Source organism: Pantherophis guttatus, chromosome 16 (genome assembly GCF_059756535.1).
Source record: "Pantherophis guttatus breed Tessera chromosome 16, ASM5975653v1, whole genome shotgun sequence".
Taxonomy (NCBI): domain Eukaryota; kingdom Metazoa; phylum Chordata; class Lepidosauria; order Squamata; family Colubridae; genus Pantherophis; species Pantherophis guttatus.
Genome location: NC_142078.1, coordinates 11,745,059 through 11,948,085, shown reverse-complemented (window position 1 = coordinate 11,948,085; position 203,027 = coordinate 11,745,059). Strand labels below are relative to the sequence as shown.

At 41.9% G+C, this 203,027-nt stretch overlaps 6 protein-coding genes across 8 annotated transcripts; 5 read left to right on the top strand and 1 right to left on the bottom strand.

Moving 5' to 3' along the window:
- Positions 1-11,403: 11,403 nt before the first annotated feature.
- On the top strand, positions 11,404-64,465 carry C5 (complement C5). Its single transcript, XM_034416634.3, has 41 exons — positions 11,404-11,638; positions 12,652-12,844; positions 12,930-13,098; positions 14,575-14,645; positions 16,164-16,255; positions 16,641-16,723; positions 17,377-17,467; positions 17,952-18,057; positions 18,733-18,859; positions 20,389-20,504; positions 22,132-22,332; positions 23,361-23,564; positions 23,656-23,865; positions 24,673-24,822; positions 26,063-26,192; positions 27,538-27,600; positions 28,950-29,150; positions 30,344-30,428; positions 31,210-31,286; positions 31,591-31,730; positions 32,461-32,694; positions 33,459-33,519; positions 34,877-34,966; positions 35,776-35,988; positions 37,643-37,718; positions 38,958-39,117; positions 40,047-40,142; positions 41,966-42,137; positions 43,204-43,409; positions 44,119-44,271; positions 45,111-45,173; positions 47,382-47,460; positions 49,760-49,814; positions 50,819-50,921; positions 52,462-52,539; positions 55,413-55,518; positions 56,114-56,203; positions 57,058-57,147; positions 59,076-59,159; positions 61,120-61,258; positions 63,436-64,465. The coding sequence occupies exons 1-41, from the start codon at positions 11,574-11,576 to the stop codon at positions 63,566-63,568; spliced, it is 5,055 nt and encodes a 1,684-aa protein (XP_034272525.2). The 5' UTR covers positions 11,404-11,573; the 3' UTR covers positions 63,569-64,465.
- Positions 64,466-68,524: 4,059 nt separating this feature from the next.
- Positions 68,525-85,897, top strand: TRAF1 (TNF receptor associated factor 1). The gene is made up of 9 exons (XM_034416636.3): positions 68,525-68,983; positions 72,650-72,734; positions 73,917-74,015; positions 74,716-74,832; positions 75,034-75,099; positions 76,602-77,012; positions 78,126-78,303; positions 79,074-79,222; positions 84,108-85,897. Exons 1-9 carry the CDS (start codon positions 68,778-68,780, stop codon positions 84,324-84,326), a joined length of 1,530 nt encoding a protein of 509 aa, XP_034272527.2. The 5' UTR covers positions 68,525-68,777; the 3' UTR covers positions 84,327-85,897.
- Positions 85,898-89,104: 3,207 nt separating this feature from the next.
- PHF19 (PHD finger protein 19) lies at positions 89,105-109,452 on the top strand. 2 transcript variants are annotated; one of them, XM_034416638.3, is made up of 15 exons: positions 89,105-89,626; positions 97,168-97,356; positions 98,643-98,724; positions 99,271-99,366; positions 100,494-100,594; positions 101,316-101,464; positions 101,783-101,878; positions 102,696-102,764; positions 104,303-104,423; positions 105,443-105,510; positions 105,820-105,975; positions 106,093-106,168; positions 106,311-106,396; positions 107,043-107,138; positions 108,101-109,452. In XM_034416638.3, exons 2-15 carry the CDS (start codon positions 97,177-97,179, stop codon positions 108,450-108,452), a joined length of 1,728 nt encoding a protein of 575 aa, XP_034272529.2. In that variant the 5' UTR covers positions 89,105-89,626; positions 97,168-97,176; the 3' UTR covers positions 108,453-109,452. The 2 variants fall into 2 exon arrangements, with proteins under 2 accessions (XP_034272529.2, XP_034272530.2); XM_034416639.3 differs by lacking the exon at positions 89,105-89,626 and adding an exon at positions 90,790-90,987.
- Positions 109,453-112,011: 2,559 nt separating this feature from the next.
- PSMD5 (proteasome 26S subunit, non-ATPase 5) lies at positions 112,012-123,585 on the top strand. Its single transcript, XM_034416641.3, has 10 exons — positions 112,012-112,295; positions 113,965-114,109; positions 115,268-115,381; positions 116,321-116,449; positions 118,012-118,121; positions 119,163-119,305; positions 120,030-120,221; positions 120,334-120,443; positions 121,947-122,087; positions 122,197-123,585. Exons 1-10 carry the CDS (start codon positions 112,111-112,113, stop codon positions 122,452-122,454), a joined length of 1,527 nt encoding a protein of 508 aa, XP_034272532.2. The 5' UTR covers positions 112,012-112,110; the 3' UTR covers positions 122,455-123,585.
- Positions 123,586-124,068: 483 nt separating this feature from the next.
- Positions 124,069-125,245, bottom strand: B3GALT9 (beta-1,3-galactosyltransferase 9). Its single transcript, XM_034416642.3, is given in 2 exon segments — positions 124,069-124,198; positions 124,201-125,245. Coding segments are annotated over 2 exon segments (1,068 nt in total). The 5' UTR covers positions 125,210-125,245; the 3' UTR covers positions 124,069-124,139.
- Positions 125,246-130,765: 5,520 nt separating this feature from the next.
- On the top strand, positions 130,766-145,454 carry LOC117665104 (uncharacterized). 2 transcript variants are annotated; one of them, XM_034416643.3, is made up of 8 exons: positions 130,766-131,248; positions 131,710-131,801; positions 133,197-133,380; positions 137,437-137,580; positions 138,782-138,915; positions 141,811-142,019; positions 143,198-143,304; positions 144,172-145,454. In XM_034416643.3, exons 1-8 carry the CDS (start codon positions 131,226-131,228, stop codon positions 144,272-144,274), a joined length of 996 nt encoding a protein of 331 aa, XP_034272534.2. In that variant the 5' UTR covers positions 130,766-131,225; the 3' UTR covers positions 144,275-145,454. The 2 variants fall into 2 exon arrangements, with proteins under 2 accessions (XP_034272534.2, XP_087735859.1); XM_087879733.1 differs by lacking the exons at positions 143,198-143,304; positions 144,172-145,454 and adding an exon at positions 142,149-142,281 and having other exon boundaries at positions 131,122-131,248.
- Positions 145,455-203,027: the final 57,573 nt, after the last annotated feature.

Genomic DNA, 203,027 nt, shown 5'->3' with positions numbered 1-203,027 from the left:
TGTTAACCATAGCTGTGGATCTTAGAATTTGATAGTGCCCCCAAAGTTACATGGTTACATACCAACACAGCATGGAAAAGATAGGGATGACCCATTTGTATAGGTCTTCCAGTCCCTGAGCGCACCCTCTGTGAGACTCACACTGGAAATCACTCTGGAGCTCCATTGGGTGACCCTTTCAGTCCCTGAGCGGGCGGTGAGGGTGAGCTGGAAGAGTAAGAGCGCCCAGACAGAAGGCTCTCCCAGTCCCCGAGGATCCCAAATGAGTCTCAAACTGGAAAGGAATCCCTCTGGCTCACCGGTCCTCCTCCTCCACATTCGTAGACTACCTATGTTCATGCATGAGCACAGATGAGTTGGGACATTTCTTGGGAGAAAGGCTGCACTGTTTCCGAGGCCATTTTGACTCATACCAGACACCCACGCATGATGGTGGAAATGCTACGGCGCCCGGGAGGACGAGGCCTTCCAGTCACTGAGCGGGCAGTGAGAGCAAATCAAACTGGAAGAGTCCAGAGCGCTCAGAGAGAAGGCTCTCCCAGTCTCTGAGGATCCCCAATGAGTCTCAAACTGGAAAGGAATCCTTTTGGATCACCTCCCTCCTTACTTTTCCCATTGAGTCAATCAAACACATGGCCAGTGGCGCCCATTCTCAGTGCAGTCCGTGAAACAAGTGAGTCAAAGGAGATGCCCTACTCCTGATTCCATCTGCGCTCAAATGATGGTGGAAATGCCACGGCGCCTCATGGTGGAGGAGGTCTTCCAGTCCCTGAGCGGGCGGTAAAGGTGAATCACACTGGAAGAGTCCAGAGCGCCCAGAGAGAAGGCTCTCCCAGTCTCTGAGGATCCCCAATGAGTCTCAAACTGGAATCATTTTGGCTTACCAGTCCTCCTCCTTCACATTCGTAACCTACCTACGTTCATGCATGAGCACAGATGAGTTGGGGCATTTCTTGGGAGAAAGGCTGCACTGTTTCCGAGGCCATTTTGACTCATACGAGACACCCACGCATGATGGTGGAAATGCTACGGCGCCCCAGGTGAACGAGGCCTTCCAGTCACTGAGCGGGCGGTGAGGGCAGATCAAACTGGAAGAGTCCAGAGCGCTCAGAGAGAAGGCTCTCCCAGTCCCTGAGGATCCCCAATGAGTCTCAAACTGGAAAGGAATCCTTTTGGATCACCTCCCTCCTTACTTTATCCATTGAGTCGATCAAATGTAAACACATGGCCAGTGGCGCCCATTCTCAGTGCAGTCCGTGAAACAAGTGAGTCAAAGGAGATGCCCTACTCCTGATTCCATCTGCGCTCAAATGATGGTGGAAATGCCACGGCGCCTCATGGTGGAGGAGGTCTTCCAGTCCCCGAGCAGGCGGTGAGGGCGAATCACACTGGAAGAGTCCAGAGCGCCCAGAGAGAAGGCTCTCCCAGTCCCTGAGGATCCCCAATGAGTCTCAAACTGGAATCATTTTGGCTTACCAGTCCTCCTCCTTCACATTCGTAAGCTACCTATGTTCATGCATGAGCACAGATGAGTTGGGGCATTTCTTGGGAGAAAGGCTGCACTGTTTCCGAGGCCATTTTGACTCATACCAGACACCCACGCATGATGGTGGAAATGCTACGGCGCCCCAGGTGGACGAGGCCTTCCAGTCACTGAGCGGGCGGTGAGGGCGGATCAAACTGGAAGAGTCCAGAGCACTCAGAGAGAAGGCTCTCCCAGTCCCTGAGGATCCCCAATGAGTCTCAAACTGGAAAGGAATCCTTTTGGATCACCTCCCTCCTTACTTTATCCATTGAGTCGATCAAATGTAAACACATGGCCAGTGGCGCCCATTCTCAGTGCAGTCTGTGAAACAAGTGAGTCAAAGGAGATGCCCTACTCCTGATTCCATCTGCGCTCAAATGATGGTGAAAATGCCACGGCGCCTCCCGGTGGAGGAGGTCTTCCAGTCCCTGAGCGGGCGGTGAGGGCAAATCACACTGGAAGAGTCCAGAGCGCCCAGAGAGAAGGCTCTCCCAGTCCCTGAGATCCCCAAATGTGTCTCAAACTGGAATCATTTTGGCTCACCAGTCCTCCTCCAAATTCTTAGAAATAATATCAGTAAGCAGCCAGATATATTAGAACTAAAAGTAAACATGGTGATGCACTTTAATACAAGTTATTGCCATTTCAATAAATTAATAACTACTCTTTTGCTAGGGTGAGACATTAGGTCCTCAAACTGAAAAATCAATCTGTGTGGCCCTTTTTAATTCTAGATGTGGCCCATGAAATCCTGAGTAGATTTCTTGCCTGGCTTAATTTAGGCATGATGTTGGTTCTTAGAACCAGAAAACCTCTTAACGGCCCTTTTTAATGCTAAGTGTGCCGGTGATTTATAATAGATATTATAGTTTTCTGCCTGGCGTAAATTTAGCCACGGCAATTGTTCTTAGAACCAGAATTAAAATCTCAGCGGCTCTTTTTAATGTTAGGAGTGACCAGTGATTGATAAAAGGTTTCTAGTTTTCTGCCTTGGAATAATTTTAACCTGGGATGTTGTTGAAAATGTATGTTATGTTTTTGACTGTAAATGTTAATCATGACACACAATATGTGGCACTCAACTCAAGAATGTTGATTTCTTTTGTCACACACATTTGTTGTCTTTTTATTCCTGAAATATCTCTAAATGGCATTCAGGCTTTGTAATATTCTGTTTGACATGTATTTTTTGGAATACTGCTGAGTGATTTCTTTTACACCTCACCTTTTTATCAAAAAAATGTCATTTTAAATGAGTGAACCATTTAACCTATCATGGTATTTTACAGTTGCTTTTGTAATGTTTATAATTATGTACCTTTTTGTCATCCTGAAAATATTGGATTACTTTTATGTTTTTTATCTTATTATGATTTGTACAACCGTTGCAGCTGGGTTATGCTTGGAAGATGTGATGCTTATTGTGTTAAGAAACAATAAAGTGTTTAAAACTACTTTCAAGTCTCCTTTGACTATATTTGTGATCCTGCAATCCTGCTTGGACCTGTTGGGCACCCTGCACTTCTGCTCTTTGCTGAAGTCACCAAGGACCATCTTTTGTGTAGATCTGGGGTTTTGGTGTAATCAGAAATGTCCTGTTCTACCAAAATAAACCTCCAATGAAATTATTTTTGCACTTTTCATAAAATTATTTTCAATCTCTCTCACCAAGGGGGTTGGACTAGAAGACCTACAAGGTCCCCTCCAACTCTGTTATTCTATTCTATTCTATTCTATTCTATTCTATTCTATTCTATTCTATTCTATTCTATTCTATTCTATTCTATTCTATTCATCATCTCTCTCTATTTTATCTAATCTAATTTATCCAGTAACCTGGATAAAGAAAAAAAATGCCATGGACTTACCTGGCCACAGGAGGGCAGCAGTCTCTGTTTTGCCATCCTCAGTGCCCTATTAGAAATGAAATTTTATCTCCTGGAACTAAACATTTCTATTCCTGACAGCCTCTTCTGTGGCTGCTTTGAGCTTTCCTCAAAGGAAAGAAACGTAACAATGAAAATAAACCACTCTGGGACTTCTTTGCCAAATGTTTCAGCACACACACAGGCCACAAGAGGGCAAACTTTACTGCTTTTACTAAACTCAAGTTTTATGGTTGCTTATCATCTATATCCCTTTAATAAAGGTGTACTTTGAGTGCCCCTAGAAAAAAAGCACGGAGTTGTAGGAATTGTCTGAGATGGTATAGGTTCTCCTGCTTGAGCAGAGGGCTGGACTGAGAAGACCTCCAAGGTCCCTTCCAGCTCTTATTCTATTCTAAATTCTAAATGAATCATAACAAGTCGCTAGAATTCTTGACCAGGGATTATGGAGGGCAGAATTTCCCCCTTTTTTTCCCCAGCTGGGTTTGGGATGAAGAGAATCAATGTCCTGGTACAAGATCTCCCACTTGCTATCCTCCCAGCCTCCCCGAAACACAAAAACTCCATATTTTGAGCCAGACCCCAGGCTTGAACCAAGGGAGCCAATCAAAGGGCCACATTCCCTCTGAATCCCAAATTAGCCACAAAACAAGAGCCTTGATAGTACAGTGGTTTAGTGCACCCTGTCATTAACACAGCTGCCTGCAATTTCTGCTGGTTCGAATCTCTCCAAGGCTCAAGGTTGACTCAGCCTTCCATCCTTTCTAAGGTAGGTGAAATGAGGACCCAGTTTGTAGGGGCAATAAGCTGACTTTGTATAAAATATACAAAAGTATGAAGGCTATTGCTTAATGCATTGTAAGCCGCCCTGAGTCTCCGGAGAAGGGCGGCATATAAATCAAATTAAAAAAATAAAATTTAAAAAAAAAAAACAGCTAAAATCTCTGAGGTTTTGAGAGGGGTTTGTCCTTTCTGTACAACGTTTTTCCTTCTAAACAATGGAAGCAAGTACAGTGAGCAATTCCTTTGGGAGATGCGAAGGACACATTTCTTGCAAGAAAACACGCTTAGGAAAGAGGTTAATATGCTCCCCCGCCTTGGGAGTGGGGGGAAAAACATAAAATCTATCTCTAAACAAGCACAACCCACAAGATTATATTGGTTAATGATTTCTTTAGCAAGCAGCGTTTTCCGGTAAAGGTTACCATATTTGCTTCAATTTTGCAAAATCTTGGTTTCTGTTTCAAGGTTCAGCAGGGTATTGCTCTTAATATGTAAATAAAGCGGCAATATCTGCAGAGACCCGTTTCCACATATCAGAACTTCGGGAGCACGCCCAAAATATTTTTAATCCCATATTTTGGGATGAGGATTATAACCCCCTCCCCCTCTGCATAAATGGACCGATCCATCAGGTTAAAAGAGATTAAGCTGACCCTCATTGTGTCCATACTGTTGTGAATGTGATGAATCATTTGTGCCAGATTTCAGACATATACGCCACTCACATTCAGGAACTGCGCGATGATGAAGACTGTCAAATTCTTAGCCAAAATAGCATATTTTTGGGGGGGTCAGTTTGCATGACCCAGATAAGAAAGCTTCAAGGAATTTACAGCTTTGGGTCTCTCGTCTTCAATCTGGTCGATGGGTAGTCCTCGATTTACAACAGTTCATTTAGTGACAGTTCAAAGTTACAACAGCACCAAACCAAAAAAAACCACTTACATATGGCCATTTTCACACTTACAACTTTTGCAGCATCCCCGTGGTCACGTGATCAAAATTCAGACCATTGGCACAACTGACCCATATTTATGACGGTTGCATTGTCCCGGGGTCTTCCTTTTGGTGACCTTCTGATCAGCAGAGTCAACGGGGAAACCCGGATTCACTCAACTAACTTTTAAAGCTGCACTGATTCACTTAACAACTGTGTCAAGAAAGGTTGTGAAATGAGGCAAAATTCCCTTAAGGAATGTCTCGCTCAGCAACGTGGATCTGGCACTCAATTGTGGCCGTAAGCCGAGGACTGCCTATATGCCACCTGCATCTGAAGATGATTCAAAATATCAAAATATCTACCAAGAGCCTTGGTAGTACAGTGGTTTAATGCACCCTGTAATTAACACAGCTGCCTGCAATTTCTGCAGGTTTGAATCTTACCAGGCTCAAGGTTGACTCAGCCTTCCATCCTTTCTAAGGTAGGTGAAATGAGGACCCAGTTTGTGGGGGCAATAAGCTGACTTTGTATAAATATACAAAAGGATGAAGGCTATTGCTTAACTCATTGTAAGCCGCCCTGAGTCTCCGGAGAAGGGCGGCATATAAATCAAAAATTAAAAAAAAAAAAATTAAAAAAAATATGGATTTGATCCTTGAAATTTATGATTCATGCTTTGAAAAATCTCTATATTTATCCTTCCATTTTATTCATTGGAAAAGCTTCAGCATTTATTTTTTTTTGGCCAGTCTGGAGAACTACCAGACTCACTTCTTGGGGTGCCTCTTCTGTTGGGGAGCACTATCCTAGAAAGTCACCCTATTGTCCCTGTGGCATCAAGCAAACAACTTGTTTATTTTTCCAGCTGTATACGAAATCACGCCATCAAAGCAAAGAGCCACAAGGAAAACAAGCTCAAAACTACCTAAGAAAATGTTTTTTTCATGACCCTATCAGATTAATGAGGGTTAATGTTTTATTATATGTCCCAAATCTGGAAACTTTCTAATCTAGTTAGAACTTTGGATACATACAGTATACACACACACAAAACTAGTCTTCTCTACATGAGATGAGCAGCACACAAGATAAAAAAAAGTAAACTTGGACTTGCAAAACAGATAAATTATGTGTTTATAGAAGTGTACTTGCGTGCACTTACAAATGCTGATTTAAGAAAATTTGGCATCTCTCAGCCTTTGAATCAGCTGGGCACTAGAAGAAAAGTAAGACCGGACAACGTGATTCTATGGTATTCATTTTCAAAAATTGAAAATTAACACTGGTAAAAATAGAGGAAGCCTAAATATTTAATCATCAAACACATGTGCGGGTATGAGTGTTTGCACATCTCTATAGATTGTGTAAGCATGTGTGCACACTTTTGCTTTTAAAAGTTTTTAGTTTTAATTGCTTCTTCCTCCCACTAATTTCATTTTTTTCCTCCTTTTTCCTCCTCTGTGTATTTTAAGATAGGATTTTTTTACCTCCCCCCCTCTAACTTTTTTTAATATACCAGTTTAGATTCCTTTCCTTAGTATTTCTTACTTTTTTTCCCATTTAATAGCAATAGTTATAGTGCTAGTTTTAAAAAAAATTACACAGCACGCTGCAAAAGGTTTGTTTGTTTTTTTAAAAAAATTGTAATGTTTCCAAATCTAATAAAATGGTATTCATTGTTGCAATATTTTTTTCTCCTTTTTTCAAGTTAAGTGTTTGTTTTAGACTGTAAAAGCCACTAAGAGTTACATTGTTTGAATTGGGCATGTAAATCTTGAAAACAAACAAAAGAAATAGATTGTAGCAATACTGAGAACCAAACAACAGCATTTGTGTGTAATGTGTGTATGTACCTACATATGTTGGGCACATAGTAGAAATCCCACCATCCTTTAATCTGTGTTGAGGGCGGCTTTTGTGTAGTCACAGCTCTCGCCTGACTTTTCCATGCCTGCTGTGGGCAGCTCTAAATTTGTAATGATTAAGCAAAAAGGGGTAACTCCCCCGCTAATTTTTAAATTTTTACTTTTTTTTGAAAAGAATGCAGTCTGTCCAGTTTGTTAGACTAAATAAAATAATCTCAGTGCCGAAGTGCGGGGAAACACTGAGTTGGTCTATTTCCTGCTGAGCCTGGCAGATAGCAAAAATAGGAAAGAGCTGGCACCAAAATGATAAGGCGGCCTTTTCCCTGTTCAGGATGTAATTAAACTTGGGAATTTTGCAAGATCCAGTAGAATAAAACCTTAGGAAATCCTTCTATATGCGGCCACTTGATTTAGGCTCCTTGTTGTCCCACTTACTGTTCTGGAGAACAATGAGGTGTCCAAATGTAGAGATTCTCAATCATGGCTGATTAGATAGGTTTGTTGTTATAGAAATGGCTAGCATATACGAACATATTAAAAAGTTTGACGTTTTATGTTATCGCCTTATTCTAGTGCATCAAAAGGAGTCGGAAGTCCATGCTTTTCTTTTTCTTTTCCTCTTTACACATTTCCTCTTCCCCTTCTCCTCCTCTATTTCCCCATTATTCTTATTATTCTTTGTCCTTTTGTATTTTTTTTAAAATTTGATTGATATGCCGCCCTTCTCTGGAGACTCAGGGCGGCTTACAATGCGCTAAGCAATAGCCTTCATCCTTTTGTATATTTATACAAAGTCAGCTTATTGCCCCCACGAACTGGGTCCTCAATTTACCTACCTTTGAAAGGATGGAAGGCTGAGTCAACCTTGAGCCTGGTGAGATTCAAACTTACAGTCATTGCAGACAGCTGGTGTTAATCACAATGCTATCAGTCTGCTGAGCCACAATAAAAATTTGAATTGGAGATGCTCAATTTTCCAGGTCATGGTTGTCCCAAAGGTTACGTTTTCCAAAAGGCAATTGGAATTTCTTGGGTTTTTTTTTTTTCCCCTTTGAAAACATTTCACTTCTCATCCAAGAAGCTTCCTCAGTTCCAAAAAACTAAACTGAACTGAACCTGAAGAAGCTTCCTGGAGATCAGAAGTGAAATGTTTTCTCTCCCCCAAAAAAACAAAACCCTAAAAAGTCCAATTGCCTTTTGGGACAATGAGGTGTCCAACAATGTAACAACAACATTGCAGAGATGGTGCTTCAAGACAATTATTTTCTGGCCACGGTCAACGAGATAGCGTGACTTTGGCCAATCGAGACCGCATGCCTGAAGGACTTGCTTTAATTTAAACCCACAGCGAGCGCTAATTTAATCAATGGAAAAAAGGGCAGCAATGTAATTGTGACCTAACTTTTCTCCTTTAGAGGGTTAGTTTTATTTTTAGCAGCTGTCCAAGTCCACCGCCCTGCCTTTTTTCAAAAGAAGAAGAAGAAGAAGAAGAAGAAGAAGAAGAAGAAGAAGAAGAAGAAGAAGAAGAAGAAGAAGAAGAAGAAGAAGAAGAGGAAGAGGAAGAAGAAGAAGCAGCAGCAATGCAAACTAAAAGTTTCCCCAGGCAAGATATTAAGTTACTGTCAACACCAAAATGTATATTGAACAAAGAATCTTTATATCTGAGCTCTTCACTTAACAGGTCAGATTACATAGCTTCACAATATGGATCGTACCGTAGCTGAAGACATGCATTTAGCTTTGCGTGGGGTTTGTTAGCTTACTCTTAAGAGGTAATTGGAGGTGATTGATTTGGGTTTCGCTGGTAAAGGCGCCAATGTAAACGCAAAGAGGATAAAAGAGTGTGTGGTTTTAAAAACCCTTCACTCAAAGTGGAAGTGACTCTACCAGTTCAACCCAAAAAGTGGGGAGAAAGTTAATTCCTCTGTTTTTCTAACCTCTTAAACTGTCTGTTGTTGACCTCACCCTATTCCTGAGAGGTCTGTAAGGGGCGTGCATAAGCACACCAACATGCTTATCGTCCTTGTCCTTCTGTCCCCATTTATTTGTACCCATTTCATTTTCATTTTCATTTCATTTTATTTGATTTATATACCACCCTACTCCCGAAGGACTCAGGGAGGTGAACAGGCACAAGATAAAAAACATAGAATACAAAAATTTAAGAGCAGAAGTAAACTCAAATTAAATCAATTTAGCCCAAGACAGATTTAAAACCCCAGGTTAAGAACAAATTAAAAATTTACATTAAAATTTATATTAAAAAGAGAATGGGAGAAGTTAGGCCAGATCAGCCTGGTGAAATAAAAAGGTCTTGAGAGCGCGGCGGAAGGTGCGTAGATCCGGGATCCTCTGTATCTCCGGGGGGAGCTCGTTCCAGATAGTAGGTGCCCCCACAGACAAGGCTCTCCCCCTGGGGGCTGCCAGCCGACATTGTTTGGCCGACGGCACCCGGAGGAGTCCTTCTCTATGAGAGCATACCGGCCGGTGGGAGGCCGTTTGCGGCAGCAGGTGGTCCCGCAAATAACCAGGTCCTAAGCCATGGAGCGCTCTAAAGGTGGTAACCAAACCTTGAAGCGCACCCAGAAGACCACCGGGAGCCAGTGCAGCTCGTGCAGGAGAGGTGTTACATGGGAACGCCACGTCGCTCCCATAACCACCCACGCGGCCGCACTCTGCACCAATTGGAGCCTCCGGGTGCACCTCAAGGGGAGCCCCATGTAGAGAGCGTTGCAATAGTCCAGGCGGGAAGTGACGAGGGCATGAGTGACCATGTTTAAGGAGTCCCGATCCAGAAAGGGACGCAATTGGCGAATCAGGCGGACCTGATGGAAAATCCTCCCGGTCACGGCCGTCAAGTGCTCTTCTAAAGACAGTAATGAATCCAGGAGGACGCCCAAGTTGCGAGCCCTCTCCGTGGGGGCCAATGATTTGCCCCCAATAGTCAGCGATGGCGTCAACTGACTATTTCCTGTATTCATATCCATGTTTATGCTTATACCTGTTATCTCGTACATGTTTGACTAAATAAATAAATAAATGAATAAGTAAGTAAGTAAATAAGTAAGTAAGTACTTGGGCCTGGTGGCTCAGCAGACTGATAGCATTGTGATTAACACCAGCTGTCTGCAATTACTGCAGGTTCGAATCTCACCAGGATCAAGGTTGACTCAGCCTTCCATCCTTTCCAAGATAGGTGAAATGAGGACCCAGTTTGTGGGGGCAATAAGCTGACTTTGTATAAATATACAAAAGGATGAAGGCTATTGCTGAGCACATTGTAAGCCGCCCTGAGTCTCCGGAGAAGGGCGGCATATAAATCAAATTAAAAAAAAAAAGTAAATAAATAACCCCAAAGGTGCTTTTTTTTCCCCCAAAAAAGACAACTGGACTTTGATTTTTTTCCCCCTTAGCACATGTTTTGCTTCTCATCCAAGAAGCTTCTTCAGTTCTAACTTGAGTTAGCGAAATGTTTTCAAAGGAAAAAAACAAACAAACAAAGAAAGAAAGTCCAGCGGTTTTTTGGAAAAGCACCTGTTGGGACAATCATGACATGGATGATCGAATATCTCCAGAGACATGTCTTTTTTTTAAAAAAATGTTTTAGTGCAGTGGTGAAATCCACATTTTTTTTTACTACCGGTTCTGTGGGCATGGCTTGGTGGGCATGGCAGGGGAAGGATACTGCAGAATCCCCATTCTCTCCCCACTCCTGGGGGAAGGATATTGCAAAATCTCCATTCCCACCCCACTTCAGGGGAAGGATACTGCAAAATCCCCATTCCCTCCCCACTCCTGGGGAAGGATACTGCAAAATCCCCATTCCCTCCCCACTCCAAGGGAAGGATACTGCAAAATCCCCATTCTCTCCCCACTCCTGTGGGAAGGATATTGCAAAATTTCCATTCCCACCCCACTCCAGGGGAAGGATACTGCAAAATCCCCATTCCCACCCCACTCCAAGGGAAGGATACTGCAAAATCCCCATTCCCTCCCCACTCCTGTGGGAAGGATACTGCAAAATCCCCATTCCCTCGCCACTCCTGGGCCAGCCAGAGGTGGTATTTGCCGGTTCTCCGAACTGCTCAAAATTTCCGCTACCGGTTCTCCCGAACCTGTCAGAACCTGCTGGATTTCACCCCTGCTTTAGTGTCTGACAAACAAACAAGAGGCAAAAATAAAAAGCACATTTCAAGAAATCCCTGTCAATCTTTCTAATTGGAAAGGCTTTGCCTGATTACCTAAACCTTTTGAGTTTGAGTTATAAATTCAAGGGGAGGCTGAAGAGTATCTCATCTTAGACAATAGAACTATCTAGTTTATATTTGTTTTGTTTTGTTTATTTAGACACCGCCCATCTCAGTATGATTCTGGGCGGTTCACAACTACGCAACCAGTAATATAATCAGTTCCCTTTCATTTTTCCGAATAGAAAAGGGGAATTGTTTTTCCTATAAGGAACTAAATATACTCTTTGATGAATGATTAACTTCTCGATCAATTTGCTCACAAATTTCATCGAGGGGAGTTAAGACAAGGACATTCAGAGCTTGGTTTGCCCAGTCTATGCAGACATGATTTATCTAGGCATTTTCTTATTTTTGATGCTTTATGAAACAGGATTGGCTCAGGATCAAACGTAAGTAGTTGCTGCAAAGGGATGTCAGAATTAGACCAAGCTTAATTGCTGGGAAGGGTTAATTAAAACAGGACTTAACCTGAGGATTAACTTGCATAATTAGAGTAGATTTGATGCAAACACGATAAAATCTGACCTCTACCCATTTGTGGCTTTATGCAAATATTGATCTGAGTTACGGCTTCTGATTTTGAGTTTTGAAACCTCCTGTAACAGTTTCTTAGTCCGATAAGTTGTTGAGAAAGCTTTCATTTCCCTGGGTGTCTACTTTGCGAGGCTAACAAATGACCAAATTTCCTCCCTAAGTTAGCCAACTTCAACACTCACTAGGGGCTTTTTTAAAATATAGTTCTATTTTAGAAGCTGTTTGGAAATGCAAGGCTGAAATTGTGAGGCACGTTAACAGAATAACAGAGTTGGAAGGGCCCTTGGAGGTCTTCTAGTCCAACCCACAGCTCAAGCAGGAGTCCCTATACCAGTGATGGCTAACCTTTTTGCTATCGCGTGCCAGGAAGGGGGAGGCAGGGGAGGTTCGCGGGCACGTGTGCCCACACCCATAATTCTATGCACCCTGCCCCGCAGATGCAACCCTCCTTCCCTCTGCTCCTAGCACACGATGGCCCGGTAGGTCCGTTTTTCTTTCTCACCTGGTTCCAGATCCTCTCTATGCATCTGGGGAGGGTGAAAACAGCCTTCCCCACCCCATCAGAGGCCCGAAACAGCCCGTTTCCCAACTTCTGGTTGGACAGGAAGTGACTTTTTTGCTGTCCCCAGCCTCCAGAGACTCCGACGCATGTGCACCGGAGCTGAGCTGGCGTGCCAGGCAACATGGCTCCACATGCCGCCTGTGGCACGCGTGCCATAGGTTCGCCATCACGGGTATAGGATCTCCTGCTTGAGCTGTGGGTTGGACTAGAAGACCTCCAAGGTCCCTTCCAACTCTGTTATTCTGATGGTAATGCCTTCTGTAAGACATAATGGATCGAAACGGTGATAATGTCTTTCTGTTGCAGGTATGTTATTTCAGCCCCTAAATTTATCCGTGTTGGAGCCTCTGAGCAAGTGGTAATTCAAGCCTATGGCTACACCCAAGAATTCTCCACCACCATCTCTATTAAAAGCTACCCAGATAAAACAATTACCTATGCCTTTGGTACCATCCAACTGACTCCAGCCAACCTTTTCCAAGGCTCTGTCATCTTAACGGTACGTAATAGAGCACAGCTGACCCGCTTTAAGTTGGGTTGTGCCATCCTGCTTGTATTTAAAAGCATTTCCACCCCAAATCTAGGTTCAGCCAAAGGATTTAAGGACCAATGATCCCCAGACACGGGTGGAATCTGTATATCTTGAAGCAACTTCGCCCCATTTTACAAGACAGAAGAAAATGCCGCTTACGTACGATAATGGGTTTTTATTCATCCAGACTGACAAGCCTATTTACACTCCAGATCAATCAGGTAAGTTCTTTTCCTTCGTCTTGCTTTTATTTATTTTATTATTATTATTTTATTAGTTTGATTTATATGCCGCCCTTCTCCGGAGACTCAGGGCAGCTTACAATGCTTTTAAGCAATAGCCTTCATACTTTTGTATATACCTGCTTAGTAGGGCTTTTGCCCCCCCCCCAAGCGGTGTTCTTTTTTATACAAAGTCAGCTTATTGCCCCCATAAACTGGGTCCTCATTTTACCTACCTCGGAAGGATGGAAGGCTGAGTCAACCTTGAGCCTGGTGAGATTTGAACTCGCAGTAATTGCAGGCAGCTGGCAGCTAAATACTACTTTAACAGTAGTTTAGTCCACTGCACCACCAGGCTCCTTAAGTCCCAGTTCTAGATTATCTTAATTCAACAAAAACCAAATCCACATGATGATTAAGAACGGGAAGCTGAGAACTTTATAATCCCTTTCATCATCAGCTTTTAACGGCTCCATAATCCCTTGCGGGGTGGAGTCTGGGTAACTGAATGGAGCAAGCGGAGTGTTTTAATGGCCGGATGCCTTTCCTGTTGCCAATGCGGAGTTTTGTTCAGCAGATGTATCCTCATTGTGCCCAGAGAGAGAGAAATATCTGCCTCTACCTAGGATCGAACTCACAGCCTCCTGGTTCTGAGGTGAGCGCTCCACCTCTAGGCCACCGCACCACTCCAACTTTTATGATCCCTTTGACAGATTAAAAACGTAATCTAAAAAAGATGGCGCCAAAGTTTCACGTCGCCTCTTCTCTTTTACAAGCATTTGGAGTTTTGTAATATTTTCTTCCAATTAGCTGCTTTCTCTTTAGGATCAAGTATGATCCTGTATAAAATCCAAGAGTGAAACTCTTTGCAACTCCATATGAGCAACAGAAGCCTAGTGAAAACAGCTTCTTACTAGAAGGTGGAGATATTAGAAGCTATTCCTCCAAATATGGAATTAGAGACCCATTATAGAGAAAGTCTTGATGGCCAAATCAATTCAACAAACTAAATATCAATCAGCAGTTACAGGAAGTCCTCGACTTAACAACAGTTCATTTAGTCATCCTCTTTTAACGACCACATAATCCCTTACGGGATGGAGTCTCGGCAACAGAATGGAGGTGAGTGGTCCCTATTTTTCTACTTGCATTTTATTTACCTGCTTTCGAACTGCTAGGTTGGCAGAAGCTGGGACAAGTCACGGGAGCTCACCCCTGTGGCAATAGGGATTCGAACCGCTGAACTGCCGACCTTTCGATCGACAAGCTCGGCGTCTTAGCCGCTGAGCCACCGCGTCCCTTTAAAGCAAACACATCTGTCTTAATCCTTTACAGAAGAGGCATTTCTGCTTTTCCTTCCCTCCAGAAACTCCTTTGATGAGGATGCCTGAATCTGACATATCTGCAGACTTCAGGAATTGCTCATATGGGTTGCAGCTAATTAAAATTAAATGTCATTTCGAATTATCTTTACAGTGAAAGTCCGAGTCTACTCGCTGAATGAAGAACTGAGGCCAGCTCGGCGTGCAGCTGTCTTAACATTTGTGGTTAGTTCATCTTAGCGTGCCTTTATTTACATTTTAAGCCTAAGCCAAACAGGACAATATATATGGTAAAAAGAAATAATAACTGCTTAATATCTATGGAGCTTCTCAGTCATCCAAGTCATGGCTGTCCCAGAGATGCTTTTTCAAAACTTTCTTTGTTTTTCCTTGAAGACAAGAAATGGAAACCGAGTGGAGCAAGTGGCCAGTTTTAAGTTTCTGGGTGTTATCATAAAAAGAGGACCTGACCTCACATTGCAGCACTGGTCAAAAGGGCCCAGTAGACATTATACTACCTGAGACTTCTCAGGAAACAACAACTGAATGGAAAACTGCTGGTGAGCTTCTACCGCTGCACCACAGAGAATATTTTAACTTACTACATGTGTATGGTTTGACAATTGCGCAGTGGCAGATAGGATAGCGCTCCAGAGGGTCAACGTCATTGCCCAGAGGATCATTGGCTGCCCTCTCTCCTCTTTGGAAAAGCTTTATAGCTCCCACTGTCTTAGGAAAATTCAAAACATTCTTAAAGATCCATCTCACTCTGGGCACCCATTTTTTTTTTTGAACTATTACCATCTGGCAGACGGTACAGGACAATAGGACCTCGGTGCCTTCCGCCGTGCCCTTAAAACTTTCTTTTTTTCAGCAAGCCGGGCTGGCTTAACATATTTTTTAACATATTTTAAAATATTTTTAATTGGCTTGTTATCTTAAATTGGGGCCAAATTAATATATATATATCTTTTTAATTGTTTTTAATGTTTGTATTGTATGTTTTTATCTGGCTGTACACCGCCCTGAGTCCCTCGGGAGAAGGTGCGGTATATAAATTCGAAATAAAATAAAAAAATAAATATAAAATATAAAATAAAAACAAGGACAAATAGGCTGAAAAACAGCTTCTATCCCAGGGCAGTAACTATATTGAATTCTACTGTATACTGCAATATTAATGCAATATCAGGGGTTTTCAATTCAACTGTATAGAATGTGGAGGAGGTGTGTTTATTTTTTATGTATAATGTACACTGAAGATGGCATTTAATTTTGTTGTATGAGGTGCAATGACAATAAAGTAAGACAAAGTAAAGTAAGACAAAGTAAAGTAAGTAAAGTAAAGTAAGACAAGACAAGACGAGACGAGACGAGACATTTTGCTTCTCACCCAAAAATCTTCTTCTATCGTGATGGTAACTGGAAAATCCATCTGCCTTTTGAAAAAGCAACTTTTAGGGATAAAAATCTCCTTCCTACCAAAGCGACATCTTCACTAGCAGTCCCTCCTTTTCAGATTGTGGATCATTATTTATAGATAAAAGGGAATCGGAGACTAAGGCTGGAAACATACTAAAGATTATTAAATGTAATTTGCTGAAGTTTAAGGATTTGGGCGTCCATGGCATTTTTAAAAAGACGTTCTACATCCGAACAGAAATGAATAATACGTCAACTCTCAATAAAGCTCCACAAATATCTTGTGCTTTTTTTCAAAGTGCTCTTTTGTCTCCCATGAAGGACCCAGATAAAGTAGAAGTGGACATCATACGTGAAGTAGATGCTACCGGAATCGTCTCGTTTCCTGAATTCAAAATTCCTCCATATCCTAAGTAAATCTGTTTACATTTTCAATACAATACCTTGAATTAAATATTAGTTTGCAAGCGAAATGTACAAACACAGCAGTGAAATACTATGGAAACAAATTTGTAGGTATGCAGATTCCTGCATCCAATTAAGAAAATGAACAGAAGGTGAAAATTGTTATTTATTATTTATTATTATTATTTAAATAAAATTATTTAAAATCCGGGCTGCCATGCATTTAAATGGCCACACGATGGCAGCAAAGCATTAGATTTTATATTCCAGCACCTCATCTATGTATTTTGGAGCAGAGAAATAATCAGACCTACCAAAAAGAAAAGACTATTTAAAGATCTACAATTATTTAACTGCATTATGGGATGTCTTGTTATTATTTTTTTTTTTTAGGTTTGGTATTTGGACCATTAAAGCCAAGTATGATAAAGAATTCACAACCTCTGCCGTAGCAGAGTTTCAAGTGAAAAAATATGGTAATCTTGATGATTTTACTGGGTTATTACTACACATATTCATGCCATGAGTATTATTATATATTTTATCCCAATATCCCAGTGGTGATCGTGCCTAATATTTCTGCCTTCTATTTTGCCCACAACAACCCTGTGAGGTGGGTCAAGGCAGAAAAAGTGGCTGTGCTGAAGGCATTTGACTCAGCTGGGGCAGTTTGAGAGATAAAACTTGGAGTTAAATATTATGACTGTCAGCTGATGTTGCTTGGAAGCAACAGAAGCTGAATTCCCCATGTAAAATGTCAAATCTTTACCATTTTAATCTATAGTGAGAAGCATTTTCCATCATATACATTTCTCAGGGCCCAGCAGATAAAAAAAGATATTCTTTTTTAATGTAAATTTTAATTTGTTCTTAACCTGGGGTTTTAAATTTGTCTTGGGCTAAATTGATTTAATTCGATTTTATTTCTGCTCTTAATTTTTGTATTTTACATGTTTTATTTTGTGCCTGTTCACCGCCCTGAGTCCTTCGGGAGTAGGGCGGTATACAAATTAAATTAAAATAAATAAATAAATATCTTCTGTAGAAAATGTATGTGTGTATGTGTGTGTGTATATATATATTGTCATTGAACTGTTAGGAAGGAACTGTCTTTTCTTTTACATTTCAGCCATGCCAAGATTTTCGGTTGAAATTATTCCAGAAAACAGCTTTATTAGCTCTAACCATTTCGAACGCTTCAAGATTACTATCATTGCTCGGTAAGACCAGATTGTCAATTTTATGAGTTTCTAGAAAGAGTGCAGAGAAGAGCAACCAAGATGATTTAGGGGACTGGCGGCTAAAACATACAATGAATGGTTGCAGGCACTGAGCATGGCTAGTCTAGTGAAGAGAAGGACCAGGGGAGACATGATAGCAGTCTTCCAATATTTGAGGGGCTGCCATAGAGAGGAGGGGGTCAAGCTATTTCCCAAGGGACCTGAAGGCAGGGCAAAAAACAATGGATGGAAACTGATCAAGGAGAGATTCAACCTAGAAATGAGGAGAAATTTTTTGACACTGAGAACAATCAACCAATGATCGTTCCCATCAGAAGTTGTGGGAGCTTCATCCCTGGAAGCTTTCAAGAAGAGACTGGACTGCCATCTGTCAGAAATGGTGTAGGTTCTCCTGCTTGGACTAAATGATCCCTTCCAATTCTGTTATTCTGATGTTTGTGTTGCTTTGGTCTCTGCCTTCAAGGTATTTTTACAAGAAGAAGCTGAGCGAAGCCGAAGTTTACGTCCGCTTTGGAATCGTTCAAGGATCCCAAAAGAACATGTTACCCAAATCGTTGCGTCAAGTTCACGTAAGCCTGGAATGAGACCACCTTCCCCCCTCCATCAAGCCTCTTCCCTGTTCTAGATTCAGGGTTCTAGGTTTATCTTGGCAAGGGGAGGGGGCGACATCTAGGTTTCTACTTTGAATGTCACAGTCATAAGACAACATTTGGAACAGAAATTTAGCTCTAAAAATCCACGTCTTCTCCGTACGTGATTTGTTCTCCATAGAATAAAATGTTTGTTAGCAGAGCTGTGTCACTTTACATTGGAACTGTTTATAAATAATATGGACCAGGTTTTTTAAAAAAAAAAAAAACACACAGAAGAAGGCGCCAATTAAATCTGTTTTGAGACTGACACCTTCTGCCTACTAATCGTAAAGTGAAGCAGGACCAATTAGGGAACATGACACTTGGATGCAACCCAGATCTTCTCACATGGCATTTTCAAGGCTTTATTGTGTCTAAATATGAGCGCGAAGGCTGTTTGTTATCTCTGGGCAGGAAAAACCTCTCTGCCTCTGATGTAGATATGGGTTATCTGCAGTTCACAAGCCCCAAACATTTTGCCCAGTTCAACTTAGGTAGCTTCCAGACCAGATTTTACACCAATAAAGGAGGAAACCCACTGTCTGTATCCAAAATCACTGGGTTCAAGACCGCAACAGACTGCTAATTTCTTGCCTTGTTCCTAATCTTCAGATGGACGAAGGTGTTGGGGTGCTTTATTTTAATAGCCAAATAGCTATCCGTGAATTGGGATACAGTGAGCTCTCAGATATCGATGGGGCCACCCTCTATATCGCAGCTTCAGTGCTGGAGACCAGAGGTAATTGTCTGTCTGTCTGTCTGTCTGTCTGTCTGTCTGTCTACTTATCTATCTTTATTCCATCCATCCATCCATCCATCCATCCATCCATCCATCCATCCATCCATCACCTATTTCTCTCTCTCTCAATTATCTATCTATCTATCTATCTATCTATCTATCTATCTATCTTTCTTTCTTTTTCTTTCTTTCTATCCATCCATCCATCCATCCATCATCTTTCTCTCTTTCTTTTTCTCCCTCAATCATCTATCAATCTCCATCCATTCATCCATCCCTCTCTTTCTCAATTATCTATCTATCTATCCATCCATCCATCCATCCATCCATCATCTTTCTCTCTCTCTCTCTCTCTTTCTTTCTCCCTCAATCATCTATCAATCTCCACCCATTCATCCATTCCTCTCTTTCTCAATTATCTATCTATCTATCTATCTATCTATCTATCTATCTATCTATCTATCCATCCATCCATCCATCATCCATCCATCCATCCATCCATCACAGTAGTACTTAGACTTATATACCACTTCACAATGCTTTACAGCCTTCTCTAAGCGATTTACAGAGCCAACATTTTGCCCCCAACAATCTGGGTCCTCATTTTACTGATCTTGGAAGGATGGAAGGCTGAGCCAACCTGGAGCCAGTCAGGATTGAACTGGTGGCAGTGGGCAGTGAGTTAGCCTGCAATACTGCCTTCTAACCACTGCACCACCACGGCTCATGTAACACATGAGTTTTATTTCCATAAACCTTTCACCCCAGCTGATTAATTAATAGAATAGAATTCTTTATTGGCCAAGTGTGATTGGACACACAAGGAATTTGTTTTAGGTGCATATGCTCTCAGTGTACATAAGGAGAATAAAATACATTTTTCAAGAATAAAACGATACAACACTTAGTGATAGTAAAGGTTACTAATAAGCTATCAAATCATACTAGGAAACAAGTAAAAACAATATAAATTGAAAGATACAAGCAACATGGTTATAGTAATAAAGGGGAAGAGATAGATACCAGGAAGGAAGGGAAGAATAATAGTAATACAGTCTTAGTAAATTATTTGATAGAGTTGTGGGAATTAATTAGGGCAGGGGTGAAATCCAGCAGGTTCTGACAGGTTCTGGAGAACCGGTAGCGGAAATTTTGAGTAGTTCAGAGAACCGGCAAATACCACCTCTGGCTGGCCCCAGAGTGGAGTGGGAATGGAGATTTTGCAATATCCTTCCCCTGGAGTGGGCTGGGAATGGAGATTTTGCAGTATCCTTCCCCTGCCATGCTCACCAAGCCACGCCCACCAAGCCACGCCCACAGAACCGGTAGTAAAAGGAAATTTGAATTTCACCACTGAATTAGGGCATTCATTAGACTTTAATATCACATTTGGTTTTTCCCCCCTTTTGTTTGCATTCTACATCATCAGAGTCCTTCAGACCTGTTCAGTAAATAAAGGAGATTTTTTCCTGGTCAAAGGAAAAGCAATATTTCTTTAACTGAAAGCATCCAATCCTTTCTTCTGACAGATGGCCACAGTGAAGATGCTGAACTGACCACCATTAAATACACCTTGTCCCCTTACAAGTTGGATTTGATTGCCACGCCTCTTTTTGTGAAACCCGGACTTCCTTATTTCATTAAGGTGAGTCAAACCCGATGAAGTTCTCAGTTGGGTCCTGCTTCGCTCACCTTTTGTGGTTTTCTCTTGTGAGATTTCTCACCTGCCAGAATACAAGAGCCTTGGTGGCGCAGCGGACTAAGTGCTGTTATGTAGCACTTAGCTGCCAGCTGCCTGCAATTAGTGCAAGTTCAAATCTCACCAGGCTCAAGGTTGACTCAGCCTTCCATCCTTCCGAGGTAGATAAATTGAGGACCCGGATTGTGGGGGCAATAAGCTGACTTTGTAGAAACACCGCTTATGGGGGGGCCAAAAGTCCTACTAAGCAGGTATATACAAAAGAATGAAGGCTATTGCTATAAGTGCATTGTAAGCCGCCCTGAGTCTTCAGAGAAGGGCGGCATATAAATAGAAATAATAAATATTTTTATTTATTTATTTATTTATTTATTTATTTATTTATTTATTTATTTATTTATCATATTTGTATACCGCCCTACTCCCAAAGGACTCAGGGCGGTGAACAGCCAAAATAAAATACAGAGACATACAAAAGTTAAAAACTATTAAAAACAGATTAAATAATTTAGGCTCAAAAAACAAATTAAAACATCCAATTTATCTAAAAAACATTTAAAAGCCAATTTAAAAGCCAATTTAAAGGGAGAGGTAGGCCAGACCAGCCTGTTGGAATAAAAACGTTTTTAGGGCGTGGCGGAAGATGCGTAAGTCTTGGATCCTCCGTATCTCTGGGGGGGAGCTCGTTCCAGATGGCAGGTGCCCCCACAGAGAAGGCTCTCCCCCTGGGGGCCGCCAGTCGACATTGTTTGGCTGACGGCACCCTGAGGAGCCCCTCTCTATGGGAGCGAACTGGTCGGTGAGAGGCTACTGGTAGCAGAAGGCGGTCTCGTAAGTACCCTGGTCCTGAGCCATGGAGCGCTCTAAAAGTGGTAACCAAAACCTTGAAGCGCACCCGGAAGACCACTGGGAGCCAGTGCAGCTCGCGCAGGAGGGGGCTCACATGGGAGCGCCACATCGCTATGTGGCGATCAATCAATCAATCAATCAATCAATCCAGATAGAGATGAGTGATTTGCTGACAAATTTGTTTCAGACGCATCCCAGTTAAAATAAGGCTGTACAACATCAATTTTTTTTTAAAAAAAATGTAAAGTACAAGATTAAAACAATCTTGCCCAGAAACTGGGCAAGTTTCTGCATTAGAAAGAATGCATTAATTGCATTCTTTCGCACTGCCATGAGGGCCTCAAACGTGTACTGATCAGGACACGAAGAGTAGGTATACAAATGTGTTGACTGCATGTCAGCCCAATCCTTGGTCCTGCATGTCCTTGGTCATTCTGTTTTTCTGTTTTGGTAAGGACCTGTGATCACAGGTTATTAACTGAGATATAAAAATATTCAATGCAATAATTGAAGAACATCCGTTCGGCAAATTGACCCAACCTGATCTAGATAGGACAACTTTAGCTGTAAACTTATGAGTCTTTCTTACCGCCCATAGCTTTGTACCTTGGTGGAGGTAAGATAGCCTGTTGCTAAGGATAGTAAGGATATGGTTTCTATTATTATTATTATGAGCAGTGTTGGTTAAGATTAGATCATAAGCAAAACATTTTTGTGTAAACAGGCGCGGGTGAGGGATATGTTGGACATGTCGATTGGCAACGTTCCTGTGGTTCTCAAAGCTACTGCCTTGAACGACCAACTGGAAGAGACCAGATTAATCGAAGAAGGCTCAGACTTTGGGTCTGGTTTAACAAGCTCAAGAGATGGAACAGCTATCTTTACAGTTAACATTCCTTCCGACACCAAAGAATTGGAGTTCAAAGTGAGTGAAATATTTCCTTTCTCTGATCTAGAACCATGGAGGTTAGAAATTCTGTTTTTACATAGTACCATAGAGCAAACAAAACAGTACAGTCACCATGTGCTTTACTGCTTAACTATTTTAACTGTAACAGGAGAAAAAAGAGCATAGAGTATATATACCATAGATCAGTGGTGGGTTGCTCCTGGTTCGGCCAGATTCGGGCGAGCCGGTAGTGGTGATGATGTGACGTCTCTATGACTGTGAGCTGGGCCTGCCCGCCCATTCGCCCCCGTGTTATACCTACCTTTATTTGTTGCTTTTTAACCCAGCTGATAGGTGCGGCAGAGTGGATTGCTGCACCTTAGCTGCGCAGAAATCTAATGCGCTTGCGCAGCGCGCAAGTTCGGTGCGTGTGCGAGCAAAGCGAGTATGTACGTGGCGATCGCGCAGAACGTGCGAGCGCAAAGAGAACCGGTCGTAACACTGGTTGGAATCCACCACCGCCATAGAACCAAACTTGTAAACACTGCCGTCTACTGGCTGAGTAGTTGTTGCATAGAAATACATTCCACCGATGAATTCCAACAAAACTAAACATGTTTTGAGGTTTTTAAGAAGAGACTGGACAGCCATTTGTCCAGAACAGAGGGTTGGATTAGAAGACTTCCAAAGTCCCTTTAAACCAGGGGTGAAATGCTACCGGTTCGCTCCGGTTCGGGTAAACCGGTAGTGATAAAAAGCTACCAGTTCCTCCGAACTGGTATTTCCGATGATCAGCTGTGCCGCGCGGTTTCTAGCAAAGCTAAACCGCGCGGCACAGCTGATCCCCCCCCTTGCTGTTCTACTTACCTTCCCAAGCTTCCTTTTGGTGCGCACTGCACATGCGCACGCAGCGTGCATTTTGTGCCCGGCAGCACTGCGCATGCAGCGTGCGTTTGGCACATGGTGCGCGTGCACGGCCAGCAAACCGGTTCCGATTTCACCACTGCTTCAAACTCTGTTATTCTGCATTCATGTCCTCTGTTGTGTTTTGATTTTTTTCTTAGATAACAACGGCAGATAAATCTTTACCCGAAGAGAATCAAGCCAGTGAAACTTATGAGGCCAAATCCTATGTTTCTCTCAGTGGAAGCTATTTATATATCAACTGGGCTTCAGACCACAGAGTCCTCCAGGTTGGAGAGACCGTGCACCTCAAAGTACACCCGGCAAGCCATTACATTGAAAAAATACTACACTACAGCTATCTGGTACGCCTTGTAAACATAATTTAACTTTCCCTAAGAGGTCCCTAAGAGGTTGAAGCTCTGGAATGTCATCATCTTCCCTCCTTTCTTTTAGATCTTATCCAAAGGGAAAATAATCAAATACGGGACTCAGGATAAGATCCAAGGCTTGTCTTATCAAGGGTTGACCCTCCATATAACCAAAGAAATGGTCCCTTCAGCCCGTCTTCTGGTCTATTATATAGTCACGGGAGAAGGAACCGCAGAGCTGGTAGCCGATTCGGTCTGGTTAAACGTCCAGCAGAAATGTGGCAACAACCTTGAGGTGAGCAGAACCCCATCTTTGGATATACCATATTTTGCGGAGTAAAAACCCCTAAAAGAGGGTGAAAATTTGGGTGAGTCTTATACACCAAATGTAGCCAAAAACGTAAGGCATGGAAGCGGCAATGGTCTGTGGCAATCCCTGCAGCCTGTAACAGCTGATTGGGGGTATTCCAGGAGGCTGATCCACCTGCCAATCAGCTGCTCGTGCTGAATCAGGCTGCAATAATGTGTTGAAGCTGACCTGGCTGTTCGCTATTTGCTGCAAGGATGTGTCAGAGTTTGCAGCAGCAATCACATCCAGAGAGCCCGCACAAGTAACTGATTCAGCAGGATTCAATAACTTCTCTTTATATATAATCCAACACATGAAGTAAAATATACGATACCAAAAGCAGGTTTTCCAAGCAAAACACAAGCAGAGGAGAGGAGTTTCAGTTTCAGTTTTGAGCAGCAGACTAGTTTGCAGCTTTAGCACAGACTCAGAGCTGCAGAGCTAAGCCAAGCCCAGGCTCCTTGCTGTCTCCTTCCTTGTTGCTCACACAGCAAATACTGTTTCAGTTTCCAAACAGCCCTCAACTCCCTCACACACTGACAGAATGCTAGCCAGATGAATATTGATGGATGCTGGTAGGCAGAGGCAGATTTTTTTTTCTTATTTTCCTCCCCAAAAACTAAGGTGCATCTTATATTCCGGAGCGTCTTATACTCCGAAAAATACAACATGTATCCCACCAAACTCCAAAATCTCCTGAAGACCTCTTGAATGTCCTTTTCCGTGTCACATTTGACCTTCTCGCCGTTGCAGGTCCGTATCCTGAAAAACGGAAGAGTTTACCAGCCTGGAGAAGCTGTGTCACTTTCCATGACCTCCGAGTTTGACTCCCTGGTGGCTCTTTCAGCCATGGACAAAGCGATTTATGGAGTGACGGGAAGCAAGCAGAGATCTATGGAAAAAGTTACGTCAGTGTCAGGGTTCCAAGTAACACCCCCAATGAAAGAAGACTCCGAGGCGTGAAGTTCCTCAAAAGTTCCATTTTATTAGAGCTGTCATATTGGCACATCTGGGAAAACCCGAATCTGAAAGCTTCCAGGTTTTCCTCGCCCAAAGGAAAGTCCAGATCCCTGCCCAGCACCCACAGGTCCATCACATGGTCCAATCCAAGCACTGTCCCAACTGGAGATGCCTCCCAGTTCCATCCCTCCAGGTGCAGGGCAAGATGTCCTTGACTCTCTGAGAAAGGAATGTTATTTTGACTACATATCTCCCCAGCTCCATACAATCCCCCCTCCCAGTTTCCCACAGCACTAAATGTGGCAGGCCTGAAGGCCCAATGCAAAAGATGGCTTCCAGGCCTGACAGTTAGGCTGAAAGGAAAACATTTGGCGTTCCTCATGCCTCCTTAAAGGGGACGTGATGGCTCAGTGGCTAAGACGCTGAGCTTGTCGATCGAAAGGTCGACAAACTCACTTAACCAAGGTCTCGCTTAGTAACAAAAAATCGGGGCTCAGTGGTGGTCGTAAATCAAGGAAGACCTGTACGCTGATTTGTTACAATCTCTTAATGTGGTGATCAAAAAAAAAAAAAATCCCGATTCAGATTAACAGAGTTGGAAGGGACCTTGTAGGTCATCTAGTCCAACCCCTACAAAGTGACGTCGTTTTAATCATTTTTAGTCCTTTGGAGTCACGTATTTGGGGTGAGCAGCCTACAAATTGACTAGCTAATTCTCTAACTTTGAAATAATACAAAATACTGGCAGCTCGGGTTTTAGATTTCGGCAAGGGTTGACCTCCCCCAAGCTTGTTTCAAGTTAGTTTCCGAACGTTGGCGTTAGCAGAAATCCTGCTGATGACGTTACCTAGAACGGTCACGAAACGTTCAGAAACTCAATTGAAGCAAGCTTGGAGAGCCAACCTAATTCTCCTAACTTTCCAACGTTGCTGAAGTGATTGCCAAATGTTTACACAACATCGGGAGAAAGCAAGAATACACACTCCATTTTGCTAGGGGGAAGCTTAAGGATCGACAACACGACCCCTGCGGTGGTATGTGGGGGGGGGCATAGGAAGAGCTGCCCCCATTGTGTTCGCTTTAGCACGCGCTCCTGGTTCCATCGTGAATTATTTTGACGAACGCGGGTGTGAGAAATGGAAGGGATGGAATCTCACCTTCCAACGTGTCTCCTACTCCGCAGGCTCTCCTTAAACTGGAAAAAAGTGATCTGGGCTGTGGGGCCGGAGGAGGAGAGAACAATGTAGATGTTTTCCGGATGGCCGGCCTCACCTTTCTCACCAACGCCAATGCTGATGACCCCAGAGAGGAAGGTGATGACATGTTTCCTTTTAACCATGATATAACTGTCCGTAAACCTTCAGTCGTTAAATGCAGACGGGTAGCATCTGATTTCTAATTTGCTTCCTCCTCCTCCTCCTCCTCCTCCTCCTCCTCTCCTCCTCCTCCTCCTCCTCCCCCCCTTCTAGACTGATGATATCACTTAGTGTGGTAATGAAATGTCTGCAAGAAAATAACCAAGCTCAGAGAGCACCAAGGATCCCCATGGCCCTCCTCCTCCTCCTTCTCTTCCTTTCTTTCATTCTCCTTCCCTTCCGCTTCTCTTCTTTCTCCATCCCTCCTCCTCCTTTTCTTCTTTCCCTGCTCCCTGCTCCCTCCTCCATCTTCTATTTTCCTAACCTCTTCCATTTTCACCTTCTCTTCCATGTCTTCCTCCTCCTTCTCCTCCTTTCTTCCTTTCTTCTTCCCCTTCCCCTTCTCCTCTTTCTTTATCCCTCCTCCTCCTCCTCCTTTTCTTCTACATTCTTCCTTCTTCTCCTCCTTTCTTCTTTCCCTACTCCCTCCTCCATCTTCTATTTTCCTAACCTCTTCCATTTTCCCCTTTTCTTCCATGTCTTCCTCCTCCTCCTCCTCCTCCTCTTCTAGCAGTGATGATGTCACTTAGTTTGGTAATGAAATGTCTGCAAGAAAATCACCAAGCTCAGAGAGCACCAAGGATCCCCCATGGCCCTCCTCCTTCTCCTTTCTTCCTTTCTCCTTCCCCTTCCCCTTCTCCTCTTTCTCCATCCCTCCTCCTCCTCCTTTTCTTCTACATTCTTCCTTCTTCTCCTCCTTTCTTCTTTTCCTGCTCTCTCCTCCATCTTCTATTTTCCTAACCTCTTCCATTTCCCCCTTCTCTTCCATGTCTTCCTCCTCCTCTTCCTCTTCCTCCTCCTCCCCTTCTTCTAGCACTGATGATGTCACTTAGTTTGGTAATGAAATGTCTGCAAGAAAATAACCAAGCTCAGAGAGCACCAAGGATCCCTATGGCCCTCCTCCTCTTCCTCCTCCTTTCTTCCTTTCTCCTTCCCCTTCTCCTTTTTCTCCATCCCTCCTCCTCCTCTTCCTTTACATTCTTCCTTCTTCTTCTCCTTTCTTCTTTCCCTCCTCCCTCCTCTCCTCCTCTTCCATTTCCCCCTTCTCTTCCATGTCGTCGTCCTCCTCCTCCTCCTCCTCCTCCTCCTCCTCCTCCTCCTCCTCCTCCTCCTCCTCCTCCTCCTCCTCCTCCTCCCCCCCCAGCACTGATGATATTACCTAGCTGTACATTGTGTATACTTCTGGGATAACTTTGCTGCTTTTGATTGGCACTGATCTCTTTTCTTTCATCGGCTCCCACAGATGAAACTTGCACGGCGATTATCAGAACAGCCCGTTCCCTCAAGCTGGACATTGAAAAACTAGGTATGCTGTAAATCCAAATATGGGGGGGGGGTCCTTGATGCTCTGGGGTGCTTGCCCCATTTTCCCCACCACATTCGTTAAGCGGATCACTGCTCAGTTCTCAAATTAGCAACACGGTTGTTCAGCGAATCCGGTTTCCCCGCTGACTTTACTTGTCAGAAGATCGCAAAAGGAGATCACATACCTTCCCCCAACCCACCCGGACCAGTGGTGAAATGTAAAATTTGTTACTACCGTTTCTGTGGGCGTGGCTTGGTGGGGGGGAGGTAATGTGACTGGGTGGGCGTGGCCAACTTTTTTTTTTTTAAACTCTTAAAACCATTTTTTCTACAACCTCTTCGGCCGAAGAGGTTGTTTAAAAAATGCTTTTAAAAGCCTCTGACGATCCCAGCTGAGTTGCCTGATCGTCAGAGGCTTTTTTTTTCTTTTAAAAACATTTTTTCTACAACCTCTTCAGCCGAAGAGGTTGTAAAAAAAAATGCTTTTAAAAGCCTCTGACGATCCCAGCTGAGCTGCGGGATCATCAGAGGCTTTTTTTTTTTACTTTTAAAAGCATTTTTTCAGTAGAAAAAATGTTTTTAAAAATAAAAAAAAAAGCCTCTGATGATCCCGCAGCTCAGCTGGGCATGGAGGGGGGACAGGGATGTTTGCTACCGGTTCTCCGAACCACCCACTGCCATCGCTACCGGATCAGGTGATCCGGTCTGAACCAGGAGCATTTCATCCCTGACCCAGATGCTGCAACTGTCATAAATGTGAGTCAGTTGTCAAGCATCCGAATGTAAATCACCTGACCACGGGGAGGCTGCAACGGTCATAAGTGAGAAAAAAGTCACTTTTTTTCAGTGCCCTTGCAACATCGAACAGTCACTAAGTGAATTGTTGTTAAGTCGACAACTACCTGTACTATTTGTATTTTTCGGACTATAAGACGCACCGGTGTATAAGACGCACCAAGATTTCAAAGAGGTAAGCAAGAAAAAAAAAAACATTTTTGCCCTCCCCAGGCCCCAGGAGCACTCTGCAGGCCCATTTTTTTTTGCAAAAACGGGATGTGCGGGGCTGGGCTTCGGAAGGCCAACAAGGCTGTATTTGGTGTATAAAACGCACCAACATTTCTCCACCCTCTTTTAGAGGGGGAAAAAGTGCGACTTATACTCTGAAAAGTAAGGTAATTAACTCATCCGTGATCCAAGACTAAAGCAAGCTTCTTATTCCTCCTTTTCTTGGCCATCTCTTGGAAATATTTCAGTTCCGGCTGTTTCTCTTATCCAGCTCACCCAAAACATTCTGAAGGGCTCTAAGCCACCGGTTGTCCTTTTTGTTTTTGTTTTACATCATCCTTTCAGTGGCCCAGTTTCAAAACCAGCATATTCAGAAGTGCTGTCGGATCGGAGCGGAGCCTTACCCCTTCCCGCAGACGTGTCAACAGAGAATCAAACGCATTAAGGGTGGGGCGAGGTGCGTTTACGCCTTCCGGCTTTGCTGCGAGTTTGCTTTTAAGAGACGCCTTAATGATACGCACAAGCATCTACTACTGGGGAGAAATGGTAGGTATACGCCTAGCATACCTACCTAGAAAAAGCGATAGCCCTTAGATTTATATACCACTTTACAGTGCTTTTACAGCCCTTTCTAAGCAGTTTACAGAGTCAGCATCAGCATAGGTAGACAGGTAGGTAGGTAGGCAGTCAGGTAGACAGACAGACATAGATGGGTGGATGGATGAATGGACGGACAGACGGATAGAGCAATAGCAATAGCCCTTAGACTTATATACCGCTTCACAGTGCTTTTACAGCCCTCTCTAAGCAGTTTACAGTCAGGATAATAGATAGATAGATAGATAGATAGATAGATAGATAGATAGATAGATAGATAGATAGGCAGGCAGGCAGGCAGGCAGGCAGGCAGGCAGGCAGGCAGGCAGACAGACAGACAGACATGGATGGACAGATAGAAAAACAACAGTAGCCCTTAGACTTATATACCACTTCACAGTGTTTTTACAGCCCTTTCTAAGCAGTTTACGGAGTCAGCATCAGCATAGATAGGTAGTAGGCAGACAGGCAGGCAGGTAGGTAGATAGACAGACAGACATAGATGGGTGAATGGATGGATGGATGGATGGACGGATAGAGCAACAGCAATAGTCCTTAGACTTATATACCACTTCACAGTGCTTTTACAGCCCTCTCTAAGTAGTTTACAGTCAGGATAGATAGATAGATAGATAGATAGATAGATAGATAGATAGATAGATAGATAGATAGATAGATAGATATGGATGGATGGGGCAACAGCAATAGCCCTTAGACTTATATACTGCTTTAGAGACCACTCTAAGTGGTTTACAGATTCAGCCTGTTGCCCCCAACAATCTGGGTCCTCGTTTTACCAACCTCGGAAGGATGGAAGGCTGAGTCTACCGTGAGCCAATCAGGATCAAACTGCTGGCAGTCGGCAGAATTAGCCTGCAATACTAGTTCTAACCACTGCGCCACTATGGCTCCTAGATACAGTACTAGGCAAGCATTCAAATTTTGATCACGTGACAATGGGGATGCTACAACTGTTGTTAAGTGTGAAAAACGGTCCTGAGTTCCTTTTTTAAGGGGTGTTGTAACTTCAAACAGTCACTAAATGAACGGTGGTACATTAAGGACTACTTGTATAGCCCTTTTATTTTGATTTGTTAACTGATGTTGTGTTTTTGATATGACCAATAATTTTTTTTTTATAGCCTTTAACGCTCTATTGGACGTGGCCCCGCAAATCCGAAGTTTTTTCCCTGAAAGTTGGCTTTGGGAAGTCCATCCAGTTCAAAGGTACAATATTGAATAATGTTGACTCCTTAGAGGTGATTCAATCTCTTTATTAAATGTGTTATAATCACACAAAAGCTGTAGAGGTGACCAGGCTGAGCCTGAGAGAGGGGTCAAACTTGTCATCAGTCACAACAGAGGTGGGATTCAGCAGATTCTGACCAGTTCTGGAGAACCGGTAGTGGAAATTTTGAGTAGTTTGGACAACCGGTAAATACCACCACTGACTGGCTCCGCCCACATCTATTCTCTGCCTCCCGAGTCCCAACTGATTGGGAAGAAATGGGGATTTTGCAGTATCCTTCCCCTGGAGTGGGGTGGGAATGGAGATTTTACAGTATCCTTCCCCTGGAGTGGGTAGGGAATGGAGATTTTACAGTGTCCTTTCCCTGGAGTGGGGTGGGAATGGAGATTTTACAGTATCCTTCCCCTGTCACGCCCACCAAGCCATGCCCACCAAGCCACGCCTACAGAACCGGTAGTGAAAAAATTTGAATCCACCACTGAGTCCCTGCATACCCGCAAGAGATTTAACTCCAGCCCACCTTGAATTCCTTTCTTATCTCCCGCTCATTTCCCTTGACCGTTAGTAGCTCAGATTCTATTGGAGTGCTCAAGCTTGCAATAAATCTTGATACTCATTTTTTTGAACTGCCTGGATTTTCTGATTTCCCTGGCACTTGGCCTCTTAGGGGGCCTCTGAAGTCCCTTCCAGCTGTAGGATTCTATGATTCTATCTGCACTGAAACTAATAAATCAGTTCTTGTTTTTATATCAAACGCAGGTCCAAGAATCTGCCGGTCACCCTTCCTGATTCTCTAACTACCTGGGAAATACAAGGTGTTAGCATTTCGGATAAAGGTATGTAAAATAATTTATTTATATAGGTTTTGTCAGAGTTTCTTGCAAAAATCAAATCCAGGCACACACACAGATTGTTATTCTTATAACAATCTTCTTATATTCTTCTTATTTCCAGGTCGAATCTCTCCTTGTACAGTTTCCATCCATTGTTCCTTGTCTGGCCGTCAGGTGCCTTGTAAAATAGCTACTCCTCTCTGTGGCAGCCTCTCCAATATTTCCTTCCTGCTAGCATTGAAATAGGCTTCTGATATGACCAACGAAAGTTTATTCATGTCTTTTCTTTTCTGTCTGGTACACACAGGTATCTGTGTCGCTGACACTCTCGAAGTGGAAGTCATTAAAGATGTTTTCGTTAATGTCCACATTCCATACTCCGTTGTCCGAGGAGAGCAAATAGAATTAAAAGCAACCATTTACAATTACAGCACATTGAAGTCTAGGGTAAGCAAGCGGTTTAAAAAATGTGACTTAAGAGCCACTCCTTGTTTTCAGGGGCGACAATAGATTCTTGGAAATAGGTGGCCTTTAGACTAATTTCCTGTATGAAAATAATAATGATTCCTTTTCCTTCTCCTTCTCCTTCTCCTTCTCCTTCTCCTTCTCCTTCTCCTTCTCCTTCTCCTTCTCCTTCTCCTTCTCCTTCTCCTTCTCCTTCTCCTTCTCCTTCTCCTTCTCCTTCTTCTTTCCTCTTCCTCTTCTCCTTCTCCTTCTCCTCCTCCTCTTCCCCTTCCTCTCCTTCCCCTTCCCCTTCCCCTTCCTCTCCTTCTCCTTCTCCTTCTCCTTCTCCTTCTCCTTCTCCTTCTCCTTCTCCTCCTCCTGTTATATCTGCCATGTCAAGTTGTGAGGATGAGAAGCACTGCTCTATATTGTTAGAAATACAACTCTACCAAAGTAACATAATATATTGTGCCTGTTTTAAACCAGGGATCTTGAAACTTAGGAACTTTTAAGACTTGTAAGCTTCAACTTCCAGAATTCACCAGCCAGTACATGCTGACTAAGGGATTCAGGGAGTTGAAGCCCACAAGTCTTAAAGTTCCTAAGTTTGAAGAGATTCTTCTTTTAAAGTAATATCATTAAAAGAAAAAGCGAGCACCCTGGTGCTCCATTTAGTGTTGTTTCTACTGGCGTATTGTCCTCTGCTACTAATTCTTCACGGTGACTGTTTCAGTTTTGCCTGAGGATCAACGTGCAAAAAGGAATCTGCCTCTTTGGTGCCACTAACACCTTAAAGGATGGTTCACAGACCAACACCTGCTCTCCCCGCCAGAAGGACATCCAGAGTTCTTCTATTATGGTGGAGACATTTAAAGTTCTTCCTCTTGAGTTAGGCCTCCTCAGCATCAACCTCACACTTCACAGCGACTCGGGCAAGGAAATCCTCGTCAGGACATTAAGAGTGGTGGTAAGGCTGAGACCTTGGTCTTGGATAGAGGGGAGGATTTTCCACACATCTCCTTTAATTCTTTACTGGCCAAGTGTGACTGGACACGCAAGGAATTTGTCTCCAGTGCATAAGCTCTGGAATGGGAATTTCATAAATTGATTGAATGTAATAATAATGTTTAATCTGATCAGTTTTGTTTGTATTGGAATATATGGGCCCCAAATATATATATTAAGTGTTTTTCTATTGAGGCACCTAGTCTAGCCCAGCATCTGGGAGGGAGCATACTGCATCCCTTTAGCCTTTCAGCTCCAATCCAGGAGCCCTCAAGCAGTCGCAATATAAATTTATATATATGCCACAAAGAAGAGGGGCTCGACCTATTTTCCCAAGCACCTGAGGACAGGACAAGAAGCAATGGGTGGAAACTAATCAAGGAGGGTAGCAAATTAGAACTAAGGAGAAATTTCCTGACGGTGAGAACAATTAATCAGTGGAACAACTTGCCTCCAGAAGTTGTGAGTGCTCCAACACTGGAAGTTTTTAAGAAGATGTTGGACAAGCATTTGTCTGAAGCGGCATAGGTTTTATTGCAGGCTAATTAAGCTCACTGCTGGGAGTTTGATCCTGAACTGCTGAAGGTTGACTCAGCCTTCCGTCCTTCCGAGGTCGGCAAAATGATGACCCATATTGTTGACTCTGTAAACAGTTTAGAGAGGGCTGTAAAGTACTATGAAGTGGTATATAATTACTATTGCTATTGACTGGTTCTTTGGTTTTAGCCCGAAGGTATTGTAAGGGAGAGTTATGACGGTGCCACGCTGGATCCCCAAGGTGTTTATGGTATGTCAGTTCAGTTTATTGGAGGGAAAAAAAAGATAGACATTTCTCTCTCATTATTTTCTTTCTTTCATTGGTATCAGGGCCCTCAAGTCAAGAGGAAAGAACAGGTCTCAATCAATAATATTAGGAGTTGCAGTGGGCCTAGAGAAGATGGTAGAACTGTATTTGGTCAGAAATAACATTGTTATAAATTATCTATCTATCTATCTATCTATCTATCTATCTATCTATCTATCTATCTATCTATCTATCACCACACAGAGGAAACAAAGAGTACTGTCACCATGTGCTTTACTGCTCAACTGTTTTTACTGTAATAGGAAACAGGAAACTACTTAGAACAAAAGATCACCACTTTTAAATACTGCCATCTACTGGCTGAATACTACTGTAGTTGCATAGAAATACATTCCAACACACACCAAGCATACATTGTCCAAACAGCTGAATGTTTCCCCAACATTTCTTTATTCCCTTTTTGAAAAAGCCAGGTCCAACTTCAATAAATAAATCCTTTTATTGGGTATTCCTCGATTTGTCTTCCCAGTTTTGTAGGGTGCAGAAGAAAGTGTTTGTTTCCATGTAAATACATCAAGACATGTATCCCCTGTTTTAAAAACATTCCACCCAGTTGCAGGGAGCTGTCAGCCCTCTTATCAGAGGGGAAGAAAAAGTCAATTCCTGCTCCAAGGATTTCATTCTTTATAATTTAATATGGAAGATGTGATAGAGGGCGCGAGACATAACCCTCCCCATTGCATCCTCTATATCAGGGGTCGGCAATCTTAAACATTCAAAGAGCCACAAAGGTCCTTACCGGAAGCCCCCGTTCAATTCTGGAACTGACCAGAAGTCTGGTTCCCCCATCATAGTCTCCTCCTAGTGTAGCGTCCTTTTTCCTCTGATGACTGGAAGTCTGGTTTCTCGCCACCATAGAGTCTCTATCAATTGTGGAGCCGACCAGCAACAGGGAGCCGCAGCAGAGGGATGAAAGAGCCACATGCGGCTCCAGAGCTGCGGGTTGCTGATCCCTGCTCTATATTAAATTTTAAAGGGAATTTATATTTAAGGGAAAAGATGCATTTACATGCCAGGACTCCACGTGAATAGAAACGAATCAAGGCAGAATTGCTGCATTTTTATTAAGGGGCAAAAATAGTTGGGAGAACTTTGCGTAAAGGTGTTCACTCCCAGTTCACCCATTTCATCTGCCTTTTACCTCACGAAAGGGTGAAAGGAAGGAAGGTCCAGGATTACAGTCTTCTTATATTTTGGTAGCTTATTTATGCGACCTAGCTTGAAACGCATGATGTACTAACATGAAATTTCTGGCTTTTTTGTGGATTGTCACTGGCAGGCACAGTCGTGAGGCAGAAAGAATTTTCTTACACGGTACCACGCTACATCGTCCCCAAGACGCAACTCGTAAAGACGCTCAGTATAAAAGGTAAAATGGAAGGAGAGAAGGAATGCCTGCTGGTTTTCATTCGCTTGTTTTCTCCCCACTTCTCAATTTTGAATTGGATTACTGAATTTTTCAGCAGAAGTGTCATCCACCCCATGGAGGGAGGGATGATTGGGAGGAAGGGAGGGAGGAAGGATTGGGAGGAAGGAAATATTGGGAGGAAGGATTGGGAGGGAGGGAGAAAGGGAGAAATGAAGGAAGGAAGGATTGGGAGTGAGGGAAGGAGAAAGGAAGGATTGGGAGGGAGGGAGGGAGGGAGGGAGAAAGGAAGGAAGGAAGGAAGGAAGGAAGGAAGGAAGGAAGGAAGGAAGGAAGGAAAGAAGGAAGGGGAGGGAGGAAAGATTAGAAGGAGGAAGGGAGGGAGGAAGGAAGGAGAGGGAGGGAGGAAATATTGGGAGGAAGGAAGGAAAGATTGGGAGGGAGGGAGAAAGGCAGAAATGAAGGAAGGAAGGATTGGGAGGGAAGGAGGGAGGAAAGAAGGAAGGATTGAGGGAGGGAGAAAGGAAGGAAGGAAGGAAGGAAAGAAAAGAAAAGGGAGCCCAATGCAACTGGAGTGAAAGCCTTCAGCTACTTATTCAGCCAAACTGTTTTCCTACGAGGCTCCTTCACTCACTCTACATTTCCATCTGCAATTGGGGTGTGTAGCCTCAGCCACTGAAATGATCAATCCAGCAGTAACGCTGAAACTGTAAAAAATAAATAAATTGTGGTTTCTCTTCCCTCGCCTTTTCCTCTCTTTTCCTTTCCACGTCCCCTTCCTTGTTTCCTTGCTTGGTTTCCCACCTTCCCAGGCAACCTGTTGGGCGATGTGATCCAGGCTGCCGTGAAGCCCGAAGCGCTGAACTTACTCGCTCACCTTCCCCAAGGCAGTGCCGAAACAGAATTGATGAATATCATCCCGGTGTTTTATGTGTACGATTACCTGGAAAAGACCAAGTCTTGGAACATCTTTGGCTCGGATAGAACCAATGCCGAAATTACCCTGTTGAGGAAGATGAAGAGAGGTAAAGTAGCATCTTCGGAGCTGCCAGTGCTGTAGATAGAAATGTCCATGGGATGCCCAGAAACTTTCCATTCAAGGATGAACCTTTGCATTAAGGCATGTTTGCTTTTGATTGATAGACATCAGAATTCCACACTGATGTCCTCTCTCGAAATAATATAGCAATGTTAGTAAATATAGATGGGGAAAGTGTTTTAGAATAGAATAACAGAGTTGGAAGGGACCTTGGAGGTCTTCTAGTCCAACCCTCTGCTTAGGCAGGAAACCCTATGCCGCTTCAGACAAATGGTTGTCCAACCTCTTCTTAAAAGCTTCCAGTGTTGGAGCATTTACAACTTCTGGAGGCAACTTCTGTTCCACTGATGAATTGTTCTAACTGTCAGGAAATTTCTCCTTAGTTCTAAGTTGCTTCTCTCCTTGATGAGTTTCCACCCGTTGCTTCTTGTCCTACCCTCAGGTGCTTTGGAGAATAGCTTGACTCCCTCTTCTTTGGGGCAGCCCCTGAGATATTGGAAGGCTGCTATCCTGTCTCCCCTAATCCTTCTCTTCATTAAACTAGCCATGCCCAGTTCCTGCAACTGTTCTTCATATGGTTTAGCCTCCAGTCCCCTAATCATCTTTGTTGCTCTTCTCTGCACTCTTTCTAGAGTCTCCACATCTTTTTTTACATCGTGGCGACCAAAACTGGATGCAGGATTCCAAGTGTGGCCTTACCATGGCCTTATAAAGCGGTATTAACACTTCACGTGATCTTGATTCTATCCCTCTGTTTATGCAGCCTAGAACTGTGTTGGCTTTTTTGGCACCTGCTGCACACGGCTGGCTCCTATTTAAATGGTTGTCCACTAGGACTCCAAGATCCCTCTCACAGTCACCACTATTGAGCAAGGTCCCACATATACTGTACCTTACTTTTTTCACCATTGGTTTTTTTAATCAGGGCAACCTGGTCTACCCAATTATGGGACAGAGTATACTGCTTCGCTTAATCTTTCACCTGGTATAGCCAACAAACTGAGGAGAGCCCATGGCTTAGAGGTTAATACATCTACCTAATATACAAGTACCCCAGGTTCGAATCCCAGAAAGGGTATGGTTAGCTGATGGGAGCTAAATAGTTTGAAATAGATACTATTATCTATACTGCTCTCCCTTTATTTCTTTGCCACTAAAACATAAATTGAACACAAATATAGATGGGAAAGTTTATAACTACTGTACTGGTAGATTTGTTATGCAAGGGGGAAAAACGCATCAGATATTTGAGTTATTTTTTTCCCCCAGCATTCAACCAGAGTGAACGTTTTATCTTCAATGTTCATGTTAATAATAAATTTGGTATTTGTTGTTGTACACACTTTTCTTTTTCTCCACGTGTTGTTTGGTTGTTTTATTGGCAGTTCCTTTGACTTCTTCTTTCTATTTCGTATTTTAACTTTGGAGATAAATAAAACATTTATATTTTTAAAAAAAAGACTGTTAGAGTTGCCTGTAGTTGCCATATCCGGCTCCCCTCAAACTTGGAGATCATTTCTGCATCCTTTATAATGTCTCTATGAGCTATAAAGGGAAATCAACAAGCTCTTTGCCTTTTAAGATGTGAACGAACTCTTGAGAAGAAGTGCTTTTATTTGTTTTTGTTTTTGATTTCTCAGGAATCATCAGCGTCCTGTCTTTTCAAACACAAGATTTCTCATACAGCATGTGGAAGGATGGTGAAGCCAGCACTTGGTAAGTGAAATGTGTTTGGGAGCTAGATGTTTCCAAAATGATTCAGGGAGGATTGAGGGCGAAAACATATGAAGAACGGTTGCAGAACTGGGTATGTCTAGTTTAATGAAAAGAAGGACTAGGTGAGACAGGATAGCAGTGTTCCAATATCTTAGTGGTTGCCACAAAGAAGAGAGAGTCAAGCTATTCTCCAAAGCATATGAAGGCAGGACAAGAAGCAATGGGTGGAAGCTAATCAAGGAGAGAAGCAACCTAGAACTAAGGAGAAATTTCCTAACAGTGAGAACAATTAATCAGTAGAACAACTTGACTCCAGAAGTTGTGAATGCTCCAACACTGGAGGTTTTTAAGAACATGTTGGATAACCATTTGTCTGAAGTGGTGTAGGGTTGCCTGCCCTAGCAGGGGGTTGGGCTACAAGACCTCCAAGGTCCCTTCCAACTCTATTAATCTGTAAAGGATATTGAGACTCTAGAAAGAGTGCAGAGAAGAGCAACCAAGAGGATTAGGGGACTGGAGGCTAAAACATATGAAGAACGGTTGCAGGAACTGGGTATGTCTAGTTTGATGAAAAGAAGAATTAGGGGAGACAGGATAGCAGTCTTCCAATATCTCAGGGGCTGCCACAAAGAAGAGGGAGTCAAGCTATTCTCCAAAGCACCTGAAGGCAGGACAAGAAGCAATGGGTGGAAACTCATCAAGGAGAGAAGCAACCTAGAAGTAAGGAGAAAATTCCTGACAGCGAGGACAATTAACCAGTGGAACAACTTGCCTCCAGAAGTTGGGAATGTTCCATCACTGGAGGCTTTTAAGAAGATGTTGCATAACCACTTGTCTAAAATGTTATAGGATTTCCTGCTTGAGCAGGGTGTTGGATTAAAAGACCTCCAAAGTCCCTTCCAGCTCTGTTATTTTGTTACATGACGTCAAGAGAAAATTAGTGTCCTCCCTTCACCTGACATGATTTAGCCTGATGCCCTGGTCTGAACAGCAGGAATTATGACAGATTTGCAGGATTCAAACAAAAGCAATAAAACGGGGAAAACAGGCAGGAGATAAATACAATCCTGTTAAATCTGCCTTTATTTGTGTGTGCATATGTGTCTTATTTTTTTCTCCCCCTGTCTCCTGGTGCGGGATTGCTTTCAACCCCCTTTCTTTCCTGTTTGTTCTTGGATGTCTTGAAATCTTTTTCCAAATCTGAGGAAGGAACTCAATTTTATCTTTCGGTCTCGGCAGGATTACCGCGTTTATCCTAAAGGTTTTTGGACAAGTTCGGCGATATATGCCTGATCAATTTGGTACGGTCTGTAACTCTCTGACTTGGTTGATCGACATCTGTCAAATGCACGATGGATATTTCAGGGAAGTCGCAGATTACAAACCCATAGTCCTGAAGGTAAGGAAGTAGACCACGGTTCTAGCATCCAGCAGGTTCTGACAGGTTCTGGAGAACCGGTAGCGGAAATTTTGAGTAGTTCGGAGAACTGGCAAATACCACATCTGGTTGGCCCCAGAATGGGGTGGGAATGGGGATTTTGCAATATCCTTCCCTCAGGAGTGGGGAGGGAATGGGGATTTGGCACTATCCTTTCCCCAGGAGTGGGGAGGGAATGGGGATTTTGCAGTATCCTTCCCCTGGAGTGGGGAAGGAATGGAGATTTTGCAGTATCCTTCCCTTGGAATGGGTTGGGAATGGGGATTTTGCAATATCCTTCCCCCAGGAGTGGGGTGGGAATGGAGATTTTGCAGTATCCTTCCCCTGGAGTGGGGAGGGAATGGGGATTTTGCAGTATCCTTCCCCTGCCATGCCCACCAAGCCACACCCACCAAGCCTCACCACGTCCACCAAGCCACGCCCACAGAACCAGTAGTAAAAAAAATTGGATTTCACCACTGAAGTAAACTAAGAATTAAGCCCAATTAAGATTCATCTATTGGTCTATCGAGCTTCAATTTGAGGAAAGAAGAAAAGAGAAAAGAAAGAAGAGAAGACGTCTTAGGTCCCTGCCAACTCTGTTATTCTATTCTAGATGCTCAGAGAGCTGAGATCGAAAGCTCTTCCCTTATCCACAGGTTTTGTGAAAAATTGTTTGGAGAACTTTTTAGCGGTTTTGGGGTGGACGTTAGCTGAGTGAAGGCTTCAAGGATGGATGGATTACTTCAAAAGGATGGAGATCCTTCTCGGAGGAGTTTTGCCATGTCTGTTCTTTGAAGTGAAGATGGATACGGACTAATTTCTATAACTTGGTGTATGACGGGAACTAAGAATCAGGAGAACGATATTATTTTAACCCCAACCCTTAACTTATTTGCTGCTTTTCAAAGGGTACCTTCAGTGATCAGGAGAGAGAAAACCGTCTGTATCTCACAGCCTTCACCTTGATGGCCTTCTCAGCATATAAAAAACCATGTCCCTTCCAGGTAGGTGTGTCTGCTTTCCACTTATTAGTAACCTCACTGCTGTCATGGGGTCAAAAATCTCTGTACCCTTTTTGAGGGAACTTTATAACTCAGAGATTGTTAGGATGTAAGGCGTGCTCAACTCCGCTTGTGTTTGACTCTTGCCTTGAGAAGAACATGCTGACAGCTGTTAGACTATTGAATTCAGATTAAAGATGGGAACGTAGGAGAAGGAATGTCAAAAAGGGCAAAAGATTTATACCATCTGAGGAGAAACCAGGGTCTTCTCCCACGTAAAATTGGAAGTGTCTTGGCGATGTTTCGACGAAATCTCATTCGTCATCTTCAGGCTGGTGTTCTCGGCTTCATGCTTCGTGCTCCTGGAAGCACGAAGCTGAGAACACCAGCCTGAAGATGACGAATGAGACTTCGTCGAAACGTCGCCAAGACACTTCCAATTTTACGTGGGAGAAGACCCGAATAACCAAAGACCTACATACAAACACCCGCGAAAACCTGAGAAAATATATATATACATACATGAAATATATATATATATCATGTATATATATATATATATATATATATATATATATATATATATATATATATATATCACTGAACTAGGGCTGCATAAAAATCTTGGTTTACGTAGGAAGAACCTGGCTAAAGAGAAATACACCTAAAGGCCTACGAAAAGAAAAGAAAACAAATACTTTACAGAGAGGATACATGGGATGAAGGTGTGGCTAACTGATGAGGGCTTATAAGCCCGAAATAGATCTATCTTAGTCTCCTTAGTCTCCCAATGGGCAGCAGGGAGCTTGCTGGCTGCTCGAGAAAAAAAAGCCTAGAAACTAGTGGATTGGGATTTCACTGAACTAGGGCTGCATAAAAATCTTGGTTTACGTAGGAAGAATCTGGCTAAAGAGAAATACACATAAAGACCTACGAAAAGAAAAGAAAACATATATATATATATATATATATATATATATATATATATATATATATATATATATATACACACACACACACACACATACACACACACACACACACACACACACACATATATATAATCACTTATGGATAAGAGAATGTACATTTACAATATGTGTATAAGAAATAAAAATAAAAAAACGTTTTTTTTCAAAAAAAAAAAAAAGGAGAAGGAATGGCAGAACCTGGAAAGGGGGGGGGAGTTAAAGGAGGAATCAGCCTAGAATCCCTACATAGCCACAAGCAAATTAAGTCCAACGTCCTTTGAATTCTGTTGCCCCTTATCTAACTCCAAGCTGGTTCTTCTAACCCTTATTTGAGAAGATTCCTGTGCATAGTCTTTTTTTTTTTTTTGGTCTTTTAATGACCCCGTAAATCCTTTGCGGGGTGGAGGTTGGGCAACTGAATGGAGCTGACTGTTTACTGGCCAGATGCCCTTCCTGTCGCCAATGCGGAGTTTTGTTCAGCAGATATATTCTCATTGTGAGAATTCTCATTTCTCTCCCAGCGAGAGAAATATCTGCCTCTACCTAGGATCGAATTCACAGCCTCCTGATTGTGAGGCGAGAGCTCCACCTCTCTAGGCCACCGCACCACTATAGTCTTTTAGCAATGAAGCGGTTTAATTGAACCTTCAAGTCTGGACGTGATCTTGATGGGAGGAAACACGATGCTACTTCTTTTATTGAGGCTACTGTTTTATCCATCCGAGGGCCTGCTTTTCAAGATAACATGGGGAGCAGAATCATAGATGCCATTGCCCGAAGTGCTTTGGGAGAAAGGTGGCGGGACGTGACGAGCCACCAAAACAAAAATAACCGCTTTTGCCTGTTACTTTACAGAAATTTGCGGACGCTGAAAACAGGGCTGTGGATTATTTGCTGCAAAACATCGTGCACTCGCAAAACACCTTCGTCTTAGCCATCGTGATTTATGCTCTCACTCAAGCAAAGGTCAACCACCCTGACCTTCATTTGGCCTACCTTCGCTTGCAGAACGAAGCTCAAGTGAAAGGTAAAGTCCTCCTTACACCAAATCAAGTCTCCAGCTGATGATGGTCCACCTTGAGTGGTGCGGGCGGCCTAGAGGTGGCGCTCTCCCCTCACAATCAGGAGGCTGTGAGTTCGATCCTAGGGAGAGGCAGATATTTCTCTCTCTGGGCACGATGAAGAATATATCTGCTGAACAAAACTCCGCACTGGTGACAGGAAGGGCATCCGGCCAGTAAACACTCAGTTGTCCAGACTCTACCCTGCAAGGGATTATGGGGTCATTAAAAGAAGATGATGATGGTTCACCTTTATAAACACCAGCAGCCTTCCATCCTTTGGATCAGGCTGGCCTCTCCAACTACCCTGTTCTGTCCCCGTCTCACACACGCACACAAACAGTCAGCCAGGAGTTAATAAAACCAGCAGTCAGGAATTCCTTTGAGGTAACAGAATTGGCAGCAACCCGGTAGCTGCCTGCCAAAGACTTTACTCACAAAGGGAGGTTTTTCTCCTCCGTCTGATACACCAAAATAAGTCCACAAAGCCAAAGTATTGTCAAGTCCAGTCCATAATAAATCCAAGGAGGGCATATAACGAAGTTCCAGAAACGCAGTATGACTTGCTAGCTTTTCAGTTTTGTCCGTCACAAGGCCTGAATGGCCACCACACCCCCTTTTATCCCCTGTGGGGTGTGGTCCAGTGACTCAGCTTAATCTCTGGCATGCCTCTTTCTCTGCTGTGCACGCTTATCTTTCTGACGCTGTCGGGGATCCAGCCAAGACTCATCTCCGTCGCTGTCTAACTGCGGCTGCTCGGAAGTGCCTGGCTCCTGGCCTATCTCTTGGCCTTCGGAGGACACCTGAGGCATTGCCAGAGAGGAGGGTCCTGGAGAAGGTGGCCTTGCCAACTCCTCTCCTTCACTTTCGAAGTCTTCTCCCTCTGATAAGACGGGCTCGGGGGTCGGAGTCACAACATACCCTAAGAAGCAAGGAGAACATATTCTCATTGGTCCTTGACTAGACCCAGAGGTGAGAAGGTTCTCCCTTCCGCTTTGTGATGCTCTATCTCTGTTATTTCCCCATTTACAGGAACACCCCCAGCCTACCGTTTCTGGAAAGAGACCCCCGTCAAATTCGATGCCAGCATTCCCTCTGAGGGCAACGCCAAGATGGTTGAAACCACTGCCTACACCTTGCTGTCCGTTTTGCTGAAAGGAGATCACGACTATGCCAAGCCGGTCATGAAATGGTTGACTGAAGAGCAGAGATTTGGGGGTGGATTTTATTCAACCCAGGTATCCGCTCTCCTCTCCCATTTCTTCCAGGTCATCTGTAGGAATCTTGAGCATATGTTCCCTGCCAATCATCCACTTAATAATATGTTCTAATTTAGAACCGACGTTTGTGCTGTTTAGCATGGAATTGCTTGCCCGATATTGTGTTCATTTATTGGGGGGGCGGGGGTGTATGTCTCACTGATACTTAACTAATTGCTAAATCAAAAAAAATAATAATTAATTCAAAAGCACCAATAAGAAACTAAGAAAAATAAGTATGGACTAAGTCCATTGGCTCGAGATTAGGGAAAGTAAATGTGATTAAACGATGGAGAGAAGAAGGTGACAAACATGTAAAATAAAAAGCCTTGCAGTACAGTGGTCTAAAGCACCCTGTTATTAAGACCAGCTGCCTGCAATTACTGCAGGTTCGAATCTCGCCAGGCTCAAGGTTGACTCAGCCTTCCATCCTTTCTAAGGTAGGTGAAATGAGGACCCAGTTTGTGGGGGCAATAAGCTGACTTTGTATAAATATACAAAAGGATGAAGGCTATTGCTTAACGCATTGTAAGCTGCCCTGAGTCTCCGGAGAAGGGTGGCATATAAATCAAATTTAAAAAAATTCCCCCCAGTTAATACACAGTGTGGTTGCCTCCCTTCTAATGCTATCTTTTTGGGGTTTTTTGTTTTTTGTTTCTTCTTCTGCTCTCTTTCACTAATTTGACAGGATACAATTATCGCTTTGGAGTGCCTGACCGAATATTCCATCCTCATTAAACGGCTTGCTCTGGATATGAACGTCAAAGCGTCTTACAAGTTTCAGGGAGATTTTCAGACGTACCGGCTGACGAGTAGCAATTACATCGGCAGGCCTGTGGATGTGAGTTAATGAATTGGGGTGGGGATGGGTGGGAGGTCAAAGAGAGCAGATACTTGAAGTGGCTTTTGATCTCGTAATTGGCCCCTTGGCCAAGAAATATTATTGTGGGTTTCAAGCAAGAAAGGGACAGGTAGACAAGATTCTAATAAAGACAAATTGAATCCTTGGATTGTGGCTGGCAGGAACAATCAGGAAGTTCAGAAGGAGGCAGTTTCCCCAGTTAAAAAAAAAAAATCAACAATGGGCCCATTAGAGTTCATTTAATGACAGTTCAAAGTTATAACGGCACTGAAGAAAAGTAGAATTTCTCCCTTCTCATCCTTCTTTCTTTCCTTCTCCAAGTCAAGCTTTCATCCCCTTGCTTCACGCTTTAGCTTTCCTTTGCTGGAGAGAAATTTCACAGATGATGATCAACCAGAATTCTGAGTGGTGCGGTGTCCTAGAGGGGGAGCTCTCGCCTCGCAATCAGGAGGCTGTGAGTTCGATCCTAGGTAGAGGCAGATATTTCTCTCTCTGGGCAGGATGAGAATATATCTGCTGAACAAAACTCAGCAGTGGTGACAGGAAGGGCATCTGGCTAATAAACGCTCAGCTCCATTCAGTTGCCCAGACAACACCCTGCAAAGGATTGTGGGGTCACTAAAAGATGATGATGATGATGATGATGATGATGATGATGATGATGATAAACCAGGATTCTAATGAAACTAGATCTGTGCCTCAAGTAGCTGAAAATATCCAGGTCATGTTTATGCTAGCTTAACAAGAACTTTCTATATAGCAGCCATGGGGATTAATGTCAAATTTTATATTTTTTTGCCATTTCTTTGCAAATTCAGGCTTCGTTGAAGGAGGATATAGAAGTACGCACGGGGAGCAGTACTGGGACAGCCTTTGTGACTGTAAGTGAACAAAACACTTTCATTTACAAGTAGTCCTCGACTTACAACAGTTCGTTCAAATTTATGTATTGATTTAGCATATGGCTGACCGTTAAAAGTTACAACGGCACTGAAAACAGGGACTTATGACTGTTTTTCACACTTATGACCATTGCCGCATCCCGTGATCAAAATTCGGATGCTTGGCAACTGACTCATATTTATGACGGTAGCAGTGTGTTGGGGGTCACGTTGATCCCCTTTTGCGACCTTCCAACAAGCAAAGCCAATGGGGAAGCCAGATTCACTTAACAACCATGTAACTAGCTTAACAACTGTGCCGATTCACTTAACAAATGTGGCAAGAAAGGTCGTACGATGGGGCAAAGTTGACTTCCTTCAACTGTCTCGCCTAGCAACACAACTTTGGGGCTCAATTGTCGTACGTCAAGGACTACTTGAATTTACATTTGGGTGATCTAAAAAAGTGCTTCCTGCATCAAGAATGATATCCAGACCCCCAAATATCTATACAATCACACCAAACTGTGACATCTTAAATTATGATTTTATTGTACTTGTTTCTTAACTTATGTTCGCCGCCCTGAATCCTTTGGAAGAATGGCGGCATATAAATACATGTAATAAATAATAAATAATAAATAATCTTGTAAATCCAGCTTGACAGATGGAATGCGAGAGAACGAACCTTAAAAATGAGTAACGGAAACATGGAATTTATTTTACCAATGGATGGAAAAAAAGGAGTGGAGATTAAGAATGTAATTTGTATTGTTAAGTAAATTATGTCAGAGTGCGCACGGTGTGTCGATTTTTGAGACAACCCAGGAGCAAAATACAGTAAACAGAGGTTTGTCTTTAAAATAGTGGTTTATCCTCAAGGAATATATACATACACGTACTAGGCAAAGTCAGGCAATCAATCATCAACTATAGTACGGAAGCACTCACGGAGAGAGAGATAGGCCCCAACAAGGCCGCTCTTATAATACAGTCTCTTAAAGTGGTAAAGAATCAAATAACTTTGCTGACTCATTACTACCATTGCATCATCATTACAGCATTACAGCAGCTGATCCTGCTATTAAATCATCATTACTCTGACAAATTAAATACCCAGACAACACGATGTTTATTAAGCACTAAGAAATGTATTTAATAGAAAATCAATAAAGCAATGATAATGATAATCAGCATCAGCATCAGCATCAGCATCGACAATCTAAACTGTCAACTTTGCAACAACAAAGTTGAAACTGTTTCACATTTAATATGTGAATACAGCAAAATCGCACAAACTGATTACAAAGTTAGACACGACCGAGTTACTAAATTAGTCCACTGGTCATTATGTAAAAAATATGATTTATCTGTATCCAAAAAGTCATGGGAACATAAAGTGGAAAAAGTTATAGAAAATGAGAAGGTGAAGATCTGGTGGGACTTTCGAATACAGATGGATCGTCACTTGGAACACAACACGCCAGATATCACAGTTGTCGAAAACCGAAACGTACAATTTATTGACATCGCGGTACCAGGAGACACCAGAGTTGAAGAAAAAGAACTGGAAAAAATCATGAAATATCGCGACCTGGCCATCGAAACTACACGGCTATGGATGAAACATGTCACAGTGATACCCACTGTCATCGGGGCACTTGGTACCATGTCCAAGAATTTCACAAAACACTTCAAGATATTGCAACTTCCTGCAATAACACCAGCGGAACTGCAAAAAACTGCGCTACTTGGAACATCGTACATCTTAAGAAGATACTTGGTTGATACCTAGGATGCTGGCAGCAACCCGTATCAACCATTAGCACCAGTCAATGGTATTTGTGATGCATTTTTGAATGTTCAGTTGACTGAGTTTCATATTTAATGAATAAAGATAATAATAATAATAATAATAATAATAATAATAATAATAATAATAATAGTAATGGAGAACTGGGTGGGAAATGTATCCATTTGGCTACAAAACAATTATATCAGTGTCCTTTGAGTTTTGAACCCAGAACTTTTCTCGTTAAGTTGGCTAGAAAGGTACAGTAGTAGATGGAATACCAAGATCAATGATCTTCACAAATTTGAACCTTTGACTTACCTATTCTACAGATATTATAACAGTAACTAGAAGCTGGTTGGTGCGTTCAAAGCCTCCGAATTAATTTGGTTTATTTTCAATTTGGGCATTTACAGCTGAGGAGCGTGTATTATGTAAGCAGCATTTCTGAAGACACGTGTGACTTTCAGTTGAAGATTGATGTCAAGCTAGACGGTGAGGAATTCATTATTTAAAAAAAACATTAAACTGGAGAAAAGGTTACTCAGAGGACGTTAAAAAAGTTCTCTCAGTATCTTGGAAGGAATGGCCCAGTTATTTTCTCTCTCTCTCTCGTTTCCATGATGGATTATTTATGTCCATGACAAGAGAAAGGATTTTAACTAAGCATTAAAACTATTTATTACTAAGACAAAGTCCCACTTTTTTTCAAACAACTGGACATTCTTGGTTTTTCTTTGTTTGAAAACATTTCACTCCTCATCCAAGAAGCTTCTTCAGTTCTAGAACTGAAGCAGAACTGAAGAAGCTTCTTGGATAAGAAGCAAAACATTTTGAAAGGCGGGGGGGACCTAAGAAAGTCTAGTTGCCTTTTTTGGAGGCATCTTTGGGACAACCAGGATGGTTGAGAATCTCCATAGATACCCTGTTTCCCCGAAAATAAGACATCCCCTGATAATAGGCCCAATTGGGCTTTGGAGTGCATGCACTAAAATACTCCCCCACCCCCTGAAAATAAGCCCTCCCTGAAAACATTTAAACGCACGCGCAGCTGGTCCCGGCAATTTCCTCTGGTTAGGGTTAGGGAGACAGAGCTGGAAATCAGGTAAGATGGCAAGAGGAGCCCCGTCTTGCTCCACGCCCCCCAAAATAATAAGACCTCCCCGAAAATAAGGCCAAGCGCTTATTTCGGGGTTCAAAAAATATAAGACAGGGTCTTATTTTCGAGGAAACACGGTATATGAAGGCAAAGCTTAGCGGACTTCCTTCCTAAGAGATTCTTTAAATAGGAGAGGAGGAATGGCCACCTACCTTAAAGTTATAGTTATGGGTTTCTTTAATCTGAGTACATCTAAATAAAAATATCTTTAATGCTTAACATGTAGAGAGGTCCAGCTTTAAATCTTCTGTCCATAAAGCTCTTTATGGCTCTTTATGAGCCGAGGTGGCGCAGTGGTTAGAGCTGCAGTACTGCAGCTACTTCAGCTGACTGCTAGTTCAGCAGATCAGCGGATCAAATCTCACCGGCTCAAGGTTGACTCAGCCTTCCATCCTTCCGAGGTGGGTAAAATGAGGATCCAGATTGTTAGGGGCAATATGCTATTTAGTATACTGTCTTTGGTGTAAGCCGCCCAGAGTCCTCGGAGAGTGGGCGGCATAGAAATATGACTAATAAAATAAATAAATAAATAAATAAATAAATAAATAAATAAATAAATAAATAAATATCGAGAACAATCCTATTTAACTGAACCTCTACAGCAGGTTTGTGGGACGGATCTGGCCCTTCGGGGTGCTTAAATCTGGCCCGTGGTGCCCCATTTTCAGCCTGGATGATCTCCTGCAGCACTCTGCTGGCCAAAATGGGGCATGGGGCCTCCACATGAGCCCCGCCCCCCCGCCCCTTTTGGCTGGCAGGGTAGTGCAAGAGGCTGTCCAGGCCAAAAATGGGGCACTGGGGGCCTCGTGCCCCCCCATGCCCCGTTTTAGCCGGCAGAGTGCTGCAGGAGGCATTCGTCCCATCTCCCCCCCCTCCCAACCTGGCCAACCCGCATAGAAGAACTACAATGCTGATCTGGCCCTCAGAGAAATCCAGTTTGACACCCCTGCTCTACAGAGAATATTGGTACCACAAATCTCCATCGTAGCTTAGATGACCCCTATATGCTAAAATCTCAGTATTGCTTGGCTGGCAAGTACTTCTCTAAACAATTTCTTCCCGAAGGGCCCTGTTGTGACCTAGGCTTACTGAATCATTAAAACACACGAGTAGTCCCAACTACCTCTTTTATTGCAACAGCTGTGAGTTACATTCATTCACAGCTGAGTCCCAATTAGTTGCAAAAAGTCATTTGGGAGAAGTCCTTCGGGATGATCACCAACCTTTATCTCCTTTGACACATTGCCAAGGACCTACTTGGCAAAGCCACACAGAGTCCAGAATCAAATAGAGATGTCGACTGGGAACAGAATTAACAACGTTGCTTTCCTGCAAAGGGCCCACGTGCCTTTGCTCCTCTTTTAAGCCTTATGGGAGGGGCCAATCATTCTCCAGGCCTTACTCCCGAGCCGTCCCTTTTGTTTTAACTATTTGTGCCTTCTGGCGCACTAGGAACAGGCTCCTCCTGTTCCTCTGCCTCTCTGCTGTCCGACTCTGGAGATTCCGGAAGTAGCACATACCTCCCAGATGGCCCTGGCCCCATCTTTGCCTCTGTTCGATTTTGCCCACTTCGGGATAATTACCCCTGAAATTCTTCTTTTGAAAAACAACCTTTTTTTTTTTTTGCTCATACAGAAAAGAAGTACTACCTGTCCTTCAATGAAGTCCGACTGTTGATCGCCTGTGCAAAGTAAGTCTGGATAATTTGAGACTGTTGCATGTCAGAAAAAAAAGCACGGAGAAAATTTATTACTTCGGATAGATTCTCTCATGTTTTCTTTTTTTAAAAAAATCTGGGCTTTGAAGTAATACAGGGGTGGATCTGGTTAGTTTTTGAATGGGAGGCGATTGTGAGAAGACCATGAGATCTTAGAGCTGTAGGCTAGACTGGAAAACACAAAACAAAACACAACAAAATAAACAGAGTCAAGGGACCTTAGAGGTCTTCTAGTCCAACCTTTAACCCTATAGCATTTCAGACCAATGGCTAGTGAAGAGAAGGACCAGGGGAGACATGATAGCAGTGTTCCAATATTTGAGGGGTTGCCACAGACAGGAGGAGGTCAACCTATTTCCCAAAGCACCGGAAGGCCAGACAAGGAACAATGGATGGAAACTGATCAAGGAGAGATTCAACCTAGAAATCAGGAGAAATTTCCTGACAGTGAGAACAATCAACCCATGAAACAGAGGTTGTGGGAGCTTCATCCCTGGAAGCTTTCAAGAAGAGACTGGACTGCCATCAGTCAGAAATGGTGTCGGGTCTCCTGCTTGGGCAGGGGGTTGGACTAGATGACCTACAAGGTCCCTTCCAACTCTGTTAATCTGTTAAACCTCCAGTGTTGGAACACCCAACCATCCTTGAAGAAGAGATGGGCCAATCCTTTCTACACAGTTGCCAAGAAAACAGCACAAATGTGTTCAGATCAACCAGAAAGAAAACTGCTCCTTCCTAATTAATCATCTTCTGCCCCTTTGTTTATTCTTGGCCCTTCCTCTTTGATGGTCATACCCAGCTCTCCTGTCCCATATTGTAACGGTTGGGTTTATTGACGCAGACTCTGAAAAAATGTCAGAAGCCCTATAGATGATCCCAGCTGGTCCATATGAACCAAAATCCAAGAAAGCGGTTGTGTCCCAAGCAGTCAGTTGCTACTATTTCTATTTCTATTTTTATTTTTTGGTCCTGTGTAGATATAAACCTCGGAGGAGGACAAGGGAATATTCCTCTCCCCATGCAGTGATTGACATCTCTCTTCCCAATGGCCTGGAAGCAAATGAGGAAGACTTAGCTGTTGTAAGTAACACTGACATCCCCGATTTTTTATTTATGTATTTTAAAAAAAGCAACATAATGAAATCTGAATTCCCTATACAGATAATCCTCTACTTTCAACCACAATTGAGTCCAGAATTCACATTGCTAAATTAGACTCTTGCTAAGTGAGCTTTGTCCATGGGTGAAAAATCCAGCAGGTTCTGACAGGTTCTGGAGAACTGGCAGCGGAAATTTTGAGCAGTTTGGAGAACCGGCAAATACCGCCTCTGACTGGCCCCAGAATGGGGTGGGAATGGAGATTTTGCAATATCCTTCCCCTGGAGTCGGGAGGGAATTGGCATTTTGCAATATCCTTCCCCTGGAGTGGGGAGGGAATGGGGATTTTGCAATATCCTTCCCCTGGAGTGGGGAGGGAATGGGCATTTTGCAATATCCTTCCTCTGGAGTGGGGAGGGAATGGGCATTTTGCAATATCCTTCCCCTGGAGTGGGGAGGGAATGGGCATTTTGCAATATCCTTCCTCTGGAGTGGGGAGGGAATGGGAATTTTGCAATATCCTTCCCCTGGAGTCAGGTGGGAATGGAGATTTTGCAATATCCTTCCCCTGCCACGCCCACCAAGCCATGCCATGCCCACCAAGCCACGCCCACAGAACCGGTAGTAAAAATATTTGGATTTCACTACTGGCTTTGTCCCCTTTTACGACCTTCCTTGCTGCGTTGGTTAAGTGAACCACTGCAGTTGTGAAATTTAGTCACCCGGCTGTTAAACGAATCTGGCTTCTTCTCCGTTGTCTTTGCTTGTCCGAAGGTCGCAAAAGGGGATCACGTGGCCCGAGACACCGCAGCCGTCATAAATGTGAATCAATTGTCAAGCATCCGAATGTAAATCACGTCACCGTTGGGGATGCCGCAGCGGCCATAAGTGGGGAAAACGGTCACAAGTCACTTTTTTCAGTGCTGTCATAACTTTGAACGGTCTGTTGTACGTTGAGGACTGCCCGTATATTTTTGAACAGCTATATGCATTTCTAAACACACGGGGTCTCGAACCACATGTTTTAATTGAAAACCGTCCTGTATAAAATTCAAATACCAACGTTACAAAACAGGAATGCTTTTTTCTAAAGATTGATCTATCTATCTATCTATCTATCTATCTATCTATCTATCTATCTATCTATCTATCTATCATCTATCATCTATCTATCATCTATCTATCATCTATCTATCTATCTATCTATCTATCTATCTATCTATCTATCTATCATCTATCTATCAATCAATCAATCAATCAATCTATCTATCTATCATCTATCTATCTATCTATCATCTATCTATCTATCATCTATCTATCTATCTATCTATCTATCTATCTATCATCTATCTATCTACCTATTATCTATCTATCTATCTATCTATCTATCTATCTATCTATCTATCTAGCTAGCTAGCTAGCTAGCTAGCTAGCTAGCAAGCAAACAATTGATTGAGCTACTCTTCCAGAATATATCTGTGAAAATCACCTGGCAAATGTCCTCTCTTTTTTTTCTCCTCAGCTTTCAAATAGTGTTGACCAGCTGATTTCAAAGTATGAGATAAGGCCCGATGGACATGTCGTCATGCAGGTAGACTCGGTAAGTTTCCTGCGACTTTGTCACATAGTTTTATTTCAAATGATCAGTGATTTTTTTTTTGATCATCCTGTGTCTCAGAGCTGCATTATTCAAACTCAGCTGATTAGTCGCACAGGTACAGGATAGGTGGTTCCGTGCTCAGTAGTGGTGACTGTGAGGGGGATCTTGGAGTCCTGGTGGACAACCATTTAAATAGGAGCCAGCCGTGTGCAGCAGCTGCCAAAAAAGCCAACACAGTCCTAGGCTGCATTAACAGAGGGATAGAATCAAGATCACGTGAAGTGTTAATATTATAATGCCTTGATAAGGCCACACTTGGAATCCTGCATCCAGTTTTGGTCGCCAGGATGTAAAAAAGATGTGGAGACTCTAGAAAGAGTGCAGAGAAGAGTAACAAATAGGATTAGGGGACTGGAGGCTAAAACATACAATGAACGGTTGCAGGAACTGGGTATGTCTAGTTTAATGAAAAGAAGGACTAGGGGAGACATGATAGCAGTCTTCCAGTATCTCAGGGGCTGCCCCAAAGAAGAGGGAGACAAGCTATTCTCCAAAGCACCTGAGGGCAGGACAAGAAGCAATGGGTGGAAACTCATCAAGGAGAGAAGCAACCTAGAACTAAGGAGAAATTTCCTGACAGTTGGAACAATTAACCAGTGGAACAACTTGCCTCCAGAAGGTGTGAATGCTCCAACACTGGAAGTTTTTAAGAAGATGTTGGACAACCATTTGTCTGAAGTGGTGTAGGGTTTCTCTCTCTCTCTCTCCGCCCCCCTCACACACACACACACACTTTGTCTGCCAAGCTGAGCAGTGTGGTACAGGAAGCGGCTTTCTGCAAACTGCACAGATGAAGCTGTTCGTTCAGGGTGCAAATAACTGAATTCTGCCAGTTCTCTGGAAGGACAGCAGAGGCGATAAACAGAATAACAGAGTTGGAAGGGACCCTGGAGATCTTCTAGTCCAACCCCCTGCTCCAGGAGGAAACTCTATACCATTCCGGACAAATGGTTGTCCAATCTCTTTTTAAAAACCTACAGTTGTTGGAGCCCCCATAACTTCTGGAGGGAAGCCGTTCCAATTATTCTCAATGTCAGGAAATTTCTCCTTATTTCCTACGTTAGATCTCTCCTTGATTAGTTTCCATCCATTGCTTCTTGTCCTGCCTTCTGGTTCTTTAGAGAATAGCTTGACTCCCTCTTCTTTGTGGCGGCCCCTGAGATATTGGAACATTGCTGTCGTGTCACCCCCTAGTCCTTCTTTTCATTAAACTAGACATACCCAGTTCCTGCAACCGTTCTTTATATGTTTTATCCTCCAGTCCTCTAATTTATGTACAGTATATTTCAGAATTCTGAAGCCCTGCTTCCCAATCAGTGGAAATCATATTATATTAGCATTCCTAGTTCAATTCAGAGGGACGCAGTGACTCAGTGGCTAAGACGCTGAATTTGTCGATCCGAAAGGTCGGCAGTTCGGCGGTTCGAATCCCTAGTGCCGCGGAACGGGGTGAGCTCCCGTGACTTGTCCCAGCTTCTGCAAACCTAGCAGTTCGAAAGCACGTCCACCCGCCATCATGCCTATTCAGTCGAAAGCAGGTAAAAAATGCAAATAGAAAAATAGGGACCATCTTTGGTGGAAAGGGAACAGTGTTCCGTGCGTCTTTGCCGTTGAGTCATGCCGGTCACATGATCATGGAGACGTCTTCGGACAGCGCTGGCTCTTCGGCTTTGAAATGGAGATGAGCACCGCCCCCTAGAGTCGGGAACGACTAGCACAGATGTGCGAGGGGAACCTTTCCCTTTAATTCCTGCAACCGTTCTTCATATGTTTTATCCTCCAGGCCCCTAATCGATGTACGGTATATTTCAGGGTCCTGAAGCCCTGCTTCCCAATCAGTGGAAATCATATTATACTAGCATTCCTAATTCAATTCAAATGGCGGTTGGATGCCCCCCTTCAGACAAACAGAGCCACTGACTGGTGTAAATATTCTGGGCTATTTTCTTTCATCCAGTTGTTTCTGGAAAATCCCATGTAGGATATGAGTCAGTTACAAAGTTTTCTGGGCTTTGCAAATTTTTACAGAAGATTTATCCCCTCATTTGCTAAGGTGGCTTTACCGTTGACTGATCTCTTAAAGACGAGAAAAAGTGCAGTCGGGAAAGGCAACCCACAACAAAAAATCAATTGGACGATATCATGTCAACGTGCATTTGACACGTTGAAAACCCTCTTCGCTAATGAACCCATACTAAGACCTCCTAACACATCGAAACCCTTTGTAATCCGGGCGGATGCAAGTGATGTGGCGGTAGGGGGTGTTCTCCTACAAAGAAATGAACATGGGGTTCTTCAACCATGCGCCTACACCTCCCGAAAACTAACCGATACAGAACGAAATTGGACGGTTTGGGAAAAAGAGGCGTATGCCATAAAATGGGCCTTGCAAACGTGGAGGCATTTGCTAGAAGGGACTAAGGTAGTCGGAGCGTTGCGAACAGCCAGTGGTACGCCCCAAACAGATTGGCTACCTGACTAGTGTCAGAGGTCTTCAAACTTGGCAGCTTTAAGACTCGTGGACTTCAACTCCCAGGATTCTCCAGCCAGCATAGCTTTGAAGTTTGAAGACCTCTGGTCTAATGGCTATCCTTCTGCCCACTTGCCTCACCCAGTGGTGGGTTTGCACACCCCACCCCTGTAACTGATCTCAGTTTGGAAATCAACTAAAGTCACATTGGCTCACGGACAAGAACTGACATAGCAACGCACCAAAGATTCGTGACATCTCAGGGCAAAAATGCCGGGTAGAGAAATATCATTTGTGGTTTTCATGTATCCTCAGTCCATCTGAACTTACATTATTCTGACAGATTCCAGGAAGTGAGTTCCTGTGCGTTGGTTTCCGAATAACTGAAATTTACCGGGTTGGAATGCCAAGTCCGGGAGCCTTCTCGGTGTATGATTATCACGACCCTGGTAAGGAATTCATTCATTTTGGGTCAGCTTTTCCCATAAAAGAGAATCTGACGTTTTGGGGCTTAGCACGTTCGTTCAGCACACCAGCTTGTTAATTGAATTTAGGCTGGTGGCTTTAGCGTTGATTATTCTACAGAGTTAAATGCTGTTTCTTATTTGGCATTCAGCCTTCTCAGAAATCTACCTTATTTCAAGAGAATTTAGCCCTTCCCTTCCCTTCCCTTCCTTTCCTTCCTTCCTTCCTTCCTTTCCTTTCCTTTCCTTCCCTTCCCTTCCCTTCCCTTCCCTTATTCCTTTCCTTTCCTTTCCTTTCCTTTCCTTTCCTTTCCTTTCCTTTCCTTTCCTTTCCTTTCCTTTCCTTCCCTTCCCTTCCCTTCCCTTCCCTTCCCTTCCCTTCCCTTCCCTTCCCTTCTTCCTTTCCTTTCCTTTCCTTTCCTTTCCTTTCCTTTCCTTTCCTTCCCTTCCCTTCCCTTCCTTTCCCTTCCCTTCCTTTCCTTTCCCTTCCATTGTTTAGCCCTTCCCTTTCCCTCTCTAACTTTACTACATGATCAATCTCTGTTCCAAAAAAAAAAGAAACTTTTTTTGTTTGTTTCAGAAAATAAAAAGTGCACTATCTTTTATAATGCTTACGGAGAACAATCTCTTCTTAAATTATGTGAAGGCAGTGAATGCAAATGTATGGAAGGTAAGCAGTCAAAAGTAACTTGAGTTAAATGACCTGGGAGGAAAAAATGTTAAGAATTGCTTCAATGTATTTTTTTTAAAAAACAAAAGAACTTCCTTTAGAGCACGAGGTTGATATGAGCAAGCAGTGTGTCAGAGTATCATATTAACATGATTCATTGGAAATGAGTTTGTTTGTTTCCTAGTCTTAGAGTGTGTGTATGTGTGAAGAAATGCAGGTGAATTTAAAGCACCATAAAAAAAAACATTTCTAAACACTGCATCAAATAAAGAAAATTCTGCATCTGCTTGTCTGTACTAAAATTGAAGAAAAACATGAGTTTAAGTCTGAAGGGGGAGGCAAGTGTTCCAATAGAACAGAATAGAATTCTTTATTGCCCAAGTGTGATTGGACACACAAGGAATTTGTCTTTGGTGCATATACTCTCAGTGTACATAAGGAGAATAAAATATATTCATCAAGAATAAAAAGATACAACACTTAGTGAGAGTCAAGGTCACTATTAAGTTATCAAATTGTACTAGGAAACAAATAAAAACAATATAAATTGAAAGATACAAGAAACATGGTTATAGTAATAAGTAGAAAGAGATAGATACTAGTAAAGAAGAGAAGAAGAAGAATAGTAATACAGTCTTAGTAAATTATTTGTGGGAATTAGTTGTTAAGCAGAGTGATGGCATTTGGGAAAAAACTGTTCTTGTGTCCAATTGTTCTGGTGTGCAGTGCCCTATATATAGGGTCGTTTTGAAGGTAGAAGTTGAAACATGCATCCTTGTCCAAGAATCACACGGAATCATTTCTGCTTCAACTTTCTTGCTGAAAAAGATTCTTTTCTTTCCTCAAAAATCTAGCGGAATGTGGACATATGCAGCCCCAGCTGGACATGTCCATAACTTTGGATACCCGAAGAGAGGCAGCTTGTCGGGAGAACATCGCATATGGTATGAATCTCAGGTCTAAGAGAAAAATGGTTCCGTAAACGCAGCATCAGAAACGGGATGTGCAAACGTTTATTTATTTATTTATTTATTTATACTTTTGTATATACCTGCTTAGTAGGGCTTTCGGCCCCCCCCCCAAGCGGTGTTCTTTTTTTAATACAAAGTCAGCTTATTACCCCCACAAACTGGGTCCTCATTTTACCTACCTCGAAAGGATGGATGGCTGAGTCAACCTTGAGCCTGTTGAGATTCGAATTTGCAGTAATTGCAGGCAGCTGGTGTTACTTAACAGTACTTTAGTCTGCTCTTGGTAGCGCATCATTTCCTAGCGATGCGTAGATTTTCTTTTTTCTTTGTAATTGATTGTTTATTAATTACCTTTCTTGGTGCTTAATAAACATCGTGGGGTATTTAATTTGCTCAACAATACTAATTATATTCTTAACCTCCACCCCTTTTTCCCAACCACTGGTAGAATAAATTCCATGTTTGATAGTATTCTGTGTCTTCTTTCTGCTTAATTTTCCCAACCACTGGTAGAATAAATTCCATGTTTGATGGTATTCTGTGTCTTCTTTCTGCTTAATTTTCAGTGTCGGTCTATCCATTTCTCCACAATCTAGTACCTTCTTAATTATCTCTTCATCTCTCTTACTACAAGGCACAAGGTGGGCATAGAGGCTTCGTTTTAAAGCACATTTCCCCAACTTTAGCGCATGATCCAATTTGTAGGAAGCAAACTCCGAGAAGATCCTGAAAGATCCTTTGAGAGATTTTAGGAGGTGAGATCGGATAGTTTAGCCAGCACATCAGAGGCACTGGCAGGGATGGATCCTGAAGGCTGCCTGATTGTGGAATAACATATCCATCTGTTGAAATTTCTGGATTAAAAAAAAAAAGTGTCCAGAAGATTTTTTTTAAATCCAGAAATTCCAACAAAATGATATTCCACAAAAGAAATAACCCTTTATTATCTGTGAAGGAATGTGTAGCTAAAGGACTCTGTGTCTGCCTGCCTGCCTGCCTGTCTGTCTGTCTGTCTGTCTGTTTGTCTGTCTGTCTGTCCGTCCATCCTACCTACCTACCTACCTACCTACCTACCTACCTACTTACTACCTACCTATCGTGTTTCCCCAAAAATAAGACCCTGTCTTGTATTTTTTTGAACCCCAAAATAAACGCTTAGCCTTATTTTCGGGGAGGTCTTATTATTTTGGGGCGCTTGGAGCAAGACGGGACTCCTCTTGCCTTCTTACCTGATTTCCAGCTCTGTCTCCCTAACCCTAACCAGAGGAAATGGCGGGGACCAGCTGTGCATGCGTTTAAATATTTTCAAGGATGTCTTATTTTCGGGGAAACAGGGTACCTACCTACCTACCTACCTACCTACCTACCTACCTACCTACCTACCTACCTACCTACCGTCTCTCTGTCTCTGTCTCTGTCTCTGTCTCTCTCTCTCTCTCTCATCTATCTATCTATCTATCTATCTATCTATCTATCTATCTATCTATCTATCATCTATCTATCTATCGTCGGCAATAGCACTACAGCTTCCCAGGTAGGAGGCAGCACATTCCAGAGAGGTTCAGGGGAGCCACAACGTAGAGTCTCCCATTAATATATCTGTTAGGTTAGAAGGTTATAGCTTTAATCTGGCAAGATTCTGTCTAATGGATGTAAGCAGATAACGAAATGAACTCAGTTGAATTTCACTCTCTCTTCTTTGGGCTTAGACTTGACATTACGCCCTGCACTGAATATGTGAATTTTGTTCCTTGCATCCAGATGTTATCCCAGCCTTCTCCAACCTTCACTGACCTAGGAAATATGAAGGAGAATCAGAATGGTGTAGGGCATATTTGAGGGTGAGAGCGGCGATGGTATTGATTTAACAAACTGTTTCTTTCTGCTTTCTACCCCTTCAGTTTACAAAGTGGTTATTCAATCATCCAAAGAAGAAGGAAGCTTTGTTAGATACCACGCATTCCTTCTGGAACCCTATAAGCTAGGTGAGCTTTGGTCTGGTCTGATTTGGAAAGGCTCCGTTTATTTATTAAAATGTTTTATGCTGCCCATCGCCCGGTGACTCTGGGCAGCCTAAACATTTCTTTATTTAAAATTATTGTTGCTATTTAAGCAATATTATTTTCGCTTCCTGCTACTGCGGCTTGCACGGATGCTGCTGCTCTCCAATTTCGCATCCTCAAATCAACCTGCCCACTGAAACGACACGATCCTTCAGCATCTCCACTTCCCTGTATGTTACAGTTCAAGTCACCTATCAAGATATGAGTCTGTGGACATTTTCAGTCATCCAAGTCATGGTTGTCCCAAAGGTGCTTTTGTTGCTTCTCATCCAAGAAGCTTCTTCAGCTCTGACGGGATGGTGGGGAATGGAAGGATGTATATTCCTTGCAGACAGCTGGTCATTTGCATTCTTTTAGAGGGTCCTTGAAGCGCTTGGAGGTTTATGTCTATGGAGATTCTCAGCCATCCAGGTCATGGTTGTCCCAAATATGTTTTTTCAAGAAACAATTGGACTTTCTGATTTTTTTCTTTCAAGAACGCAAATGACCAGCTGTCCTTTCAGCACTTCCAAAAAGGCTCCTCACCCATTTGCACTACTCAGGTGACCCTGAAGGCACAGACAAACCTCCAAGTGGCCTCAATGACTCTCTCAAAGAACACAAACGACCAGCTGTCTGCAAGGAATATAAAGCCTTTCTGTCAGACTTCGATGCTATCTCATAAGAAATGAATTTCTCCACCGTCCAGTCAGAGCTGAAGAAGCTTCTTGGACGAGAAGCGAAACGTCCTCAAAAGAAAAAACAAAAAAGTTCAGTTGTCTCCTGAAAAAAACACCTTTGGGACTGGTCAAGATATGGCTCTAAAAAATGCATCTAATAGTGGCAAGAAAATGCAGAAAGTCACGTTAGCAATGAAAAAAACCACACAACAGGCAAGATACTTTGGGGGAAATGCCAGGAGATAATCTCAGTATTAATCACAATGGCATTCAGCACGCATACACTTTGCAACTATTGGAGATCAGGTGCTGTCAATGTTAGATTTATGAAATGTGCTAATATTGTACATCCCTTATGTCAAGCGCCAGGGAAATCAGGAGCAGTTCAAATGGGTATAAAGATTTAACAGAAGAACAGAGTTGGAAGGGATCTTGGAGGTCTTCTAGTCCAACCCCCTGCTCAGGCAGGAAACCCTATACCATTTCAGACAAATGGTTGTCCAGTCTCTTCTTGAAAACCTCCAATGTTGGAGCATCTACAACTTCTGGTGGCAAGTTGTTCCACTGGTTAATTGTTCTCACTGCCATGAAATTTCTCCTTAGTTCCAGGTTGCTCCTCTCCTTGATGAGTTTCCATCCATTGCTTCTTCTTCTGCCCTCAGGTCCTTTGGAGAATAGCTTGACCCCTTCTTCTTTGTGGCAGCAACTCAAATATTGGAAGACTGCTATCATGTCTCCCCTGGTCCTTCTTTTCATTAGATTAGACAATTCCAGAAATTGTTCTTCATATGTTTCATTTATCTTAAGATTAAGCTCTCTACAAGATTTTGAACTACTAGTGGTCAAACATAAAGAATTCAAGATAGGCTGGACTTAGATCTCTTGTGGGAATGCAAGGACTCATGACTGATGGTGCGTTTGACGCCTCCCTCCGGGTCAACCTGATCATCTCCTACCCCTGCTTCTCAGCTGCGGTTCTCCATGCTCCCTCTAATGAATCTGTTTTAAAGTTTATACTGAATGCAGTTATGGTTGTATATTAACAATCTGTCCTTTAGAAACTGCCTGGAGATTTGAGGTTTTCAGAAATGAAAGTTCAGACGGCACCAAGGACCCCACAGTTCAACCCTGAGCTACAGAGTGTCTCTTCTATTAGATTTAAACGGAATGAAAAGAATGTTCGATTTGTAGGTTTCCTTCAATATGTTTCAACTCTTCTGCAGGGGTGACTTTTGCCGAGAAGAACGCAGAAATCATCTTTATTAAAAAGAGCTCCTGTACGGATATCCAGCTGAATCCAAAGGAGAATTACTTGATCATGGGAAAAGAGGCTTTGAAGACAGGAGAGGGGGCCAATGCCAAGTAAGCCAAGCACAATTCTGTTGGAGGGGCAGTCCTTCACCCCAAAAGGGGTCGTTGATGCCCTTCGAACTTGGTTGTTTTCCTGCAGACGTTTCATTACCCAACCAGGTAACATCATCAGTGCTAGAAGGAACTCTACAGCACTGATGATGTTACCTAGTTGGGTAATGAAATGTCTGCAAGAAAACAACCAAGCTCAGAGACTGCCAAGGACTCCACAATATGCATCTACTATGGTGGAACATCTACACAATCTAATGAAGTTGAGCTGCAATAATACAATGTACTGATTTACTGAGGGACGCAGTGGCTCAGTGGCTAAGAGGCTGAGCTTGTCGATCAAAAGGTCGGCAGTTCGGTGGTTCGAATCCCTAGCGCCGTGTAATGGGGTGAGCTCCCGTGACTTGTCCCAGCTTCTGCCAACCTAGCAGTTCGAAAGCACGTAAAAAAATGCAAGTAGAAAAATAGGGACCACCTTTGGTGGGAAGGGAACAGCGTTCCGTGTGCCTTTGGCGTTAAGTCATGCTGGCCACATGACCACGGAGACGTCTTCGGACAGCGCTGGCTCTTCGGCTTTGAAACGGAGATGAGCACCGCCCCCTAGTCGGGAATGACTAGAACATATGTGCAAGGGGAACCTTTACCTTTACTGATTTACTATAGAGGGATGAAAACCTGAATAGGGACCCCTGAGGAAGAACCGATAACCCTGACAAACTGCAAGGTTAGACGCCTAAATAACCATCTCTGCTAAGCAACGTTTGGGTTGCATGCATGCTAGACTGAAAATCTTTCCATCTTCATCTTTCTGGGCCAATGGAACAAAACCTGAGCTGGGTACATGTATCACAAAATCAATTATAGCAGTGGCATCAGTACAGATGGGGAATGTGAAAAGAATTTCTGGCTGGTAAGAACTAATAATAGGAGTGAGACAGCTGTGTGGTTTTATGCAAGGACAATTTTTGGTTTGGAAGTACTGAAAAGTTATACAGGGGAAGTTTCGAAGCTTGTAGTTTAAGAGTTGTTTACTACGAGATGAGTGGAGAAAGAAAGAAAGAGAAAGGAAGGAAGGAAGGAAGAAAGAGAGAAAGAAAGAAAGAAAGAGAAAGAAAGAAAGAAAGAAAGAAAAGAAGGAAGGAAGGAAGGAAGGAAGGAAGAAAGAAAGAAAGAAAGAAAGAAAGAAAGAAAGAAAGAAAGAAAAAGAAAGAAAGGAGGGAGGGAGGGAGGGAGGGAGGGAGGAAGAAGGGAAGGAAAAGGAAAGGAGGGAAGGGAAAGGAAAGGAAAAGAAAAGAAAGGAAAAGAAAAAAGAAAAGAAAAGAAAAAAGAAAAGAAAAGAAAAGAAAAGAAAAGAATGGAGGAAGGGAAGTGAAGGAAGAAGGGAAGGGAAGGGAAGGGAAAGGAAGGAAGGGAAGGGAAGGAAGAAGGGAAGGAAGGGAAAGGAAAGGAAAGGAAAAAAAGGAGGAAGGGAAGGAAAGGAAAGGAAGAAGGGAAGGGAAGGGAAGGGAAGGGAAGGGAAGGGAAGGGAAGGGAAGGAAAGGAAAGATAAGGTCAGATGAAAGGGGAAGGGAAGGGAAAGAAAGGAAAGGACAGATAAAGGGAAGGGAAGGAAGAAGGGAAGGAAGGGAAAGGAAAGGAAAGGAAAGGAAAAAAGGAGGAAGGGAAGGAAAGGAAAGGAAGAAGGGAAGGGAAGGGAAGGGAAGGGAAGGAAGGGAAAGGAAAGGAAAGGAAAGGAAAGGAAAGGAAAGGAAAGGAAGAAGGGATTACTTCTCTTGCTGTTCTGAGTAAAACGAGATCATGATTTCATTTTCCTCGCTTTCTTTCTCTTTCTTTCTTGGAATATGAAGGAGATAGAGGGTTATGAAGATGGGTGGGACTTCAATTCCCAGAATTCCCCAACCAGCCAGCTGGGAAATTCTGGGAGTCGAAGTGCCACCCATTTTCAACCTGCCAAAATTGAGAAACAATATTCAGAGATTAAAATCAGGAGAGTGGAGTGAGTTTTAACTACAATGTTGTTAAGACTTTTTAAACAGCAGTTCTACTCTGCTTCTAACCTGGACTGATGGCGCAGTAGGAAACACCCATCAGCCACCTGCATTTCCTCCATCAGAGTGAACATCTGCCGGTTTTCTTTTTTTTAAAAAATATATATATATAATTTTCCTTCTCCGTAGATACCAGTATCCCTTGGACGACTCGACGTGGATTGAGTGGTGGCCCTCCCCAAATGCCGCCTGTGATTCTTGCCAAACCTTTCGAGAATCATTGGACGAATTTGTTGACGATCTCTTTCTCAGCGGTTGTTAAATTCCTGAAAAGACCTGCAAAAGACTTCGGGCTTCGTGTAACCTGGCATTTTAGACAGTTTCTTATGGACTTCTACGGTTATCATAAGCAAGTAGGGGATATATGATCATGCTTTAGATCAGGGATCTCCGTACTTGGCGAGACTTTAAGACTTGCGGACTTCAGCTCCTAGAATTCCTCAGCCACTATGGATGGCTTTGGGCCAATCACCAGGAGACTGAGAGTTCTAGTCTCATTTTTAGGCACGAAAGTTGATTGGGTGACTTTGGGCCAATCACCAAGAGACTGAGAGTTCTAGTCTCATTTTAGGCATGAGAGCTGGCTGGATGACTTTGGACCAATCACCAGGCGACTGAGAGTTCTAGTTTCACCTAAGGCACAAAAGTTGATTGGGTGACTTTGGGCCAATCACCAAGAGACTGAGAGTTCTAGTCTCATTTTAGGCATGAAAGCTGGCTGGATGACTTTGGGCCAATCACCAGGAGAGGGTGAGTTCTAGTTCCACCTTATGAAAGCTGTCTAGGTGCCTTTGGGCCAGTTCCTCTCTTTCAGCCCAAACTCGCCTCACTAGCTAGTTTGCTAAGCCTTCCTCCTTCCTCCAACCTTATATCATCATCAAAAGCCTACCCACCTCTTGTGTAGCTGACTGTTTAAACCTCAACAAAAGCCAATTCAAAAGTTTCTAGTCCTCATGACTCCTTGAAATTGTAGGCTATGCTTACCGGAATTTCAAAACTAAGCAGGAAAGAAGACGATTCCCAACAGTCAATAAAAATGTTTTGGTCCTGTCCTTTTTCCTGATTTAAAAAAAAAATGATCATCATAATAAATCACTCAGCCTTCATAGTTTATATGCATATGTAAAATTTTATATATAATAAATCACTTTGAATTTTGCATTTGTTAAAAAGGGTCAGTAAAATAATTTATATCATTGAAAGATGTAAATCACAGGATAGCAAGACCATTTCTGCTTCAGGAAAAAAAAAGAGGGAGATAAATTTCTAATTTCAAGAACACATCCAGCTCTAGATATTTCCCTTCTACAAGTCCCCCTTTTTCCTTTTTCTTTTTTAAAGGGGGGAAAAATAAAAACCCTCCTCAGAACATGGCAAACATAAGCCCAAAACTCATTGATTCACAAAAGTGGGTGTGATAATCTACAATCACCATCATCATTTAACAACCCCATAATCCCTTGCGGAGTGGAATCTGGGCAACTGAACGGAGCTGAGTGTTTAACTGGCCGGATGCCCTTCCTATCACCAATGTGGAGTTTTGTTCGGCAGATATATTCCCAGAAAGAGAAATATTAGGATCGAACTCACAGCCTCCTGATTGTGAGGTGAGAGCTCCACCTCTTTGCCACTGCACCACTCCTGTGACAATCTACAAAACAATACCAGGACTTTTTTTTATAGAGATACACTTCGACGTGCAACGGTTCATTTCGTGACCGGTTCAAAGTTACACTGAAGAAAGTGAGCGTTTTTCACACTTAGCAGCTGTGATAGCATCCCCATGGTCATGCGGTCAAAACCAGCTCGGCGACTGTTTCACACTTACGGCCATTGCTGTGTCCCAAGGTGACGTGATCGCCTTATTAGCCACATATCACTGAACCACCCGGGTTCCTAACTTAACAACTGCAAAGATTCACTTCACAACAGTGGCCAGAAAAGTCGTACAAACGGGACCCAAAACTCGCTGAACAAACATTTCACTCAGCAGCGTCAACTTTGGGCTCGACTGTATGTCGAGAACCACCTGTACTCCGTGCAAAAAAAAAAATCCAAGTTCGATGATCTGGAAGAAAGGGCTGTGTAGTAGCCCCTTCCACAGAGGTGGTAAACAACGCAGGAGCAACTTTTGAAGTGTTGAGTAAGTTGTGGCCTCAAAATGCAAGTCGAAACTAACAATAAGTTTTTCGGTACTTTCCGCAGCTGACCAATTTCCTCTGGTAAATCCCTTTCAGCCCCATCCTTCCGACGACTGCAGAGAGTAAGCTAAAACCACCCCCCCAAACACAAGAGGATGTGGCTGGCACAGAGCTCAACACCTCGGATTCCCCTAATTTAGACAGCCAATCTTGCAGCCGAAAGATTTACAAAAGCAACCTTGTGTAGGTGGAAACCGATACAGTTTGCAAAACTGCAGATACTGGATTGTTGGGTGTTTTGCAAAAAAACTGTTTTCCCCGCCCCCCCCCCTTAACAAGCAGCAAAATGCAGCTTTGTCACAAAGGCTCTTGCAAGCTAACACATTTGCCTTGGAGATGGTTATATTTGGTTTCCAGGATCCTTGGTCCTGGATCTTGTCTCTCTCTCTCTCTCTAAAAAAAAAGAGGGATTTGTTTATTTTGCTGAAGATAAAGCATGATGCAAAATCAGGGAAGATCATTCGCTCCCTTAAGGGTCGGGATAAATTTGGACTTTGAGGGTGTGAAAGCCTGTTTAAGTGGCTGTTTGCAATAAAGAATACGGGCATTTATTTTCTTGCAAAAGTTTGGGAATCCCGAAGGGCCCTTGCAGGAAACAGGACACTGAGATTAGAGGGCTTTCTCAGTTTGACCCACCACAATGCTTCTCGCGGCATAAGAGAGATACCACAAAATATGCTTTGTTTTCATCTAATACCAGCTTCAGGTTATATCTGGGCTACTGATTGGTTTAGTTGTGGGACGGGAGACAGTGAACAAGTGGGCCAGCCTAGAAGTTGGAAAATATTCTAGAAGACATAAAGGTAGAACAACTTTCATATGATGACCAAGAAAGTTTGTGTGGATGTATCACACACAGTTTAAGCTCTACTTATTAAAGGAGATGTTTACTTCGCTATGATGATGAAGTGGGTTATTGTGCAGTAGTAGCATCTTGGTGAAGGATGCTCAAGTCACATGAGGTGGAGGAGAAGGAGAGAAAGAGGAGAAGGAGGAAGAAAAGGAGGAGGAAGAGAAGATAGAGAAGGAAGTGAAGGAGTTGATAAAGAAGGAGATGAAGAAGAGGAGGAGGAGAAGGAGAAGATAGACAAGGAGCTCAAGTTCACAAAAGTCTCACTTATTTTGGCCATGTCGTGCAGGAGAATTCACTGGAGAAAGTAATTATGTAAGGAAGAGTTAGCAGTCAAAGGAAAACAGGTTACCAAAGGACAAGATGGTTGCATATCATAAAAGCTGCTACCAGCCAGAGCATAGAAAAATTCAAAGAAGTAGGGCAAGATCAGAATACGTGGAGAGATCTGGCCATTAGCATCACCAAAAATCAGACACGACTGAATGGATAAGATCATCAATGTCATCAGATAAGGAGAAGGAGAAGATGGACAGGAGAAGGAAGAGGAGAAGTAAAGGAAGAGGAGAAGGAGGAGGAAGAGGAAGAGGAGGAGGAGGAAGAGGAGAAGGAAAGGTAGAGAAGGAGAAGAAGATAGACAGGAGGAGAAGAGGAGGAGGAGGAGGAGGAGGAGGAGGAGAAGGAGAAGGAGGAGAAAGAAAGAGAAGGAGAAGAAGATAGACAGGAGAAGAAGGAGGAGGAGGAGAAAAAAGATAGAGAAGGAGAAGAAGATAGACAGGAAGAGAAGAGAAGGAGGGGGAGAAGGAGAAGGAGGAGAAAGAAAGAAAGAAGAAGAAGAAGAAAGGTAGAGAAGAAGGAGAAGAAGAAGGAGGAGGAGGAGGAGGAGAAGGAGAAGGAGAAAAAAGGTAGAGAAGGAGAAGAAGATAGACAGGAGAAGAAGGAAGAGGAGGAGGAGGAGAATTAGTCAATGAATAGTTCATAAAACCAACTGCATACATAAAACATATTGATAAACCATTTAGGCAAACAGATCATCGGACATCTTACATATATGAAAAAACCTTGCGGGCGTCTGCACAACCTCCTAGAGCAAACAGCTCTTAGGAGCATCAGCTCAGTGATCAGTTCAAGCCAAACAAAACAGCTCAACTCTCATCTTCGAACAGCTTGGCTTGGATTATATCTGCCAGCTGCCCTCGGAAAGCTCATTTGGGGCTAATGAAGTCAAAGGAGCCGAAGCCTCGGAGATAAGAACAAACTTCACCGGATCCAGCTTTTATCAATATTATTAACGGCTCTCCGGCTCGTTTCAATACCCAAAAGCTCCATTTGTGCTGAGAAAATAGGTCAGCCTAAGAGCTACTACGGTAGAGATAATGGGAGGATTTGGGGCACCAAGTCGCAGGAGGGACAGAAGGGACCCCCCCCAAGACATGGAGGGGAGGGGGAGAGAGGAGAATTGTTTTTCATAGGATGAAAAATCCTGCCCCCAACCTCCCCCAGGAGACCAGTCCACAAAGTTGAATTTGTACGCCCACATCTCGGCATTATTCATTTGACACAGGCAGTCCTCAATTTATGACCACAACCGGGCTCAACCTTTCTGTTGCTAAGTGAGACAGTTCAGTGCAATTTTCCCCCCTCTTATTTCACTATCTTTCTTGCCGCAGATGTGGTTGTGAAACCGGCAACACGGTGAATCCGGCTTCCCCGTTGGACTTGGCTTGCCAGAAGGTCGCAAAACGGGGATCAGGTGACACCGCAACCGTCATAAGTACGTGCCAGTTGCCAGTGATCTGAATCTCAATCGCGTGACCACGGGGAAGCTGCAACGGCTGTAAGGATGGAAAACGGTCATAAGTCACTTTTTCCACTCTTGTCGTACCATCGGTCGCTAAACAAGCTGTTGATTTACTTGTAAAGGTGAGCCTGGGAACAGGTCAAAATCCTTCCTTATCTCCTCCCTCTGCAAAGCCTAAGACCCCCACCCCACTCCACCCCACCCCACCCCAGTCTCTCCCTATCCAATGGAGAGGAATCTCTTTTTTTTAATGGGTTTCGCTGGATATTGTGGCCCTTGATTCATGCTCGCTGGCTCGCCTTTCCTGCCCTCTGCACTGCGTTGTCGTCATCATCATCATCATCGCTGTGTTTTCGGGGGAATTCAAAGGCTGGCTCTGTAACTTCCTGTCACAGCTGCCTCAAACATTTCTGCTGGGCTCCATTCAGCCCAGCCCAGCATCCTTGGAAGGAATGAAATCTTGCTGGCTTTCAAATCAACCCAGCAGGCCAGAGAGACACTTTGGTCCTTGGGGAGGGGTCTCTTCCTGAGCGTTGCCAGCAGCGCGACGTTGATCTGAAGTCCCTAGTTCCTCCCTCCCCCTCTCTCTTTCTCTCTCGTTGTACAGGAGCTGCTGCGGATGGCAGACAGACAGAGAAGCAGTAGCAGCTGTGGTCCTCCCCCACCAGCCAGCTCCTCTCTGGATGGCACCAACCCGCTTTGCATCTGTGCCAATACTGGGGAGCCGAAAGACCTCTGCAGTCACAGCACGGTCTTCCTGCAGGAAGACCTGAGAAATCTCCGCAGGAACCCCTATTACACAGCCTGCCTAACCTGGATGATACGGTGAGTCTCCTTTTGCAAGAGGGAGAGGAACACGTGATGAAGTGGGAGAGGAGGGAGGGGGGCAGAGACGTAGGGTGGGGGAAAAAAGGAGATGCAGTCAGGAGAAGAGGAGGGAGAATGAGACATGGGGGGAGTGGAGATAACCTAGGGGGAGAGGCATGGGGCGGTCAAAAGGGAGGGGAATGATGAATGGAGAAAGCTAGAGAGTCCATTAGCTTACCTGTCTAGGAGGCGCGCATCCTGTTCAAAAGATGGAGACAAGATCTCATCCGTGACTGACATCAGCATCTGCCAGCTGAGAATGAAGTCAGGACAGCTGTTCTGCCTCCTGCGAGAGCGACTGAATCTTTCAAACATCCATTACTCCCCGCCTCAGTTTGGATGGAGAAGGATCGTCTCACCTTATTCTCCTTCAACTAGACCATAGGGTGGACCGGGATGCTGGGAGAAAGTAACAGAGTAACGGAATCAGAAGGTTTGGGATCAAAGCTGTTAGACTAATCAGGCTTTGGATGGATCTGATGGCGTGCTCCACTTAAGTAGAATACCAGAATCCCAGAGCTGGAAGAGGATGTCCCTTCCAACTCTGTTATTCTATTCTGTTCTACCTCAGAGGTCTTCTAATCAAGCAGGAGACCCTATTCCATTTTGGACAAATGGCTGTCCAATCTCTTCTTGAAAACCTCCAATGATGGAGCAACCCACAACTTCTGGAGGCAACTTCCGTTCCACTGATTAATTGTTCTCACTGTCTGGAAATTTCTCCTTAATTCTAATTTACTGGTAATGTCCCCTTGATTAAATGTCTGTAAAGATTCTCAGTCATCCAAGTCATGGTTCTCCCAAAGGTGCTTTTTCATGAGGCATCTGGACTTTCTAGTTTTACTTTGAAGACGTTTTGCTTCTCATCCAAGAAGCTTCTTCAGCCCTCCGTGATAAGTTTCCATCCATTGCTTCTTGTCTTGCCTTCAGGTGCTTTGGAGAATAGGTTGACCCCCTCTTCTTTGTGGCAGCCTCTCAAATACTGGAAGACTGCTATCATGCCCCCCTTAGTCTTTCTTTTCACTAGACTAGATATACCCAATTCCTACAACCGTTCTTCATATGTTTGAGCTTCCAGCCCCCTAATCAATTTTCTTGCTCTTGAACTGAGGTAGGGAAGAATTGTAGAAGGGCTCCTGTTAGCCAAAAGCCCTCAAGCTGCTCCCAGCTCCATATCCTGGCTGGCTGGGCATATGGTGGCCAACAGAACCAAGAATTGGTTCCACCACAGAAGATTGGTTCTTCTGTGATCGCCCTAATGGTTTTTTAAAAGTTGGAGGAGAAAATTCAGAGATATTTGAGAAGGGCCCCCCATAAAACCCCAATGCATGCATCAACTGCCAATGTCTAAAGGTAAAGGTTCCCCTGGCACATTTGTGCTAGTCGTTCCCGATTCTAGGGGGCGGTGCTCATTTCTGTTTCAAAGCCGAAGAGCCAGCGCTGTCCGAAGACGTCTCCATGGTCATGTGGCCGACATGACTCAACACCAAAGGCGCACGGAACGCTGTTCCCTTCCCACCTATTTTTCTACTTGCATTTTTTAGGTGCTTTTGAACTGCTAGGTTGGCAGAAGCTGGGACAAGTAACGGGAGCTCACCCCATTACGCGGCACTAGGGATTCGAACCGCTGAACTGCCGACCTTTCGGATCGACAAGCTCAGCGTCTTAGCCACTGAGCCACCGTGTCGCTTTTATCATTATATATAAACTTTATTTATATTGGAACTGAACCCAGAAGGATAATTCTTCTGACAAACCTTAGGATGACTTTGGAAAGGCTAAACAATAGTTTGTTTTGGTTTTTGCAGACGTCATAGAAACGCGTACTACGTTATTAGGCAATTCATTCTGCTTCCTCTCTGCTTTAATCTCATAGCAACCCCATCGAGTGGATTAAACTAGATTAAAGCAAGGAAAACAAAACCAGGCTTTCTTGGTGAACTAAAAAAACCCGTTATCTTTCCACCGGCCATCCTTGTCCAAAGCACTGTCTGCTTTTCCACCATAGCAATAGCCCTTAGACTTATATACCGCTTCACAGTGCTTTTACAGCCCTCTCTAAGCGGTTTACAGAGTCAGCCTCTCGCCCCCAACTATCTGGGTCCTCATTTTACCCACCTTGGAAGGATGGAAGGCTGAGTCAATCTTGAGCCGGTCAGAATCGAACTGCTGGCAGTCGGCAGCATCACCCTGCAATCCTTGTTTCTAGCCAATGTACCACCAAGGAAGGAAGGAAGGAAGGAAGATAAGGAAAGAAGGAAGAAGAGAAGGAAGGAAGGAAGGAAGGAAGGAAGGAAGGAAGGAAGGAAGGAAGGAAGGAAGGAAGGGGAAGGGAAGGGAAGGGAAGGGAAGGGGAGGGAGGAAGGGAGAAATAGCAATAGCCCTGAGATTTATATACTGCTTCACAGTGCTTCACAGCCCTCTCTAAGCAGTTTACAGAGTCAGCCTCTGGCTCGCAACAATCTGGGTCCTCATTTTACCTCTTTTGGACCATTGAGATTGGGGTGCCTGGTGGGGTTATTTGATTAGTTTAGATAGATTGTCCCTATTTGTGTTTCCTGGGTGATGATCGGAGTCAAGGCTAATCTTGGGGAAAGGTGTGGAAAATGTAAATTCTGTGTGGCTTTGCATTTCCTGATTTAATCCTTAATCCTGTCCATTCAACCTGCCTCCGTCTTCTAACTGAGGTTACTTGAGGCCATTTTACCTGGGAGGCAAGGATTGCTTTAGCATCTATGGATGGTTTTTCTTTGCCTTCATCTGGAAATAAAGAGAGGGTGAGAATCTTACAATTCTTCCTTCTTCTTCTGCCATATCCATCATCGGACGTTGGCGATCATGTTGGCGATCCTATTTTTATCAACAGCCGCATGAAAAAGTGCTGCTGAGTTTTGTCCAAACCGGTCCCTTAGATTTGGAAGCCATGATCATCTTCTTCTGCCTGGACCTCGTTTGCCTTCAATCTTTCCTTGGAGGATTAAGTGAAGGATGCTGTCATTTTTCCAGGTGTCGCATCCCATGTCCAAAATATTCTAACTTTAGCTTTTTAATGGCTTTTGATTATTTCCCTTGGCTTTTCCCAGGCGGCTTATCACCTCCTCATTTCTGATTTTGTCAACCCCAGTTTATACGTAACGGCTGCCTGTAAATCCACATTCCAAATGCTTCTGGTCTCTTCAAGTGGTTTTCTTTTGTCCAGAGACCAACTCTCTGCTCCGTAGAACAGGATAGAAAAGGTGTAGCATCTGACCTATTTTTTATTTTTATTATTATTCATATTTCTATGCCGCCCACTCTCTGAGGACTCTGGGCAGATTACACCAAAGACAGTATACTAAATAACATATTGCCCCCAACAATCTGGGTCCTCATTTTACCCACCTCGGAAGGATGGAAGGCTGAGTCAACCTTGAGCCGGTGAGATTTGATCCGCTGATCTGCTGAACTAGCAGTCAGCTGAAGTAGCTGCAGTACTGCACCCTAACCACTGCGCCCCCTCGGCTCGATTCTGATTCTTCCTACTTAACTAAAATAGCCCTTTCCAATTGTCCTTGGGAAGATTCCAATTTGAATCTCTTGGGAACTGCTTTCTTTTTTTTTTTCTTTTTTTCCCTGTTCGCTCAGAAATAATAGCAACCCCGTTTGCCAGGATTGTAAAGAGGAAGATTCGGAACTTGCCGGGGAAGATAATTTACTATCTGAAGAACAGGTATGTCCTTTCCATTGAACTTTGCAATGGTTCCGTTATGTGTAACCTGCACCAGGGGAGAGTTGACAAACTCTCACAAAATGGTGTTGTCATGGCCAGGGGTGGGCTGCTGTGGGTTCGCAGAGGTTCGGGAGAACCTCTAGCTAAGATTCTGTTCAGAATGAGTTAATTCTCAGCTGTTCTAATAAAGTCTGTTTGTTTTGGAACTGTTTATGTCTAATACTACCTACCTGGGCCTGGGTCACAACAATCAAGGAATTTAAATATGGTCTTATTGGATCTCGCTAAAGCTGGCTCCATTTCATTTCAGCCCCCATTTTTCAAACCATGGTTTTGGCCTGAAGATGGGCAATTCCAGCCCCTGGAGCTCATCAACCCAGGTTTATAACCTCACAAGTTTTGTGAACCTGCCTACTCGTGTGTTCTGACCCAGCCTTAGCAGAAGCAAGAAACAGACTCCTGGTCACGAAAAACTCCTCTTTATTTACCTCTTGTGAATTAATTGCATTCACCCACCAAAAATTCCAGGCAATAGTCCTTCAAGGAGTTAATTGCAGTAACAGACCTTATCAGTTCCTTGCGATAATTGCCAGGCCCTGGGCTCCGATAATTGCAAGGCCATGAGCTCCCAGCCGAAAGGCTGCAAATTAAGTTCTGGCAAGCAGTCTCTGTAGCTCGAAACACAATGAGCAAAATCTTCAGAAATACGAACGGTTGTCTCCTACGACAACCACTCCCCTTCTATTTATTCCCCAGCCAGGAAGGGGCCATTCAGCATCCATGTGTGCTTTGCTTCCCAAGTCAACTCCTTGTCCTCCGTTGTTCTCCTCTCCTAACTGCTCTGCGCATACGTGCATCTGGAACAGGCCCCAGCTGTTCTTCCTCCTCCTCACTCATCTCAGCAGCTCCAAAGCAGCTGCCTCAGGTGGCTGGGAAATGTCGGACGACCCTGGCTCTATCTCTGCATCAGACGCAGAGCATCCATCAGAGCCTTCCCCAGACTCCAGAAACGGCCCAAGTTCCTCCCCAACCTCCTCATCGTCCGAGTGTGCCGCCAGCTCTGCTGGCAGCTGGCGGGCCACAACATCGTGTTTTTAACTCAGCTTTCCATAGCTAAAGAAATCATGGTATTGCAAGAGTTCATCGTGCTGACATTTGATGTGTGTCCTTGTTTGCTTCCAGAGTCCTAGCAAGGCCACCCTGAACAAGGAGGTTCCGGAATTTACCGTGCATTGTGGGATACCAGGATGCATCTGGAGGGGTCCACTGAGCAATTTGGAAGTAAGGGAGAAGACATATTGGCTGGGGACTGGCTAATTGCATGCTGAGGAAGAACGGAATGGATCTGGGAGATCCATTCTCCAATCTGGGTCTTCATTTTACTGACCTCGGAAGGATGGAAAACTGAGTCAACCGTGAGCTGGTTGAGAATCGAACTGATGGCAGTTGGCAGAATTAGCCTACAATGCTGCATTCTAACCACTGCAGCACCATGGAAGGAAGGAAGGAAGGAAGGAAGGAAGGGAGGGAGGGAGGGAGGGAGGGAGGGAGGGAGCAAAAACAATAGCAGTAGCAATAACAATAGCACTTAGACTTATATACCACTTCACAGTGTGTTAAGTTAACCTTGAGCTGGTCAGGATCAAACGCATGGCAGTTTGCAACTCAGCCTACAATACTGCATTCTAACAACTACAGCACCACGGAAGGAAAGGAAGGAAGGAAGGAAGGAAGGAAGGAAGGAAGGAAGGAAGGAAGGAAGGAAGGAAGGAAGGAATAGCAATAGCACTTAGACTTATATACCACTTCACAATGCCCCCAACAATCTGGGTCCTCATTTTACCCCCCTCGGAAGGATGGAAGGCTTCTTTTTATGCACATGTTTTTTGATCTCCCCTTCCTCGTAGATGCTCTTAAATTCCTATCAAAATCAAATTCCTTTTCTCTAGGGGTAAACTTTTTGCAAAAACGTATCTTGCAGGATCATCGCCGTATGTGTGAATACGTCCTGGTCAATTATGGTCAGGCAGCGGTGTGCAGGATGTTGATGGATCCGAATGCTGCCTATAATCCCGAGACTTCCAGGAATGAACATCAGGTCCTGCCATTAAATTTGTCTGATTTTCTGTATTTCAATTGCATACGTCCACATCTCCGTCTTGCGACTTGATATCTCTGTATCTGTTTGTTATCTGTTGTCTATCATCCATCCGTCCGTCCGTCCGTCCTCTTCTTTCTCTCACCATCCACTTACCTCTTTCATCTTTCCTTCCATTTTTGCCTATCCTTTTCTGAACAGAATCCTTCAGGACTTGGCCCCAGGGATGAAGGTTGCCGATTTTCCAGGATTGGATGCTTGTTTAAGGTAGGGCTGGGAAGCCGTGAGCATCAGTATTTATTTATTTAGTTAGTTAGTTTGTCAAACTTGTACGAGATAACAAGAATAAGTATCAACATGGGTATGAATACAGGAAATGGATATGAATAAATGGGGACAGTAGGACAGGTATGGTAGGCACTCAGGTGCGCTTATGCACACCCCCTTATAGACCTCTTAGGAATGGGGTGAGGGGGTCAAATTAGTCTCCAAAGCGCCAGAAGGCAGGACAAGAAACAATGGATGGAAACTATTCAAAGAGAGAAGCAACTTAGAATAGGAGAAACTTCCCAACAGAAAAGTACAATTAAAGGGAACATTAGGACAGGGACGGTAGGCACGCTGGTGCACTTATGCACGCCCCCTTACAGACCTCTTAGGAATGGGGTGAGGTCCACAGTAGGCAGTTTAAGGTTAAAGTTTTGGGGGTTTGAGGATGTAATAACAGAGTCAGGTAGTGCATTCCAGGCATTGACCACTCTGTTGCTGAAGTCGTATTTTCTGCAGTCGAGTTTGGAGCGGTTTACCTTGAGTTTGTATCTATTGTGTGCTCGTGTATTATTGCAACTGAAGCTGAAGTAGTCATTGACCGGAAGTACACTGTAGTGGATAATTTTGTGTACTACACTTAGGTCGGACCGTAGGCGGCGTAGTTCTAGGTTGTCCAAGCCCAAAATTTCAAACCTGGTGGCATAAGGATTCCACTGTGAGCAGAGGAGTGGAGGACTCTTCTTGTGAAATATTTCTGGACTCGCTCAATTGTGTTAATGTCTGATATACAGTGCAGATTCCAAGCAGACGAGCTGTATTCGAGAATTGGTCTGGCAAAGGTTTTGTATGCCCTAGTTTGCAGTACAATGTTACCGGAGAAGAAGCTTCGCAAGATTAGGTTTACAACTCTTAATGCTTGTTTAGCAATGCTGTTACAGTGAGTTCTGTGTCAGGGCATTTATTAATCCCATGTTTGGCTCTGGGACTAATCACCCTGGTTTAATTAGAGGAGATGAATCGAGGCTTATTCCTTGTTGCAATATTCTGAAAAAGAAACGCGAAGAAAAGTTTCTAATAAAACTCATTTATTTGTTATAAAGAAAATAAAACACCTCACTAACTAAGAAAAGTTAATTGCTACATTTTTGAAAGTAATTCTTGCCAGCTATCTCAGCCGGACCTTGCTGGAAAGAGAACAAAGGAAAGAGTGTGAGAAGCAAGTGAAGGAATGTGGGTGGATACGGAAACACGTAGCTTACTGATAAGAAGTTGGCAAAGCTACGGAGAGTCTGACAGTCCAGAAATGATGAGTTCAGCTGGCAAATAAAATAACGCAGTGACATTCTGGGGCTTAGATCATTTGAGATGAGTACAGGAGCTCTGGCAAGGTGTGGACACTCCAGCTGGTCCCTTTGACAGATTCCAGGCTGAAGAGTCGTCAAACAGGACCAAAGCATGAGTCCTTCTCCTGTCAAAGGTGCCATGTTTCTTCCCAATAGGGCAGTGCAGGAGATCAAAAAGTTCACGAGAAGAATGCTGCAGGAAGACACCTGTTGCTGATGCTCCAGTATGTCAAACACCTGAAGGGCAATTCATCCCCGAGAGGCAGTTTGTGCAACTCACCTTTGATAGACGCCAAGCTTTGGATGAAGGCTCCTCTCACCCTGAAAGTTCAGGATCCTGGGGGAGAAAGGCCCTTTTCTGCATCGCCAGTGGAGGAGGGGGAGGTGAGCTGGTGCACCCTCTTGAGGAGAGTGAAGAGGGTTTCTTGGCTGGAGACCAAGCTGCAGGTCTTTGAGAACATCGCCTCTGTGCTGAGCAAGGAGATGGCTACGTCTCGGCAGAAAATCCTGGCTTTCCGTGGACAGAGGGGCCTTGACCAAGATATGATTCGTGGCTTAGAGCTGAAGGTAAGCCAGTGGGGAGGTGTAGGAGAAGGAGTAAGCAGAATCTGGGGGTGGAGTCAAAAGAAAGATCAGCCTAGAATCCCTATGTAGTCACAAAGGAGCCTGGATAGCTCAACAGACTAAGCACTGTAATTTAACACCATCTGTCTGCAATTAAAGTAAAATCAAATCTCACCAGGCTCAAGGTTGACTCAGCCTTCCATCCTTTCTAAGGTAGGTAAATTGAGGACCCAGTTTGTGGGGGCAATAAGCTGACTTTATATAAAAAAATATACAAAAGTATGAAGGCTATTGCTTAACGCACTGTAAGCCGCCCTGAGTCTCCGGAGAAGGACGGCATATAAATCAAATTTAAAAAAAAAAATGAACTAAGTCTAACTCCCCTTGAATTCTGTTGACCCTTATTTAACTCCAAGCAAATACTAATAATTAATTGAGAAGATTCCTAATGCATACTGTATTTTTCGGAGTGTAAGACGCACCTACCATTTTTTGGTGAGGAAAACAAGAAAAAGAAATCTGCCTCTGCCTCTGCCTCCCAGCAATTTTGCCTTGCTGCAGCAAACAGCAAACAGCCTGCTTTACTTTCATTTTCGTTTTCAGCATAGCTTGATTAGCACAAGGGAAAAAAAAATCTGTTCAGTGATGACCGCATCCCTGGGATGCGGTGGCTCAGCGGCTAAGACGCTAAGCTTGTTGATCGAAAGGGTTGGCAGTTCGGCGGTTCGAATCCCAAGTGCCGCGTAATGGGGTGAGCTCCCGTGACTTGTCCCAGCTTCTGCCAACCTAGCAGTTTGAAAGCACGTAAAAAAAAATGCAAGTAGAAAAATAGGCACCACCTTTGGTGGGAAGGTAACAGCGTTCCGTGCGCCTTTGGCATTGAGTCATGCCGCCCACATGACCACGGAGATGTCTTCGGACAGGGCTGGCTCTTCAGCTTTAAAACGGAGATGAGCACCGCCCCCTAGAGTCGGGAACGACTAGCACATATGTGCGAGGGGAACTTTTACACTGGAACTCCCATCGGGGTCATAAGTCGAGGACCACCTGTACAAAACAGCCCTTTATCTCTGCTAGGTAAACCCTTTAAAAAACCGAATTTTTTTCCTCTCGAAGATGGCTGATCTCCAGCGATGCCTGGCACAGAAAGACGCCGCTCTCATCGGGCTGGGGAAGAGACTCCACTCGTCCGAGCAAGCTTCTTATGACGGCGTCTTCCTTTGGAAAATCACGGACGTTCATCAGAAATGCTACGAAGCCATCTGTGGCAAGATCCACAGCTTCCAGTCGCCGGGTGAGCCTCTCGCATCACAGCCAGCCTTTCCAACCATCCAAAGGGGTTTTAGCTCTTGGAGGGAGTCACAATCCCGTGCATTTTGAGGGCGCCAGGTTGGAGAAGGGTGGTGGTTCAGAAATGGAGTCAGTATTAGGACCAGGCAGGCTGAAATAGTCAAGAGGACTTTGGGCATCTCTCTGCTGTTCCTTAAAGATGCTCATGTTTTTTGAGCCTTTATTTGAGGGTGAAAAAATCTTCCTTCCTTCCTTCCTTCCTTCCTTCCTTCCTTCCTTCCTTCCTTCCTTCCTTCCTTCCTTCCTTTCTTCTTTCCCTTCCAATTCCCCTCTCTCCCTTCCTTCCCCTCCAATTCCGATTCCTTCCTTCCTTCCTTCCTCCCTTCCTCTTCCCCTCCCTCCCTTCGTTTCTCTCCAGTTCCCCGTCAGTCCTTCCTTCCTTTCCTTTCTTCCTTCCCCTCCAATTCCCTTCCCTCCCTTCCCCTCCAATTCCCATTCTTTCCTTCCTTCCTTCCTCCCTCCCTCCTTTCCTTTCTCTCCAATTCCCCGTCAGTCCTTCCTTTCCTTCCTTCCTTCCCATCCAATTCCCATTCCTTCCTTCCTCCCTCCCTTTCTCTCCAATTCCCCATCAGTCCTTCCTTTCCTTCCTTCCCCTCCAATTCCCCTCCCTCTCTTCCTTGCTTCTCCTTCCCTTCCCTCTCCTCCCCCACCCTCCTCCTCGTCTCATCCCCATATAAAACGGCTTCTTAACTTCCACGTTCTCCTTCTTTTCAGCATTTTACACTTCCCGATATGGCTACAAACTGTGCATGAGGATCTACCTGAATGGAGAAGGCAGAGGCAGAGGAACCCACATCTCGCTCTTCATCATACTTCTCAAAGGGGAATATGACTCGCTGCTGCCTTGGCCTTTCACGCACAAGGTAACGGAGGCCTGTTGTTGCCACCATGAAGAGAAACTGTACCAAGGAAGAAAGGATTCCATTCCATTCCTTTCCATTCTATATCCCATCCCATCCCACTCTACTCTACTCTACTCTACTCTACTCTACTCTACTCTACTCTACTCTACTCTACTCTACTCTACTCTACTCTACTCTACTCTACATTCCATTCCATTCCATTCCATTCCATTCCATTCCTCCTTCTCTTCTCTTCTCTTCTCTTCTCTTCTCTTCTCTTCTCTTCTCTTCTCTTCTCTTCTCTTCTCTTCTCTTCTCTTCCCTCCCCTCCCCTCCCCTCCCCTCCCCTCCCCTCCCCTCCAGGGGGGAAATCCAGCAGGTTCCAGCAGGTTCTGAAGAACCGGTAGTGGAAATTTTGAGCAGTTTGGAGAACCGGTAGCAGAAATTTTGAGTAGTTCCAAGAACCGGCAAATACCACCTCTGGCTGGTCCCAGAGTGGGGTAGGAATAGAGATTTTGTGGGATCCTTCTCCTGCCACGCCCACCAAGCCACACCACACCCACCAAGCCATGCCCACAGAACTGGAATGACTTGCCTCCAGAAGTTGTGGATGCTCCATCACTGGAGGAGAAAAAAACTGGGCAACCATTTATCTGAAATGGTATTGGGTCTGGGTTGGACTAGATGACCTCCAAGGTCCCTTCCAACTTTGTTATTCTGTATTCTAGTCTGAGATGGTGCGTGGGCTAGCTGGGTTTTACAGCACACACCTCCATGGATCAGCGGAAAGCAGTCAAACGAGGCTTAGGAGGGGAAAAGAGCCTTGGTAGTACAGTGGTCTAAAGCACCCTGTTATTAACATCAGCTGCCTGCAATTACTGCAGGTTCGAATCTCGCCAAGGCTCAAGGTTGACTCAGCCTTCCATCCTTTCTAAGGTAGGTAAAATGAGGACCCAGTTTGTGGGGGCAATAAGCTGACTTTGTATAAATATACAGAAGTATGAAGGCTATTGCTTAGCGCATTGTAAGCCGCCCTGAGTCTCCGGAGAAGGGCGGCATATAAATCAAATTTTTTTTAAAAAATGAAGAAAATACTGCTTTACTCTTAGATGGAGGAAGCCAGCAGTTGTTCAAAAATATCCAGAGAATAACTACACCATTGTGCATCATTCCCTTTCTTGATTTATAACGAGAGGCAAAAAAAATATAAGGAAACTCATAATAACAACAAGGGGAAACAAATAAAAATGCATGGCAAGCCCTAGTTTTTTTTTTTAAAAAAAGCAATCTAATTGTGAAAGCCGGGCTGAAGAAAATAAACACCAAACGGTTAAGATTTTTCATAGAACCGTCTCCTGTGAAAGCCAAAGAGCCTTCGAGCAGAACTTGGCAAAATTCCTGGAAATCCCTCAATGACAAATCAAAGGCAAAGTGTTTTGGATTTTTCTTCCGCTCCTTGACCAGCTTGACATAGTCGTTAAAAAAAAAAAAAAATAACACCACCACCAAAAACCCAAGAGACAAGATAAAATAAATAAAACAGAATGGGATCACAGCAATGCAAGGAACATCGCCAGCAGGGGAGTAACCCAACTCTTGCAGGTGTGAATTTAGAGAGTTTTGAAGCCCGAATTCATTAGGGTGCAGGGGGGGGGACGGGGGGGGTCTGAGGAAGATTTTTGAATACAGCTCATCTGTCTGGAACCCGCACGAGCAAATAATAGATACAAACTCAAGGTAAACTCAAGGTAAACCGTTCCAAACTCGATTGCAGAAAATATGACTTCAGTAACAGAGTAACAGAGCCTGGAATGCACTACCTGATTCTGTGGTTTCATCCCAAAAAACCCCAAATAATAACCCTTGGTTATTAAGACAGCTGCCTGCAATTACTGCCTGCAATTACTGCAGGTTCGAATCTCGCCAAGGCTCAGGGTTGACTCAGCCTTCCATCCTTTCTAAGGTAGGTAAATTGAGGACCCAGTTGTGGGGGCAATAAGCTGACTTTGTATAAATATACAAAAGGATTAAGGCTATTGCTGAGCACATTGTAAGCCGCCCTGAGTCTCCGGAGAAGGGCGGCATATAAATCAAATTAAAAAAAAAAACTTTAACCTAAAACTGTCTACTGTTGACCTCATCCCATTCCTAAGAGGACTGTAAGGGGCGTCCATAAGAGCACCAGCGTGCCTACCATCCCTGTCCTAATGTTCCCTTTAATTGTACTTTTCTGTTAGGAAGTTTCTCCTTAATTCTAGGTTGCTTCTGTCTTTGATTAGTTTCCATCTATTGTTTCTTGTCCTGCCTTCTGGCGCTTTGGAGAATAATTTGACCCCCTCTTCTTTGTGGCAGCCCCTTCAAATACTGGAAGACTGCTATCATGTCACCCCTAATTCTTCTTTTCTTTAGACTACTAGGTATTCATGAAATTCCTTAAATCATAGAATCATAGGGCTGGGACCTCTTGTAGTCCAGCCCCTTGCTCAAAGCAGGAGACCCTCTTCCATTCCAGACAAACGGGTGTCCAATCTTTTCTTAATGAACCTGACCACTCTTTCACAAAAATTCTTTTCTTCCTATCCCATGAAAGACCATAAGAGACCCCTTCACGACTGGTCCAGGTGGGATGAGCATCATTGGGACCTCGCCAAAGCCAATACCTTTGTAAAAATGGGGGGGGGATTGGGGGGAGGAGGAGGTACATTCCTGATCCTTCTTCTCCTGCCCCTTTGCTGTAAAGAAGGGAGGACTTCCCGCTCCATTTTACTGGCCTCTCTTTGACGTTCAGGAAAACGAAAAGCAGAGACATCACCCTGCCAACAAAAGTACGTATAGTCAAGGCGATGGTTTTCCCAGTTGCAATGGATGGCTGTGAAAGTTGGACCATAAGGAAGGCTGAGCGTCAAAGAATGGAGGCCTTTGAACTCTGGTGCTGGAGAAGACTCCTGTGAGTCCCTTGGACTGCAAGGAGATCCAACCGGTCAGTCCTAGAGGAGATCAACCCTGACTGCTCTTTCGAAGGCCAGATCCTGAAGATGAAGCACAAATACTTGGGCCACCTAATGAGAAGGAAGGACTCCCTGGAGAAGAGCCCAATGCTGGGAAAGATTGCGGGCAAAAGAAGAAGGGGACGGCAGAGAACGAGGTGGCTGGATGGAGTCACTGAAGCAGTCCGCGTGAGCTTAAATGGACTCCAGAGGATGGTAGAGGACAGGAAGGCCTGGAGGAACAATTTCCATGGGGTCATGATGGGTCAGACATGACGTTGCAACTAACAACTCGTTCAGGACTAGGTTGAATATTTTTTTTTTGTAATAAGTTTTTATTTTATTTTGATATACAAACATTCCAACTAGGTTGAATATTTTGAGAACGGGCTCATCAAACACATTGTTGATCTTTCTGAGAAACGTGGAGGAGTTAGTTATAGCTGATGGAGAGAGAGAGAGAGAGATGCTGAATTTTGGAGCCCAGGTTTATAAGTTCAGGACAGAAAAGAGTCTTCCTTGCCAACTACGCAGAAGCTTTGTGAGATGAGATAACAGCATCCCATGGAATGGACCGTATCCAGATTGCATACGGTCCATTCCATGGAGCAGGCTTCTTGCAAAAGCAAGGAGCCTGCTCGGGTGGGCTGTTCTCTCCCCTCCAGGAAGTCTTTCCAACGAATTGGCCTTGAGATATGTTGTCCTCACATTCTTGTTCAACCGCAAGAATTCCTCCATCTGTTGAACTTGAGATACGGGAAGAATCTCTGCTCCTTGAACCAGCCAACCTGTTCTTTGAAGACGAGCTTCAACCACAACAATACGCGAGCACACAATAGATACAAGCTTAAAGTGAACTGCTCCAGTCTGTATTCGGAAGTCCCACAGTAGTTTTGCATGCTCATTTTCGACCACTTTTTCAGGCTCATGATCCCACCAGTTCTTTGCTACAGGCAAAGAATTATTATTATTATTATTATTATTATTATTATTATTATTATTATTATTATTATTATTATTATTATTAAATCTTTAGTGAGATTCACAGCCTTTGAGGCTGGTTAATAGCTCAGAAGCTCGAGTCCTAACCAAGGACCTAGGAACTGTTAAGGTATCGTCGGAGGATGTAAGCTGTTCCGAGTAAGGTGGTTTTTTGTAGAGTCAAAATGTTCAAGTCCGGTAAATTTAGAATTTCTAAATAGCGGGGTAGCCCTTTGGGTATTGCTCCAAGGGCTCCAATTACAATCGGGACAACACACGATTTCTTTTTCCACAGTCGCTCAACTTTAATTTGCAAATCCCGGTACTTTGTGATTTTTTCTTGCTGCTTATCTTCAATCTGTGCATCACCAGGTATTGCAATGTCAATGAACCATACTTTTTTCTTTTCAACTATTGTTGTGTCAGGTGTGTTGTGGACCAAGTGCCTGTCAGTCTGAATCCTAAAGTCCCACAAGATCTTGAGTTTCTCATTCTCTAAAACTTTCTCAACCTGATGTTCCCAGTGGTTTTTGCTGTACTCAAATCCAAACTTCTGGCACAATTTCCAGTGAATGATTTTAGCAACACGGTCATGGCGTTGTAGGTAGTCAGTTTGTGAAATTTTGCTGCACCCACTGATCAGGTGGTCGACTGTCTCATCTTTCTCATTGCAGAGGCGGCATTTGCTGTTGGTGGTAACATGTTGAATTTTTGCCTTCATGCGGTTTATTATTATTATTATTATTATTATTATTATTATTATTATTATTATTATTATTATTATTACTATCCGTTCTTGACAAAGAAATAAATAAAAATAAATAAATAAAATATAAACCTTTCTTCCTATCCCAGAAGCTAACTTAACTTCTTTCTCTCTCTCTCTCTCTCTCTCTCTCTCTCTCTCTCTCTCTCTCTCTCTCTCTGCTGCCTTGCAGATCACCTTCATCTTGCTCAGCCAAGATCACGGAGACGACCTGGTGACCTCTCTCCAGCCGGATCCTACCTCCGTCTCCTTTCAGAAGCCAGAGACTGACCTGAACGAGGCCAGTGGCTTCTCCAGATTCGTTCCTCTGGTCAAGTTACAGTCCCCGAAATATACTTATTTGAAAGAAGGCACCTTGTTCCTGAAATGCATCGTGGAAACCAGTTCGTGAAACCTGCCTCGCCTTTCCTCGGTGAGGGCATATTGAAAGGCTGTGAGAAGCACTGATAGGGCTTTGCAATACGGTTGAATCTGGCTCTGCAAAAGAGCTGCTCCAGCCCTCCAATAATAGCATTTGAGTCTTCTTCTTCTTCTTCTTTTATATATATATATTCAAGGTTTTTTTTAAATTTATATATAAGTATTTTGAATACAGTGTATTGTCCGGGCATACCATTTTACAAAAAAAGAAAGAAAAAAATAACACATATACGACTAGTAATAAGAATAATAGCAATAGCAACAGCACTTAGACTTATATACCGCTTTACAGTGCTTTACAGCCCTCTCTAAGCAATTTACAGAGTCAGGCTATTGCCCGCAACAAACTGGGTCCTCATTTTACCCACTTCGGAAGGATGGAAGGCCGAGTTAACCTTGGGGTGGTCAGGATCGAACTCCTGGCAGTGAGCAGAATCAGCCGGCAATACTGCATTCTAACCACTGCACCACCAAGGAAAGAAAAGGAAGGAAGGAAGGAAGGAAGGAAGGAAAGAAGGAAGGAAGGAAGGAAGGAAGGAAGGAAGGAAGGAAGGAAAGGAAGGAAGGAAGGAAGGAAGGAAGGAAGGAAGGAAGGAAGGAAGGAAGGAAGGAAGGAAGGAAAGGGCTAGCAATAGCACTTATATATCGCTTCACAATGCTTTCCAGCCCTAAGCGGTTTACAGAGTCAGCCTCTTGTCCCCAACAATCTGGGTCCTCATTTTATTTATTATTTATTTTATTTTATTCAATTTATATCCCGCCCTTCTCCTAGTGGACTCAGGGCGGTGCACAGCCAGAACTAAAACACATACCAATACAAAACTTAAAATTATTAAAAAAATTATATAACTGTGGCCCAAAATCTAAAACATTGAAACTAATGAAACTAACTAACATTTTATCCACTTCAGAAGGATGGAAGGCTGAGTCAACCTTGAGCCTGGTGGGATTTGAACTGCCAAATTGCAGGCAGCAGAAGGAGCCTGCAGTACCGCACTCTAACCACTGCGCCACCGAGGCTCTTAATACAACAAAATAATTCTAACCATATTTATAATTAAAGATTTGGGTCTTCAAAAGGGCTGATTTAACCCTGCAATGAAACTGGTTTGGCTCCACAAAAGGACTGATGGAGCCCCATGGTTGAAAACTGATTTGGCTCCACCCTGGAGCTGAGTTGTGCGTGTGCCGTTTTCTTGTCTCCAACCCTGTTCCTTGTCTAGTCCAAGTCCACAGTGACGGGACATTCATCTCTTGTGTCGTGTTTAAAAGCTGTTTTCCTTTCTTTTGCCAAAGCCTCAAACCGGCATGGTAAGGCGACAAGACAACATTTTGCCGAGTGCCAAATTTGGGGTGTGCAGCGTGTGAGAAATATCACATTTACATTTTTTGTTTGTTGTTTTCTTTTGGTCCGGAGTGCAACGTTTACGTCGTTAATTTTTTTTTTAAAAAAATGAATGGACTGAAAATGGTAGCAAAGCCGAAGTCCTAACTGTGTACGGTGTTTAGTTTATTGAACTGACAGATTAAACGTGCATCTGAAGAACTAATTTCAGAGCTTCCTTTAAAAATACGCAGCTGGGATGGAACGTATTGTATCATGCCCATGCCCTCCCTTCTCTCCCCTCTCCTTCCTTCCTTCCTTTTTTCCTTCCTTCCTGTCTTCCTTCTTTCCTTCCTTCCTTTCTTCTTTCCTTCCTTCCTGTCTTCCTTCTTTTCTTCCTTCCTTCCTTCTTTCCTTCGTTCCTTCCTGTCTTCCTTCTTTCTTTCCTTCCTGTCTTCCTTCTTTCCTTCCTTCTTTCCTGTCTTCCTTCTTTCCTTCCTTCCTTCTTTCCTTCCTTCCTTTTTTCCTTCTTTCCTTTCTTCCTGTCTTCCTTCCTTCCTCCCTTCCCTCTCCTCCTGACCCCTCCCCTTCCACCTCCCCTTCATTTTCCTTTCCTTGATTCCTTTCTTCCTTCTGTCTTTCTTTCCTTACTTGCCTCCCTCCTGCTTTATCCCTTCCCTTCCCTTCCCTTTATTCATCCATCCATCCATCCATCCCACCGCTTTTCTCTCTCTTCTAAGTTCAAGAAATGCAACAGGCAATGCTTGTGATCAGGACCAGTAGTGGCATTCAAATCCCATCACTACCGGTTCCCTCATGGGCGTGCGTGCACTTGCACATTCACAGAAGCTTCTGCGCAGGTGCAGAGATGTCCGGGCGGGTGGGCGGACCCTCCTTCCGCCGTCGCTACCAGTTCGCCCGACTTGGGACGAACCGGTAACAACCCGCCACTGATTAGGACGGATTTCTTTGCAAGTGAAATCATTTCTTGCCATTTGACCGCAAAATGACCCAGACATTACTAAGGACTGCATAAAATGAGTCCAAGGACGGATTGTGGCTTTAAGGCTGCAGGTTGCTCACCTCTGGTGAAAATAATAACTAATATTCTGAAGTGGTGTAGGGTTTCCTGCCTAAGCAGGGGGTTGGACTAGAAGACCTCCAAGGTCCCTTCCAACTCTGCTATTCTATTCTATTCTATTCTATTCTATTCTATTCTATTCTATTCTATTCTATTCTATTCTATTCTATTCTATTCTATTCCATTCCATTCCATTCCATTCTATTCTTATTGCTTGTTCTATTTTATTCTATTCTATTCTTATTGCTTGTTCTATTCTATTCTATTCTATTCTTATTGCTTGTTCTATTCTATTCTATTCTTATTGCTTGTTCTATTCTATTCTTATTGCTTGTTCTATTCTATTCTATTCTATTCTATTCTATTCTATTCTATTCTATTCTATTCTATTCTATTCTATTCTATTCCTTCTGTCAAAAGTAAAGCACTCCCTCCTAGGAGGCATTAAAACTTGTTGAGTTGGCCACCTGCCTCTGCAAAAGGCATTAAGAGGAGGAAGAGGGAGAAGGATAGGCAGTCACTGCATTTCTTTATAACTGTGTCACGGCTCACCATTGCTCCGTCATGACTCACAGCAAAGTTCATATCCTTGGAAAAAAACTGCCTGGAAAAAAAAAAAAGTGGTGAAAATATATTTTTTTTTGTCAGGGCCAGCAAGGAGAAGCTGTGCCAGGAAAGGCATGGCTTGCTTCTTGCTTTGGAACCGTTAAGTCCAAAAAACTCAACCTGGAATTTGCTGTAAATGTCATGAACTGGAAGAGATTGGATAAATAGGCTAGGGTCTCTCCTGTTTGGGGGGGGGGGTTGGATTAGAGGACCTCTAAAGTCCCTTCTCCAACTCTATTATTCTGTGGATTGTCTCCACAGAAGTTGTGGGTGCAAAACCCTGGAGGTTTTGAAGAAGGCATCGGACAACCATTTGTATAAAGTCTTCAAATGTGGGCGAGAAGAGTCGTCAAATGGAACCAAATCACTTAAACTCGTTTTCTCACTTAACAACAGCAATTCTGAGCTCAATTGCGATTGTAAGTCGAGGTCCACCTCTATTATGTCTTCCTCGTTGCTGCCGGTTGCTATTTTCCTTACAAGTAAAAAAAAAAAAAAAAGCACTGGGAGAATTCCCACCCAAAAACCTAGATCCAAAGTTTGCACGATAGTCATTTTTTCAGGTGTGTCCAAGAACCCCGATTTCAAATGTCTGAACTCACTCCCAGGCTCAGTCAAACAATACGATGCCAATCTGGTGCAAAGCTGTGACAGCAGATTTGGTCGGGAGCGAAATGTCGAGGGTGGGAGTTGACGCAGCCCACCCACCAGACAGTGGTCTGGGGTGGGATAATATGGAAGAAAACAATCAGAATAACAGTGTAGGAAGGGACCTTCAGAGGTCTGCTAGTCCAACCCTCTGCTCAACCATATAAAAATGGACCCTATCCCATTTCAGACAAATGGCTGTCCAGTCTCTTCTTAAAAACCACAACTTCTGGAGATAATCCACAGAATAACAGAGTTGGAGAAGGGACCTCGGAGGTCTTTCTCCTGTTGAAGTAGGAGACCATATAAAAATAGTTGTCAAATGTCTTCTTCAAAACTTCCATGGATTGAGCATTCCCAACTTCTGGAGACCATCTACAGAATAACAATCCAATCCAGAACAACCCTCCAATCCAGAGTTGGAGAAGGGACCTCGGAGGTCTTCTAGTCCAACCCCCTGAATCAAGGCAGTCCTTAAACGAGTCACACGGTTGTTAAGCGAATCTGGTCCGTCCGTCCGTCCCCGTTGACTTTGCTTATCGGAAGGTCGCAAAAGGGGATGACGTGACCTGGGGAACACGGCCATCGTCATAACTATGAGTCGGTGGTCAGGCATCCTAACGTAAATCACTGGGATGCCGCAACGGTCATAAATATGAAAAAAAAGCTTCATAAGTCACTTTTTTCAGTGCCAGGTTGTTGTTGTTTTTTTTGAATGGTCACTAAACGAAGTGTTGTAAGTCGAGGACTGCCTGTAACATTGACCCCGGATTCAAAGCAGCAACCAAGGAGCTGAAATCCTCAACTGTCCAAGCAGGGAGGTGGCTCAGTGGCTAAGACGCTAAGCTTGACGATCAGAAAGGTCGGCAGTTCGGCGGTTCGAATCCCTAGTCCAGGTCTCCTGCCTGAGCAGGGGGTTGGACTAGATGACCTCCAAGGTCCCTTCCAACTTTACTGTTACGGTTACAGATCTTCCAAGCCAAACGAGGGCAAGAGCCGCTGAAACCATTCGCGGGCTCTCGATCCCCCAGCAACGGGTGTGCGTGTTCGTGTGACTCCGAGGTATACTGCCCCTGGCTATGGAGGCTCCACCCCGCTTCGCCGCGCGGGAAAGCTCCGCGTCCTTTGGGCGGAGGAGGAGAAGGAGGAGGGAAAAGGCTCGGCTTCAACTGAGAAGGAGGAGCCGGAGGCGGCGCGATGGAAACCCGCCGCGCTAATTTGCAGGAGCCCCAACCGAAATAATTCGCGGGAAAAGAGAGAAAGAGAGAGAGAGAGAGAGAGAGAAAGTAGCGTTGAAAAAAAAAAAGAAGAAGAAGAAGAAAGGAGGAGGGGTAAAGATGGCGCTCCGTGGCTTCCAGGGTGCTTCCAGACAACCTCGGCCACCCCAGGGCGCACGGAGAGTTTTCTGAAACTTGGAGATGCGCTCGGGACACCCCGCTCGTTGGCGCAGAGGAGAGCCAAGAGCCCCTTAACTTCTAAGCTTTCCTCTCCTCTCGGGACGTTTCCTTCTCCCCTGGCCATGGAGCCCGGCTGGGAGCCGACCTGGTAGGAGCCTCCTCCTTCCCCCACCCACGCACCCCAACGCAGCCTCGTCCGGATCCTCAAATAATAGGTAAGGGGGCGCAGGGGAGGAGGAGGAGGGGGGCGCCCCGAGTTGACAAGCGCAAACTTTCTTTCTTTCTTTTTTTTTTGCAGCGCGCGCGCCAGCCGGGTTGGTGCCAGGGTTGTTGGGAGGTGGAGGAATGGATGGCAGAGTCCGTGTGTGTGTGTGTGTGTGTGTGTGAGTGAGAGAGAGAGAGATGGGGGGAGAAATGAAAGACAGAGAGAGAGAGAGAGAAAGAGAGAGAGAAAGAGAGAGAGAGAGAGAGAGATGGGAGGAGAAATGAAAGAGAGAGAGAGAGATGGGGAGAAATGAGAGAGAGAGAGATGGGGGAGAGATGAAAGAGAAAGAGAGGGGGGAGAGAATGAGCAAATGAGAGAGACAGATGGAGAGAGAAAGAAGGAGACAGAGAGAACGAGAGACAGATTGAGAGAAAGAGAGGGGGGGAAGAGAGAGACAGAAGGAGAGAGAAACGGAGAGGAAGGGAGGGAGGGAGAGAGAGAGAATGAGAGATTAAGAGGGAGAGCGATTAAGAAAGAGAGAGAATGAGAAAATGAGAGGGAGAAGATTGAGAGAAAGAGAGGGGGAGAGAGAGAGAATGAGGGAGGAAGGGAGGGAGAGAGAGAGAGAATGAGAGATTAAGAGGGAGAGCGATTAAGAAAGAGAGAGAATGAGAAAATGAGAGGGAGAAAATTGAGAGAAAGAGGGGGGAGAGAGAGAATGAGGGAGGAAGGGAGGGAGGGAGAGAGAGAGAATGAGAGATTAAGAGGGAGGGCGATTCAGAGGGAGAGAATGAGAAAATGAGAGAGAGAAGATTGAGAGAAAGAGAGGGGGAATGAGGGAATGAGAGAGAAAGGGAGATGAAGGGAGGGAGGGAGAGAGAATGAGAGATTAAGAGGGAGAGCGATTAAGAAAGAGAGAGCATGAGAAAATGAGAGAAAGGGATTGAGAGGGAGAAAATTGAGAGAAAGAAAGAGAGAAGGGGGGGAAAAAACCGAATCTGGAGGCTTTCCTTTGGGCAGGCTGGCCCGGGACTGTCAACTAGATTGGAGCTGACTTAAGGGGGCTGCCCTAGGGTCCCCTTACCCTAGCCAGAACTCCTCCCCGTCCCTCCGCTCACCCTCTTGGCCCAACCCAGCGCTGTCCGCCGCCCGTTCCCACAGCACTCCTGGGCGCGTCAGCTTCAGGCTTTGCACCAGCCTCTCCGAGGCTTCCCTCGCTGCAACCGGTCTCCTCCTCCGGCTGGGCGAGAACCGGCCGTGGACACCGAGGGAGAACCAGAGGGTGGTGTGGGGTGGTGCATCACCCTCCTTTCTTGGTGGCAAGGCTGCGCGACCTCCCTGCTGTGCAGCCGGGGGTCCCATCCAGCAAAGGTGGGTAGAAACGGCCCAACAGGTCTCTCTACGGAGGGGAGGGGGTCAGGGCGAGGGGGGGGGAGATCTCTGTTACTGGCAAGGGGCACCCCTCCCAAGGGGCACCCCTCCCTCCCTCCCTCCCTCCCTTTTTTGCAAATGCAGCAGAGAGCCGGGCTTCCCCTGCTTCTAACTGAAAGGGAGGGCAACTCTTAGTAACCCCAATGGCTCGATCCGCAACTTCCTTTCTCGATCGCAGAAGCACTCGCCGTTCTTCCCTGGGTGGGTAATTTTATCGACCGCATCCTTTCTCTCTTGGTTCTCTTTCTTCCCCACCCCGGAAAAGTTTTGACGTTGGAGACCCAACCGAGCCATGAAAAGCTAGTTAGCTAGCTAGCTAGATACGATAGAGAGTGATAGATCCGATAGAGATTGATAGATAATGATAGAGATAGATTGATTGATTGATAGACAGATGGATAGATAGATATGATGTAGAAAGATAGAGAGATAGAGACACACACAGATAGATATGAGATAGACAGACAGACAGACTAGATATGATGTAGAAAGAGAGACAGATAGATATGAGAGATAGATAGATATGGTAGAGATTGATAGACTGATAGATAATGATAGAGATAGATTGATAGACAGATGGATAGATAGACATAATGTAGAAAGATAGAGACACATAGATAGATATGAGATAGACAGACAGACAGACAGACAGACAGACTGACCAGATATGATGTAGAGAGACACATAGATAGATATAAAAGATAGACACATAGATAGATATGATAGAGATAGATTGATAGCTATGATAGAGATAGATAGATTGATAGATAATGATAGAGATTGATAAACAGATGGATAGATAGATATGATGTAGAAAGATAGAGAGATAAAGATAGACACATAGATATGAGATAGATAGACAGACAGACTAGATATGATGTAGAAAGAAAGACGAATAGATATGAGAGATAGATAGATAGATAGATGATAAAGATATGATAGATAGATGAGATATGCTAGAGATAGATAAATAGACATGATAGAGAGATAAATAGATAGATATTCAAGTTTGTACTTTTTAAAAAAATATCTTTTGAATCGGCCAATGAGAGCATGCCAAAGAGAGAAATGGCTCTTAGTCATGCTGGGAGCTTTGCAAAATTAAAAAAACAAAACAAAACTGGGGGGTGGGGAGAATTTCCTTCCGCCCCCCCTCAAAAGGAGAGTTGAAATTATTCCAGAAGGTGGTCCTGACAAACTTACAAAGAGAGGAGATGAGTAGACAGAGGAGTAGTTTGGGAGCAGGTAGCCAGATCTCTTCCTTCCCCAGGAAAAAATGAGTGACAAGCTTACAATTGGGGTGGGGCTTCCCTGGTTAGATGCATTTTTTAAATATCTGCTTCATAAGCTGGGTTGATTATTTATCTCCAGCCAAGATGCTAGAAATGCAACTGATGTATGTCTTATTTAATTATTAAGTTTGTTTCAGCACTCATAATCCACCTCTTTATTTAAGTTTAATTTCTGTGCATTGCTCAGTAAGTGTTGTTGTTAGGTTGATAATGTTAGTGAAAATCCGTTTGGAGAAAACTCTGCTTTATCAGAAGCTCACACCCACCTTCTTTCAAATGGAGACAATTCCAGGAGAATTTTTTTTTGCAGAATTGGGAGTTTGTTTTGTTATTTTTGGGAAATCTATGTTGATGTAATCCACTACTATGCAACTTCTGGAAATGCAACATTCTTTGCCAAACACTTCTAGGAAAAAGCATTCAGAGCAGATAGCTGCTTTTTTTTAAAAAAAAATTCTTTCTCAGTGTTGCATTTGCATAATCGTGAGTTTTCTGAAAAGCAAAAACGGATGAATTCCAGGCCTCATTCTTGGAAAACCAAAGGCACTTTTTGAAATTTGGAATGCTTAACTAAGGATTCTGGGAAGTGAAGTTCAAACATGCTAGGAGGCCCCAGAATGGGAAAAATGACTAATTTTATTCTCTAAGTAAGAGTGTCTCACTTTAAGGCAGAGATCAACCTATTTTAATAGGATAGATAGATAGATAGATAGATAGATAGATAGATAGATAGATGTAGGTAGGTAGGTAGGTAGATAGAATAGAGATTGATAGATATGATAGAGATTGATAGATAGTTATGATAGATAGAGATAGAGAGAGAGATAGGATAGAGATTGATAGATAGATATGATAGATGATAGACAGACAGACAGAAAGAAAGAAAGATAGATAGAGATAGGATAGAGATTGATAGATTGATAATTATGATAGGGAGGGAGGGAGGGAGGGAGAGAGATTGATAAATAGAGAGATATAGGATAGATATGAGATAGATAGATAGATAGAAATAGAGATTGATAGATATGATAGAGATTTTTTTTTTTATTTTATTTGATTTATATGCCGCCCTTCTCCGGAGACTCAGGGCGGCTTACAGTGCGTTAAGCAATAGCCTTCATCCTTTTGTATATTTATACAAAGTCAGCTTATTGCCCCCACAATTGATTGATAGATAGTTACAATAGGTAGATAGATTACATAGATAGATAAGATAGATATTGATAAACAGATATGGGATAGATAGACGGAGAGAAAGATAGATATAGGATAGAGGTTGATAGATTGATAGTTATGATAGATAGGGAGGGAGGGAGGGAGGGAGAGAGAGAGATTGATAAATAGAGAGATAGGATAGATATGAGATAAATAGATAGAAAGATAGATAGATAGAATAGAGATTGATAGATAGATATGATAGAGATTGATAGATATTTATTTATGATAGATTACATAGATAGATATGATAGATATTGATAAATAGATATGGGATAGATAGACAGACAGACAGACAGACAGAGATAGATAGATAGATAGATAGATAGATAGATAGATAGATAGATAGAATTGAGATAGATATAGAGAGATGAGAGAGAGAGAGAGAGTTTGGTTCGAGGCATTGCAGTACAGGTAGTTCTCAACTTATAACAGTTTGTTTAGTGACTGTTCGAAATGACAAGGGCACTGAAAAACCTGGCTTATGACCATTTTCCACACTTAGAATCCTTGTAGCATCCCCATGGTCATCTGATCAACATTCAGACACTTGGCCACCGACTCATATTTATGACGGTTGCAATGTCCACGATCCCTTTTGCGACCTTCTGACAAGCCAGGTCCATGGGCAAGCCAGATTTCGTGCTTATAAGCAGAATTTCACAACCACTTACTAACTGAACAGCTGCAGTGATTCACTTAACAGATGTGGCAAGAAAGGTGGTACAGTGCGAACAACATTCACTTAAGGAATGTTTCACTTAGCCCCAGAAAGCTGGGGCTAAACACAGATACTCTTCGACATAGACCCAGTAGCTCCCAAGCTCCCTGGTCGTTCTCATCCCCAGAAACTCTGCTTCCCTGAATTGTGCAATAACAGCTTAGGAAGTGACCTATGATGTTTTCCGTGACACAGCTGGTTGCGCAGACATTGGAATGCCACAATCTTTACATGGATCGGAAGCCGCCAAGAATGAGAGGCCAAAAATAGACCTTGGCAAAGGAGGCCCTGCTACTAACTTACTGAACATCTCCCTCCCTTGCTGTTTGGAGTAAAAGCACATGGAGTAGCGGGCGTTACGGGTTGAAATCCAGCCAGGTGTGGCTCTAGCTGCCGGGGGTATCCGTTTCCGACAGGCTGAGTAGAGTAGAGTAGAGTAGAATAGAATAGAATAGAATAGAATAGAATAGAATAGAATAGAATAGAAGTAGAGTAGAGTAGAGTAGAGTAGAGTAGAGTAGAGTAGAGTAGAGTAGAGTAGAATAGAATAGAATAGAATAGAATAGAATAGAATAGAATAGAATAGAAGTAGTGTAGAGTAGAGTAGAGTAGAGTAGAATAGAATAGAATAGAATAGAATAGAATAGAATAGAATTAGTGTAGAGTAGAGTAGAGTAGAGTAGAGTAGAGTAGAACAGAACAGAACAGAACAGAACAGAACAGAACAGAATAGAATAGAATAGAATAGAATAGAAAAGAATAGAATAATGGAATGGAATAGAATAGAATAGAATAGAATAGAATAGAATAGAATAGAATAGAATAGAATAGAATAGAATAATGAAGAATGGAATGGAATGGAATAGAATAGAATAGAATAGAATAGAATAGAATAGAATAGAATAGAATAGAATAGAATAGAATAATGAAGAATAGAATGGAATAGAATAGAAGAATAGAATAGAATAGAAGAATAGAATAGAATAATGGAATGGAATGGAATGGAATGGAATGGAGTAGAGTAGAGTAGAGTAGAGTAGAGTAGAGTAGAGTAGAATAGAATAGAATAGAATAGAATAGAATAGAATAGAATAGAATAGAATAGAATAACTTTTTTGGCACCGAGTGCTGAAACGGAAGCGTGCATGCAGAGGAGCACCAGAAACCAGAAGAGCGGCTCTCTGGTGCGCATGCACACCCAGGAAGCTAAGCTTCTGGTTTCTGGCGTGTGCCTGTGCGCCGGTCACCTGGTCTTCCAGTTTCTGGCATGCATGCACGCACATGTGCGCCAGGGAGCTGCTCTTCCGGTGTCCAGAGCTCCTGCATGCGCCATGACCAGCTGGCATGTGCACGCCGGAACCCCGAAGAGCAACAGGCAACGGCTGGCGTGCCCGGAGAGATGGCTCTGCGTGCTACTTCTGGCACGCATGCCATAGGTTTGCCATCACGGGAATAGAACCTTTATTGTCACATTAAATGTACGCTGAGCAGCACACATTCTAGTGAAATTTTGTTGCATTCAGCTCTCAAGAGATAATCATTGTATATATACATGATACAAGAGAAACATCCCTGTCTTGTTTGAATGTATACATATACACGGCAGGAAAAAAAACAAAATCCTGTGAGTTTACAAGGCGGATAGCATAAGGATCAAAGCCGTTACAGAATCTAGCAGTCCTGCTATAGATACTTCGAAACCTCCTCCCTGAGGGGAGCAACAGAAACAGGCCATGAAATGGGTTTGTGGGGTCTCTCACAATGCTTCGAGCTCTAAGCACACAGCGCTTATAAGCGGCATCCTGAATAATGGGAAGCGAGCTTCCTATAATCTTCTCCGCTGTCCTCACCACTCTCTGTAGGGACTTTCTATCTGAGGCACTGCGGCCGCCAAACCAAACAAGGATGTAGTTTGTTCAAACGCTCTCAATTGTGCCTCTGTTAAAAAAGTAACCAGGACAGAAGGGAGAAAGATGTGCTCTTCTCATCTGACGCAGGAAATGCACGCTTCACTAATGTATGAAGAGAATCAAGTCAGATTGTTAGTGACCTGCACCCCCATCTACTTAATGCTACTGACCACCTCCGCAGCTGCAGCCTTGATACAAAGTGGAGTCTGACTATGCCGGCTCTTTCTAAAATCAACAATCATCTCCTTTGTTTTATTAACATTCAAAACCAGATGCAGAGTTTCCAGTTGTACAAATGACCTTACAGGAATTGCACAATGCAGCCGAGAGCGAATGGCTTCCTGACTTTTTTGCAAATCGGTTGCCTTAGAACCTTCCTGGGTCCACGTACAAGTTTTCCACCATCTTTAATGTCACTCAAAACCCGAGGCTGTGCAGTGCTTCAGTTCGGTCCTGATCACCTAAAGATGCTTGATCTTAAAACCTGGAGATTGCATGGCAGCCCTGAGTTTAATTTAATTCACCGCTCCAAAATCTGCCTGCTCCAAATGTTGATATTTTTTTGGGGATTTTTTTTTTAAAACCGCAACTTCGGAGCCGCGGGTGAGAACAGATTGAAAACATGAACTCAGTGTGAGAGTGTTTGGGGTCCTTGGGTTAATCATAGCCAGAAGTGGTATTCAGCCGGTTCGTACAAATTCGAGCGAACCGGTAGCGGGGAGTGCAGATGGCCCCACTCCCGCCCACCTGCCCGGACTTAATACCATCCTATTTAGCCACGTTTTCAAGACCGGGGACCTGCACGGAAGGTGCGCGTGCGAGCAAAGCACATGCACGGAAGGCTAGGCGCATGTGTGGATAGCACACACTTGCGGGGGGCAAACCGGTGGTAAGAATATTGGAAACCCACCGCTGATCGTAGCTATGCGTTTTTTAGAAATAATGCTCTTTTTTTTCTCTCTCTCTCTCTCTCTCTTTGTAGCCCAGGAACATGGGGACTCCTGACCCTGGGCGCACTTATGCAGCCCTCGGACACCTGCAGCAATCGATGGCGGATTGGGTCGCCAGAACTCAGGACAGTCGGCGAGAGCTGATGGCTAAATTGCCCGAAGGACAATATGTCTTATGCCGCTGGACTGATGGACTTTATTATCTTGGGAAGATTAAGAGAGTAAATAACATTTTCTCCCTTTCCTTCCTTCCTTCCTTCCTTCCTTCCTTCCTTCCTTCCTTCCTTCCTTCCTTCCTTCCTTCCTTCCTTCCTTCCTTTCTTTTATTTTGTATGGAAAAATATTTGTATTATTTTTTTTAAGTCTATAAGTAATCTTGTTTCCATCTCACATTTGTTAAGAGAGTTTAAATATGGGAGGGGACATACTGCTTCCCTTTCGCCTTTCAGCTCCAATCTAGGAGCCCTCAAGCAGTTGCATTCATGACAAACCATTTTATACCAAATTTATATTGGTATATTTATTTATTATTTCAATTATTTCAATATTTATATTTATATTCGAATCCGAGTAAGAGTATGGCTAGCTAATGAGAGCTAAAAAGCTTGAAATAGATCTATACTAGTCTCCCTTTATTTCTTTATCAGCAATATATATATATATGTATGTATGTATGTATGTATGTATGTATGTATGTATATATGTATATAATTTATACATTTTTCTTTAATAAACATAAAAAACTCAATGTTTACATGAAGAGTGCATTGTCTGGGTACAGAGGTTTGGGAAATAATAATAGAAATAATAACAATAATCATATTAATCATATAATAATAATTGCTTATCCATATTAATATACCTTTTAATTAATGTACCTTTTAAGTTTCTAAACCCTGTTTCTGTCATCTAACCATTGATAAAACGAATCCCATGTTAAAAAAAATATTCTGTTTCTTCCTTCTCCTTTATTTTAAGTGTTAATCTATCCATTTCTGCGCATTCTAATATTTTTTTAAAAATTACGTTTTCATCTATCTATTTTCATTCATCTATCTCTTCATTTTTCCACTGTTTGTGCAAAGACAATTCTCCTTGCTGTTTTTCTTTTTCCCTTTCGTATCTTCCTGCCTTCCCCAAGCTTATTCTATTATTATTATTATTATTATTATTATTATTATTATTATTATTCTAATTTATTTATTCTTGCAACTCCTTTTTCGGGTGCAAATAGCAATCGCTCGGTACTCTCAAAAGCCGGCAAAGGAGCAAAAGGAATAATGAAAAACTTTGGGGTTCACAGAGCATGTTAAGTTAGCCCATGTGGGGTGGAGGGTCCACTGTTTTAGGGAGTTGGGGGGAGCCCTACCTTCATTTTTGCAATCTGAGTCATGAACGAAGACCCCAGTTTGCAAAATTGGAGCAATCCAGGACACAGCCTGGATTACGCCACCTTTGCAACCTGAGCTCTGTGTTCTGCATTTTTTTTTTTATTCTGCCTTTACAGGTGAGTGAAGCTAAGCAAAGTTGCCTGGTGACCTTTGAAGACAATTCGAAATATTGGGTGCTATGGAAGGACATCCAGCATGGTGCGTGAACATTCCCGGCCTCTTGTCCTTGGGGGACTTCTCAACATTTTCAGATGTTGAATGCGGATGGGGGAGGAGATGAATGAGGATTAGAATCTTGCTGTTCTGACCTAGGCTTCTTTAGAAACTATACAGCACAATCTTAATACGGCTGTGAATTATTGTCATTCCCAGTCCGAAAGGCTTCTCAAACAGTCTTTCAGGGGAGTGTTTACAAACACCCACCTTATCTCCCTTGGAATGCAGCCAGAGAACTAATTGCCACACGCAGGGCAAGGCCAAACTTAGCACAGAGTCAAACAGAGCTTTTACCGACCAGATGAACTAATTGCTTCCTGCAAAAGCTCACATCCTTTCACTTCTCTTTTATGCCTTATGGGAGGGGCCAATCATCTCCAAGCCTTACTCCCAAGTCGACCCTGTTTCCTTAATTGCGCCTCTGTTTATACAACTCAGGATGGTATTAGCTTTTTTGGGGGGTTACAATTCTAAACCTGGATTGGGTTTACCAGATCTCTTCCCCCCCCCTCCCTTCCTGCTTTCTAGCTGGTGTTCCCAGTGAACAGCCTGAATGTAACATCTGCTTGGAGAAGACATCGGAACCTCTGAATGAGATCTTGATCTGTGGGAAATGTGGAGTTGGTGAGCACGTTCTCCAGATCTTCCTCCTACCTGGTTTTGGGTGGGTCTGGATCAGTGGCGAAATCCAATTTTTTTTACTACTGGTTCTGTGGGTGTGGCTTGGTGGGCATGGTAGGGGAAGGATACTGCAAAATCCCCATTCCCTCCCCACTCCTGGGGGAAGGATATTGCAAAATCTCCATTCCCACCCCACTCTGGGGCCAGTCAGAGGTGGTATTTGCCGGTTCTCCGAACTACTTAAAATTTCCGCTACCGGTTCTCCAGAACCTGTCAGAACCTGCAGGATTTCACCCCTGGTCTGGATCATCCCTACTATTGTTTCTCTGCTGTGGGCGAGGAACGGGTGTAGTGGTGTAGCGTAAAGATTTAAAATTCAAGTCATTTCTAGCTTGAGTTCAAAATACCTCTCTGACACTTTATTTTTTTAAACAATTTTTTAATTTTATTTTAATACCAACACTTCATCTTTTATTAAACAGTGTGTCATCTGGGTACAAATATTTTGTGCAATAACAATTAAAATTTACAGCTATATTTAATATTTTATCTATTCTAAAACTTAATACTATTCCTAACATACCTACTATTATAACAATCGTCTTCTTAGTTTATTTAACTTTATTAAAACATTTTCCATATTTCACTTCTCTGCTTTTCTTTCTAATTTTCATATTTGTTCTCTAACCATTGATAGAATAACTAACCATACACTATAATAATCAGAACCTTCCTTTTCTTTAATTGCAAGTGTTAAATCTATTCATTTCTGCACATTCTAATTATCTTCTTAATAACATTCTCATCCCTAGGGATCTCGTCACTTTTCCAATTTTGTGCAAATACAATTCTAGCTGCAGTTATTACACGAAGAATCAGATATACATTTTTCTTTACTATAAGTTTCTGGTAAAATCCCCAACAAGATTAATTCAGGTTTAAAATCAATATGTTGTTGTATTATTTCTTCCAATCAAATACAAATTTTTGTCCAGTATTTCTTAACTTCTACACACGTCCACCACATATGATAGTACGACAGGGTTATATGATAATGTTGTGGATGCTTCTGAATTTAAACTTCCGTATCGCTTTAAAACTTTCCGTTTCCCCCTTCTCCTCCTTCCCAGGGTACCACCAACAGTGCCACATTCCACTGGTGGAGAGCCTTGAAGAGTCTTTGGGGACTCCCTGGTTTTGTCGGAGATGTATCTTCGTATTAGCCGTGAGGGTGAGTGGCATACAAGAGTTTTTCGGTGGCTAAGAAGCTGAGCTTGTCGATCGAAAGGTCGGCAGTTCAGCGGTTCAAATCCCTACTGCTGCCTAACGGGGTGAGCTCCCATTACATGTCCCAGCTTCTGCCAACCTAGCAGTTCGAAAGCATGTAAAAAAGGCAAGTAGAAAAATAGGGACCACCTTTGGTGGGAAAGGAACAGCGTTCCGTGCGCCTTTGGCGTTGAGTCATGCCGGCCACATGACCACGGAGACGTCTTCGGACAGCGCTGGCTCTTCGGCTTTGAAACAGAGATGAGCACCGCCTCCTAGAGTCGGGAACGACTTGCCTCCAGAAGTTGTGAATGCTCCAACACTGGGAGTTTTTAAGAAAAGGTTGGACAACCATTTGTCTGAAGTGGTGTAGAGTTTCCTGCCTAAGCAGGGGGTTGGACTAGAAGACCTCCAAGGTCCCTTCCAACTCTGTTATTCTATTCTATTCTATTCTATTCTATTCTATTCTATTCTATTCTATTCTATTCTATTCTATTCTATTCTATTCTTCCGTCAAAAGTAAGGCACTCCTTCCCAGGGGGAATAAAACTTGTTGAGTTGGCCACCTGCCTCTGGGAAAGACATTAAGAGGAGGAAGAGGGAGAAGGATATTATATATTATAAAAGAAGAGGAACGATTGACTTGAGAATGCGTAGAAAATGCTTGTTTCTTGTTCCTTCTCCAGAAAGGCGGGGCCTTGAGGAAAGGAGCCATCGCTCGGACTCTGCAGACGGTTAAAATGGTCCTGTGTTATAATCCGGAAGAGCTGGAATGGGATTCCCTCCACAGAACAAATCATCAGCAGTGTTACTGCTATTGTGGTGGTCCCGGAGAGTACGTTCGATTAAGGGCGATGTTGGGGGGAATCACTGAAGGGTTCGAGAGGGTGAAGAGTGATCTTGGGCAGCTGGAGGGGACGGTTTTCGGCGTCCCCGAGGGATGCAGATATTTCCGTTTTCTGAAACGTGGCCCTGAGCTTTGCAAGCTGGCTTTGAAATTCACTTCGGTGGGTGCAAACGATTCCATGTTTTTCCAACGTGGCTGTGAGCTCTGGCAGCTGGAGGATGGTCGCTGTCCAAGGCAGTTGCTAAACGAGGACTACCTGTGTTAGAGGACGATACCGATAAAGAATGTCTTCCTGTTCCTTCTCAGGTGGTACCTGAAGATGTTGCAGTGCCTTCAATGCCGTCAGTGGTTTCACGAAGCTTGTATGCAGTGCCTGAACCATCCCATGCTTTTTGGAGATCGGTAGGTGCGGCCGGAGTCCTGCCGGCTGAGGAGGAAAGGTTTTGTAGTCCAACCCAGGGGTGAAATTCAGCAGGTTCTGACAGGTTCTGGAGAACCGGTAGCGGAAATTTTGAGTAGTTCGGAGAACCGGCAAATACCACCTCTAGCTGGCCCCAGAATGGGGTGGGAATGGAGATTTTGCAATATCCTCCCCCCAGGAGTGGGGTGGGAATGGAGATTTTGCGGTATCGTTCCCCTGGCGTGGGGTGGGAATGGGAATGGGGTGGAGTGGGGTGGGGTGGAGAGCTGCCAGGCCGATATCTTCAAAACTTGGCAAGGAGTCACGAACCAATTAAGCGAACTAATTGACTCCTGCAAACTCCACTCCCCTTTCGCTCCTCTTTATTCCCTATGGGAGGGGCCATTCATCGTCCACCTGTGGCTTTATTCCCGAATCGACCCTTGTTCCTTAGCTGATCCCTTCATCTGGTAGCTCTGCGTATGTGCACACTGGGAACAGGATCCAGCTGCTCTTCTGCCCCACTGATGTCTGACTCCAAAAGCAGCTGACAACTGTCAGACGGTCCTGGCCCCCTCTCTGCCTCAGACGCAGAGCCCTCCTCAGAGCCCTCCCCAGACTCCAGGACTGGCCCATGTTCCTCCCCTCACTGTCTGAGTCTGCTGACAGATCCGCTGGCCGCTGGTGGGAAGGGTTTTGTAGTCCAATCCCTACCAAAGGCAGCAGCTGGGGCAGGAAGCCTGATATACAGTTCTTGCATCCATCTAAAAATCAATTAACCGGAGCCTGTTCTCTCTTTTTCTCTCGCGCGTCTTTCAGATTTTATATTTTCTACTGCACGGTGTGTAATCAGGGACCGGAGTATCTCAAACGTTTACCTTTGAGATGGTAAGATCTGCTTCCCCCCAACTCCCAAATAAAAGGAATTTACGTTCATGTATCTTATTGCACCAGGTACCACTTAGCCCTTACTTAGGGTAAAAAAGGGGGAATTACCAAAACACGTTATACCATAGAGAGCTTCTTCCATTCTCATCCTGGCACCGCTGAGTTTTCAAAGTTTGGTTTCTAGGTTCCAGCTTCTGTATTACAAAGAGCCTCAGCCACAAAGTTAGGGATGGGGTGATGTTCTTGGGGGGGTTTTTTTTAAGCATCGTTTTAAAATGTATATATGCTGGAAAAGGAAATATAGGCTTTCACGCGTGCCTTAAATTGAGCAATTGAGAGTTGAAGAGATTAGGACGATCGGGTGATATTAGGAACCCGGTTTTTCTGTTCAAAGTTTTTTTTTAACTGTACAGATCTTCATGAATTGTATGGTTTGTAATGTTTATTATTGGGAAGAGGAAGGAAAGGAGGCGGGAAGAGAGATATGGGAGGAGGAAGAGGAGGAGGAAGAAGAGAAATAGGAGGAGAGAAGGAGGAGGGATGATAGAATAGAATAGAGTAGAATAGAATAGAATAGAATAGAATAGAATAGAATAGAATAGAATAGAATAGAATAGAATAGAATAGAATAGAATAGCAGAGTTGGAAGGGACCTTGGAGGTCTTCTAGTCCAACCCCTTGCTTAGGTAGGAAACTCTACACCACTTCCGACGAATTGTTATCCAACATCTTAAAAACTTCCTGTGTTGGAGCATTCACAACTTCTGGAGGCAAGTTGTTTCCCCTGATTAATTGTTCTCACTGTCAGGAAATTTCTCCTTAGTTCTAAGTTGCTTCTCTCCTTGATTAGTTTCCATCCATTGTTTCTTGTTCAACTCTCAGGTGCTTTGGAGAATAGCTTGACTCCCTCTTCTTTGGGGCAGCCCCTGAGATATTGGAAGACTGCTATCTTGTCTCCCCTAGTCCTTCTTTTCATTAAACTAGACATACCCAGTTCCTGCAACCATTCATCGTATGTTTTAGTCTCCAGTCCCCTAATCATCATGGTTGCTCTTCTCTGCACTCTTTCTAGAGTCTCCACATCTTTTTTACATTGTGGGATCAGGGATATGGGAGGAGGAAGAAGAGAACTGGGAAAACGAGGAGGAAGAGAAATAGGAGGAGGAGGAGGAGGGATGAAATATGAGAGATATGAGAGGAGGAGGAGGAGGAAGAAGAGAAATAGAAGGAGGAGGGATGAGAGGTATAGGAGGAGGAGAAGGAAGAAAAATAGGAGGAAGAGGGTTGAGAGATGACAGATCTAGGAGGAGATATGGGGGGAGGAGGAGGAGGAGGAAGAAGAAGAAGAGAAATTGGAGGAGAGGCGGCGGAGGAGGAGATTTTTATGGAGGTATATAAAACTAATCAAAGAAAGAATTGGCCATCAGGAAATGCTATCCCTATTCCTTCACCTTATGCTATAAACATTGCCACCTCCTTCCTGCAATCATTTCCTTCAACAGGAAGGTCATTGTCTCCTTTGTTTCTTGAACACACAGGGTCGATGTCGTGCACCTTGCCATCTACAACCTGGGCGTGCAAAGTAAGAAGAAATATTTCGACTTTGAGGAAATCTTAGCCTTTGTCAATCACCGCTGGGACCATTTTCAGCTTAGCAAGGTACGCGGGGCCAGCCTCAAATCCTTCTCTTTATAATTTGCTTCCCATTGAACACGAGCTAACTTCCTCTGGAGCTGTTCTTATAAAATGGGTTCTCTATCGCTAATTGAAAGATATTTAGATGCTTTATGCTTGGAAGTAGGGCAGGAATATGACAAAAGGTGGATTCTCTAGTCTCAGCTTGGTATCAAATCTGCGATCTTGAGGTGTGCAAAGATAAATTCTCCAAGTTGTTTCTTCTTCCCTGTCAGGGTAGTGATTTTTTTTTTTTTAATTTGATTTATATGCCGCCCTTCTCCGGAGACTCAGGGCGGCTTACAATGCGTTAAGCAATAGCCTTCATTCTTTTGTATATTTTATACAAAGTCAGCTTATTGCCCCCACAAACTGGGTCCTCATTTCACCTACCTTAGAAAGGATGGAAGGCTGAGTCAACCTTGAGCCTTGGAGAGATTCGAACCAGCAGAAATTGCAGGCAGCTGTGTTAATAACAGGGTGCACTAAACCCCTGTACTATCAAGGCTCTTATTTAAGATTTAAGAGCTAACCAGCTGCTACAATGATGCAATGATGAACTGATGGGAATGAGTCAGCATTTTTGGCTGTTATCCCTTTAAGAGCCTGTATAATAATAAGAGACCCTGTTAGGGCACATCTCTATCGCCGTGTGTTCTTCCTTGCTGTAATTTACTGATTGTTTGACTTCTGCCTATAGTACGTGTATGCCTAGTACATATTCTTTTGTAGATAAAAACCACTATTTCTTGCAAACCTCTGTTTGCTGTTATTGCTCCTGGGTTGTCTCACATAGTAAAGCTGCGTGCACTCTGACATTCCCTAAACCCCAAAACAAGGTCCCAGCAAAAAGCTGGGACAAGCGAGAATGGACCCACGAAATTCCACAGAAGTTTAGAGAAGGATGGTGGATGGTGGATTAGACACAGCTTTGACTTAGTCTTTCAAAGGTTGGCGCAAAAAGCTAATTTGGGGCTAATTTTGCCTTAAAATCTCTTCCCCAGTTGACTGCAACCCCTGTGGCAGAACGAGGTCCTCTCCTTCTAGATGCATTAAACAGTTACAAAAGCAGGTGAGCTTGAAATAATCTATTCTCCTAAGAGTTGTAAAGATCCAGCTGACTCGATTAGAAGAGGATATTGGTAGCTCGGGGTTGAGTTGTGGGGTCCTTGGTTCTCTCTGAGCTTGGTGGGGGTTTTTTGCAGACATTTCATTACCTTACTAAGTGACATCATCAGTGCTAGAAGGGAGTGGAGTTTGTGGAGAAGAGGAGGAGGAGGAATGTAGGGGTCCTTGGTGCTCTCTGAACTCAGCGATTTTCTTGCGGACGTTTCTTTTCTCGTTGAACCAAGATGCTGGATTTGTCTTGGTGGCTTTTCAGGTTTCTGTGCGGGAAGGAAATCAAGAAAAAGAAATGCATCTTCCGCCTCCGGGTTCGAGTTCCCCCAAATCCTCCCAGCAAGATGCTCCCGGATAAGTTTGCGGGACGGAGCGAGACAAAGAAAAGGGGGAAAGTCAAATCCTCCCACAAAAGCAGGTCTGTAGAAGTCAGCAGAGGCTCTTCGCTTGAGCTTTCGAGGTCTCCCTTTGGTCTTCGTGCCACCTGTCTGATTCCTGGTCTTTTCTTTATTTATTTTTTCCCTTTCCTCTCCAGTTTGCTGCCGCATCAATCCCAGCACGAACGGAGAAGGAAAAACCCCAAATTTCTCTTGGAGGATGCCATTCCAAGTGTCAGTTTGCTAAAATGATGGGCTCTGCGGTTGGGAACTGCCTTCAAATTCTACGTGGGGCTGTGAGAGGACTGGTGGGTTTTCTTGCAAATTATTCTCATTCTCCCTCTCTCTCCTTTTTCCTTTTTCCTTCCTGCCACAGAGTGATTTTGCCTCAGCTTGGAGCACCAACCATCACCTGGCCTGCATCTTTGATTTCTCGCTGGATGAAATCCAGAGTCTTAAAAGGTAACACTTTTTCTTGAAGACATTTCATTACCCAGCTAGGGAACATCATCAATGCTAGAAAGGGGTGGGATTTGGGAGGAGAAGGAGGAGGAGGAGGATGACGACAACAATTCTATCTGGACTGTGGGGTCCTTGGTGCTCTCTGAGCTTGTTTGTTTTCTTGAAGATGTTTCATTACCCAGCTAGGGAACATCATCAATGCTAGAAAGGGGTGGAGTTTGGGAAGAGGAGGAGGAGGAAGAAGAAGAAGAAAAATGGAGGAAAAGAGGAGGAAAAGGAGGAGGACTGTGGGGTCCTTGGTGCTCTCTGAGTGTTTGTTCTCTTGAAGACGTCTCCTTACCCAGCTAGGGAACATCATCAATGCTAGAAGAGGGTGGGATTTGGGAGGAGAAGGAGGAGGAGGAGGATGACGACAACAATTCTATCTGGACTGTGGGGTCCTTGGTGCTCTCTGAGCTTGTTTGTTTTCTTGAAGATGTTTCATTACCCAGCTAGGGAACATCATCAATGCTAGAAAGGGGTGGGGTTTGGGAAGAGGAGGAGGAGGAGGAGAATTTTCCTGTCTGGACTGTGGAGTTTTTGGTGCTCTGAGCTTGGTTATTTTCTTGCAGACATTTCATTACTGTTCTTTCTCCCTCTTTTCTAGTGCAAGTTCGGGCCACGGCTTCCTCTCCGATGTAGACTCCACGGACGCTGCCAGCACGTCGGGCTCGGCCTCGACGAGTTTCTCCTTCGAGTCGAGGTCCTTTATAAATTGAAAAGGCTTCTCTTGTTAAAAAGCATTTCGGCCCCTGAAAGTTGTATCCCAGCTAGCCCTCCCAATTCAGACGAGTTTAAGTGAGATGCACCCGATGTCAGAGGTTGCATCTGACTCACAAAAAAATACCCTGCAGTTTTACGACATTGGGAGCAATAACTCTGATTGCCAAACAATCAGTTGACCTTACACCAGCAGCTCCCAACCTGTTGGGCGCCAGGGACCGGTTCCGTGGAGAAAGGTTTTTCCGTGGACCGGAGGGGGAGGTTTTGTGTGCTGCCTGCATCCCGCAGATGTGGCTTCGCTTCTTTGCATGGACCGGTTGCTGGCTGTTCCAACCCAGCCCCTCAAACACAACAAACCCTGATTCCTTTATTAGGAGCGCCAGCAGCCGCGGGAAAAAGTTTCTCTTTCACCTCAGGCTAACAAGTCTGTCCAGCCGGGAGATGAATAGTTATCAGCCATATCTATTCATCTCTGTCCACTGCCTTTTATCCCCAGAGCTAGGGTGGGGCTTCGCTAGCAGCAGTGGCTCTTCCGTCCCAAGGACCGGCCCATAGATTTCCACTGCTCTCCTCTCCTCTGCCTTCTGTGCATCCGTGCATCAGGCAGTAGACCCAACTGTTGCTCCTCTTCCTCATCAGCCACTTCCAGACCTGGGGGCTCTTGATGACCCTCCATCTGAGGGCTGATGGACAGCCCATGTTCCACCTCTCTCTCTCTCTCTCTCTCTCTGCCAGCTCCATTCCCTCTTCCTCCTCGGAGCTCTCAGGTTGCCTTGATGCTGGCCCTGACTCCCATGCCTCCTCCTCCTTATCTGATTTGGTTGCTGGAGCAGCTAGAGGCTGATAGGCCACAACATTGACATGCCACGGACCGGGGGTTGGGGACCCTTGCCTTACGCCTCATCCCTAAGAAACCCCTGTTTTCTTACCATCTTTTGGCAGGACAAACGTCGGAAGCCGGAAGCGCAAACTGTCCGCTAAAACCTACGCGCCGTTCGACGCCAAACCGAAATCCTCCGAGCGTCTCCGCAGGCTCGTCCCCGGCTGCTCCTTGGATGGCAGTGACCGTGCCAGCAGTCCGGATCGCCCAGGGAACGCCATCGACTGCCAGACTTTGGAGAGCTTGAGCGAAGACGATTTATCCCTCTCTCACCTCCAGTCATCCATCAGCAGCTATTTCGGAGCCACCGGCCGGTTAATCTGCGGAGAGAAATATCAAGTGTTGGCTCGGAGGATCAGCCCAGAAGGAAAAGTGGAATATCTCGTGGAGTGGGAGGGCAGCACCCCCTACTGAGGCGTGTCGGGGGCCCGCCATGTGAAGCCATAAGAGAGAAACAGGGTGGGGAATGCAATCAGGGAAAAACAGTTTGCCCTGAACTGCCTTGGGGATTATCTGTTCCAGACTAAATTTCCAACGGTCCCTGTTGTAAACCCTTTGGGTTGGGCTAGGAAAGATGGAAAGCGTGGCTTAGCGATCAGTGACTGTTTAACCTTAGCTCCGTGTGGCCGTTCGGGACAAAAGGGGGAGCGAATTCCCCGGGGCAGCCCCATAGAAATTACATCACTTGGACAAGATTGGCACCTATCTAACGTGGCACTTATATTGTCCCGTTGATAAAGGATAGCGAGAGATCACACGTCGATAGGATCCAGGAGGGGGTTGAATGGATAACCCTGCTTAGCAGGTGGGATGAGCAGAGAATTGTAAAACAGGCTGATTGGATGGCTGGTGGAGGAATGCCTATAAGGATAAAGCCAAAGGGTGGGGATTTAGGGACACCTCCAAGCTCCTGGGTGCGGCCCCCCACAATCCCTTCCTAAACTGGGTTGCAGTTTTAATGTGACGGAAGGGGGGGAAAGATTAGCAAATGCACTAAAGATGCACACACCTTGATTCTCTTCCACTTCATTGGAAGTGGACATCTGGCGGGTGAGCTTTCTACCCTGTCCGTTTTGGCTCGATGGTTTGCAATTTATTTTATTTTTTTGACTGCCGTGGATGAAAGCTGAAAATTCAGCTAGGATGGTCCGTTTATGACAAATGTCTCAACAGGAGGCGGTTCCCAGCCTAGAAAAAGCACAAAATTGGCTGTTGCGTTTTTACCTTGCCAAGATTCCCCTTTTTTTTCCATTTACAAGTGCCTCTCTCTCCACATATATATATGCTGTTATCCCCAGAGGAAAAGATTTGCAGAGCAATACTGAATCCTAATTGTATTTTCCTGCTCCTGTTTGCACAGTTTAACTTGAGGCCCCTGCAGACAAGAGAGGGCCTCTCAAAATATATATTCTAACCCCCCCCCCCCCGAAGGATTTATTTGTATTTTAAAATATTATAATAATTATTTTTGCCTTGGTTTGGACTGATCTTGTAAACGCTTCTATGCACCTTCACAAGTCAGGGCCGCTGCTTTTTTTAATAAGTGGCCTTTTGTGTGTTCGTTCTTATTCAAATGGTAATGAATGTGTCAGAGGTACAATTATTAAAAAAAAAAAAAGAATATTGGTAACTTGGCCGTATCTTCATATTGCTAGCACTGCGTGAGAGGGTATACAGCAGCTGTTTGGAAGTTGAATGCTCGAGGGACGAGGGGAAGCTCTAAAAGAAGGGAAGGGAGCACCTGAGTTGGGACACAAATTGATAAATTCGGAGATTTTAAAAGAACCTGGATCTGAAGAAGTAAAGTGAAGGAGAGGCAGGTCACAATCACAGCGCTTGGAGGAAGGAAGAAAACGTAGTTGCACAGAATGAGAGAAAATGAAATTGGATGTGCGGAACAAAACATTTTAGCCTATCTGAATTCATATATATATATTGCCCCCAAACCCAGTGTGGATGGATATCCATGACTTCTTAAGATAATTCAGATATATATATTAGATATATATATCTGAATTATCTTAAGAAGTCATGGATATCCATCCACACTGGGTTTGGGGGCAATAGTATAGAAGATACAGAAGTGGTTTGCTATTGTTTTCTTCCTCCCTCCCTCCCTCCCTCTTCTAATGTATCTACCTACCTACCTACCGTATCTATCTACCCTATCTATCTATCTATCTATCTATCTATCTACCTACCTACCTACCTACCTACCTACTGTATCTACCATATCTATCTGCCTACCTACCATATCTATCTATCTATCTATCTATCTCTATCTATCTATCTATCTATCTATCTATCTATCTATCTATCTATCTATATCTATCTATATCTACCTACCTACCGTATCTACCATATCTACCTACCTACTTACCTACCTCTAATCTTTCTCATCTAATATCATCTACCTACCTACCTTACTATATCTATCTACCATATCTATATCTACCTACCTACCTACCGTATCTACCATATCTATCGATTGATCGATTGTTTGATTAATCTCTTATCTACCTACCGTATCTATCTACCATATCTATCTATATCTACCTACCTACCTACTGTATCTACCATATCTATCTGCCTACCTACCATATCTATCTATCTATCTATCTATCTATCTATCTATCTATATCTATCTATCTATCTATCTATCTATCTATCTATCTATATCTACCTACCTACCGTATCTACCATATCTACCTACCTACTTACCTACCTCTAATCTTTCTCATCTAATATCATCTACCTACCTACCTTACTATATCTATCTACCATATCTATATCTACCTACCTACCTACCGTATCTACCATATCTATCGATTGATCGATTGTTTGATTAATCTCTTATCTACCTACCGTATCTATCTACCATATCTATCTATATCTACCTACCTACCTACTGTATCTACCATATCTATCTATCTATCTATCTATCTATCTATCTATCTATCTATCTATCTATCTTTATCTACCTACCTATTGTATCTATCTATCTATCTATCTATCTATCTATCTATCTTTCTATCTAATCTCTCTCTCATCTATCTACCCACCACCTATTTATTTATCTATCTATCATCTATCTATATCACCTATCTATCTACATCCACCCATCCAAAACTATAAGCATCCATCACTCGTGTGAGATGGATTTCCGTGTAGTTTCCCACCCAAGTTCTAATCAGGTTCAAGGATTCTAGGAGAAAGTTCCATAAAAGTTCTGTTCTTTGAAACATGAATGTCTGTTAAGGGAAGTTATTTCCTGAAAAGACATTGAATAACATTTTGCTGCAAAAATTCCAAAAGAGTCTGTGCAAAATGTTAAGGAGGAAAAAAAGATTTTGAAATTCAAATGCTTCTGCTTCTTGGTTCTCCTTACTGGTTAGCAAGAAGTGGGGCAGAAGGGGAAGAAAGAACACTTTATGCATGCTCAGAGGCACTCTTTTTAATGCTTTTTATTTTATATGCACTTTAATCTCTGCCTAAATAGAGATCTCCGGGGTAGATACTGGATCAAATGTCCTATTTTCCTTGTGGTTTGAAGTCTAGTTTTAGCTTACAAAGTGACTTTTTAAAACTCAGCTGGGAGTCATAGGGGTACAGAAGGAATGATGCGCCCTCTCATTTGGGGTAAAAACTGAAACAGGGCAAAGCGGGAAAGAACCTCCAAAGCAGCTCTTGAATTTACAAGCATATGTCAGAGGCCGGCTAATACATTCTGGTTATGACGAATTTTAAATATTTTTTAAAAGGGTTCTCGCCGGGAAGAGTCGTCCCATTAGCCCCGCATAGCGGCTTCATTGAGAAACACGGAAATGTGGTACATCCACTCAACCTCGCAGGGTCACCCTCTTGGGAGTGGGAAGGACCTCCTCTTTTTCTCCTCCCTCCCCCCCCCCACGCCTGCCCGATTTGTCCGTCCAATCAGCAATCGGAGCGCCGGCGTGACCGCCGCCGCCGCCACAAAGAGGGCGTCACCGCGCCTGCGCACCCTTTGCGGACCCGAAAGGGGCCTTCCGCTCCTCGCCTAATTCTCGCGAGACGTTCCCTTCCTCTTTCCAAGATGGCGGCGGGCGAGGTGGATGCTGCTCTGGCGCTGCTGAGCCGGGTCGCTGCGCTGGAAGAGCCGCTGGAGGAGCTGCGGGCCCTGCGGGTGGCCGTGCAGGCTCTGCCCCCCGGAGCCCTCCGCGAACGAGGCCCTGACTACCCTTTAGCCGGGCTCTTCGTCCTCATGGGTCGCGGGGATACGTAAGAATGAATTGGGAGGGGTTCCCTTACACCAAAGGGGCTAGTCCTCATGGAGGAGCTGGGGTCGTGCTGGGCGGGGCGCGGTGAGGTTGGGTGGTCCATGGGGCCGAATTTCAAGATCACAGGCTGACAGGTGCATGCATAATTGGGTGTGCATGTGTATACGTATAATCTACCTATATATCTTTCTCTATACAAATATAGAAATTTTCATTTCATTTCATTTTTATTAAATTTGTATACCGCCCTACTCCCGAAGGACTCAGGGCGGTGAACAGCCATAAAATAAAACATGTAGATACAAAATTTAAAATAGAGATAAAACTAATTAAATAAATTTGGCTGAGACATTTTAAAACCCCAATAAATTAAAACCAAATTTAAAATTCCATTTAAAAGAGGAAAAGTTTAGGTCAGGCCAGCTTGATGGAATAAAAACGTCTTAAATAAATACATGCACATTTATACACACATACTGTATGTATGTGTATAGATACAAATATGTGCCATACATACCTATATATGTGTGTGTGTATCTACTATATCTGTATATCAATCTACATCTATCATCCATCCATCTGCCTGCCTGCCTGTCTGTCTGTCTATCTAGCTATCTACCTACCTAAATCAATCAATCTCTCTCTCTCTCTCTCTCTCTCTATCTATCCAGCTACATACCTACCTAAATCAATATTTATCTATCTATCTATCTATCTATCTATCTATCTATCTATCTATATCTATCTATCTTTCTATCTACCTACCTACCTACCTACCTACCTACCTACCTAAATCAATCACTGTCTGTCTATCTATCCAGCTACCTACCTACCTACCTAAATCAATCAATATCTATCATCTATCTATCTATCCAGCTACCTACCTACCTAAATCAATCAATATCTATCATCTATCTATCTATCCAGCTACCTACCTACCTAAATCAATATCTATCTATCATCTATCTATCTATCTATCTATCTATCTATCTACCTACCTACCTACCTACCTACCTACCTACCTAAATCAATCGATCAATCAATGTCTGTCTGTCTGTCTGTCTATCTATCACATCTATCCATCCAGCTATCTACCTACCTACCTACCTACCTAAATCTATCTATCTTATCTCTATCACATATATATATATATATACATGTGCACGCATACACATAAATACAAATACATTTATACATATATATACACACAAATCTGTGTATACATTTCTATGTGTGTGGATGTAGAAAGTTGGGGGTGGGGGCTTAGTTGTAAACATGACTCCTGGTCTCCGGTCCCTCCTTTCTTTCTCTGCCTTTCCTCAAAACGTTGCTTTATAAATGTGGAAACTCTTGAAATGAGCTCAACATTGTTAAGGGAAAGCAACAACAGGATGGGAAAGTGATTGGCCTGTTTTTATGCTGTGTGCAGGTTATGCAGTTGCAGGTGGATGCTTGGGCTTGGGTTTTGGAAAGCGTATGATTAGTTTTCATAGAGAGTCCTTGAGGGGGTGGGTGGGGGAAGCCTTTGAACTTGATAACAACCAGTTCCACCTTGAAAATTTGTGTCAAGAATTTTCATAAAGGAGCGAGGTTGCTTATTTTGCACTGTATTGACGCCTTTCCTTATTTCATTAGCAAAACACCTGGGTTTTCCTTTCTCTTGCAAACAGGGAGCAGATCTCTTTATGTGTCTCGATCTTGGAGAGATTCCTGCAAGTCATGGATCCCTTGGATGTAATCCAAAACTTTGGGGAGGAGCTTCAGAAGGGACTGTTCCACCCGGATGATTCAGTCAAAATCCTAACCATCTCCCAAGTGCGTGTTACAATTCAGTTTTGTAATCTTGTCAAGGAGTTTTAAGAATGAGATGTTTTTATCCTGCCATGCGCTTCTCTGTTTTCATGCATGTGCTGCAGGTGTCCGAAACAACATTGGAGGTGATATAGGTAGTCCTCGACTTACGACCACAATTAAGCCCAAATTTTTTGTTGCTAAGCGAGATACTTGTGAACTGAATTTTGCCCCATTTTACAACTTTTCTTGCCACAGTTGCTAAGTGAACCATTGCCGTTGTTCAGTTAGTGACATGGTTGTTAAGTGAATCTGGCTTCCCAATTCACTCTGCTTATCAGAAGGTCGCAAAAGGGGGTGGCATGACCCCAGGACACTGCAACTGTCATAAATTTTATATGGTCATAAGACACTTTTTTTTCAGTGCCGTTGTAACTTTCAATGGTCTCGAAATGAACTGTTGTAAGTCGAGGACTACCTGTACACTAACTTTGCCCTGTTTTGTGCTTTAATTACAGTCATCGCCTTAAAATTTTTGGCTAGCAAGTGTAATGCAAATGCTTCGAGCGATTTTTTTTCCCCAAAAAAGTTATTTTTATTTCTCATAAACACATTTACATGTACAGTCATTTATCCATCATTTTTCATTCATCTTAAAAGATAAGATTAACTTTCATTTTTAATTTTTACTTTTTCGAGGCTGCTCTTTTACCATTTACCTTTACCCCAACCTTTCTTCTTCTCCTCCTCCCCGCCCCTTCCTCTTTCTTCTCCTACTTTCTTCGTTCTTCCTCTCCTCCTCTTTCCTACTTCCCCTTCCCTTCCCCCACTCCTCTCTTCTCCCCCTTCTAACCTTCTCTTCTACTCCTCTTTCCCCTCCCTTTTCTTCCTCTCCTTTTCCTTTTCTTCTTTCTCCTCTCCTCTCCTTTCCTCTCTTCTCCCTTCCTCTCTCTCTACTCCTTCCCCTCCCTCTTGTTTTTTCCCTTTTCAGTTCAGTCTAAAATGGTATTTGAACAGCCCCGAGCGATTATTTTTAAACTTTCAGTTTATGAAACCGCAAGGCAGTATAGAAAAATAGCAGAGAGGACAGCTAAGAATGAGACTTAAAGACCAAAAGTAAGAATGGAAGAAGAATGGAAGTTGGAAACTGTCCAGTGACTATAAATTATGTTGTATCCCTAGGTTGGAAGAGTTGTTGAAGACTCTGTTGCTGTCAGAGAAATCCTTAACACTCCTGAATTACTGAGGCAGATTGTCTACTGCATTGCTGCCGAGAAAATAGCAGTGGCGAAAGAGGTCAGTGCTTATGATTGTGAGGGAGGGAAGGCCATCTAATCCATTGAACTTTATAAATCTCATTAATTATAAATCTCCCCATCTATTGGGCCAGTCACTCTCTCTCAGCCCTGGGAAGAAGCCCACTTCCAAAATCTTGCCAAGAACACTGCAGGGACTTGCCAAGGATTAAACACAGACTCAAAGGCGCACCTCCCCACTTTCCCCCAAAAAATCTAAATTATGGGTAGCCATGGGCTGTGGAGCAATGCATTCCCAATTTTCTGTTTTTTTGCAATTTGAGCGTAGATCCTTCAAGAACCACCTGTGGTACGATTGGGTCCAGAAAAGGTGGGATAGAATAGATATATGATGATGTATATATATATATATGGTGGCAAATGTATGTATAAAGGAATGATTTTATACTTATGGACAATGTAATCATATTATACCATGGTGGCAGGATTATATATTTTATTTGTGAAAAAAAAAAAAAAAGAACCACCTGTGGGATCCCCCCGCTGAATCTCTTAGAAAGAAAATGAATATATTCAATTATGTGCCAGCTTAGACCCCCGCAGAACTGTAGTCAAAACTATTTCTTGATTATTTGCAATGTCAAATGTGTGCCTTTCTCTGTGTTTAGGTCTCTGACTCCCTTATTTGTCAAGGATCCATTAAAAGAGATGGGTGGCAAATAAATAGAATAAATAATAATAAATCCCCAATGTGCTGGACTACATGACCCCATTGTATGAAGGCTTTCTTCCTTCTGGAAAATATTTTTTTTTTCCTGAGAATGGTTAGGTCTTTCATCTTAAGCCACTGAGGTGGACAGAGAGAGCTCTGTATTCAGACTGTGCAACTATTGTGCCTTTTGCTAATTCAGGGTCTCCGCACCCCAACATATTGCATAAGTCTGCTGCTGCTGTTTTAATCGACAACTTTGTTTTTTAGGCCATCAAATCTTTGTCCAGGATAGCACAATCACCTGAGGGCTTGGAAGTTTTGCTGGCGGGGAATTTGCTGATCGACTTGAAAAATGTCATGGCGAAGAGCGACATCATACGTTATCGCGTATATGAGGCAAGAGTTATGAGTTGTTGTTTTTTTAAAAATTGAGCCTAGCCCTAATAATAATAATAATAATAATTTTATTTCTATACCGCCCTTCTCCCGAAGGACTCAGGGCGGTGTACAGCCAATTTAAAAACACAGGACACAACAATAATTAAAAATTAAAATAATTAAATAGATTAGGACGATTTAAAACCCCCAAAATTAAAATACCCCAATTTAAAATTATTATGTTGATAGCCCTGCCTGGCGGAACAACAGGGTCTTCAGTGCGCAGCGAAACACCCGGAGGTCGGAGATCTTACGTATTTCCGGGGGCAGTTCATTCCACAGGGCTGGGGCTCCCACAGAGAAGGCCCTCCCCCTGGGTGTCGCCAGCCGACATAACTTGGCTGATGGCACCCTGAGGAGACCCTCTCTGTGGGAGCAGACTGGTCGGTGGGAGGCTACTGGTGGCAGAAGACGGTCTCGAAGGTAGATAAAGGACAGAAATGTATGTCTTAACTCTCAGGTAGATGATGTGACTTGGGGATTTAGAAACAATTCTGATTGCGGCTGACGGGGGTAGGGATAAATTCCAAGTTGGATAAAATTAGTGGTATTGTGGGATGTGAAGATTAAAGGGGGAGGGCGTCTGGAGATTCTCAGTCATCCAGGTCCCGGTTTTCCCAAAGGTGCTTTTTCCAAAAGGGAACCAGATTTTGTTTTTCTTGGAAGATGTTTTGCTTCTCATCTAAGAAGCTTCTTCAATTCTGACTAAAGAACTGAAGAAGCTTCTTGGATGAGAAAGGAAAAACAAAGTCCAGTTGTCTTTCGAAAAAGTACTTTTGGGACAAGGGGAGAGGGTACATATGAAAAAGAAATTGGTAGCGTGTTAATATGTAGCTGGAGACTAGCATGACATTTCTTTCAGTGGATTAATTGACTTGGCATTCTTAAAAGCTGTATGAAGATTAACATGAACAGAACAGAAATCTCTCAGAGGGAATAGGATTTTTTTCATTTGAAAGAAAAGTAAACGGAGTGTACCTATTGGCTTAACACAGGGGTGTCAAACTCGATTTCATTGAGGGACGCATCAGGATTGTGTTTGACTTCGGGGGCCAGGGTGGGCATGGCCAGCTTGACGTCACTCATGTTGGGGGCGTCTTAGGCGGCCCGAGCACTCTGCCAGCGAAAATGGGGTCCTGAGCTCCGTTTTCGCCCACGACGGCCTCCTGCAACCCTCTGCCAGCGAAAACAGAGCTCAAGTGGGTCACCCGTGCCCCCCAGGCCCAGTTTTCGGCCACGATGGCCTCCTGCAGCCCTCTGCCAGCGAAAACAGAGCTCCACGGGCTGATCCTTCGCTGTTTCCAGTGCAGTCCCGCAGGCCAGATATAACCACCCCACGGGCCGGATCCACCACCCGGGCCTTGAGTTTTACATCCCTGGCTTAACAGATCTATGTTTAATTAAATAACCACAAATCTTGGTTTACAAATGGGGGAGGCGTGTCTTCCCATTGCAGCAGAAACACTTTTTAAAGAGATGTGACTCAGATTCCTGTCTTTTTGTGCGTTTGTGTTAGCTAGCTAGTGATCAATATTTCCTCGACGTCGGTGGACTCTCTGAACTACTGTGTGAACAGCGGCTTAATATCGGAAATGATTGGGGAACTGACGGGAAATGATGTGCTTGTCAGGTACGTAATGGGATGGGCTTCAGCATGAATGGGAGGCCATCAGGGGGCAGCCTTGCTATCTCTTTGCTGCTTGTAAATGCATGGCGGTGTCTTCAGTTTTACTTGCTACCTATCATCAATCTCTGGCCCAATTCATAGTTTGCTTCCAGTGCTTTCTTAGAAGGGGGAATAAATTCCATTCTCTGCACAGACACATTGGATATTTTCTCCCTATTGCAACCCTACAAAAACGCGAGCTTCGGCTTCTGTGGTGTGCCCCTCCCCGCTTTCAGTGCCCCCCCCCATGTCTTCACCTAAATAGCAATAGAACTTAGTCAGTCAAATGAGGACCCAAATTGTTGGGAGAAAGATGCTGACTCTTTAAATCGCTTAGTGAGGGCTGAAAAGTACAGTGAAGCGGTATATAAGTCTTAAGTGCTATGGCTATACACTGGGCTTTTGCTGCAGGTGGAGCTTCCTGGGGCATTAGGAGGCCTATTGCTGTATTTTTCAGAGTATAAGACGCTCCGGACTATAAGACCCACCTACCTTTTTGGGGGGAGGAAAACAAGAAAAAAAAAATCTGCCTCTGCCTCCCAGCAATTTACCTCCTTGCAGCAAACAGCAAACAGCCTGTCTCATTTTCATTTTCAGCACAGCCTGATTAGCACAAGGAAAAAAAATCTGCCTCTGCCTCCTAGCAATTTGCCTCCTTGCAGCAAACAGCAGAGGCCGAAGGCAATAGGCAATGTCAATCCCTGCAGTCTGAAACAGCTGATGGTCGGGAGGCAGATCCAACCGACAATCAGCTGCTTGTGCTAATCAAGATGTGCTGAAACTGAAACTGAAATGGGCTGTTTGCTGTTTGCTGCAAGGAGGCAAATGGCTGGGAGGCAGAGGCCAATGGGTATGGGCCGGCGGGTGGACGGGGCTATATTTGGTGTATAAGACATACCCAAATTTTCACCCCCTTTTGGGGCAGGGGGGGAGTGAGTCTTCTACTCCGAAAAATACAGTAATTCTCATCTTTGTGAAGTGGTCCATTTATTTGTTTTAAAACAGAGCAACCTGTATTGAGATGGTGACTTCACTGGCCCACACTCAACATGGACGCCAGTATCTCTCTCAGCAAGGCATCATCGACAAGATTTCCAATATAATCATTGGCGCCGATTCAGATCCCTTCTCCAGTTTCTACCTGCCAGGTGATTACAAGTGGCCTTTGGGCATCTTGATCTCAGTAGGGTTAATACTGTATCTTTGTGGCCTGCTGTGCAATTTGTGTGTGTGTGGAGACCAGCGGGGAAATCCTCTGAAGTCTGCTACCGGTTTTGTGTCTGCTACCCAGCGCAATCTTTGAGTGCATGTGTGCCTGAGGCACCCGCACAGCGCTAAAAAAGGAACATTTTGAAGCCTTCCGAGTCTGCAAAGATAAGTAGAACAGTGAGGGGAGGGGGGATCCGCTGTGCCACGCGATTTAGATTAGTTAGAAAGCAGGAAATCCCAAGAGATGAGACGGTGCTCATCTCCGTTTCAAAGCCGAAGAGCCAGCGCTGTCCGAAGATGTCTCCATGGTCATGTGGCCGGCATGACTCAACGCCAAAGGCGCACGGAACGCTGTTCCCTTCCTATCAAAGGTGGTCCCTATTTTTCTACTTGCATTTTTTTTACGTGCTTTCGAACTGCTAGGTTGGCAGAAGCTGGGACAAGTAACAGGAGCTCACCCCGTTACGCAGCATTAGGGATTCGAACTGCTGAACTGCCAACCTTTCGATCGACAAGCTCAGCGTCTTAGTCACTGAGTCACTGCGTCCCCCTATACTCTTTATAAGTAAGAAGGGGGAAAAGATACTGACCAAAGCAGCCGTACCATGGAGGTTCAGGGGGCACTCCTCTCCCCGCTCTGTTGACATGGGGCTATCTTGGCAGGTTTCATTAAGTTTTTCGGCAACCTGGCGATCGTGGACAGCCCTCAGCAGATCTGCGAGCAGTATCCCGCCTTCGTAGAGAAGGTCTTCAGCATGGCCGAAGTCCAGGACCCCACCTTGTTTGGCGTGGCGGTGGACACGCTCGCAATCTTGGGCTCAAACGTGGAGGGCAAGCTGGTGCTCCAGAAGACAGGTTCGTCCAGTGTTTACGTGTAAAAGTACAACTCCGGTTACCGGGCTAGAGGGGTGAGTGGGGAGATGCTTTACGGGCCTAGCCAAAAACAAGAGTTTGCTTTGGTTTTCAGGAAGTCGGTTCCATCGTGTGCTAAACAGAATCGGGCACCAAATAAAGAATTCCCCGACGGAGATGCGAATCCGATGTCTGGATGCTGTTTCATCTCTTTTGTTCTTGCAAGTAAGTTACAGGCAATCAGCTTGCTTCCCTGGCCACTTATGTAGCCGCTCGCTCTCTCTCCCACCATTTTTTTTTTTTTTGTCTTTCACTGTGAGTTGTATTGTGTTGGGGTGTGTGTGTGTGTGCAGTGATGAAATACCGACAACTTCTGAAGGCAGCTTCTGTTCCGCTGGTTAATTGTCCTCACTGTCAGGAAGTTTCTCCTTAATTCCAGATTGCTTCTCTCCTTGATTACCGTATTTTTCGGAGTATAAGACGTACCTTTTTCCCAGAAAAAAGGGAGGGTGAAAATCTGGTTGCGTCTTATACTCCGAATGTAGCCCCGCCCAGCTTCTCAAAACGGAGGTTTCAGAGGCTGAAAAAAGCATCAGAAACGAAGCTTCAGAAAAGAAGCCCCCAAACAAAGATTCAGAAAAAAAGCCTCCAAACAGAGCTTCAGAAAAAAAGCCTCCAAACAGAGCTTCAGAAAAAAGCCTCCAAACAGAGCTTCAGAGGCTTTTTTTCTGAAGTTTTGTTTCGGAGGCTTTCAGAGACAGGAAAAAGTTTTTGAGTTTCAGAAGTTTCAGAGGCAGAAAAAAAAAAAAAACAAGGCACAGAGCTTACAACCAAGGAACCTGTTGCTAAAATTCACTTCTGGGAACAGCTGATTGGGGGTATTCCGGGAGGCTGATCCGCCTGCCAATCAGCTTTTTTCTTATTTTCCTCCCCAAAAACTAAGGTGCGTCTTATACTCCGAAAATTACAGTAGTTTCCATCCGTTTGTGGCAGCCCCTCAAATACTGGAAGACTGCTATCATGTCCTCCCCTAGTCCTTCTTCTCTCTAGAGCAGGGGTGGGCAACTGTGGCCCTTTTACAACCTGTGGACTTCAACACCCAGAATTCCTGAGCCAGCTCCACAGGTTGTAAAAGGGTCACAGTTGCCCACCCTTGCTCCAGACTAACCGAACTCAAATCCTGCAACTGTTCTTCCTATGTTTTAGTCTCCGGGCCTTTCATCATCTTAGTTGCTCTTCTCTGAACTTTTTCCCCAAAGTCTCAACATCTTTTTTTTTTTTTTTTTTTTTGGTGACCAAAACTGGATGCACTATTCCAGGTGTGGCCTTAACCAAGGTTTTATAAAGCAGCACTAACACTTCACGTGATTTTTTTTTTTTTAATTTGATTTATATGCCACCCTTCTCCGGAGACTCAGGGCGGCTTACAATGCGCTAAGCAATAGCCTTCATCCTTTTTTGTATATTTATACAAAGTCAGCTCATTGCCCCCACAATTGGGTCCTCAATTTAACCTACCTTAGAAAGGATGGAAGGCTGAGTCAACCTTGAGCCTGGCGAGAGTCGAACCTGAAGTAATTGCAGGCAGCTGGTCTAAATAACAGGGTGCTTTAGACCACTGTACTACCAAGGCTTTTGATTTTGATAACAACCCAGGATTGTTTTGAAACTTTCAGGGGGAAAAAAAAAAGCCATTTGCAAACTCACCCGCTACTCTCTTGCATACAGCTTGAGCAGCAAACCGAAGACCTCCTCCGGATGACCGAAGCGTGGTTCTCCTCTCTATCCAACCAGCCCTTGGAGCTGTTCAAAAGCATCAGCGCTCAACCTTTCCCTGATCTCCACTGCGGAGCCTTGAGAGTTTTCACGGTAAGATTCTTTTTTTACAGCTTTTACAGTGGGTTAAATAGATTCGACTTGACAACGGTTTTTAAATGGAGGTCAAACCCATTTAACCAAATCTGCCTTGTCCCCCTAGGCCATTGCAAATCAACCTTGGGCTCAGCAGGAGATGCTGGCGAGTCCTGGCTTTGTAGAATACATCGTGGATAGATCAGTGGAACCGGATAAAGCTTCGAAGGAGGCCAAGTACGAACTTGTCAAGGCTTTGGTTAACTCCAAGACGGCTGCAGAAATCTTTGGAAATCAGCATTACTTGAGACTGAAGGCTTATATGCGCGAGGGGCCGTATTACGTTAAGGCTATCTCAACTATCGCTGTGGAAGGCGCCGAGTAACTTTGGATGACGTAATTTTAAGCTAATTCCAGGGTTAACTAAACGTTTTGGATTTCTGGAAGGTGGGGGCCGGCCTGTTGATTTGTAGGGAGGGCAAAGAAAGTGTGGATAACATTTAACTCGGTATGAGTTTTCTTATTTTTCCGATGTTGAAATGGAGGAAGTTGGTTTGAAATATGGAGATTTTTAAGGTATTTTCCTGATGGAAAACACAGGCTCTTACCATTTCATGCTACTTAAAATCCAAAAGAATAAATTGTTACTAGGAAAGGAGACTCTTAAAATATTTTTTAAAAAACAGTTTCCCCAGGATAATGTTGCAGGATCCTGGGAGGCACATATATTCATCTTCATTTGTGATTTTTTGGGTTGATCACACCGCTTTTACCATCTGACTGATTTTTCATCACATCTGCAGTGTTGTTTTTCTGACGTTCCAATGGGCATGACACAAAAAATTTCTCCACACAACTTTACGTAGGGAACAAATACGTGGATTTAATCCAGGATCTTCAAAGCAAGTGAGATGGAAGAATGAAGAATATATCTTACATAAAAGGCCAAACAAATCACCATTTTACAAAAATAAATAAATAAATAAATAAATAAAAGGTGCTTATTTACCCCCTTCTCTCAGCCTCTGTCTGTCCATCCTCCAGCTCTTAATCTCAACCCCAGAAAAGTATAAATTTATGCTGCCTGACTTCTCGGAGACTAATCCCCACAATCTCCTCCAAAAGAAAAGACATCTTCTAATGCCTTCGAGAGTTAATAAATGTATGTACACGCAAGACATTTCTTCCTCGATTCAGTTCGGACATAGCACTCTCACTTTTCCTACACACTCGTCTCTAAACAGGGTACAATTTGAAACAGTTCGCATCGAAATGCAATTCAACATGAAGGACCAGAGTCCTATATGCATAATCCAGCTCAACTTTATGGGTGTTAAATGCATTGGTGGCTTTTAATACTTAACTAATTTAGGAAGCGACAAAATAACTTCCCCACCATAGATGAATCTGTGGTTGTTGTAAAGTTTTCAGTAGTTTTTCCCTGCCTGCCAAATATTCGTTTTTCTGGCGTTCTGCTTTGGATTTGATTCTAAAATACAGTCTTGAATGAAAGAAAGTGTGATCGTTGTTATTTGCAATCCGATTTCCGACGCCGTTTTGCTCAAAAATACTGCCTTTGGTGTATATGTTGGTTCTGAAATACTGCGACTTCCTTTTGTTGTAGAAACATCATGTAGAATTAGCCTTTTAAAAGGAAAAAAAAAAAATTAAATGCATGCAAAAAGTCTTCAGCATCTGGTCTGAATGTTGGGCTGCTTGTTACATCAGCTGCTTAAAATACAGGTAGTCCTCGCCTTCCGACCACAATTTTGTGACCTTCCGACCAGCAAAGTCAACGGGGAAACTAGATTCATTTAACAACCGCGTCACTAATTGAAGAACTGCCGTGATTCGCTCAATAAAGGCGACGACAAACATGGTAAAAACTCACTTGACAAATTTCTCACTTAGCAGCATAAATTTTGGGCTTCAATTGCGGTCGTAAGCCGAGGACAACCTCTACACGCTCAAAGCTACAGAATGATGATCAATCGTCACAATACCAATACGTAAGATTGGGTGTAAGTCCCATGAGAAAGTCAAACGGAGATACTATTATATTTGATTCTTCTAATCGGAAAAATACAGGGGCTCTTTCTGAACGGCGTTGACGTCGGAATCTTTCAACCCTCCAGATACGTCATGATTTTGCAGGACACCAGCCCATAATAGGTTTCCAGTAAGGTGCAATCTTCATCGCCTTTCATTTCCTCCCATTCTTGGAGAAGCTGGCTGGTCTCTGACACCGTCGAAGTGAAAATATATTTATAGCAGCATCGGTTGTACCAGATACGTCTCTCCCCAGAAAACCGGGAGCTGTGGATAGGCACCACGCCGGCTGCCCTTGCACAGACGCCCACAAAAACGCCAGGGGGTAGGGAAGGAGGAACTTCTCTAGAAGTTACGTAGATCTTCCGAGCAACATCTTGCGAGATGACCAAGGCCGTGACACTGCAGTAGTCCGGATAATACTGTCCAGGATATTTTCTTACGGAGGTAAAACTGCCGTTGCGGAATTCTTTGTTGGGGACGCTCGGATGAATCACCCTTCCAAGATAGATGTCTTCAGGATGAGTTCTCAAGTTGAGCAAATATTCAACCAAGGTTTGGAGGTTGGCAAACATATCCTCGTCTACTTTGAGAATGAACCTGGCCTCGGGGCAAAAAGTTACGGTCCACTCGATGGCCCTCTTGATCTTCAGTGTCTGATTCTCAGGGGTATCAAGAAAGATTCCTTGGATGAGATCCTGTTGTTGGTCTGATTCTTTGATGACCTCCACTTGGGCGGTAGCTGAAGACGGCTTGCCCAACACAAACAAAACCAGCGTGGCGTAACCTTGGATGTAGGTCACGTTGGCCCATGTTTTCCGAATTGCATCGCGCCTGGACAGGTTTTGGGGGCTACTGAAGATGAGAACCAACAGGAAGATCTCTCGGTTGGAGCAGGCTTCTGAGTCACTAATAACATAATCCTGGGAGATATTGGTCTTCATGGAGGACATGTCCAGAATCCGGGCTCTTTCCCGAGCTCGGAGAACTTTGGTATCCATGTAAGTGGTGGGGATGGCTTGTAAGAAATATTCTTCCATGAGATCGGCTCCGAAGAGCAAAATGTGGAAAAGGACCACATTGAAGAGCATAAAACACCACTGGTGAGTTCGGAGCCTACAGAAAATCAGCTGTTGAAATGGAGAGGAATAAGAATTAGTGCTCGTTTCCTTCGACATTCGTGCTTTTCGGTTCTTGCTGTGGAGTCAGAAATATTGAGGAGAGGAGAGAAAAGGAGAGGAGGAAAGAAGAAGAGAAGAGAAAATATTTGTAGCTCAGGGCTGAACTGTGGACTCCTTGGTGCTCTCTGAGCTTGGTGGTTTCATTGCAGATATTTCATTACCCAACTAGGTGTGTTGTCATCAGTTACGTAGCACTGATGATGTTACCTAGTTGGGTAACTAAACGTCTGCAAGAAAACCAAGCTCAGAGAGCACTAAGGATTCCACAGTCTTCCTTCTCCTCCTTCTCCTTCTCCTCCTCCTCCTTCTCCTTCTCGTTCTCCCTCTCCTCCTCCTCCTCCTCCTTCTTCTCCTTCTCCTTCTCCTCCTCCTCTTCTCCTCCTCCTCCTCCTCTTCTTCTCCTTCTCCTTCTTCTCCTTCTCCTTCTCCTTCTCGTCCTCCTCCTCCCCTTCCCCTTCCCCTCCTCCTCCTCCTCCTCTTCTTCTTCTCCTCCTCCTCTCCTCCTCCTCCTCCTCCTCCTCCTCCTCCTCCTCCTCCTCCTTCTCCTCTTCTTCTCCTTCTCCTTCTTCTCCTCCTCCTTCTCCCTCTCCTCCTCCTCCACTCCCTTCTAGCACTGATGATGTCCCTAGTTGGGAAAGAAAACATCTGCAAGAAAACCTTCAAGCTCAGAGAGCACCAAGGAGCCTACAATCAGAAATATTAATGATAATGTGCTTAGATTAAATGTAGATTTATTTGGCTATGCGCAGTATTCATATAATGCATTTAGAGAAGAGAGACAAGCATGCAGAGACCAGGGTATATAAAAGCATTGGAATACATTCCCACACTTCATTCTAGTTCTCTGTTAATATAGGCTATCATGAATTAAAACCATTTAATTGGATTGTGGTTTTTTTTTTAAAAAAAAAACATGCATATTTAAAAAAAACCATCCTTGGAGGCTTCTTGCCTGTAACTGAATCAAGTGCTTTTTTTTTAAAAAAGTCTCAAATTTAACCCTGGCTGCAGTAGATCAGGCTGAAATAAAGAGCAGCCAGCCAGAGAAAATCTGAATTAGGAAATTTTATTTCCCATTTCTGCCTTGCAACAAAGCATGTGTGCTAAAAACCACAAATGTCAAATGGCCTCTTGAATATTAGCAAAATGCATGGTGGGGGGGGGGAAGCATTTGATTTTTAAGTAGGATTTATCTCCTCATTTCAATATTGTCCCAATAGCGTTTAGAGATGCTCAGAACTTACCCGCATGGTCTTTACGGAGACGATGCTGGAATTTTTCGAGTCGGGAGGTGGTGTGTGTACAGCTTTGGGGAATGTTTTTGCAATTGGAGTAGCATTTCATGTAGAAAAGCACACCCAGATAGAGTTTCTCTTGTGTCAGTCACCAAGTACAGCATTCTTTTTAAATTGTTTTTTTTTTCCATCCTCTTTTTGAATCCGAGCAAAGGCAGTGTAATACCAGAGGATGGTGATCATGTTACGTGTTGGCATAGGATTCTTAATTTCTGAGTGGACCACAACAGAGGCTGTAGATCAGCACTCTTGAACAAAGGCAGGTGTGTGTGTGTGAGAGAGAGAGAGAGAGAGAGGGAGGGAGGAGAAAAGAGGGAGGAGAGAAAAGAAAAGAGAAGAGACAGGCGAGAGAAGAGGGGAAGAGAGATAAGAGAGGGAGGAGAGAAGAGAGAGAGGAGAGGTGTGCGCACTCGCTTTGGGCACTTGGCACCAGAAAGGTTAACCATCACTGCTCTAGGGTTTAGTTTTTGCAAGATCTCAGTCCCGAGTGCCATTTTTGAAAAGAGGCGAGCGATTCAATTAGGAGATATATATATATATATATATATATATATATATATATATATATATATATATATATATATATATATATATATATATATATATATATATATATATAATAAAGAGAAGATTGTGGTTTCCGTGAACACCAGCATCTGTTTATAGACTGTTTTGACACTTCTGAGCGTTGTGTGATGAGACACCTTGAAATGAGAACCCAAAGGGAAATATTAGCTGGCTAGGAGTCTCTTTTCCAACCCTAACCCTACCCCGTCAAACGTCTGCGTTACCCAGGTAGTTCTCGATTTACAACCTCATTTGAGCCCAAAACGTCTGCTGCGAAGCGAGACATCTGCTAAGTCCGGTTTGCCCCATTTTACGACCGTTCTTTTCACAGTTGTCAAGTGAATCACTACAGTTCTTAAATTAGTACCATGGTGGTTAAGTGAATCTGGTTTCCCCCGTTGACTTTAATGCTTGTCAGAAGGTCACAAGAAGGGATCAGATGACCTTGGGACACTGCAGCCGTCATAAATGTGAGCATCTGAATTTTGGGGACCTGACCATGGGGATGCTGCCTGCCTGCCTGCCTGCCTGCCTGCCTGCCTGCCTGCCTATCTATCTAGCTATCTAGCTATCTAGCTATCTAGCTATCATCTCTATCTATCTATCTATCTATCTATCTATCTATCTATCTATCTATCTATCATCTATCATCTATCTAACTATCTATCTATCTATCTTCTCTCTCTCATCTATCTATCTATCTATCATCTCTCTCATTATCTATCTATCTATCTATCTATCTATCTATCTATCTATCTATCATCTCTCTCTCTCCTATCTATCTATCTATCTATCTATCTATCTATCATCAATCCATCCATCCATCCATGGAACGGAACGGAACGGAACAGAACAACAACAGAACAGAACAGAACAGAGCCTTGATAGTACAGTGGTTTAATGCACCCTGTTATTAACACAGCTGCCTGCAATTTCTGCTGGTTCGAATCTCTCCAAGGCTCAAGGTTGACTCAGCCTTCCATCCTTTCTAAGGTAGGTGAAATGAGGACCCAGTTTGTGGGGGCAATAAGCTGACTTTGTATAAATATACAAAAGTATGAAGGATATTGCTTAACGCATTGTAAGCCGCCCTGAGTCTCCGGAGAAGGGCGGCATATAAATCAAATTAAAAAAAACAAACAAACAGAATTCTTTATTGACCAAAGTATGATTGGACACACAAGGAATTTGTCTTTGGTGCATAAACTCTCAGTGTACATAAAAGCTATAAGTGATAAATCATGACCATAGTCATCATAAAAATACATTTTTATATATACATAAATACATACATATGTGTGTATTATATATGTACAAAAATACATATATACATACCCACTAATATATATATAAAACACTAATATATATATTTAACATATTATTCTATTATAAATAACACATTATTCTACTACAAATAAACCATGTTTATTTATAAAGCCTGCGGGAACCAAGATGGCCACATTCCTGGCTCAGCACAGGGGGATCCGTTGCCTGGCCAAGCACGCCAGCTTCGCCTGGCATGTGGGAGAGAGATCTCTTTCCACAGGTGCAGAGCGCGGCTCGGCACACGCAGACCTCTCGGCTTCTCCACAGCTGCTCGTGCGCGTCTTTGACGGTTTCCATTCTCTTTGGGGAGGGGGCTCGGCTGGAGCAAGGCTCAGAGGCCCCGAGACTGAAAAGCGTTTGGAGGGGCACGTGACCTGGATTTAAAAAAATAAAATAAAAAATTGTTAACTAACCAAGTTCCTTTGTATTTTAATTTGACTTTCTTTTCTCTCTTTTCAAATCACGTTCGGGCTCCTTACGAACTGGAATGACGCAATAGCCTTTTAACATTCCTAAATTGAAAAGATAAAACTGGCTGGAGATAAGAAAGAAAAAGGAAATAAGATACCCGATAAGTATCTTATAAGATGATAGGATAAGATGATAAGATGTCCGAACTGAATCAAAGAAGAAATCTATCTATCTTATCACTATTATCTATTCTCTCTATCATCTATCACTATATCTATTCTCTATTACTATCTCTATTATCTATTCTCTCTATCACTATATATTATCTATCCTCTATCACTATCTATTATCTATTCTCTATCTATCATTTTTCACTATCTCTCCATCTCTCTATTATCTATCTATTCTCTATCATCTATCATTATCACTATCCATCTCTCTATTATCTCTATTATCTCTCTCTCTCTATCTATCACTATTATCTATTCTCTCTATCATCTATCACTATATCTATTCTCTATTACTATCTCTATTATCTATTCTCTCTATCACTATATATTATCTATCCTCTATCACTATCTATTATCTATTCTCTATCATTTATCACTATCTCTCCCTCTCTCTATTATCTATTCTCTATCATCTATCATTATCACTATCCATCTCTCTATCTATCTATCTATCTATCTATCTATCTATCTATCTATCATCTCTCTATCTCTCTATCACTATTATCTATTCTCTCTATCATCTATCATTTATCACTATCTCTCCATCTCTCTATTATCTATCTATCTATCTATCTATCTATCTATCTATCTATCTATCTATCATCTCTCTATCATCTCTCTATCTCTCTCTCTCTATCACTATTATCTATTCTCTCTATCATCTATCATTTATCACTATCTCTCCCTCTCTCTATTATCTATTCTCTATCATCATTATCACTATCCATCTCTCTATTTATCTATTTATCTATCTATCTATCTATCATCTCTCTCTCTCTCTCTCTCTCTCTCTCTCTATCTATCTATCTATCTATCACTATTATCTATTCTCTCTATCATCTATCATTTATCACTATCTCTCCATCTCTCTATTATCTATCTATCTATCTATCTATCTATCTATCTATCTATCTATCTACTTACCAGATAAGAAAAAAGTTTTTTAGTACAAATTAGGGTCTGGTTTATCTCTCTCATGAACTTTAAACAACCTTTCACCTTACAATTTACGGCCCTGCTGACGTCAGACCTCATTTTAATCAACGTGGGTGACATTATGGGATGCAAATATGTAACATGTTTGAATACATGCAAGATTCAGAATAACACAGTTGGAAGGGACCTTGTAGGCCTGACGAGGTGGCTCAGTGGCCAAGACAACTGAGCTTGTCGCTCAGAAAGGTTGGCAGTTTGGCGGTTTGAATCTCTAGTACAGGCCTCCTGCGTGGGCAGGGGGTTGGACTAGATGACCTCCAAGGTCCCTTCCAACTCCGTTACTATTACTGTTCCTCTCACAAGCCCTTGAAGAACGAACGGAGAAAGCAAACCCAAGCTTGATACTCAATATCAAGACTGAATTGCTATATTAAAGAATAACATAAACACAGCTAGAACCGATACAGATTTTCTTTTTCTTATATTATTTTTTTTTCATAAACAAAAAATCAATCACATATATATATATATTTCCTCCCCTCCCTTTCCCCCTCCTATACACTGATAATATTACCTAGTTTGGGTCATGAAACAAGCTCAGAGAGCACCAAGGAGCCCTCATGTATTTAATCTTCTCCTCTTTTCTCCTTTCTTTCCCTTCTCCCTTCCCTTTTCTCTCCTTTCCATCCTTCCTTCCACAGATGTCTTCAGGGGGTCCAAAAAGTCAAACCACAATCCTGTGATAGCTCCCCCCCTCCATCCTCTTTTCAACATCCATTGGACTAGAAGCAATTGGAGCCAATCCATCCATCCATCCATCCATCCATCCATCCATCCATCTTGAACTTAATTGCCTCACCGATGTCATGAATTGCCCTGGGGCCAAAGACCTGCGAACCCAAGCAATCCAGATGACCTCAAGAGTGCCTCATGAGCCCAGCTTCCCACTTCTGAGCTGGAATAAGATCCCTTCGGCGTCTGGTTACACCAACTCTCTCTTTGGAGAAGAACAATGGATTCATGAGAATTCCCCCTTGGCGTGTGACTCAGTGAAAGAGATGCTTGCTGTTTCTATTTTTGGCTCCGGAGTTTGCATATAAGCTTGGGACTCTGCATCCTGAGTCAAGGACAGCTTGTCCGGAGCATCCCTAAAACGACAGGATGGGTGTATACGAAGACAGAGGGTAAGCGAACTCACTTTGCACGCTGGAAAAACTAATCTGACCCCTAATCTGAGTAATAATCCGTGCTATTCTTCCTTTCTTAGAGTAATTTCCCTTCAAGGCAGATTTGATCAGACAGCCCTTCCAAGAAAGGACTAAAATTAGCCAAGCAGGGACCCATGGACGCCCATTCCTTTGGGCATGATCAAAACTCCTTTTAGATCTTTTTTAAAATAGTTCTCTGCTGGTTGTTTACTCTTGAGTCAAAGAGTCTAGGGAACGAGTGGAATCGAGCATCGACGGATGCTTCTAAAATTTCCCTGCTTCTGTTTTGATTCTGGCATCAAATTCCCTTTGCAGGGGCAAAATTTTACAGCTCAGAAGGTCACATTTAGCTTTCCTTTGGAAGATTTCTTACAGAAGGGCGATAATCACATTTTTAAAAATAATGTTAATGGTGATTCAATCGTGGGTTTCTGCAGGGAGCAGATCGAACCAAAAAGGAAGCTGGTTAGTTGGAGAGCCAAGCATATGTCGTCCAACAGTGGCCGTCCCTTAGAGATGCTTTATGCAAGTAAGTTTATTGGCTTTTTCTATATTTCTTTGCAGTAGAAGCCGACAATGTTCTCTTTTCATGGGGTGGAGAAACCCATCCAGGAGAGTTTAGAACAAGGTTTTGATTGTTGTTTTATTGTTGTTTTTTTTTACAAAAGACTAAACCTTTAAAGCAGGGGTGAAATCCAGCAGGTTCTGACAGGCTCTGGAGAACCAGTAATGGAAATTTTGAGTAGTTCAGAGAACCGGTAGCGGAAATTTTGAATAAGTTCGGAGAACTGGCAAATACCACCTCTGGTGGTCCCAGAGTGGGGTGGGAATGGAGATTTTGCAATATCCTTCCCCTGGAGTGGGGAGGGAATGGGGATTTTGCAGTATCCTTCCCCTGGAGTGGGGTGGGAATGGAGATTTTGCAATATCCTTCCCCCAGGAGTGGGGAGGGAATGGGGATTTTGCAGTATCCTTCCCCTGCCACTCCCATAAGCCACATCCACCAAGCCACACCATGCCCACCAAGCCACGTCCACAGAACCGGTAGTAAAAAAAAAATTGAATTTCACCACTGCTTTAAAGGATTTATTTTTCATACTTCATCCAAACAGCTTGCAGATTAATAATATTTTTTTTTAAAAAAAGAGCTGGTTCGTATTATCACATGTGGTAGACATGCCCAAGAGCGTGAAAATACTGGATAAAAATACACACATGGCTGGAAAAAAATGATAAAACTACATACAGATCTGAAACCAGAGATGTTTTTGCTGGGCATTCTACCAGAAAAAATATGATAAAAAGACAGCATATTTGATTTTTCATATATTAACGGCAGCCAGAATTGTATTTGTGCAACAATGGAAAGATGAGATTGTGCAGAAATGGATAGGTTAACACTTGCTATTAAGGATAAAGAAGAAAATGAATATTTTTTTGATATGGGATACATTTTATCAATGGCTAGATAATAGAAACAGTAATTAGAAACGAAGAGATATAAAGGGAGGAAATGGGACAGAGGAGAATCGTTAAAGAAGACAATGTTAAATGTTAAGTATTAAGGTTATTATGTTGTTATATGATTAATATGAGGGTGATGACTAAATATAATGAAGATATATAAATATGATTATCAAAATATAATTGTATCCAGAATACACACTGTTTGATGAAAAGTGAGTGTTATATAAATAAAGCAAATAAAACATTAAAAAAAAAGAGTTTATCCTATAAAATGATAAGAAAACAATGGAAAAAGCTCTGGTGAGAAAGGGAAATCATAATAACAACAATCAACCTAATAAGGCATTAACTCTTAATGTTGTAACGATCACAGTCTCTCCATAAACCAGTCAATCAAATGCCTGTTGCAACGCAATCATTCAAAGGCAAAAACGAAATTTACCACTTTAATTTACAGTTGGGGGAGTCAGCCCTACAGGCATCACCGGTGGGGTGGAGCGTTACAACCCCCTAGATCATGAGTGGCAAATCCTGGGCTCGGTCTCGAGGCAGCGGAGTGGCATCGGGGTGGCTTCCCTTAATGGATCCATCTATGCAGCAGGTGGCCACGATGGACTTGTCTGCCTCAATAGCGTTGAGAGGTAAGTGGTTGCCTTGAAGGAAGATCATCTAGAGATGGTCGATGGCTGGATTTCTCCACTATATTTCCTAGCCGTTCTCGTCCTTTGTTCCAGTCTATTTTCTAAAACGTTGGGGATTTTATGTTGATCTTTGTTTGTTGGGAGTCGTTCGAGTTGGCAGCATCCAATTAAATAAATAAATCCCTCTCCCAACTTTCCTTGGGTCGTTGGGGAACAGTAGACTATGTTGGGGGTTTGCAAAGGGGAAGAATCCTGGAGAACAAACAGGGAGTGTGTCTAAAATGCAAAACGCTCCTTTTTTCTTCATTTCTGGTTACTTTTTTCCAAGTTGTTTTTCTCTCCTACCTTCTCAGTCTGAAATTGACTGGATTTCAATTCCCTGCTCTCTTTGAAAATAACTGAATTTCAACTCCCTGCTCCCTATGAAATTGGCTGAATTTAATTCCCTGCTCCCTTTGAAAATGACTGAATTTCAACTCCCTGCTCCCTTTGAAATTGACCGAATTTCAATTCCCTGCTCCCTTTGAAAATGACCGAATTTCAATTCCCTGCTCCCTTTGAAATTGACTGAATTTCAATTCCCTGCTCCCTTTGAAATTGACTGAATTTCAATTCCCTGCTCCCTTTGAAAATGACTGAATTTCAACTCCCTGCTCCCTATGAAATTGGCTGAATTTAATTCCCTGCTCCCTTTGAAAATGACTGAATTTCAACTCCCTGCTCCCTTTGAAATTGACTGAATTTCAATTCCCTGCTCCCTTTGAAATTGACTGAATTTCAATTCCCTGCTCTCTTTGAAAATAACTGAATTTCAACTCCCTGCTCCCTATGAAATTGGCTGAATTTAATTCCCTGCTCCCTTTGAAAATGACTGAATTTCAACTCCCTGCTCCCTTTGAAATTGACTGAATTTCAATTCCCTGCTCCCTATGAAATTGGCTGAATTTAATTCCCTGCTCCCTTTGAAAATGACTGAAGTTCAACTCCCTGCTCCCTTTGAAATTGACCAAATTTCAATTCCCTGCTCCCTTTGAAATTGACTGAATTTCAATTCCCTGCTCCCTTTGAAAATGACTGAATTTCACCTCTCTGCTCTCAACTCTCAAAAGTTGTACTCACAGGTTTTATGGAGCCTGCGGAGGCGCCACTAGTTGAGTCACTTGCCATTCTCCCAGCTTGCCGAGAAATGTTTTGCACCGTTCCTTTTCCTTGCGAGATGACTAAGACGTTCTTGGTATTTTTATGATCTCTTTATTTACAAGCCCAGTCAATTACATAATGACGTCTGCTCCTTAAAAAAAGAAGGGAAAAAAAAACCCATAAGCACTTCTAATCCCTCCAGAGCTACGATTGCTTTCCAAACAGGTGCAAAGTACAAGTTTCTCTCACTTTTAAAGTGATCCGTTCTCCATTTTCAAAGCTGGTGGGCTGACAGCTCTCTACCCTGGCTTAAGGAAAAGCGACTTCCCGTCATCCGTGGCCAGCAGTGATTTTTTTCTTCTTTTTCTTAAGGACATGCTGCCATTAAGCCACACAAACAAGGATCTTAGGAGAAAAATGCCTCTGGAATCAACTCACGCCTGAAGTTTAAATATTTTCCATTGGTTAGGCCAGGAATGTCGAACTTTTTCGGCACACGCGTGCACGCGGAATAGAATAGAATAGAATAGAATAGAATAGAATAGAATAGAATAGAATAGAATAGAATAGAATAGAATAGAATTATAAATAATAGGAATAGGAATAGAAGAGAAGAGAATAAGAAATAATAGAATTATAAATAATAGAAATAGGAATAGAATAGAATAGAATTATAAATAATAGAAATAGGAATAGGAATAGAATAAAATAGAATCAGAAATAATAGAAATAGAAATAATAGAAATAGGAATAGACTAGAATAGAATAAGAAATAATAGAATTATAAATAATAGAAATAGGAATAGAATAGAATAGAAATAGAAATAATATAAATAGGAATGGAATGGAATGGAATGGAATGGAATGGAATGGAATGGAATGGAATGGAATAGAATAGAATAGAATAGAATAGAATAGAATAGAATAGAATAGAATAGAATAGAATAGAATAGAATAGAATAGACACACATATACATATACATACACTTGCATATACATATATGTACCTACGCATAGTTTTAAGAGCAATAGTAAGAACTAAAACAGACCAAAACAAATTAAAAGATTTCCTTGACTGAAATCTGTGATCCTTCCTTCCTGCATTGTTATCTTCTCATTGGGACCCCTGACAGAGTCCCTTACCCCTTCTGCCCTTCCCGTGCCAGTCTTCCCCTTAGCAAAGGAAGTGTATCTTGACTGACACCCGAACGTGAATTCCTTCTCGTCCTGACATCCCCGGTGCCTGTTTAGCAGCTTGTCATTCCTGTTAGATCTGATGGGATTATTTTGATGGGTCCCATTACTCCTCTCTCGGAGCCCCGCTCAACGTCTCCGGCCCATTCCGTTGTTGGGTGCTGACCTCAACTCATCGGCCAACTGAATATAATCTTGGTTCAAAGAGGTGTCACGTTAATTTTTAGCCCCGTGGCTGCAGAGGGCTGGAATTTTCCCCCCGCCTTGGGAAATAGGAGCACTTTGTGGAAAGATTAACCTTGTTCCCTTGCCAAAAAAAAAAAAAAAAAAAATTCAAATTAAGAGTTCGGGTAGTCCTCGACTTATGGCCAGAATGGAGCCCCAAATTTCTGTGGCTAAGGGGAAACATTTCTTAAGCGAGTTTTGGCCCCATTTCTTGCTATAGCTCTTAAGTGAATCTGACTTTCCCCGTTGACTTTGCTTGTCAAAAGGTGATCAAATGCAGAGGTGATATAGATATTTGGGAGAACCGGCAGCTCCGATGATCAGTTGGCCCCGCCCACTCTATCAGGGGTGGGTTCTAAATTTTTTTTACTACCGGTTCTGTGGGCGTGGCTTATTTTGTGGGTGTGGCTTGATAGTCATGTGACAATTCTTTAGGCTTTAGCAGAGGTACTGGTCTACCAGGCTTTTAGCTGCTTGCAGAGCTGTACTGGTCTACCTATTTGTTTTTGGAGGCACCGGTCTACCAGATACTGGTCTACTCATTTGTTTTCGGAGGCACCGGTCTACTCATTTGTTTTTACAGGCATCGGTCTACCAGATACTGGTCTACTCATTTGTTTTTGGAGGCACCGGTCTACCAGATACTGGTCTACTCATTTGTTTTCGGAGGCACCGGTCTATCACCACACTTCCTTTTAACACTGATCAGCTGTAGGGCGGCCCTTTGAAGCAAGAGTTTAAACAGTTTTTTTCCTTCTAGCCGATCAGCTGGGGCTCAGGAGGTAGCGAATAGATTGGGGGCGGGGCCAAATAAAAGGTGAGAATAACACAGTGGTGGGCAGCTCCCGAACAAAGAGAACCGGTTCGGTGATGTCATATCGTCACCACTACCGGTTCGGCGGAACCGGGCAGAACCGGGCAGAACCCATCACTGCGCTCTATTCTGTCCTTTATTTCCTGCTTTGTAGCTCATCTCAATCACACGGCACAGCTGATTTCTCTGCCCCCACCTCACGGTTCTACTTACCGTTGCTGACTTGGAAGATAAGCAGCTGAGCTTCTAAATGCCCCATTTTCAGTGCAAGCGCCTTAGGGGCGCGAACGCACGCACAAAGCGCACGCTCACCGAACCGATTGTTAAATCGGCAGCATTCCACCACCGATCACATGTCCTTGGGACCCAGCAACGGTCATAAGTATGAACCAGTTGCCAAGCATCTGAATTTCGAACCCATGATCCAGGGCATGCTAAAAAGGTCATAAGTGTGAAAAATAGTCATAAGTCCCCCTTTTTTCAGCACCGTCGTAACTTTGAATGGTCACTAGATGAATGTTGTAAGTCAAGGACTACCTCTAGTTTATGTTTACTCTGCAATCGCATTGTACAAGTCCTGGCTTTGGATCAGCTTCCTCTCCTCTTCCTATGGAGGGGAAAACACCCTACCCCTCCCCTCCCATGCCCAGAACCTCTCCTCCATCTTACTTCTTCTCTGGTAGGTATGTGCCCGAAATCAATGAGTGGAAGAGAAACGTCGCACCTCTGAGTGAACCCAAGCAAGATGTCGCTATGGCTGAACTCGGCGGTTACTTATATTGCGCCGGTGGTTTTGATGGCCTGGTTTGCCTCAACACGTTGGAAAGGTAAGCCCAGTTGGCATGCTGACTTGAGGCCATGCTGGCCGCGTTATAGTAGCTGATATTTATAGTTGATAGCCTTTTACCTCCCACAAAGATCTCTTCCCCAATTCAAATCAAAATAGATTGATGTAATATCTAGAAGGAGACGGGGCTGGAGTCAATCACTTTGGGAAGCTCATAGGAGAGAGGGAGAGGGAGGAAGAGAAGGAGAAGGAAGATATGGAGAAGGAGGAGGTAGATATGGAGAAGGAGGAGGAGGAGAAGGATAAAGGATGAAGGGAGGAGGGAGGAGGAGGAAAATACGGTGAAAGAGGAGGAAGATATGGAGAAGAAGGATATAGGATGGAGGGAGGAGGAGCAAGAGAAGGCGAAGGAAGATATGGAGAAGCAGGAGAAAGATATGGAGAAGGAGGGGAGGATATAGGATGGAGGGAGGAGGAGGAGCAAGAGAAGGCGAAATAAAATATGGAGAAGCAGGAGGAAGTTATGGAGAAGGAGGAGAAGGGTATAGGATGAAGGGAGGAGGAGGAGCAAGAGAAGGCGAAGGAAAATATGGAGAAAGAAGGAAGAGAAGGATAAAAATAAAGAATGAAAAGAGGAGGAGGAGGAGGACGAGGAGGAGGAGGAGGAGGAGGAGGAGGAGGAGGAGGAGGAGGAGGAGGAGGAAGAATACAAACAAGAGAAAACCAATCTGTTATCTCAATCAGTTATCTCAAAAAATGGCAACTCAGCCCAGGTGGTGAGAAACGTAGGAAAAAAAACAATTCAAATCATTCCATCTTAAGGAAGTTTCTTCCAAACAAGAGTAGGTAGGTCCTTCTTCTTGCACTTTCCAAGCTACCTATGATGCAGTGCAGTCCAGAATCACAGGAGAGACGGGGGGGCAAAGACAGACCCTCCCTAGTAGTTCACAGAGGACATCCATAGTTACGGCAGATCGTTGCTTTACTCTGGCAAGATTCGGTCGGTAGGCAAACGACAATAACGGAACTACTCAGAAATAACTCCGACTGTCATCCTTGGTTCTCGGGGCCTGACAATTCTTGCATTCAGCATGGAAGTCTTTTACTGAAATCTGTGGGTTTCTTGATCTTGAACTGGCTGCATAGGACTTGAGGAGCACCAGTTGGGAGAAGCACGCTCCACGCTTGAATTCCCGTTACGCAGAATCATCTACTTTCTCACCATTGCTGATTCCTTCCAGATATGACCCTGCGCTGGACAGATGGCAGAAGTTGGCGCCGATGAAGTGTCGTCGAAGAGGCCTGGGCTTGGCCGTGCTGGATGGGTATTTATATGCCGTTGGGGGCTCCGATGGCTATTCTCCATTATGCTCAGGTATATACCCTGGCTAAATTAGTTCTTGTACTGGGTTAAAGCCGAATAACAGAATTGGAACAGAGCAGAATAACAAGAGGCGGAAGGGACCTTGGAGGTCATCTAGTCTAACCCCCTGCTCAGGCAGGAAATCAGTAATGGCGAACCTTTTCGGCACCAAGTGCCCAAACCGGAGTGCGCTTGTATTTGCATCCATGTGTGCGCACTGGAGCACCAGAAATCCGAAGACCAGCTGGCCGGTGCATGCGTGCCTGTTTTTTGGCTGTTTTTCAGGCCATTTTCAGGCTGTTTTTCGAGCTGTTTTTGGCCCGAAAAATGGCCCGAAAAATGCTCAGTAATGGCCCCCAAATGGCCTGGGTTTTCGGCCATTTTTGGGGGCCATTTTCAGGCTGTTTTCCGGTGCTCTGGCGCCCACGAAGACCAGCTGTGCACGCCAGAAACCAGAAAAGCAGCTGGCGATGGCAGGCAGAGAGGTGCCACCTCTCATGGCCCTGAACGATTCCAGACAAATAGTTGTCCAATTTCTTCTTAAAAACCTCCAGTGTTGAAGCATCCACAACTTCCGGAGGCAAGTCGTTCCGCTGATTAATTGTTCTCGCTGTCAGGAAATTTCTCCTTTGTTACTTGAATTCTGTTTCCAACTTTCCAACTGTTTCTCTCTCTCTCTCTAAACTGAAACTGATCCAGCATTGACTAAGATGTCCTACAGAGCATTTTCTGTCTCGGAACGACAGGAAATAATTTCACGGATTTCTTTATTTTATTTTTTTAAATTTTTTGGCATTTGTGGCAGGAAAGAGAAGAGTGAAAATAATTGGTGCGTTGGGAACCAATTTGCTCCAAGTGTTTTATAGTCTCTTGTATCTCTGTATCTCTCTCTCTCTCTCTCTCTCTCTGTTCCCCTCACGCAAACATTAAAAATAGAAAATGATTATATGTATCTGTGACGTTAATTGAAATCCATGCTTCTGACTGATGGGTTTCTGTAGGCTGGGTGCTTTCCAAGTTCTAATCTAATTGGTTTGCAGTAGCGTGCATGGCTGGGTAATTATTATATTAAATTAATTAATGAAAGAAACTTAGATCAGGCAATTAGTTAACCAAAATACGCCTACCCTTGTATTAACAAATGCCGTACAATGTCAAAATAGATGAACGGTGGCTGATAACAAGAAGGCTGGAAAATGACCTTATAGACAGAACGATTACTAGATAATTTGACCTTAATATGTTTCAAAAGCAATCTCCCTTCCCTCTTCATCAGAAAAGAATCAAATAACTCCAGTGTCAGACTTCGATGCTATCTCAAAATAAATGAATTTCCAAACTGCCAATCTTTAAGGAAATCTTTTCTTTAATTGAGCACAGCCACCGGATCATGACTCGATGCGGACAAGACTGACCTTTTGCCCCCCCCCAATCCCTCCCTTTCCGATCCCCAAATCTCTGCTTCTCATTGGCTATTTTCCAAGTCATTCTTCAGACTTCTTGTCATTTCCCAGGAATGTCTCCCCCCCTTCATTTCCACGACAACCCGACTTCAAAGGGATTTGGCAGGCAAAAGTTCAGAGCTTATCTCTCTCTCCCCTCTGCTCTCTTATGCCAGCGTCGAAACGCTGACATCCAGTTATATAGAAGTCCAGTGCGGCCTCAGAGCTATTTTAGCCAGCTGCAAGAGTACAAAAGATGATAATTGCGTTCAAGTGGAGAATTGATTCCTCAATTTGATACCCAAAAGGGCATCAATTCGAAATGGGAAATTATTGATCCCAGAGACTCGAGGCATAGCCAAGAGGAACATATGAATCAATATATAACAAACAACAGTTGATCTGGTTTTATTAATTACGTTTTTGATTTCAACCCGCAATTATGGAAATCGTAGAACAGGACCCATAAACCGTTGAGTTAATTCTCTTCCTTCTGAGCTTCATCTCTGACATTCAATACCACTTTAGTGTTAATAAACACTACGCTAACCACATGTCCATTGTTGGAACACTGCATCCAGTTTTGATCACCACGATATAAAACTATTCTGTTAATAGGAGTCTATACCGCCTAATGGTAAAGGTAAAGGATCCCTTCACACATCTGTGCTAGTCGTTCCTGACTCTAGGGGGCGGTGCTCATCTTCGTTTCAAAGCCAAAGAGCCAGCGCTGTCCAAAGACGTCCCCGTGGTCATGTGGCCGGCATGACTCAACGCCAAAGGCGCACGGAACGCTGTTACCTTCCCACCAAAGGGGGTCCCTATTTTTCCACTTGCATTTTTTACGTGCTTTTGAACTGCTAGGTTGTCAGAAGAAACAAGGAACGGGAGCTCACCCTGTTACGCAGCACTAAGATTCGAACCGCCGAACTGCCTACCCTTTCGATCGACAAGCTCAGCGTCTTAGCCACTGAGCCACTGCGTCCCTGGTCCGTATACCGCCTATTTCCTGTTTAAAAGCAAGCTAGTCCTTTCAGGTTATAACTATTAATTTAAACTATTAATTTTCAGAACACAAACTGTCCCTTTCAGCTTTGGAAACAATTAATTCCTCATTCCCCCCCTTGCTAAAGTGACAACTGGCAGCACAAAGGTCAAAAACCACAGCTCTTTTTTAAAAAAAAATTTGATTCATATGCCGCCCTTCTCCGGAGACTCAGGGCGGCTTACAATGCGCTAAGCAATAGCCTTCATACTTTTGTATATTTATACAAAGTCAGCTTATTGCCCCCACAAACTGGGTCCTCAATTTACCTACCTTAGAAAGGATGGAAGGCTGAGTCAACCTTGAGCCTGGTAAGATTCGAACCTGCAGTAATTGCAGGCAGCTGTGTTAATAACAGGGTGCTTTAGACCACTGTACTACCAAGGCCCTTTAGCTCTTCACAACCCTCTTCTATTTCAGTCGAGCGCTACGATCCCAGAGAAGACCGCTGGGCTCCCTGCCCTCCGCTCCGCAGCTGTCGTGAAAACCTGGGTTGCGTCGCGTTGCAAGGCAAGATCTACGCCGTCGGTGGGCAGGATGAATTGACCGAACTCTGCACCGCGGAGCGCTTTGATCCCTTCCTCAATCGATGGACGCCTGTTAGGCCCATGAGGTCCAAAAGGAGCAAGGTAAGGAGAGCCAGGTCTAGAAACAGACAGAAAATGGAACGACCTAACACAAAGAGAAGTCTACGATTTTTAACTGTTGCTATTATCATCATCTTCTTCTTCTTTTAACAACCCCATAATCCCTTGCAGGGTGGAGTCTGGGCAACTGAATGGAGCTAGCAGAGTGTTTTTTAATGGCCGGATGCCCTTCCTGTCGCCAAAGCGGAGTTTTGTTCAGCAGATAAATTCTCATTGTGCCCAGAGAGAGAGAGAGAGAAATATCTGCCCCTACCCAGGATCGAACTCACAACCTCCTGATTGCGAGGCGAGAGCTCCACCTCTAGGCCACCACACCACTCCCAACTGTTGCTATTATCCCTTTTATCAAATTTTATTTGCTGTTCATCTCGCAGTTCAAAGCGGCTCGGAGCAGTTATAGATCATTTCCATGTTTTGGGAGCTTTTCTCTTTATCGGCTGAGCCCATGAGCAAATTTTCACGTGGGGAGTTGCATGCACATGCACGGGGGAGCGTGGGAGGTCATGCGTGCATGTGCAGAGGGGGCGCATTGCATTATGGGGGCTGGCATAAAAAGGTTAAGCCATCACTGCCATGTCAGTGCGAGCTGCACTGGCTCCTGGTGGTCTTCCGGGTGCGCTTCAAGGTGTTGGTGACCACCTTTAAAGCGCTCCATGGCTCAGGGCCGGGGTATTTACGAGACCGCCTTCTGCCACCAATAGCCTCCCACCGGCCAGTACGCTCCCACAGAGCGGGCCTCCTCCGGGTGCCGTCCACCAGACAATGTCGGCTGGCGACCCCCAGGGGGAGAGCTTTCTCTGTGGCGGCGCCCACCCTCTGGAACAACCTCCCCCCAGAGATACGTACAATAACAGACCTCCAGATTTTTCGTCGGGCCCTGAAGACCCATTTATTTCAGCTAGCTGGGCTGGCTTGAGTTAAATTTTAAACTGATTTTAAATTGGAATTTTTTAATTACGGCCAGAATATTTAATTATTTTAAACAGTTTTTAGATTTTGTATGTCTTGTTTTTACTTTGGCTGTTCACCTATATTGGAGAAGGGCGGTATAGAAATTTAAACAAACAAATAAATAAATAAACAAATAAATAAATACTGTACCCGATTAAGGGCTTGAGAAGGAAGCATTGAAGCCCCTTTCCAAATTGTTGATTTTCCAGGTAAGCCTTGCGGCTATCAGTGGGTATCTCCTGGCCATCGGCGGCTACGACGGCATCGTTCACGTTTCGACGGTGGAAGCCTTTGACCTGGATCTCAACGCATGGAGGTAGTCTTGGTATCCCTTTGCAGAGATGCTCCGCCGGGATTCTTGTTGTTATTCTTGTTGTTTTTTCCTGAATGGCACCTTCTCCTTCGGTAATTTTTGCTCTTGTCGCTCGTCGTCCAGAGTTTGCAGGTTAGAAAAACTGGGAAATAAATCCATTAAAAGGGGAGAAAGAGAATCTCTTGCACAGGTGGTCCTCGACTTACAACTGCAATCGGGACCAACATTTCCTTTACTCCCCCCCTCCTCCTGTATTTCCTTCTAACACTGATGATGTTCTCTAGTTGCATAATGAAATGTTTGCAATTAGAAAACAACCACATTCCAAGAGAACCAAGGACCCCCACAGTCCTCCTCCTCTCCCCCCTTTCTTTTAGCACTGATGATGTTCCCTAGTTGGGTAATGAAATGTTTTCAAGAAAACAACCAGACAGCACCAAGGAACTACACAGTCCTCCTCCTCTTCCTCTTCCTCTTCCTCCCCCTCCTCCCCCCTCCTCCTCTACTCCAGTCTAGCACTGATGATGTTCCCTAGTTGGGTAATGAAATGTCTGCAATTAGAAAACAGCCAAGCTCTGAGAGCACCAAGGATCCCACAGCCTTTCTTTTTCTCCTCCACTTCACAAACCTCACTCCCTTCTAACACTGATGATGTTCCCTAGTTGGGTAACGAGACGTCTGCAAGAAAACCACCAAGCTCAGAGAGCACCAAACACCCCCACAATTAACCCCCGGGCTACAAATAGACTCTTCTTTGGGTATCTATGTGAGTTTTAGATGTCCATCTTTGATGTACGTCCCACTGTTGCATGAAACAACACACAACAAGCTTCTGGAGGTTAACGCTGCCCCTTGTTCCTTCCGTTGCAGACGTTTTGGCAACATGAAGAGCCGTCACCCAGGTGGAGGCGTCACCGTGGTCCAAATGGCCACGGAAGATGTGGAATCCTTTGAGTCCTCTTGGAGCAGATAACTAGAAGAAGAACAAGAATTAGTTCTAGGTTCAGATTAGAGGTAGGGTGAGTTCTTTAGCTAGATCTAGCAGCGTCAGGACGAAGGAGCTGTAAATCCATACCCGAAACAAGATTATTTATTGTATTCGTTCACTTTCTATAGCCATCCCTCTCAGGGTGATGAACAATTAAAACAACCGTTAAAACACATAAATGAAAAAATGGAAGTTTGGAGATACTATCGTTTTCTCCACTATTTCTTTTCAGGGTCGGGATCTCCTTGGATCCTGGGGTCCTAATTTTTTCACCAGTGCCTTTCCAGTTGCATCACTGAAACTCAAAAATGCTAAATGATGGAATGGAATTAACAGAAGCAGAATACGTCTGTTGAGTCCTGATATGTTCAAGCACCATCCTATTTGGGTTAAGATACACCTATGCACATCTCATGATTGAGCCGTGGTGGCGCAGTGGTTAGAGTGCGGCATTGCAGGTTAACTCTGCCGACTTCCAGCAGTTCGATCCTGACCGGCTCAAGGTTGACTCAGCCTTCCATCCTTCCGAGGTGGGTAAAATGAGGACCCAGATTGTTGGGGGAAAGATGCTGATTCTGTAAACGACTTAGCTATGGCTGTAAAGCACTGTGAAGCAGTATTTAAGTTTAAGTGCTAATATCTATCTATCTATCTATCTATCTATCATCTATATATTATCTATTTGCCATGATGGTGCAGTGGTTAGGATGCAGTATTGCAAAATAACTCTGCTGATTTCCATGAGTTCGATCCTGACCGGCTCAAGGTTGACTCAGCCTTCCATCCAGGCAATATATGTGTTCTGTGACTTTAACATGAATATATATTGTGTGACTTTAAAGTTTTACTGCTGTTTCGTTGTAATGCTGAGTCATGCTGTAATTAGATAATCACTAGTTGTAAACGTATTTAAGAAAGGTACTGTAACGTATTCAGTTGATGATATGCTACTATTGTGTGTGGAGTTGCTATCATTGTGCTATCATTGGTGGATGGATCTGCTACCATCGGGGTTTGTTACCACAGTGAACTTGTTATTCTAACCAACTACTGTTTGTATGGTAAGAAGATTTTTGTATCACTGGACTGATTTAACTGGCAAAGACTTGGATTGATTTAAAGACTATGAGATTGTTTTTCTACTATAAAGTAAGCTTTTGATAAACCAGTTTGCACATCTCTTATTCATCGCTCTCAGCAACGTTTCTCTGTGCTCTACACTCTGCTGGTTGGTAACACAACAATATCCTTAACACTTACTATCTCTATCTATCATCTATCTATCTATCTATCTATCTATCTATCTATCTATCTATCTATCTGCCATGATGGCGCAGTGCTTAGAATGCAGTATTGCAGAATAATTCTGCCAACTGCCAGCAGTTCGATCCTCCTGGCTGAAGGTTGACTCAACTTCCATCCTTCCGAGGTCGGTAAAATAAGGATCCAGATTGTTGGGGGCAATAGGCTAACTCTGTAAACTGCTTAAAGAGGGCTGTAAAAGCACTATGAAGCAGTATATAAGTCTAAGTGCTGTCGCTATTCTAAAAAGGGCTAAACATTCTATTCTTATCTTCGTGTTTGTTTCTTTGTTTTAACCACATTGCCTGCAATCCTGGTTTGTTGACTAAAAACGCGTCTTCACCCTAAGAGTTTGACTGCAAGTACATAAATTGTCTTGCTTCAAAAAAACATTCTCCTCTAAATTCCTGTCGGCTAGTAGTATTTTAAAAATCGGCATTCTCCAATTCTCAATGCAATGGCCCAGGACCTCAGTTTAATAACTTTGGGTGTTCCGGATCTAAAATAAAACAATCAAATGTTTCCTAGCAGTCAAAAAGATTTACACCACCACAGACAGCAAAGTGTACATGACTTTCCACATTTTGCTGAATATCTTAATAATCTTCGCTCCGTGATTTGATTCTTCAAGAAACGTTATCTCCAAGGGAATGCTAATCAAGGAGAGAAACAACTTAGAACGAAGGAGAAATTTCCTGACAGTGAGAACAATTAACCAGTGGAACAACTTGCCTCCAGAAGCTGTAAATGCTCCAACACTGGAAGTTTTTAAGATGATGTTGGATAACCATTTGTCTGAAGTGGTGTAGGGTTTTCCTGCCTAAGCAGGAGGTTGGACTAGAAGACCTCCAAGGTCCCTTCCAACTCTTGTTATTCTGTTTTGTTCAAGTGACAGCTTTCATGGCAAAGAATGGCCCCAGAGTGGGGTGGCAATGGAGATTTTGCAGTATCCTTCCCCTGGAGTGGGGTGGGAATGGGGATTTTGCAGTATCCTTCCCCCAGGAGTGGGGTGGAAATGGGGATTTTGCAATATCCTTCCCCTGGAGTGGCGAGGGAATGGAGATTTTGCAGTATCCTTCCCATGGAGTGGGAAGGGAATAGAGATTTTGCAGTATCCTTCCCCCAGGAGTGGGGTGGAAATGAGGATTTTGCAATATCCTTCTCCTGGAGTGGGGTGGAAATGGGGATTTTGCAGTATCCTTCCCCTGCCACGCCCACCAAGCCACGCCCACAGAACCTGTAGTAAAAAAAAAATTTCACCTTGACTGAGAGCATCAAATCCAACACGAAGTTGAACATCCAACAATCAAAAGAAGCTGTGCTTGACAAGGTAGCATGGAGAGCCCTTGCCCATAAAATCAGCAAAAATCAGGCGTGACTAACTGGTTAAAAACAGCAACCAATTATGGCTAAGTGCCACCGGTGAATTTCTCTTTCACACAACCGTGTTCGCCGTTTGTGGTCTTGCGCTGTTGCAAACAGATGGGGAAATTGTTTGACTGCAGGGAGGCCGAAGTTGTTGGAGAGGGGAGGAAAAAATGAGCTTTCAAATGAGCAACGTATACAATTCAGAATATGAATCATTAAAGCAGGCATGCTATTCCACCAAGCCATTAGACAGCAGCTTCTGCTGCCAATTCATTAATGAATCAGGTGATCCCAGCATCAGATGGAATTCTCCTGAGTGGGCCAACGGTATTTTGCTCTTCTCCGTACACTTTAAAACTAGGAGCGTGCAGAAGAAAAGAATTAAAAATTGTCCTGGTCTTAGTCCACATTACGACGGGAATCATCCCAGCGGTTCCATTTAATGGAACCAAGAATTGCTTATAGTGCTTATCATTTTTGAATAGAATCGAATAGACACACATATACATCTACATACACTTGCATATACATATATGTACCTACACATAGTTTTAAGAGCAATAGTAAGAACTAACACAGACCAAAACAAATTAAAATATTTCCTTGACTGAAATCTGTGATCCTTCCTTCCTGCATTGTTATCTTCTCATTAGGACCCCTGAGAGAGTCCCTTACCCCTTCTGCCCTTCCCGTGCCAGTCCTCCCCTTAGCAAAGGAAGTGTATCTTGACTGACACCCAAATGTGAATTCCTTCTCGTCCTCACATCCCTGGTGCCTGTTTAGCACTTTGTCATTCCTGTTAGATCTGATGGCATTATTTTGATGGGTCCCATTACTCCTCTCTCGGAGCCCCACTTAACGTCTCCGGCCCATTCCATTGTTGGGTGCTGAACGCAACTCATCGGCCAACTGAATATAATCTTGGTTCAAAGAGGTGTCAGGTTAATTTTTAGCCCTGTGCCTGCAGAGGGCTGGAATTTCCCCCCCCGCCTTGGGAAATAGGAGCACTATTAAATAGGAGGCTCAATATTTAAAAACGTTTTCTTCCCCAGGCACCAAAAAGGCTTGATTTTTTAAAAATAGAAGCAACACCATTTCTAAACATGGAATTCCACCCTCAATCTTCTCCTGGTGTCCTTTTTTGCCTTTGCTTTCAAAAAAAAAATTGACTTTAAAAAACATTTTGGTTCTTGGGCATTTTCCTGACCGCGGAGTCACGCGTTTTCTTCCCCAGGCACCAAAAAGGTTTGATTTTTAAAAAGTAGAAGTAACACCATTTTTAGACACGGAATTTCATCCCAAAACTCATCCTGGTGTCTGTTTTTGCATTTGGATTAAAAAAACAAATTTGGCTTTAAAAAATTTTTGGTTCCTGGGCAGCATTTTTCCTGACAGCGGAGTAAAGCCTTTTCTTCTCCTGGCACCACAAAGGCTTGATTTTTAAAAAGTTGAAGCAACACCATTTTTAGACATGGAATTTCATCAGGAAACTCATCCTGGTGTCCGTTTTTGCATTTGGTTTCAAAAAAAAAATTTGGCTTCAAAAAACATTTTGTTTCCTGGACAGCATTTTTCCTGACCGTGGAGTAAAGCCTTTTCTTCTCCTGGCACCAAAAAGGCTTGATTTTTAAAAAGTTGAAGCAACACCATTTTTAGACATGGAATTTCATCCTGAAACTCATCCTGGTGTCCGTTTTTGCATTTGGTTTCAAAAAAAAAATTTGGCTTCAAAAAACATTTTGGTTCCTGGACAGCATTTTTCCTGACCGAGGAGTAAAGCCTTTTCTTCTCCTGGCACCAAAAAGGCTTGATTTTTAAAAAGTTGAAGCAACACCATTTTTAGACATGGAATTTCATCAGGAAACTCATCCTGGTGTCCGTTTTTGCATTTGGTTTCAAAAAAAAAATTTGCCTTCAAAAAACATTTTGGTTCCTGGGCAGGATTTTTCCTGACCGTGGAGTAAAGCCTTTTCTTCTCCTGGCACCAAAAAGGCTCGATTTTTAAAAAGTGGAAGCAACACCATTTTTAGACATGGAATTTCATCCTGAAACTTATCCCGGTGTCCATTTTTGCATTTGGTTTCAAAAAAAAAATTGACTTTAAAAAACATTTTGGTTCTTGGGCATTTTCCTGACCGCGGAGTAACGCGTTTTCTTCCCCAGGCACCAAAAAGGTTTGATTTTTAAAAAGTAGAAGTAACACCATTTTTAGACACGGAATTTCATCCCAAAACTCATCCTGGTGTCTGTTTTTGCATTTGGATTAAAAAAACAAATTTGGCTTTAAAAAATTTTTGGTTCCTGGGCAGCATTTTTCCTGACAGCGGAGTAAAGCCTTTTCTTCTCCTGGCACCACAAAGGCTTGATTTTTAAAAAGTTGAAGCAACACCATTTTTAGACATGGAATTTCATCAGGAAACTCATCCTGGTGTCCGTTTTTGCATTTGGTTTCAAAAAAAAAATTTGCCTTCAAAAAACATTTTGGTTCCTGGGCAGGATTTTTCCTGACCGTGGAGTAAAGCCTTTTCTTCTCCTGGCACCAAAAAAGCTCGATTTTTAAAAAGTGGAAGCAACACCATTTTTAGACATGGAATTTCATCCTGAAACTTATCCCGGTGTCCATTTTTGCATTTGGTTTCAAAAAAAAAATTCTCTTAAAAAACATTTTTTGTTCCTGGGCAGCATTTTTCCTGACAGCGGAGTAAAGCCTTTTCTTCTCCTGGCACCAAAAAGGCTTGATTTTTAAAAAGTTGAAGCAACACCATTTTTAGACATGGAATTTCATTAGGAAACTCATCCTGGTGTCCGTTTTTGCATTTGGTTTCAAAAAAAAAATTCTCTTAAAAAACATTTTGGTTCCTGGGCAGGATTTTTCCTGACCGTGGAGTAAAGCCTTTTCTTCTCCTGGCACCAAAAAGGCTTGATTTTTAAAAAGTTGAAGCAACACCATTTTTAGACATGGGATTTCATCAGGAAACTTATCCTGGTGTCCGTTTTTGCATTTGGTTTCAAAAAAAAAATTTGGCTTCAAAAAACATTTTGTTTCCTGGACAGCATTTTTCCTGACTGTGGAGTAAAGCCTTTTCTTCTCCTGGCACCAAAAAGGCTTGATTTTTAAAAAGTTGAAGCAACATCATTTTTAGACATGGAATTTCATCAGGAAACTCATCCTGGTGTCCGTTTTTGCATTTGGTTTCAAAGAAAAATTTTGGCTTCAAAAAACATTTTGGTTTCTGGGCAGGATTTTTCCTGACCATGGAGTAAAGCCTTTCCTTCCCCTGCCACCAAAAAGGCTTGATTTTTAAAAAGTTGAAGCAACACCATTTTTAGACATGGAATTTCATCAGGAAACTTATCCTGGTGTCCGTTTTTGCATTTGGTTTCAAAAAAAAAATTTGGCTTCAAAAAACATTTTGTTTCCTGGACAGCATTTTTCCTGACCGTGGAGTAAAGCCTTTTCTTCTCCTGGCACCAAAAAGGCTTGATTTTTAAAAAGTTGAAGCAACACCATTTTTAGACATGGAATTTCATCAGGAAACTCATCCTGGTGTCCGTTTTTGCATTTGGTTTCAAAAAAAAAATTTGGCTTCAAAAAACATTTTGGTTCCTGGGCAGGATTTTTCCTGACCGTGGAGTAAAGCCTTTCCTTCTCCTGGCACCAAAAAGGCTTGATTTTTAAAAAGTTGAAGCAACACCATTTTTAGACATGGAATTTCATCAGGAAACTCATCCTGGTGTCCGTTTTTGCATTTGGTTTCAAAAAAAAAATTTGGCTTCAAAAAACATTTTGGTCCCTGGGCAGGATTTTTCCTGACCGTGGAGTAAAGCCTTTTCTTCTCCTGGCACCAAAAAGGCTTGATTTTTAAAAAGTTGAAGCAACACCATTTTTAGACATGGAATTTCATCAGGAAACTTATCCTGGTGTCCGTTTTTGCATTTGGTTTCAAAAAAAAAATTTGGCTTCAAAAAACATTTTGTTTCCTGGACAGCATTTTTCCTGACCGTGGAGTAAAGCCTTTCCTTCTCCTGGCACCAAAAAGGCTTGATTTTTAAAAAGTTGAAGCAACACCATTTTTAGACATGGAATTTCATCAGGAAACTCATCCTGGTGTCCGTTTTTGCATTTGGTTTCAAAAAAAAAATTTGCCTTCAAAAAACATTTTGGTTCCTGGGCAGGATTTTTCCTGACCGTGGAGTAAAGCCTTTTCTTCTCCTGGCACCAAAAAGGCTTGATTTTTAAAAAGTTGAAGCAACACCATTTTTAGACATGGAATTTCATCAGGAAACTCATCCTGGTGTCCGTTTTTGCATTTGGTTTCAAAGAAAAATTTAGGCTTCAAAAAACATTTTGGTTCCTGGGCAGGATTTTTCCTGACCGTGGAGTAAAGCCTTTCCTTCCCCTGGCACCAAAAAGGCTTGATTTTTAAAAAGTTGAAGCAACACCATTTTTAGACATGGAATTTCATCAGGAAACTTATCCTGGTGTCCGTTTTTGCATTTGGTTTCAAAAAAAAAATTTGGCTTCAAAAAACATTTTGTTTCCTGGACAGCATTTTTCCTGACCGTGGAGTAAAGCCTTTTCTTCTCCTGGCACCAAAAAGGCTTGATTTTTAAAAAGTTGAAGCAACACCATTTTTAGACATGGAATTTCATCAGGAAATTCATCCTGGTGTCCGTTTTTGCATTTGGTTTCAGAAAAAAAATTTGGCTTCAAAAAACATTTTGGTTCCTGGGCAGGATTTTTCCTGACCGTGGAGTAAAGCCTTTCCTTCTCCTGGCACCAAAAAGGCTTGATTTTTAAAAAGTTGAAGCAACACCATTTTTAGACATGGAATTTCATCCTGAAAATCATCCTGGTGTCCGTTTTTGCATTTGGTTTCAAAAAAAAAATTTGGCTTCAAAAAACATTTTGGTTCCTGGGCAGGATTTTTCCTGACCGTGGAGTAAAGCCTTTTCTTCTCCTGGCACCAAAAAGGCTTGATTTTTAAAAAGTTGAAGCAACAGCATTTTTAGACATGGAATTTCATCAGGAAACTCATCCTGGTGTCCGTTTTTGCATTTGGTTTCAAAAAAAAAATTTGGCTTCAAAAAACATTTTGGTTCCTGGGCAGGATTTTTCCTGACCGTGGAGTAAAGCCTTTCCTTCTCCTGGCACCAAAAAGGCTTGATTTTTAAAAAGTTGAAGCAACAGCATTTTTAGACATGGAATTTCATCAGGAAACTCATCCTGGTGTCCGTTTTTGCATTTGGTTTCAAAAAAAAAAATTTGGCTTCAAAAAACATTTTGGTTCCTGGGCAGGATTTTTCCTGACCGTGGAGTAAAGCCTTTCCTTCTGCTGGCACCAAAAAGGCTTGATTTTTAAAAAGTTGAAGCAACACCATTTTTAGACATGGAATTTCATCAGGAAACTCATCCTGGTGTCCGTTTTTGCATTTGGTTTCAAAAAAAAAATTTGCCTTCAAAAAACATTTTGGTTCCTGGGCAGGATTTTTCCTGACCGTGGAGTAAAGCCTTTTCTTCTCCTGGCACCAAAAAGGCTTGATTTTTAAAAAGTTGAAGCAACACCATTTTTAGACATGGAATTTCATCAGGAAACTCATCCTGGTGTCCGTTTTTGCATTTGGTTTCAAAAAAAAAATTTGGCTTCAAAAAACATTTTGGTTCCTGGGCAGGATTTTTCCTGACCGTGGAGTAAAGCCTTTCCTTCCCCTGGCACCAAAAAGGCTTGATTTTTAAAAAGTTGAAGCAACACCATTTTTAGACATGGAATTTCATCCTGAAAATCATCCTGGTGTCCGTTTTTGCATTTGGTTTCAAAAAAAAAATTTGGCTTCAAAAAACATTTTGGTTCCTGGGCAGGATTTTTCCTGACCGTGGAGTAAAGCCTTTCCTTCTCCTGGCACCAAAAAGGCTTGATTTTTAAAAAGTTGAAGCAACAGCATTTTTAGACATGGAATTTCATCAGGAAACTCATCCTGGTGTCCGTTTTTGCATTTGGTTTCAAAAAAAAAATTTGCCTTCAAAAAACATTTTGGTTCCTGGGCAGGATTTTTCCTGACCGTGGAGTAAAGCCTTTTCTTCTCCTGGCACCAAAAAGGCTTGATTTTTAAAAAGTTGAAGCAACACAATTTTTAGACATGGAATTTCATCAGGAAACTCATCCTGGTGTCCGTTTTTGCATTTGGTTTCAAAGAAAAATTTAGGCTTCAAAAAACATTTTGGTTCCTGGGCAGGATTTTTCCTGACCGTGGAGTAAAGCCTTTTCTTCTCCTGGCACCAAAAAGGCTTGATTTTTAAAAAGTTGAAGCAACACCATTTTTAGACATGGAATTTCATCAGGAAACTCATCCTGGTGTCCGTTTTTGCATTTGGTTTCAAAAAAAAAATTTGCCTTCAAAAAACATTTCGTTTCCTGGACAGCATTTTTCCTGACCGTGGCGTAAAGCCTTTCCTTCTCCTGGCACCAAAAAGGCTTGATTTTTAAAAAGTTGAAGCAACACCATTTTTAGACATGGAATTTCATCCTGAAAATCATCCTGGTGTCCGTTTTTGCATTTGGTTTCAAAAAAAAAATTTGGCTTCAAAAAACATTTTGGTTCCTGGGCAGGATTTTTCCTGACCGTGGAGTAAAGCCTTTCCTTCTCCTGGCACCAAAAAGGCTTGATTTTTAAAAAGTTGAAGCAACAGCATTTTTAGACATGGAATTTCATCAGGAAACTCATCCTGGTGTCCGTTTTTGCATTTGGTTTCAAAAAAAAAATTTGCCTTCAAAAAACATTTTGGTTCCTGGGCAGGATTTTTCCTGACCGTGGAGTAAAGCCTTTTCTTCTCCTGGCACCAAAAAGGCTTGATTTTTAAAAAGTTGAAGCAACACCATTTTTAGACATGGAATTTCATCAGGAAACTCATCCTGGTGTCCGTTTTTGCATTTGGTTTCAAAGAAAAATTTAGGCTTCAAAAAACATTTTGGTTCCTGGGCAGGATTTTTCCTGACCGTGGAGTAAAGCCTTTTCTTCTCCTGGCACCAAAAAGGCTTGATTTTTAAAAAGTTGAAGCAACACCATTTTTAGACATGGAATTTCATCAGGAAACTCATCCTGGTGTCCGTTTTTGCATTTGGTTTCAAAAAAAAAATTTGCCTTCAAAAAACATTTCGTTTCCTGGACAGCATTTTTCCTGACCGTGGAGTAAAGCCTTTCCTTCTCCTGGCACCAAAAAGGCTTGATTTTTAAAAAGTTGAAGCAACAGCATTTTTAGACATGGAATTTCATCAGGAAACTCATCCTGGTGTCCGTTTTTGCATTTGGTTTCAAAAAAAAAATTTGGCTTCAAAAAACATTTTGGTTCCTGGGCAGGATTTTTCCTGACCGTGGAGTAAAGCCTTTTCTTCTCCTGGCACCAAAAAGGCTTGATTTTTAAAAAGTTGAAGAAACACCATTTTTAGACATGGAATTTCATCAGGAAACTCATCCTGGTGTCCGTTTTTGCATTTGGTTTCAAAGAAAAATTTAGGCTTCAAAAAACATTTTGGTTCCTGGGCAGGATTTTTCCTGACCGTGGAGTAAAGCCTTTTCTTCTCCTGGCACCAAAAAGGCTTGATTTTTAAAAAGTTGAAGCAACACCATTTTTAGACATGGAATTTCATCAGGAAACTCATCCTGGTGTCCGTTTTTGCATTTGGTTTCAAAAAAAAAATTTGCCTTCAAAAAACATTTCGTTTCCTGGACAGCATTTTTCCTGACCGTGGAGTAAAGCCTTTTCTTCTCCTGGCACCAAAAAGGCTTGATTTTTAAAAAGTTGAAGCAACACCATTTTTAGACATGGAATTTCATCAGGAAACTCATCCTGGTGTCCGTTTTTGCATTTGGTTTCAAAAAAAAAATTTGCCTTCAAAAAACATTTTGGTTCCTGGGCAGGATTTTTCCTGACCGTGGAGTAAAGCCTTTTCTTCTCCTGGCACCAAAAAGGCTTGATTTTTAAAAAGTTGAAGCAACACCATTTTTAGACATGGAATTTCATCAGGAAACTCATCCTGGTGTCCGTTTTTGCATTTGGTTTCAAAGAAAAATTTAGGCTTCAAAAAACATTTTGGTTCCTGGGCAGGATTTTTCCTGACCGTGGAGTAAAGCCTTTTCTTCTCCTGGCACCAAAAAGGCTTGATTTTTAAAAAGTTGAAGCAACACCATTTTTAGACATGGAATTTCATCAGGAAACTCATCCTGGTGTCCGTTTTTGCATTTGGTTTCAAAAAAAAAATTTGGCTTCAAAAAACATTTCGTTTCCTGGACAGCATTTTTCCTGACCGTGGAGTAAAGCCTTTTCTTCTCCTGGCACCAAAAAGGCTTGATTTTTAAAAAGTTGAAGCAACACCATTTTTAGACATGGAATTTCATCAGGAAACTCATCCTGGTGTCCGTTTTTGCATTTGGTTTCAAAGAAAAATTTAGGCTTCAAAAAACATTTTGGTTCCTGGGCAGGATTTTTCCTGACCGTGGAGTAAAGCCTTTTCTTCTCCTGGCACCAAAAAGGCTTGATTTTTAAAAAGTTGAAGCAACACCATTTTTAGACATGGAATTTCATCAGGAAACTCATCCTGGTGTCCGTTTTTGCATTTGGTTTCAAAAAAAAAATTTGCCTTCAAAAAACATTTCGTTTCCTGGACAGCATTTTTCCTGACCGTGGAGTAAAGCCTTTTCTTCTCCTGGCACCAAAAAGGCTTGATTTTTAAAAAGTTGAAGCAACACCATTTTTAGACATGGAATTTCATCAGGAAACTCATCCTGGTGTCCGTTTTTGCATTTGGTTTCAAAAAAAAAATTTGGCTTCAAAAAACATTTTGGTTCCTGGGCAGGATTTTTCCTGACCGTGGAGTAAAGCCTTTTCTTCTCCTGGCACCAAAAAGGCTTGATTTTTAAAAAGTTGAAGCAACACCATTTTTAGACATGGAATTTCATCAGGAAACTCATCCTGGTGTCCGTTTTTGCATTTGGTTTCAAAAAAAAAATTTGGCTTCAAAAAACATTTTGGTTCCTGGGCAGGATTTTTCCTGACCGTGGAGTAAAGCCTTTTCTTCTCCTGGCACCAAAAAGGCTTGATTTTTAAAAAGTTGAAGCAACACCATTTTTAGACATGGAATTTCATCAGGAAACTCATCCTGGTGTCCGTTTTTGCATTTGGTTTCAAAAAAAAAATTTGCCTTCAAAAAACATTTTGGTTCCTGGGCAGGATTTTTCCTGACCGTGGAGTAAAGCCTTTTCTTCTCCTGGCACCAAAAAGGCTTGATTTTTAAAAAGTTGAAGCAACACCATTTTTAGACATGGAATTTCATCAGGAAACTCATCCTGGTGTCCGTTTTTGCATTTGGTTTCAAAGAAAAATTTAGGCTTCAAAAAACATTTTGGTTCCTGGGCAGGATTTTTCCTGACCGTGGAGTAAAGCCTTTTCTTCTCCTGGCACCAAAAAGGCTTGATTTTTAAAAAGTTGAAGCAACACCATTTTTAGACATGGAATTTCATCAGGAAACTCATCCTGGTGTCCGTTTTTGCATTTGGTTTCAAAAAAAAAATTTGGCTTCAAAAAACATTTCGTTTCCTGGACAGCATTTTTCCTGACCGTGGAGTAAAGCCTTTTCTTCTCCTGGCACCAAAAAGGCTTGATTTTTAAAAAGTTGAAGCAACACCATTTTTAGACATGGAATTTCATCAGGAAACTCATCCTGGTGTCCGTTTTTGCATTTGGTTTCAAAGAAAAATTTAGGCTTCAAAAAACATTTTGGTTCCTGGGCAGGATTTTTCCTGACCGTGGAGTAAAGCCTTTTCTTCTCCTGGCACCAAAAAGGCTTGATTTTTAAAAAGTTGAAGCAACACCATTTTTAGACATGGAATTTCATCAGGAAACTCATCCTGGTGTCCGTTTTTGCATTTGGTTTCAAAAAAAAAATTTGCCTTCAAAAAACATTTCGTTTCCTGGACAGCATTTTTCCTGACCGTGGAGTAAAGCCTTTTCTTCTCCTGGCACCAAAAAGGCTTGATTTTTAAAAAGTTGAAGCAACACCATTTTTAGACATGGAATTTCATCAGGAAACTCATCCTGGTGTCCGTTTTTGCATTTGGTTTCAAAAAAAAAATTTGGCTTCAAAAAACATTTTGGTTCCTGGGCAGGATTTTTCCTGACCGTGGAGTAAAGCCTTTTCTTCTCCTGGCACCAAAAAGGCTTGATTTTTAAAAAGTTGAAGCAACACCATTTTTAGACATGGAATTTCATCAGGAAACTCATCCTGGTGTCCGTTTTTGCATTTGGTTTCAAAAAAAAAATTTGGCTTCAAAAAACATTTTGGTTCCTGGGCAGGATTTTTCCTGACCGTGGAGTAAAGCCTTTTCTTCTCCTGGCACCAAAAAGGCTTGATTTTTAAAAAGTTGAAGCAACACCATTTTTAGACATGGAATTTCATCAGGAAACTCATCCTGGTGTCCGTTTTTGCATTTGGTTTCAAAAAAAAAAATTGCCTTCAAAAAACATTTTGGTTCCTGGGCAGGATTTTTCCTGACCGTGGAGTAAAGCCTTTTCTTCTCCTGGCACCAAAAAGGCTTGATTTTTAAAAAGTTGAAGCAACACCATTTTTAGACATGGAATTTCATCCTGAAACTCATCCTGGTGTCCGTTTTTGCATTTGGTTTCAAAAAAAAAATTTGGCTTCAAAAAACATTTTGGTTCCTGGGCAGGATTTTTCCTGACCGTGGAGTAAAGCCTTTTCTTCTCCTGGAACCAAAAAGGCTTGATTTTTAAAAAGTTGAAGCAACACCATTTTTAGACATGGAATTTCATCAGGAAACTCATCCTGGTGTCCGTTTTTGCATTTGGTTTCAAAGAAAAATTTAGGCTTCCAAAAACCTTTTGGTTCCTGGGCAGGATTTTTCCTGACCGTGGAGTAAAGCCTTTCCTTCCCCTGGCACCAAAAAGGCTTGATTTTTAAAAAGTTGAAGCAACACCATTTTTAGACATGGAATTTCATCAGGAAACTCATCCTGGTGTCCGTTTTTGCATTTGGTTTCAAAAAAAAAATTTGGCTTCAAAAAACATTTTGTTTCCTGGACAGCATTTTTCCTGACCGTGGAGTAAAGCCTTTTCTTCTCCTGGCACCAAAAAGGCTTGATTTTTCAAAAGTTGAAGCAACACCATTTTTAGACATGGAATTTCATCCTGAAACTCATCCTGGTGTCCGTTTTTGCATTTGGTTTCAAAAAAAAAATTTGGCTTCAAAAAACATTTTGGTTCCTGGGCAGGATTTTTCCTGACCGTGGAGTAAAGCCTTTCCATCTCCTGGCACCAAAAAGGCTTGATTTTTAAAAAGTTGAAGCAACACCATTTTTAGACATGGAATTTCATCAGGAAACTCATCCTGGTGTCCGTTTTTGCATTTAGTTTCAAAGAAAAATTTTGGCTTCAAAAAACATTTTGGTTTCTGGGCAGGATTTTTCCTGACCGTGGAGTAAAGCCTTTTCTTCTCCTGGCACCAAAAAGGCTTGATCTTTAAAAAGTTGAAGCAACACCATTTTTAGACATGGAATTTCATCAGGAAACTCATCCTGGTGTCCGTTTTTGCATTTGGTTTCAAAAAAAAAATTTGGCTTCAAAAAACATTTTGGTTCCTGGGCAGGATTTTTCCTGACCGTGGAGTAAAGCCTTTCCTTCCCCTGGCACCAAAAAGGCTTGATTTTTAAAAAGTTGAAGCAACACCATTTTTAGACATGGAATTTCATCAGGAAACTCATCCTGGTGTCCGTTTTTGCATTTGGTTTCAAAGAAAAATTTAGGCTTCAAAAAACATTTTGGTTCCTGGGCAGGATTTTTCCTGACCGTGGAGTAAAGCCTTTTCTTCTCCTGGCACCAAAAAGGCTTGATTTTTAAAAAGTTGAAGCAACAGCATTTTTAGACATGGAATTTCATCAGGAAACTCATCCTGGTGTCCGTTTTTGCATTTGGTTTCGAAGAAAAATTTAGGCTTCAAAAAACATTTTGGTTCCTGGGCAGGATTTTTCCTGACCGTGGAGTAAAGCCTTTCCTTCCCCTGGCACCAAAAAGGCTTGATTTTTAAAAAGTTGAAGCAACACCATTTTTTGACATGGAATTTCATCAGGAAACTTATCCTGGTGTCCGTTTTTGCATTTGGTTTCAAAAAAAAAATTTGGCTTCAAAAAACATTTTGTTTCCTGGACAGCATTTTTCCTGACCGTGGAGTAAAGCCTTTTCTTCTCCTGGCACCAAAAAGGCTTGATTTTTAAAAAGTTGAAGCAACACCATTTTTAGACATGGAATTTCATCAGGAAACTCATCCTGGTGTCCGTTTTTGCATTTAGTTTCAAAGAAAAATTTTGGCTTCAAAAAACATTTTGGTTTCTGGGCAGGATTTTTCCTGACCGTGGAGTAAAGCCTTTTCTTCTCCTGGCACCAAAAAGGCTTGATCTTTAAAAAGTTGAAGCAACACCATTTTTAGACATGGAATTTCATCAGGAAACTCATCCTGGTGTCCGTTTTTGCATTTGGTTTCAAAAAAAAAATTTGGCTTCAAAAAACATTTTGGTTCCTGGGCAGGATTTTTCCTGACCGTGGAGTAAAGCCTTTCCTTCCCCTGGCACCAAAAAGGCTTGATTTTTAAAAAGTTGAAGCAACACCATTTTTAGACATGGAATTTCATCAGGAAACTCATCCTGGTGTCCGTTTTTGCATTTGGTTTCAAAGAAAAATTTAGGCTTCAAAAAACATTTTGGTTCCTGGGCAGGATTTTTCCTGACCGTGGAGTAAAGCCTTTCCTTCCCCTGGCACCAAAAAGGCTTGATTTTTAAAAAGTTGAAGCAACACCATTTTTAGACATGGAATTTCATCAGGAAACTCATCCTGGTGTCCGTTTTTGCATTTGGTTTCGAAGAAAAATTTAGGCTTCAAAAAACATTTTGGTTCCTGGGCAGGATTTTTCCTGACCGTGGAGTAAAGCCTTTCCTTCCCCTGGCACCAAAAAGGCTTGATTTTTAAAAAGTTGAAGCAACACCATTTTTTGACATGGAATTTCATCAGGAAACTTATCCTGGTGTCCGTTTTTGCATTTGGTTTCAAAAAAAAAATTTGGCTTCAAAAAACATTTTGTTTCCTGGACAGCATTTTTCCTGACCGTGGAGTAAAGCCTTTTCTTCTCCTGGCACCAAAAAGGCTTGATTTTTAAAAAGTTGAAGCAACACCATTTTTAGACATGGAATTTCATCAGGAAACTCATCCTGGTGTCCGTTTTTGCATTTGGTTTCAAAAAAAAAATTTGGCTTCAAAAAACATTTTGGTTCCTGGGCAGGATTTTTCCTGACCGTGGAGTAAAGCCTTTTCTTCTCCTGGCACCAAAAAGGCTTGATTTTTAAAAAGTTGAAGCAACACCATTTTTAGACATGGAATTTCATCAGGAAACTCATCCTGGTGTCCGTTTTTGCATTTGGTTTCAAAGAAAAATTTAGGCTTCAAAAAACATTTTGGTTCCTGGGCAGGATTTTTCCTGACCGTGGAGTAAAGCCTTTCCTTCTCCTGGCACCAAAAAGGCTTGATTTTTAAAAAGTTGAAGCAACACCATTTTTAGACATGGAATTTCATCAGGAAACTCATCCTGGTGTCCGTTTTTGCATTTGGTTTCAAAAAAAAAAATTGGCTTCAAAAAACATTTTGGTTCCTGGGCAGGATTTTTCCTGACCGTGGAGTAAAGCCTTTCCTTCTCCTGGCACCAAAAAGGCTTGATTTTTAAAAAGTTGAAGCAACACCATTTTTAGACATGGAATTTCATCAGGAAACTCATCCTGGTGTCCGTTTTTGCATTTGGTTTCAAAAAAAAAAATTGGCTTCAAAAAACATTTTGGTTCCTGGGCAGGATTTTTCCTGACCGTGGAGTAAAGCCTTTTCTTCTCCTGGCACCAAAAAGGCTTGATTTTTAAAAAGTTGAAGCAACACCATTTTTAGACATGGAATTTCATCAGGAAACTCATCCTGGTATCCGTTTTTGCATTTGGTTTCAAAAAAAAAAATTTGGCTTCAAAAAACATTTTGGTTCCTGGGCAGGATTTTTCCTGACCGTGGAGTAAAGCCTTTTCTTCTCCTGGCACCAAAAAGGCTTGATTTTTAAAAAGTTGAAGCAACACCATTTTTAGACATGGAATTTCATCAGGAAACTCATCCTGGTGTCCGTTTTTGCATTTGGTTTCAAAAAAAAAATTTGGCTTCAAAAAACATTTTGGTCCCTGGGCAGGATTTTTCCTGACCGTGCAGTAAAGCCTTTTCTTCTCCTGGCACCAAAAAGGCTTGATTTTTAAAAAGTTGAAGCAACACCATTTTTAGACATGGAATTTCATCCTGAAACTCATCCTGGTGTCCGTTTTTGCATTTGGTTTCAAAGAAAAATTTTGGCTTCAAAAAACATTTCGTTTCCTGGACAGCATTTTTCCTGACCGTGGAGTAAAGCCTTTTCTTCTCCTGGCACCAAAAAGGCTTGATTTTTAAAAAGTTGAAGCAACACCATTTTTAGACATGGAATTTCATCAGGAAACTCATCCTGGTGTCCGTTTTTGCATTTGGTTTCAAAAAAAAAATTTGGCTTCAAAAAACATTTTGGTTCCTGGGCAGGATTTTTCCTGACCGTGGAGTAAAGCCTTTCCTTCTCCTGGCACCAAAAAGGCTTGATTTTTAAAAAGTTGAAGCAACACCATTTTTAGACATGGAATTTCATCCTGAAACTCATCCTGGTGTCCGTTTTTGCATTTGGTTTCAAAGAAAAATTTTGGCTTCAAAAAACATTTTGTTTCCTGGGCAGGATTTTTCCTGACCGTGGAGTAAAGCCTTTCCTTCTCCTGGCACCAAAAAGGCTTGATTTTTAAAAAGTTGAAGCAACAGCATTTTTAGACATGGAATTTCATCAGGAAACTCATCCTGGTGTCCGTTTTTGCATTTGGTTTCAAAAAAAAAATTTGCCTTCAAAAAACATTTTGGTTCCTGGGCAGGATTTTTCCTGACCGTGGAGTAAAGCCTTTTCTTCTGCTGGCACCAAAAAGGCTTGATTTTTAAAAAGTTGAAGCAACACCATTTTTAGACATGGAATTTCATCAGGAAACTCATCCTGGTGTCCGTTTTTGCATTTGGTTTCAAAGAAAAATTTAGGCTTCAAAAAACATTTTGGTTCCTGGGCAGGATTTTTCCTGACCGTGGAGTAAAGCCTTTTCTTCTCCTGGCACCAAAAAGGCTTGATTTTTAAAAAGTTGAAGCAACACCATTTTTAGACATGGAATTTCATCAGGAAACTCATCCTGGTGTCCGTTTTTGCATTTGGTTTCAAAAAAAAAATTTGCCTTCAAAAAACATTTCGTTTCCTGGACAGCATTTTTCCTGACCGTGGAGTAAAGCCTTTTCTTCTCCTGGCACCAAAAAGGCTTGATTTTTAAAAAGTTGAAGCAACACCATTTTTAGACATGGAATTTCATCAGGAAACTCATCCTGGTGTCCGTTTTTGCATTTGGTTTCAAAAAAAAAATTTGGCTTCAAAAAACATTTTGGTTCCTGGGCAGGATTTTTCCTGACCGTGGAGTAAAGCCTTTTCTTCTCCTGGCACCAAAAAGGCTTGATTTTTAAAAAGTTGAAGCAACACCATTTTTAGACATGGAATTTCATCAGGAAACTCATCCTGGTGTCCGTTTTTGCATTTGGTTTCAAAGAAAAATTTAGGCTTCAAAAAACATTTTGGTTCCTGGGCAGGATTTTTCCTGACCGTGGAGTAAAGCCTTTTCTTCTCCTGGCACCAAAAAGGCTTGATTTTTAAAAAGTTGAAGCAACACCATTTTTAGACATGGAATTTCATCAGGAAACTTATCCTGGTGTCCGTTTTTGCATTTGGTTTCAAAAAAAAAATTTGGCTTCAAAAAACATTTTGGTTCCTGGGCAGGATTTTTCCTGACCGTGGAGTAAAGCCTTTTCTTCTCCTGGCACCAAAAAGGCTTGATTTTTAAAAAGTTGAAACAACATCATTTTTAGACATGGAATTTCATCAGGAAACTCATCCTGGTGTCCGTTTTTGCATTTAGTTTCAAAGAAAAATTTTGGCTTCAAAAAACATTTTGGTTTCTGGGCAGGATTTTTCCTGACCGTGGAGTAAAGCCTTTTCTTCTCCTGGCACCAAAAAGGCTTGATCTTTAAAAAGTTGAAGCAACACCATTTTTAGACATGGAATTTCATCAGGAAACTCATCCTGGTGTCCGTTTTTGCATTTGGTTTCAAAAAAAAAATTTGGCTTCAAAAAACATTTTGGTTCCTGGACAGCATTTTTCCTGACCGTGGAGTAAAGTCTTTTCTTCTCCTGGCACCAAAAAGGCTTGATTTTTAAAAAGTTGAAGCAACACCATTTTTAGACATGGAATTTCATCCTGAAACTCATCCTGGTGTCCGTTTTTGCATTTGGTTTCAAAAAAAAAATTTGGCTTCAAAAAACATTTTGGTTCCTGGGCAGGATTTTTCCTGACCGTGGAGTAAAGCCTTTCCTTCTCCTGGCACCAAAAAGGCTTGATTTTTAAAAAGTTGAAGCAACACCATTTTTAGACATGGAATTTCATCAGGAAACTCATCCTGGTGTCCGTTTTTGCATTTGGTTTCAAAAAAAAAAATTGGCTTCAAAAAACATTTTGGTTCCTGGGCAGGATTTTTCCTGACCGTGGAGTAAAGCCTTTTCTTCTCCTGGCACCAAAAAGGCTTGATTTTTAAAAAGTTGAAGAAACACCATTTTTAGACATGGAATTTCATCAGGAAACTCATCCTGGTGTCCGTTTTTGCATTTGGTTTCAAAAAAAAAATTTGGCTTCAAAAAACATTTTGGTTCCTGGGCAGGATTTTTCCTGACCGTGGAGTAAAGCCTTTCCTTCTCCTGGCACCAAAAAGGCTTGATTTTTAAAAAGTTGAAGCAACACCATTTTTAGACATGGAATTTCATCAGGAAACTCATCCTGGTGTCCGTTTTTGCATTTGGTTTCAAAAAAAAAATTTGGCTTCAAAAAACATTTTGGTTCCTGGGCAGGATTTTTCCTGACCGTGGAGTAAAGCCTTTCCTTCCCCTGGCACCAAAAAGGCTTGATTTTTAAAAAGTTGAAGCAACACCATTTTTAGACATGGAATTTCATCCTGAAACTCATCCTGGTGTCCGTTTTTGCATTTGGTTTCAAAAAAAAAATTTGGCTTCAAAAAACATTTTGATTCCTGGGCAGGATTTTTCCTGACCCTGGAGTAAAGCCTTTCCTTCTCCTGGCACCAAAAAGGCTTGATTTTTAAAAAGTTGAAGCAACACCATTTTTAGACATGGAATTTCATCAGGAAACTCATCCTGGTGTCCGTTTTTGCATTTGGTTTCAAAAAAAAAAATTGGCTTCAAAAAACATTTTGGTTCCTGGGCAGGATTTTTCCTGACCGTGGAGTAAAGCCTTTTCTTCTCCTGGCACCAAAAAGGCTTGATTTTTAAAAAGTTGAAGCAACACCATTTTTAGACATGGAATTTCATCAGGAAACTCATCCTGGTGTCCGTTTTTGCATTTGGTTTCAAAAAAAAAATTTGGCTTCAAAAAACATTTTGGTTCCTGGGCAGGATTTTTCCTGACCGTGGAGTAAAGCCTTTCCTTCTCCTGGCACCAAAAAGGCTTGATTTTTAAAAAGTTGAAGCAACACCATTTTTAGACATGGAATTTCATCAGGAAACTCATCCTGGTGTCAGTTTTTGCATTTGGTTTCAAAAAAAAAATTTGGCTTCAAAAAACATTTTGGTTCCTGGGCAGGATTTTTCCTGACCGTGGAGTAAAGCCTTTCCTTCCCCTGGCACCAAAAAGGCTTGATTTTTAAAAAGTTGAAGCAACACCATTTTTAGACATGGAATTTCATCCTGAAACTCATCCTGGTGTCCGTTTTTGCATTTGGTTTCAAAAAAAAAATTTGGCTTCAAAAAACATTTTGGTTCCTGGGCAGGATTTTTCCTGACCGTGGAGTAAAGCCTTTCCTTCTCCTGGCACCAAAAAGGCTTGATTTTTAAAAAGTTGAAGCAACACCATTTTTAGACATGGAATTTCATCAGGAAACTCATCCTGGTGTCCGTTTTTGCATTTGGTTTCAAAAAAAAAATTTGGCTTCAAAAAACATTTTGGTTCCTGGGCAGGATTTTTCCTGACCGTGGAGTAAAGCCTTTCCTTCTCCTGGCACCAAAAAGGCTTGATTTTTAAAAAGTTGAAGCAACACCATTTTTAGACATGGAATTTCATCAGGAAACTCATCCTGGTGTCCGTTTTTGCATTTGGTTTCAAAGAAAAATTTTGGCTTCAAAAAACATTTTGGTTCCTGGGCAGGATTTTTCCTGACCGTGGAGTAAAGCCTTTTCTTCTCCTGGCACCAAAAAGGCTTGATTTTTAAAAAGTTGAAGCAACACCATTTTTAGACATGGAATTTCATCCTGAAACTCATCCTGGTGTCCGTTTTTGCATTTGGTTACAAAAAAAAAATTTGGCTTCAAAAAACATTTTGGTTCCTGGGCAGGATTTTTCCTGACCGTGGAGTAAAGCCTTTTCTTCTCCTGGCACCAAAAAGGCTTGATTTTTAAAAAGTTGAAGCAACACCATTTTTAGACATGGAATTTCATCAGGAAACTCATCCTGGTGTCCGTTTTTGCATTTGGTTTCAAAAAAAAAATTTGGCTTCAAAAAACATTTTGGTTCCTGGGCAGGATTTTTCCTGACCGTGGAGTAAAGCCTTTTCTTCTCCTGGCACCAAAAAGGCTTGATTTTTAAAAAGTTGAAACAACATCATTTTTAGACATGGAATTTCATCAGGAAACTCATCCTGGTGTCCGTTTTTGCATTTAGTTTCAAAGAAAAATTTTGGCTTCAAAAAACATTTTGGTTTCTGGGCAGGATTTTTCCTGACCGTGGAGTAAAGCCTTTTCTTCTCCTGGCACCAAAAAGGCTTGATCTTTAAAAAGTTGAAGCAACACCATTTTTAGACATGGAATTTCATCAGGAAACTCATCCTGGTGTCCGTTTTTGCATTTGGTTTCAAAAAAAAAATTTGGCTTCAAAAAACATTTTGGTTCCTGGACAGCATTTTTCCTGACCGTGGAGTAAAGCCTTTTCTTCTCCTGGCACCAAAAAGGCTTGATTTTTAAAAAGTTGAAGCAACACCATTTTTAGACATGGAATTTCATCCTGAAACTCATCCTGGTGTCCGTTTTTGCATTTGGTTTCAAAAAAAAAAATTGGCTTCAAAAAACATTTTGGTTCCTGGGCAGGATTTTTCCTGACCGTGGAGTAAAGCCTTTTCTTCTCCTGGCACCAAAAAGGCTTGATTTTTAAAAAGTTGAAGCAACACCATTTTTAGACATGGAATTTCATCAGGAAACTCATCCTGGTGTCCGTTTTTGCATTTGGTTTCAAAAAAAAAATTTGGCTTCAAAAAACATTTTGGTTCCTGGGCAGGATTTTTCCTGACCGTGGAGTAAAGCCTTTTCTTCTCCTGGCACCAAAAAGGCTTGATTTTTAAAAAGTTGAAGCAACACCATTTTTAGACATGGAATTTCATCAGGAAACTCATCCTGGTGTCCGTTTTTGCATTTGGTTTCAAAAAAAAAATTTGGCTTCAAAAAACATTTTGGTTCCTGGGCAGGATTTTTCCTGACCGTGGAGTAAAGCCTTTCCTTCCCCTGGCACCAAAAAGGCTTGATTTTTAAAAAGTTGAAGCAACACCATTTTTAGACATGGAATTTCATCCTGAAACTCATCCTGGTGTCCGTTTTTGCATTTGGTTTCAAAAAAAAAATTTGGCTTCAAAAAACATTTTGGTTCCTGGGCAGGATTTTTCCTGACCGTGGAGTAAAGCCTTTCCTTCTCCTGGCACCAAAAAGGCTTGATTTTTAAAAAGTTGAAGCAACACCATTTTTAGACATGGAATTTCATCAGGAAACTCATCCTGGTGTCCGTTTTTGCATTTGGTTTCAAAAAAAAAATTTGGCTTCAAAAAACATTTTGGTTCCTGGGCAGGATTTTTCCTGACCGTGGAGTAAAGCCTTTCCTTCTCCTGGCACCAAAAAGGCTTGATTTTTAAAAAGTTGAAGCAACAGCATTTTTAGACATGGAATTTCATCAGGAAACTCATCCTGGTGTCCGTTTTTGCATTTGGTTTCAAAAAAAAAATTTGCCTTCAAAAAACATTTCGTTTCCTGGACAGCATTTTTCCTGACCGTGGAGTAAAGCCTTTTCTTCTCCTGGCACCAAAAAGGCTTGATTTTTAAAAAGTTGAAGCAACACCATTTTTAGACATGGAATTTCATCAGGAAACTCATCCTGGTGTCCGTTTTTGCATTTGGTTTCAAAAAAAAAATTTGGCTTCAAAAAACATTTTGGTTCCTGGGCAGGATTTTTCCTGACCGTGGAGTAAAGCCTTTTCTTCTCCTGGCACCAAAAAGGCTTGATTTTTAAAAAGTTGAAGCAACACCATTTTTAGACATGGAATTTCATCAGGAAACTCATCCTGGTGTCCGTTTTTGCATTTGGTTTCAAAAAAAAAAATTTGGCTTCAAAAAACATTTTGGTTCCTGGGCAGGATTTTTCCTGACCGTGGAGTAAAGCCTTTCCTTCCCCTGGCACCAAAAAGGCTTGATTTTTAAAAAGTTGAAGCAACACCATTTTTAGACATGGAATTTCATCCTGAAACTCATCCTGGTGTCCGTTTTTGCATTTGGTTTCAAAAAAAAAATTTGGCTTCAAAAAACATTTTGGTTCCTGGGCAGGATTTTTCCTGACCGTGGAGTAAAGCCTTTTCTTCTCCTGGCACCAAAAAGGCTTGATTTTTAAAAAGTTGAAGCAACACCATTTTTAGACATGGAATTTCATCAGGAAACTCATCCTGGTGTCCGTTTTTGCATTTGGTTTCAAAAAAAAAATTTGGCTTCAAAAAACATTTTGGTTCCTGGGCAGGATTTTTCCTGACCGTGGAGTAAAGCCTTTTCTTCTCCTGGCACCAAAAAGGCTTGATTTTTAAAAAGTTGAAGCAACACCATTTTTAGACATGGAATTTCATCAGGAAACTCATCCTGGTGTCCGTTTTTGCATTTGGTTTCAAAAAAAAAAATTTGGCTTCAAAAAACATTTTGGTTCCTGGGCAGGATTTTTCCTGACCGTGGAGTAAAGCCTTTCCTTCCCCTGGCACCAAAAAGGCTTGATTTTTAAAAAGTTGAAGCAACACCATTTTTAGACATGGAATTTCATCCTGAAACTCATCCTGGTGTCCGTTTTTGCATTTGGTTTCAAAAAAAAAATTTGGCTTCAAAAAACATTTTGGTTCCTGGGCAGGATTTTTCCTGACCGTGGAGTAAAGCCTTTTCTTCTCCTGGCACCAAAAAGGCTTGATTTTTAAAAAGTTGAAGCAACACCATTTTTAGACATGGAATTTCATCAGGAAACTCATCCTGGTGTCCGTTTTTGCATTTGGTTTCAAAAAAAAAATTTGCCTTCAAAAAACTTTTTGGTTCCTGGGCAGGATTTTTCCTGACCGTGGAGTAAAGCCTTTTCTTCTCCTGGCACCAAAAAGGCTTGATTTTTAAAAAGTTGAAGCAACACCATTTTTAGACATGGAATTTCATCAGGAAACTCATCCTGGTGTCCGTTTTTGCATTTGGTTTCAAAGAAAAATTTAGGCTTCAAAAAACATTTTGGTTCCTGGGCAGGATTTTTCCTGACCGTGGAGTAAAGCCTTTTCTTCTCCTGGCACCAAAAAGGCTTGATTTTTAAAAAGTTGAAGCAACACCATTTTTAGACATGGAATTTCATCAGGAAACTCATCCTGGTGTCCGTTTTTGCATTTGGTTTCAAAGAAAAATTTGGCTTCAAAAAACATTTTGGTTCCTGGGCAGGATTTTTCCTGACCGTGGAGTAAAGCCTTTTCTTCTCCTGGCACCAAAAACGCTTGATTTTTAAAAAGTTGAAGCAACACCATTTTTAGACATGGAATTTCATCCTGAAACTCATCCTGGTGTCCGTTTTTGCATTTGGTTTCAAAAAAAAAATTTGGCTTCAAAAAACATTTTGGTTCCTGGGCAGGATTTTTCCTGACCGTGGAGTAAAGCCTTTCCTTCCCCTGGCACCAAAAAGGCTTGATTTTTAAAAAGTTGAAGCAACACCATTTTTAGACATGGAATTTCATCCTGAAACTCATCCTGGTGTCCGTTTTTGCATTTGGTTTCAAAAAAAAAATTTGGCTTCAAAAAACATTTTGATTCCTGGGCAGGATTTTTCCTGACCCTGGAGTAAAGCCTTTCCTTCTCCTGGCACCAAAAAGGCTTGATTTTTAAAAAGTTGAAGCAACACCATTTTTAGACATGGAATTTCATCAGGAAACTCATCCTGGTGTCCGTTTTTGCATTTGGTTTCAAAAAAAAAAATTGGCTTCAAAAAACATTTTGGTTCCTGGGCAGGATTTTTCCTGACCATGGAGTAAAGCCTTTTCTTCTCCTGGCACCAAAAAGGCTTGATTTTTAAAAAGTTGAAGCAACACCATTTTTAGACATGGAATTTCATCAGGAAACTCATCCTGGTGTCCGTTTTTGCATTTGGTTTCAAAAAAAAAATTTGGCTTCAAAAAACATTTTGGTTCCTGGGCAGGATTTTTCCTGACCGTGGAGTAAAGCCTTTCCTTCTCCTGGCACCAAAAAGGCTTGATTTTTAAAAAGTTGAAGCAACACCATTTTTAGACATGGAATTTCATCAGGAAACTCATCCTGGTGTCAGTTTTTGCATTTGGTTTCAAAAAAAAAATTTGGCTTCAAAAAACATTTTGGTTCCTGGGCAGGATTTTTCCTGACCGTGGAGTAAAGCCTTTCCTTCCCCTGGCACCAAAAAGGCTTGATTTTTAAAAAGTTGAAGCAACACCATTTTTAGACATGGAATTTCATCCTGAAACTCATCCTGGTGTCCGTTTTTGCATTTGGTTTCAAAAAAAAAATTTGGCTTCAAAAAACATTTTGGTTCCTGGGCAGGATTTTTCCTGACCGTGGAGTAAAGCCTTTCCTTCTCCTGGCACCAAAAAGGCTTGATTTTTAAAAAGTTGAAGCAACACCATTTTTAGACATGGAATTTCATCAGGAAACTCATCCTGGTGTCCGTTTTTGCATTTGGTTTCAAAAAAAAAATTTGGCTTCAAAAAACATTTTGGTTCCTGGGCAGGATTTTTCCTGACCGTGGAGTAAAGCCTTTCCTTCTCCTGGCACCAAAAAGGCTTGATTTTTAAAAAGTTGAAGCAACAGCATTTTTAGACATGGAATTTCATCAGGAAACTCATCCTGGTGTCCGTTTTTGCATTTGGTTTCAAAGAAAAATTTTGGCTTCAAAAAACATTTTGGTTCCTGGGCAGGATTTTTCCTGACCGTGGAGTAAAGCCTTTTCTTCTCCTGGCACCAAAAAGGCTTGATTTTTAAAAAGTTGAAGCAACACCATTTTTAGACATGGAATTTCATCAGGAAACTCATCCTGGTGTCCGTTTTTGCATTTGGTTTCAAAAAAAAAATTTGGCTTCAAAAAACATTTTGGTTCCTGGGCAGGATTTTTCCTGACCGTGGAGTAAAGCCTTTCCTTCTCCTGGCACCAAAAAGGCTTGATTTTTAAAAAGTTGAAGCAACACCATTTTTAGACATGGAATTTCATCCTGAAACTCATCCTGGTGTCCGTTTTTGCATTTGGTTTCAAAAAAAAAATTTGCCTTCAAAAAACATTTTGGTTCCTGGGCAGGATTTTTCCTGACCGTGGAGTAAAGCCTTTCCTTCTCCTGGCACCAAAAAGGCTTGATTTTTAAAAAGTTGAAGCAACACCATTTTTAGACATGGAATTTCATCAGGAAACTCATCCTGGTGTCCGTTTTTGCATTTGGTTTCAAAAAAAAAATTTGGCTTCAAAAAACATTTTGGTTCCTGGGCAGGATTTTTCCTGACCGTGGAGTAAAGCCTTTCCTTCTCCTGGCACCAAAAAGGCTTGATTTTTAAAAAGTTGAAGCAACAGCATTTTTAGACATGGAATTTCATCAGGAAACTCATCCTGGTGTCCGTTTTTGCATTTGGTTTCAAAAAAAAAATTTGCCTTCAAAAAACATTTCGTTTCCTGGACAGCATTTTTCCTGACCGTGGAGTAAAGCCTTTTCTTCTCCTGGCACCAAAAAGGCTTGATTTTTAAAAAGTTGAAGCAACACCATTTTTAGACATGGAATTTCATCAGGAAACTCATCCTGGTGTCCGTTTTTGCATTTGGTTTCAAAAAAAAAATTTGGCTTCAAAAAACATTTTGGTTCCTGGGCAGGATTTTTCCTGACCGTGGAGTAAAGCCTTTTCTTCTCCTGGCACCAAAAAGGCTTGATTTTTAAAAAGTTGAAGCAACACCATTTTTAGACATGGAATTTCATCAGGAAACTCATCCTGGTGTCCGTTTTTGCATTTGGTTTCAAAAAAAAAAATTTGGCTTCAAAAAACATTTTGGTTCCTGGGCAGGATTTTTCCTGACCGTGGAGTAAAGCCTTTCCTTCCCCTGGCACCAAAAAGGCTTGATTTTTAAAAAGTTGAAGCAACACCATTTTTAGACATGGAATTTCATCCTGAAACTCATCCTGGTGTCCGTTTTTGCATTTGGTTTCAAAAAAAAAATTTGGCTTCAAAAAACATTTTGGTTCCTGGGCAGGATTTTTCCTGACCGTGGAGTAAAGCCTTTTCTTCTCCTGGCACCAAAAAGGCTTGATTTTTAAAAAGTTGAAGCAACACCATTTTTAGACATGGAATTTCATCAGGAAACTCATCCTGGTGTCCGTTTTTGCATTTGGTTTCAAAAAAAAAATTTGGCTTCAAAAAACATTTTGGTTCCTGGGCAGGATTTTTCCTGACCGTGGAGTAAAGCCTTTCCTTCTCCTGGCACCAAAAAGGCTTGATTTTTAAAAAGTTGAAGCAACAGCATTTTTAGACATGGAATTTCATCAGGAAACTCATCCTGGTGTCCGTTTTTGCATTTGGTTTCAAAGAAAAATTTTGGCTTCAAAAAACATTTTGGTTCCTGGGCAGGATTTTTCCTGACCGTGGAGTAAAGCCTTTTCTTCTCCTGGCACCAAAAAGTCTTGATTTTTAAAAAGTTGAAGCAACACCATTTTTAGACATGGAATTTCATCAGGAAACTCATCCTGGTGTCCGTTTTTGCATTTGGTTTCAAAAAAAAAATTTGGCTTCAAAAAACATTTTGGTTCCTGGGCAGGATTTTTCCTGACCGTGGAGTAAAGCCTTTCCTTCTCCTGGCACCAAAAAGGCTTGATTTTTAAAAAGTTGAAGCAACACCATTTTTAGACATGGAATTTCATCCTGAAACTCATCCTGGTGTCCGTTTTTGCATTTGGTTTCAAAAAAAAAATTTGGCTTCAAAAAACATTTTGGTTCCTGGGCAGGATTTTTCCTGACCGTGGAGTAAAGCCTTTCCTTCCCCTGGCACCAAAAAGGCTTGATTTTTAAAAAGTTGAAGCAACACCATTTTTAGACATGGAATTTCATCCTGAAACTCATCCTGGTGTCCGTTTTTGCATTTGGTTTCAAAAAAAAAATTTGGCTTCAAAAAACATTTTGGTTCCTGGGCAGGATTTTTCCTGACCGTGGAGTAAAGCCTTTCCTTCTCCTGGCACCAAAAAGGCTTGATTTTTAAAAAGTTGAAGCAACACCATTTTTAGACATGGAATTTCATCAGGAAACTCATCCTGGTGTCCGTTTTTGCATTTGGTTTCAAAAAAAAAATTTGCCTTCAAAAAACATTTCGTTTCCTGGACAGCATTTTTCCTGACCGTGGAGTAAAGCCTTTTCTTCTCCTGGCACCAAAAAGGCTTGATTTTTAAAAAGTTGAAGCAACACCATTTTTAGACATGGAATTTCATCAGGAAACTCATCCTGGTGTCCGTTTTTGCATTTGGTTTCAAAAAAAAAATTTGGCTTCAAAAAACATTTTGGTTCCTGGGCAGGATTTTTCCTGACCGTGGAGTAAAGCCTTTCCTTCTCCTGGCACCAAAAAGGCTTGATTTTTAAAAAGTTGAAGCAACACCATTTTTAGACATGGAATTTCATCAGGAAACTCATCCTGGTGTCCGTTTTTGCATTTGGTTTCAAAAAAAAAAATTTGGCTTCAAAAAACATTTTGGTTCCTGGGCAGGATTTTTCCTGACCGTGGAGTAAAGCCTTTCCTTCCCCTGGCACCAAAAAGGCTTGATTTTTAAAAAGTTGAAGCAACACCATTTTTAGACATGGAATTTCATCCTGAAACTCATCCTGGTGTCCGTTTTTGCATTTGGTTTCAAAAAAAAAATTTGGCTTCAAAAAACATTTTGGTTCCTGGGCAGGATTTTTCCTGACCGTGGAGTAAAGCCTTTTCTTCTCCTGGCACCAAAAAGGCTTGATTTTTAAAAAGTTGAAGCAACACCATTTTTAGACATGGAATTTCATCAGGAAACTCATCCTGGTGTCCGTTTTTGCATTTGGTTTCAAAAAAAAAATTTGGCTTCAAAAAACATTTTGGTTCCTGGGCAGGATTTTTCCTGACCGTGGAGTAAAGCCTTTTCTTCTCCTGGCACCAAAAAGGCTTGATTTTTAAAAAGTTGAAGCAACACCATTTTTAGACATGGAATTTCATCAGGAAACTCATCCTGGTGTCCGTTTTTGCATTTGGTTTCAAAAAAAAAAATTTGGCTTCAAAAAACATTTTGGTTCCTGGGCAGGATTTTTCCTGACCGTGGAGTAAAGCCTTTCCTTCCCCTGGCACCAAAAAGGCTTGATTTTTAAAAAGTTGAAGCAACACCATTTTTAGACATGGAATTTCATCCTGAAACTCATCCTGGTGTCCGTTTTTGCATTTGGTTTCAAAAAAAAAATTTGGCTTCAAAAAACATTTTGGTTCCTGGGCAGGATTTTTCCTGACCGTGGAGTAAAGCCTTTTCTTCTCCTGGCACCAAAAAGGCTTGATTTTTAAAAAGTTGAAGCAACACCATTTTTAGACATGGAATTTCATCCTGAAACTCATCCTGGTGTCCGTTTTTGCATTTGGTTTCAAAAAAAAATTTGCCTTCAAAAAACATTTTGGTTCCTGGGCAGGATTTTTCCTGACCGTGGAGTAAAGCCTTTCCTTCTCCTGGCACCAAAAAGGCTTGATTTTTAAAAAGTTGAAGCAACACCATTTTTAGACATGGAATTTCATCAGGAAACTCATCCTGGTGTCCGTTTTTGCATTTGGTTTCAAAAAAAAAATTTGGCTTCAAAAAACATTTTGGTTCCTGGGCAGGATTTTTCCTGACCGTGGAGTAAAGCCTTTCCTTCTCCTGGCACCAAAAAGGCTTGATTTTTAAAAAGTTGAAGCAACACCATTTTTAGACATGGAATTTCATCAGGAAACTCATCCTGGTGTCCGTTTTTGCATTTGGTTTCAAAAAAAAAATTTGCCTTCAAAAAACATTTCGTTTCCTGGACAGCATTTTTCCTGACCGTGGAGTAAAGCCTTTTCTTCTCCTGGCACCAAAAAGGCTTGATTTTTAAAAAGTTGAAGCAACACCATTTTTAGACATGGAATTTCATCAGGAAACTCATCCTGGTGTCCGTTTTTGCATTTGGTTTCAAAAAAAAAATTTGGCTTCAAAAAACATTTTGGTTCCTGGGCAGGATTTTTCCTGACCGTGGAGTAAAGCCTTTTCTTCCCCTGGCACCAAAAAGGCTTGATTTTTAAAAAGTTGAAGCAACACCATTTTTAGACATGGAATTTCATCAGGAAACTCATCCTGGTGTCCGTTTTTGCATTTGGTTTCAAAAAAAAAAATTTGGCTTCAAAAAACATTTTGGTTCCTGGGCAGGATTTTTCCTGACCGTGGAGTAAAGCCTTTCCTTCCCCTGGCACCAAAAAGGCTTGATTTTTAAAAAGTTGAAGCAACACCATTTTTAGACATGGAATTTCATCCTGAAACTCATCCTGGTGTCCGTTTTTGCATTTGGTTTCAAAAAAAAAATTTGGCTTCAAAAAACATTTTGGTTCCTGGGCAGGATTTTTCCTGACCGTGGAGTAAAGCCTTTTCTTCTCCTGGCACCAAAAAGGCTTGATTTTTAAAAAGTTGAAGCAACACCATTTTTAGACATGGAATTTCATCAGGAAACTCATCCTGGTGTCCGTTTTTGCATTTGGTTTCAAAAAAAAAATTTGGCTTCAAAAAACATTTTGGTTCCTGGGCAGGATTTTTCCTGACCGTGGAGTAAAGCCTTTTCTTCTCCTGGCACCAAAAAGGCTTGATTTTTAAAAAGTTGAAGCAACACCATTTTTAGACATGGAATTTCATCAGGAAACTCATCCTGGTGTCCGTTTTTGCATTTGGTTTCAAAAAAAAAAATTTGGCTTCAAAAAACATTTTGGTTCCTGGGCAGGATTTTTCCTGACCGTGGAGTAAAGCCTTTCCTTCCCCTGGCACCAAAAAGGCTTGATTTTTAAAAAGTTGAAGCAACACCATTTTTAGACATGGAATTTCATCCTGAAACTCATCCTGGTGTCCGTTTTTGCATTTGGTTTCAAAAAAAAAATTTGGCTTCAAAAAACATTTTGGTTCCTGGGCAGGATTTTTCCTGACCGTGGAGTAAAGCCTTTTCTTCTCCTGGCACCAAAAAGGCTTGATTTTTAAAAAGTTGAAGCAACACCATTTTTAGACATGGAATTTCATCAGGAAACTCATCCTGGTGTCCGTTTTTGCATTTGGTTTCAAAAAAAAAATTTGCCTTCAAAAAACTTTTTGGTTCCTGGGCAGGATTTTTCCTGACCGTGGAGTAAAGCCTTTTCTTCTCCTGGCACCAAAAAGGCTTGATTTTTAAAAAGTTGAAGCAACACCATTTTTAGACATGGAATTTCATCAGGAAACTCATCCTGGTGTCCGTTTTTGCATTTGGTTTCAAAGAAAAATTTAGGCTTCAAAAAACATTTTGGTTCCTGGGCAGGATTTTTCCTGACCGTGGAGTAAAGCCTTTTCTTCTCCTGGCACCAAAAAGGCTTGATTTTTAAAAAGTTGAAGCAACACCATTTTTAGACATGGAATTTCATCAGGAAACTCATCCTGGTGTCCGTTTTTGCATTTGGTTTCAAAGAAAAATTTGGCTTCAAAAAACATTTTGGTTCCTGGGCAGGATTTTTCCTGACCGTGGAGTAAAGCCTTTTCTTCTCCTGGCACCAAAAACGCTTGATTTTTAAAAAGTTGAAGCAACACCATTTTTAGACATGGAATTTCATCCTGAAACTCATCCTGGTGTCCGTTTTTGCATTTGGTTTCAAAAAAAAAATTTGGCTTCAAAAAACATTTTGGTTCCTGGGCAGGATTTTTCCTGACCGTGGAGTAAAGCCTTTCCTTCCCCTGGCACCAAAAAGGCTTGATTTTTAAAAAGTTGAAGCAACACCATTTTTAGACATGGAATTTCATCCTGAAACTCATCCTGGTGTCCGTTTTTGCATTTGGTTTCAAAAAAAAAATTTGGCTTCAAAAAACATTTTGATTCCTGGGCAGGATTTTTCCTGACCCTGGAGTAAAGCCTTTCCTTCTCCTGGCACCAAAAAGGCTTGATTTTTAAAAAGTTGAAGCAACACCATTTTTAGACATGGAATTTCATCAGGAAACTCATCCTGGTGTCCGTTTTTGCATTTGGTTTCAAAAAAAAAAATTGGCTTCAAAAAACATTTTGGTTCCTGGGCAGGATTTTTCCTGACCATGGAGTAAAGCCTTTTCTTCTCCTGGCACCAAAAAGGCTTGATTTTTAAAAAGTTGAAGCAACACCATTTTTAGACATGGAATTTCATCAGGAAACTCATCCTGGTGTCCGTTTTTGCATTTGGTTTCAAAAAAAAAATTTGGCTTCAAAAAACATTTTGGTTCCTGGGCAGGATTTTTCCTGACCGTGGAGTAAAGCCTTTCCTTCTCCTGGCACCAAAAAGGCTTGATTTTTAAAAAGTTGAAGCAACACCATTTTTAGACATGGAATTTCATCAGGAAACTCATCCTGGTGTCAGTTTTTGCATTTGGTTTCAAAAAAAAAATTTGGCTTCAAAAAACATTTTGGTTCCTGGGCAGGATTTTTCCTGACCGTGGAGTAAAGCCTTTCCTTCCCCTGGCACCAAAAAGGCTTGATTTTTAAAAAGTTGAAGCAACACCATTTTTAGACATGGAATTTCATCCTGAAACTCATCCTGGTGTCCGTTTTTGCATTTGGTTTCAAAAAAAAAATTTGGCTTCAAAAAACATTTTGGTTCCTGGGCAGGATTTTTCCTGACCGTGGAGTAAAGCCTTTCCTTCTCCTGGCACCAAAAAGGCTTGATTTTTAAAAAGTTGAAGCAACACCATTTTTAGACATGGAATTTCATCAGGAAACTCATCCTGGTGTCCGTTTTTGCATTTGGTTTCAAAAAAAAAATTTGGCTTCAAAAAACATTTTGGTTCCTGGGCAGGATTTTTCCTGACCGTGGAGTAAAGCCTTTCCTTCTCCTGGCACCAAAAAGGCTTGATTTTTAAAAAGTTGAAGCAACAGCATTTTTAGACATGGAATTTCATCAGGAAACTCATCCTGGTGTCCGTTTTTGCATTTGGTTTCAAAGAAAAATTTTGGCTTCAAAAAACATTTTGGTTCCTGGGCAGGATTTTTCCTGACCGTGGAGTAAAGCCTTTTCTTCTCCTGGCACCAAAAAGTCTTGATTTTTAAAAAGTTGAAGCAACACCATTTTTAGACATGGAATTTCATCAGGAAACTCATCCTGGTGTCCGTTTTTGCATTTGGTTTCAAAAAAAAAATTTGGCTTCAAAAAACATTTTGGTTCCTGGGCAGGATTTTTCCTGACCGTGGAGTAAAGCCTTTCCTTCTCCTGGCACCAAAAAGGCTTGATTTTTAAAAAGTTGAAGCAACACCATTTTTAGACATGGAATTTCATCCTGAAACTCATCCTGGTGTCCGTTTTTGCATTTGGTTTCAAAAAAAAAATTTGCCTTCAAAAAACATTTTGGTTCCTGGGCAGGATTTTTCCTGACCGTGGAGTAAAGCCTTTTCTTCTCCTGGCACCAAAAAGGCTTGATTTTTAAAAAGTTGAAGCAACACCATTTTTAGACATGGAATTTCATCAGGAAACTCATCCTGGTGTCCGTTTTTGCATTTGGTTTCAAAAAAAAAATTTGCCTTCAAAAAACATTTCGTTTCCTGGACAGCATTTTTCCTGACCGTGGAGTAAAGCCTTTTCTTCTCCTGGCACCAAAAAGGCTTGATTTTTAAAAAGTTGAAGCAACACCATTTTTAGACATGGAATTTCATCAGGAAACTCATCCTGGTGTCCGTTTTTGCATTTGGTTTCAAAAAAAAAATTTGGCTTCAAAAAACATTTTGGTTCCTGGGCAGGATTTTTCCTGATCGTGGAGTAAAGCCTTTTCTTCTCCTGGCACCAAAAAGGCTTGATTTTTAAAAAGTTGAAGCAACACCATTTTTAGACATGGAATTTCATCAGGAAACTCATCCTGGTGTCCGTTTTTGCATTTGGTTTCAAAAAAAAAAAATGCCTTCAAAAAACATTTTGGTTCCTGGGCAGGATTTTTCCTGACCGTGGAGTAAAGCCTTTTCTTCTCCTGGCACCAAAAAGGCTTGATTTTTAAAAAGTTGAAGCAACACCATTTTTAGACATGGAATTTCATCAGGAAACTCATCCTGGTGTCCGTTTTTGCATTTGGTTTCAAAAAAAAAATTTGGCTTCAAAAAACATTTTGGTTCCTGGGCAGGATTTTTCCTGACCGTGGAGTAAAGCCTTTTCTTCTCCTGGCACCAAAAAGGCTTGATTTTTAAAAAGTTGAAGCAACACCATTTTTAGACATGGAATTTCATCAGGAAACTCATCCTGGTGTCCGTTTTTGCATTTGGTTTCAAAGAAAAATTTAGGCTTCAAAAAACATTTTGGTTCCTGGGCAGGATTTTTCCTGACCGTGGAGTAAAGCCTTTTCTTCTCCTGGCACCAAAAAGGCTTGATTTTTAAAAAGTTGAAGCAACACCATTTTTAGACATGGAATTTCATCAGGAAACTTATCCTGGTGTCCGTTTTTGCATTTGGTTTCAAAAAAAAAATTTGGCTTCAAAAAACATTTTGTTTCCTGGACAGCATTTTTCCTGACCGTGGAGTAAAGCCTTTTCTTCTCCTGGCACCAAAAAGGCTTGATTTTTAAAAAGTTGAAGCAACACCATTTTTAGACATGGAATTTCATCCTGAAACTCATCCTGGTGTCCGTTTTTGCATTTGGTTTCAAAAAAAAAATTTGGCTTCAAAAAACATTTTGGTTCCTGGGCAGGATTTTTCCTGACCGTGGAGTAAAGCCTTTTCTTCTCCTGGCACCAAAAAGGCTTGATTTTTAAAAAGTTGAAGCAACACCATTTTTAGACATGGAATTTCATCAGGAAACTCATCCTGGTGTCCGTTTTTGCATTTGGTTTCAAAAAAAAAAATGCCTTCAAAAAACATTTTGGTTCCTGGGCAGGATTTTTCCTGACCGTGGAGTAAAGCCTTTTCTTCTCCTGGCACCAAAAAGGCTTGATTTTTAAAAAGTTGAAGCAACACCATTTTTAGACATGGAATTTCATCAGGAAACTCATCCTGGTGTCCGTTTTTGCATTTGGTTTCAAAGAAAAATTTAGGCTTCAAAAAACATTTTGGTTCCTGGGCAGGATTTTTCCTGACCGTGGAGTAAAGCCTTTCCTTCCCCTGGCACCAAAAAGGCTTGATTTTTAAAAAGTTGAAGCAACACCATTTTTAGACATGGAATTTCATCAGGAAACTTATCCTGGTGTCCGTTTTTGCATTTGGTTTCAAAAAAAAAATTTGGCTTCAAAAAACATTTTGTTTCCTGGACAGCATTTTTCCTGACCGTGGAGTAAAGCCTTTTCTTCTCCTGGCACCAAAAAGGCTTGATTTTTAAAAAGTTGAAGCAACACCATTTTTAGACATGGAATTTCATCAGGAAACTTATCCTGGTGTCCGTTTTTGCATTTGGTTTCAAAAAAAAAATTTGGCTTCAAAAAACATTTTGTTTCCTGGACAGCATTTTTCCTGACCGTGGAGTAAAGCCTTTTCTTCTCCTGGCACCAAAAAGGCTTGATTTTTAAAAAGTTGAAGCAACACCATTTTTAGACATGGAATTTCATCCTGAAACTCATCCTGGTGTCCGTTTTTGCATTTGGTTACAAAAAAAAAATTTGGCTTCAAAAAACATTTTGGTTCCTGGGCAGGATTTTTCCTGACCGTGGAGTAAAGCCTTTTCTTCTCCTGGCACCAAAAAGGCTTGATTTTTAAAAAGTTGAAGCAACACCATTTTTAGACGTGGAATTTCATCAGGAAAGTCATCGTGGTGTCCGTTTTTGCATTTGGTTTCAAAAAAAAAATTTGGCTTCAAAAAACATTTTGGTTCCTGGGCAGGATTTTTCCTGACCGTGGAGTAAAGCCTTTTCTTCTCCTGGCACCAAAAAGGCTTGATTTTTAAAAAGTTGAAACAACATCATTTTTAGACATGGAATTTCATCAGGAAACTCATCCTGGTGTCCGTTTTTGCATTTAGTTTCAAAGAAAAATTTTGGCTTCAAAAAACATTTTGGTTTCTGGGCAGGATTTTTCCTGACCGTGGAGTAAAGCCTTTTCTTCTCCTGGCACCAAAAAGGCTTGATCTTTAAAAAGTTGAAGCAACACCATTTTTAGACATGGAATTTCATCCTGAAACTCATCCTGGTGTCCGTTTTTGCATTTGGTTTCAAAAAAAAAATTTGGCTTCAAAAAACATTTTGGTTCCTGGGCAGGATTTTTCCTGACCGTGGAGTAAAGCCTTTCCTTCTCCTGGCACCAAAAAGGCTTGATTTTTAAAAAGTTGAAGCAACACCATTTTTAGACATGGAATTTCATCAGGAAACTCATCCTGGTGTCCGTTTTTGCATTTGGTTTCAAAAAAAAAATTTGGCTTCAAAAAACATTTTGGTTCCTGGGCAGGATTTTTCCTGACCGTGGAGTAAAGCCTTTCCTTCTCCTGGCACCAAAAAGGCTTGATTTTTAAAAAGTTGAAGCAACACCATTTTTAGACATGGAATTTCATCAGGAAACTCATCCTGGTGTCCGTTTTTGCATTTGGTTTCAAAAAAAAAAATTGGCTTCAAAAAACATTTTGGTTCCTGGGCAGGATTTTTCCTGACCATGGAGTAAAGCCTTTTCTTCTCCTGGCACCAAAAAGGCTTGATTTTTAAAAAGTTGAAGCAACACCATTTTTAGACATGGAATTTCATCAGGAAACTCATCCTGGTGTCCGTTTTTGCATTTGGATTCAAAAAAAAAATTTGGCTTCAAAAAACATTTTGGTTCCTGGGCAGGATTTTTCCTGACCGTGGAGTAAAGCCTTTCCTTCTCCTGGCACCAAAAAGGCTTGATTTTTAAAAAGTTGAAGCAACACCATTTTTAGACATGGAATTTCATCAGGAAACTCATCCTGGTGTCCGTTTTTGCATTTGGTTTCAAAAAAAAAATTTGGCTTCAAAAAACATTTTGGTTCCTGGGCAGGATTTTTCCTGACCGTGGAGTAAAGCCTTTCCTTCCCCTGGCACCAAAAAGGCTTGATTTTTAAAAAGTTGAAGCAACACCATTTTTAGACATGGAATTTCATCCTGAAACTCATCCTGGTGTCCGTTTTTGCATTTGGTTTCAAAAAAAAAATTTGGCTTCAAAAAACATTTTGGTTCCTGGGCAGGATTTTTCCTGACCGTGGAGTAAAGCCTTTCCTTCTCCTGGCACCAAAAAGGCTTGATTTTTAAAAAGTTGAAGCAACACCATTTTTAGACATGGAATTTCATCAGGAAACTCATCCTGGTGTCCGTTTTTGCATTTGGTTTCAAAAAAAAAATTTGGCTTCAAAAAACATTTTGGTTCCTGGGCAGGATTTTTCCTGACCGTGGAGTAAAGCCTTTCCTTCTCCTGGCACCAAAAAGGCTTGATGTTTAAAAAGTTGAAGCAACAGCATTTTTAGACATGGAATTTCATCAGGAAACTCATCCTGGTGTCCGTTTTTGCATTTGGTTTCAAAAAAAAAATTTGCCTTCAAAAAACATTTCGTTTCCTGGACAGCATTTTTCCTGACCGTGGAGTAAAGCCTTTTCTTCTCCTGGCACCAAAAAGGCTTGATTTTTAAAAAGTTGAAGCAACACCATTTTTAGACATGGAATTTCATCAGGAAACTCATCCTGGTGTCCGTTTTTGCATTTGGTTTCAAAGAAAAATTTTGGCTTCAAAAAACATTTCGTTTCCTGGACAGCATTTTTCCTGACCGTGGAGTAAAGCCTTTTCTTCTCCTGGCACCAAAAAGGCTTGATTTTTAAAAAGTTGAAGCAACACCATTTTTAGACATGGAATTTCATCAGGAAACTCATCCTGGTGTCCGTTTTTGCATTTGGTTTCAAAAAAAAAATTTGGCTTCAAAAAACATTTTGGTTCCTGGGCAGGATTTTTCCTGACCGTGGAGTAAAGCCTTTCCTTCTCCTGGCACCAAAAAGGCTTGATTTTTAAAAAGTTGAAGCAACACCATTTTTAGACATGGAATTTCATCCTGAAACTCATCCTGGTGTCCGTTTTTGCATTTGGTTTCAAAGAAAAATTTTGGCTTCAAAAAACATTTTGTTTCCTGGGCAGGATTTTTCCTGACCATGGAGTAAAGCCTTTCCTTCTCCTGGCACCAAAAAGGCTTGATTTTTAAAAAGTTGAAGCAACAGCATTTTTAGACATGGAATTTCATCAGGAAACTCATCCTGGTGTCCGTTTTTGCATTTGGTTTCAAAAAAAAAATTTGCCTTCAAAAAACATTTTGGTTCCTGGGCAGGATTTTTCCTGACCGTGGAGTAAAGCCTTTTCTTCTCCTGGCACCAAAAAGGCTTGATTTTTAAAAAGTTGAAGCAACACCATTTTTAGACATGGAATTTCATCAGGAAACTCATCCTGGTGTCCGTTTTTGCATTTGGTTTCAAAGAAAAAATTTGCCTTCAAAAAACATTTCGTTTCCTGGACAGCATTTTTCCTGACCGTGGAGTAAAGCCTTTTCTTCTCCTGGCACCAAAAAGGCTTGATTTTTAAAAAGTTGAAGCAACACCATTTTTAGACATGGAATTTCATCAGGAAACTCATCCTGGTGTCCGTTTTTGCATTTGGTTTCAAAAAAAAAATTTGGCTTCAAAAAACATTTTGGTTCCTGGGCAGGATTTTTCCTGACCGTGGAGTAAATAAAGCCTTTTCTTCTCCTGGCACCAAAAAGGCTTGATTTTTAAAAAGTTGAAGCAACACCATTTTTAGACATGGAATTTCATCAGGAAACTCATCCTGGTGTCCGTTTTTGCATTTGGTTTCAAAAAAAAAAAATGCCTTCAAAAAACATTTTGGTTCCTGGGCAGGATTTTTCCTGACCGTGGAGTAAAGCCTTTTCTTCTCCTGGCACCAAAAAGGCTTGATTTTTAAAAAGTTGAAGCAACACCATTTTTAGACATGGAATTTCATCAGGAAACTCATCCTGGTGTCCGTTTTTGCATTTGGTTTCAAAAAAAAAATTTGGCTTCAAAAAACATTTTGGTTCCTGGGCAGGATTTTTCCTGACCGTGGAGTAAAGCCTTTTCTTCTCCTGGCACCAAAAAGGCTTGATTTTTAAAAAGTTGAAGCAACACCATTTTTAGACATGGAATTTCATCAGGAAACTCATCCTGGTGTCCGTTTTTGCATTTGGTTTCAAAGAAAAATTTAGGCTTCAAAAAACATTTTGGTTCCTGGGCAGGATTTTTCCTGACCGTGGAGTAAAGCCTTTTCTTCTCCTGGCACCAAAAAGGCTTGATTTTTAAAAAGTTGAAGCAACACCATTTTTAGACATGGAATTTCATCAGGAAACTTATCCTGGTGTCCGTTTTTGCATTTGGTTTCAAAAAAAAAATTTGGCTTCAAAAAACATTTTGTTTCCTGGACAGCATTTTTCCTGACCGTGGAGTAAAGCCTTTTCTTCTCCTGGCACCAAAAAGGCTTGATTTTTAAAAAGTTGAAGCAACACCATTTTTAGACATGGAATTTCATCAGGAAACTCATCGTGGTGTCCGTTTTTGCATTTGGTTTCAAAAAAAAAATTTGGCTTCAAAAAACATTTTGGTTCCTGGGCAGGATTTTTCCTGACCGTGGAGTAAAGCCTTTTCTTCTCCTGGCACCAAAAAGGCTTGATCTTTAAAAAGTTGAAGCAACACCATTTTTAGACATGGAATTTCATCAGGAAACTCATCCTGGTGTCCGTTTTTGCATTTGGTTTCAAAAAAAAAATTTGGCTTCAAAAAACATTTTGGTTCCTGGACAGCATTTTTCCTGACCGTGGAGTAAAGCCTTTTCTTCTCCTGGCACCAAAAAGGCTTGATTTTTAAAAAGTTGAAGCAACACCATTTTTAGACATGGAATTTCATCCTGAAACTCATCCTGGTGTCCGTTTTTGCATTTGGTTTCAAAAAAAAAAATTGGCTTCAAAAAACATTTTGGTTCCTGGGCAGGATTTTTCCTGACCATGGAGTAAAGCCTTTTCTTCTCCTGGCACCAAAAAGGCTTGATTTTTAAAAAGTTGAAGCAACACCATTTTTAGACATGGAATTTCATCAGGAAACTCATCCTGGTGTCCGTTTTTGCATTTGGTTTCAAAAAAAAAATTTGGCTTCAAAAAACATTTTGGTTCCTGGGCAGGATTTTTCCTGACCGTGGAGTAAAGCCTTTTCTTCTCCTGGCACCAAAAAGGCTTGATTTTTAAAAAGTTGAAGCAACACCATTTTTAGACATGGAATTTCATCAGGAAACTCATCCTGGTGTCCGTTTTTGCATTTGGTTTCAAAAAAAAAATTTGGCTTCAAAAAACATTTTGCTTCCTGGGCAGGATTTTTCCTGACCGTGGAGTAAAGCCTTTTCTTCTCCTGGCACCAAAAAGGCTTGATTTTTAAAAAGTTGAAGCAACACCATTTTTAGACATGGAATTTCATCAGGAAACTCATCCTGGTGTCCGTTTTTGCATTTGGTTTCAAAAAAAAAATTTGGCTTCAAAAAACATTTTGGTTCCTGGGCAGGATTTTTCCTGACCGTGGAGTAAAGCCTTTCCTTCCCCTGGCACCAAAAAGGCTTGATTTTTAAAAAGTTGAAGCAACACCATTTTTAGACATGGAATTTCATCCTGAAACTCATCCTGGTGTCCGTTTTTGCATTTGGTTTCAAAAAAAAAATTTGGCTTCAAAAAACATTTTGGTTCCTGGGCAGGATTTTTCCTGACCGTGGAGTAAAGCCTTTCCTTCTCCTGGCACCAAAAAGGCTTGATTTTTAAAAAGTTGAAGCAACACCATTTTTAGACATGGAATTTCATCAGGAAACTCATCCTGGTGTCCGTTTTTGCATTTGGTTTCAAAAAAAAAATTTGGCTTCAAAAAACATTTTGGTTCCTGGGCAGGATTTTTCCTGACCGTGGAGTAAAGCCTTTCCTTCTCCTGGCACCAAAAAGGCTTGATTTTTAAAAAGTTGAAGCAACAGCATTTTTAGACATGGAATTTCATCAGGAAACTCATCCTGGTGTCCGTTTTTGCATTTGGTTTCAAAAAAAAAATTTGCCTTCAAAAAACATTTCGTTTCCTGGACAGCATTTTTCCTGACCGTGGAGTAAAGCCTTTTCTTCTCCTGGCACCAAAAAGGCTTGATTTTTAAAAAGTTGAAGCAACACCATTTTTAGACATGGAATTTCATCAGGAAACTCATCCTGGTGTCCGTTTTTGCATTTGGTTTCAAAAAAAAAATTTGGCTTCAAAAAACATTTTGGTTCCTGGGCAGGATTTTTCCTGACCGTGAAGTAAAGCCTTTTCTTCTCCTGGCACCAAAAAGGCTTGATTTTTAAAAAGTTGAAGCAACACCATTTTTAGACATGGAATTTCATCAGGAAACTTATCCTTGTGTCCGTTTTTGCATTTGGTTTCAAAAAAAAAATTTGGCTTCAAAAAACATTTTGTTTCCTGGACAGCATTTTTCCTGACCGTGGAGTAAAGCCTTTTCTTCTCCTGGCACCAAAAAGGCTTGATTTTTAAAAAGTTGAAGCAACACCATTTTTAGACATGGAATTTCATCCTGAAACTCATCCTGGTGTCCGTTTTTGCATTTGGTTACAAAAAAAAAATTTGGCTTCAAAAAACATTTTGGTTCCTGGGCAGGATTTTTCCTGACCGTGGAGTAAAGCCTTTTCTTCTCCTGGCACCAAAAAGGCTTGATTTTTAAAAAGTTGAAGCAACACCATTTTTAGACATGGAATTTCATCAGGAAACTCATCGTGGTGTCCGTTTTTGCATTTGGTTTCAAAAAAAAAATTTGGCTTCAAAAAACATTTTGGTTCCTGGGCAGGATTTTTCCTGACCGTGGAGTAAAGCCTTTTCTTCTCCTGGCACCAAAAAGGCTTGATTTTTAAAAAGTTGAAACAACATCATTTTTAGACATGGAATTTCATCAGGAAACTCATCCTGGTGTCCGTTTTTGCATTTAGTTTCAAAGAAAAATTTTGGCTTCAAAAAACATTTTGGTTTCTGGGCAGGATTTTTCCTGACCGTGGAGTAAAGCCTTTTCTTCTCCTGGCACCAAAAAGGCTTGATCTTTAAAAAGTTGAAGCAACACCATTTTTAGACATGGAATTTCATCAGGAAACTCATCCTGGTGTCCGTTTTTGCATTTGGTTTCAAAAAAAAAATTTGGCTTCAAAAAACATTTTGGTTCCTGGACAGCATTTTTCCTGACCGTGGAGTAAAGCCTTTTCTTCTCCTGGCACCAAAAAGGCTTGATTTTTAAAAAGTTGAAGCAACACCATTTTTAGACATGGAATTTCATCCTGAAACTCATCCTGGTGTCCGTTTTTGCATTTGGTTTCAAAAAAAAAAATTGGCTTCAAAAAACATTTTGGTTCCTGGGCAGGATTTTTCCTGACCATGGAGTAAAGCCTTTTCTTCTCCTGGCACCAAAAAGGCTTGATTTTTAAAAAGTTGAAGCAACACCATTTTTAGACATGGAATTTCATCAGGAAACTCATCCTGGTGTCCGTTTTTGCATTTGGTTTCAAAAAAAAAATTTGGCTTCAAAAAACATTTTGGTTCCTGGGCAGGATTTTTCCTGACCGTGGAGTAAAGCCTTTTCTTCTCCTGGCACCAAAAAGGCTTGATTTTTAAAAAGTTGAAGCAACACCATTTTTAGACATGGAATTTCATCAGGAAACTCATCCTGGTGTCCGTTTTTGCATTTGGTTTCAAAAAAAAAATTTGGCTTCAAAAAACATTTTGGTTCCTGGGCAGGATTTTTCCTGACCGTGGAGTAAAGCCTTTCCTTCCCCTGGCACCAAAAAGGCTTGATTTTTAAAAAGTTGAAGCAACACCATTTTTAGACATGGAATTTCATCCTGAAACTCATCCTGGTGTCCGTTTTTGCATTTGGTTTCAAAAAAAAAATTTGGCTTCAAAAAACATTTTGGTTCCTGGGCAGGATTTTTCCTGACCGTGGAGTAAAGCCTTTCCTTCTCCTGGCACCAAAAAGGCTTGATTTTTAAAAAGTTGAAGCAACACCATTTTTAGACATGGAATTTCATCAGGAAACTCATCCTGGTGTCCGTTTTTGCATTTGGTTTCAAAAAAAAAATTTGGCTTCAAAAAACATTTTGGTTCCTGGGCAGGATTTTTCCTGACCGTGGAGTAAAGCCTTTCCTTCTCCTGGCACCAAAAAGGCTTGATTTTTAAAAAGTTGAAGCAACAGCATTTTTAGACATGGAATTTCATCAGGAAACTCATCCTGGTGTCCGTTTTTGCATTTGGTTTCAAAAAAAAAATTTGCCTTCAAAAAACATTTCGTTTCCTGGACAGCATTTTTCCTGACCGTGGAGTAAAGCCTTTTCTTCTCCTGGCACCAAAAAGGCTTGATTTTTAAAAAGTTGAAGCAACACCATTTTTAGACATGGAATTTCATCAGGAAACTCATCCTGGTGTCCGTTTTTGCATTTGGTTTCAAAAAAAAAATTTGGCTTCAAAAAACATTTTGGTTCCTGGGCAGGATTTTTCCTGACCGTGGAGTAAAGCCTTTTCTTCTCCTGGCACCAAAAAGGCTTGATTTTTAAAAAGTTGAAGCAACACCATTTTTAGACATGGAATTTCATCAGGAAACTCATCCTGGTGTCCGTTTTTGCATTTGGTTTCAAAAAAAAAAATTTGGCTTCAAAAAACATTTTGGTTCCTGGGCAGGATTTTTCCTGACCGTGGAGTAAAGCCTTTCCTTCCCCTGGCACCAAAAAGGCTTGATTTTTAAAAAGTTGAAGCAACACCATTTTTAGACATGGAATTTCATCCTGAAACTCATCCTGGTGTCCGTTTTTGCATTTGGTTTCAAAAAAAAAATTTGGCTTCAAAAAACATTTTGGTTCCTGGGCAGGATTTTTCCTGACCGTGGAGTAAAGCCTTTTCTTCTCCTGGCACCAAAAAGGCTTGATTTTTAAAAAGTTGAAGCAACACCATTTTTAGACATGGAATTTCATCAGGAAACTCATCCTGGTGTCCGTTTTTGCATTTGGTTTCAAAAAAAAAATTTGGCTTCAAAAAACATTTTGGTTCCTGGGCAGGATTTTTCCTGACCGTGGAGTAAAGCCTTTTCTTCTCCTGGCACCAAAAAGGCTTGATTTTTAAAAAGTTGAAGCAACACCATTTTTAGACATGGAATTTCATCAGGAAACTCATCCTGGTGTCCGTTTTTGCATTTGGTTTCAAAAAAAAAAATTTGGCTTCAAAAAACATTTTGGTTCCTGGGCAGGATTTTTCCTGACCGTGGAGTAAAGCCTTTCCTTCCCCTGGCACCAAAAAGGCTTGATTTTTAAAAAGTTGAAGCAACACCATTTTTAGACATGGAATTTCATCCTGAAACTCATCCTGGTGTCCGTTTTTGCATTTGGTTTCAAAAAAAAAATTTGGCTTCAAAAAACATTTTGGTTCCTGGGCAGGATTTTTCCTGACCGTGGAGTAAAGCCTTTTCTTCTCCTGGCACCAAAAAGGCTTGATTTTTAAAAAGTTGAAGCAACACCATTTTTAGACATGGAATTTCATCAGGAAACTCATCCTGGTGTCCGTTTTTGCATTTGGTTTCAAAAAAAAAATTTGCCTTCAAAAAACTTTTTGGTTCCTGGGCAGGATTTTTCCTGACCGTGGAGTAAAGCCTTTTCTTCTCCTGGCACCAAAAAGGCTTGATTTTTAAAAAGTTGAAGCAACACCATTTTTAGACATGGAATTTCATCAGGAAACTCATCCTGGTGTCCGTTTTTGCATTTGGTTTCAAAGAAAAATTTAGGCTTCAAAAAACATTTTGGTTCCTGGGCAGGATTTTTCCTGACCGTGGAGTAAAGCCTTTTCTTCTCCTGGCACCAAAAAGGCTTGATTTTTAAAAAGTTGAAGCAACACCATTTTTAGACATGGAATTTCATCAGGAAACTCATCCTGGTGTCCGTTTTTGCATTTGGTTTCAAAGAAAAATTTGGCTTCAAAAAACATTTTGGTTCCTGGGCAGGATTTTTCCTGACCGTGGAGTAAAGCCTTTTCTTCTCCTGGCACCAAAAACGCTTGATTTTTAAAAAGTTGAAGCAACACCATTTTTAGACATGGAATTTCATCAGGAAACTCATCCTGGTGTCCGTTTTTGCATTTGGTTTAAAAAAAAAAATTTGGCTTCAAAAAACATTTTGGTTCCTGGGCAGGATTTTTCCTGACCGTGGAGTAAAGCCTTTTCTTCTCCTGGCACCAAAAAGGCTTGATTTTTAAAAAGTTGAAGCAACACCATTTTTAGACATGGAATTTCATCCTGAAACTCATCCTGGTGTCCGTTTTTGCATTTGGTTTAAAAAAAAAAATTTGGCTTCAAAAAACATTTTGGTTCCTGGGCAGGATTTTTCCTGACCGTGGAGTAAAGCCTTTTCTTCTCCTGGCACCAAAAAGGCTTGATTTTTAAAAAGTTGAAGCAACACCATTTTTAGACATGGAATTTCATCCTGAAACTCATCCTGGTGTCCGTTTTTGCATTTGGTTTCAAAAAAAAAATTTGGCTTCAAAAAACATTTTGGTTCCTGGGCAGGATTTTTCCTGACTGTGGAGTAAAGCCTTTCCTTCCCCTGGCACCAAAAAGGCTTGATTTTTAAAAAGTTGAAGCAACACCATTTTTAGACATGGAATTTCATCCTGAAACTCATCCTGGTGTCCGTTTTTGCATTTGGTTTCAAAAAAAAAAATTGGCTTCAAAAAACATTTTGGTTCCTGGGCAGGATTTTTCCTGACCGTGGAGTAAAGCCTTTCCTTCTCCTGGCACCAAAAAGGCTTGATTTTTAAAAAGTTGAAGCAACACCATTTTTAGACATGGAATTTCATCAGGAAACTCATCCTGGTGTCCGTTTTTGCATTTGGTTTCAAAAAAAAAATTTGCCTTCAAAAAACTTTTTGGTTCCTGGGCAGGATTTTTCCTGACCGTGGAGTTAAGCCTTTTCTTCTCCTGGCACCAAAAAGGCTTGATTTTTAAAAAGTTGAAGCAACACCATTTTTAGACATGGAATTTCATCAGGAAACTCATCCTGGTGTCCGTTTTTGCATTTGGTTTCAAAGAAAAATTTAGGCTTCAAAAAACATTTTGGTTCCTGGGCAGGATTTTTCCTAACCGTGGAGTAAAGCCTTTTCTTCTCCTGGCACCAAAAAGGCTTGATTTTTAAAAAGTTGAAGCAACACCATTTTTAGACATGGAATTTCATCAGGAAACTCATCCTGGTGTCCGTTTTTGCATTTGGTTTCAAAGAAAAATTTAGGCTTCAAAAAACATTTTGGTTCCTGGGCAGGATTTTTCCTGACCGTGGAGTAAAGCCTTTTCTTCTCCTGGCACCAAAAAGGCTTGATTTTTAAAAAGTTGAAGCAACACCATTTTTAGACATGGAATTTCATCAGGAAACTCATCCTGGTGTCCGTTTTTGCATTTGGTTTCAAAAAAAAAATTTGGCTTCAAAAAACATTTTGGTCCCTGGGCAGGATTTTTCCTGACCGTGGAGTAAAGCCTTTTCTTCTCCTGGCACCAAAAAGGCTTGATTTTTAAAAAGTTGAAGCAACACCATTTTTAGACATGGAATTTCATCCTGAAACTCATCCTGGTGTCCGTTTTTGCATTTGGTTTCAAAAAAAAAATTTGGCTTCAAAAAACATTTTGGTTCCTGGGCAGGATTTTTCCTGACCGTGGAGTAAAGCCTTTCCTTCTCCTGGCACCAAAAAGGCTTGATTTTTAAAAAGTTGAAGCAACAGCATTTTTAGACATGGAATTTCATCAGGAAACTCATCCTGGTGTCCGTTTTTGCATTTGGTTTCAAAAAAAAAAAATTTGGCTTCAAAAAACATTTTGGTTCCTGGGCAGGATTTTTCCTGACCGTGGAGTAAAGCCTTTCCTTCTGCTGGCACCAAAAAGGCTTGATTTTTAAAAAGTTGAAGCAACACCATTTTTAGACATGGAATTTCATCCTGAAACTCATCCTGGTGTCCGTTTTTGCATTTGGTTTCAAAAAAAAAATTTGGCTTCAAAAAACATTTTGGTTCCTGGGCAGGATTTTTCCTGACCGTGGAGTAAAGCCTTTCCTTCTCCTGGCACCAAAAAGGCTTGATTTTTAAAAAGTTGAAGCAACACCATTTTTAGACATGGAATTTCATCAGGAAACTCATCCTGGTGTCCGTTTTTGCATTTGGTTTCAAAAAAAAAATTTGGCTTCAAAAAACATTTTGTTTCCTGGACAGCATTTTTCCTGACCGTGGAGTAAAGCCTTTTCTTCTCCTGGCACCAAAAAGGCTTGATTTTTAAAAAGTTGAAGCAACACCATTTTTAGACATGGAATTTCATCAGGAAACTCATCCTGGTGTCCGTTTTTGCATTTGGTTTCAAAGAAAAATTTAGGCTTCAAAAAACATTTTGGTTCCTGGGCAGGATTTTTCCTGACCGTGGAGTAAAGCCTTTTCTTCTCCTGGCACCAAAAAGGCTTGATTTTTTAAAAGTTGAAGCAACACCATTTTTAGACATGGAATTTCATCAGGAAACTCATCCTGGTGTCCGTTTTTGCATTTGGTTTCAAAGAAAAATTTAGGCTTCAAAAAACATTTTGGTTCCTGGGCAGGATTTTTCCTGACCGTGGAGTAAAGCCTTTTCTTCTCCTGGCACCAAAAACGCTTGATTTTTAAAAAGTTGAAGCAACACCATTTTTAGACATGGAATTTCATCAGGAAACTCATCCTGGTGTCCGTTTTTGCATTTGGTTTAAAAAAAAAAATTTGGCTTCAAAAAACATTTTGGTTCCTGGGCAGGATTTTTCCTGACCGTGGAGTAAAGCCTTTTCTTCTCCTGGCACCAAAAAGGCTTGATTTTTAAAAAGTTGAAGCAACACCATTTTTAGACATGGAATTTCATCCTGAAACTCATCCTGGTGTCCGTTTTTGCATTTGGTTTCAAAAAAAAAATTTGGCTTCAAAAAACATTTTGGTTCCTGGGCAGGATTTTTCCTGACCGTGGAGTAAAGCCTTTCCTTCTCCTGGCACCAAAAAGGCTTGATTTTTAAAAAGTTGAAGCAACACCATTTTTAGACATGGAATTTCATCAGGAAACTCATCCTGGTGTCCGTTTTTGCATTTGGTTTCAAAAAAAAAATTTGGCTTCAAAAAACATTTTGGTCCCTGGGCAGGATTTTTCCTGACCGTGGAGTAAAGTCTTTTCTTCTCCTGGCACCAAAAAGGCTTGATTTTTAAAAAGTTGAAGCAACACCATTTTTAGACATGGAATTTCATCAGGAAACTCATCCTGGTGTCCGTTTTTGCATTTGGTTTCAAAAAAAAAATTTGGCTTCAAAAAACATTTTGGTTCCTGGGCAGGATTTTTCCTGACCGTGGAGTAAAGCCTTTCCTTCCCCTGGCACCAAAAAGGCTTGATTTTTAAAAAGTTGAAGCAACACCATTTTTAGACATGGAATTTCATCCTGAAACTCATCCTGGTGTCCGTTTTTGCATTTGGTTTCAAAAAAAAAATTTGGCTTCAAAAAACATTTTGGTTCCTGGGCAGGATTTTTCCTGACCGTGGAGTAAAGCCTTTCCTTCTCCTGGCACCAAAAAGGCTTGATTTTTAAAAAGTTGAAGCAACACCATTTTTAGACATGGAATTTCATCCTGAAACTCATCCTGGTGTCCGTTTTTGCATTTGGTTTCAAAAAAAAAATTTGGCTTCAAAAAACATTTTGGTTCCTGGGCAGGATTTTTCCTGACCGTGGAGGAAAGCCTTTTCTTCTCCTGGCACCAAAAAGGCTTGATTTTTAAAAAGTTGAAGCAACAGCATTTTTAGACATGGAATTTCATCAGGAAACTCATCCTGGTGTCCGTTTTTGCATTTGGTTTCAAAAAAAAAATTTGGCTTCAAAAAACATTTTGGTCCCTGGGCAGGATTTTTCCTGACCGTGGAGTTAAGCCTTTTCTTCTCCTGGCACCAAAAAGGCTTGATTTTTAAAAAGTTGAAGCAACACCATTTTTAGACATGGAATTTCATCCTGAAACTCATCCTGGTGTCCGTTTTTGCATTTGGTTTCAAAAAAAAAATTTGGCTTCAAAAAACATTTTGGTTCCTGGGCAGGATTTTTCCTGACCGTGGAGTAAAGCCTTTCCTTCTCCTGGCACCAAAAAGGCTTGATTTTTAAAAAGTTGAAGCAACAGCATTTTTAGACATGGAATTTCATCAGGAAACTCATCCTGGTGTCCGTTTTTGCATTTGGTTTCAAAAAAAAAAAATTGGCTTCAAAAAACATTTTGGTTCCTGGGCAGGATTTTTCCTGACCGTGGAGTAAAGCCTTTCCTTCCCCTGGCACCAAAAAGGCTTGATTTTTAAAAAGTTGAAGCAACACCATTTTTAGACATGGAATTTCATCCTGAAACTCATCCTGGTGTCCGTTTTTGCATTTGGTTTCAAAAAAAAAATTTGGCTTCAAAAAACATTTTGGTTCCTGGGCAGGATTTTTCCTGACCGTGGAGTAAAGCCTTTCCTTCTCCTGGCACCAAAAAGACTTGATTTTTAAAAAGTTGAAGCAACACCATTTTTAGACATGGAATTTCATCAGGAAACTCATCCTGGTGTCCGTTTTTGCATTTGGTTTCAAAAAAAAAATTTGGCTTCAAAAAACATTTTGGTTCCTGGGCAGGATTTTTCCTGACCGTGGAGTAAAGCCTTTCCTTCTCCTGGCACCAAAAAGGCTTGATTTTTAAAAAGTTGAAGCAACAGCATTTTTAGACATGGAATTTCATCAGGAAACTCATCCTGGTGTCCGTTTTTGCATTTGGTTTCAAAAAAAAAAATTTGGCTTCAAAAAACATTTTGGTTCCTGGGCAGGATTTTTCCTGACCGTGGAGTAAAGCCTTTCCTTCCCCTGGCACCAAAAAGGCTTGATTTTTAAAAAGTTGAAGCAACACCATTTTTAGACATGGAATTTCATCAGGAAACTCATCCTGGTGTCCGTTTTTGCATTTGGTTTCAAAGAAAAATTTAGGCTTCAAAAAACATTTTGGTTCCTGGGCAGGATTTTTCCTGACCGTGGAGTAAAGCCTTTTCTTCTCCTGGCACCAAAAAGGCTTGATTTTTAAAAAGTTGAAGCAACACCATTTTTAGACATGGAATTTCATCAGGAAACTCATCCTGGTGTCCGTTTTTGCATTTGGTTTCAAAGAAAAATTTAGGCTTCAAAAAACATTTTGGTTCCTGGGCAGGATTTTTCCTGACCGTGGAGTAAAGCCTTTTCTTCTCCTGGCACCAAAAAGGCTTGATTTTTAAAAAGTTGAAGCAACACCATTTTTAGACATGGAATTTCATCAGGAAACTCATCCTGGTGTCCGTTTTTGCATTTGGTTTCAAAAAAAAAATTTGGCTTCAAAAAACATTTTGGTTCCTGGGCAGGATTTTTCCTGACCGTGGAGTAAAGCCTTTTCTTCTCCTGGCACCAAAAAGGCTTGATTTTTAAAAAGTTGAAGCAACACCATTTTTAGACTTGGAATTTCATCCTGAAACTCATCCTGGTGTCCGTTTTTGCATTTGGTTTCAAAAAAAAATTTGGCTTCAAAAAACATTTTGGTTCCTGGGCAGGATTTTTCCTGACCGTGGAGTAAAGCCTTTTCTTCTCCTGGCACCAAAAAGGCTTGATTTTTAAAAAGTTGAAGCAACACCATTTTTAGACATGGAATTTCATCAGGAAACTCATCCTGGTGTCCGTTTTTGCATTTGGTTTCAAAGAAAAATTTAGGCTTCAAAAAACATTTTGGTTCCTGGGCAGGATTTTTCCTGACCGTGGAGTAAAGCCTTTTCTTCTCCTGGCACCAAAAACGCTTGATTTTTAAAAAGTTGAAGCAACACCATTTTTAGACATGGAATTTCATCAGGAAACTCATCCTGGTGTCCGTTTTTGCATTTGGTTTAAAAAAAAAAATTTGGCTTCAAAAAACATTTTGGTTCCTGGGCAGGATTTTTCCTGACCGTGGAGTAAAGCCTTTTCTTCTCCTGGCACCAAAAAGGCTTGATTTTTAAAAAGTTGAAGCAACACCATTTTTAGACATGGAATTTCATCCTGAAACTCATCCTGGTGTCCGTTTTTGCATTTGGTTTCAAAAAAAAAATTTGGCTTCAAAAAACATTTTGGTTCCTGGGCAGGATTTTTCCTGACCGTGGAGTAAAGCCTTTCCTTCTCCTGGCACCAAAAAGGCTTGATTTTTAAAAAGTTGAAGCAACACCATTTTTAGACATGGAATTTCATCAGGAAACTCATCCTGGTGTCCGTTTTTGCATTTGGTTTCAAAAAAAAAATTTGGCTTCAAAAAACATTTTGGTCCCTGGGCAGGATTTTTCCTGACCGTGGAGTAAAGCCTTTTCTTCTCCTGGCACCAAAAAGGCTTGATTTTTAAAAAGTTGAAGCAACACCATTTTTAGACATGGAATTTCATCAGGAAACTCATCCTGGTGTCCGTTTTTGCATTTGGTTTCAAAAAAAAAATTTGGCTTCAAAAAACATTTTGGTTCCTGGGCAGGATTTTTCCTGACCGTGGAGTAAAGCCTTTCCTTCCCCTGGCACCAAAAAGGCTTGATTTTTAAAAAGTTGAAGCAACACCATTTTTAGACATGGAATTTCATCCTGAAACTCATCCTGGTGTCCGTTTTTGCATTTGGTTTCAAAAAAAAAATTTGGCTTCAAAAAACATTTTGGTTCCTGGGCAGGATTTTTCCTGACCGTGGAGTAAAGCCTTTCCTTCTCCTGGCACCAAAAAGGCTTGATTTTTAAAAAGTTGAAGCAACACCATTTTTAGACATGGAATTTCATCCTGAAACTCATCCTGGTGTCCGTTTTTGCATTTGGTTTCAAAAAAAAAATTTGGCTTCAAAAAACATTTTGGTTCCTGGGCAGGATTTTTCCTGACCGTGGAGGAAAGCCTTTTCTTCTCCTGGCACCAAAAAGGCTTGATTTTTAAAAAGTTGAAGCAACAGCATTTTTAGACATGGAATTTCATCAGGAAACTCATCCTGGTGTCCGTTTTTGCATTTGGTTTCAAAAAAAAAATTTGGCTTCAAAAAACATTTTGGTCCCTGGGCAGGATTTTTCCTGACCGTGGAGTAAAGCCTTTTCTTCTCCTGGCACCAAAAAGGCTTGATTTTTAAAAAGTTGAAGCAACACCATTTTTAGACATGGAATTTCATCCTGAAACTCATCCTGGTGTCCGTTTTTGCATTTGGTTTCAAAAAAAAAATTTGGCTTCAAAAAACATTTTGGTTCCTGGGCAGGATTTTTCCTGACCGTGGAGTAAAGCCTTTCCTTCTCCTGGCACCAAAAAGGCTTGATTTTTAAAAAGTTGAAGCAACAGCATTTTTAGACATGGAATTTCATCAGGAAACTCATCCTGGTGTCCGTTTTTGCATTTGGTTTCAAAAAAAAAAATTTGGCTTCAAAAAACATTTTGGTTCCTGGGCAGGATTTTTCCTGACCGTGGAGTAAAGCCTTTCCTTCTCCTGGCACCAAAAAGGCTTGATTTTTAAAAAGTTGAAGCAACACCATTTTTAGACATGGAATTTCATCCTGAAACTCATCCTGGTGTCCGTTTTTGCATTTGGTTTCAAAAAAAAAATTTGGCTTCAAAAAACATTTTGGTTCCTGGGCAGGATTTTTCCTGACCGTGGAGTAAAGCCTTTCCTTCTCCTGGCACCAAAAAGGCTTGATTTTTAAAAAGTTGAAGCAACAGCATTTTTAGACATGGAATTTCATCAGGAAACTCATCCTGGTGTCCGTTTTTGCATTTGGTTTCAAAAAAAAAAATTTGGCTTCAAAAAACATTTTGGTTCCTGGGCAGGATTTTTCCTGACCGTGGAGTAAAGCCTTTCCTTCTCCTGGCACCAAAAAGACTTGATTTTTAAAAAGTTGAAGCAACACCATTTTTAGACATGGAATTTCATCAGGAAACTCATCCTGGTGTCCGTTTTTGCATTTGGTTTCAAAAAAAAAATTTGGCTTCAAAAAACATTTTGGTTCCTGGGCAGGATTTTTCCTGACCGTGGAGTAAAGCCTTTCCTTCTCCTGGCACCAAAAAGGCTTGATTTTTAAAAAGTTGAAGCAACAGCATTTTTAGACATGGAATTTCATCAGGAAACTCATCCTGGTGTCCGTTTTTGCATTTGGTTTCAAAAAAAAAAATTTGGCTTCAAAAAACATTTTGGTTCCTGGGCAGGATTTTTCCTGACCGTGGAGTAAAGCCTTTCCTTCCCCTGGCACCAAAAAGGCTTGATTTTTAAAAAGTTGAAGCAACACCATTTTTAGACATGGAATTTCATCAGGAAACTCATCCTGGTGTCCGTTTTTGCATTTGGTTTCAAAGAAAAATTTAGGCTTCAAAAAACATTTTGGTTCCTGGGCAGGATTTTTCCTGACCGTGGAGTAAAGCCTTTTCTTCTCCTGGCACCAAAAAGGCTTGATTTTTAAAAAGTTGAAGCAACACCATTTTTAGACATGGAATTTCATCAGGAAACTCATCCTGGTGTCCGTTTTTGCATTTGGTTTCAAAGAAAAATTTAGGCTTCAAAAAACATTTTGGTTCCTGGGCAGGATTTTTCCTGACCGTGGAGTAAAGCCTTTTCTTCTCCTGGCACCAAAAAGGCTTGATTTTTAAAAAGTTGAAGCAACACCATTTTTAGACATGGAATTTCATCAGGAAACTCATCCTGGTGTCCGTTTTTGCATTTGGTTTCAAAAAAAAAATTTGGCTTCAAAAAACATTTTGGTTCCTGGGCAGGATTTTTCCTGACCGTGGAGTAAAGCCTTTTCTTCTCCTGGCACCAAAAAGGCTTGATTTTTAAAAAGTTGAAGCAACACCATTTTTAGACTTGGAATTTCATCCTGAAACTCATCCTGGTGTCCGTTTTTGCATTTGGTTTCAAAAAAAAATTTGGCTTCAAAAAACATTTTGGTTCCTGGGCAGGATTTTTCCTGACCGTGGAGTAAAGCCTTTTCTTCTCCTGGCACCAAAAAGGCTTGATTTTTAAAAAGTTGAAGCAACACCATTTTTAGACATGGAATTTCATCAGGAAACTCATCCTGGTGTCCGTTTTTGCATTTGGTTTCAAAGAAAAATTTAGGCTTCAAAAAACATTTTGGTTCCTGGGCAGGATTTTTCCTGACCGTGGAGTAAAGCCTTTTCTTCTCCTGGCACCAAAAAGGCTTGATTTTTAAAAAGTTGAAGCAACACCATTTTTAGACATGGAATTTCATCAGGAAACTCATCCTGGTGTCCGTTTTTGCATTTGGTTTCAAAAAAAAAATTTGGCTTCAAAAAACATTTTGGTTCCTGGGCAGGATTTTTCCTGACCGTGGAGTAAAGCCTTTTCTTCTCCTGGCACCAAAAAGGCTTGATTTTTAAAAAGTTGAAGCAACACCATTTTTAGACTTGGAATTTCATCCTGAAACTCATCCTGGTGTCCGTTTTTGCATTTGGTTTCAAAAAAAAATTTGGCTTCAAAAAACATTTTGGTTCCTGGGCAGGATTTTTCCTGACCGTGGAGTAAAGCCTTTTCTTCTCCTGGCACCAAAAAGGCTTGATTTTTAAAAAGTTGAAGCAACACCATTTTTAGACATGGAATTTCATCAGGAAACTCATCCTGGTGTCCGTTTTTGCATTTGGTTTCAAAGAAAAATTTGGCTTCAAAAAACATTTTGGTTCCTGGGCAGGATTTTTCCTGACCGTGGAGTAAAGCCTTTTCTTCTCCTGGCACCAAAAAGGCTTGATTTTTAAAAAGTTGAAGCAACACCATTTTTAGACATGGAATTTCATCCTGAAACTCATCCTGGTGTCCGTTTTTGCATTTGGTTTCAAAAAAAAAATTTGGCTTCAAAAAACATTTTGGTTCCTGGGCAGGATTTTTCCTGACCGTGGAGTAAAGCCTTTTCTTCTCCTGGCACCAAAAAGGCTTGATTTTTAAAAAGTTGAAGCAACACCATTTTTAGACTTGGAATTTCATCCTGAAACTCATCCTGGTGTCCGTTTTTGCATTTGGTTTCAAAAAAAAAATTTGGCTTCAAAAAACATTTTGGTTCCTGGGCAGGATTTTTCCTGACCGTGGAGTAAAGCCTTTTCTTCTCCTGGCACCAAAAAGGCTTGATTTTTAAAAAGTTGAAGCAACACCATTTTTAGACTTGGAATTTCATCCTGAAACTCATCCTGGTGTCCGTTTTTGCATTTGGTTTCAAAAAAAAATTTGGCTTCAAAAAACATTTTGGTTCCTGGGCAGGATTTTTCCTGACCGTGGAGTAAAGCCTTTTCTTCTCCTGGCACCAAAAAGGCTTGATTTTTAAAAAGTTGAAGCAACACCATTTTTAGACATGGAATTTCATCAGGAAACTCATCCTGGTGTCCGTTTTTGCATTTGGTTTCAAAGAAAAATTTAGGCTTCAAAAAACATTTTGGTTCCTGGGCAGGATTTTTCCTGACTGTGGAGTAAAGCCTTTTCTTCTCCTGGCACCAAAAAGGCTTGATTTTTAAAAAGTTGAAGCAACACCATTTTTAGACATGGAATTTCATCAGGAAACTCATCCTGGTGTCCGTTTTTGCATTTGGTTTCAAAGAAAAATTTGGCTTCAAAAAACATTTTGGTTCCTGGGCAGGATTTTTCCTGACCGTGGAGTAAAGCCTTTTCTTCTCCTGGCACCAAAAAGGCTTGATTTTTAAAAAGTTGAAGCAACACCATTTTTAGACATGGAATTTCATCAGGAAACTTATCCTGGTGTCCGTTTTTGCATTTGGTTTCAAAAAAAAAATTTGGCTTCAAAAAACATTTTGGTTCCTGGGCAGGATTTTTCCTGACCGTGGAGTAAAGCCTTTTCTTCTCCTGGCACCAAAAAGGCTTGATTTTTAAAAAGTTGAAGCAACACCATTTTTAGACATGGAATTTCATCAGGAAACTCATCCTGGTGTCCGTTTTTGCATTTGGTTTCAAAAAAAAAATTTGGCTTCAAAAAACATTTTGGTTCCTGGGCAGGATTTTTCCTGACCGTGGAGTAAAGCCTTTCCTTCTCCTGGCACCAAAAAGGCTTGATTTTTAAAAAGTTGAAGCAACACCATTTTTAGACATGGAATTTCATCCTGAAACTCATCCTGCTGTCCGTTTTTGCATTTGGTTTCAAAAAAAAAATTTGCCTTCAAAAAACATTTTGGTTCCTGGGCAGGATTTTTCCTGACCGTGGAGTAAAGCCTTTTCTTCTCCTGGCACCAAAAAGGCTTGATTTTTAAAAAGTTGAAGCAACAGCATTTTTAGACATGGAATTTCATCAGGAAACTCATCCTGGTGTCCGTTTTTGCATTTGGTTTCAAAAAAAAAATTTGGCTTCAAAAAACATTTTGGTCCCTGGGCAGGATTTTTCCTGACCGTGGAGTAAAGCCTTTCCTTCTCCTGGCACCAAAAAGGCTTGATTTTTAAAAAGTTGAAGCAACACCATTTTTAGACATGGAATTTCATCCTGAAACTCATCCTGGTGTCCGTTTTTGCATTTGGTTTCAAAAAAAAAATTTGGCTTCAAAAAACATTTTGGTTCCTGGGCAGGATTTTTCCTGACCGTGGAGTAAAGCCTTTCCTTCTCCTGGCACCAAAAAGGCTTGATTTTTAAAAAGTTGAAGCAACAGCATTTTTAGACATGGAATTTCATCAGGAAACTCATCCTGGTGTCCGTTTTTGCATTTGGTTTCAAAAAAAAAAATTTGGCTTCAAAAAACATTTTGGTTCCTGGGCAGGATTTTTCCTGACCGTGGAGTAAAGCCTTTCCTTCCCCTGGCACCAAAAAGGCTTGATTTTTAAAAAGTTGAAGCAACACCATTTTTAGACATGGAATTTCATCCTGAAACTCATCCTGGTGTCCGTTTTTGCATTTGGTTTCAAAAAAAAAATTTGGCTTCAAAAAACATTTTGGTTCCTGGGCAGGATTTTTCCTGACCGTGGAGTAAAGCCTTTCCTTCTCCTGGCACCAAAAAGGCTTGATTTTTAAAAAGTTGAAGCAACAGCATTTTTAGACATGGAATTTCATCAGGAAACTCATCCTGGTGTCCGTTTTTGCATTTGGTTTCAAAAAAAAAAAAATTGGCTTCAAAAAACATTTTGGTTCCTGGGCAGGATTTTTCCTGACCGTGGAGTAAAGCCTTTCCTTCTCCTGGCACCAAAAAGGCTTGATTTTTAAAAAGTTGAAGCAACACCATTTTTAGACATGGAATTTCATCAGGAAACTCATCCTGGTGTCCGTTTTTGCATTTGGTTTCAAAAAAAAAATTTGGCTTCAAAAAACATTTTGGTTCCTGGGCAGGATTTTTCCTGACCGTGGAGTAAAGCCTTTCCTTCTCCTGGCACCAAAAAGGCTTGATTTTTAAAAAGTTGAAGCAACAGCATTTTTAGACATGGAATTTCATCAGGAAACTCATCCTGGTGTCCGTTTTTGCATTTGGTTTCAAAAAAAAAATTTTGGCTTCAAAAAACATTTTGGTTCCTGGGCAGGATTTTTCCTGACCGTGGAGTAAAGCCTTTCCTTCCCCTGGCACCAAAAAGGCTTGATTTTTAAAAAGTTGAAGCAACACCATTTTTAGACATGGAATTTCATCAGGAAACTCATCCTGGTGTCCGTTTTTGCATTTGGTTTCAAAGAAAAATTTAGGCTTCAAAAAACATTTTGGTTCCTGGGCAGGATTTTTCCTGACCGTGGAGTAAAGCCTTTTCTTCTCCTGGCACCAAAAAGGCTTGATTTTTAAAAAGTTGAAGCAACACCATTTTTAGACATGGAATTTCATCAGGAAACTCATCCTGGTGTCCGTTTTTGCATTTGGTTTCAAAGAAAAATTTAGGCTTCAAAAAACATTTTGGTTCCTGGGCAGGATTTTTCCTGACCGTGGAGTAAAGCCTTTTCTTCTCCTGGCACCAAAAAGGCTTGATTTTTAAAAAGTTGAAGCAACACCATTTTTAGACATGGAATTTCATCCTGAAACTCATCCTGGTGTCCGTTTTTGCATTTGGTTTCAAAAAAAAAATTTGGCTTCAAAAAACATTTTGGTTCCTGGGCAGGATTTTTCCTGACCGTGGAGTAAAGCCTTTTCTTCTCCTGGCACCAAAAAGGCTTGATTTTTAAAAAGTTGAAGCAACACCATTTTTAGACTTGGAATTTCATCAGGAAACTCATCCTGGTGTCCGTTTTTGCATTTGGTTTCAAAAAAAAATTTGGCTTCAAAAAACATTTTGGTTCCTGGGCAGGATTTTTCCTGACCGTGGAGTAAAGCCTTTTCTTCTCCTGGCACCAAAAAGGCTTGATTTTTAAAAAGTTGAAGCAACA

Coding starts and splice junctions, on each gene's coding strand:
- C5 (XM_034416634.3), top strand. CDS start 11,574: ATGATTTATCTAGGCATTTTCTTATTTTTGATGCTTTATGAAACAGGA. Junction 34,967..35,775: donor AAAGACGCTCAGTATAAAAG/GTAAAATGGAAG, acceptor CCACCTTCCCAG/GCAACCTGTTGGGCGATGTG. Junction 35,989..37,642: donor GTTGAGGAAGATGAAGAGAG/GTAAAGTAGCAT, acceptor TTGATTTCTCAG/GAATCATCAGCGTCCTGTCT.
- PHF19 (XM_034416638.3), top strand. CDS start 97,177: ATGGGGACTCCTGACCCTGGGCGCACTTATGCAGCCCTCGGACACCTG. Junction 105,511..105,819: donor TTAAACAGTTACAAAAGCAG/GTGAGCTTGAAA, acceptor GTGGCTTTTCAG/GTTTCTGTGCGGGAAGGAAA. Junction 107,139..108,100: donor AGTTTCTCCTTCGAGTCGAG/GTCCTTTATAAA, acceptor ATCTTTTGGCAG/GACAAACGTCGGAAGCCGGA.
- PSMD5 (XM_034416641.3), top strand. CDS start 112,111: ATGGCGGCGGGCGAGGTGGATGCTGCTCTGGCGCTGCTGAGCCGGGTC. Junction 114,110..115,267: donor AAATCCTAACCATCTCCCAA/GTGCGTGTTACA, acceptor TTGTATCCCTAG/GTTGGAAGAGTTGTTGAAGA. Junction 120,444..121,946: donor CATCTCTTTTGTTCTTGCAA/GTAAGTTACAGG, acceptor TCTTGCATACAG/CTTGAGCAGCAAACCGAAGA.
- TRAF1 (XM_034416636.3), top strand. CDS start 68,778: ATGGCAGACAGACAGAGAAGCAGTAGCAGCTGTGGTCCTCCCCCACCA. Junction 68,984..72,649: donor TGCCTAACCTGGATGATACG/GTGAGTCTCCTT, acceptor CTGTTCGCTCAG/AAATAATAGCAACCCCGTTT. Junction 72,735..73,916: donor ATTTACTATCTGAAGAACAG/GTATGTCCTTTC, acceptor GTTTGCTTCCAG/AGTCCTAGCAAGGCCACCCT.
- LOC117665104 (XM_034416643.3), top strand. CDS start 131,226: ATGGGTGTATACGAAGACAGAGG. Junction 131,249..131,709: donor GGTGTATACGAAGACAGAGG/GTAAGCGAACTC, acceptor GGGTTTCTGCAG/GGAGCAGATCGAACCAAAAA. Junction 133,381..137,436: donor TGCCTCAATAGCGTTGAGAG/GTAAGTGGTTGC, acceptor CTTCTCTGGTAG/GTATGTGCCCGAAATCAATG.